The sequence below is a fragment of the Mugil cephalus genome, chromosome 22, assembly GCF_022458985.1.
Source record: "Mugil cephalus isolate CIBA_MC_2020 chromosome 22, CIBA_Mcephalus_1.1, whole genome shotgun sequence".
In the NCBI taxonomy this organism is placed as follows: Eukaryota; Metazoa; Chordata; class Actinopteri; order Mugiliformes; family Mugilidae; genus Mugil; species Mugil cephalus.
Window position 1 is genome coordinate 1023075 of NC_061791.1, and position 284785 is coordinate 1307859.

At 40.6% G+C, this 284785-nt stretch overlaps 16 protein-coding genes and 2 long non-coding RNA genes across 31 annotated transcripts in view; 15 read left to right on the forward strand and 3 right to left on the reverse strand.

Moving 5' to 3' along the window:
• Positions 1 to 11037, forward strand: part of cand1 (cullin-associated and neddylation-dissociated 1) — a 24582-nt gene extending 13545 nt beyond the window's left edge. Inside the window, exons 17-26 of the mRNA XM_047575269.1 lie at positions 4263 to 4500; positions 4635 to 4823; positions 5648 to 5791; positions 5880 to 6015; positions 6607 to 6783; positions 6860 to 6955; positions 7255 to 7424; positions 8673 to 8837; positions 8930 to 9037; positions 9761 to 11037. Coding sequence (XP_047431225.1) covers positions 4263 to 4500; positions 4635 to 4823; positions 5648 to 5791; positions 5880 to 6015; positions 6607 to 6783; positions 6860 to 6955; positions 7255 to 7424; positions 8673 to 8837; positions 8930 to 9037; positions 9761 to 9985 — 1648 coding nt within the window. The 3' untranslated portion in view covers positions 9986 to 11037. The remainder of the gene's footprint in view (positions 1 to 4262; positions 4501 to 4634; positions 4824 to 5647; positions 5792 to 5879; positions 6016 to 6606; positions 6784 to 6859; positions 6956 to 7254; positions 7425 to 8672; positions 8838 to 8929; positions 9038 to 9760) is intronic.
• Positions 11038 to 17022: 5985 nt separating this feature from the next.
• LOC124999895 (ras-related protein Rap-1b-like) lies at positions 17023 to 25952 on the forward strand. The gene is made up of 8 exons (XM_047575113.1): positions 17023 to 17158; positions 21281 to 21350; positions 22400 to 22468; positions 22601 to 22657; positions 23972 to 24112; positions 24411 to 24554; positions 24742 to 24834; positions 25347 to 25952. The coding sequence occupies exons 2-7, from the start codon at positions 21294 to 21296 to the stop codon at positions 24826 to 24828; spliced, it is 555 nt and encodes a 184-aa protein (XP_047431069.1). The 5' UTR covers positions 17023 to 17158; positions 21281 to 21293; the 3' UTR covers positions 24829 to 24834; positions 25347 to 25952.
• A 3474-nt stretch (positions 25953 to 29426) lies between these two features.
• mdm1 (Mdm1 nuclear protein) lies at positions 29427 to 40889 on the forward strand. Of its 4 annotated transcripts, none has more exons than XM_047574703.1 (16): positions 29427 to 29660; positions 30401 to 30500; positions 30776 to 30907; positions 31523 to 31711; positions 31788 to 31870; positions 32029 to 32133; positions 32995 to 33150; positions 33523 to 33665; positions 33747 to 33837; positions 37313 to 37536; positions 37619 to 37744; positions 39050 to 39132; positions 39452 to 39510; positions 39590 to 39770; positions 40455 to 40517; positions 40612 to 40889. In XM_047574703.1, exons 1-16 carry the CDS (start codon positions 29643 to 29645, stop codon positions 40719 to 40721), a joined length of 1863 nt encoding a protein of 620 aa, XP_047430659.1. In that variant the 5' UTR covers positions 29427 to 29642; the 3' UTR covers positions 40722 to 40889. The 4 variants fall into 4 exon arrangements, with proteins under 4 accessions (XP_047430659.1, XP_047430661.1, XP_047430660.1 ...); XM_047574705.1 differs by having other exon boundaries at positions 33792 to 33837; XM_047574704.1 differs by having other exon boundaries at positions 31523 to 31699.
• A 930-nt stretch (positions 40890 to 41819) lies between these two features.
• il22 (interleukin 22) lies at positions 41820 to 48018 on the forward strand. 4 transcript variants are annotated; one of them, XM_047575522.1, is made up of 9 exons: positions 41820 to 42230; positions 42396 to 42585; positions 44654 to 44856; positions 45084 to 45153; positions 45256 to 45490; positions 46128 to 46193; positions 46279 to 46428; positions 47060 to 47119; positions 47575 to 48018. In XM_047575522.1, the coding sequence occupies exons 5-9, from the start codon at positions 45314 to 45316 to the stop codon at positions 47677 to 47679; spliced, it is 558 nt and encodes a 185-aa protein (XP_047431478.1). In that variant the 5' UTR covers positions 41820 to 42230; positions 42396 to 42585; positions 44654 to 44856; positions 45084 to 45153; positions 45256 to 45313; the 3' UTR covers positions 47680 to 48018. The 4 variants fall into 4 exon arrangements, with proteins under 4 accessions (XP_047431478.1, XP_047431481.1, XP_047431480.1 ...); XM_047575525.1 differs by lacking the exon at positions 42396 to 42585; XM_047575524.1 differs by lacking the exons at positions 41820 to 42230; positions 42396 to 42585 and having other exon boundaries at positions 42865 to 44856.
• Positions 48019 to 78369: 30351 nt separating this feature from the next.
• LOC125000154 (interferon gamma-like) lies at positions 78370 to 81880 on the forward strand. Its single transcript, XM_047575549.1, has 4 exons — positions 78370 to 78571; positions 78902 to 78970; positions 80465 to 80740; positions 81069 to 81880. The coding sequence occupies exons 1-4, from the start codon at positions 78452 to 78454 to the stop codon at positions 81207 to 81209; spliced, it is 606 nt and encodes a 201-aa protein (XP_047431505.1). The 5' UTR covers positions 78370 to 78451; the 3' UTR covers positions 81210 to 81880.
• A 9898-nt stretch (positions 81881 to 91778) lies between these two features.
• LOC124999945 (F-box only protein 15-like) lies at positions 91779 to 121379 on the forward strand. 3 transcript variants are annotated; one of them, XM_047575194.1, is made up of 12 exons: positions 91779 to 92895; positions 111273 to 111492; positions 112592 to 112847; positions 113578 to 113833; positions 113924 to 114013; positions 115367 to 115471; positions 115598 to 115840; positions 116897 to 117209; positions 117995 to 118077; positions 118617 to 118762; positions 120050 to 120174; positions 120947 to 121379. In XM_047575194.1, the coding sequence occupies exons 4-12, from the start codon at positions 113634 to 113636 to the stop codon at positions 121211 to 121213; spliced, it is 1572 nt and encodes a 523-aa protein (XP_047431150.1). In that variant the 5' UTR covers positions 91779 to 92895; positions 111273 to 111492; positions 112592 to 112847; positions 113578 to 113633; the 3' UTR covers positions 121214 to 121379. The 3 variants fall into 3 exon arrangements, with proteins under 3 accessions (XP_047431150.1, XP_047431148.1, XP_047431149.1); XM_047575192.1 differs by having other exon boundaries at positions 91780 to 92895; positions 113531 to 113833; XM_047575193.1 differs by lacking the exons at positions 91779 to 92895; positions 111273 to 111492 and having other exon boundaries at positions 112509 to 112847; positions 113531 to 113833.
• On the reverse strand, positions 93464 to 112111 carry dyrk2 (dual-specificity tyrosine-(Y)-phosphorylation regulated kinase 2). Its single transcript, XM_047575190.1, has 7 exons — positions 111808 to 112111; positions 105189 to 105292; positions 101784 to 102120; positions 101534 to 101697; positions 100489 to 100878; positions 100320 to 100410; positions 93464 to 100050 (listed from the first exon to the last, which is right to left on the reverse strand). The coding sequence occupies exons 1-7, from the start codon at positions 111905 to 111907 to the stop codon at positions 99401 to 99403; spliced, it is 1836 nt and encodes a 611-aa protein (XP_047431146.1). The 5' UTR covers positions 111908 to 112111; the 3' UTR covers positions 93464 to 99400.
• Positions 121380 to 122186: 807 nt separating the features above from the next.
• On the reverse strand, positions 122187 to 126926 carry LOC124999947 (E3 ubiquitin-protein ligase TRIM21-like). Of its 3 annotated transcripts, none has more exons than XM_047575197.1 (4): positions 126518 to 126926; positions 125566 to 125795; positions 123470 to 123773; positions 122187 to 123365 (listed from the first exon to the last, which is right to left on the reverse strand). In XM_047575197.1, exons 3-4 carry the CDS (start codon positions 123738 to 123740, stop codon positions 122296 to 122298), a joined length of 1341 nt encoding a protein of 446 aa, XP_047431153.1. In that variant the 5' UTR covers positions 123741 to 123773; positions 125566 to 125795; positions 126518 to 126926; the 3' UTR covers positions 122187 to 122295. The 3 variants fall into 3 exon arrangements, with proteins under 3 accessions (XP_047431153.1, XP_047431152.1, XP_047431151.1); XM_047575196.1 differs by having other exon boundaries at positions 123470 to 123753; positions 125566 to 125738; positions 126518 to 126925; XM_047575195.1 differs by having other exon boundaries at positions 123470 to 123753; positions 126518 to 126925.
• A 123-nt stretch (positions 126927 to 127049) lies between these two features.
• LOC124999954 (tetraspanin-8-like) lies at positions 127050 to 140236 on the forward strand. The gene is made up of 8 exons (XM_047575206.1): positions 127050 to 127246; positions 136032 to 136094; positions 136206 to 136325; positions 137259 to 137333; positions 137441 to 137536; positions 138676 to 138792; positions 139042 to 139125; positions 139203 to 140236. The coding sequence occupies exons 1-8, from the start codon at positions 127190 to 127192 to the stop codon at positions 139281 to 139283; spliced, it is 693 nt and encodes a 230-aa protein (XP_047431162.1). The 5' UTR covers positions 127050 to 127189; the 3' UTR covers positions 139284 to 140236.
• A 3661-nt stretch (positions 140237 to 143897) lies between these two features.
• LOC124999949 (23 kDa integral membrane protein-like) lies at positions 143898 to 149119 on the forward strand. Its single transcript, XM_047575200.1, has 9 exons — positions 143898 to 144098; positions 146591 to 146656; positions 147523 to 147648; positions 147726 to 147800; positions 148163 to 148258; positions 148349 to 148443; positions 148539 to 148647; positions 148730 to 148813; positions 148927 to 149119. Exons 1-9 carry the CDS (start codon positions 144039 to 144041, stop codon positions 149047 to 149049), a joined length of 834 nt encoding a protein of 277 aa, XP_047431156.1. The 5' UTR covers positions 143898 to 144038; the 3' UTR covers positions 149050 to 149119.
• An 18850-nt stretch (positions 149120 to 167969) lies between these two features.
• LOC124999952 (tetraspanin-8-like) lies at positions 167970 to 174885 on the forward strand. Its single transcript, XM_047575205.1, has 9 exons — positions 167970 to 168104; positions 169092 to 169145; positions 171325 to 171444; positions 171518 to 171592; positions 171709 to 171804; positions 171936 to 172034; positions 172128 to 172160; positions 172282 to 172365; positions 174370 to 174885. Exons 1-9 carry the CDS (start codon positions 168045 to 168047, stop codon positions 174463 to 174465), a joined length of 717 nt encoding a protein of 238 aa, XP_047431161.1. The 5' UTR covers positions 167970 to 168044; the 3' UTR covers positions 174466 to 174885.
• Positions 174886 to 175836: 951 nt separating this feature from the next.
• Positions 175837 to 188466, forward strand: LOC124999948 (CD63 antigen-like). Of its 2 annotated transcripts, none has more exons than XR_007111248.1 (11): positions 175837 to 175922; positions 176256 to 176311; positions 179029 to 179120; positions 183485 to 183538; positions 185719 to 185838; positions 185912 to 185986; positions 186103 to 186198; positions 186306 to 186404; positions 186472 to 186527; positions 186649 to 186732; positions 188038 to 188176. XR_007111248.1 is itself a non-coding variant. In XM_047575199.1 (11 exons), exons 1-11 carry the CDS (start codon positions 175852 to 175854, stop codon positions 188194 to 188196), a joined length of 936 nt encoding a protein of 311 aa, XP_047431155.1. In that variant the 5' UTR covers positions 175837 to 175851; the 3' UTR covers positions 188197 to 188466. The 2 variants fall into 2 exon arrangements, 1 of the variants encoding a protein (XP_047431155.1); XM_047575199.1 differs by having other exon boundaries at positions 186498 to 186527; positions 188038 to 188466.
• Positions 188467 to 189036: 570 nt separating this feature from the next.
• Positions 189037 to 192986, forward strand: LOC125000407 (tetraspanin-8-like). The gene is made up of 9 exons (XM_047575956.1): positions 189037 to 189502; positions 190425 to 190481; positions 191094 to 191213; positions 191287 to 191361; positions 191478 to 191541; positions 191676 to 191812; positions 192219 to 192251; positions 192364 to 192447; positions 192819 to 192986. Exons 1-9 carry the CDS (start codon positions 189443 to 189445, stop codon positions 192975 to 192977), a joined length of 789 nt encoding a protein of 262 aa, XP_047431912.1. The 5' UTR covers positions 189037 to 189442; the 3' UTR covers positions 192978 to 192986.
• Positions 192987 to 193039: 53 nt separating this feature from the next.
• On the forward strand, positions 193040 to 208880 carry LOC124999951 (23 kDa integral membrane protein-like). 2 transcript variants are annotated; one of them, XM_047575204.1, is made up of 9 exons: positions 193040 to 194040; positions 197859 to 197912; positions 198551 to 198670; positions 198747 to 198821; positions 198938 to 199033; positions 199165 to 199263; positions 199653 to 199685; positions 199762 to 199845; positions 201945 to 202411. In XM_047575204.1, the coding sequence occupies exons 1-9, from the start codon at positions 193987 to 193989 to the stop codon at positions 202002 to 202004; spliced, it is 675 nt and encodes a 224-aa protein (XP_047431160.1). In that variant the 5' UTR covers positions 193040 to 193986; the 3' UTR covers positions 202005 to 202411. The 2 variants fall into 2 exon arrangements, with proteins under 2 accessions (XP_047431160.1, XP_047431159.1); XM_047575203.1 differs by lacking the exons at positions 193040 to 194040; positions 201945 to 202411 and adding exons at positions 195483 to 197288; positions 208342 to 208880.
• On the forward strand, positions 204639 to 206268 carry LOC124999955. The gene is made up of 4 exons (XR_007111249.1): positions 204639 to 204720; positions 204931 to 205067; positions 205223 to 205282; positions 206093 to 206268. It is a non-coding gene; the product is annotated as an uncharacterized LOC124999955 (long non-coding RNA).
• Positions 208881 to 210201: 1321 nt separating the features above from the next.
• LOC124999950 (tetraspanin-8-like) lies at positions 210202 to 236636 on the forward strand. 2 transcript variants are annotated; one of them, XM_047575201.1, is made up of 9 exons: positions 227863 to 228120; positions 228844 to 228900; positions 229911 to 230030; positions 230104 to 230178; positions 230294 to 230389; positions 230521 to 230616; positions 231025 to 231057; positions 231170 to 231244; positions 233973 to 236636. In XM_047575201.1, exons 1-9 carry the CDS (start codon positions 228061 to 228063, stop codon positions 234081 to 234083), a joined length of 723 nt encoding a protein of 240 aa, XP_047431157.1. In that variant the 5' UTR covers positions 227863 to 228060; the 3' UTR covers positions 234084 to 236636. The 2 variants fall into 2 exon arrangements, with proteins under 2 accessions (XP_047431158.1, XP_047431157.1); XM_047575202.1 differs by lacking the exons at positions 227863 to 228120; positions 228844 to 228900; positions 229911 to 230030; ... (4 more) ...; positions 231170 to 231244; positions 233973 to 236636 and adding exons at positions 210202 to 210331; positions 214579 to 214658; positions 215065 to 215172; ... (1 more) ...; positions 216226 to 216306; positions 217377 to 217916.
• On the forward strand, positions 218836 to 221812 carry LOC124999956. Its single transcript, XR_007111250.1, has 3 exons — positions 218836 to 218943; positions 219048 to 219097; positions 221280 to 221812. It is a non-coding gene; the product is annotated as an uncharacterized LOC124999956 (long non-coding RNA).
• Positions 236637 to 240347: 3711 nt separating the features above from the next.
• Positions 240348 to 245914, reverse strand: LOC124999944 (E3 ubiquitin-protein ligase TRIM39-like). Its single transcript, XM_047575191.1, has 2 exons — positions 245848 to 245914; positions 240348 to 245687 (listed from the first exon to the last, which is right to left on the reverse strand). The coding sequence occupies exon 2, from the start codon at positions 245675 to 245677 to the stop codon at positions 244040 to 244042; it is 1638 nt and encodes a 545-aa protein (XP_047431147.1). The 5' UTR covers positions 245678 to 245687; positions 245848 to 245914; the 3' UTR covers positions 240348 to 244039.
• Positions 245915 to 284785: the final 38871 nt, after the last annotated feature.

A 284785-nucleotide genomic window follows, 5' to 3' on the forward strand; every position in this document is an offset into this window, starting at 1 on the left:
ACTGGTGTTGAGGTGCAAGGATCTCCATGGTGGTGGCCTCTGGTGAGAGCTGGGCAGGTGGTTTCACACACAAGCCTCTACATATGGTTCCAACTTCTTTCCGGGACAATTTCTTCTGGGACTTTGGACCTGTTTCTTTCAGACCCTGAACGTCTTCAGCCTCAGACTGAGCAATGCTGTCCTCAACTACTCTGTCCAGAGAGGAGGTTTCCAGCTGCTCAAAGTCTTGGGCTGGTTTGACTTCAGGATCTAGGAGCACCACAGCCGTGGCCTCTGAAAATTCCTCATCGGGAACAGTGACCACCACAGTAGTGACCTTCTGCTGAGACCCAACTCTATCTGTAGAGGCAGCTTTAGATGACCTCATAGAGGGTGATCTGACTACAGCAGGTCGCACCTTGAAAATCCCTTTAGCACAGAAGCCCTTAGTCTTGAATTTCAAAGACAGTTTCTTCTTGGACTCTGGGCAAACAATTGAAGCCTGGCTCACTGCAAAGCTCTCGGTCTCTTCGTCAGACTCAGCGTCTTCATCTTCCACTACTATGATCTCCAGGGAGGAGGGTTCCTGGTGTCCATATTCTGGAGGTGTTCTGTCGTCTGGTATGTGATGTTCCGGTACAACCACCCTCACAGCAGAGCCTTCCTGAAACTGCTGCTCAGGTACAACCAGCACCACAGCAGCAACATCTGGAAGCTGCTGCTCAGGCACAATGACCTTCACAGAGTTCAGCTGTGGGACGTCTGGTGACTGTGTTGATGCCACTGTGACTCCAGCACGAGGCTTTCTGAATAAAGGTTTCACAAAGAACCCTTGAATTATGCCCCCCACTCTCTTCAGGGACAGTTTGCATGTCCTGGATTTAGGAGTCTGGACTTCTTCATCTCCAGACCCGTCTGGGACTGCTTCTCCTTGGAACTCCTCTCTGTCTATGTCTGTTTCTGTTGTTGTCTTGCAGCTCTCCTTGTCTCCTATGGAGGCTGTCTCCTGGGTGTATGCGTCTAATGATTGAATGTCACTTTTAGTTTTTGTAGACTCCAGATCTTCTGACTTTTTGTCAGTGTCTTCGTCTTCCAGGGGGGTGGCCAGACTTTTCCTTTTCCTCTTATTTTTTCTGGGTTTGTGCGTCATCTTTGCAATAAATTCTTCCAACATCTTGCTGATGTAACGAACCATACGTCTAATTCTTCTTTTGGGAGTGACGTGTCGTTGGACTTCCTGCTCTTCAGTGTCCTCGCCAGCAGAGAGGATGGAGTTGACGTTCTCAACCACGTCTTGGGCAATTAAGCTGGTCAACGCCTCTGAAGTCTCAGAGCGGACCTCTTCTTTAATGTCCAGGACTTGAGCAAAGGTTTGAGGAAGTGTGTTGCCCACGCTGGTCAAGACACCTTCCTCAGAAATAAGATGCCCCTGTTTGATTTTTTCCAGCAAGGAACTGGAAATGAGCTCTATCAAGTCTGACAGCAGCTGTGCCAGCATAGAACAGGTAATATCGTCTGGTTTACCTGAACTCAAACATGCCCACTGGTCTGTTGTGATGCTCCTGAAAAAGGATTCGATCAGTGGACGAACCGTGTCCACTGTGATCTGTGGGATTTCCTCTGTCTGGGAATAGCTCCCTCTGTCCATTGGACCTGTTGTTGTTGTTGTATTACGATACATAATCTTGGATGTGTAGGTTGACGGGTTTGAAAGTTTCAAGTTGCCCGAATAGCGTTGCTTTTTTATCGAAGATCAAGCGATTTAACTATCTAACTCTTCTCTCTGATAAATCTCGTATGAATCTCGTATGTATCTCTGATGAATCTTGTGTGAATCTCGTGTGAATCTCTGATGAATCTCTAGTGAATCTCTAATGAATCTCTAATGAATCTCTGGTGAATCTCGGATGACTCTTTGATGAATCGGCTCCTATTTAAGGTCTCTGAGATCAAAGGCACAGTTCTTTTGAGATCAAAGGCACCGTGCCTTTGATCTCAAAAGAACTGTGTCTTTGATCTCTGCTAATTGTGGGCGGGGCTTAGGAGATTCCATCACATCATGTGACATCATCACAACATCAAGTGTTGAGTGACGTAATCACTATGGCAACACAGAGACTCTGACATCATCACCATGGCAACACCACAGCAGTGAGGTCAGGATTCAAGATTCAAGATGGCTGATTCTACTGTCTTAATAAAAGTCCATAATTATGGTACTATCCAACTATTAAAAACAATTTATGCTTAATATGAAATGTCTGTTTTTGTATTAGGTCTTCAAGATTCAAGATTTCTTTATTGTCAATTTCCCTTCATGTTCCGAATATAGAGATTAAAAATCTGAGTGAACAAAATGCAAAGGCAAAAAATAAAACAGATTAAACAAAACCTTCTGAGAAAGATGTAGTACTTTAATAAATCAGCTCAATCGGTGCAATGTACGGTGCAACAGGGTGTAGTAATGTCCAGTAAGGTTTGCAATATGGTGCAGTAAGATACAATACGGATTAATTAGGTGCAATAAGTTGTAGTAACGTGCAGTAATCTGTGCAATAAAGTGCAATACATTGTAATAAGGCGCAATAAGGTGCAGAAATGTGTGCAGTGAGATGCAACATGGTGCATGTGTGCAATAAGATGCAGTAAGAAACAGTCAGGGGCAGTGATGTGCAATAAGGTGCAATAAGGTTTAATAATATGCAGTTAGTTGCAGTAAGTTGTGCAATAACTTGTAATAACGTGCAGTAATATGTGTAATAGGGTGCAGTGAGGTGCAATAAGATCAATAAGCACCATGACTGAGCTGCATTCAGTCCGTGATCGTTACTCTCTCCACCTAAACTCATGGTCACCGGCCTTTTGTTTCTCTCCATGAAGCCATAATCTAAACTTTGCATTCTTAAATTCAACTCCCCCAATGTAACATGTTGTTCTTTTAACAGTGGCTCTATCTAGCTTCCCAGCTAACCGTAGCTCTTCTTAGTTTCTTGGCCTCCCAGCTAACTGTAGCTCTTCCTAGCCTCCAAGCTAACGGTAGCTCTTCCTAGCTTCCTTGCTATGTTGGCCTAAATCTGCTATTAGGTAAGGTGACCAGTTTTCTGAAATTAAATTAGGAGACGTCGTAGCTCAACATTGACTTTCTCTGTGGTCCACTAGTTGCCGCCAAACCAAGCATTGACTAAATGGAAGTGAATGAGAAAACGTTTATTTAGAAATATAAATCTTTAAAGGTCATATACGACGTTTGTACTCGGAAAATGAACCTTAAATAAACAAATCTGGCCTCCCAGCTAATAGCAGTAGATCGTCTTAGCTTCCCAGCTAACGGTAGCTCTTGGTGGCGACCAAGAGGCCTGATTAACAACGTCCAGAAGGAGGTCGTGGACTTTTTTAGAGCTGCTGTCCTGTATCTGCCGGGGCAGGACGGTGGACGTTGTGTGGACTTAAACTTACACTGCAGACGACTCGGCTATGACAAACTTTTGTTCCCGGTCCAACCTGAGTCGGTGGATTTAACTGGACTAACATCATCCAGAAGAAAGACATCTACGTCCTCAGCGTGTAGGTGTCAAACTCACCCTGGCAGGGCTGAACGTGTCCAGGTGGACTGTACAAACCTCCTGTCAATAAATGGACAGGATTGTACACGGGGCCATAGCTACAAACAGTATCTGATGCACCTTTGGTCTGGACACAGGGGACGACTGTCCCTCCTGTTCCCAGTCAGAGACCGTCCTCCATCTCTTTGTCCAGTGTCCCAGATTAGAGGCTCTGTTCAGGCTCCTAAAGAGGTGGTTTCAGGGGTTTGGTCCCGGTTTTATCTTTTAGTCCCAGACAGAAGTCTGTCCACCAGCTGACTAACTTTGTTTCAGGGACATCTGGAAGACCAGGAGGGTCAGGGTCAGGGGTCAGGGGATGCGGTGTCCATGGTGACCGGGCTGCTTTTAGTTCAGAGTTCAGCTTTAAGAGACTGACAGGACGAACGCAGGAGGACGTCCTGTGTTCAGTTAGAGGACACTCTCTGGTCCTGAACTTTAACAACTTTTTGTTGGTTTTTATTTACTTTGTTGGTAAAAAAAGAAATGGGATAAATTGTAAATAGAAGAATTAGCAATAAAGGTTTATTTAAAATCCAAAAAAATCCTTCCTTCCTTGTTGTGTATTTCATTCATTTTATTTTCTCTCTCCTCACCAAATAAGTAAGTCAGCCCCGCCCACCCCCCCCACCTTTAGCCCCGCCCTCTGACCTCTGACCTCTGTGTATGTGTGTCCCTCCCCAGCTCGGCGGTGACCCCCGTCATGGTGGACGCCGTCCTGGCCGAGCTGCCGCCGCTGATCTCAGAGAGCGACATGCACGTGTCCCAGATGGCGCTGAGCTTCCTGTCCACGCTGGCGCTCACCCACCCCTCCTCCCTGGGGCAGCTGACCGGGGGCAACATCCTGCAGCAGCTCATCGCCCTCGTCAGGTCGCCGCTGCTGCAGGGGGGGGCGCTGGCCGCCATGCTGGACTTCTACCAGGTACACGGGGGAGGAGGGAGGGAGGGAGGGAGGGAGGGAGGGAAGGAAATGAGGAAGGCTGGGGCTGCAGGACGCTTGTCTTCACACGTGTCCTAACGGGGGCGCGTCCCTGGTCCTGATGCTGTGTGTTCCAGGCCCTGGTTTCCACGGAGACGCCCGGTCTGGGCTACATGGACCTGCTGAGGATGCTGACGGGGCCGGTTTACTCGCAGACGGCGGCGCTGCCTCACAAACAGGCCTATTGCTCCATCGCCAAGTGTGTGGCCGCCCTCACCAGAGCCTGTCCCAACGAGGGCCCCGCCGTGGTGGGCCAGTTCATCCAGGTACGCAGGCCACGCCCCCTTCTGTCTGTCCGTCCATACAGGTACGCAGGCCACGCCCCCTTCTGTCTGTCCGTCCATACAGGTACGTAGGCCACGCCCCCTTCTGTCTGTCTGGCCTTCATCCAGGTACGCAGGCCACGCCCCCTTCTCTCTGTCTGTCCTTCATACTGGTGTGTAGGCCACACCCCCTTCTGTCTGTCTGTCCTTCATCCAGGTATGTAGGCCACGCCCCCTTCTCTCTATATCTGTCCTTTATACCGGTATGTAGGCCACACCCCCTTCTGTCTGTCTGTCCTTCATCCAGGTATGTAGGCCACGCCCCCTTCTCTCTGGCTGTCCTTTATACCGGTATGTAGGCCACGCCCCCTTCTCTCTGTCTGTCCTTCATACCGGTGTGTAGGCCACGCCCCCTTCTCTCTGTCTGTCCTTCATACAGGTATGTAGGCCACACCCCCTTCTGTCTGTCCGTCCTTCATACAGGTATGTAGGCCACGCCCCCTTCTATCTGTAGGCCACGCCCCTTCTCTCTGTCATTCTTCCAGGTATGTAGGCCACGCCCCTTCTCTCTATCTGTCCTTCTTCCAGGTATGTAGGCCACGCCCCCTTCTGTCTTTCTGTCCTTCATACCGGTATGTAGGCCACGCCCCCTTCTGTCTGTAGGCCACGCCCCCTTCTCTCTGTCTGTCCTTCATACAGATATGTAGGCCACGCCCCCTTCTCTCTATCTGTCCTTCATACAGATATGTAGGCCATGCCCCCTTCTGTCTGTAGGCCAAGCCCCCTTCTCTCTGTCTGTCCTTCATTCTCTCCCTTGTGTCTGACAGGATGTGAAGAACAGCCGGTCCACAGACTCCATCCGTCTCCTGGCTCTTCTGTCCCTGGGGGAGGTTGGACACCACGTGGACCTGAGCAGCCAGCCCGAGCTGAAGACCGTCATCCTGGACGCCTTCTCGTCCTCCAGCGAGGAGGTGAGATGAGTTGTTGTTGTGTCTTAGTGTGTCCCAGGTGTGTAACGGTCTCCATTCAGACCCTGACCCGGACTCTGTGCTGGTGCAGGTGAAGTCGGCGGCTTCGTACGCGTTGGGCAGCATCGCGGTGGGAAACCTGCCCGAGTACCTGCCCTTCGTCCTCCAGGAGATCTCGTCCTCCAAGAGACAGTATCTGCTGCTGCACTCGCTCAAGGAGATCATCAGTGAGACGCACAAATATATACACACTACACTATATACACTACACACACACACATATATACTACACTATATACTACACACACACACACACACATATATATACTACACACACACACACATATATATACTACACACACACACACACACATATACTACACACACACACACACACACACACACACACACACACATATACTACACACACACACACACATATATACTACACACACACACACACATATATACTACACACACAACAACACATAAACACACACACACACACATATATACACACACACACACCACAAACTACCACACACACACTAATATACTATACTACACACACACACACACATATATATACTACACACACCCCACACATACAATACTACACACACACACACATAATACTACACATTAAATACACACACACACACATATATACTACACACACACACACACACTACACACACACACACACACACACACACACTACACACACACACATATACTACACACACTGTATTAAAACATGGAGGGAGAACATTGTGTTCCTGTGGTTCTGAGCCGTGTTCCTGTGGTTCCGTGTGCAGGTTCTGCCTCGGTGTCGGGTCTGAAGCCGTACGTGGAGTCGGTTTGGTCTCTGCTGCTCAAACACTGCGAGTGTCAGGAGGAAGGAACCAGGAACGTCGTGGCCGAGTGTTTGGGGAAACTGACCCTGATCGACCCGGAGACGCTGCTGCCCCGCCTCAAAGGATACCTGCTGTCAGGTGACTGCTCTCAGCCAATCAGCCGCCTCCTCCTCCCTCCGGGTCTGAATGTAAATGTAACGTGTTGGTTCTGCAGGTTCCTCGTACGCCCGGAGCTCCGTGGTGACGGCCGTGAAGTTCACCATCTCTGACCAACCACAGCCCATCGACCCCCTGCTGAAGAACTGCATAGGTAACACACACACCTGGATATATGCTAATATATAAATATATATATATACATATACACCTCCAGGGTCTTTAATGCTTTGATTTAAAAAGTCTGGATTTTAAGAAGAAACATGGAGAAATTATCAGTTAATTTCCAGTTTGACACATTTCTGTTTGTAGCTGAGGAACTAAAAGAGCAGGAAACGTGTTTAACGTTTAAACCGTTTTTAAAACGTTCATTTAACGTCGTGGAGTCACCTCCTCCTCCTCCTCTGATTGGCTCTTCTTCTTCTTCTTCTTCGTCGTCTTCTTCGTCTTCAGGTGATTTCCTGAAGACGTTGGAGGACCCGGACCTGAACGTGCGCCGCGTTGCCTTGGTAACGTTTAACTCGGCCGCCCACAATAAACCGAGTCTGATCAGGGAACTGCTGGACCTGGTTTTACCACAACTCTACAACGAGACCAAGGTCAGGAAGGAGCTGATCAGAGAGGTGAGACCAGGACCTGTTCCCTCCTTCCTTCCTTCCTTCCCTCCTTCCTTCCTTCCTTCCTTCCTTCCTTCCTTCCTTCCTTCCTTCCTTCCTTCCTTCTTTCTATCTTTCCTTCTCTGGAGGTTGTTTGATAGATGAGTGGGGCTTGGCTGGTCTAAGGGGGTTCTAGGTGGGTCTAAGGGGGTACTAGGTGGGTCTAAGGGGGTCCCAGGTGGGTCTAAGGGGGTTCTAGGTGGGTCTAAGGGGTCTATGGGGGTACTAGGTTGGTCTAAGGGGTCTAAGGGGGTCCCAGGGGGGTCTAAGGGGTCTAAGGGGGGTTCTAGGTGGGTCTTAGGGGGGTTAAAGGTGGGTCTAAGGGGGTCCTAGGTTGGTCTAAGGGGGTTCTAGATGGGTCTAAGGGGGTTCTAGGTGGGTCTAAGGGTCTAAGAGGGTTCTACGTTGGTCTAAGGGGGTTCTAGGTGGGTCTAAGGGGGTTCTAGGTGGGTCTAAGGGGGTTCTAGGTTGGTCTAAGGGGGGTTCTAGGTGGGTCTAAGGGGTCTAAGGGGGTCCCAGGTGGGTCTAAGGGGGTCCCAGGTGAATCTAAGGGGGTCCCAGGTGGGTCTAAGGGGGTTCTAGGTGGGTCTAAGGGGGTTCTAGGTTGGTCTAAGGGGGGTTCTAGGTGGGTCTAAGGGGTCTAAGGGGGTCCCAGGTGGGTCTAAGGGGGTCCCAGGTGAATCTAAGGGGGTTCTAGGTGGGTCTAAGGGGGTTCTAAGTGGGTCTAAGGGGGTTCTCGGTTGGTCTAAAGGGGGTACTAGGTGGGTCTAAGGGGGTTCTAGGTGGATCTAAGGGGTCTAAGGGGGTCCCAGGTGGGTCTAAGGGGGTTCTAGGTGGGTCTAAGGGGTCTATGGGGGTCCCAGGGGGGTCTAAGGGGGTCTAAGGGGGTCCCAGGTGGGTCTAAGGGGTCTAAGGGGCTTATAGGTGGGTCTAAGGGGGGTTCTAGGTGGGTCTTAGGGGGGTTATAGGTGGGTCTAAGGGTCTAGGGGGGTTCTAGGTTGGTCTAAGGGGGTTCTAGATGGGTCTAAAGGGTCTAAGGGGGTCCTAGGTGGGTCTAAGGGGTTCTAGGTGGGCCTAGGGGGGTTCTATGTGGGTCTAAGAGGGTTCTACGTTGGTCTAAGGGGGTTCTAGGTGGGTCTAAGGGGGTTCTAGGTGGGTCTTGGGGAGTCCCTGGTGTGTCCTCTGGTGTCTGACTGTCGTCCTGACTGGGTCCAGGTGGAGATGGGTCCGTTCAAACACACCGTGGACGATGGTCTGGACCTGAGGAAGGCTGCGTTCGAGTGCATGTACACTCTGCTGGACAGCTGCCTGGACCGGATCGACATCTTCACCTTCCTGAACCACGTGGAGGACGGACTGAAGGACCATTACGACATCAAGGTGGAGCCTCGCGTCGCAGCATCTGCTCTTAAATAACGCGCCGCTGTGATGGAGACTCTCTGACGGACTGGACTCTGTTCTGTTGTTTCCAGATGCTGACGTTCCTGATGCTGGCCAGACTCTCGTCCTTGTGTCCCAGTGCTGTTCTACAGAGACTGGACCGGCTGGTGGAGCCGCTCAGAGCCACCTGCACCACCAAGGTACTGGACCCGAACGGACTCTTCACCGGCTTTAACTGATTAGCATCAGTCCACAAGTATCTGTTATAGTAGTAGAGTAGCGGCTCTGAGGAGCAGAGATGGTCCTGATACTGGCTACATGATGCTAACAGCGCTAATGCTAATGGTCGTAACCAGACTGATTTGGTTCCAGTGAGTTTTTAATTAGCTTAGCTTCCCAACTTCACCTGTAAAGATGCAACTTGGAGGAAACATTTAGATTCAACATCTGACCACGCACAGCATTAGCATTAGCATTAGCATTTTATTAAAGGACCAGAAATTTAGCGGCTCTGAAGCCTGACAGACCCCACGACTCTGGTTCATTATTTATCTGATATCGGTTCATTTTGTAAACTTTGAGCAAATATGTAAGTTTGTAAAGAAACGAAACAAAACGTTAGAAATAAAGACTTAAATAAAGGCCCTGGCCACTATTAGAGGTAATACGGTAAAACACAAAACACCTTAGAAATAAAAAAGGAAACAGTTTGTATGTTTTCATTCCATTTTACTTCCTCTTATTTTTGAATATGTTGCATGTTTCTTCTATTTTTTTTAATCCTTTTCAATATATTCTTCATAAATAAAACTCTGTTTCAAAAGTACCGTAACGACACTCATCGCGTTAAAGAGCTGGACTAGTGTATGAAACGTCTCCGGGTCCCTGGTCTCTCAGTAACCGAGTCTCCGGTGTCTCTGCAGGTGAAGGCGAACTCGGTGAAGCAGGAGTTCGAGAAGCAGGACGAGCTGAAGCGGTCGGCGATGCGAGCCGTCGTCGCGCTGCTGACGATCCCGGAGGCCGAGAAGTCGCCGCTGATGTCGGAGTTCCAGTCGCAGATCTCGTCCAATCAGGAGCTGGCGGCCATCTTCGACTCCATCCAGAGGGACTCCAGCTCCGCCAACATGGAGTCCATGGACACTAGCTAAAAAAACAAAAAAAAAAAACGAAAGAAAACAAAAACACACGGACCAAAACAAAGAGTTTAATTAAAAAAAATAATAATAATCAAAAAAAAAAAGAAGAAGAAATAAATAAAAATTAATTCCCAAGATGCAACACGGCACCACTCCCGCTGCTGGAGCGCTAACCCTGCAGCATGTTTCCATGACAACAGGACGCAAAATACACAAACACACACACACTTGTTGTGACACACTCTCTCCTTGCGTGTGAAAGTCCCATGATGCATTGCACTGACGTCGGCTGATGGAAAAGAAAGGAGGAAGAAGACGGACAGAAAGAATAAATTCCAGAAAAATAAGTTCCACATGAGGCTTGGAAGCTCCTCCCACTTCCTGTTTGTTTTTCCAGCGAGGGCATCTGATTGGTTGGTCTCCCCGCGCATCATCGTTCCTTCTTTTCATTTCCTTTTTTTTTATTATTATTGTTATTCGTTTCTTTTCGTAATTCCAGAAAGTTCGACAGGTACTGAAACCTGATTGGCCGCTGCTGAGTGACTGACAGTTGGCGCGATTTGAAAACTGACCAATGACGGGGGAGAGGAAAAAAAAATAAAAATTAAAAATGAAAGGTGCTCTTTCCCGTCTGAGGCTGTGGTGACCAATGGGAGAGGGATCGCTCTGATGTTGTTGTTTTTTTTTTGCTTTGTTTTTTGCGAATGATGTAGGCAACCAATAGGAGGCTTTGGGGATGTTGACACATGGGCGGGGTTTAACTGTTTGTGGACCAATCAGCATCCTTGTTTCCTCCCGAGTAAGTAGCCCCTCCCTCTACCTTAGGGAGGGAAGAGGAGGGTTTATTGGACCAGCCCCTAGACCCCCAAACCGGTTCCAGCTGGTTCAGTCTAGTCAGAAACCGGTTTGATCTTACTGTGTCCTGCCTGTTTGGTTTAGTTTTAAAAAATAAAAGAAGATCTGGTTTAAACCGGTTTAATCCGGTCCGGTCCGGTCTGGACAATCCACTGTTGTTTTTCGCCCGAGAAAAATAAAGAGGTCCATTTCTGCCTGCCTTCACACTCCGACTGCCTTCATTTCTTTTTGTTCGTGTCGGGACGAATCACAGCGACGGTTCAACATTAACAATAAAAGACCCGGAGACTTTAACCGTGAAAATACAACAAAAATCACACGAGGTGGTTAAATTAGGCCGATTCAAGCAGAAATGAGGGAAGGAAGAGGCTACAGTGGGGGAAATAAGTATTTGATCCCCTGCTGAATTTGTAAGTTTGCCCACTTCCATAGAAATGATCAGACTCTGGTTTTTATGGTTGTTTACTGGTTATGGGTATAGACAGAATATCAATCGAAAATGCATAAAAAACACACAATCTAAAAGTTATAAATTGTTATGTATTTTATTAAGGGAAATAAGTATTTGATCCCCAACAATTCACTTAGAATTCAGGCTCCTACAGATTGGCTGGTGCGCATGTGGCACACAGCTGTGCTCAGTCAACTAATTACCAATACTCCTGATCTTAACTCGTCATGTATATAAAGCACACCTGCTCTAAGAATCAGTTTCTTACATTCCAACTTCTACAGCACCATGGGCAAGACCAAAGAGCTGTCAAAAGATGTCAGGGACAAGATTGTAGACCTGCACAAGGCTGGTATAGGTTACAAAACCATCAGCAAAAGGCTTGGTGAGAAGGTGACAACTATTGGTGCCATTATTCGCAAGTGGAAGACCCATAAAAGGACCATCAACTGTCCTCGGTCTGGAGCTCCCCGCAAAATCTCGCCTCATGGAGTGAGGATGATGAGAAAGGTGAGGGAGCAGCCTAAAACAACACGGCAGGAGCTTGTTAATGATCTGGAAGCAGTTGGGACGTCCGTCACCAAGAAAACAGTTGGCAACACACTGCGCTGTTATGGATTGAACTCTTGCAGTGCCCGCAAGGTCCCCCTGCTCAAGAAGGCACATGTACAGGCCCGCCTTAAGTTTGCCAGTGAACATCTAAATGACTCAGAGAAGGCTTGGGAGAAAGTGCTGTGGTCTGACGAAATCAAAGTTGAGCTATTTGGCATTAACTCGACCCGCCGTGTTTGGAGGATGAAAAAACGTGAGTATGACCCAAAGAACACCATACCCACGGTTAAGCATGGAGGTGGAAACATCATGTTTTGGGGCTGTTTTTCAGCAAAGGGTACAGGGCAACTTCACCGCATTATGGGGCCAATGAATGCAGCCATGTACTGTAACATCTTGGACAAAAACCCTCTTTCCTCAGCAAGAACACTGAAGATGCCTCGTGGGTGGGTTTTCCAACATGACAATGACCCAAAACATACTGCCAGGACAACAAAGGAGTGGCTCAAGAAGAAGCATATTAAGGTCATGGAGTGGCCTAGTCAGTCTCCAGACCTTAACCCGATCGAAAACCTGTGGAGGGAGCTGAAGCTCCGAGTTTCCAAGAGGCAGCCAAGAAACTTGAAGGATTTAGAGACTGTCTGTAAAGATGAATGGGCCAAAATCCCTCCTGCGCTGTGTGCAAACCTGGTGACCAACTACAAGAAACGTCTCATCGCTGTGCTTGCCAACAAAGGTTTCTCTACAAAGTACTGACTTGTGTTGTGTTTGGGGATCAAATACTTATTTCCCTTAATAAAATACATAACAATTTATAACTTTTAGATTGTGTGTTTTTTATGCATTTTCGACTGATATTCTGTCTATACCCATAACCAATAAACGACCATAAAAACCAGAGTCTGATCATTTCTATGGAAGTGGGCAAACTTACAAATTCAGCAGGGGATCAAATACTTATTTCCCCCACTGTAAATAATGACCCGGCATCATAAAGGTGGTAATTTACAATAAACCAGGAGGATGTTTGCGCTTGTAGTTTGTGGTTCCATTAAACCGGTTTGAATCGTATTGTTTCTGTTGTTCAGTCAAACCACCGATTACAATGTCAAAATAACGAACGTGTAATTCAGAAGTACCACAAACCACAGCTTCCTGAAAAGGAAGAGTTAGCGCTGTTAGCGCTTAGCGCTGCGTTTCATACCTTCTTTACCCTCATGAATTCATTGAAATCGAGTTTTTTCCAGTATGTGACTGTTAATATTTTTATTTCAGAAAAACTACAACACAATTAAACTGAACTACAAAATGAAAACGGTTGAATAAATAGATATAAGAAACTAATGCTGAATACATTCACTAGTTTACCTAATAAACTGGACCATATATGTGCTGAAAGTCATTGTTTTATATAAAAACTGAAAATAATGTTTTGCATACATCAAAACTTTTCAAATAGCCATGGAAATGTACAAAATTTAGGAATTTATGAAGAAGTTTTCACTTTTCTCTCTTTGTATAAACTGAAATATGTTTTTTTCCAGCAGAGGGAGTCAGAGTTCAGTTTCAGTGCAACAGAAAAGACTCTGAGTTTAGTCTTCAAGGTTCACGAGTCAGATAGAAATTAAAGAAGAGAACGTTAGCAATTGTTGATTCGTGGCTATTTAATTAGCTGCTGCTTAATTATAATATCTCGGTGACCAAAGCTGCGTTAAAGTGATCAGTGTTTGTGTTATTCTTGGAGATGTGAAACCACTGGTCTCCACATACGAAGGTAAGAACCAGAAGAAAACGACTTCCTGCTTCGAGGTCGACTCTCGCCCCTGATTGGACGCTGAGACGAAGCTCGTTAGCGAGCAAACAAACCAGATGACGTTGGTTCATCTGGCGTCCTAGCAACGGCTGAATCGATGGGAGTTGTGTTGCAGTGCGTTGTGTGCGTTAGCCGGGCTGATCATTGACATGCTGATGATTTATTCTCCTCTTTGAAGTTCAGTAATTTATGCTGCTGTGGCAGAGGAGCACAGCTTCAGGATTATGTCGACAAATCTGCGCTGAGACGATTAGAAATGGAAGAAACTTGGGAAGAGCAGCAGTTTTCCCAGGAAACAGACGCTCCAACATGTTCTATTTAAGATTTAAAACTGATTTTAAGTCTTAAAATTACTTAGTTTGGAGCTAAAATAACCGAATCCTAGTAAACAGTCTCAGATCAGTTCGGATCACTACTTTATTTTAAGTTGTAGAAAGTAGTAGTTCTTCTTCTTGTTGATTTTTAGACCATAATTCTTCCCCCAAAGTTTCTTTTTTCTATTTGAAGCATCTGAAATCTTTGTTAGACTCTTAGAGGTGAAAGAACCCTGGTTACATGAGTGACGACGGTTCCTCCACCAGGTTCCTCCAACGCTTCAGGGTTGGTAAACAACATAAAACCAGATTTCAACCTCTAAAATACAAAGAGAGATTAACCAGAGTCAGATCATCTTAATCAGGAATATGCTGCGATGTCTACTCGCATCATTAAACTTATTGTTAATCTTGATTTAATCCAAGTAAACATTCTCAGCTCAGCTCAGTTGGGATCACTGCTTTATTTTAAGAATGTGAAATTGGAAGTTTTTAACTTGTGTCAAACATTTTTCAGTAAGTTCTTACATATTTCATATTTCCAGTCTTCCTCACTCGAAGTCAGATTTTTTCACAGTTCTCAACTTTCTTGTCCTTGAATCGTTCTGTCACAACTTCTTGAAATCTTTAAATTCCTGGCTGGTGTCTTCAGATGTTTCTTCACTAAATCCACATAATCTTTCTGCCTCATCTGTTTTACCAGGTCCCTCATGCTACGAATCAAGTCACAACATGATGCTGACGCTGCCGTGCTTCACAGTGGAGACGCTGTCATCCGTCTCGCTGTCAACATGATTTTCTGGAATTTTCCAAGCTGTTTAATGGCACAATCAGATGACTGCATAGGAAATGACTTTATGGCCGACGACAATTGTTAAATAGTCAACTATTTACTTCTGTGTGGTTAAAAACAAACAAACAAAAAAACTGTAGGATAAAACTTAAGAAGACGTCTTTTCACTAAAGGAGCTTGACTGGTCATAACACGAGTGAGGAAACAGATTTATGTCCCCATAACATGAGTAATAGATTACACACACACACACACACATAGTGTTTACTACTGTTTAAGATGCCGTGTTGTGAAGCCACACCCAAACAGGAAGGAGTCACCCAGAATAGAGTCGCCCTCCACCCAACCAGCTTCCCTTTCACTGACACACACTTCCCTCGCAATTGATATGTTGAAACTTCTGGTTAAGTACTAAAATAAACGTCCTGGAAACTGCTGAGCTGAAAATGATTAAATGAAAAAAAAGTACTTAAGAGTGACTGGATTTCCCCTTTTGTTAAGTTGTAGGTTTTCATTTAGGTCATGGCCCAGAAACAGACTGAATCTTTGACAAATTATATTTATCATAAACGTTCACATTAGAGACAGTGAACCTAGTTTGATGATTAGTGAGATGATGATATATATGTAGATATATTACAGCAGCATCTCAATGAATCAATCAAAGTTTGGACGTGTTCCAAATGGAAAGACACAAAGAATATTTACAAATGGATGATAAAATGGCTTCAGGACAAGAAAATCGAGATGTGTGAGTGTCCATCATGAAAGCTTGACCTTAATCCAATAGAAAATCTGGAAGAAAAAGGAACACGGAAAGAATGATGTTATTAATCTATAACAAAGGGAGTAGTGGCCCAAAAACAGGGCCCTGAGGCACTCCAACGCCAAAGCTACTCTTGGCCCAGTTGGTCAAATATGAATATTTCACCATTTTCTTGGTTTATTTTGTTATATCAGACTCAATATTTGAAGATTAATATGTAATAGAGAAAAAAAAAAAATAGAAATTTGGACTTTCTTCAGTAACTAATAGACAGTTGTAGTGTTTTATGACATTTTATACTCTAAATAATAATAAGAACAATAAAATGTGAGATATGTTGATGATACAATCAATAACTGTAATGTTGTTTTTTTTTGTAGATGTGACATAAATGGTAAATGACCTACAACAGAGCCCTGTGGCACACCCTTTTAAAATCTTCACATTTGTGTATTTTATTTTATCAGCTCTACCAATTTCATCACATGTAAACAAACTGCATATGGTGTCATTGTTATATGCTCATAATATGTGGATATATATATATATATATGTACACACACACACACTTATATGCAGTGAACATATTACATCACAGAGAAAAGACCTTTTTTTTTCACCGACACTTATTTCGGTAAAATAGAAAAAAAAAAAAAAAGTGATTCTGGTCTGCAGGAAACAGGAAGCAGCTGAGAGCGAGCCCGAAACGTCACGCAAAAAGAAAAATAAATGTTGTGACGAAGTTGGACCACACCGGATGTGAGTACCTGGTGTCTTCGAAATAAAATTATAAAAAATAATTATTTTTTTTCAATCCTGTCATATGTTAAAAGAAAAAAAATGTTTTAGTGAATTTAATAAAAAACTAATTGGACAAATGTTTACACTTAATGGTGAATCTGGTGGAGGATATGCTAGGCTAGATTATTTCTGGTAGTTTATTGTTATTATATTCTGTATATATATTAATAAACATTTACAGTTTAGAACAGTAACAGAAGAGCAGAAAAATAACAAAAGTGAAGAGTGTAGGGTATAAAAGATGAATAATAAAATACAAGTATTGGAACTTGTGCAAAAAGCATTGAATTGCACAGATGTACCGTGTTACCAGGTGTATACAGTAGATAGTAAATAGTGAAAGTTCTGCAATTTTCTCCATTGTGGGACAAATAAAGTTTTTGTCTTCTATTCTAATAATATTGCACATATTACCAATGCTCATTGTGGATATATTTACCGTATGCTTTTTCATTCGTGGTATTTTCTTTCTTACTTTCATAGTCTGAAATGTTTTAAATAAAAGTATGGTAAACTTGACCATAAATAAATCTGTATTAGTCTCTTTATTCTTGATATTTTAAACTCCAACTTGACTTTTATTCCGCATCGTACAGTTTTCACCTTTTATTCGCTGTGTTAATAATAAAATAATCTTTCCAGTCTGTTGAATCCTCATCCTCAACATTGTTCGATTGTTTTCGTTTGGATGCCCTTATTTTGTAGAGACAGACCGGAAGCGGCTGTGTTGGTTGCGTCCAGCTTGACGTCACACAGCGGCGACAGCAGGAGGGAGCGGCTCCGGTCGAGCGACGTTCACTGAGAGTGGGAGAGAGAGGGAGACGGAGCGGGTGGATGACGGTGAGTGGATCTTCACTTCTCTCCTCTGCTTTTACACCATTTCTCCTCTTTTTTTCTCCACTTTCCTCCTCCCGTCACGTAGATGTGGGTTAACCCGGGGCAGGTCCTGACAGGCGGGGGGAGAGCGGAGGGGGAGACGGGGTGAGGTGGTGGTGCTGGTGGTGGTGGTGCGTGGTGGGGCGGGGGGCGACCGGGGCCGGGCTCGGTTTGCGGAAGCGACGGACGGTCGGACGCACGGACAGACAGCGGCTCCGTTAATCATAATTCACCTTAAATCACACATTTACATCCCCCGGAGGTGCGTCCGTCCGTGTCTGGGTCCGCATCCGGGTTCCAGCTCTAAATGCGCCGCAGGACCTCCGAGGGAGCAGCGGGGCCTCCTGGCAGAGCTGGCCGGGCAGGGAGCGCTGTGAGGCGGCCACACGTCTAAGGAGCTCCCGCTGCTCCGCCGGAGGAGGAGCGGAGAATAGAAAGAAAAGAGAGAAATAGAGGAAGTAACTTGTGACAGATGCGGAGGAAACGGCCCGTGTGTCCCGGGGAGCGTGTGTCTGTGCGTCTGCAGGGTTTTCTATGAGCTGTGGTGTCAGCCCCACCTAGTTCAGTCAGTCCATCTCCTCCTCACACAACTTTACTTCATGCTGCATCATTCAGCGCCTGCAGCAGCATCAGAAAACCTCCCAGACACAAGCAAGAACCAGAAAACCCAGCAGGGAAACACGGAGTCAGAGCCCAGCGCGTCTAGTCTGCAGCTCAACACACAAAATAATGGTTTCAGCATGTAAACAAACACAAGAGGAAGGCAGCAATTAGTTATTTCACTTCGTTTAAAAGAACTTCCTTTAAATCTCTCCTGCTTTTATCTTCAAGACTTCAAAAACTTTATTAAATACAACAACCTGAAAGTATGACAACAGTATTTACGTTAAATGTGGCGGCGTGTCCTGGTTTTATTTGAGTTTTTGGAGATTTTTATGTCTTATGTCATCTGCACTTCTGCAAACCTCTTTTAGACATAAAGATGAGTTTTATTTTTTGTTAGTGCATGGATGTCGCTGTAATCCATGATGTTAAGAGGCGCAACAACAGAGAAAATTCAAAGTATTTCTGACTTATTAGTCACTAATTAATTCAGTCTGCAGTTTAAGACGCATAAAAATAAGAGTTTCTGATTTAAATAAGCACTAATCTCACAGGACAGGGAGCAGAACAATAGCTTTAAATCTCTCCTGAACCTTTACTGCTTTTTCTTTTCTGTCTGATTGTCTGTTATAACACAGGAAATAGCAAAAGAAACGTGTCTAAAGATAACGCCCACCATAAATCTGTTATATATGTATGTAAAAGTAAAATAATCATCCCTTCTTTTTGCTTAAAATTGGCTAAAATGATCATTTGTTTATCTAAATGCTGCTGGTTAATGAGCTCATTGATGCTGTTTGGTGTCATGTGCCAGAATTTACCTGATGATTATTTAAATCAATATTTGTGATTCTAAATGCAGAATTCACAAGTTATCCAAGTTTTTCTCGTGTTTCGTTGGTGAAAATCTTCATTAATGTTGAATCGTTGGTACCAAAACGTTAACGTTCACCAATCGATGTGTTAAACGTTGATGTCGTGAAGTTTTTCTTTGGTTTGTGATGGTTTAAGTTGACGTTTACGTCACTGAACACATAAGAACAGACATAAACAGACTTTATTTCTGCTCCTTTTTCATATCTTATTGGAAAAATTTGAAAGACTGAAGCTTCTCAGAAATGATATAGTGATTTTGAAGGAAGTCAATGGGTTTGTTCAGTCGTTGTTTGTTGTTGGTCTTTTTTTTCTAGCTTTCAAACGTTGGTTGACTTATTCTCTTCTCCTAAAACCGTCTTTGTTGGTCTAGTTTGGATTTTCTTGGTGCAGAATAAACATCAGAAGCTTCGACTTTTACCTTTAAACGTCTGAACCTTTGAAATGAATCCGGACGTTTGAGGTTGTTTTTTGGTTCGTTGATCAAAATTCAAACCAAAAGGATCAGGTTTCAGTTCACAGCCCCTCAGCTGAAGCTAAAGCTTCTTCTCTGTTCACCAAGACGACGAGAGAATAAATCAATAAATATTATTGGTGATTAATGAGACAGACGCTCTTTGTTTGCTCAGAGGAATAAAATCCAGGGTTCGTGTCGAGGCACAGATTTTTATCCTGAGGATGTTTGACGTTCAGAGCTCCCTTCCCTGGCCTCACCTCTTCTCTCGTGGACTTCCTGAGGTTTGCTGAACTCGTTCTGACTTGTTGCGACGTCTAGAGACGAGCTCAGACCTTCAGGCTCCGAAATTCACCTCGGCTGTTGCCTTCACTGGCAGTGGGATTTCGAAACGCCTTCTTGTCTGATTGCTTCATGTACCGTTAGCACCATGTTGCATTAATTCAAGCATTTATTAAATCAACAAGTCAATAAAATTAATCCTGAAGGTTTGAATCTTGTTTTTCTGCAATATAATAAATAGTCGAATCGCTGGAGACGCCTGTTTGAAGCTAACATAGGCTAATACTAATTATGAGTCGTGACAATATGGCTGGAAAGACGCTAACAGTTAGCAAGAACTTAAATTACTTATGCAGATGATGTGATGCTGTTCTTTTACCGTTTATATGTGTTAATGTCAGTAGAATAATATTTGCTGAAGAAGAACGTAAATGAATTAACTGAGTTTAATTTACACTTTTATGAATAGAACTGACGCTAAGGCTAATGTGAGGTGCTACATTTTTTAGTTTTTGTGCCTTTAAGCATCAACTTCTGCAAACATTAACGATGCGTCACTTCTCTTTCTAAATTAGTTGTTATTAAATGCTCAGAAAAGAATCAGTTTAACTGAAAGGAACATAAATTAGCGCCTTTACGCAGACGATGTGATGATGTTCTCAGTGGTTTTAACGGAACAAATACAGAAAAAAAAAGCTCTGTCAGAAATAAAAGACTCAGAAAACCGGAAGGATTAGAGTTTAAAGAGAAAATGTTTAAATATTAATTCATAAATGAGCTTTTATTGTCTTTTAGCTGAATAAAATAACAGAAAACATTTATTTCATTTATTTGTATCGCTGCCACTGGAACTTCCACTCTTCAAATCAATCCCCTTTTTTTTCATTGTCATTTTTTATCCTGTTTTCAGTTTGTTCGTGTGTTGTTGTTGTGTTTTTATAGCTGGTTTTTAATGTACGGGGACCAGAAAGTGCCGGAAAAGGCGCCTGAAACGAAATGGGTTGTTATTGTTATTATTGTTGTAATTATTATTGAAATAAGGACGATTAGTTTCATTTCTGGACAAAATGTCAATTAAACAGCAGTAAAGCAGAGTTGCGTAAACGGCTTCATGTTGCTTCTTGTTGCCGTGACAGCGGCTGCAGCCAGGAATGAGGTTACCATAGCAACAGTAACCAGGAAGGAATCGTGACCCCTGCACAGTTGTCATTAACTCCCACAGATGCATGCTGGGTAATTAGAGGGAGGAAGGCTTCACTCTATTTTTTTTTTTTTTTTTAAATTTTAAATAAATTTTAGTAAGAAATGCAAAAAAAATTGGAATTCAACGTCTTAGTTTCTTTCGTATTAGTGGAATAGTTTTAATATATTTCTTGAGCACATTTTCAGAGATGAGAGAGTTGGTTTCATCAATGTTTGGATGAATATAATGAGATTAATGATTTATTTTTATTAGTAGACGTTTGGTCAGTGAAGCCAAACAAAGTTTATTTCAATACACGTAGAAATCAAGGTGGAGAACTTCACATGATTTGACCAAAATAAATGAATCTATATATGTGTGTGTGTGTGTGTGTGTGTGGTGTGTGTGTTTGTGTGTGTGTGTGTGTGTGTGTGTGTGTGTGTGTGTGTGTGTGTGTGTGTGTGTGTGTTTGTGTGTGTGTGTGTGTGTGAAGTTGTTCCAATAAACGTCCACATGTGGAGGTGATGTGAAGTGTTGAGGAGAAATAAATTTGACCCTGTGTTTTCTGTTTTCTGTGTTTTCTGTGTGTTTTCTGTGTGTTGTGTGTGTTTCGTGTGTGTTTTGTGTGTGTTTTGTGTGTGTTTTGTGTGTTGTGTGTCTTTTGTGTGTGTTTTGTGTGTTTTGTGTGCAGACAGCCGGTCAGGATGCGTGAATACAAGCTGGTAGTTTTAGGATCAGGAGGCGTCGGGAAGTCGGCTCTGGTAAGTCACATCTGAAACCTGCACGGTTCAAATTAAACTTTACATTTATTCTTAAATATCCAAATAAAAACATAAATAAAATAAGACAGAGCGGCTAAAAATAATAATAATGAAAAAAATCATGTTATAATCGCTGTTAAAATAATAATAATAAAAAGCTAATTATTTATTACGTTGGTTCAATTAATTTCAACACTGATTCATAAAGATGAGGAGATGTTTTTAGATTAAAATAATAAAATGTAATGAAAAGCTGTAAATATAATAAATCAGGAAACACTGCAGAAATAATGAATTAAATAATAATAACAATAATAAATTATTATTAAATTAATTTAATTGTTATTAATAATAATTTCTTCACAAATCAAAAATAATGTTAATTGTTAAAAATACTAGTTGATATGTTATTATTATTGTTGTTGTTGGTGATATTAATAATAATAATAATAATTTATAAAAATGTGGTTTTACATTTTCAGCTTTTTGTTCATTCATTTATGCTTTCATTTTGTGTATATGTGTACATGTAATATATTGTAATAATAAAAATACAGTTGTAATTTTTACATGAAGTAATAGTTAAAGAAATAGTTAAACCAAGTAAGACTCGTGTCAACCATGAGGGGGCGCTATAAATAAAGTGTTTGCTGAGTAACAAGTTCCTAAAAGTTAAAAGTCTTATTTTTTATATTGTGTAAAATGATTAAATATTTTTCTTGTGTCTTTGAGTGAAATGAGTTTTATTGTGGTTTAACATTCATCTTAGATTAAGTCTGAACTCAGAGGATGAATGAATGGATGAATGGATGAATGAATGAATGGATGAATGGATGAATGGAGCTTTAGTCCAGATGATATAATGGAGACGAGTCAGTGTGTCACATTAATTCCATTCTGATGAACAGAGCTCCATTAACACGAGTGGCCTACTTCTATCTATCTATCTATCTATCTATCTATCTATCTATCTATCTATCTATCTATCTATCTATCTATCTATCTATCTATCTATCTATCTATCTATCTATCTATCTATCTATCTGCAGACGGTCCAGTTCGTTCAGGGAATCTTTGTGGAGAAATATGACCCCACGATAGAGGACTCTTACAGGAAGGTACTGGACCTTTACACATACTAATTATTATTATTATTATTATTGAATTAATTATCCTCTATTTTCACAGTTTTGCTGAAATCAGGAGAAATTATGACATAATATTTAATGTTTATTGTTTTTTGTTTTCAGCAAGTGGAGGTGGATGGACAACAGTGTATGTTGGAGATTCTGGACACGGCAGGAACAGTAAGATCTGTCTCTGCTAAACACGGACTGTATATAAATATGGACTCAACCAACTCCTCCATAGACTGTATATAAATATGGACTAAACCAACTCCTCCATAGACTGTATATAAATATGGACTAAACCAACTCCTCCATAGACTGTATATAAATATGGACTCAACCAACTCCTCCATAGACTGTATATAAATATGGACTAAACCAACTCCTCCATAGACTGTATATAAATATGGACTCAACCAACTCCTCCATAGACCGTATATAAATGTGGACTCAACCAACTCCTCCATAGACTGTATATAAATATGGACTCAACCAACTCCTCCATAGACCGTATATAAATATGGACTCAACCAACTCCTCCATAGACTGTATATAAATATGGACTAAACCAACTCCTCCATAGACTGTATATAAATATGGACTCAACCAACTCCTCCATAGACTGTATATAAATATGGACTCAACCAACTCCTCCATAGACCGTATATAAATATGGACTCAACCAACTCCTCCATAGACCGTATATAAATATGGACTCAACCAACTCCTCCATAGACCGTATATAAATATGGACTAAACACGTCTCCTCCATAGACTGTATATAAATATGGACTAAACACGTCTCCTCCATAGACCGTATATAAATATGGACTAAACACGTCTCCTCAATAGACCGTATATAAATATGGACATTGGTACATTGGTCCACACTGATGCTATTTTCCCGGCGATACGGGCGCTGCCATCTTCTTAGTTTGGAGCCAGAGTCTGATCAGTACAGTTTGAGGGCGGAGCCACAATATGGAAGCCCCGCCCACACTTCCTCCAGACTCACTGGTGTTTTCGTTTAATTAATCCCACGCTCTGCTCCGCCTCCACCAGCTACAAGGAAATGTTGGATTATACACTGGGCTTTCATTTTAACTATTATAACTATTTTTAAAAATAGTTTTTAAAACTCTCGCGCCCCACATGACCTCTTTATGGAGCGGTTGGCATGGCAACATCCACTATCTGTAAAACGAAACTTCACTTGAACATTCGTCAACATTATATTAACTGACCTAAAATGACAGAAACCGACGTGTATTTTAGTGTTTCAGTTTGGACCAAGTCCCGCCCACTAACTTGGCGGAGGCGGAGCTTATTTACTTATTTACTTATACTGTAGCCAGCCACTAGGAGGAGCTCTACTAGCTTCGACTTCACTCTAGAGGAGCTGGTCCGCTGTCCATCTTCATAGAGTCTCTGCCACTAACGTGTCCACATACTTTAGAGTCCTAACATGTCTCTTTGTCCTCTCGTCTCCAGGAGCAGTTCACGGCGATGAGGGACCTGTACATGAAGAACGGTCAGGGCTTCGCTCTGGTTTACTCCATCACCGCTCAGTCCACCTTCAACGATCTCCAGGACCTCAGAGAGCAGATCCTCAGAGTGAAGGACACCGAGGACGTACGACAATCCCACACCCACTCACACAATAAAATCACAACCACAATCACAACACACTTCAGCTCCGTCTCCGGGTCTGATAACCATGTTTGAACAGCTGCTAGCGTTTGTCCCTCAGGCCATAAAACTACAAAACGTCTCCCAGTGACCAACCAACTGGACTACGACCGCTGTCATCATCATCATTGTTATTATTAGCGTTATTATTATTGTTATTCTATCTGATCTGATCCTTTATTGCCTTTAAAGGAAAAGGACTGAGACGATACCAACCATGTCTTTTGCTCCGGCTCTGCAGGTTCCTATGATCCTGGTTGGGAATAAGTGCGACCTGGAGGTGGAGCGCGTTGTGGCCAAAGACTCGGGCGTCGGTCTCGCCCGCCAGTGGAACTCCTGCGCCTTCCTGGAGACCTCGGCCAAGAGCAAGATTAACGTCAACGAGGTGAATGAGCATCAACTAGCAGGTCCAGATTAGCCTGATGCTAACCTTCCAACTAGTTTATAGTGTTGGTTGCATCTGGTTATTGTGATATCAGATACGTAGCGTGTTTCTGGTTTACCATCAATGAGTGCCCTATAAAGGATTCGTTAATTAGCTGATTAACTAAATTTGTTTTGTTTTGCTACAGATCTTCTACGACCTTGTGCGACAGATTAACAGGAAGAGCCCCCCTCCAGGAAAAACCCGCAAAAAGCCGACCTGTCAGCTTCTCTAATGACAGGTACGTCTTTTATCGTACGTCACGACCACAGACTGTACATAAAGATGGAACCGCTCCTCTAAAATGAAGCCAAAGCAAGTAGAGCTCCCCCTGGTGGCTGGAGGCTGCAGTGCAGGTCATGAGTTCCCTCGCCCACCTCCATGTTAGTGGGCTGGACTTGGTCCAAACTAAAATATGTTTTCTCAAGGATGGTGATTAATATGATATCGGTGAATGTCCACGTGTCATTTTTTTGGATAAGTTTCGTTTTAGTTCATTTTTCGATGCTATAGAAACAGGATCTGAAATGATGGCGACCACTAGTTGCCATGCCAACGTGGCTCCACCCACGGACCGTACTGATATGACTCCTGGTTCCGTATCTCTGGGAACATAGCATCAGTTTAGCCAATGAGAGGAAGTGGAGATGTGGCGTCCATATTTCTATACAGTTTATGGCTACGACACATTCATCGTACGTTTTATTTTTAATTTATTTTTTGTTTTCCATTCGTTTTCTCGTCTGTCTCCAGATTTCTCCTCACTTGGCCGCCAGCCAACCAACCAACCAACCAACCAACCAATCACAGGACATCTTCCAGCTGGCCACGCCCCTTTCCCTTTAACACAACCGTGTCATCACCAGCGTCAGCCACCTCTGTTACCATGACGACTGCATCCCCGCCTCCCCCGCATCTTTCCGCCACACTGTCTAATGGAGACTGTTGCCTTGGAAACATTTCAACCAAAACATCACAAAAGACTGCAGTGGCGGCGGTGGTGATGACAAACCTGCTGTTTTCGGGAACTGCCCGTAGTTTCCGACTACGGTTCCCATCATCCTCTCTGCAAGGCCATTTTGCGCTGGGGGAGTGGCTTCTTGCTTCTTTTTTTTTTTTTTTTTAAATGTTTCTTTGCTTTCTTTTCCTTTTTACTCGTTATCTTGCAGCCCTGAGCCATTCACACGCAGCTTGACCGGCGGCCATGTTGGCACCGCGGTTGCCCTGGTGACGGCTAACATGGCCGCCTCCGTGTGTGTGTGGCTCTGGTCAAACCTGTGGATCGATACAGTGATTATTATTATTACAGTGGTTATAGTTATAATTCTGTGTGAAAAGATATAAACGTCATTTAATGTTTTTGATTTTAATTTGTCGGGGCGGGGGGGGGGGGGGGGTTGGGTTGGGTTGGGTTGGTGGGGGGGGCAGCAGGTCATGTGGGGTCAGCTCGCTGTGCTGTTAGAATTGAGCTAATGTAAGTTAGCTGACTGGCAACCTCTTCAAATTGGCTATTTGTTGGGTGTTAGCTTTGTTAGCATTGTTTAATTTACGTGTGTAGCTCTGGTTTGTTGTTAGCATTTTTAGTATGTGATACTAGCCTCGTGATGACTAGAGCTAGCGCCTAGTGGGCTATGCTAACACACCATTTACAAAGTCTGTTAGCATTTTCTTTTAGAAAGAAATGCATCCAAGTAGCTTTTGTCTGTCTGTTAGCTTTGGAACTAGATAAATAGATTGAACTTCTTTTGAGCAGCGCTGCCATTGTGGTGTGTTAGCATTAGTATATCCTCAGAAACTGTTTGAGAGCGGTAGGCTAGCTCCTTGTCACACTAGCTAAGGATATACGACTAATGCTAACTGTGTTAACACACAGTTTGTCGAGATTTGTTACATATAAAAAAAGTAGCGTGTTTGCTACCTGGCTAGGCTAACAACCTTGTGAACTAGCATGTCAGCAAATATTGAGGAAACTTTCTAAAAAAATAATAATGGGTGAAATTTGCTAGCTAATCAGCTAACAACCCACTGAATATATTTAGTGATGCTAACATGGACATGCTCCCAAATTAACCCTCCTTTTTTAAACACCTTTTATCATTGGTGTCAATTGGTCCCCAACAATTTAAACTTCCAACAGTAGACATACAAAAAAAAAAGAAAATCCCAAATTCACATGTCATATTTGATGTTGGAAATAGATTTAATATTAGACTTTATATAATTTCTCTTAAATTAGTTAAATTAGGAAAAGTCATTAAATATGAAGCAAAATAACAATGATAAGTTTGTCGTATAATTAGGGGTCAAATTGAGCCCAATGATAACTAATAGGAGGGTTAGCCGTTAGCCGTTAGCGTAGCGGCGCGGTGAGCTGACGCCTGATGATCTGCTGCTCAGGGCGGACATGTTGCCTTTAGACAGCAGACTCACACTGGTCCAGTATCTTAACTCTGAATGTGTGTTTGTGAGTGTGTTTTTTTGTGCGTATGTGAGTGGGTGAACCAGGACGGTTTCTGTGGGGATTGTGTTATATTTACAGAGCAGAACAGCCAATAAGAAGAGTTGGTCATTAACCATATTAATGATGTTATTAACACACCTGAGTGGGAAAGACTGAACTAATCATCCTGGTGGTTAGCGCTGCCTTTAACTGATGGAAATATCCAGTCCTGAAAGAAGTTCTGGTAAAACATGCTAGCAGCTCTGGATTGAGTGCTAGTAGCCAAGAGCTAACATGCTAAGTTGTTAGCATGGAGTACCGAAGACAAGGATATGAATTTGGTGTCAATATTCTCATCAGTTAAAGCAAAAAAAAAAAAAAAAAAAACAGTTAAATTGTCAGTGTTTCTTTGCAACGATAGAGCGGCTAAAGTTGCAGCCAGTTAGAGGGGGTTGGCCTTACCAGAGAAGCCCCGCCCCTTGTGCGTATTGGAGGGCGTGGCCTATGAAGCAGGAGACGCAGAAAGCCTTCGAAATACCTGTGTTCTGTTTTAGACGGAACGGTGCGTCGGGCCTCTCTGCTGCGGTTCTTCAGTGTTCTGGTTCTCCTCCAGTACGTTCAGTCATGTAGCATGTTGATGTTCCTGTCAGTTCTCAGTCTGGCCTCCAGGAGGCGCTGCGACAGTTTGCATGCCGAGCAAAAGCTTCCAGGTGAAAGGTCTGTTTGTTAGCGGCCGTGGCAGAAAAGTCAAAATTCGCTTTTTTTTTAATTCTGCTATATCAAACTGTAAGAGACTCATTGCTGCCTCTAGTGGTGGGAAAACACAACTGCCACTACGCTAGCATGCTCAGAACTAGCAACGGTTGAATTCTGCTCCAAGAAAAAGGCTCTTATTCATAAACTGTGAGAAACAAGGACGTTATTAAGTGTTTATTACACACAAATACATAAAATAACTCAAATGTGGGTTTAATTCACATTTATAAAGAAATTCTTGCTCTCGGAAAACGTTTCTTAATGTAAAATACCTCATTAATAAATATAAAAGTGCATTTAAATGTGTAACAAATAGATACTTCACATAAAACACGTCATGATAAATACTTAAAAGTGTCCTTGGCCCTGTGTACAGCCACTTTAAACAGCCTGGTGTTTATTCAGAGCGAGTGTGTTTAGCTTTTCTTTGGGTGTTGACTTTAAGTTCCTGTGATAAGATCACGCCCGGCCGCTCTCAGACCTTCCACCGTTCACCGAGAGGCTGCGGAGGCATTCGTCATTTCATCCGTTCATTCACGGCCTCAACAGTAACAGAGTTTTATCAGAATCTGCTGAAGAAGTACAAGGGATTTGATGATTTTTCATATATATACATATACATGTATGAAAAAGGTGATTTCAGTTCTCTGGGTTTGTTGCAGGCGTTTAGCGTTTAGGTGTGGTTTGTGTTAAGAGCTCGACTCGGTAATTTCACACCTTCTGCAAACTAGAGCAGAGGCTGAGTTTTCTAAATTATAAAAATGATTCGATGACTAGACTTTAAATGTCAGAGATAGAAGTTATTTTATAGGAACATGTGCGAACGCGTGGAATGAGTCAGTGTGATGTAGGCGTCAGCTGATCTGATCTTATTAACATGTGAACTGGATTCTCAGACTTCATTATACGTCGTTATAAACCACTCGTTGCACCTTCGTTGACTACTTTAAGGTGAAGTGACGATTGCGACCGCAGCCGAATGCAAACTAGGAAAAATAATTCCAGACGAGAAGAAGAAGAAAAGATTTTTTTTTCCCATTAACTGAACTGAATCTGCTCCATTTCCTCCGTGTGGAAAACGACCAGTGAAATGTAAAAGAAAGCAGCTCAGACATGAGATGAGATGATGATGTGTCCGAGCTGGTTTCTTTCTGAGCAGAAACCCACTGCAGCGGGAGGAAAGAGGGAGGAAGGGAGGAGGAAACAGGGGGGAGGAAACAGGGGAGGGAAGAGGGAGGGAGGGTGAAGCCAAATGTAAAGTAAAAACTAAAAAGCCTTAAATGAATAAAAGTGGTGCAATTTTGTAACAGCAACCTGTGATGAAGAGTTATTATGATGATGGGCGAATGAATGGGTGGATTTTTATATATAAATATATATATATAGGTAGTTTTGTCATTTTTCATTAATTTAAGATAATTAAATTAATTCTTAAAATATATTAATATTTTTTTAATTTTTTTCTGATGCTTAGATAAATTATTACATTATTCTGATCAATAATTTGCTTTTAGAAATTTTAAATAAATTTATATAAAAAAAATCTAAAAAGTGAAGTAACTGCTGACGTCAGCTGACAAGCTCGTCCACGACTGCGCATGCGTGTTTTCAAACGACCGGTTGGCGCATGCGCAAGACGCTGAAGCTGGGATGCCATGGCAACGGCGGCGTCTTGTAGTCCTAACTTAATCCGAGGAGCAGCAGGTTAGCAGCAACAGGTTAGCGGCGGGTTAGCATGTCGCTGTGGTAGCACGATGCTAACCGAGCACGATGCTAGTTAGAGGACTCGACTAGTCCTGTAATGACCGAAGGAGGAGGATTTATCGCGGTATCTGGTCGGAAGGGACGGCGCCATGACAGTCCGCTTCAAGGTAAACAGCAACAGGTGTTAGCATTAGCCACCGTTTAGCTTCAGACACAGGTGCTACTGGTCGTAGCCTCCTGGCTCGATAACAGCAAACACTTAGAGGCTGAATAATGTTCAGGTTTGGCTGTAGTGAGTTTATCAGGTGATGATTTACAGCAGCGGGAGGATTAATGTGGTTTAATCTGATGCTAACTCAGCTAATCAGCTAATCCAGCTGAGTGTGCAAAGTAACAGAGACAAATACTCAGGAGCAGGACTGAGGTTGTGCTGTTTAATGTGAGATATTTTATACTTCTTCTTCACTACTTTAAAACAAAATACTTTCCAGGTTAAGGTTTTACATTTAAAACACACTAATATAAAATATGTTTACATGAAGGAATAATTTACTCAGTGGTAATGAACTTGCTCATTGTTTGATTTGTTGCTAGATTCTTGTGTCAGAAAATGATTTAAAGAGAAACTCAACAGAAACAAAAAACGTTTAAAAACAGTTCACTGACTCTGATATTAATTAATTAATAGATTTGTTATTTGATAAATGGCTGTAACTCTGGAGAACACGAGTATCCTCATAAATGTTTTATTATTACTATAAAACAGAGCAGGGATGGGTCAGAGGTCAGAATGGAAACCCTGATTCTGCTTCCAACATCAGCTCTGAGGACCAGATGCTCAGCCAATAAACCCTAAATGAGAACAAAGTCTTTTCTGATCTGACGTTGGTTTTATTCTCTGTCCCAGTGTCAGAGTGAATATCAGAAGAGTTACGGGGTTCCTCGCTCCAGGAGTGTGTCTCCCCAGCGTTACGCCGCGCTGTCCGGCCTCCGCGCCCGCCAGACAGGTGAGAACCACCACACCTGAACCTCATTCAATCATCTTCTGTGACCACTTAGCCAAGGTTAGGTCAGCTGCGATAGGCTCCGCCCCCTGACCCTCCATTGGACGAGCTAAGACCAGTTAACAAGCAATCAACCTAACGAGCTGCTCTTTGGACGGGGGGGGGGGACATACAGTGGGTTAGAACCCAGAACCTTGTGGCTGTGAGGCCTCAGTGGGAACCACCAGCTTTATTTCTATGAGTTAATATTTGTTCTTCTGACTGGTTTCGTGTCTCAGGAGTCAGCAGAGAACCCGGTCTGCAGCGACGCAAGAGGTTCGGTTCTGCTGGTCCGGTTCGGTCCAGTTCTCCGCTCCGTCCACCGGACCTGCAGCAGACTCAGACTCCTCAGAGGAAAGCGCCCTCCTCTGGTGGGGTGGAGTATTTCAGGATCACTGCATTGATCCCAGAGGGAAATTACTTTTCGTTACAGCAGCTTCTACTTAAAGAACAGTATAAATAGAGGAATAAATGGAAATATAAAGACGTTCTGTGCGTTCGGGTGGGACTGATTAAAACTGCTGAAACTGGTAAATAGTTGCTGAGACTATGAGACGTGTTGGAGTCGACAGTGAGGGAGAAGTTTGTGTAAAACGCAGACGTATTATTTCTTAATTTATTTAAAGAACTCTCGTCTCTAAAGCTTCGTCTGCACAGAGTCAGTGACGTACGTCACATGACGTCTCCAGGTGAAACTAAGACATAAGACATTGTTTATTTATCACAGGTACAGTCTGTTAGTCTGGTTTCTTAGAATATAGATTAGAAACAGTAACACATTTAAAAGATAAACAAAATGTACAAAAAATAACAACACTATTAGAAAAATATAGAAAAAAAACATAAAGACATTCTGTAGAAACAGTGTGGAATAGTTAAAAAATGACTAAAATTGGTAAAATAATAATAATAAAATGTGGTTTGTAAAACTAGTTTTAGTCTTTAAAACCGAATCAGTGACTAATATGAATTAAAACCTTTAACAGATTCTAGGAGCCGCTCAGTCCACAGGAAGGAATCCTCTCCGGTCCAGAAACCACCAGAACCTCCAGCAAAACCTGCATCTCCTCCAGAACCCGCAACTCCGGCTGGACCACGACCTGCTGCAGACCCAGAACCTCCAGAAAGACCAGAACCTGGACCAGCACCAGAACCAGGAGCAGGTGGAAAAAGTGGTAAATACGTCTCCCTCCGTGTCCCTGATGCTTCCTGACGCTCAGGCTCATCTTCCACCTCTCTCTGTCTGTTCAGTGAAGCCCCGCCCCCCTCTGCCCGACGGCCAATCACAGCCCGGCCCAGCACCTGAAGGGCAGAGGCAGCCGACCGCCAACAAGGTGAGCGTCTTCTTAGACCAGCGGTGTCAAACATACAGCCGGTCACTAAGGTTCCTGGTCCGGCTCCTTCAGATCAAACTGAACGTGGCCCCGAACTAAAATGAGTTTAACGTGTATTAGAGGAAACGATCGCGTCTCATCCTGTCGTCGTGTCGCAGGTGGATGGACGGACACGAGGTCAGAGGTCAGAGTATCACAGGCAGTTCAGCTGGAAGAAGCCGCCGGCGCCGGCTGTTAATTCACCGCTACTGACGGCAGAACAGGTACGAAACCATGAGGTCGCTGATCTCAGCTGGTTTATTAACTTTGTGTTTAGGTTTAAACTTTACACACAAAATACTGACGGGGAGGATTATAGCCCCTCATCTCCTCTGGTTTAAAAAAAGCCTCCAGCAATAAAAAGAATGAACTCCAAACTAAACAGAAGCGTCCAGCAGGGGTCAGCGTTTAGCTTCCAGTTTTACTCTGAACAGGTTTGAATGAATGAATGAATGAATGAATGAGAAGCACATGCTTATTTAATCCTACCGCTCCTTCACAAATGACTGTATATATATAACTGCCTTATGAATATTCATAACAGAAAATAATAATAATGTGAATAAATTATCTGTGTAAATTATCCTCCCTGTTCCCTGTAAATAAACATGTTTTCAGATTCAGTTTAATTTATTTAAAAATATAGTACGTTGACAAAAAAAACCATTTATCAAAGTATAACTAAAATATATCTTGAAGTTATTATTCTAGGAGATATTAATGCTTTGTTATTACTGTGTCCTGCTCCCAAACTTAACAAAATGACCTCTAAGTTAATAAACTTCCCTCTGATATGTAATATTGGTTCATTTTTCCTGAATAAACAAATAAACAAGTATAATGTCTCAGTTTCATGGGTTTGATCGTGTTCCCTTCGTCTACTTTTAGGACTGTGTAAAAAAAATCTGCTGAAGTTTTGAGTCATTTTTATACAGAAACTTATAAAGTTAAGAGTAACGTGTCCCAGTGTGATGAGCTGTAGTTCCTCTGTGTGTCCACTAGGTGGCAGCAGAACCATTGCTGTGAACTTGATGTAGACGTTGTCGTTCAGCTCAGTGCAGTGACCTTTGACCTCCCTTTTGCAGGTCCTGTACTCCAGCAGCAGGTCTGTCCCCCCCTTTAAGAAAAACCCGGTGTCCATGGAAACGGAGTATCGGCGGAGCTTCCAGGGTCTGGCCCCGCCCACTGGGCCCCGCCTTCGGAAACATCTGGAACATCAGAGCGTGTTTCACGCACACCCGGTATCCACAGCTCACATTTATCTTTATTAGCATTAGCATAGTGTTCCTCTGACTCTTAATGGGTACAGACACACAAAGGCTAAAAAGAGCTACCGTTAGCTAGGAGGCTATGAGGACCTGCTATTCGTAAGGAAGCTAGGGTGAGCTGCTAGTAGCTAGGACGAGCTTGTATTAGCTACAAGGCTAGGGAGCTAATGGTAAAAAGAGCTACGATCAGCTAGGAGGCTAGGATGCTAGGAAGAGCTACTGATAGCTAGGAAGCTAGGAAGAGCTACTATTAGCTAGAGGCTATGAAGCTACAAACTGATTAATGCTCATGTGCACCTGGACTAACTTCCCAACGTGTCCTGACTTGTTTATTTCCACCTTCAGGCCAGCAGGAGGAGGAGGGCGGAGTCACACAAGAAGCCCCGCCCCAAAAAGGAAGTCCCTCAGAGAGAGGATGCAAGATCCCAGTCGTCTCCAATGGCCACGCCCCCTCCTCCTCAGCCTCAGGTGCAGCGCGGAGGATCCAGGTGCGTTTCTTGTTTTCATTAAAGCTGTGGAACGTGACGAGTCCATGAATTCATTGATGAAACGGTCTGTGTGTCTGACAGGATGTTGACAGAGTATCAGTCCAGCTTTCGTTCTCCCCTCCACAGGATCCCAGAGGGAGGCGGAGCCACCGACGACAACGCCGCCCATCAGGTCAGGCTCTGGACTCAGTGATAAGAGCTAAGATGAAACCGTCCAATTACCCGACGACTGAAGGCGTCGGCAGGTTGATTAGTTCACTGTCTGTAGGGCCCCTCTAGCTACTATTAGCTGGGAAGCCAAGAAGCTAAGAGGAGCTAATATTAACTAGGACTCTAGGAAGAGCTACTATTAGCTAAGAAGCTAGGAGGAGCTTATATTAACTAGGACTCTAAGAAGAGCTACTATTAGTTTGGAGGCTAGGAGGAGCTACTATTAGCTATGAAGCTAGGAGGAGGTAGTATTAGCTGGGAGGCTAGGAGGAGCTACTATTACCTGGGAGGCTAGGAGGAGCTACTATTACCTGGGAGGCTAGGAGGAGCTACTAATAGCTGGGAGGCTAGGGGGAGCTACTATTACCTGGGAGGCTAGGAGGAGCTATTATTAGCTGGGAGGCTAGGAGGAGCTACTAATAGATGGGAGGCTAGGAGGAGTCATTATTAGCCGGGAGGCTAGGAGGAGCCACTATTAGCTGGGAGGCTAGGAGGAGCCATTATTAGCTGGGAGGCTAGGAGGAGCTACTATTACCTGGGAGGCTAGGAGGAGCTACTATTACCTGGGAGGCTAGGAGGAGCTACTATTAGCTGGGAGGCTAGGAGGAGCCACTATTACCTGGGAGGCTAGGAGGAGCTACTATTAGCTGGGAGGCTAGGAGGAGCCATTATTAGCTGTGGGGGCGAGCTTGAGATCTTTAGGACATCTGGGTCCTTGCGGTCCTTTGACTGATTTGCATTTTGCCGTCTAGTTGCTAATCTGTGTTTGTTTGTTTGTTGCTGATGGAAAGTGCTGAGTGTTAGCAGTGAAACCACAGAGCTTCACTTCAGGGAAATGTCTCAGTGTCAGTCACCACCACAGAGTCGTTTTTACCAGGTGTCGGGGGGGCGGGGGGCATAAAATCCACAAACTTAGCTGAAAAAAACAAAAAAACACATCAGATCAAAGAGCTTTAAGACGCTTCCTTTATTCCTGGGAAGTATTTGATGCGTTATAACCAAAAGTTTGTGGACAGCTCTGCCCTGTTTGTGCTGCTCTGGTTGAAGAACTGAACCAGATCCACAGACATTGATGATAAATTCAACATTTGCAATTAAGTGACTTTAAGTTTATGACCTGCTGTAACTACGAGCAAAACAAATAAACCAAGACTTCATCGCCATCGTCCAGAATTGTTTATAAAATAAAGCTTTGGTTTGAAAGGGATTTGGTTCATTTACAGTGACTGAATGGAAACGATGAACCTGCTCTGAGTCACTGCATAAAGAGGAGGAGGCTTAATGAAGGTCAGACATGATTCTTAATATTTAGAGTCTTCATTTAGTCCTGATGGTTGTTTTCTATTGAAGTACAATGGATTTAAGCTCAGTCTGTAACAGATCCACACGGTAGCAAGTTAGCTTCTGGTAGCACATAAAATACTTCTGCATCACCAGGTAGTTCTCCAGCCAATCAGAGACAGTTCATTCTAGGCAAATTAAACTCCCCATGTCTGCAGGCCTCTGGGTTTGTGCAATGAATGTGCAAGTGCAAAACGTTCTGGTGGCCACTGGAGGCTAATTTTCAAGGTTCGTAATCCAACTGGTGACATCACGATGGGTTTGTCCATAGCATAAACAGTCACTGGTCCCAACACAGAGACTCGAGATAAACTTTGAGGTTTTTGGTCTGGCTACCATGCTCATGGTCGCTAGCAGAAGCTAAAGTAAAATGTCCAGCTCTGCAGCCTCTGGTTGGTTCAGAGCAGCCTAATGCAAACCCCAAACCATCCTATTGGCCTGCAGATCTTTGCAGGAGCTTTTAAACCAAAATATGAAGCGTGTAGATGGAGCGAAGGCCGTCTGGGTTCCAGGGAAGAAGTAGAGCACAGGTGAAATTAACTGTTATCTCTAATTTATCCGCTGTTTTATTCAGAGAAGTGGACAGAACTCAACACTGAGACCCAGGACTAAACAGCACTCAGACACGAGCCCAGATTACACTGACAGCATAGATTATTTAATGTTATTCTTCTTTGCACTAAAACGAATGGAAAAACATCTATAGTTTTCATTATTTATAGGTTAATATCATTCTGTTAAGCTCCTGGTCTGGGCCACTGGAGATCAAATTGGACTGAATGCATGTGGCAGCCAGAGTTTGACCGGTTGTAAGAGGGTTGGGAAGTCCACTAGAGGCCGACAGTCTGATACAAAGAGAACGGACAAACTGAAATAATTCTGTGGATGCAGCATCATCCATCGATGCTGAACCCTTCATACCGTCAGAAACTTAAAAACAACGATGCTGCAGCTTTTAAATCAAAGTGAGCGGTTTGATTGACTTTCCATTCCCGCGATGAGCTGACGTCAGGAGGCCTGTGTTGAGAGGAAATGATGAAACCCTCAGAGTCTTAGGGTTGAGGTTAGGGGCCGGGGTCAGGGTCAGGTTAACGTCAGCTTTACCAGAATCTAGAAAAAAACGCTTGCACAAAAGTGATTGCACAAATCACTTCTCATAACCCAACCATGACATTTCCACTGTCAGCTTCATTTCTCACCTTTTAAAAATGTTTATGAGCAGATGAAAGCAAGTCTTCATCTGACGTAGAAGAAGAAATGAAAGAATCAGACGGCCATGATACAAACTTTACACCTGAAACTAGTTTTTAAGGTTTTCTACGTCCTTTATTTTGATTTTGAGTTGTTCCAGTTTAGGAAACATTAAACCAGAGAGAAGAGGAGGTGTGAGGAGAGTGGTCTGCTAACATGGAGGGGGAGATATAGAAGAGAATACACTAGACTTTACTGCCATTTGCACAGGTACATTTTTGAGAACCTGCCTTTTTAAAAAATAAATAGCAAAACAATTATTCTACAATATATAAACACTTAGTGACTTAAAAATAATATGTGTAGATGTGAAAGTGCCCGGTAGGTTATTGCCATCGTGGTGAGTTAAGGCTGAGAACTGTGTGCTCCCGATGTTTTAGCTTCATCTTCTTAAACCTTTAAATTAGCTTGGAGGTGGGCGGTGTCAGGCCGAACCAAGATGGCGGCAGCTGTCGATGCCGCGCTGAGCTTCAAAACCTCCAGGAAACATTTGTGTGACGTGCATTAACCCGTCGTCCTCCGCTCTTCCTTTGCTTCCTCAATAAAGTTTTTATGACTGAGTCGTTTCCACTCTGACTTTAGTTTATGGTTCTCAAAAAGCCCCGGCCCCGGCTGTAGTTTCCGACGACCCAGAAAGTATCACGGCTCATCTTTATCTCAGCCTGACGTCCTTCGGCCTGTTTCTAATTAGCTCAGACATCTTTACCTGCATGATTCAGAATCAGTCAGGATGAATGAAACGATGATAAATAAAACAAACCTGGATCAGTTTCGTCGTCCGGGTCTTTAAAGGCGCGTGGAAACAGGAAGTATGAGCGTCACCATGGCGACGGTGTTTGTTCCAGGCCCGGGAGTTGAGGCAGAGGGCCTGGGGGTACCGCCGCCGGGCCTGGGGAACCAACTTCTCCAGGGACCACCTGAGCCAGCTGCTCTCAGACCACAACGCCCTGTGGGAGCCGTCGGACGCCACCGACTCCACCGCCGACCCCCCCACCCCACGCCTGACCCTTGACCCCTCCCCGGAGCCGGACGCCGCTTCCTGCGTGGAGGAGGCCCTGGACCTGGCCAGGTAAGAGACGGAGTGGTAAAAAAAAACAAAAAAAAAACACCTGAAGTCAAGTTAAAAACGTATCTGTGTCTGTTTTCTGCAGTAACTCCAGTAAGAGGTCGTCTGTCGGGACACGTCCAAAAAACAACAAGACTCAAACTAATCCAGATCCTGAAGAACGACGAACAGCCTGGGGAGAAGAAGAAGAAGAAGAAGAAGATACAGATGAGTACGTCTGCAACTCTGATTAGTGTTGATTCCTCTGATTTTATTTTTATATTTATATCAAATGACAGCAGCAAATATCAGAATTAACTCGTTAAAGCAGATTAATCATCATCATGATTAATGTGATTAATGAAGCATCTGCAGCAGAACGACTGTGAACGTGTCTCAGTTTGTCCAAGTAGCGTTAGCGTTAGCACCAGCTGATCCGGTAGTGACAGGCAGCAGAACCAACCCATAAAGATGGAAGACGCTAAACAGCACGTTGGTCCTCTCCATGGGACATTTGAGGACAAAGACACCAAGAGGGACCAGTGGAGACACATAAAGTATCATCACACTCTGCAGAAGGAGTTTTCTTTCCAGCTTCAAACAGCACATGAACCAAGCCAAGCATACGTTAGTCGGGGATTCTGCTAGCACTTGGGCTAACGCGGCTAACAGCTGGAGACAAACCAAGACAAACCAAGACAAAGACAAGCTGCCAATGCTGCTGCTAATATCTGTCCACTCCTGCAGCCACTGTTCACTGGGAGAGACTGTTCTCAATAAGAAGCATCAGCTCTCCTCTGGTTGGACAATGTCCACAAGTTAGTTTGTCTCCGTAGCAACAGGGACACATTCATGAGGACACGTGGTGGACAAAGAAAGACACAAAAAGTTGTTGAGTCAACATGTTAAGTGCAGATTTATTCCCTTCTTTCTGAAGTCTGGTCATGAACAATAAAATTAATAGTGATTAAAATTTATGATATTTATTTGTGATATTTAATCGCGATTAATCGAAATTAATCGCGATTAAATTAAAGCAACCCTGAGATTAATCACATTAAACATTTAATCATTTGACAGCACCAGTCTCAACATTTTAACCAAAGTCTTTGCATTTGTTGACATAAAACAGAGTTTGTAGGAAATTTAATTAATAGATGTAAAATGAAGTTAAATCACATGTTACTGTTGAATAAAAGGTTTATTGAAGAAGTTGTATCAGTGGGTTCGTTTGAGGTGAAATTAGTTTCATGAATGAATGTTTTAAAGCTTCATGGTCGTATTTGACCTTTGACCAGACACGAACGAACACGTCCAGACGTGTCTCGCATAACAAACGACAACAAAAAAAGACAAAACTGTGGAAATGAGTGCGGTAAAAAGACTGTGATCAAATTTCTACTGAAAGTGTGTCAGTCTTTAAATGTGTCATCCTCAGGAACTGACAGTGTGTGTGTGTGTGTGTGTGTGTGTGTGTGTGTGTGTGTGTGTGTGTGTGTGTGTGTGTGTGTGTGTGTGTGTGTGTGTGTGTGTGCAGAGAGGAGGGGAGGCTGCCGACTCCCAGACTGAAGACGAGGCCGGTCCAGAGGACTCACCTGGACCTCACCACTCCTGCTGCAGGTACCAACGAGACCCGCTCATGATGCCCCGCCCACACATCCTGCTGACTCACCAGGCCCCGCCCACACATCCCGCTGACTCACCAGGCCCCGCCCACACTTTAATTAATCCAGCTACGCACTCGTTCTTAATCACTGCAAATTATTACAAGGTTCATGCGTTAGCGCCACCTACTGGTCTGGAGGTTATGATGCATTCATGCTTCCTAAAATGCTACGATAATCTAATATTATAATGTAAGTTTGATATTAGAGTGAAGATGATATAACCTGAGTTTAGTCGTAACCTCTTCAACATTTCACGTCTCTCCGTCCTCCAGGTGGCGCTATACTGGTGGGAAAGCTGAGGAGCGCTGACGACGTTTCTCCCAGTAAACAGGTAAATAATATTATTCTCATCTAATGGAAACGCAGTTGCGTTTTATTTTGAAAGCGACACGGCTCTTTCCTGTGGTCAGAGGAGTGGGTCGGGCGTTTCCACGGCAACGCGCGTGGAGGAGGACTCCGCCTCCAGGCCTCCGTCTAAGCCAATCAGGAGGAAGCAAACGACTCCGTCCCCCGAAGCCCCGCCCCCTCTCGTCACACCTGCACAACACGGCATCCAAGGGACGATGAGACACGCAGACTTCCAGCACAACGGTAAGAACCAGGACCAGGACCAGGACCAGGATCTGGTACTGGATCTGGATCTGGATCTGGATCTGGACCACAGGTGTCAAGCATACGACTTATGGGCCAAAAAGGATCAAAGATCACAATGTGAATTTGCAAAGTGCAGCAATGAGCCCAAATTACCTTCAATTTAATTTCATTTTTAATGATTTATTATTAATTGTAAACATTTTCTTCATTTCTTTGTTCTTCTGTGCACTAAATTAATTTTCTGCTGTGTTACTGGCCCGTGCTCTAAACAAAGTCAGCTAACAGCTGTTGATGGTTGTGCAGCAGCATCATTTCATTTGTTTTTATTCCAGACTAGCATGTTGCTAATGCTAACGCTCCACCATGCGCTTGACCTCGGCACCGTTGAGCCCATATCAACAACACAGGGCGACAAAAATCTGAGTGTTATGCAATAAAAAAAGCTGCCGACTGCGGCAGGGACTCCCCCTCTCCTCCCCCTCTCCTCCTCACTTCCTCCTCCGCTCCTTTTCAGACAGTTTTCTCAACAGATCACGTTCCATATTTGACCTGGAAAGAGGGAAGACTGACACCTCTGACCAGAAGAGTTAGCGATCAGCCTGAAAACCACTGAATGAATGAATGAATAAATGAATAAATTAGTGAATGTATGAACTGGTTCTTTGATGCGTCCTCCTCCAGGTGAGCTGGGTTTGAGGTTCAGGGAGCTGCAGTGTTCGGGCGGAGGCTGCGGCTCTGATGACGGTGAATCTCTTCTTTAATCCTTTTTGTTTTTAAAATTTTCAATTAAAGCTCTTGTCATTAAATTGGTTAATTGGTTAATTGGTTTGTTGCCCAGACGACCGTCTCTCGGTGATGTCGTGGTGTTCGGCCGCCTCCTGCTCCGCGGCGTCCGCCGTCCTGGAGCGCGCTCAGAAGAGACGAGAGAACTTCTGGGGCAAAAGATGACCCCTGACCCCGCCCTCCGCGGTCACCACGGAAACTAGCACCAGCTGTAGAGCAGTTAGCGACGACGTATTTTTATAGAAGCGAGTTATTAATTTAAATATTTTTGTAGAAGAATCTTGTTTGACGTCTTTAATCTGAATCATGTTTGATTAAAGACGAAAACTACGACTCGTTTTTTACGTCTTTAATGATGATAATATTTCCCTGAATGAACGGATGAGGTTCGACCTCCAGTCACGTTCTTTTCTTTCATCCTCTGCAGATTTTCTTCGTATCTAACTCCGGTGACAGTTAGTGTCAGAACAGAATAGGAAAAATAAATAAATCAAAATCAGCTGCTGTTCCACCAAAAGAAAAAGTTTAGATCTTATCGTGATTTTTCTCCTCTGCAGAAAAGCAGCACATCTCAGCTCCACGTGTTCGTTCTGAAGCTCAATAAACAAAAATAAATACGTCATTAAGTTCCTGGTTCCTCCGGAGGTTTTCAGCTAAAAGCGGTTACAGTAACAACCTTGTGGCTAATTGATTGTAAATCTTTTTTTTCCTCACCCATTCATCCTCTCTGTTCATGTCATAACAGCTGCAGCCACTACAGGGCGCTGATGGGGCAACATGTTTTATTATTGACTTTTATTATTGTTTCCTCACTGTCCAGTTTATTAGGTACGCTAGTGAAAACATCTAATCTGCGGATTGACTCTGGTTCAACTCAACATTAGAGCACAGATAATCCTTCAGCCACGGTTTAATCCGTTTTACGACATTAATATAATGTCGATGAATGTGTTTTGGGTTAACTTTCATTTTAGTTCATTATTCGATGCCATAGAAACAGGATGTGGCATGATGGCAACCACCAGTTGCCATGACAACCGCTAAGTAAAGAGGTCCCATGGGACTGTGAGAGTTTTAAAAACTATTTTTAAAAATAAGTTCAGTGTATAAGTGTGGGTGGGGCATTGTGAGTCTGGTGGAAGTGTGGGCGGGGCATCGAAACATCTGGGGCGTCGGCTCCAAACTCACAAGATGGCACCGCCTGTATCCCCAGGAAAATAGTGTCAGTTTGACCAGTGGAGACGTGGTGTCCATGTTTATATACAGTCTATGTAGGAGACGTGGTGTCCATGTTTATATACAGTCTATGGAGGAGACGTGGTGTCCATGTTTATATACAGTCTATGTTTTGGTTGTAAAGTTTTTTTTTCCTCTGCTAGCTTAAGCTCAGGACTGTTATAGTATCATACGTCTTTGCAGAGAATAAAATTTAATTCCATCAAATCAGGAAATAACGTCAAAAACTCCTGAAGAAACTCCTTTTCTTTCTTCTTTTCATGCTTTAACTCGTGGAGGAAGAACAAATATCATCATCACTTCCTTTTACCCGTCAGCGTGCACGGAACAAACGAACAAAGGGCGACCAGTAAGCCGGGCGTGAGCTGTAGGTGAATTCCCCTCGTAACAATGTACAGCTCAGAGCAAACACGCCGACTCGCCGCTGGATTTATCCCGGTGAGTTCAACAGGAGACGACAATAAAAAACTGTAACAAGTAAAACCGCAGTGAAAGCTGCCAGATAAAGGCTTTGTTTCATTTCCTCGTCCGGGTTGAATCAGATGCGGAGCCTGGAATGTAAACACTTTGCTTCAAATTAAAATGAAATTACATATTTCACAGGTCTGTATTTGACTACCGCCATAACATTATGACCACTCTCCGTCCCGCTTCTACCTGGACTCCATCAGCTGGTCTTCTTCTACCCATAATGCATCCTGGTTCTATGTGTCCTCTGAGTTAGATCCACCAGAACCAGAACCAGCTTCCTCAGACCTGGTCTCTGTGATCCAGTTCTGATCTTCTGCCAGAGGTCAGCATGGACCCCTCTGGTCTGAGATCCTCTTTACCTTCTTTACCTTATTAGACCTCCTCCTCTTCCTCCTCTTCCTCCTTCTCTTCAACCTCCTTTCTTCTCACCCACCTCATGCTAATCTTCTTCCACCTCCACCTCCTCTTCCTCCTTTCTCTTTCTCTTCCTCCTTCTCTACCTCCTTCCCTCCTCCTTTCTCTTTCTATCTTTTCCTTATTTCCCTCTTCCTCCTCTACCTCCTAATCTTCTTGCTCCTCTTCTGCCTTCCCTTCTCCTATTAATCTTTCTCCTCCTCATTTTCTTCATCTTCTTCCTCCTCTTTTCCTTTGTCTTCCTCATCCACTTCTTTCTCCTGTTCCTCCTTCCCTTCTCATCTCTCTCTTCCTGCTCCTAACATCAGCATATTTCAGCTCTGAGAACCAGACTGCTAGGTGGTCATAATGTTATGGCTGACACTGAACCATGTGACAGGAGTCGGGGGGGGGATTTGTGTATTTCTACGTATTTAATTCCACTCGAGTCGAGTTTAGTTTTTAAACTAATGTGACGAGAAGTTTTTTATCTTTAATCGTTCACACGCCCTCATCCGACACAATGAGCGGGAAACAAAACAAAAACCCACCCACTGCCACTCGATCCGAGAAAAACCTTGAAAGACAGCGAGCGGGAAGCGGGTGAAGAGGTTAAAAAATCTCCAGACAATAGACGGAGGAGACGCTGTTATTCTGGAGATACGAGCTCCCTCCAGGGACATCGGCCGCACAACAATGAAGCTGTTACATCACGGTGGTAGTATTTGTTTGGCTCAGATTAGCGGCTAGCATGTCATGATTCCTCCAGGCTCCAGGCGTTTATTCATTGTTGCTAATTAGCCTAGCTAGCCTAAAGGCGTTTTAGTGTTACAATATCAACGTGCTTCTTTAAAATTGTGTTTCATGCCAGTAGGCCAACGATATATAAGTCAGACTTTTAGTTTACATCTGAGTTTGGTGCAAATTTTAAGAAATTCAGATTTTTTTCCGTTATTATCAGAATCGGAGGTTTTCTGAAGGCAGGGGGCGCTGCATCTCTGTACGACAACATTAATGCACTGCTTTACATAAAATGTCTTATTTAAAATGACGTCTTTTTTTAGCTAACATGCTACATTAGCTACCGTGCTAATGTTTTGTTTTTCTTTAGCCGGAGTTTCCTTCAAAACAAACGACATTCTCATGTTCTTATTTATGTATTTGGTTTTTGAGCGCTACTGAGCAAGCGTTAGCATGCTAAAATGATAAAACATGATGAAACACGAATGAAAATTCACTGAGAACTGAAAAAAAAATATATTTAAAAAGATGCTGGCGTCTCCTCTTGATTATCGATGTTTATGAGGAAAAGCAGCTGAAAGATGTTTCTGAAATTATTGGCCCAGATTATGATTAAACTTTATTCTATTAAATGCACGACTGGTTTTCTCAGCGCCACCAATTAGTTCGTCTTTGTCATACGTTTGTTGAGGTTAACAGTTGGTGGCGCTAGTTTTCCGATAATTTCTAAAATCTCTTCAGCTGCATTTCCTCCAATGGCCACTAGGCGGCTCCTAGTACACATTGGTGATATTCTAGTGAAGCATATTATTACAAATATTTATATATTTTATCTTCAGTTCTCAGTAAATTCTCTTTCATGTTTTATTGTTTTAGAATTCATTTCTCCAATTCTTTTTTTTCTTAATGAATCAGTTATTTCCGTTAATTTTCAATGGAAACTTTAATACGTTCCTGAGAAAATGATTCATTAGTCTTTCTCTCTTTCTTTCAGGTTCACTGCATTGCGGCTCCATTAATTTACAGAATTGCTTCACCTGAAATAACAAATAGTTTCGTAAATTCCTAAAAACGTCGGCTCTGACTGGACGTCGGGATTATGGGATTAGAAACTTCATTTTTCAGATGAGCCACGATCAGGTTAAATGTGAAGCGTAACTTAGCGGAAGTAGCAGCTTAGCTGAGGTTTAAGGTTTGTATTCATCTGTAGGTGTGATGATTCATTAACATTTCATTCTTTCTTTATTGCTGCTAAGTTTCATTGCATCACTGCTCCAGTTGCTTCGCTGCCCAGAGTTGCGTAATCTGAAACAAATACGTAGAAGGAGCATCAGGCTGGTTGGACACGTTTCTGCTCAGGGAAGTTGTAACCTGGGACTTCCAGGTTTAAAATCCACGTCCACGTAACAAAAAAGAGGACGTGATGTCACTGCAGAAGAACAATCAAAGCACAAAACAGGTGATGAACAAATAAATGGTAATTTGTCGCAGGTCTGCTGACAGTTAATTTCCTCCTCGTGTGACAGTAAACAGAGATTATACAAACTCAGCACCGGCCTGTGTGTGTGTGTGTGTGTGTGTGTGTGTGTGTGTGTGTGTGTGTGTGTTGTGTGTGTGTATTGTGTGTGTGTATTGTGTTGTGTGTGTATGTGTTGTGGGGTTTTTTGATGTCCTACATTTCTACAGAGGGGGCGGAGGTTGATGTGTATAAAGGGACAGGGCACAGAGAGGTTTTCACTACAGCACCTAGCGACAGGTGAGACACACTCAGAAGAAGAAGAAGCAGAACAAGAATCCTCAGAGCTTTTGAGTCACCGACCGTTTTATCTCCACTCATCATCTCGTTTCTGTTTTGCAGCCGAGCTCAAGTTCTCCCCGTTCTCCGAAGGACTAGATCAGTTCTCTGCCTCTCAGCCATGAAGCTCAGCGTCTCCTCCAGCGTCTCCTCCAGCGTCTCCTGCATCCTCGTCCTCCTGCCGCTGCTCCTGATTGGCTGGACCGAACAGGTGGCGTCGCATCCCCTCAACCAGCCCATGAGTCAACCTCTGCAGGACGAGCAGACGTACAAGGACGTCCGGGTCGTGTCGCAGCACGTGAGTGGTCAAAAAGATTTTATCCATCAGAGGAAAGAAGAAAAAATCTGTTCCTTTAAGTTTATTTCTCCTTCAAAAGCAGCAGCAAACTGCTGCACACAGGTAGAAAATACTCATGCACTTAATACAACAGTAATGGCATAAAATAAGAACAATTTAAACAATAAAAACAGAAGTTAGGGATTAAAAGACAGGACAGGTAGAACATTTAAACATTCAACAACAATTCATGAAACTTTGAACTGTAGCAAAGGAGCAATTTAACTGAATTATTATTGTTTTGGGGGCACTAATCACACTCCATAGATTTCACCTTTTCTCTCTTTACAAACATAATTTGTTCATTAAAGATGCAAAATATTAAAGAAAAATCATTTATTTAAAACCATGAAAATCTGGTGTAAATGAGTGAAGTTTCCGCACCAGAACTTTTCTTATTTTTATTTATTACAACGTAAAACTCAAGATTTTTAATGTGTGTGAGAGAGAAAGAGGCGGAGAATTTATTATTATTATTATTATTATTGTTCTGAATGCCATGTATATATAGGGAAACTGACAGTAAAGAAATCTTGAATTTTCTATCTAAAAACAGAAAAATGTTTGAGTTTAATTTGAGCCTCTTGTGTCCGTCCAGGCTCAGAATCTGCAGTCGGAGGAGGACGCCAGCTCCAGACTGATGCCCAGAGTCAGCACTGACCAGGTGAATATTTTAATTCTGCATTTTCTCTGCTTTTCTCTGGCGTATGGAGTCAGAGCGGTGAAATAAAACCCTCCTCCTCCTCCAGGACCACCTGAAGATCTGCTGCCTCCACGCCAACATCCTCGACTACTACCTGAACAACATCCTCACTCACCATGACAACCAACATCCCGACATGCACCGGCTGAAGACTGACCTCCACCGCGTCAGCGAGGACCTGCAGACCCACGGCTGCGTACGTGTTTTTACTACTAACAAACTTAACGTAGCTAAAGTTTTACGAATAAATTTTAGAAGTAGCAGAATAAGTTGGACAAAAACCAGCGCAGTCTGAAAGTCAAAAAGTGTAAAGCAGTGACAAACATTACGAGCTGGAAACAGGGGAAAGGTGAAGCTGCCAACTTAGCTTAGCATAGCTGTTAGCTCATTTAGCGTTACAAACACAAAACATACGCACACAGCACAGCCTTAAAGTGTAAAAATGTACTAACTAACAGTGGTCTGTTAGCTTAGCTTAGCATAACTGATATCATAGCTTAGAATATCGATTAACTAATTTAGCATTAAAAAAAAACAGCGCAGCCTGAAAGTCTAAAAATATGCAGCAGTAATAGGGGTTGGAAAAAAGATAACTGCTGCTTATTTGGTTAACTTAGCATAACTGATAGCTTAGCATATGTGGATATAAGAGAGAGAGAATAACATGTTTCTGAAGATGTTCTTTTAAGATTCTATATGTTGTAGTATTTTATAAAAATGTGAATCATTTTTAAGTAATCTCAATGTTGGGTGTGCGAAAGATGCTTAAAAATGCTAAAAATCGATATTGACTTTCTGTAGCTAACAGATGCTAATTCTTTCTGCAGAACGTGACTCACTACCACGACCATCACCACGCTGTTGAGTTCCGCAAGAAGCTCGCCAAGGTGAGACTTTAAAAACTAAACTTCAGAAGAGAAAAAATAAAGATTATAACATTATTTTTCAGAATAGGTACAAGCTAAATGTGAAGCGTAACTTAGCAGAACTATTAGCTTAGCTTAGCTTAGCTTAGCTTAGCTTAGCAGAACAATTAGGCATAAAGACAAGCTCAGTCTGAGGTTTAACGTTTTGAAGCTGTTGTGAGAGGTAAAAGATGAGCTAAATGTGAAGCTCCAGACAGCCACCTTTCAGCTTAACTTAACTATTAGCTTAGCTTAGCATTATGACTGGCTCAGGCTAGGGTTTAAACATTTAATGCAATGATACATTATAGAAATAGCAAACTGGGTGAATGTGAAGTTGCAGACAAAAGCATAACTGTTAGCTCAGCAGAACTATTAGCTTAGCTTAGCATAACAACCCGCTCAGTTAGTCTCTAACCTGTCTGTGCTTGTTTCAGATGGAGTCCGGGCGGCGCGTCACCAAAGCCGTGGGAGAGATCGAAATCCTGTTCACGTACCTGCAGGATTTCTGCGTCGTGAAGAAGAACTCGGCCTCACGTTAACAACTCGACTGTTTCTACTATTTAATTTATCATCATCTTTTTTTACTGACAACTTTTATACTTCTATTTATTGACGTATTTAATTGAGAATATTTAAGTTGTTTGTTTTTTTTGTTGTTGTACGCACGTAAAATATTTATAAGATCAGCTGTTGATCAGTTTATTGATCAGAATGTTTTAATGCCAGGGCTGGCGTTGGTCACGTTGCCATGTTATGGCTCATTATTCTGAAAGAGAGTCACAGTATTTAAATGTCGACGCTGCACACGGTCGAGGGTCATGTGACGAACTGCATGTAATGAGATTCACTGTTTCTAAAATAAAGAAAGATGAAATGTTGATTGTTGCGGGTTTGTTGTCGCGTGCATCAGGATGACGAAGCAGATTCGCGATCAGATAGAAAAAGCTGCTGACGTGAACTCAACTTTATCAAATTGTGACACAGCAAAGACTTAAACAACAGTTCATGATATATATGAACAATATCAGGCAGGAAACAGAAGCCAATTTAATGCTCGTAAACACACCAGACCCCATTGAAAAAAGCTCTAATTTTACTTCATAGACATTAGAAAGTTGTTCAAATATAAACTGTATTTAAAGATGGAGGAATTGTTAATAATAATAATAATATGTCTTTAATACGGAGATCTATGCAGGATTGACTCAGTTTTAGAGTCAGACTCTAGTGGACGTTAGTGGAACTGCAGATTTTTTGAAACGTTTGAAAAAACTCGACAAAAATTCCTGTTGATGGAATCTTTTGATGTGTTCTAGTTTTTTGTTTGTTTGTTTTTTGAGTTTTATGGGTTAAACGTCTCAGCTGATATCTCTGCAGAAGAAGAGACGAAGGTGATGAAGTGAGCTTAGTGGACATTGTTGGAGACATTTCCTCTCTCTTTATTTTCTCAAAAATTTTCTTGTGTTGATGATAATTTTTGTTTAACAAACAAACTCTTGTATTTATATACTGCAAATGAAAAACTAACCTACCCAAACCCTGAATATTTGTGTGGATTCTATCATGGTGGCGGAATGAGATTAAAAACAGGCCGTTAAATAAAATGTGCAAAGGTTGAATTGTGTGAACGTTGCCTCCTGTAGTGAATCAGTAGCATTTTGGAGCCAGATTCACTTTAAGAGGTAAAAACCCAACGTGGAGGAACTTTGGGTTCTTTGGTTTGATCCTAATGTCCAGATGGAGAGTGGACCTAGTTCTGTTTCACTAGAACCTTTGGAGAACATGTGAGCTCTGTGGTGTTTCTAGAAACTCTGGGTCCAGGTCTGGTCCAGGTCTGGTCCAGGTCTGGTCCTCTACGGTTGATGAATGATGTCATCACTATCAGGGGGTTTTCTGTTATCTGACCTAGGAGAGGTTTCAGGTTCCGGTGGTCTCTACCAGAGTCACGATCAGATGTTTCACAGCAGACTCAAAGTCAGACTCGGCGCGGTGCCACCTACCTACCTACCTACCTACTTACCTACCGGCCGGATAAACAGCTTCACTGTACGCTAGGAAATAGGACAGCGGTGCAAGATATGGCATGGAGGCGACAGCGAGCGTGGGCGTAGTTGGGCGACTCGAGTCATAAGAACCTTCGTCTTTATGCCCTATAAGATCAGCGAAACTCTCGGAGCTCAGCGTTCGGTACTTTCAGGTGTTATACGTAAACTGCATCTCCGGTTAACCGTGTAAATGCATCGTTAGCCTGATAGCATCATTTGTTTTCATAAAACAAGAAAAAAAACGTATTTTTAGCAGCGCATTGATTTTTTTTTTATTGATATTGTAACAGTAAGTCAGAAAATGATGCTAGGAGGGTAACCGTAGCGATAGCCCATAAACACACAGGCAAATAACAGACGTGAATTATATGTTTTACTTGATTTAACTGAATTATATGATCAGCTATAACTGATCATTTTTAGCTGATAATCGATCATTTGTAAATTCATTTTCTCGTTTATTATCTCAAATTTACTACTAATAATACTATTGTTTTTTGTTTTTTTTGTTTTTTTTTCGCATTTCTACCAAGCTTCAAAAAGTAAAAATAAAACACTAAAAAGAAAGCTGATTAAATCCTGAGCTGAATGGGATAAAGTGTTTTTGTTTTCAGGCCAGATTCTTTGACCCATATCAAACAAACCTTCACGTGTGACGGGTTTTACTGAGAATCTATAAAACCTGACGTTATGAGCCCATATGTAATCGTGTACAGGTTGTTCTCTGTCTGTCTTTGTTTAATTGGTGCAGAATTGTGCAGAAACCACAAGTAGATGAGACCTACTAACCTACTTTCAATGGTGTAGGTTTAGTCAGACATCAAACAACTTCTAAAGATTTAATCTCATGAGGTTTAAACTGTCATTAAGCCAAACACAGAGATCTGAGTCGATGAAGGATTTTTATTCTGGATATTTGGACATTTGAGTTTATTACAGATGTGGAGACAGATGTGACGGATGATGTCATGGAGTCATTCTTCTTTCAATCTTGTTAAACTGCAGCAGTGGTTTTCAGTAAAAGCAGGGCCGCCTCCCCAGGGGCCCTCACCTGACACAACAAGCTTTAAACTACAGTAGACTGACACAGACTGACTAAAACCAGATCAAACCAGGTTTAGAACCAGGTTCAAAACCAAGTCTGAAACAAACAAAAACCAAGTATAAAACCAGGTCTAAAACCAGACCAAACTAAACTTAAAATCCAACCAAAACTAAGCATGAAACCAGACTAAAACTAAATGCAAATCCAGACCAAAACTGAGTCTATAACCAGATTAGAATTGACCTTAATACCAACCAGAAACCAAAACTAAGCTTAAAACCAATCAAAACTAAAGCTTAAACCAGACTAAAACCAAGCTTAAAAGCATACCAAAAATGAGTATGAAACAAAATTAAGACTAAGTTCAAATCAAGACCAAAACTAAGTCTAAAAGCAGGTCTAAAACCAAGCTTAAAACCAGACTAAAACTGAGCTTAAACCCAACCAAAACTAAGTATGAAACAAGACTAAACATAAGTTCAAATCCAGAAAAATAAGTCTAAAACCAGACCAAGACTAAGCTTAAGGGGCCCCAGCCTACAACAATAAACTAAACTACACCAGTTACAATGAACTAAGTTTTCAATGACATTAGTCCCACAGATAATTTCCGAGTATTTATAGAGCTCAGCTTTTTTAAACCGTATCATATTAAAGTTGTGCAGCACTAAGGAGCAGGTGGTACTGAAAACTGGTTTATAAAGAATCAAATCAAACTAGAAAATAAATCATGTGTGTGATTACAGTTGACCTTTAAGATCCTCACAAAGACTCACATTGATTCACCTGTGAGTGGAGGAGGCGGAGCCAGCAGAGCTCTACCTGTGTGATGTCGTCACTGTGGATTTCCCACACACCTGCGTGAAAGAAAGAAAGAAATAAACAAAGAGGGAAAGAAAAGCCGGCAAACTTCCCACTCTGTCACTGTCACAGTGATGATAGAGATCTATATTTAGCTCTTTTGTATTTAAATATCAGTTATTTATAGGACCAGTGTCCAGCTGTTCACCAACGCTTCAAACGTTCAAATGATTCAGACATTACAACCTTTTAGTAAACTTTCATTTTCTACTACAGTCTGGATGTAAACAGGACGAGACTTTCATTTCCACCCAGACACCCAGTACGAATATCTGTCAGAGATCAGAGATCGGAGATCAGAGATTAGATAAGGACCAGACTAAACCACAGTCAGCGTCTCTTCAGTCCACAAGGAGGTGATCATGTGTTTAGAGCCCAACGAGAACAACAACTAAGCTGGTCCAACATTAAGCCCCAAACCAAATCTAATCTAATCTTAAACCTGTTTATTTAGAATCACCAGTGTGTGGGAGGAGCCTGGAGAACCTGGAGAGTAAAGGCTAAAGCTAGGCTAACAAAGGGAACAGGGCAGGTCAACTTGGCCTTGTGCCCTGAAAAACAACAACAAAAGCCTTTAGGCCCCAGTGGCCTTGATCCCTTGATGGTTTTGCAGTTTTGTAGTCATCACGACTTTAACACCACCAGAGTGTACAGAGACAATACGTCTTCTGATGACGTTCTGGATTCTTATTGGGCAACTCATCAGTGGTGGATCTGATTTGAGCCTGGCATGAACCGCAATAAACGCTATAACAACAGTTTGACACCAATCCATCATCAGCCAACCAGGAGACTTAATCAAACGCGCCCACACCCACTCGTGTCTGCGTCTGGTACGTTGGCTTTTCACTGAGGAGAGAGAAAACGTTGACTGAGGTAAGACTGTGATAAATCAACGAACGAATAAAGGCCTGCTCGATGTTTTATCGGCTCTTCTCACACGGCTTGGACGTGAACAGAAATGCCGCATCGACCCAGGTTTTTCGCGCTGATGTTGGTGGTTTTGTCACTCGACGGCCTGACAGACTTTTTTTAAATCAAACAAATGAAACGTGTTACATGATCGTTAATGGAAGCGCATAGTTGAACGTCATGTTCGGGGAATATGTGCGACTGTTTATATCCAGCTTGTATAGTGATTTCCCACACTTTTTGAACTATCGTGGCAGCATCTGCATCCGAGGAGAAGAGGAGATAAGATATGGCGGCAGATATCGGGCTCTGTGCAGGACACAGTGATTTATTCTAATATCAGCCTTTAGAAAGAGCGGGGGTTTGACGGGTCCAGTCTTCAGGTCATCAACAAACTGAAACTTTATCTGCAATGTACGCGATGAGTTTGAGGGTTAAAGGACTGGTACCAGCTCTCACAGGTCTCAGAGGTCCGACCCGGGACTTTTACCGATGTGAAAGCACCAAAGGGGAGTCGACCCGGACTGCTTTTCGAAGCAGTATAAGATACGAATTTCAACATATAGGGCCTAAGTTTGTTACCGATAAATAAGCATTGCTTGTACAGTAACGTTATGTCGTTACAGCGTCGACCCACTTTTAACGTGCCGAGTGCTAATTAGCTAAAGTTTTTCCTTTGACAGACATGAGAGTGCTATTTTAAAAAATAAAAGGGCGGAAATGTTTTTGTTTATGGGAGGATGTAGGTTTAATAAGTTTTACAGTTTTTGAAGTGAGTGATGGATTGATAAGGTTAGATATGTTCCATATTTTCTTATCTTCTGATATAATAGTGTAGGAGATGTTTCTGAGACTCCACTCTTCCTCAGAAGTGTCATGAAATTCATTATAGACGTGGACTTAAAATCATCATTTTGTTTTATTACCTTGGTGCCCTCAAAAAATTGACAACACAAAAGGCCTGAAAGGGAACAAACCCAAGTTCACCATAAAGAGGAAGAAACGAGAAGAAGAACAAAGAATCATGAAGCAGGTTTTATTTCTGGAAGTTCAACAAACAAACATTTAGATTTGGTTCTGGTTCTGGTTCAGTGTTGTTCTTGGAATTTATCAAGTTTGTGATGATCTGTAAATGGGTTGTGTAGTTAACAAGTCCAACAGACGTCAAAGACCAAGTCCAGACAAGGTGTCCAACACATCTCAAACTGGTTCATAACAACAGTCGACAGCCACTCAGAAACAAGTCTACAACCAGGTCTAAACCAAGTCTAGAACCAGGTCTAAACCAACCAAAGCCCAGTTTAGAACCAACCAAAATCCAGTTTAAAACCAACCAAAGCCCAGTTAAGAACCAGGTCTAATACAAAGTCTAAAACCCAAGCAGAATCTAGTTTAGAACCAGGTCTGAAACCAAATCTGAAACTTAAGTGTTAAAGTATGAAACCGGTGTGAGACCGGTTCAGTGGTAGGTCAGAGTCAGTCCTGGTTCAGTTCAGACCTCCCTCCGGACGTGTTCGACCACGTAGAGGCCGACGGAGGTGACGTTTACTTTCACTTCTCAGATCCTGTTCAGTCACATTTTTCCCCGTCACTCTTTCACCTGCTTGACTCTGCACAGCCTCAGGAAGCCGGAGCCCCCGGAGAAAATCCAGACTACCGAGCAAAAACCCAGCTCCACTCGGAAATATCTCCGGATTCTAAGCCAGAGACTCGCAGAAATATTCCAAACGTGGAAGTTTTGGATGCGGTTTATAGACTGATGTGAATAAATGAATCGTCCTGACGGAGAATTGATCTGGATTTGAGATAAAACCAGTCGACCAGAGACGAACCTTCAGGATTTAAATGTTGTTTTTCATTTCTGCTGAGTCAGACGTGGTGGAGCTGAATCAGTTCAGTGACTCAGTTCTTCTGTTTCGCTGCTTTTATCAAATTATTAAATGATCGTCACAGTTTAGGGTCGGGCTTCCTCCTGTTTTAAACTTGATGAATCCACGATCTGATTTATGGTAAAAACTGAACAAATAACAAAAAAAAAGTGCTGTTCAAATGGAATTTCTAAAAAAGGTTTCCCAGCATGGATTGCAATTAAATCAAGGTCAAAAATGACTTGACAGAAGGACTGTTGTCAGAAGTGCAGCAGGTTTGTTGATCGTCTCTGAGTGCGGCTGCTTGACCTGAATACAGCTCCAACTTCCAGGAACAACACTTTGAGTTTTTTTTCTTTTTCTTTTTGCATCTTCTTCTTCTACTACTACTACATTGCTGACACCATATTCTTCTTCTTCTTCTTCTTCAATCTGGGTCGGACGACGTCTCTGAGGTTTGTGAAACCCGTTGAGTCACCGTTTGCCTCGGCCTCGCCGCTCCACGCCGCAACCTACTTTTATCTGACCGCACATCTGAACCCCAAGCACCCCCCCGCACCCCCCACCCCCCCACCACCACCACCTCCCCTCCAGGGAGCAGGAAGTGACATCATCGCCGCCACTGGAGGAGAAGATGACTCGGCAGAAAAGATGGAGAGGATGAGAGAAAGGTGTAGGACAAGGGAGAACGAAGATGGAATAAACCAAAATATGAGGAGGAGAAAAGGAACAAACTAATAACTAATTAATGAGGAGGAGGTGGAGGAGGAGGAGGAGGAGGCCTGGATGTTTAGAAAGGAGGAGGTGACATCAATGTGGAGACTCCTTGGAAATTTTGCAGCAGTGCGTCAGAGATAATGGGGGAAATCACAGAAAGAGGAGAATAAGGGGAGTGTCAAACGGGTCAGGGGGGAGAAGAGGAGGAGGAGGAGGAGGAGGTAGAAGAGGAGTGGTTATAAAAGTGTCAGACAGACAGAGAGGGGACAACTTGTTGTAGTCGAAGATGTCTCTCCTCATTGTTAGGACGTCTCCTCGCCCTCTCCTCCTCCACCTCCTCCTCCTCCTCCTCAGCGTGGCGGTTGCCACGGCGACGGCCCATCGGGGGGACACCTGTCGGCAGGAGATCCCGGCCGAGCTGATCCGGGAGCTGTGGACCAAGAACAAGGAGCTAGTCAATAAACTTCCGGTGAGACTCTGAACGACACGAACACACACGTTAACGTGTTAATTCATTAGTTCATGCTCATTCTGAATTAATTAGATTTAACTCTCAGTGGCAACTAATTACAGCAAAGGTGTCAAACATATGGCCCGGGGGCCAAAAATGGACTTGCATAGTGTCCACTGGTGTATTTTAAACTATTATCATTAAACTAAACTAAACTGCAATGAGCCCAAATTACACTTAAGTTTCTTAAGGAATTTCTTTTATTTTGTTAGTTTATTGAATATAAACATTCTGCTAATTTCCTCGTTCTTCTTTGCACTAAAACTAATGGAAAACATCTGGAGTTACTTCTATGTCATTATTTTGTTAAGTTACTGGTCTGGTCCCTTTCTAAAATAACTAAAACTAACTAAATGACTTTTAAATTAAATTAAATTAAATTAAATTAAATTAAATTAAATTAAATTAAATTAAATAAAATAAATTTAAATTAATACATTTAATTAATTAATTAAATATTGATCAGTTGTTGTATTAATTTAAAATGATTTGATCTATATCCAACATTAACCAGTTTAAGTAGTTTTTGAAAGAAATGACGTGGACACAGTTTATTTCACTGTATATTACAATTTAAATCACCAATATGAACCAAAACATCCTCAAACGAGCGCTCGTTAATTTGTGAGATTTGCACATCAAACTAGAAAACAAATGAACTTCATTCATTCGATTACATTGACTGTGGTGTTTGTTTTACAGGATGCTTTGTGTTGTGCTGAACCAGAATCATTAATATCAGTCCCATGTCCATTCATGGGGACGCAGCACAATCTACACTACGAGTCTGACGAGGTTAAAATGAGCTTTGACCTGTAGATTAGTTCATGCTACGTTCCTGCTAACGGACGTTAGCTTGATGTGGTATAATAACTAATTATTGTTTACATCTGTTTTTAATTTAAAATGATCAGTTTGACTCTAACATCGTTCATATTTATTGGTTAATAAGCTGCAGGTTTCAGTTTAATATTAAATTAACTCCTTGATTAACTCATAAATCTGTTATTTATTCGTCATAACTAACGATTCTAAATATTTGACTCTGTTTTATCTGGTCGGATCAGCACAGATTTGTAGACGCTGCGGTTTCCTTCTCGTATCTGATAACTCGTGTGGATGAGTAAAACTGAAGGCCTTGTTTTGTTTTGGTTTGTTTTTTTTGGCTGTTTGACACCAAACAGGAAGTGAAAGTTTGCAAAGGTGCAGTTTAGATCAAAGACCCAAAACAGGCGAACGCTGATTGAACGCTGATAACTCTTCAAGCAGAGATCTGAAAGTTGATGAAATTGTTCATGAAAAAGTCTTCAATTATTTGTGAGAGAAGTGACGAGTAAATGAAACGTTTTCCTTTGCAGAAAGAAGAAAACTCCTACAGGAAGTTCAGACTTCTGCCCAGGTTCTGCGTCAAATGTCCAGAGGTGAGTGAAGTAGAATTAGTCACTTTTTGAATGGAGTCTGGTGCCAGGGAGAGGTTTGGTGGAAGTCAATGATTCAATGAGGTTTCGAGCTTTCAGCCATGATGGTGTCCGCTCGGTTTACCTCAACCACAACCACACACATCACCAAACGACACTGAGCCAAAACTCACACCTCCACATGCTCGGCTCAGCAGGTTTGGTTGGCGTTCTTGGTTGGTTCCATTAGCGCCATTAGCCAACGTTAGCGCCGGCGTTTAAACCCGCCACCTCGCCTGTCTCCTCAGCGCGCCATTGGCTGGCTGGAGATGCAGGAGCTGATGGACGTCTACCAGAGGAGCGTCTTCAGCCGGGAGGTCGTCCAGAAGCTCCTCCCCCTGTTTTACAACGACCTGCTGTACCGACTGCAACACACCCTGCAGCTCTGCGTGAGTACACAACCTGCAACACCCGCTCAGGAATAACACCACGGCAACTCTTTTTATTGGCCTTTCAGTTTCATGAGCACAAGCTTAAAGAAAAACTACATATAAAACAAAAAAAAAGGCCCAAACTATCAGTGAGCGCTGCACTGTATAGATCAACATATATATCAAATAAATAAAGAAATAAAAAGACGACAGGAGACAAGATAGGACTGTAATAGTGTATATTGAGGATGTGAAGAAGGTTAAATATAAATAATATAAATATAAATAATGGCATTGATGAATACCTCACATTGGAATAAATAAATGCATGAATTAAAGTGCAATGACTGATTATACACAATAAACACATTCGGGTGAGCATGTGGCCATGAGGTATTTAAAGTAGAGGTACCAGTGTGATGTCCTGAAACAGAAGAATTGTGACCAGAGGAATAATTAAACACCACGTCAGCTCTAACTGAGTCGTCTTTCTCTTCAGGTTTCTTCCTCCGAACCGTCCAGACACTTCAAGACCATCAAGAAGTTGGAGAAAAAACTCAAAAAGGTAAATGTTTGCAGACTTTCCTGCTACTGGTACGACTCCTACCACCTACTAAATGTATTTGTGAACCTGGAGATCAGACACTAAAGTACAGGATTCGACCCGTATCAACATGCTAACTTGTTAAAAACGTGCCTATGATAATATCGTGTAAATAACCCAGTACCACTTATTTTCTTCCATTCTTTGGTTATTTTGAGCCTAATTCATCTAACAGATGCATTTCCTGGATTTTTCCATTATTATTTCCATTTTTGTTGATATCGTGATAATATCGTAATAATCATTAAAATCAGCTTTATAGCATCGTCATCATGTTCCTCTACTCTAATGTTTTCAATGTTACAAACCAAGTAACAGGGAAAATGAAACGCCTCTATACGTCTCTGATGTATGAACTGATTCTTAAATGAATAAATAACATATATATATATATATATATATATATATATATATATATATATACTTTCTTTAATTTTTTCAGGTAAATTGTTCCATAACCTCTTAACTACTGCTGCTACTGTACTACTAGAATGGTACTAGCCTAGCGTAGCATCACTTAGTGCGGAGCATAGTAACGTACTAGCTTAGGATCGTCATCCAACCAGTTAACAGTTATGTTTTCTTCTAAACAAATTAAACTCTGATGACATTAAAGCGTAGTTTATAAATAAAATAAATTAGCGTAGCAGCATAACTGACTACAGTTCAATTTCTGAAAAAACACCATTTTTAGCAAACGCTTTGGTTTTTTGATTGATATTGTAACAGTGAGTTGAATCAGGACTTGAGTGAGTCTGGATTTTCTTTAGCGGGTAAATAAGAGAAGCTTTGCATCAACCGGATCAGAGCAACAAAGGTCTCATTTGTGTTTCTTTCACATTTATTTCCCACCAGTTTATCTGAGAATAAATGTGACAGTCGACTCTAACCAGCCCCTAAATGACCTGATCAGAGAGAACCCAGATAAACTTTACTCTGTAAAGCATTTGTGAGCAGAGTGAAGTTGGACAGGCTCCTCGGTTCATATATATACATTTATATTATGATAGAATTTGATGGTAAACAGGTTAAAAAAAACAGAGCAGTTTTCACAGAAACATAAAACATAAGATTAGTTTTACTTTATAATGATATAATTATTATATATTATAATAATAGTACTAGTACTAGTTTAATTTCTGGTTACACAGTTACTAAAGCTACTAAATTTTACTAATACTACAAATGTTAGTACTGTGCTGCTGCTTCTACTGCTGCTGGTACTTTTACTACTTTTGGTATTTGTACTACTGCTGGTACTTCTACCACCGGTAGTACTGCTGGTGCTGGTACTTTTAATGCTGCTGGTATTGCTGATTCGTGTACGAATGGTACTTCTTCAACTGCTAGTACGTCTACTACTGCTGATGCTTTTACTGCTGCTGGTACTTCTACTATTGCTGGTATTTCTACTACGGCTGATGCTTGTACTACTGCTGGTGAAGGTACTTTAGGTACAGCGTGTACTTTTCCTCTGACCTTTGGTGTTTTTGTATCGTAGAAGAACAGAGACGACGCAGCGTTGAAGGCCGTCGGAGAATTTACCTTCATCCTCAGATGGATCGATGAGCTGGCGCAACACCATGTGGTCTAGAGCACCTTCATCATCTTCATCATCCGTGAGGATTATTATTTTCTATTTTATGATAAAATATATTTTTGTTTTTGTTAATTGGATGTCAGCAGCATAAATCTGCACTTTAATCATTTATTATTTTATGAATATTTCTCCTCCTGTTTTTCATTTGCCTCTTTTATTGTTTTGTTTAAAAAAAAAGGATCTGATGTAAACTTACTTTTTATTTTTATTGTTATTGTTATTTTTTAATGTAAACCCTGAAAACATCCTGTGTCTAAGGGGTTCACTGCTCCAGATTCTTTTATTTACATCATAACTTATTATTTATTATTTGCTGAAGGTTCCAGAGTTTTAAAGCACTTGAAACTTTAATATATTTTAATGAAGGAAAATATTTTTATACTTGTCTGTATATTATATGAATTTTGTAATTCTGACGGAGAAATAAACCAGTTTTATTTTAAATCTTCCTCGTGGTGTTGGTTTGTACCTGAGAGGGAGTTTGGAGAGTTGAGGTTTGTCGCCCTCTGCTGATCAGGATGAGATGCTACAACAAAGAGCCTCTAGAATTAAAATGGATAAAATATGATCAAATATAACATGAACCGAGGAACCTGTCCAACTTTACTCTGCTCACAAATGTTTTACAGAGTAAAGTTTATCTGGGTTCTCTCTAATCAGGTCATTTAGGGGCTGGTTAGAGTCGACTGTCACATTTATTCTCAGATAAACTGGTGGGAAATAAATGTGAAAGAAACACAAATGAGACCTTTGTTGCTCTGATTCAGTTGATGCAAAGCTTCTCCTATTTACCGGCTAAAGCAAATCCAGACTTACTGCAGAATCATAACCAGAGAGCTAATTAGGGAGCTAATTTATTCCAGCTAATTAGGATTTCCCCATAAAGGTGAATTGAATGAAATGCTGCTGAAACATTTTCCATTTTCACACTGAACTCATTAAATGCAACGCTGATGTGAATTTCACCTCTACGTTACTTTGTTTCTTGTTGACAATACAATTTGATTAAAGCTGCAAAATGAATCCGGTTCCTAAAGATCACATGATATTTTACGCAGACGATTCACTGTTCTATGTTTACATGCAACCAGATCTTCTACATGTTATTGATTAGAGTATTTCCAAACTAAGTCAGTCACACTGATAAAATACTTTATATACTGAATAAATATTTTTACTTTTTGCTATGATCAGTGTTGCAGAGCGTTCAAACTAAAGAAAACTCAAAAACCATTGAGGCTAAAATAATTGTATCGGGGAACCTTGGAGTAATGGCTTTTGTAGCAGATGATTCAGATTTTACGTCTTGTGGTGGCGTTTCCACTATCAGGGATGTCGTCTCTTCGGTTGCAGTGACATTTCTACTTTCAGATGTAATACCGTAATAATTCCACTGGTGGAGTGGTACCACTACCCACAGCTTATTGGACTCGGTTTTGAAGCCACGTTTCCAACCATCTCAATGTACCGTAGGAGGACCAAGAGGCCTCAACTAGAAATAAAACAGAACAGAGCATTTCCAGAACTGTTTTCCTTGACACACCTTCTTGTGTTCTTAAAAGTCACATTACCCGTTAAAAGAAATGAAAAATGACACTTGAAGGCCAGAATTTCAGTTTGAGCTGGTGGAAGGATTTAAGGAGAGCCAAGAACCAAAACTGAGTCACGATCCCTCTATCTCTCATTGGAAACTCCCGCGAAGACGTTTGGACGAAGTGATGAAACCCACAGAAAGACGTCCGCCTCTGCATTCACAAACCGCTGAACTCATCATCACCTTCTCAGTGCTGACTCAGCTCCCAGCAGCACAATTAAATTATCAGGATTTTAAAAGACGTGAAGGTTACACACTGATGCTGCTGCTGTACGATGCGCTGCCTCCGTCCAAATACACATCTATCCATCAACCTCAACCAATTAAAAGCTTTTGTGTTAAATTGTGACGAGTTACAGACAGAAAATTAAAAACATGCATAAAAATATGACACTCAGTAGAACTCAGTAGATATACGGAGGAAACAGAAGAATACATAATTACCTTGGTAAAATACTGAAGCATTCAAGATAAACATCTGATGGAGAAGAGGCGGACCTAGATACGTTTTACTTCCTCCCACTCCTTTGCAAAGGAGAACAAGTAAATTACAATATTTGCATTTAACGAACTATCCTTTAAAAAAAATTCAGTGCAAACATAGATAATATTTGCACAATACTGTTTATTGTATTGAGTATTGTTTACTATTTTATTGAAATGCTGCTATTTTTTCGCTAATTGTACCAACTCCATTCATTTCCTCTCTGTGCTTCTATTGTATATACTGTTATTCTTTCTACTGTCTGCTGTTTAGTCCTGTTCGTTGTTTTCTGTCCAGTTCTCTGACTACAAATTGGACAAATTGAGGATTGTAGCTATATTTTGAAGATTTTTTGAACCCATTTCTAATTCTTTGTCTTCATTTGTGCAGCAGAGGCGTTGGAGACTCCTCAGATGTTAAACTGGACTAAAACAAACTCTTTGAGATTAACGGTGAACAAGGAGCTGCACAAACCAACGTAAATATGTTCATAAAAGCTCGAGGTTCCTGCAGCTTTCTTTGAATCGTTTTTCTCTTTCTTTTTCTGACAGCAGCAGCTCGAGAGTAGGTCAGAGATCAACGGTGAAGCTACGAGGACTTTGTTTAGTCAGATCTAGATAAAGGCAGATGCTTTGGATGCAGATGACCCCGTTTCTTAGCCTGGAGCTAAACCAGCTTCCTCCGCCTTGTTCATGGTTTCCAGGGCAGATGTTGATGAAACATCTGAACGAGGCCACGAGTTGATTCTCAGAAAGTTTCTCTTTGAATTAGAAAAGTATTAATAGCTACTGCAGATTTATCCTGGAGGACAAGCTGTACTGGAGTCTCTCTGTTGGGAACTGATTCCAATCCTGCAAAGATCTACTGGGCCAATCAGATCATGTGGGCGGGGCTTAATGGTAGTGATGGACAGAAGAGTGATAGTGGTCTTAGATGTCATCTGGAGTTTAATTAGTTTACAACTAAATGTCCATCATCAGTGAAGTGAGACGTCTGTCAGAGTCTGAATGGAACAGCTCCTCTAAAGTGAAGCCAAAGCTAGTAGAGCTCCCCCTGGTGGCTGGAGGCCACAGTAAAGGTCCTAAGCTACACGTAAACAAAGATGTTTTCAAGGATGATTTCTGTCATTTTAGGCCGTTAATATAATGCTGATGAATGTTCAAGTGAACAAGTGAAGTTTTGGGATAAATTTCCTTTTATTTGATGCTATAGAAACAAGACGTGGCCTCCATATTTATATACAGTCTACGTAAAAGACACTTAAATTGCGAAAAGGTGACCAGCATGAGGACGGCTGGAGGGCTTTTCAGTTTTATTCAACATTATTATTTATAATCTGCTGACGAACATTAGTCAAAACCTAACTGGTGCCCACACACTAAGAGGATGTGGTGTGGCTTGTTCTTTTTTTTTTTTTTTTTTCAACTGATGGTTTGCTGACAAAAACAAAAAAGAATAAAACACAACATATAAGGTTAAGGCTTCTAGGAAATTCACACACACACACAGCTGCACTTAATTCCAGCTAATTAGGATTTAACTAGAAAGCCAACGGCTGTGTGAGTGTAGCAGAAATTCATCTTATGGTGAATCACATGAAATGCTGCTGAAAAATTTAAGCTTTTCCACACTAAACTCATTAAATGCGACACTGATGTGATTTTCATGCATCTGCAGAATCCGGCTCTACAATCTGATTAAAGTTGCAAAACAAATCACACCCGTGATCACATAATATTTTATGCAGATGATTAACTATTCTACGTTTATATGCATCCAGACCTTCTGACTGCAGTCACCTACATTTTATTGATTAGAGTAGTTGATAAAATACTTTTTTACTCTTTGCTATAATCAGTGCTGCAGAGCATTCAAACTAAATTAAAAAAAATATATATTTATTTGTTTTAAATACAAGTATTTTCAACCTGATTGCATTTGAGACTTGGAGTAGTGGCATTTGTTGCGGATGATTCAGGTTTTCGCTGTACATCTTGTGGTGGTGTCTCTTCGGTTGCAGTGACGTTTCGACTTTCAGCTGTAATACCGTTACTTCCCTTGATACTATTTCCACTGGTGGAGTGGTACCACTACCCACAGAGATGATCACATTTCTTCCCGCCACAACCTTGATTCAGTTTGTCCCATTTCATCAGCGCATATTGCGTAGATAGTAGTTTAACTACACTCATGTTCTAATTAAATATACTCCAAAGCTTTGAGCACCACTCTGACATTTTTTTTTTAATTTCCACCTGAAGAAATGTCCCCAGATTTAATCTATGCAACAGCTGAAACGTGCTTTTTCTTCCTCTTCTGCCAAATCAAAACCAAAGTGAAAACCACCTCATAATGATGAGTCAACAACAACTGCAACTCAACAAAATCTGATGCAATGGAAGCAAAGCAGGGGAATGCTGCAGCTATTTTAAATAATCGTCGCTATGTTATTTTCATTCAATCCCAGAACAGTTGGATGACACCGAGGTCGAGGCTAATAGTTCAAGGCACTAATCATCAAACACACGACTTTAACCAGTATTTAAAGTATTTAAAGAAAGAATTTATTCCCTTAAAAAAGCCCATGCATAAAAAGTAGCATAAAAACATAAGTAGATAAGCTGTTGTCTAAAACATGCAACCTCTTCCTAAATGCTGAAGCTGATGTCTTTCATTGTTGGCAGATTGTTGCAGATTAGAGGTGCAGAAGAAAAACTGACGAAATCATTCTTATCTTGGTTTCTGCGTTTTCTGATGTCTGAGTTTCATTTTTTATCTTTTATCTTAGAACCTCAGTTGTTTCATCAGATCAGATTTGGAGAAAAGAAGAGGAAATACGTTTTACTAATATTTTCCTCACTAGAGCAGCAGTGGAAACAGAAGTTTTTATTTTTATTTTAATTTTCTCGTCTGTGCTACTATAACATGTAAATATAAAAGCTCTGAGGGTCCGCACACTTTCAAAGTGAAAGTTAAACTCAACTTATTTGACCTTTTTAGCAGCTTCCACTGCCAAGACGAGTCCTTCCCCTGTTACTACTCATGTTGTACAGAGATGACTGTTTGATGTCACAGTACAGTGCAAGCTGCAGCATGGCAGAACCGAGAGTGTTACTTAAAGAAGTTAACATTAATAGACCTTATTTTTCTGCTCTACAGTTTTTATTTATTTTATCATGCTTTGTGTTTTTTATTTTATTTTTTATTTTTATATTGTGCTCTGTGGTTTTTATTTTTATTTTATTTTATTATTATTTTCTCTTTATTTATTTTTTATATTTTTATTTTCTGTTCCCTTGTTTTAATTTTTAATTTATTCATTTTTTTATATTCTGCTCTTTTTACTTTATTTTTATTTATTTTCTTTTTGTTTTGCTCAGTAGTTTTATATTTTATTTTGTTAATTTTTTATTATCATGCTCTGTGGTTTTTATTTTATTATCATTATTATTATCATCATTATTATTAGTATTATTATTATTATTATTATTATTGCTCAGTAGTTTTGCATATTACTTTGTTAATTTTGTATTATTATGCTCTATGTTTTATTATTATTATTATTATTATTATTATTATTAATTGTAATATTATTAACATTTCGGCTTTCATCATCTCTGAAGGTCTCTGGCAACATATTTCGCGCATTTTGTCGTGCATGAGTCAATGTGCAGTTGATTCGGTTATAAGAGTTATTAGATTATTCTTAGACTACTCTGGAAAACAGTCGACCTATTAATCGGAACAATAATCATTAGATAAGAGCCTTGCGGCAGAGTCTTGCTTTCTCAAATCACCCATGATGTAATATCATCGATTCACGAATGAGTGAGTGTCGGCTGAAATAAGCTGAGATCAGCTCAGCTTTGATTTGTCCAGCATTGGTTTGTGTCTTTAGTTCGTCTGTTTTATTTCCGCTCAGAATGATGAAGCATGTGATGGTTCTACTGTGATGACGCAAAGAGTCAATGAGCTTCTTATTTAGATCCTTATTCAAACCTTTCAATCTATCCTCACAGACTTTGTTTGAGCGCCGTCCTTCGTGTGGTGATAAACTGAACTAAACATAAGCAGATACACACTCGCCATAAGACGCACAACTAACAAGTAAAAACAAGAGTAAAAACAACTCTGATCAAAACACCCTGAGGGCTCAGTGAACTCTCTCGCGACTTATTATTGAATGTATCTTTGGTTTTGGTTTGAACTGTGAGACGATACTAAAACTATCAGGTGTGGTTTTGTATGTGTGCACAAGGTGCCAAGCTGTGCTTTCTAAACTTTCCTTTTGCCAGTGTGTGATTTAGACTGAGAAGCAGGGATTGTTTTTGACATCCGTCTGTTGATTATCGATTATTATTCGACAACTAAGAAGTCAAATTTTGTAAAATACCAATCGTGACGTGTTTTAACCAAGTAAACAGTTTAATTCCTAAACTATAACTCCCTCACTCTGTGGTGCTTTTTGGGCCCACCATGCGACCTCAACCACCTCCCACCACCTCCAGTTTAAATAAAAAACAAAAGTTCACATGAACATAATTTAACCAACATTTGCGTGTGAATTACGGCTCAGTTGTGTGACTTCACGGAAACTGCGATGTTATCTTATCATGACATGTACCGGATGCATATCTTGGCTTTGTCGACCATATCTGCATTTTTGCTGCATTTATTATTAATTTATTTATAATTTGAGCTACGGAAAATAGCTGAAGTGAAATGAAGCCAAATGCCATTTTTCTGAGTTCTGTTTCTTGGAAGAAAAAAAAAAAACTGAGCGAGACCACTGAACATGCAAACACATGCACACAAGCTCGCATGCAAAATGCACAGTAACCAACACAAAAGGCCTGCATAGTTTCATAAAGGTTTTTTGGGGTTTGTTGCACTCCTGGAACCACTCATGCACACCAGTGACATTACTGGCACCATTGGTTAGCTTAGCGAGTGCTGCTATGCACAAATTTCTACTTAATTTTTTAAACTGGTCTTCCTCCCAGTTCAACCACAGTGACCAGGGAGTCGCCTCACCCGCTGCACAGGCATGTGTTCTTTGAATGGATGTAAGTGGAAACCTGACCAGGGAGTCTCCTGTGTGTGTGTGTTTAGCAGCAGCTCTGAAGGTTTTAGAGGAAAACTACTGTCAGTGCTGCTGTTTCTGGTTCTTCTGCCGAAAGACCACAGACCACAGAGCTGCACACACACACACAGATACACGATGAGACCGATATAGAGATAGGGATCCAGCTGTATATAAAGGCCCACAGGTCAACAGAGTGACAGACAGACAACTCATCACCTCATCGTCTCAGCTTCCCTCTGAGAAGACACTTTGTGCTGTTCAATCTTTCGGCAACTTGAGCTGAAGTTCCAAATCCAAAATGTCTCTGTGCAGTTTTTCAGTGTATTTACTGGTTGCTATGGGAGCGGTGTTTTCGCCTGAGGTTGGCGCTAGGCACATAAGCGACGACCTGAGACATAGCCAGGATTTCGTGGCGGATGCACTGGTAAGTTGACCGGTGGCGTCCCACAGGGCTTGATTTGGGATCCTCAGGTGTTTTCATTCCAGATCCTCTCGTGTGTATTTCGTGTATTTTATCTCATCGTAAGTTTTTTCTTGCAATCACTAATTTTACCTTTCAGAAGCCACAAACCCACTGTGATACTGCGGTATCATCCCTCTAGGTGCAGATAGTTTGAGGTTGTGTAGTCAAACTTTCAGGATTGTATCTGTGAGGTTATATCCACAACTCATTGGCGTTTATATCAGCTGGTTTCAGCTGACCACATTACAACCTGAAGGATGTTCACTAATGATTATGAGTTGACTTTGGTTTTGATTAGTTTAGGGGATTTTTAATGATTAATGTGCGTAATAACAACAGTCAGTGCAGTACTTCTGATTTTATAATGCGGTTATTTGTTTCTTCATGAGTATTGATAAGATTTGCTCAGAATACAGATTTATTTTGTGTAGCAGTAGCACACAAATCACAGAGGCTTATGTTGTGCATGTGAATCTTTAAACAGATGCATATGAAAGCGATGTGTTTTTTGTGTGTTTGTTTTAGAAACTGAAGGATGCAGAAATTGGCAAGGCGCCTCTCTTCAGCTCCGTCATGAACACCATCAACAACTCCTGCCAGGTACGTTCAGAAAAGCTGTTTCTGCTGCGCTCCCGTTTAAAGCAATACTCTCCAGTAAAATGAGATGCATCACTGTATTTGGTCACAATTAAAAGAAAAAATTGAACATTGTTTAATGCATAAGGGACCGAAAATTGAGCCCTGAGGAACTCCAAACACCTTTTACTCGAGCTGTCGTCAGGTTTTGTTAAATGTATTTATAGAACGTTCTCCTTCACAGAGAAAGGAGGACCTACAGCTTTTAAACGCCACCCTGGACGTCTACATGCGCATCTTCTCCAGCATCCAGCAGCACAGCAGGACCGGGACCGGTGGTCTGCTGGATCACCTGACCGCCCACAAGAGGTCTGAGGTTGAAAAGTCTCTGACCAAGCTTCAACGGGAAATGGAACGCCTGAAGAACCAAATCAGCCGCCTGAACCACAACAAAGAGGACGTCCTCGCCAAGCTGAAGGGGTTACAGGTACCTAATATTTGTTCACCTTTATCCAGTGGTTGTGTTTTTGTTTAACGGTAGCTTTATTTTAGTATCGCTGGTTAAACTCGAGATTTTAAGATGAAACTAAAACTTTTCCGGTTGATTCTGTCACGCTGTGTTGCGGTGGCATATTTTTTTAAACTGGGTCAAATGTGGAGTAAAAACAAAACAAAAACCTACTGCACTTCCCTGCACCAGTTTCCTCACATGCCAACTCCTGCTGCCCCTCAAACACACACTGCACAACCAAATGTGGATTCTTTTACTTCTTAGTTTTGAGAAGCATTTATTTTCAGCTGGGAATTCCAGTCCACTTGTAGTTTGTCTTATATTCAGATTTCTTCAGATGGAAGCTAACGTTTGCAGAAGAGGCACCAGATTCACAGATGTGTTGGTTGGAGCTGCAGTTGTGTCCTGACTGTAAACGTTGAGAGGACAGCGGAGAATTGTCGGTGTTATGCTAAAGACACTCAGGGAGCGACTGTTTGTGTTGTAGGAGTTTGAACGGTGGCTCCAAGTGTTTTTAATGGCTTTAAATAGGTTAATAATTACATTCGACACCATTAGATGTTAGCGGAGGGTTTAAAACCTGAACCAGCCTCATTTTACAGATCAAACCTTCCCCATTCACTTTTAACTGTAAATTCATTTCATGTCTCTGCAGGTCGACGACCACATGGTTCAGAAAAAGGCTCTGGCTGAGTTCCCAAAGATGTACGAGTTGGCTGCTGTGATCTCCCGCCCCTGCTGATGGATTCAACACCAGATCTGCTCAATGGCGATTACCAATACCTGAGGTGCTGGGCATTGACTTCCACAACAACTAATCCGCTCTCATCACGCGGTCATAGTCTAGTCTAGTTTGTGTTTGTGTTGGTGTTTAACTGATTAACAAGTGTAGCTCTGTTGTTTTTTGTTTTTTTTGTTTATGACTGAGTTAAGCTGCACCCGGTTCAAACGTTCACTTTCACTTTGACTGCTCCTCATATTTATTCAGTTCATCCACATCTCGATCTCGTTCACTTAACTGAGTTATATTTATTGTTGTGATAATTTAAACACATTTTATTTATTTAACTTAATTTATTTTTCTTGTTTTACTTTTGAAACTGTATCGTCTGTGGTTTGAATAAAAACAGAAATCCTGCAGCAAGAAGCTTCTTTTTTGCTCTTTTTTTAAAAAGAAAAATCAGTTTAATTTACTGCCCTTTTTAGTCATTAAGGACAAAAAACACTTCAGAACTTTACAAAACTGGCAAACAATGGAGGATTTTAACCTTTTTCTTTGACAGTTTAATCAGAAGGACACAGACACACACACATTAAAATAACACAAGCACAGAAACTAATGAAATAACAACATTTATGACATTGACCACGTAAAGCACAAATTAAACCCTAACAATGCAGAATGTGTCATGGTTTTGTCCTGTATCTGTGTCGAGCTTCTCCTTTTATTTTGTCAAGTTTCTTAGTTTCCTGTCTGCTGTGCCTACTCGTGGTTTTGTCATGTTTTTGACATGTCTGTCTGTGTCATGTTGTGTTTCCTGTTTTATTTTGTTAACTTCTGGGTTTCCTGTCTGTGTTTCTCCTGGTGTCATTATCCTGATCTGTCTCACCTGTGTCTCATTGTCCCTGAGCTCTCTTGTGTATTTATAGCGCTGCCTTCGCTTTGTTTCCTTCCTTAATGTTGTCTCCACCCCGTGGTTCTTGTCTCCATGTTTTTGCTCTCTGCTGCGTTGTGATTATTGCTGATTTTTGTCTTTTAGCTTTTCCTGCAGCCCCTTTTAAATCTGATGCTACACAAAAACTAATATTGTGATCACGTCCACATTAGTGCTACAGGACAAACTGACTCTGACAGGAGGCAGCATCAGTTCAGGTTCAGCTCCAGTCACCAGCCTGTTCAGACCCTGAAGTTTGCAGATAACAAAAAAAAAGAAGCTGCCTTTCCTCATGTGACCTCAGTGAATATCAGAGTGACGTTCAGGAGTCAGGGTGAAAAGTCTGGACTCTCTGACTGGACCAGACACGACTTCACTGCAGATGTTTCACCTTCGCTGGGTTGTAGAAGCAGCAAATAACTTTTGATCTGGAGATTATTCTGTTACTTTCCATTAGTGTTGAGACGCCTGCAGTCAGGTTCTCTCATGTTAGCATTAGCCTGTTAGCATTCATTAGCTCTGTAGTTCAGGCTATTGTCTGCTGGTAGATGGTAAAAGGTCGTGTTTTTATCTACAGCTCAACATGGATGTTGACGTCACCTACTATAATGACTTTATCTGGATGAGCAAAACTTAGAGTGAGGCTTTCAAACGAATTAAAGCTTTGCTTCGGTCTAGGACTAATACACTTTGAGTGGGTGGTGTGGACTCATTTAAACTGACATACTCATCTTCCTGCAGCCACGTTTCAGTCAAACTAAATAGATCAATCTGATGATCAGTTATCAGATCAGTCACTAAAAGAGATTTAGATGAGAGAGACCTGACATTCAAAAGACCACATATAATTTTCGTATTGCTCTGTTGTAGTGCTAGTTCTAGTGAATTTGTGTTGATTTGAATAAGGTTCTTATGAATAACTCCTCTATTGTTATTTCTCCATTTAAAAAATCTGGGAGCAGACAGCACATCTATGGAGTTTGGGGCTTTAATAATATCGGCCAAATTCCTAGAGATAAGAGAAGCAGCCGCCAAGGTGGGATGAACTCCATCTCATCTAATCAGCCCAGGCTTTCCCCAGAAAGAGTTCCAATCATCAACAACATAGTTTTAGCAAACTTACACACATTGGCGTAACCGTTGGTCATTACTGCCGACGTGAATAACAATCGTACCATACTTAGCCTTAGCATTATCTTTAGCATTAGCCAGCAGTTTCAGGTAAGATTTGGTGTCGCCCGCTCTGGCCCCTGGAATGCATCTAACTATGGTCGCTGGTTTCTCTAACTTCACGTTCCGCAAAATCGAGTTGCCAATTACCAGAGTTGGCTTCTTAGCGGGTGTGTCGCCGAGTGGGGAAAATCTGTTAGAAACATGAAGCGGTTGGTGGTGCTCTGTGGGCCGGGTAAGACTATGCTTCCTTCGTACCGTCACCCAGCCGCCCCGGTTTCCCGGCTGCTCGGGAGCTGCAGGGGGACAGCTAGCAGGTGCTGTGCTAACGGGAGCTGCAGGGGGACAGCTAGCAGGAGCTATGCTAGCAGGAGCTGCAGGGGGACAGCTAGCAGGAGCTATGTTAGCAGGAGCTGCAGGAGCTATGCTAGCAGGAGCTATGTTAACAGGAGCTGCGCTTGGTCGGCCCGCACCGGCTACAGGGCGCTGGCTAGCTATTGGGTTTTGCATGGTGTGGAGCCGTGCTTCCAATTCAGAGAGCCTCGCCTCCAAAGCTACAAATAAACTACATTTATTACAGGTACCATTAACATTAAAGGAGGCAGAGGAGGAGAGCTAAACATGTGGCACGACGAGCAGGAGAGAGAAGGAGAAGCAGAGGGAGACAGAGTAGCCACAGCTAACACTAAACAGACCAAAGCTAAAACAGTCTGCAAGCAAACACATCCGCGGCGCAGAAACAGGAAGTTGCTCTCATGATGAGCGTAGGAACGTAGTCGCCCCGATCGCCTCCTTCAGTCTCCATGAATCACGTCTATTAGCTGCATTTAATGACAACATCAACCAATACTGCACATACATCCAGAATTATTACAATGGATCATTAAATGATACTTATTCATACACTTACATCCTGAAGTGGAACTAAAAAACATCTATTTTGAATTTTATTTGATAAAAATATATATATATTTTTTATTCCTCAACAAATTCAAATACTGGATGTTTTGCTGTATAGTCAACACTGTGGAGTAGATATATCTACAATTTATTTTATTTCATCTTATTTTATATTGTGACTTTAAGTAAACAAACTGTCATTTAAAGGATTAAAATCCTCAGACTGAGGGATTTTTTGGTAGTTTGTTTTGTTAAAGTTTAAGAGATTTATGTAGAATTTATTTATTTATTTTCAAGAAACACAAATAAAATGACGTCCAGATTAAGAAGAAACATTTGCCCATGATGCCGGCAGATGAAAGAAACAAACTTTTTTTTTACTACTAATCGGGGCCGTAGTAAACCTTACGCCCTCCCGTCTTGTGGGTTCAGCTGTGATGAATTTGTTTCCAGTTTGCTGCTCAGTCACGGTTTGTCACGGTTCACATGAAGTAGGTTTCACACATTTTGATTATTTGTGGTTTTCGATTTCCATCTGAAATTCTGCTTAATAACGACGATGATGAAACTCACTGAATTTCTACACAAATAGAAGCTCACGGCAGATAATTAGATCTGTTGCCACGTAAACAGGGTGTGAAGGTTTTATGTGACGGGATTCCACCGATGCAGAGGAAAAAATACCTCCACGTCAACCAGGTCGACTTCCAACCAACCAGATCTCCTCCATCTTCACGGGATCACAATCAGCTCCCAACTGAGACACTAAATGTTCCACCGTGAAAACTCTGCAGACAGTATCTATGTTTCCAAGACGGTTTTCTTTTTTAAAATTACAGTGATATTTCTGAAATATTTTATCAAGTTGCTTTGTGTTTCCATTGAAGGCGTTTAGTGAGTGTAACTCTGGTAAAGTCTCGTCTTTACTCCATATCCCAGAATTCTCTTAAATTCTCGTCACTTTGAGGAAGATGGACTTGAAATGACCTGGTCATATGATCCCCCGAGTCATCATCTCCAGTGACGGGGAACTTTTGAGATAAACTTTTATGTGGACACGTCTGAAAAAACCACCTCATGTTTTATAGATCTGAGAGGCTTTTAGAAAAGCTTCCATCACCTGTTTGTTATTGAGTTATTTAGGTTTTTCTCATTTCTAGAGGAAATGGAAATGCAGCAACTGTCTGGCTGTGTCCAGACTTCTCATTAACAGCGCCACCATGTGGTCAGTATTGTGGCAGCTGCTGTGTCTATTGGATCTCTACCCACCTGGGGACCAGTTTTGGGACATGATCCAGATTTTGGGAACGAGCTGGAAAAACCAAAAAGGAGAGAGGAGATTGCGGCGACTGTTGCTGAACATTTAGACGACTCCATGTTTGATGTTCTGCAGTTTTCTAACCACATGAAAGGAACACGGAGCTCAGAGACGAAATGAGGAAAAAAGAAATGACAGGGAGGCATCAGAAAGAAAGAGAGACTGAGCGGAATTAACACTTGTACTTCCTGTGACATCACTCTGATATCACTGTGTTCCCCTCAGCTCTGCACCAATCACACGGAGGGATTTCCCCTCCACCTCTGATGTAATGAGAGAGTCACAGGAAGGATCAGTGGTTAGAGTCTGAGGAAGACTCCATCGACTCCACCTACGACTAATTAACTAATTAACTTCTGGTCAGTCTCAGGTCTGAAGTCTCTGATGATCTGATCAATTAAACACAGAATCAAATTAATTAGTTTAAGCTCTAGAAGATAATTATGTTTAAATATCAACTAAAATGGGTTCATGTGCAACTCTTTTGTCAATAATAAATGAAATAAATGTGTAATTGATATTTGTAGAGGATGAATTTTATTTTTGGAAGCTTTAAATTCAAACGAGCAAATGAAGGATTTTGTCCATTTAATTTATGGGACAGAAATACTAAACCAGTTCAGTTCCCTTTAAAAGCCGATGAATATGTCAGAATACTGGACATGGTCGTTGTTGGTGAATGAGTTCAGAGAAGCAGATCAGCTCCGTGTTTCTGTGTTTGGAGTTTTTCTCAAATCTCTGAAGCCGTCACAGTCGGTGCTGCTGGTGTTTTCTCACCCTTCTGTTTGTCGTTACCTGGGCTGGATGGAGGTGGAGGTGTCAGGCCGTTGTGTTTGACTCAGGTGTCACTCGTGGAGGTGTTACCCCCCAAACCAAAGCCAAGTGTCGGGACTTTTCGGCAGTCCAGGTTTCTCCCGAGCTAAATGTCTCTTTTCTGCCTTTGAGTCAGTGGACAGTTCTCTGCTATTAACCCGTTCAGCCCGGACGCCGCTCAGTGAAAACTCATCTGATCCTGATGTTTTCTCTCAGGCCTGTGTTACTGACTGGGTTTTTCTGCAGATTAAAGCCTGAACCATTCTCCTTTGGGCCTCTCAGGCTTCCTTCCAGCTTTTTGCCGGGTACAGACACTATTAGCTGAAGAAGTAAAACGTCCTACAGTACGTTTGTCAGAGAAGCTGGAGTCTAAAGTTCATCTTGATTATTTGAAAAGAAACTGCAGCGAATTCCTTTAAAACTCAGACGAACTTCCACGTGAAAAACCCGGTCCAGTGACTCTAGGGGATACCCACCCAACGCAACACCTGAACCTCAGCTCTGAACTCTACCTGCCGCTCTTCCTGTTTGTCTTCTCGTGCGTCTTCCTGCCAGACTTCTTCGTCTCCTTCCTGCTGAGCTCAGCTTTTCTTGGTTGTCTTCTAAGACTCCAGATCAGGGGACTCAAACTCACTTTAGTAACAAACTCTAAAGTGCAAAGAAGAAGAAGTGAACTAGAAGAATGTTCACATTCTACGCTGTCCTGTAAAAAAACATGAAATTTCTTAATAAACATTAATAAAGTGTAATTTGGGCTTGTTGTGTCGGCTGCTTAGTCTCAGCTAAATAAATTAGGAATATTTCCATTATTTCTGTTGAAATTTTGTAGTCTTATGTGTAACTTTGTGGGCCAGGTTAGATATTCTGATGGGCCGCTTTTTAGCCCACAGGCCGTATGTTTGACACATTCAGGGCTGGAGGAGGACATGGACGAGACGACAGCAGTCCTCCTTCTTCTTCTTCTTCTTTTCTATTTCCAGCAGAGTTGATGCCACTTTGTCAATAAAGTTAACGTTTGATCATTTCATTTGGTCTTCATGGAAACTGTTGAGTTGTAAACTCTGACCAGAAAGATTGATCATGTAGGAAAAATATTGTCACAAAAAGTTGTTGCTTAATTTTTTTTCCACGAAGAAAAGAAAACCCAGCTTCCCCCACCCACAATAATCACAATAATCTTCTTTTAAAGAGGAAACTTTTTTCTGGGGTCTCTCTGTTGGGAACTGAGTCTGCTCCTGCAAAGATCTGCTGGGCCAATCAGACTGCCCGGGGGGCGGGGCTTAATGTGGCGATGGACAGGAGAACTAGAGCTTTGATTAGTCGTCTTGGCAGCAGCGTGTTTCCGGCTGCTTCTTCCATCCATTGACTGTTTATACGATGGACAAACCCAGAAAATGAAGCCCAAAGTGGGCAGAGCCTGCCGTCGCCCAGGCTAGCGTCGGTCACTCAGAGCGCGAACGCCCTAATTATGCAGAATTTTAAACCTTAATAAAAGTTAAACGAATATTCAGCCCCTGTACAGTCGTCATGAATAGTGAAACAAACTGTTGAGATCAAAACCATGTTTTGAACCAGGCTGTAAACATGTTTAATAATGCTGTAAAGTTGGGCTTTTTACGGGGATTTGCTCCTTTTGCAGCCACTCGTAAACTCAGGTTTCATCGTTCAGACCTGGAAGTTGCCGCCTGCTTCCATCTCTGCAATTTTCTAACTGATTGTTGGTTAACAAGGTTAACCGAGGAGGTTCGGAGACGCAGACATTTACCTTTTTGCACGGGCCTAGTTTTACGGTTTTACCTGAGGACGTCCTGGATGGACGTGGATTTGGATCAGACCGGGCTCACAGGACTTTTCAGTATCATGATGTTGCATATATTTGCTTCATGCTCATCATCAGCATTAACATTACTGGTGTCTGCAGACTGTTAGCAGACACGATGCATAAGTAACTTTTTGTTAACGCATCAAAAGGCAGAATGACATTTTTCCCAGTGCCATTCCCACAAAGCGTCTCCTCTCATTTACAATAAAACATTTTCTCTGAAGTACCGAAGCCTTTTCTGCTTTCACTTTCTCTCTTCGCGTCCTCTGATGCACCTCCTGTCTGCTGCTGCAACACGTTCAGTCTTCCTGGGAATTTATTTCTGTTTGTTTCCAGGCAATTTTGTCACCGTTTGCAGGTGTGGGTCTGCATCTACAAAAATAAATATGTAATAGACAAGTGCAGCGGACACGAAAAGCCCCACTTCTGTCTGTTTCCTTTAAACTGAACGAGCGATTACTCACTGTAAACGCTTCACACCCAGCCATGTTACTTTATTTCCTGTCCTCATCTTTCCTGTCACACTCTGCTGCATCATATTCCCTTGCACCGTCTTATATATTATTATCTATGATGCTACATGTCGGCACAGATATGCAACTGGCAGGTGTCTCATTAACGGTCAATCAAGCAGTTGCATGAGTTAGAAACATCTTCCTCACTCTGATATTTGCTGCTCCAGTAGTGACCTTTTAAACACACACACTTATCTCAGAATAGGTGTTAATTTCTTAATTTTCTTGTAAAAAAAACCCAGAGTCTTGATAAAATCTGGTGCTAACAGCTAATTCCGTGACTCAACCAAGCCTAACTAAACCTCACCCAGTATTACCTCCAGCTAATCGCTGGCTACCTGTGAAAATACAGAATATACGGAGGTTTATCTGTAATAGCCATTTATCCTTTAGCGTTAGCTAAACATGCTCTCAGTTAGCTCTAGTAATTGACCAGCTGAATATTACAGTGGCTTGTCCATTACTTTTAGCTTACCGAAATAAAATGGCTTCTCTTTAGCACTTTCCAACGTTACAGGACATGACACCTTTACTCCTAGCTAGACTTTTAAGCATTTAACCAGCCACTGTTACTTGATAGCAAACCTCTAGCTAACCGTTCATTTACTACTGCAATGGTTTGTCTGTTACTTTAAGCTAAAAATTCTATTTGTTTGTCCAATACCTTTATCCAACCTTTAATTTATACTGTTACGATGGTTTAGGGAATATTTTGAGCCAAACTTTAGCTAACAATTAAAACAGTTTGTCCATTATCTCCTGCTACCAGTTTATAAATTATCCATTTATGCATCACCTGCCGCTAATCATTGGCTAACTTTTCAGTTATTGATTGATTTCTTATAGCTTAGCATTAGCTTAGCATTAAAAACTGCTTACATTTGGAACATTCCAGTGTTAAAAGCATTATTTACTGTTAGCTACTCATTACGATCTCTAGTTTTAACTGTTATACGTATTTATTCATTATATTTTTTCCAATTTTGAATGTTTTATGTCCATTTATCACTTTTTGCAAGCACAGCTGCTTAATCATAACTCCAGGCTAATCACTGGTGAATGTCTAACGTTTATTACTGTTACTTCTAGCTTTATTTTGGCCCAAGTGTCTATCCACTGCATCCAAGCAAACACTGCTACCATTTGACATGGATTTGTTTCTTACTAACAGTAAAACCAAAGTTAATGTTTTAACTTTTGTCTCATTATTCTGTTTATTCATATTTATTCCGTCATTAGCAATTAAGCCTTCGTCTGAGCTTTTGAAACTGATGACGTCTCATATTTACTACATTATGTTACATGTGAATGCATTCATGCAAAACCATGGAGACGAAAAACGAAGTGAATGAGACGAGAGTCCAAACTGAGGAGCTGAGAGAGGCTAAAAAAAGCAAAGCAGAACTGCAGCAGAACTGCAGACGAGTCACTTTATTAGTGTTTGTTTCGACAAAAATTATTATTAAACCGAGATTTTGAGTTCCTGGTAAAACCCGGATGACGTGGAGGTAGCGCTGGGATATTTCTTTTATATTAAGGAGATTCGAGTCCAGATGAGGATGAATATATTCATGCTGCTGAACGTAGTCTCAAAAAAAGGCCGTGTTCGGCTGACTGGGAAATTACAGAAGTTTATCAGTCTGCCACCCAAAGTATTTATAGCAGCACGTACATAATTAGTTTCATCCTGTTTGCGCTATTTTAATAATGACTGAGAATGAGGATGTGTGATCCATTTCTGAAGGTTTCTGTCTTCAGAAGGAACCGATCAGCTGTTTGAGCCGTCTTCCTCGCCATGCTTCGCTGCACGGATCAAAGAATTTTTCGGACGAAAACCTAAAGTTCAAATGACGGATCGAGGGTTTGCAACAATTTCCGTTTGCTTTCTGTTGGATCTAATGATTTCCGACGCGGGCCGCAGCCCAGCTGTTCCAGGTGAAGAGCTTTCCACTGGTTTCTGCTCGAAACCCGCTGCGTTGCATGGTGATGCATGCAAACATCAGGCCTGTGTGAGAAGGAGGAAGCTTTGGATCTGTCAGAATGACCAGTGAAACCATTGGTTCCAGTAAAAGTTGGGGATGACGTGTGCTCCTGCAGCGAGCTAATGATCTGTGTTCAACATGCATGTGGGAGACCCCTCACCCACTTCTATGAAGTTTTGTGTTTTAAAGGAAACTGACAACCACATTTTTCACACCTATATCATCACATGCATCACACACTCTCTCTCCCCTGTGCTTGTCTACGTCTCTCTGCCCCCCGTTCCTCCCTCTCTCTGCGCGTTATAAATAATGCCTTCTCTAGAAAAGTTTGAACAGTTTGAGACGGACACATCGTCAGACAGACAGACAGACAGACAGACAGGTTTTCGGCTCGGCCTCAGACAGGGATCTAACTCAACGAGGACGCTACGATGGTTGCCGCGGTGATGGCAGTGCTCTGTCTGACCCTCTGTTTGTCAGAACATCAGGTCCACGGCACCCACGTCACAAAGGAGATGAACGACACCATGCATAAACTCCTGCAGCACTATGTAAGTACCGAGAGTTGGGAACGACTCCTACTGACAGAACGAGACTCGTTTTGCTTGTGGTTCCAGCTTTCTGTTTCCTCTTCTTGTTAGCACACCTTGAGTCATTGTGTAGCAGTGCAGGGTTAAAGAACCAGACCTGTGTTTACTTCTCAACATCCAAACTTATTCACAACAAGGTCGTTCACAGCATGTGTCAATGCAGCTAGTCTGAAAATGTCTGAATGCACCAGTGAGGCCTGCTCCTTCTGCTCCCTCTGCTCCCTCTGCTCCTTCTGTATTGAACTACAATGAATGAACTAACATTTCTGTTTTTGTCTTTTTGTTTTGCAGCACATCACAATTAAACAACGATTTAATGGGGGATCCATATTCAAAAACACTCTACAGGGCAACACGGAGGTAAATACAAGTTTGGTGTTTCTACAAATTAGAGTCAGTCTGTTTAAGATCCTGCGTAGGTTTAAATTTTAGTCATGACCTGATTTGGTTTCAAGAGTGAAAGTAGAAGATTAGTGAAAGATGTACAGAGTTGGAGCGGTTAGCTTAGCATAATGAATGGAGTAGAGCTAGCGTGGAAGTCAGAAAGTTGGTCAAGAGTCTCCGTTGGGAACTGATCAGCGGGGCCAATCAGATCGTTTGGGGGAGGGTCTTAATGTGGTGATGGACAGAAGAGTAACAGTACTCTGATTGTACTGATTGGCTGGAGGACCGTCCAGTTGTTACGCTAAGCTACATTAACGTGCATTCACAAAGACTAGATGGCGGCCATCTTTGTTGAGTCAGCAGCTGGTTGGTGTTTTCCTCCGTTTCTGTATCACTTTTGAGGTTGTCTGTGTTATTGAGTTTTTTTTTTTCTTTTTTTACTGCTGGCTCTGCATTGTATGACTACTAAACTTTCGCTTTTCACCAGAAATGATTGAAGCAAAAAAAAAAAATCAGTTCATGTTCGGTTTCTGCTGATGTCTGCAGAGTTGAGCTTGTTGACGTCTGCTGTGGTTTAGGAGATAAGACAGATATCAGTTTCAGGTTTGGGTTTGAAGGCGTGCAACATGTTTTTGAATTCAGACTCAACTTCAAGATCCAAACCATCAATCTGGCTCTTTCTAGGGTATCGGTTACTTTCATATTTTGTGTAAAAACGATCTGTTCCACTCATCGCAGACCTGCTGTTAATCAGAGAGTCGGTCCAACAGAAGAATGAATGTTTGTCGGCTCTGGACAAACATGACGTTACGCTGGCCTCAGTCCGGGACGTCCACAAACATTTGACTCTGTTTGATTTTATTGGAGGATTTTTCCATGAATGTCTAACAGGTTTTTTGAATCACAGTTATGGTTTCACGCCGGTGCAGAGACATTTAGATTAGACGGCGTGCCCACCCATCGGGGGTTTTCTCTATTTACTTTTTCCCTCACCCCTTCATTCTGATTTGAATTTGCTCCCATCCAGAAACTTCTTGTGACTCATCTGAGTTAAAAACACAGCCCTAGATATCCGGCTGCTCCGGAGCTTCTTATGTCTCAATGTATGTGACATTTGACCGAATGTCTTTGACCTTCCAACTGACTCTCCATCAGATGGAAAAACAAGTGTTTGAGTTGTTGCATCCAGATGAGTTTCAGCCCTGTTAGCGGCGCCTGGATATGACATTCACATTTAACACTCAATGGTACTTCCTCTCAAGGCCTACTCTACGCTCACTTTGACTCCTGCGTGGGAAACCACAGAGTTTTTCCACTGGGTGAAAAGTGTTGGTAGAAGTGACAGAATGCATTCACTAGAAACTACTTTTACGTTTGGTTTTCTTAGTTTCTCCACAGATTGATTTTTGCAAAGATGTATCAAGATTTATGAATGAAAGTTTTTAAACCTTTTCCTGTTTCTCTTCCCAGATCCAGATGATGTTCCTCGGTGCCGTTCTGGAGACGTATGAGGAGCTCATCGGTGTCATGTTGAAGCAGCTCGACACTCCGAGTCCCCAGACGGCCAATTCCACCAATGGCGGCACAAAAGACGGAGCCGCCGATTCCACTGCCGGCTCAGGAGCTAACGACCATATCAAGGACAAGCTGAACATCATCCTGAAGTATATCCGGGAGCTGAGGCAACTCCGTTACCACGAGCAGGGGGAACTTATGCAGAAGCTGAGGGATCTCCAAAAAATCAAGGTAGAGATCTGACCTGTGTCCAGCTCCAGAAAGTTGGTGTTTAGTAGAGACCTTCTGAAGAGACATGCACGACTAAAGAAGACCTTAAATGAGACATGTGTAGGACTCATTCAGTCCAACATACTAAAGACTCCCTTTGAGATCAAAGTACGGCTTAGAGAATGATTTCAAAGGGCTTCATCTTGGCTGAAATTAAGACGTCTTTTGGGTTTTTCTAAGGCTTCAAATCTAATCTAGTGTTTAAAAGGTTTACTAGTCCAAGAAAGGTCGTAGGAAACGTTGTGTCATTGTTGTCATTGACGTGAACCTGTTGGTCTTTCTCCTTCAGATGAATGATTTCGTGGTCCAGAGCAAAGCGTTGTCGGAGCTGCTGCCGCTGTACGAGGCGGCCGGTACGCTGTCGGACAGGAGGCGTCGGCGGCGCCAAGCGAGGGCCAAGACTCGATCAAGATTCAGTCTTCAACCATGAAAAACTTAAATTACACAAGAGGGAAAGTGTGACCAAAGAGTGCCTATTTAATACCTCCACTTTTTCTAAAGAGATGAGTTCAGGCGTATTTATTGTAATGGACCAGCAGCCTAAGCCTAGTAGATCTTTTAGTTTTGTAAAAGGAAGTTCGGAGTTTGATACTTGAAAACCGCGTCTGTGAAACGTTTCCTAACTGCAGGATTACTGACAAAATATTATAATTTCACTTCATTAGATCAATTAAATCAACTGAATTTAAAGTTTAAGTGTTTTTGACTTACAAGGAAATTCATGTTGTTTTTAGTTTTGTCTTTAGGATAAAATCAAATGATACAAAACCAAAAAAAGATCAAATTGTTTTTATGAATGAAACTCAGTGGGTGGAGCCTTAAATATTTTCCACCTTTTTAATTTGTACCACGTTTGTCTTTTTACCGTAAAAGAAGGTCTCCACCGTAGTGCCTCAGAGAACTGATGATGTTTACAGAACGTTCACTGCAGCAGAAGAACCGTAGCTTTCAGGGATTGACTCTGTTTTACTGACATGTTGTAATTACTTTCTTTATTAATTTATTAATTTTTATTTAAGGTATATTTAAATACAAATCATTCTGTTGATTATTTATTATGTATTTATTTTTTGGCACAAACGAATAAAGCAGAGAAAATCAGTTTCATGACGACCTCTTGTTTATTTCTGCATTTAAATCTTTATGATACGTCTGCAGGGAAAATGGTTTTATTACTCAGTGAGTCTTTTTTGTCCAGCATTTGTTTTTAAAGACATTATTTATGTAAGAATTGTCTGGCCTGGTCTTGTCTTGTCTTGTCTGCTCTGGGTTGGATCTGGTCTGGCCAAGTCGGTTGGGTCAGGTTGGGTGTGGTTGCGTCTGACCTGGTCTGATTGGGTCTTGTCTTGTCTTGTCTGGGTTGGATCTGGTTTGGCTTGTCTGGTCCAGTCCGGTCTGGTCCGGTCTTGTCCGGTCTAGTCCAGTCTTGTCCAGTCTTGTCCAGTCCAGTCCAGTCTGGTCCAGTCCGGTCCGGTCAGGGCCGGTCCAGCCCAGTCTGGTCTGGTCTGGTCCCGTCCGGTCAGGGCCGGTCCAGCCCAGTCCAGTCCGGTCCGGCCCAGTCCAATCCAGTCTGGTCTGGTCTGGTCAGGTCTGGTCTGGTCCAGTCCAGTAGTGTCCAGTCCAGTCTGGTCCAGTCCGGTCCATTCAGGGCCGGTCCAGCCCAGTCTGGTCTGGTCTGGTCCCGTCCGGTCAGGGCCGGTCCAGCCCAGTCCAGTCCGGTCCGGTCCAGTCCAATCCAGTCTGGTCTGGTCTGGTCAGGTCTGGTCAGGTCTGGTCTGGTCCAGTCCAGTACTGTCCAGTCCGGTCTGGTCCGGTCCAGTCCGGTCCGATCTGGTCGGGTCTGGTCTGGTCTGGGTACTTAAACACACTCCTTTATGTCCCCCACCCCCGTCTTCTTTCATGTGATCCCCACTGGTCTGTAATTTGTTGCAATACACATGGCACAATTGTGTCAGTCAGTTTGTCCGAGGTCAACTTTCTGAGGCCCCGATGTTCTGAGAGGCTGGTTTGTCTTGGTTTGTCTCCAGCTGTTAGCCTGTTAGCATTAGCCCAAGTGCTAGCAGAATCCCCGACTAACGTATGCTTGGCTTGGTTCATGTGCTGTTTGAAGCTGGAAAGAAAACTCCTTCCTGCAGAGTGTGATAATACTTTATGTGTCTCCACTGGTCCCTCTTGGTCTTTTTTGTCCTCAAATGTCCCATGGAGAGGACCAACGTGCTGTTTAGCGTCTTCCATCTTTATGGGTTGGTTCTGCTGCCTGTCACTACCGGTACTTGGACAAACTGAGACACGTTCACAGCTGTTCTGCTGCAGATGCTTTATCACATTAATCATGATGATAGATTAATCTGAGTCGACGCGTTTTATGAATATTAATGAATGTTTAGATTGGATCTGATTACATTTATTCATGCATCAGTTTCTCAGTCAGAAGGGTTTTAAGAATCCGAGGAGTCGTCAAATGATAAATAAAAGAGGAAAGAAGTCGGGATGTGTGAATCTGTTTGCATCTCCAAATATTTTTGAGTTTTATCTCCTTCGACTGCGACAAACCCGAAAAACCAGAAACCAGCAGCTAAAATATGCAGCTGCACACAAAGCTCAGCTCAGGGACCATGCTGCTCTGCAGACAGACGGGCGGGTCGGGGTATTTCTGCGGCGACAAAAAGTCAGACCCCCCGCCCCGTAAACCCACAGCTGTGATGTCACTTCCTGTGACATCACTTCTAGTAAATGGCAAGTAGCCTTCTCTTACAGTAACTGAAGACCTTTCCCACAATGCACCCTGAGTGCTGTTTTTTGTGTGTGTGTGTGTGTGTGTGTGTGTGTGTGTGTGTGTGTGTGTGTGTGTGTGTGTGTGTGTGAGGCTGTGACTTCTAAGAATCAGAGCTGTGCTTCCCCACAGCAGCTGGAGATGCAGGTTTGTTGTGAGTGTGGTAAATAAACAGCCCGAGAGCGACTTCACCACCTATTAACCCACTGTATAAAAACAAACAAACATTTAAACTTTACTTCAGGAGAAATGTTCAGGTGTTTTGTTGGTTTTATGTTTTTGGATGACTCAGCAAACTCTCATGTGTGGAGTTCCCCAGGGCTTGGTTCTAGAGCCTCTTTATTTTCACATATTTTTTAAAAAAAAAATAAAAAAAAATAGAAGTGTCTCCAAAATACACAAAAAATCCCTTGTAACCCAATAAACTTCCTTTACAAAAGGGTAATTTAATGCTAGTTTAAGCTATATCTAACCAATGACTCATCTTCACAGTTCTGTTTATCAAACAATTAGCAGATTTTACTTAGCAACAGTCTCACACCCTTTCCTTTCACCATTAACACTCTGGATAAAATTTTCATTTTGTTATTTTGTTGGAAGACTCAGCAAACTCGTATGCACGGAGTTCCCCAAGGCCTCATCCTACAGCTCCTTTACTTTCACATATCTTTGCTATGACATCTACAAATTAGGAAGTTGTGTGTGCAATAGTTTGTCCACTTTACTAGACAACATACCAGTCAAACATCCCTTGTTGGAGTCCAATAAAAGTCTGCAACCTTTACGAACGGGGAATTTCATGCTAGTTTTAGCTATGTCTAACCAATAAAGTGGCAGCTGAATCATCATCACAGTTATGTTTATCAATTACCAGGTGACATGCAAATGTTACTTGGCAACACGACAACAGTCTTGTGTGCTTTGTTTTTACCATTAAAATTCCTGTTAAAATGCAATTTTTATCTTCTTGTTTTATTGGAAGACTCGACAATCTTGTGTGCGGAGTTCCCCTAGGCCCAGTCCTAGAGCTTCTTTAGTTTCACATATCTTTGCTCTGAAAACTGAAAAATAATTTGTCCTCTTCATTTGACAAAATATTAGAAATACTCCAATAAGTTTTACAGCTGAACCACTAAGAACCTTTTCAAAGTAAACCTGCTACAGTCAGAAAGGAGGGATTTAGCTGCATATATCAAATAAAATGGCATCAACTTAGTTTTATTTATCAAACAATTTGCAGATGACAGGCAAATGTTCCTACACAACACAACTGTAGCCTTATTAAATGTCTTCTAGTTCCCTTTACACCTTAAAATGGTGTTATAATGCACTTTTTTTTGATTGCTGTCCTTATTTGCCTTGTCGTTATAATAAACCACATTTTTCTGCTTCACACAGCGTGATGAAAATATGATAAGCAACACGTGGTGACTAAGAGCAGTAAAGTCATCTCTGGAGGTGTTAAACTGACAGCTACAAAATATGAGAATATAAATCATCAATCAGAGATAGATAGATGGATTGATTAGGACAATCTGTTTGGATTTTGTCTGAATCCATGCTGCTGCTGCAGGCCAGAGACCTTGGTGGTGTAATGAGTGGGCGAACTGCTGCAGTGCTAAAGGACACTTCAGCAGGACTGTGGTGGAAACCATGATCTCACCGAGAGAGAAACTAGAAGTCAACTTTTAGCCCCCACCTCTGTTTCTGCGGTGTTCGTGTGTGTGCAGGTTTCATTGTGAGTCAGCGTGTTGCAGATGCTACTGCAGATGTCTTGCATGTCTACAAAGGGCTGACAATATTCTGACTGCAGATGCAAACGAGGCTCCGGGCTCCAAGGAGGCGAGACTGGAGGACGGACACATCGGGTGTACAGTCTTGGACTAATTTGCAGGAAAGGAGACCACATATTTGATGGTGGCATTTTGCAGCACTAAGCGTTGTTAGCAGCCCTGTTAGAGGCTAAATGCTAACATGCTCACAATGCTGGTAACATTCATGGCAATGGTGTCAGGAACAGGAACTGGCAGGAACATTAACCAAATGTTGCTTGGTCCATGCAATCACTGATGCCAGCAGCTGGGAAGCTAGGACACTAAGAAGAGTATCTGGGAGTCAAGGAAGCTAGGAAGATTCACTGATAGCTGGGAGGGTAGGAAGCTAGGATGAGCTACTATTAACTAGTAGCTGGGAGGCTAGGATACTAGGAAACTAGGAATTAGGTAGGAAGACAGAAAGCTAGGAGGTACAGACACTCGGCAAATGCCGAAAAAATGGCCGACCATGGGTTTGAAGCGTCAAGGCCACATGTCAGAGCGAAGACTGTTCCCTCCAGATAGTCATATTAATAATAACACTAAATGACAGATCCTCCGATGTGAACTCTCCAGTGACCTATAAGTAGATATTTTATTTGTCCTGTTAACCCACTTTCATCTCTGATTCCTTCGAGATAAAAACGCTTCATTGTTTACGTGACGCTGCTTTATGTGCAGGTCTGAGTCTTCAGTGTGTGAGGCCTTGTTTCACTCTGCTCATATATCTGTGCTGCCTGGTTTATCTCATCCTCTCATCTATCTTTAGCGGTTAGATACACATCTCGGTGTGTTTCAGTCGTTTCCTGCTGCTTGAACTGTGACAAGGACTCATTCAGATATTCTCCCACCTAAGCTCTCAGTTGACTTTTAGCCTCGATAATTAACATCCAAGCCCTCCTAGTCTCCAAGCTACCAGTAGCTCCTCACAGTGTCTTAGCCTCGCAGCTAGCCTATACCATGACCCTAAAACATTTGTTTCTTTTGAGTTTCTATATCTAATTTTTTAAAGCACTGAACATAAAATCAAAATTAAGTCCATTTAAGGCCCTTTAAACTATTTAAGATATGTTAATACCCATATTATACCCATAATGTATTGGACTTGGCACAAATTCTAAGACCATTTAAGGTCCTTTGAGGTCATGTAAAACCCTTTTAAACCCTTTCAGATCCCTTAAGGACGTCTCAGTGTGTTCATGAAACGGTGACTGGGATCTTCTCTGAGTTGTGTTTATCCCACAGTTTTTCACTGTAGAGTTTCGTATCTACAGTGAAAACGCTGACTGTTGGAAACCAGAGAAAATGTAAAAGATGAAATGCCATCGTCTCAGTGTTATACAGCACACACACAACACAACACACAACACAACACACACACAGCAGCTCATTAACATATCAGACAGAAACTCAGTGTGGCATTTCCATGAAGTTATGTGTTGTTTCCTGTTGCAACGGAAGCAACCACACACTCTCACACAAAGTTTTGTGCGTTTTGTGTGTTTTTGTGTTGCCCCGGCAGAGAGTGGGAGTAGAAAGCAGAAGCAGAAAAGATTTAAATATTGCGTTTTATGTGTGGGGTGCGTTGAGTCGTTTAGAGTTAATCTGAAAGAGACCAGACATGATGTTCATTCATTCATTCATTCATTCATTCATTCATTCATTCATTCAAGAGGAAATCTCTAAAAATATCGGTTTTCAGCTTATATTCTCAAAGGACTGCACAGGAACAATGTGCAGGAACAAACAGATTTTTTCTCTGCAAACAGAAACAGCTGAAAGTTAAATAAAATCTGAAGCTGCAGTTCTTCTAACGCCCAGTAGAGGGAGGAAGAGAGAGACTGCATTTAATGTGAACCTCTTCACCACCAGTGGATTTAAAACTTAAACGTGGTTTTATATCTGCTTTAAAGTTGTCCACTGTCTAAAGTTAAGAACTGTCCAATGCTGCATTATTATAAACTGGAAGGACAGTGGAGGAACCATCGTCTTCTACGAATAAATAAATAAACATTTGGTGAAATCAGATGGAGGAAAAGCAGCAGTAGAACTCAGGGCTGTGTTTAATAGTGGAAGAAAGAGCATTTCACACCATGGACAATGTGAAGGGAACTCAAGGGACTGAACAGAAAACCACTGATCAGGGAGGACAACCGGGAAAAAAGGCTCCAGTCTGACAGGGAGCAGCACAAAGATTCTGGAGACATGGAGGGAGGTCATTAGTCCCAGAGAATGAGGTCAGCTGCTAGAGTCAAAGCTAAGGAGGTCCAACCAGATTAGCTGAGAGAATATAACTGAGAGAAAATAAAATAATATATAAACTGTGTACTTGAAACTGTTCTTTACCTGCACTGTTTGGTATAAACGTTAAATGTTGACTGGAGGGTATAAATCAAAAGATGAAGCTATAGTTAACGTTTGGGCCCCTGATACTGACCCTAGACACGATATAAGTTATTATTCTACAATATGTTGTATATTGCAATAATATGTACTTAGAAATGATATAAAGATTTTTAGGTCAGCTTATGGTGATTTGCATATTTCTCTATAGTCGTCGACGAGGTTTTCTGGATTCTCGAGGTTTTCAACAAACAAACATAAAGCACCTGACACGTGAACTTAATAATTCTAATTACAGCCATTTTAAACTGGATTAAATGTGTTCGTAGATCTGAATGTTGATGCTGATGCTGTTAAAATATAGAGCAACAGTGTGTGTGAGTGTGTGTAGTGTTCACATTTGAGCCATGACATCAAAGTCTCTGCTGACATCTAGTGGCCGGAAGGTAAAACGACGCCGGTCGGATCCAGAAGTTGTGAAGCAACAAATGTTTAAAGGCTTAAAACCAACTGTTGTGGTCCAGCACCAGCCTCAGGGACACATCCACATCTAAGGCTCGAAACTCAAGGAGGGAACAAACGTGGAGCTTCTTTGATGAGAAAAAAAGATTAGCCATAACATTATGACCAGCCCATGGCCTCCTGCTGTGGTATGTAACAGAAATGATAAACTCAGACATTTCAACAAGTTTCTGTTGACTGATCAGCTGCTAAGATACGTTTGATGTTTGTTTTGGTCCATGAAGGTTCATCCAGGTCATGGGACAAAAAACAAAAAAACAACAACAACAACAGGACGAAACGAGGACGACTGGAATTTCAAAGGTAATAGTTTGGTCACAGGAGCAAATAAAAAACACCACGAACCACGAGGAAAAACAAAAGTAGTTGAAGATGGTTAACACTAGGCGGCGCTGTGTCTGTTTTACCAGTTGGGTTCATTTTTGTTTCTGCTTCCTGCTTCACTTTCAACAACGACGAGCAAAACTTTTTAAATGTCTGTGTCTCCAAACCTCCTCAGTTACTGATTCTTTATTGATCCACAACAACCAACTGGAAAACAGACGGAAAAACTAGAGAGGAAACTATAAACCACAGGGGACGCTTCAGGTTGAATCCAGACCAGAGAACCGGAGAACCAGAGAACAATGGAACCAAAGAACCAGTGAATCAAAGAAACAAAGAACCAGACAACCAAAGAACAACAGAACCAGGGAACCAAAGAACCAGAGAACAAGGGAACCTGGGAACAGTGGAACCAGTGAACCCAAGAACAAGAGAACAATGGAACCAAAGAACCAGTGAATCAAAGAAACAAAGAACCAGAAAACCAAAGAACAAGAGAACCTGGGAACAGTGAAACAAGTGAACCCAAGGACAAGAGAACCAATGAACCAAAGAACCGGTGAACCAACAAACAAGAGAACCGGAGATCCAGAGAACCAGTGAGACAGTGTTCTATGGTCTAATGTAATGCAGCTGTTAATCAGTAGGTGGCAGCAGAGTCCGGAGCGGAAGAGCTGCTCCTCCAGTTTAACTTCAAAGGTAAAACTTTATGTAAAACTTTAAAAAAAAATCCAACAGGAAGTTGATTTTTATTCTGCAGCAGCAGCCACAAAATAATAACAATAAAATAAAAATAAAATAATAATAATAATAATAATAATAATAAAATAGCTGTAGTGATATTGTTTATCATTATTATTTGTTTATGTTTAATGTTAATTGTGTTTTAATTAATAACAATTATTATTATTATTATTATTGTTATTATTATTATTTTGGCTCGGACGGTGACAGACAGATCAGACCGGGAGGCAGTTGTGTGATGAAGAGAGACGCTGGAAATAAACTGACCTGTGGCCTGACGACAAATCTGACACCCTGCTAACACACACACAAACACACACACACACACACACACACACACACACACACACACACACACACACACACACACACACACACACACACACACACACACACACTGTGAGTTTTCCATTTGTCCTGAACTCAGAGACCCTCTGAAAAGATCAGTGTGTGACGACTAGAGTCTATATTCAATTATACAGAGGAGGAGAGCGACGGCTGCAGAGACAGTTTCCATGGCTGGTTTTATATTTAGTCCATATTTGAAACTCTCTGCAGGAGGTGAAACGTTCGACTGAAGCCACACAGAAACGACAAACTCAGACATTTCAACAAGTTTCTATTTCCCCTAAAAGCTGAGAGTTCGCTGAACAGCTGCTACGATATATTTGGTGTTTGTTTTGGTCTGTGAAGGTTCATCCAGGTCATGGGATAAAAAAAAAAATAAAAAAAAACTACAACGGACGAGACAAAACAAGGACGACTGGAGTTTCTGGGAATATTCATCTACAAAGGAAATAGTTTGATGACAGGAGCTCACCTGCAAATAAAAGAAAAACACACAAGAACCACCAGTAAAAAGAAAAATTAATGGTGAAGATGGTTAAAAAAATAAATAAATACAATTATGAAAAAATAATAAAATAAAAATATATAAAAGTGGAAATTTAGTAAAATATGGACAAAATGTACATATGAATAAATGTATAAGAAATCAAATATATATCATATCTATTGGGAGGATTAATAATATAATAATAATATGTTTCTTGACAGTAGTAGATTCATGGAACTGTGGTTACATCAGTAACTTTTCTAACTTTCTCTCCATTGCTATGTTTTTTAAACCCAGCAGACTTTCATCATCAGTCTGTAACGGCCAGTTAATGGCTGTAAAGCTCCAGATTTAAGATGTGAACAAGATATGAGTCTTTTGCTGTTTTAAATGAGTTTTTAAACGTTTCTCTTATTTTCTCTTATTATTTCTCTTATTGTTATTTGGTAAATTAGTCCCCGGATTTATAGCAGTAGATTCATAGAACCGTGGTTACATTGGTAACTTTTGTAACAGATGTGAAGTAAGAGCTTTGACTGTTTATTGGAGATACAGACACGAATAACAGAACAAAACAGAATAAAATATGTTAAATAACGTGAGTCAGAACAGGTCGAGATGATGATGATGATGATGAGAGATGCATGCTGGGAGATGAGTCCCTGCATCAAGATGTTTATTGTCATTCATGCAAACTAAAAGTAGACTCTTACTTTACTTACACGTCTCCCTCACTCACAACAGTAAATATTAAAAGAAATATAGATCATATAAAGAACAAGCTGCAAAACAAATCTGTGACTGAAGAAACCATTTTTTTTTTGTTTGGTTTTTGTATTTAAAGCCTAAACAAGTTAAACAACCCCCTCGCTGCTCCATTGACTTTAAATAAATAAAATCCCACGTATAAGACGTTGGAGAGAGGGAACAATGAAGATGTGAACAGCTGCTGCTTTAGAGAGTTTACAGCATTCGTACAGTAGGCGGATATTAATTTGGACCCATAATCCCTTGCAGCAAGTCACACTCTATCAGGTTACCGGGTAGGAGGAGGGGGGGGTGGGGGGTCCAACACACAACACATGAAACAGAAATATTATCTATGTTTAGTCAGGAAAATACACCAATATTACATGTCAGCTACATCTGAAGGCTTAGAGGTTAAGTTCCAGGTTAAACCGGAGCCCATGATTCAGGATGGAAGGAAGGAAGGAAGGAAATAAACATTTAGCTCATTTAACAGCAGATACGTTTGGACTCATGCAGGAAGTTGATATTTGTGTCTCCAGGCTGCTGGACGTTGCGTCCTCTCTCCGTGTGTCTGCAGCCGCCATGACCTCCCGCTGAGTCCTGAGCTCGTCTCGGTTTAAATAGACTCTCGTACACGTCGCGCTCAGATTGACAGATGCAGCCGACACCTCGACGCTGGAAACACTCCAGACATTCAGAGTCCAGATCAGGTCATCGATACGTCACACAGTCACCCCCCCCCACCCCCCCCAACCCCCAACATGGCTGCTGCTTTGTTTCACAGAGTGACCATTAAAATATGTTATGTTTTCACTGTTCTGTTTTCAACTTAAAAATTCTCTCAGACTCAGAGAAAGAACTTGGGTTTCATAAAAACCTCTGCATCACCTGGACAGTCCTGCAGCCAGTCGGAGACTCCACAACATTTAGTGTTAGGCCTGATGTTCATGTAGACAAACTTCTTCTTCTTCTTCTTCTTCAATCACACGGACGCTGCCCATTACCATGAGTCTGATCAGTGACGTTTCCACGGAGAAACATGTGTTCACATGAAAACATCTACTCCTGTCGAAGAGAAGCATCACACTTGTGGAGATAGAGGAGAAGAAGAAGAAGATGGAAGAGGTAGAAGAAAGATGGATGAAATAAACTTTACAGTTTAAAATCGAGTTCCTCATGTCACATCCCCATCCTCCTTGGTAACGCTGCATTCATTAGCGCCTGGGGAGGCTGCGTTGTCACGGTAACCCCCATCTCAAACCCTCCCATCCTCCTCAGCGTCCTGTAGAGTTCGACTTTCAAGTGTCCTCCTTCTCTTCTGGGTGAGATATTCTTTAAAAACAAATAAATAAATAAAAAAAAAAAATAAACTAAATAAATAAATGAATAAAAAAACAACAACAAAACAACTTAAAGTCGAGCTACAGTGTTGCACCGATAGTTTACTGATAGTTTTCCGTCAGTGATGAAACAAATAAAAATAAAAGAAAAAAATTCGAAACAAATTAAACTAAATGTGGAAATAGGGAGAAAGTGTTTAGCAGGTAACGCTAAATAAAGCAACGTTAAAGCTACTTCGGAGAATTAACAAATTAACAAATAAATATACAACGAAATGTGTAGGATTAACCGGATCATTTCAATTAAATTACAAATAAAACTTAACCGGTATAATTTAGTTTGTAGAAGCAGGTTTTTAATAATTGACCCCTGTTGGTTTCTGATTGGTCAGCTGACGGCCAATCAGAAGCGAGAATCGAGTTCCAACTTCCTGGTTCCGTTGCTCAGCTGCTTCAGTGGCTCTGCTACAGAACCACTGAAATTTTGATTAATGTCATTTAATTAGCACTTAAACTCTAATTATAATTCCTCATAAACGTCAAAAGTGAGTGGGTAGAGCAGAGGAAACGATGATATGAAAACTGAAGGCTGGGGAAAAGACCGCGGAATTAGCATGGTTGCTAACGGTAGCGCGAGTATTTGGAGTCTCCCGACTTTCCACCACAAATTGGTAAGTTTTTTTTTTCCATTGTCTGCTAACATTAGCCGTCTCATCTCGGTGTCACTGCCTTTTCGTGGCTACTGTTTGTATGGCTAACTTAACCGTAGTACCACATAAAGTTGGGATAACACTGGCTAGCTTGTGTTAGCTTAAAAACATGGACTTTAATGGTCCACGAGTAGCTAAGTTGCACATAAAAGAGACAACCAGAAGTAAAAAGAATGATAAAGTAAAATAAAATATAAGGAATATTCAGTAGAATAAAATAAAAAATAGTGTAAGCACAAAAATTTACTGAATTAGCATATGAGCAAAATACGAAGGTAAGTTGTTGTTTTCCATTGTCTGCTAATGCTAGCATGCTAACGTTAGCTGAAGTAACATCAGATTCTTCAATATTAGTATTAACTATTGACTTGTAGAGATAACACCTGTAATTAAACTCAGCTCATATGCTAATAAGAGTTATGTCAGGTTCACATAATGAATTCGTAATTTGGCGCTAAATATGAAATTAGCTTTTAGCATAAAAGATATGGGTTTTAGCACCTACTGAAAGACCAACGCACAAAAAAGATGAACAATAAAACTGTTTTATTAATAATATTTTTCCACCACAATAAATCTTAACAAAGGCTCACTAGAAAAGTGTCAACTTCTGTGTTCTGTACAGTAGATACAGTACGTTGTAAAACTGGCCTCAACGTGGCACAGCACCCCCCCCCCCCCAACCCCCCCAAAAAAAGTATTATTCAAACACTTTGCACATTATTTACAGATAAAATCCACAATGACACCCAGCTGGCAAAAACATCACAGAAATGCTAATGCTAACAGCTGCTAACCCCTGGCTGCAGAGACCTCCCGGGGGAAGCTGAGTGAGCTAGTAGGCTAACCGACTAGCTAGGCTACAGCCGTTCTCACACATGAAAATCGCTTTTTTTTTTTCTGAATGCTACCGAGAGGTCAGTTAAAACCAGACGTTATGTTCCTGCTGCAAACCTTTTTTTAAAAAAAACACAACATCATCATAATCATCACGTGTTCTGTTTCCCTCCTCCACGTCTGAAAGGCATCTGCTGCTTCTCCCACGATCGCCTTCCTGTTCACTTGCTCTTTGCGTTCTCTTGTATTTTCCGTCTACTTGTGTGTCTGTTTCAGCCGCTAGCTCTTGGCTAGCTTTGTAAAAGGAATGCACTTTGGTAGATTCAACCAAATGCCCTGGGTGTTACGCGTAATTTATACTACTGCGCTGAATGTGTTAAGGCGCTGCACGGTCGGGATGTGGATCACGATATATCGATATATCGATCCTTCGGATCTAGACATCAAAATATCGATCATGTCAATATCTGTGTAGGATATAGGAACTACTGTGCACTGATTGGTCCGCTTGATACTAGCGCGTTTCCTCTTTAATTTTTCCGCTGCTTCTCTATCTTTGCAATTTTCACATTGATTGTTTTGAATCAGTAAAGAATCTGTAAAGTAAATTTTCGGCGAAAGTTTCAGTCACTTTTGCTAAAAGTGAAGCAGGAAGAAGAAACAAAAATGAACGTGAATGGCAAAAAAAGACACCACGCCGGCTAGTGTTTGGGTGGAGTTGTTACAGAGCGAACCAGACTGACGAGGTACAAGTGTAAATGTCTCATACTGGCATAAGGTCCTAGCGTAGCCCTGCGCAGTAGTATACATTACGACTTTAGTCACAACTATGACAACAGTTAATAATAATAACTGAGCAATCTGAGGTACCAATATGAAAAAAGAACGCTTCAAAACCACATTACCGCTAAAGCTAACAGCGCACGTGAACTGCGAGGAGCTCAGCACAACTGTAGCTAGCAGGTATGAACTTGCTATTGGCTACTGGCATTCATTTAGCAGGAGGCTAGTGTTAGCTTCACCGTAGAGAAAACAAACATCAGTGCAGTAGCTAGCGCCGGGACGCTAGCAGTCAAACGGCTAGTGTTAGCTTAGCCCTGTCGCTATCAGGCGTCTGGCCCAAGGCGGCAGTTGGCTGATATGTGTCTGTACATTGTGCAGCCACGTTACACAACACCCCCCTGTTTATGACACACAAACACACACACAGAAATGGACACAAACCGATATGTGTAGATGTCAGTGCTGATCAGTTTAAAGCTACAGTCGGTGGTCGATGCATCGGAAAAAGAACAACAAAATGGATGGAGCTGAACTGGAAGGGAGTGAATGAATGAATTAAAAATTAAAAATAGGTTCCAAATGTATTTACTATAAATCAGGTTCAGGAAGTATCCAAAAAGAGTTTAAAAAAGAAAAAAGCAACTGGACGTTTCATCTTAGAAGCTTCTTCAGTTCTAAGGGACTGGAGGGAAGTTCAAGGTTTTGGAAACTCTGTTGGTAAAACCATCTGAAACTGGTGCAATTAAATTCCATTAATGGCCAGATACTGACCTGTAGTTGAGGGCGGGGGGGCTCAAACGTCTTCTCTAAACTAGACAAGTCCAGTTGCCTTTTTAAACTCTTTTTGGATATAAAATCTGAGCTGTATGACTGAGGAAACCCAACCGAATTGGTCCTACGTTGGTGGAAGCACCTAAACACAGCGACGCTTGAGATTTCTTTGCAATCACCAAGAATTTTTGGATTTCTACAGAAAAAAATGACTCAAAATGGTACAAAAAGAGAACCACATCAAACGAATTAAATATTTTATAAAATGAGCCAATATTACACATCTGTGAGTAAGTTGACCATTGTTTCCAGTATCTGCTGTGAGCTCCTTGTAACTAAATGTTTCTGGTAACTGTTGATCAGTTGCTGAGATGTTGGTTCCTCACATGAATTGATGCTTCAGGTCCTTCCACAACATCTCTATTGGATAAAAGTCTGGACTTTGACTTCCTGAACATAAATAAAGAGTAACAGTCGTCCTCTATTTGTGCAAAACTAAACAACACCTGAGTCTCATTACACTGTCTACAACAGATATGACTCCAATTTCAGCCTCAAAATTAACTCGTGTAACATTGCCTATGTTATTGTGGATAAATAAGTGTAGTGTCTCTGTTCCATGTGTTTGATTGGGTTCTCTTTGTTTTACTTTCAGAGCCTTTGAGAAATTCTGCTGATGTTTTGAGTCATTTTTAAGCAGAAATGTAAAGAAATTCTGAATGATGCAAAAAAAACCTTTTAGTGGCTACGTTCAATATCCGAGTGTACATTTAGTTTTATTGAAACTAGAGTTTGGATCCTCTACAGCTAGGTTTGAGGTTTGAGGTCAAAGGTTAACACGGGTTCCGGTGTTTGGGGGCGTTTAACTGCACCAGAGGATAAAAAAATGACTTCCTAACACTTAAATATATGAAGTGAAGTTACTGTGGCATCTTTTGCCACTTAAATGTGTGTGTGTGTGTGTGTGTGTGTGTGTGTTGGGTGGGCGTGGCATGGCGATGAGATACTGAAGGCACAAAGTTACGACTCTCAGCTCTGTCTCACTAAAAAAATGCTTTAAAAAATTAAAAAACAAACAACCAAACCAATCAAATCCTCAGACAAAAAACAAAAAAACATCAGAGAGGACCTCCCCTTCCCCATTTCCACTTCCTCCTCCTTTGAGGGGGGCGGGGCTTCCCCTGAGATGGGCGGAGCAGGTAGTGTCATCATCATCATCCTCAGTTCCTTCTGCCCGTCGTTTAGTTCCGCGCTACATTGCGTCCCCATCGTCCTCCTCCATCCTCCATCCTCCTCCTCCCTAACAGGACTCCATTTTCAGAGTGCGTTCAGATTCAGTTTTTGTGTCTTTTTTGTATAAATATGCGTGTTTGATTCGTGAAGGGGGGAAAGAAAGCTCTAAGAAAACCTCTCATGACGTCCACATTGCACACACACACACTGCGACATACAACACACACACGTTCAAGTATACAGTATGAACTGCACATCGTAGTAAATATGTAGCTTAGATTAATAAATATTAAAGTGTAGCAAATAAATAAAAAGCATCTTCTCACAACCCGTCTGACAAACCCCAGCTCCTCCCTGATCACACCGATGGATCCGCCTCCCAATACTGAATCAGTTCGATCACAGATTTTCAAACTACTTCTTCTACACACCATCGTAGCTATTCTCTATAATTCAGCTCTGGAATAGTTTGATAACGAATAAATAATTGAATGGTGAGAGGAGCTCAGTCACACCAGGAAGTGATCAAATTCTGAAACAGCCCATTAGCTTCTTCAGCTAAACATAAAAAGCCTTTTAGTTCTAACATGATAAGTAAATAAGCCAATGCTTATCTTAAATAAACTCAATTTGGTCGTGTTAACTTTCAAATTGGGGAAAACGGATCTTATTTTTGATTTAATGGTGTAAAAGCCAATTAATTGACATTGTTTAAAACCTCTTGTCCTGAAAGTGTAATAGAATGCGACTGGAGAACTGGTGCCACCATTTGTTGATTTACTATTGAGGTAACAGCAGCAAGTACAAGTATTTTTTTTATTTCTCATAAATAGCAACTAGCCCAACAAACTGGTGAGACTGAGCCCGTTAAGTGATATTCTTAGTCTTTTTAGAGCCTTAATTGTTTGAGAAGGTTTTAGTGTTTTGAGGAAGAACTTGGATTAAAACTGGAGATTATGTGTACATCTCCAAAATACCTATCTAGATATCTATATCTCGATACACTTTGATCCAACCAAATTCTCATTGGCTGTACAGTTGCTGGTGTTACTAAAAAGCCCCTTCTAGGATTAATCCATTGTTTTTCGGCAGTAGGAGGAAAGACAACCTGTTAAAATCTCTTTCAACCCAATGGAGACGGTTAGATCTAACTTTTAACGTTGAACTGATTTCAAACAACCACGAATTCACTGGCTGACTACATGAACCCTACCCTACAAATCTCAACCATGCATATGTCCCAAATTAGCACAGAAATGTTTTTATATATCGACTTGGTAACAGCTGAGCTCCTAAAATTGTCTTTTAATAAAAGCCTGAAGTTAAAAAAAAAACATCCAGCTGTTTGTCTTCTAAATTTAACGAAGACCAAAACAAAATATTCCTTCATTTAGTGACGTTATTCTGGTGTCTGGAATTGAATTAGTCTCAGCAGTGTTTGCTGTTTGGATGAAAAGTGTTGTTCAAGTGGCTGTTTTTTTTTTTTCTTTTATAATTTCAGAGCCCTTTGATTTTAATGTCATTTATAACTTGTCCATAAAACCACCTTCAGTCGACCTTCTCTGTGTTCACTGCTCCTTTAATGGCCATTTTGTGTCCTTAATAATTCGATTTTGTGCATTTAAAAGGGAACAAAATGGTGCTTGTTATCTCAAACATCCTTCTTTTCGGATATCTTGTGTCCTTCATCTGTTTAGTTGCTCAACTAACCCTAAAAACACAAAAATAAAAATGTTAAAACGCTAGACTGAAGAAACTAAAATCATTTTGTCATTCTGTCTGTGCTTTGTAAGGCTGGGCAGTGGAGAGCTAACAAAGCTATGGCTAAAAGAGGCTAAGGCTAGCCACCAGACTGCCAAAAAAGGCAAACAGTGAGCCAGCTGTAGCTAGCTGACTGATACAAAAGATTGCTAGGCTAACTGCTAGCCAGTTACATGGTATACAGGTAGAAATAGGACAGCTAAACACAAACAAATAGCTGTCTAACCAGTGCCACTTAACAATTAGCCAGCTGACAGGCACTATGCTAGCATGACAGCAAAGGCTAGCCACACACTGTAAAACAAAAGCTAGCTAAGGAGGTTAGCCAGCTAACAGGTAGATGGTTCAGTAGGGGTTCTGGGATCTTTGATTGTGTTATTCAAGTCAGAAATATTGACAAATGCCCACCAACGTCCCACAAACTGAAATGCAACTCAAAGTTTAGTCGTTTCATAGAGATGAAACAAAGATGCTGCACATTAGTAGCTTTAGCATTATAAGGACATATCAGACCTAATCGTCAGGTAAACGTCAGATGTCTGTAGATATAACCTTATAACACCAAAGTCCTACAATGTATTTGGATTATAATCAATTAATCAAGCTCAATAGATTCTGTGCGAAAATCATTCAAAAAAGAAGCCTTGTTCCCTCCATCAGCACCATGTTTTTGATGTGTTTGATGTGAGTATGGAGCTACAGAGTGGTGAGACGTGTTCTGATTGTCTGAGCAGCGCCACGCTCGCTTCAAAAACATGGCTGCTTCCTGTCTTGCTGCTCAAAAATGTAAAACTTGTCTTTTCAGACAGGACTGAGACTTTGAGGCGTCTGAACGCACCCCACTTTACCAATCAGGTTTCCTTCAGTTCGGCTTATATTCCAGCCGCGGCACTCTGCACGTTTTAACGTTAAAAACATTAAGTTTCCATGGCTGTATTAATCCTGAACGCACCCCAACAACGCTGGAAAAAAACAACAAATGCTCTCCCAAACTGGACAAACCAGTTTTATTCAGTTCCAGCTGGTTGCTCACGAGCACAGCCTTCATTTTCCGGCCACAGCAAGTGGGGTGCATTCAATCTCAACTGACCAGTTTGGGCAGTACTGTCCTAGGCTGGATGTTTCCGTTGGCGTCAGTGATTGCTGCTAAGTTAGTTCTAGTTTTGGAGGAGGAGGAAGTGGTGGTTGAGGAGGTGGTGGCTAGTTTAGAGATGGAGGTGATGCTGCCATCGGTGGTGGTGGTAACCCGTTTGGACGAGGAGGTCTTTTCCCCCGTGGTGGTTCCTGTGGGCGGCTTGGGCAGTCGCCTCCTCAGCCACAGGTGGCGCAGCGCCTGGCTCGGTGTCATCCTGAGCGCCGGGTCCCACTCCAGACACTGTTTGAGGAAGTCCAGAAAGAGGGGGTCTTCGCAGCCCTTCAGCGCCGCGCTCCAGTCCTTGCTACCTGGCGGGCCTCGCACCTTTCCTCGACGGGACCGACCGCCGTTCAGCGCCGTGGTGCCGTCGGGCAGAGTGGTGACGGTGCAGTACCGCGGGTAGCCTTTGGACGACACAAAGTTTTTCGCGCGCTTGGAGGCGTCGAGGACCTTCTGACTGGGCATGCCCAGTAGTTCGATTATGCAGGCCAGCTGGTCGGCTTCGTCTTCACCCGGTAACAGGGGGTAACCGGTCAGCAGCTCGGCCAGGATGCAGCCCAGAGACCACATGTCGATTGGCATCCCATACCTGGAGCCTGAAGGACAAGGCAAAGGTCGAACAGTCAAAATCAAATCCTCCAATGAACATTTTTTGTTAATCTTTTCCTTTTTGACTTTTCATACACACTGCCACCTGGATTTAACTAAGCAAACAGGCAGGAGCCTCCTATTGGATAATTACTGCATGGGTGATGCAATGAGTAGCTTCACATTTCTTCAACAACCATGTGGAAAGACACATCTCATGGTGGTTAAGATGTTAGTCTGTTTGAGAAGGGTCAAATCATTGGCTGCATCATCTCACCTAGAATAACCTCCGGCGCTCGGTAGAACCTGGACTGAATGTAGGTGTAGACTCTCTGATGTTCGTAACAGCTGGAACCAAAATCTATGACCTGGAGAAGGAAATAATAAAGGTTTTATTGGCGTTTAAATGAGCGGATGGTGCTGCTTTCTGCTTGACGGTGTCTGACCTTGATGCCGCTGCGTCCCTGCTGCTTCAGTAAAATGTTCTCAGGCTTGAGGTCGCAGTGGATGATGCGGTTTTTGTGCAGCGAGTCCAGACACTGGAGGATGGAGTGGGCGAACTTCCTGACCAGCGGGAGGCTGAAGCCCTGGAACTTATTCTTCTTGATGAGCTCGTACAGGTTCATGCTGAGCAGCTCGAAGGTCATGCAGATGTGGTTCCGGAAGGTGAAGTTCTCCAGCATGTGGATGACGTTCATGTTGGAGTCCTTGTCCTGCTTCCTCAGGTGCTCCAGGATGCGGATCTCCTCGGCCGCCTGACGGTGGAAGCGCTTCTCGTTGCGGACCATCTTCAGAGCTACGTGGGTCTGACACTTGTGGTCGTAGGCCTTCACCACCTGCAGGACGGGAAACACGATGCCCTCATTAATGTTGCATCCGTTAGAGCAGATGGCATTCGCTACCATGTGGTTTCAAATTAACTACAACTCGACAAAACTACAAACAGAAACGTATGAGAAAGTATTGGCTTTAGGTAAAATATTGATTATATAAATGCATAAGCATAATGCAAAATGCATAATGCCTTATCCCAAAGTTTCCTGTAAACAATCCTTCATAGGGCACTCACTGAAATACTATAAATTCTATATTTCAACCCTAGAGTTTTTTCGTAGGACGTCAGAAGACTGTTTTACTTTTATGAACTTGTGAACATTATCTCATTAGACAACATTAGGACACTTCTTCTTCTTCATGGTACCTAAAAATAAATCAATTGAGCTTAGAGTTCATGCACAGGTGGACCTTGTAGACCACATTAGACCCTGATTAGACCTGACAATGTTTCCCTGGTCTTCTCTGATTGGCTGAATGAAAACCACATGCTTCTAAACCTCACTGAGAGGAACCAGGACATCACATTATATGGTTCCTGGAGCCATGAAGAGTTAAATTGTTCCTCAAGAACAAATTAAGTTTTCTGAATCTGTTTGGCTCCGATACCGATCAGGACATCCCGACTCCCTAAAATGTTCTTAAACATGATCGTACCTGTCCAAAGCTGCCCTTGCCGATGACCTTAAGGACTTCGTAGCGGTAGGCGATGTGGTCATGTGGGACGTGGATGTAGGACCCCTGATCATCGTCATAGCCGCCGTTGTTGGCTCCACCTATGACCCCTGACCTCTTCTTTGCATTCTGACCAACAAAAAACACTAAGGAGAAATAAAACACAATAAATACATCATCATTTAATCGTTCACGATTCTGGTTTGTTACGTGATCTTGAAAGGTGCCTCACCCTCGGGGTAGTTGAACACCTCGTGATGCTCAAACGAGGACAATTTGGACATGAACTGCTTCATGGCCTGATCGGGGGACAGGGGCGTGGGCTTTGGCTTGGTGTCCGTGGACTTGTTGGAGGCGGCGCTGCTCTGGCGGCAGTGGTGGGCGGGATCCGGCGCCGAGGTCTGTCGGTCCGGCAGCGGGAGGCCCGGCCGGGTGGAGCTGAGAGGAGCCAGGCCGTTGGGCTGGGAGGTCAGGACCGGACGCTTGTTGGTGTTCTCCTCGTACAGCTGGGTGACGTGGACCTGCGACGATAGCTGGACGCCGTCCGACATGGCGGCTTTAGAGCCTCCCTGATGGGAAACAAACGCACCAGATCAGCTAAGAAAGTAGCTACAGTCACGTATAAAGCGATTCTCTGGTTGTCCACATCTTCGTAGCTGCTGCTCTATAGCTGACGTTCAAGGATCTGGTCGTCTGTACCATAAAAATCATCTGGGTTCAACCAACGCTCACAGCTCATTATCAACATCGTGAATTAATCAATCACCATGAACGATTCCTTCACGTAAACATTTCACACCAGTTGTATTTGTTGTTAGATGTTGTTGGGACAGTCAATCATCTATTTACCTCTGATGCTAAAGACAATAATGGGTAATGGAAACACCGATGCGACAAGATAACACAGATGACTTTAACCTCACGCTTAAATCAAACTCAACCCTGAGGATGCTGATTTAAAAACGAGACAACAAGGGGACGTGGAGACAACGAGACAAGAGGATGAGCAAACAAGAGGACAAGGGCACAAGGGGACAAAGACAAGCCTGTAAATATGTGTCCACTGTTCTGTGAGAGACTGTTGTTAAATAAGAAGCGTTCATCTCTCTCTGTTATTATTAATTAATTCATCAGATTATTATTATTATTGAAGCCAGTGGACGTTAGTCCGTCCTACCACCTGATCTAAACATACAAACCACCATGTGAAGCCACGTGAAATAACTAAAGCAAAACAAATTACTAAATTATTCCCTGGAAATATTCTAATTAAGGAGCCTCTCTCTCTCTCTCGCTCGCTCTCTCTCTCTTTGTCTCTTGCTCGGTGAGTCACTCCTCGTTGCTGCGGCGACAACCACACCTGGGTCCTTTCAGATAACACAGGTGCAATTTAGTTTCAGCCGTTCCCATCGTTACGGGGACCGTCCATCGCCAGTGATGTATTTCCATAGCCCCTTTACCCTAATTATAACCCCAGAACATGAATATCAGAAGGCAGGAGGGTTCCCACAATGTTCGCATCCCGCGAGGGTTTGGCCCCGACAACTCGATGGCAACGAGAACAAACACATCCCAGACCTGGCTGCCGTGCTTCGGTTTCGTCTCATGTTTTACAGTCACTGCCTCGTTTCATGTTATGGTGTCTTTGAACTGAGCCGCTTGTTTGCTTGTTTGTGCCTTCCTTGGTTTTATTACTGAGGACCGGACTCACGTGGATTAGTAACGATGTGGACGTCCTTATTACGTCTCAGGGTGTCATATAATTACAATTATATCAGGGTTCGTTTATGTGTTGTCAGTAAATACAGTGACAGGTGGGAGGATATTCACTCACTCACCTGTCAACACCTTAGCTTTAGAAACAGGTCCACGATTACATTTATAGCTAACTAATAGCCTGTTGATGCTAAATCCCTACAAGTGTAAGCTCTGACCTGACTTCATATGTGGAGCTGAAAGACTCTTCCTAGCTTCCTAGTCTCCCAGCTAATAGTAGCTCTTCCTAGCTTCATAGTTCGGAGCTAAAGTACTACCTCCCTATAAGCTTCCTAGTCTCCCAGCTAATAGTAGCTTCTCCTAGTTTCTTGGCCTCCCAGCTAAGAGTAGCTCTTCCTAGCCTCCCAGCTAATAGTAGCTCCTCATGTTTTCCCTTTTGAACAATGAACGTAGACTACTGCCACCTGCAGGTATGAGTTACGTCCTCCAGAACATACGTCGGCATTTTCTTCTCACCAAACTTTCATTCACTTTGAACACATTTTGAATATTAAATTGGCATTACTATCATGAAACGTTGCAGAGCGTCAGCACATTGATCCCTTTTTTTTGATAACTTGGCAGCAACTTATCAAACACTTACTGGATCTGACGACCAACGTCCAGGTTGACGTTCTATGACTATTACCTCTGGAGGGGTTATAAAATATACCTCTGCTCTTCCCGGAATATTAATATTTGATGACAGCCTTGGCTAATGTATAACAGGAAGGGATCCTTGCTAACACTATCAGCAGTGGAGGTGCAATAAAAGGGAATTATTCCACTTCAGGGCAGGGAGTGTTTTCATGCCGTCATGTTCTATTCTACTATCTCAGGTTCAAGCTGCACAATCTTTTCATTCAATAAATTTGAGAAGTTGAAAGTTTTATTTGATTTGGGTCGTGGCTTTAAGTCATTGAGAGGTGATGGTGGGTCCTGAACCCAGACCAGATGAGAACCACTGATCTATACCATTAGTCCTGAGTGTGTGTGTGTGCGTGTGTGTATTTATGTGTGTGTCCTTCACGCCAGCCTATAAACCAATCAGCTGTTTAAAGCATCCTAGGGCTGGAGGCTATTATTAGCTTGGTGGCTACAGCTGACTGTTCTAGAGAACTGCTGCCCGGCCTCGTTGCTTCGCAGCGCTAACAGCTACTAGTTCCATTTACGTCAGGACACAAACGCTGATAAATAAGTTTGTGTTGTCGTTGGTTTCAGAAGTAGGTTTGTGGCGTCGTTGCTTATGTCCAGCTCTTGTTGTGGCGTTGGACTTTTTAAATCCTATCAGCTTTCGGGTCTGACGCTGCTCTCGGAGTTCCCTCGCACGTTAACTAATCTCGTTGCATAATCAAGACGAGTTGTGCAAAACCAGTCTTGTGAGATTCCTAATGAGAAGACTCATCTCATTAGATTTTTTTTTCACAGTGCACCTCGTAATATGATGTCGTGAAAAAAGACGACCTTTTGAGACTATAGGGCTCGAAAGGCCACCTGATTGTGCAATGCATTGTGGGTCACAAGTGCCATTTTTAGGGTCAAGGATTGTTGTTTACATTGGTACTCCATTCACAAATCCTTAGTTTTAGCTTCAGGATAATTCAGCCTGTTACAGTAGAGGAACATCAGAGGGAACTTCGCCTCCCATGACACTGGAGTCTCTGCTTCAGTTCAACCCTCTACTAGTCGTCTGGAGGTAAAGACTTGGATGAAGCGTCTTTAAGAAACTCTACAAGTCCATCTGTGTTTGTTTCAGCCTTGTTTTATTTTACCTGTTGAAATGCACCCTGGGAGCTGTAGTTTGCATCTAAAAAAACAGATGTTGAATGCTGTAGTTTGGAGTCTGGTCTGCAGATGACAATAAAAGAGTGTGTGTTCTTACCGTCAGGGGGTTGTGGTTGTTGTTGCGAAGTGGCGGCAGGGCGACGGGTGACGTTGTCTGAGAGCCGCTGTGACCAGGAGAGTAGACCGGCTCGCCCACTTTGCCTGAAGAAGGAAGAAGAAGAAGAAAGAAAAGAAGTTAGTTTATTTACTTGGTAAATGAAGCACTCGGTAAAGGCAATGTTTAAGGCGATGCTAATGGAGGCACTACTGGTGATGCTAATGGAGGCTAATCGTGGCACCACTGGCGATGCTAATGGAGGCACTATAGGTGATGCTAATCGTGGCACCACTGGCGATGCTAATGGAGGCACTATAGGTGATGCTAATTGTGGCACTAATGGCAATGCTAATGGTAATGGTGACGCCATTTTGTTCCCAAAAGGCATTGAAAAAGCCAATTGAAGTTGCAGAGTTTAGAGAAGACGTTTGATCTGAGTAGCTTCTTCAGGTCTAAGGGACTGGAGGGAAGTTTGAGGTTTAAATACTAAACTCTGTGAAACTCTTTCCATTTAACCATTTCCCTATAAATGGTGCTCTAACGAAACAAACCAGACAGAGTAGATTTCCATTAATCTTCCTCTCTAAGTACGCGTTAGCAGCCTTTAGCAGTGGTTAGCATCACAGCCTGAAGGTTCTAACCTGCTGGCCGGCTATGTCGAGCCTCCATGTTCTCCCTCACATAGACGTGAGTGCTCGGTTCCCTTTGAGAGTTGAGGTTTAAGTTTTTTGAGGAGGTCAGCAGGAAACAACCTGTAACAGCCTCACGGGCTGAAGTGACCCAGGCTGACGTCTAAGGAGGATGAAGGCTTTAATATAGCCTGATAATCCTCAATACACTGGCAGCCTCCCTCCGAGGCTTCACCTGCTTTAATATAAACACAGAAACAGCAGCAACACGTGGACGTCACAGGTCACAGGTCAGAGGTCAGAGGTCAGGACTATCTCTCTGAGCTGAGATAGAGTCGTACTTTGACTGAGGAGGTGAAGCTGGAAATGAAAACTTTGAGCAACAAGATTCCTGACAACAGCTCGACAAAGAACACAAACCACCAGTTAATCCCACAATTCTATTCTCTGTTAAAACAACTGTGCATAAAATAATAGAAAAGTCTCAGCTTCTCAGAGCGAAAGGTTTTCCTGACCAAACAGGTTCTATGGTATTTTAATAAGAATCACACCTGAAACTGTGAGTCAGATGTTTGTCAGTAGCGAGTGTGATGTGGATGGACAGTGGGGTGATAGTAGGAGATCATCTAAACACAATCCATGGAGCAGGTTAAAGGCTGCAGCCAAACAACAACAACAGCAACAACAACAACAAATACCGAACGTTTAAAAGAAGAGAAAAGTCTGTAGGAAAGACTCTAGGAGTCCACAGGAGACCAACTCTAGGACATTTAACATCAGATCAGGACTAAATATTAAAAGATCCGGTTGAGATCGTGATCAAATCCCTGCACTCCTTGTGGCCGTCAGTGGTATTGCACTTTAAGCTATTGCTTCATTACTTGAGTGCTTGTGGTTTTAACTCGATGTGTAATACTTTTCTTCATGCTAGTGGCTTGGATGTACTTTCTGTCAGCGTTTGGGGAAACAGACATGGAAGCTGGAGTTGTGAAAGAGGAGGTACGAGCTCCCATCTCCACACCACTTCAACTGTGATGAAAATATTTACTGGACTGAATCCAGTCGACAAGGAAAGACTTCAGGAATCTACAGGAGATCTAGGTCATGGTTTATATCCAAAAAGTGTTTAAAAAAGGCATCTGGACTCGTGGAGAAGACGTTTCATCTTAGGAGCTTCTTCGGTTCTAACAGACTGGAGGAGTGTTTGAGGTTTAAATAGGAAACTCTGTGGGTGAAACCATCAGAAACTTGCAGGACTTGTTTCTGTTAACGACCAGAAACTGGTCCCACTAGTGTCCATTTACATCTAGATATTTCCCTGGAGTTGAGGTCAGGCTGTTTGTCCCCGTCCTCTTTCTCTGTGAGTCCCATTATCAGTCATAGGCTCCAGTCTCAGGCTGTTTGAAACGGCTTGAAACTTCTTGGGGACAGAAGTTAAGACTTGATGGCAGGTTATATCTTAGTCCTCAAGACCTCCACAAGACTACACTTAGTGACGCTAAAGACGATGTGAGAGGTGATGCTAATGGGGGAAATGCTATGAGAGAAGCTAATAATTAGAGTCAAGGTTTCAGAGCACTGCAGTGTTGAATGTCTCTTGTGTCCATCAACACCCAAAAGATCTGACGCAGCAGAATCAGTTCCCAAAGGAGAGACTCCAGATAAACTTGAGAAGTGTCAGAGTGTCCTGCAGGCTGAAGCAGACAGATGGCCTCTAATCTGAACGCTGTAATCCAGCTAATCAGGACGAGCTACATCAAACATTCACTGGGATACAACCACTAACGGAGCTCTGATCCGACCGAAGCCCAGGAAACGATCAGAGTCACAGGCGATAAACGCTCGGAGCAGGATGAAGCCTTGATCCGTTTATTGATTCATCGTCACATTAAAAGACGACAATGAAACGAATTCAGAAAACTAGAAATAGGGCATCTGCTTTCGGCTTGACAAAAACACGTTGATGTGAAAATCCAAAGATACAGAGAGAAAATACCTCCATCTAATCTATCCACCTAGTCACCCATCCATACCTACCTGCCCCCTTACCCCCTCCTTCCCGTCCTCCATAAACCGGTTCATACTTTTCTTTCTTTACTCTCGCTGGGAGCTCGACAGATGCTCTGAGTCTGAATGTGAACCCGACACCGGGCTGGAGATTCCGGAGCAGCGAGCATGATCGGCATGTAGCTCAGCGTGTAGCTGGACATGTAGCTCCACATCTAGCTCAGCATATAGCTCCTTGTGTAGCTCCACATGTAGTTCGGCATGTAGCGTAGCTCAGCGTGTAGCATAGCTTGACATAGCGTAGTTAGCGTAGTTAAGCATGCAGTTCGACATGCAGCATGTAGCTCCATATGTAGCTCAGCATGTAGCTTGACTTGTAGCATGTAGCTTTACATGTAGCGTAGTTAGGCATGTAGGTGGACATGTAGCATGTAGCTGGACATGTAGCTCAGTATATAGCTCCACACCTGTAGCATATAGCTCGGCTTGTTAGGCGCTTTATTTCTGTCCCTCTCAGGCCACTGTACACAAATCACCTCAGAGCTTCTTCAAACCGGCCACGAGATCTGAAAATAATCTGCTGCAGCGTGAGAGAGGACCCCGGTTATGTTTCAACAGCATTTTATCACAACTAAAAATAGAGCCAGTCATTTCATCATTACTCCAGAGGAGAGCCACGGCTCTGCAGAAACATATCCGACCATCAGAGATGGATTCGTGTTTCCTTCAGTGAAGGTTCAAATTCAACATTTGCACTCGAGAAACATGTCGACCAGAGACTGTGGACGTCTTAAAGTTCAACTAATCTCTCACAAACAGTCAGTGAAGGAAACACCGTCCACCATTTTGGTTCCTACTGGGGCTGAGTTCAAATGTGTGCAGGTCTCTTGGATCTAATCACGTGCTGTGATCTCATCAGCTTTGTTGTGGGGAAACCAGTCTTGCAGCGATCTGTAAAAATAACACGCTGGAGGTGACACACATTTTTTAAAGGACTGATCAGTCGCTTTTATGAAGTAACATGTTTTTCTTGTACATAGATCTCATTCCCTTCCTTGTCTCGTTAGGAATCTTGATGCGAAACTTTGCAACGGGATTAATCCACATGTTCCGAACACGACAGAATCTGCGTCAGGACTGGAACCTGATTGGATTTAAAAAGCCTGACGACAGAGAAGAGCTGCACAAAAACAAAGACACGTGAACCATAATAAACTAGAGGAGATGCCCCAAACCTCTGGAACCAACACCAACACTGGTTTGGTGGAAAGTCTCTTTCACAAATAAGCAAAATAATGAAGACTGAATCAAATCTGGATCTTGATAATCAGAATCAAACTGACCATGAGTGTGTGGAACTGCGCTACGAGGCCACCAACAAGCTAAGATAATCAATTAAAAACCAAAGCTAATCTGGTAATTAGTATGTAAAAATAGTTTCAGCTCTACACTTTGAACCGTTTTCACCACCTGAGGTTCTTAGTGGAAACATTTGATAAGGGCTGATTAGGTTAACGTAGCGGCTAACAGTATCTGATTAAGGCTAACAATGTAGCTTTGTAAACATAGCTGCCTATATTTAACATGGTTACTCTAATACAGCCACTAAAATACGTCTGAATGAAGTAGCGATGGTGAAGTTAGTAATTTAAACAACAAATGTAAAGATCGCACATACGTAAATAAGAAGCTGGAAGTCCAGTAGCAGCAGCTCTGCAGACACAACTCAGACTGAAACGTTCAAAACAGTCCCCGTAAAAAGCAGAATTTACATCGTCCGTATTGTTTTGTCAACATGAGCACATAGTGTGAAGTTTCTGCTTGATGCTGCTGGTATGAAACTGGGTCAGAATGTGGAACAAAACTGGGAGCACAGCCCGAGGCAACACAAACCGTCACCCGACAGAAACCACAAACTCAGTCTACCGAGATATACATACACATATATATTTGTGTGTGCGTGTATGTGTACATATATGTACGTATGTATGTATTCAGAAGATAAAATCAGATAAAAATAACAGGTAACAGTGACCATGAACTGTTTGTAATAAAATAACATTTAATTCAACACATGTGGCTGATTGTCTGCGTTTGAGCAACGTTAACAACACACAGCAATGTGTAAATGCTTATCTGTTATTGATTAATTTATTATTATCCTTATTGTTATTGTTATTGTTATTATTATTATCATTATTATTATTATTATTATTATGTGTTTACACTGTGATAATCCAACAGAACCACTGCTAACACTGGGTAGCTACAGTTGGCTGGTTGTTATTATTATAATTGTTATTATTATTGTTGTTGTTATTGTTGTCATGTTTACGTTTTTGTTGTTAACTCTGCAGCTACTGGTATTTATCATATTTAGATTAATATAGCAGATAAAGGCTAACATTGCAGCTAATGGCATTTTGCTAACATAGCGACATACATTTTTCATGTTTAGGCTAATATAGCAGCTAAAGATTAACATTGCGGATAATGGCATTTATCGTGCTTAGGCTAATATAGCAGTTAATAGTATTTTGCTAATATGGCTGCTGCATGTATCACTGTATCATTTTAGGTCAGTATAGTAGTTCAAGTCTACATGTATCATGTAAGGCTAATATAGCAGCCAAATGCTAACATTGCAGCTAATGGTATTTATCATGTTTAAGCTAATATAGCAGCTGTCGTTGTACATAATGGTACTTATCATGTTTAGGTTAATAAAGGAGCTAACAGTATCTCGTTAGGCTAACATTGCAGCTAATGGCATTTTGCTAACATGGCAGTGTACACTTATTGTATTTAGGCTAGTATGGCAACTAATGGTATTTTGCTAATATCGCAGCTAATGGTATTTATCATGTTTAAGCTAAAATAGCAGCTAAAGGCTAATGATAATAATAATAATGAATTTTATTTATAATACACTTACATTGCAGCTAATGGTATTTATCATGTCTAAGCTAAAATAGCAGCTAAAGGCTAATGATAATAACACTAATAATGTATTTTATTTATAACGCTCAGTGCATTATAAATAAAATACATTATATTATTATATTGCGGCTAATGGTGTTTAGGCTAATATAGCAGCTAACAGTATCTTGTTAGGCTAAAATTGCAGCCAGTGGTATTTTGCTAACATAGCAGCTCACGTTGATCATGTTAAGGCTAATATAGCAGTCAAAGGCTAACACTGCAGCGAATGGTAAGTATCATGTTTAGGCTAATATAGTAGCTAACAAAATCTTGCTTTGACACTGCACCAAGCTAATAATGCTAATAATAATAATATCATGTTAATATGCTAGATGACGCTGTCCGTACTCTTATTACAACCCTATTATAGCAGCGTAACACAAAGCTAAACGAGACACTTTTATATAAATACGAGGCTAAACAGTTACCAGCGTTAGCATTGTGTTTTTTGTTTTGTTTTTTTAAGGAAGCTGGTGATAAACGTTCATTACAGGGAGCAGACAGGAACCGACTGAGCTGAGACTGAGCTGGACCTTTTATTTCTGTCTGGAGACACCTAGATTTTTTAGGCCAAGAATCACCCAGCAACCGAAAACGAAAACAAATACAAATACAACCAGAACCACCGAGACACACCGGGAAAAGGGTCCGGGAAGAACCGAGCGGAGCCGGGGAGCAGCTGTGAGGTTTGTCCGGGGGGGCAGAGAAAGGAAAAGGCTAAAAATAAACAGCTCTTCCTCCTCAGACAGTCCGAGGAGGAGGACCAGCTGCTCCGGGATCAGCTGATTTATTATTATTATTATTATTATTTAAATCTATTTTCTCCTCTTGATGAGATTACAGGTAATTTAATGATCTCGGGCTGGTTCTGGTAGCGGAGCCTCCAGCCGCTTCTCACCGGCTGCGCTTCGGTTCAGCGGAGGCGGAGGAACAGCGGCGTCTCTCCGCCTCCGTGGCCGCGGCTCGGGGGCCTGTCGGCCGGCAACAGAGGCTGTGCTCACCCGTCGGAAGGACCGAGGCTCCGGGCTTCTTGGTTAACATGGCGGCCGCTCCTCTCCTCTGGACAGACAGAGACGAGCAGGACGCCTCCTCTTCCTCCATCTGCAACTCCTCCTCTTCCTCCTCCTCCTCCTCCTCCTTTCTCTCCTCCTCTTTCTAAACCCTCTGCCCCCTCCTTCCTTCACACTTTGAACTCTTTGTGAGTTCAATTAAATTAGAAAAATTATTAAAATATATTATGTTATATTATATTATAATTAATTTAATTTACATGTTTTAGCTTGTATGAAGTAGTTGCACATAATATATAATTTATTTTTATTTCTGTCTCTATTTTTTGTTATCTTATTCTTGTAAAAACATTTTTTCCATATTTTAATTCTCTTTAATTTATTTGTTTTACTAGAATTTATTGGATCTTATCTTTTATTTTTATTTTTTTCTACTAGATTTTACTAAATAGTTTCACTAGAAACTTTATTATAGTTTATTTCAATTTATTTTACTTGATTTGTCTTATTTTATTTTTATTTTATTTTACTAGATTTATATTTTTATTTTCTAAAATTGATTCACTAGATAATTTCTTGTATTCGATTTTATTTTACTTGATTTTTCTTATTTTATTTTATTTTTATTCTAGTCTTGTTTTATATTTTTTACTTGAGATTTTCAAGAGTGTTTTTTTTTTATGTGCAACTGAGCTACTATGACCTTGTGGATGAATAAAGTCTAAGCAAAACAAGTGAATTAGTTCTGGTTGTGCTCATTTTGTGTCCATTGTAGGAGTTTCCATCAGAGGTCAGAGGTCAGCATGAACCGCCTGGTCTGAGTTTGGTGACTCCTTTCAACCAGAACCAGACGGGTCAGAACCAGTGACACTTGGATCCACTGCACACCAGGAACCGGGAGATGTTCCGACCCAGATAACCAGCGGTCACAGTGTTGATGCTGATTGATGTCTACCTGCAGGTTACCGTAGCGATGGCGTTGTTTACGAAGCGGCTTGGGGACCGGCACCCACACAGCGACGGTAGCTCAGGTAACTAAACATCCTGGAGACACAGACTGTGACATTACAACACTTCAAGAACAAAAAGCTGGCGCCCAACAAACATTTCAAACTCCAAAATATTCAATTAAATTAAATAAAAGTGATAAAATATCTAGTTTGAGCCTTTGAAGCAGGATGTGTTTAACATCTTTATCTTTTTCAAGGGACATCCCGAGTAAGTTTAGACACTTCATCCCATTTAAAATAAACACATTTAACTGATTCATTGAGTGTGTGTTAATATTTCATTGAGGCAGGACTTTCGTCTGCTGAGCAGAAATTCAGATGCAGTTTTAATTTTTAAAAGTGCAAAACAAGACGTTCATAACTGCATCTTCTTGGAAAGAGAAGAGGCAATAGTTACGCCTTGGTTGTTTTTGCACGATATATTTAACTGTTAGACAAATAAATATATAATTAAAACAAAACTGTAATTTAAACTGTCGCTTATCTGTTAAAATCAATCATTAAATGTTGACAAGTTTCTAAAAAAGTAGATGATGAGCGCCACAGCTGCCACCGTGATCAACCAATAAACAAATACTTCATGTAATTTTAAAAACTGGAAGGATAATTGGGAGGTCCAACCAAATATTGGAGTGTGAAACCTTTTTTGGGTCAGGCTGTGTAAGGTTTTAGTCCCATTTACACAAAACTCTGCTCCCATCTAGAGGTTCGACTTCGCTATTGCATAGCAACGCCTGCTTTTATTGTGAAGGATGAGTCTGACCGGAAGACGCATTCTCACCACTTCCGGCTTTGAACGGATGCGTGATGGCGGCCGGCAGAGGCGAGTTTTTCCAGAGTTTCCTGCGGGGTTTGGAGAGGCTCCCTGCGGCCATTCATGACGGGAGAACTCAGCAGGGCCATGGGAGAGGAAGACCGGACCACCGAGGGCCAGGAGCACCGGTGTGTCCCGGCAGAAAGAAGAACAAGAAGCGGCCAAAAGAAAGGTGGAGCCGCGGTGAGAACAGGTGAGAGGGCGGAGCAGGTTTTTTTTTTTTTTTTTAGAGGCCGCATTTTTATGGATTTAATCCTAATAATCAGTTAATTTGTTTTTCCAGATTATATTACAGGTTTCCGGAAACAACACCAGAGAAAAAAGAAGAATATTTCCCCAAATCTCCAGTTTCCAAAGAAAACTTACTTGAACGGTAAGATAACCGATCTTAGCTCAGCTAGCTCCAACTAGCCAAAGGAGAAAAATAAATAAATATTCAAGTTAATTAGAACATTTAATTAGGTCACAACAAGAATACCTATATTGGTTAATCCTTGGGAAATTTGGTAAATTATTTGTCTAATTATGTCCTAATTAATTTTTGTTAGTGTTGGTTATTATTAAATTTTATGTTTTCGCCTTTTAGCTAAAATAATGTTAACTAAACAATGTTTAATTTTTAGTAAATTAACCAATATAGTTATTCTAATTATGTCCTAATTAGTTTTTGTTATTTTTGCAGTTTAGCCAAATAATGTGAGATAAACAGCACTTAATGTTTGGTAAATTATTGGTCAGTTAACCAATATAATTATTCTAATTATGTCCTAATTAATTTTCTAATTGTGTTGATTGTTATTAAATTTGGTAGTTTAACATTTATTTATTTATTTACTTTAGTTTAATCTAAATTTGAAATATATTTAGGAACCTCTTGTTGACTTTTAAGGTCAGTTTGACCTGGTTATATGTTTCTATTTTTGGTACTTCATATATTAAAAATAAATGCTGTACTTTGAAAATTCTCTTATTTGCATCAGTCACTTTCTCCCTGGGGGGATCCTGGCTAATGTACCGGTCAGTAATTATCCCAAATAACTAAGAATTTCATGTAAATGAGGTTTGTTTCCATAAACACAGGTGTAAAAGTAGTTCACAGGTTTGACTATTTGCTGCCATTAAAACAATGTTCTCAATGAACATTGGGTGAATCGTACCATAAATTAAAAAAATAAATGTAAAACTTATGTTAATATGTTGGAAACAAGACACAAAAACAAACAAGGGAAAAAAATACCTTTAGATAAAATAATCAAGAGACAAATATCTAATGAAATAAAAACATAAAAAAGAGAAGTTTAATCAAAATGTGTTTGTCTTAATGTTAAATTAAAATGAATAATGTCCGACACATTTATTTAAGTTAGAATAGAATAGAATAGAATAGAATAGAATAGAATATGCAGTGTAAATACAATGTATTTTTTAACAAATATTTACAAAATACTAAACAAAATATTGAAAATGTACAAAAATGATAAAATAAAATATGTAATTTTTAGCAGCAGTGATAAAAGTGCAAACATGTGGAATTAGGGGAAAAAAGAACTAAACATAATAAATAAACTATGATGAATTTAGGCGTCATGTCTTTTAAAATCTATGATTAATATTATTTATGACGAGTTGTGGTCTTCATTAAATCAGTTTCACCTTCAGACTCGTGGACATAAAGAGAGAAGACGTGTTGAGTTCATTTATCCTGACGTTGACCTTCCTCCTCCAGTCTCCCGTCAGAGATCCTGACCAAGATCTTCTCGTTCCTGGACGTCTCCTCGTTGCTCTGCGTCGGCCACGTTAGCAAGATGCTCCACGGCCTCGCTAACGACGAGTACGTTCTTCTTCTTCTTCTTCTTCTTCTTCTTCTTCTTCTACTGTCTCAGGTTCAAACGGATCAAACCGTTCATTCAGTGAATCTGAGCAGTTGAACGTTTTCTTTCGTTTGTTTCTTCACCAGCGGATTGTGGCGTCAGATCTACGTGTCAGAGTTTGGGAGACGGACGTGGAGGCCGGAGTCAGCGGAAGTCGTGGAGGAGGAGAAGGAGGAAGAAGAGGAGGAGAAGGAGGAGAAGGAGAAGGACGACTGGAAGAAGAAGTATTTGAGGTACAGGTCTGGACCGGAGCTGAACCGATGGCGCCGAGAACTCAGAGACTTGAACCCGATCAATGGTTTACGCAGACAGACGGAGAGAGTCCTCAGGTAGGAAAGAGTCCTCCTCCTCCTCCTGCTCCTCTTTTTTTCCTCCTCCACCTCCTCCTCCTCCTCCTCTTCCTCTTCTTTCTCCTCTTCCTCCTCCTCTTCCTCTTCCTCTTCCCCCTCCTCCTCCTCCTCCTCCTCTTCCTCCTCCTCCTCCTGCTCCTCCTCCTCTTCCCCCTCCTCCTCCTCCTCTTCCTCCTCCTCCTCCTCTTCCCCCTCCTCCTCCTCCTCCTCCTCTTCCTCCTCCTCCTCCTGCTCCTCCTCCTCTTCCCCCTCCTCCTCCTCCTCTTCCTCCTCCTCCTCCTCTTCCTCCTCTCCTCCTCCTCCTCCTCCTGTTCCTCCTCCTGCTCCTCTTCCTCCTCTTCCTCCTCCTCCTGCTCCTCCTTTTGTTTCTCCTCCTCCTCCTGTTCCTCCTCCTGCTCCTCTTCCCCCTCCTCCCCCTCCTCCTCCTCCTCTTCCTCCTCTTCCTCACTCCTCCTGCTACTCCTTTTGTTTCTCCTCCTCCTCGTCCTCCTCCTCCTGCTCCTCCTCCTCGTCCTCTTCCTCTTCCTCCTCCTCCTCCTTATAGACGGTCTGACCTGTTGACAAGCGACTCAAGTTATCATTAACTTCTCCTTCCATCCTCTTCCTTCTCCTTTCATCTTCCTCTCCTTCCTCCTCCTCCTCTTTCCACCTTGTTTTACTCCTCTTTTCTCCTCCTCCTCTTCTTCTCTTCCACCTTTCTCCTCTTTTCTTCTCCTCCTTTCTTCTTCTACTCCTTCTTTTTCTACTCCTTCCTCCTCCTCTTTCCTCATTCTTCTCCTCCTTCCCCTCCCTTCTTCTTCCTCTTCTTTCTTCTTATTCTTCTCCTTCCTCCACCTCCTCTCTACATCTTCTTCTTTCTCTTCCTCCATCTTTCTCCTTCTTCTCCCCCTCTTCTTTTTGTTCTCCTTCTCCCCCTCGTCTTTTCTTCTTCTTCTCCTCCTCGTAATGTGTTCACACTCTCACACTTCCTGTTGTTGTTGTTGTTGTTGTTGTTGTTGTTGTCGTTGTCGTTGTCGTCATCGTCGTTGTTTCCAGGACCCTGAATGTGAGCTGGGAGTTGACGCTGAACGATCGTCTCGGTCGGACGTCGTCGCTGCAGCCGAGTCGTACGTTCTTCTTCGACTCGTCCGTCGCCGTTCGTTGGAGCGTCGGACGCTTCCCAGAATATCGACACATCAGCAGCATCCAGCTTCACGGGGTCCGGAGGGGGCGGAGCCTCGAGGCCAGGGGGTGGCGTTCTCTGATTTTAGACCTGGACGTGACGACTCTTCCCTACCGGTGCATCGGTAAAGACAAAGTGATGGAGCTGAGGCTTCTGTCTCCAGGCTTCGTCGTCGGCATCTGGAGGGTAAATATCCAACGGGGCTTAGCTGGAGGCAAAACATCTCAAACGCACGAGCTTGTAAAAGCTGGTTAGCGTGTTTGAATGACTGTTTTGGCTCAAATGGACAAGGAAAACAGGTGTTTTAGAGAAAACACTATATATATGTTCACTCCGAGAGGCTGTGATTGTCATTCTAAAAAATTTGCCTCCGTGCAAACAAACAGACATTTACATGGACCTAAATGAGAAGCTGAGCTTCCTTTCACTGTCTATTTTTACTTTTACTTACAATTTTATGATAATTTATTGATTGCAAATCGGCTTTTAAGAACTTTTTAACTCTTTTAATCGCCACCGCACTCAGAACCTGTTCCAGATGTTTACCGGAGCAATTTGCACTGGCATCATTAGCAAACAACACAGCAGTTTGGCCACCTCACGAATATCATTGATGTACAAAATAAACAACAAAGGGCCCAGTACAGAGCCTTGTGGCGCACCACAGTTAACTCCATGTTGTTCATGTTAATGGACCTGACTATTATTCCCATGTATTTTCTCTCTATTTCTTGTGAGCTTTGTTCATTACAATTCTGTAATTATTTTTACATATATTTTATTTGACTAGATATTATTTATAATTTTAAGTATAAAAATTAATTTATTTTATCCTTCTTTTTACTTCTGTTTTTTATGTGCAACCAAGCTACTGTGACAAGTAATTTCCCTTGTGGATGATTGAAGTCTATCTAAGTCTATTATACATTATTATTATTATTATTATTATTTTTATTTTCCGTGTTGTTCAGGCTCAGACCAGAGTTGCCTTCGTCATGGTCTGTCTTCACTTCCACAAGCTGGTGGAGAAGAGTTTGTTGGGGTCTCCAGTCTGGTAAGTTACGAAACGTAAAGCTAATACAGGAAGTGATAAACACTGCAGTTCCTCTTATGTCCACTAGAGTCATTCCCCATAGACTGTATATAAATATGGACGCCGTGTCTCCACTTCCCCTCATTGGTCCAAACTGATGCTATTTTCCCAGGAGATACAGGCGGCGCCATCTTGTGAGTTTGTAGCCAGAGTCTGATCAGTCCAGTCTGAGGGCGGAGCCAAGATATTGATGCCCCGCCCACACTTCCTCCAGACTCACTCATATTTGAATTTATTTTTAAAAATAGGTTTTGCATGTCATATCCTCTTTATTCATTGCGTAGTTTGTATTTTGAAGTTCCATCCTACCTCAAATGAGAAGTAATTAAAGGAATCTTTTTCTGTCATAATTTGTTGAGAAACTCGTATTATTAACTCTGTCGTAAATCGTATTGAATCGTGAGTTGGGTGTATTGTTACATTCCTAATATCTAGCTAGCTCTGTGTTTTGAAGGCTTAGTGCTAAATAATGACCACTGTCTCCTTCCGCGTCTCTTTAGTCCGTTCTCCGAACCCTCCGACCCTCGAGCCGTCGACCAGTCGGACCCTGAGTTCGGTCTCCACGGCTTCACGCTGCACTTCACCCTTCACAACACCTGCAGTGAGATCATGTCGGGTCACTTCCGCCACCTGTCCTGTCGAGCAGGTAAACCCGACAAACACTGGTCTGGATGTCGTGCGGTTGTAGTTTCCTGTGGTGGCGTCTCTCAAACAGAGTCATATATTAGAGAGAGTCTGTCCAACCAGGGAACTGAGCGTCTGATCTGTCCCTCTGTGCTGATTGGTTCTGAGCTGGTCACGTGTTTCATGGGCGCCATGTTGGATCCATCTAACCAATATTCACCCGTAGAGAAGTGGCAATAACGGAGAATAAAGTTGGATTAAAAGGTAAAATATGCCACAGTGCTCAGCCTACGGCTCCAGCACAGGATCAGGAAAACACGGAGGAAACTCCACCGTTTCCCAGTGAACAAAAACAGAGAAAGTTATGGAGCAGAAGATTAAAAGGAAGAACTGGATGTCAGCTGGTTTCTCTCTATTATGTGATGAGGTAAATGTCAATGTCTCTGTTTGACGTTTGTTTAGATTTTATATAGAAAAATAAAGTCACACCATCATTAATGTGAACCTTGATCTCAAAAATAACACTTTACACATGAATGAAGTTTGAAGTTAGCCTAGCCTTATGCTAGCCCTATGCTAGCTAGTTATCTAGACTAAAGGCTTAGAAAAATAGCAGCTAGCATCATACATACTGTGAAACCCATGTGTTCATGTAATTTACGTCCATGTAGATGGACACATTTAACTGACACATAACTTTACCTCAGTAAATACTGAGTTATTATGGCTAGCATGCTAATGCTATAATGATAATATTAAATAACAGTGAGACTAGTTTAATAGTATTAATACTTTTTTCTGAGTAATTTGAACCTTTTAACGGTGATGGATGAACACGGAGACTGAGGAGAAGGTAAACACAGCTCCATGACTGATGAGGTGATTGGGCTACAAAGCATTTTACAGCTCGTTTAAGATATTTAAAGGAAGTAGACGCTGGGATATTTAAGTGAGGACCTTTTACATATTAATAACATTTATAGGAACATTAATGGTGGAAATAAGACGTTTATTTCAACATCCGCCCCATAGAGTTACACTGTAGAATCTAACCTCTGATGTATCAAACATGGTGCTATGGTTTGAGTTGGACAGACTCTCTTTAATATACGGCTCTGCTCTACAGGAGATGTTAGCAGGGATGCTAAAGGCTAGCATGCTCTCATCATCACCTTGGATTTTAAAAGTTTGGTACCTTCTTTGCACAAATGGAAGAAATCTGGAGTTGTCACTACTTGGAGGTTATTCACTGCGTCTTTAGGAAGTAACGTCACCTAATGTTTGTTGTTTTTGCTTCGTCTGTGATCAGTTCGGATCCAACAGGGGCTTCTGGAGCTGAAGGTGATCCACAGGACCAACCTGTCCAAACATCGCTCGCTGTCCGGGAGCATCCGGCTGCCCTGGAAGAGCGAGGCGGTGGAGGGCTCCGTGGAGGTACGTCCGTCCAGGACAAGTCACAGTTTATTTCTAAAACAGCCTCGGTTGAACCAAAGTGCTTTTGAACCAATCAGAGCTTTGGACGCGAGTTGTTTGGGTAAATGCTGCATGATGCATCTCTTTGTGTAATTACCCACACTACCAGTAGGGGGAGACAAACATCCGGCAGGGTGGCTTCAACGTTTTAGAGATGGAGAAGATTTCAGACAAGTGATAGGAGAGGAAATGAGAACAATATTCTTTTTTTTTAAATATTTTATGCAAAAGCAGATATTTAAAGATCTGAGAGCGTCTGTAGTTCTGAGACGACGGACACTAACGCCGCTATTAATCCTGAATAGCTTGATTCAAAACATGTTTCTTGATGTAAAATGAAACCATCGTTAACCCTTTAACATTCCTCTGGGTTGGAGCATCTTTTTGAACCAGTCAGAGCTCTGGACACCAATGCTGCATGATGCAATGTGTCATTTTCTTCTGGTTTCATTGATGAAAGTCAATGGGTTCAACAAAATTCAGGCAAACCCATTGACTTCTTCTCATTTTTTGACTGTGTTCCAACTTTGATTCCTCCAGAACTAAACCACTTAGAGCAATTCTGATTTTTGTGATAGAAACTTCAGAGTCTTGTCTTTCAAAAGAGACCAAGACCATGAATGAGCTCCAGCGTTTTCATAAATGGCATTCATTCATTCATTCATCCATTCATTGACTACGTCCTAAATGTCCTCGATGGGACTGATGAGAGGTCCGAGGTTTCTCTCTGCAGAACTGCTGCATCATGACTGTGACTCTGCTGGACGAGGTCCAGGAGCCGCTCTGGTGCGTCAGTTCCCCCGTGAGCGTGGCGCCGGCCTGGAACGCGAAGCCCTTCGACTACGGCGGCGACCACTTCCTGATGGACTACCGGGAGCCCGGCGGCCAGGTGAAGATGAAGCTGGTGTGGCTGAGGGAGCAGAGGCAGTTCTTGGTGGTGAGCCTCAGCGTCTACGTGGCCGTCAACAAGGTCGACCAGCACCTCAGCCCCGAGGCCTGACCCCAGGTCCTGCATCCACTCACATTTAGTTAAACGTTAAGGATATTAAGAGATTACGATTGTGTTTTTGATCATTTCGATTCATCTGAAAGTTTATTTATTCACGTTTTTTTCAACATACAGAAAGTATGTTGGTTGTTTTTGTTGAATAAAAAGCAAAACTAAAGGACACGTATCTGCTTCACATAGTTCACACATGACAATTAAACTTAATTAAACGTATATTTACATCCCATCAATATTTATTCAGATTTGTTCAGTTAAATATTAAATTAATATTTATTTATTCTACTTTACAAATAAATAAAATATTCCTTTTTATTGACGGATTAAAACTCAGTTAATTTAACATAATAAAAATAATAATAATTCTGCAGTCCTCCCAGTCGTGACATATTTTCTTAATTTTTTCTTTATTTTCTGGTTTCAAGTTCATTTAATTAATTAAAGTTAATTTTATATGACTCATAATTATTTTATGCACTTATTAGGAAGTTAGTTTTAAAAGCAAATTAAACTGAATTAATGATTATGAAGTCGAATTTCTTCATCTTCTTTATCATCTTTTTTCCTACTTATTCTTTTATTATCTTCTCCTTTTTTTGGTTCTACTTCTTCCTCTTTTCTTCTAAGTTCTTATCTATTTGTTCAGCCTCTCCTCCCTTATCTTCCACTACAACTAGCACTACTTCTTTTTTCCTTCCTCTTCTTCCCTATCATATTCTTCTTCTTCTTATCCTTATCTTCTTCAGATGATTTAATAACAGAGGCGTTGTTCTGGTTTACAGCAGATCTATAAACAAATAACTCGGATAAAGATCAGACTCGACTGGCTCCTGGACTTTGGTCCAGATTAAAATGAAGTTCTCCAGGTTCCTAACGTCTACTCCAGCCAGAATAACAGTGATGTTTGATTTAGTCGCCCTTGTAGCTTATTTGTGGTGTAGTTAACTCAGAAAGCCAACACACGACGTGATGTTCATGACATTATTTATTGTAACACCTGAGTTCAACAGAGAGTAAAATGGCTCCATCTAGTGGCAAAACCTGTCACTCAGTATATTTTTTACATCCTGACCTGGTCACTGTGGTGAGGAGATGACCAGAGGGGCGGAGTTTCGTCCGTCATTGTGAACCCCTGGACTGAAGAAGGGGTGGAGTTTCTCTGTGAAGGAGCACTCGGTTAAACGGTGAAGGAGTTCTGCAGAGTCCACGTCATAAAAGAAAACCGACGCGTACTCGTAATCCACAAACACTCCCACTTTCTCCGGGTGACTCTTCACATCGAGGTAGACGCCGTTCGCTTGGAACTTCCCGTCTTTCCTTAAACCTATCGTCCAGAACCCGTTCTTGGGACTCGCTGTGATCGGCCCCTTCCTGCTGACCGACTCTTTGGCGACGCCGAGATCCCAGGAGGTTTTCCCTTTAACTTGAACCTCGTAGTAAAATCTTCCCGAGGAGAAGCTCTGCTTCCCCAAGACGTTGATGGCTCGGTCAAATCTCTGCGGGTTGTCTGGGACATTTTGTCGCTCTTTACCACAGTGAACTTGTTTCCCGTCACCGGACAGAATGAGATGAGGATTTGCTGTATTTGGATCTAGAGTCACGTCCACTTCGAACTCCCTCTTCAGGAACATGTCCGTCTTTTTGCAGAGTTCCTCCTTTAGCTGCTTCACAGTGGTCATAATGGAGGTGGTGTACGTTGGCTGATGGACGACGGTTTCCGTCCACCTCTTAACGGGCGGAGTAACGCTCAGAGACGAGAAGCGATGCACGAAGTCGTCGTGGTTTTTGCTGCTGTAAAGCTGCTCCACCTCAGCGCTTCTCTTGTTCAGCTTGGAGATTTCCTTCTCCAGCTCTCGGACGTATCCTTCCGCCTCCTGTTGTGTCTTTTTCTGCGTTTCCTTGATCACATTGACGAGGTTAGTCTGACTCTTCTCGACAGATCGTAGCAGCGCCTCAAAAACCCGAACGGCGTCAGCAACCTGTCGCTCTGCAGATTTCCTGCTTAGCTCGACCGAGTGTTTGATTTCCCCGATCGTTTTCTCCATGTCCACAATTATCAGCTTAATTTCTGCCTGCACCTGCTCCAGTTTGGCCTTTTTTCTCTTGTGTTCGATGCTGAGAGAAACCGAGTCGACGTTCCTGAGGTCTGAAACGACAAAGAGACAGAAATTGGGTCACGACTGTCTCTGGTTTGCTTTTCAAATATTATTCTTATTATTCTGGATGATTAAAACGCATGAAGAATCTTACTTGAGTTTGTTTCTGACAAACGCTGCACCAGATCGTTCCTCCTGATCTTCTTTAAGATCATCACGGTTTTCTCCCGAGCCCCAGAGCTGCCATAGTGTTGAACCATCAGATCCACCGTGTCCTGCCGGTCCGTCCCGTCCAGTTTGGACACAGGAATGGCCAAGGAAGCGTCATCAATGTCCCGGTCCTTCAGGAACCACTTGAACTGCTTGAATTCTTCCTTGTCCAGGTCTTGAAGAGTTTCCCAGAGCTCTTCCCGAGGAGTCGTCATCGCGTTCTGGATCCTGGACGATCAGAACAGAAGCTTCAACAAAATGAAACTAGCAGCATGAGATGTTTTTTTCTCAATATTAGATGCATGTATAGCATAAAAATTTCTTTCACATTTTCTAGACCTATTTATTGAAATGAAAGTAAAAGATACATGACTTGAAATAAAAAAATGTATTTAACGGCTGAACATTTTTGAAGAGGTTTCATCATATTTTTTGCAGCCGTTATTGTTTTGCATTAAGTTTTCTCGAAGGTGTTTAGGGTTAGTTGGACCTAAGAACTATAAAAACTATATGCTATGTCTTCACATGTGGACGCAGGGATTATTTCACTATATGTTATAATAAAGTCACCAATATGTAACAACATATAAAACTGAACACAGCCGTGCAAAGCCAGAATCGCAAATAATGAATTCTCAACATCGTCAAATGAGTATTTGCTAATAAGTGAAGTTATAGCTATTGATAGAATTTGTTTCATATTAAAATAGAAAATAAACATAAACAAGTTTCAGCTGTAAAATTTGTTGAGGTTTTGCACATTTTTGCTCTTTTGTCATGTGATTGGCTGCAGAATGAATCCACTGAGACGCTCGCCGTCTTAGAAAGTGTCATCCCAATTTAAGGCCTCAAAAAAACATTTTTAAATACAAACATATTTTGCTTGTTAGGTCTCAAATTACATTTAATCAGTCATTTAAAAAAAGCCTTCATCTGCAGTATGACCCCCTATTATCTTCCTGTTCCTCATTAGTGGAGCCTTATTTGACGTACTTCGTGTAGGCCTTAGATTAAACCCAGAATGGTCGTAAAAAGTCTTTAATTTGACTTGTTCAGGCCTGTAGGAACCCCGCAGCAGATCAGCCATTCAGGCCTTTAGTCGTATCCGTCAGAATGTCTCAGTACGTTCGTCACCAACAGCAGCAGCTGCTTTGAGTTTTTCGGCGTCGTTTTACCGGCCCGTCTCCTGGAGTCAGCGCCCATGGAAAAGAGGGCGTTATTTGTGTTGGTTGGAGTCTAAAACCCTTAAAAAGTGAGCCCGTGCAGAAGAGCAAAAAACTGCAGTTCATCAAGTGGCCACATGAGGGAGCAAATCCCCATAGACCCCCATGTTAAAAAGCCCATCTTTACAGCATTACTAAACAACCTGGTACCAAAACAAAGCGGTTCAGGTCTCAATGGTGGGGGGGCGATTATTTCCAACGCATTAGTTCATCCTGTGAGAACGGATCAATAAATGCATTGTACAAAATTAGAAGTGATTTCCAGTCCAAACACACCCTGACGAAGGCTGTTTGTCACTTCACAAGGGTTGTATCCTAGCGTCTGTTTTTTAATGCTTGTTTTTTAAACCATTTCATTAGGAAATAGTCATCTTAATAGACGCTTTTTATCCTTGGACTTTTTGTCCCTTTCCAAAGAGCATGAAAAAACTTGTTCCAATACTTGTGGATGCGTTGAGGCACAAATATGTAATGTAAAGGTTTCCAGCAAAGATTATGATCCATTATAAAACCAAGAAACTGCATTTAATTGACTCTGTCAATTTCCACGTTTTCAGTTTCCAAAAGGAAAAGTAGTTCCTCTAAAAATTAAAAATGCAGTTGATTAGAAACCAGAACCTTCCTGGACACGAGATTTAGAGCAGTATGAATTTACTCCTGTATCTGAGAAAGTGGCACGTGAGTGTCATCGCTTCCTGTTTTTTTACTCCCACGTACTAGCAGCTGGTTTTTATCATAGGCTTGAGTTTCAGTTTTGGCTCTGAGGCGTCGGATCACATCCTAGAACCAGATACCTGTAAAAACTGTTGAATGTTACCTCTTCAGCTCGTCCTGACGCGACCTCCTCCTCCTCCTCCTCCTCCTTCCTTCCTTCGTTCGTTCTGACTGAAGGCGATGCTGTAAACTTCAGCCTTCCCCCAAATAAGGACGATACTACCACCTCAGACATGATTGGCTCATGGGGCTGCTTCCTGTTGGACGTGACGTCAGCTTGAAAATAAATGTGTAAATGTAAATGTGGGCTCCGCCGTTCACTGTGGGAGGAGGCTGCAGAAAGAAAGAGGATCTTTTTTTTCCCTTTGTCTGAAAACAACAGTCCCTTAAAAGTCTTTCAGGGCAGAAATGAAGCTTTGAAACTTGAGCTCATTGAAGAGGGTCCATTTGTTTCAGAGATGAAACCAGCTTTCATTTCACCCACTCAGCATTTTATTGAGTCAACTCAGGGAAACATGGAGGAAGTTCAGTTTCTGTCCTTTGAAAGGGTTAATTTCTACCGAGGAAAAGTTCTTAACCCTTTGAAGTCACACACAGGAACATTTATCTGTGTTTTGTTTTGTTTTTTTTGTCTGTCTCTGTCCTATTTCACGTCTAGTTGCTCTCTCTCTTTCTTGACTTGTGCTGCTGCAGCTTTTGAATTTCCCAGAGTCTTATCTTAAGTAACCGCAATCAAAAGCTTTTTACAGCCTCACATTCAACCTTTAACCTGATGATAAGGATTTATTTAAATGAATGAATGAATGGTTTATTTCAAACATGTAATTCAAACAAAACAAAGACACTTACCAACATGAATAAAAAGGGAAGAAGCCTTATTTAATCCCACCTCTTCTCCTTTTAACCTTCACTACTGAGCAAAAGTTTTTAAGCCGATGTGACAAAAAAAAAATTTAAATGCTGTAAACTAAGAATGTTTTCAAAAATAGAGGCGTTAATAGTTTATTTTCATCATGAATGAGCAGAAGACAAATCTAAATCAAATCATCCTTTACCTTCCAGACTCCGTCAGTTCTTCTACTTGATCTTGAAGTTCTTGAAGGAACTCGAACGTCTCGGAGAAATGTAGACTTCCTCAAATCCTTCCATCTCTTCATGTGATCCCAGTGATGTTAGCTAGGCTAGTTAGCTAGGCTAGTTAGCTAGGCTAGTTAGCTGGTGTTTTCCTGTGTGTTACTTCCAGTTGTGTCAGAGGGGAGAGATGTTGGTTGAAGTGTAGTCGATGTCCCATCATTTTTTTTTAACCTGCTTCTGTTGGCGTCTCATCTCATCTTATATCCCAACACCTATAAATAACTTAAATCATGATAATTCTCACATTAACATTAAACCTCGATGATGAAAGTGATTAAAATAAATTAAAAATCAATTTCTCGTCCTCACAGTGAAAGTGGAAGGAAACAAAGACTAAATGAAGCCTGGTGGGGAAGAGGAGGAGGAGGAGGAGGAGGAGGAGGAGGAGGAGGAACCAGGGGAGGGAGGACGGAGCGGGGGGAGGAGAACAGTGACTAACAGAGAGTGAGGAAACAGGTAGAACGGGCCGGTCTATTTACTGGCCTCAGGGACGTCGCCCTTTATTTATCCGGTGTCGGCCGAGACAGCGAGTCGAGAGGTAGAAGTTACAGAGTGAAGAAGAAGAAGAAGAAGAAAGAGAAGAAGAAACCACCATGGCTGTGAACAGATGCGTCAAATTCCTGCTGTTCTTCTTTAATCTGCTTTTCTGGGTGAGTCCAGTTTAATTAATGAGATTTTAACTTGATTCGTTGGGATTTGTTACGTTTTAAAATGATCTGAACAGTTTAGACACTATGCACCAAGTTTAAAAGAAGAGTTTCTGTATAAACTGATTTATTTCATAGTTTTGTTTTGTTTTTTTGTTTTTTGTGATAGATTTATGTGTTAAACTGTTTCCAGGGGCTGAGGTCAAGCTTTCAAAAATGGAAGTGTTAATAGTTTATAGTTTGATCATGAATGAGCAGAAGATAAATCTGAATCTGTTTTAACTCTTTTTTAATCTGCTTAGTTTTCCATCTTTTTACGGTTCCATGTGTTTGTGAGTGAGTTGAGGCGTTGATGTAGAACAGGTTGTGTCGGCTCTCCCTCCCTCCACAAACATTTGTTGAGTTTCAGGGCGTGGCGCCGTCGGCCGCTCCACGCAATCGTCTTATCTGCAGATCTGGGGCCTCGTTTCAGTCCTCCGCCCTCGACCCAGACACGGTGCAGTTTGTGGCGCGTTCATTCATTGGTTGATCTGCAGCTCCGACACAAACTCGATTGTCCTTTTTGTTGCGCGTTGGTTGAACCGTGTCGTACAAACACGTTCGCTTTGTGTCTGGAGTTTTCTGTTTGCTCTGTTGATCCACGGTCAGCAGCTAAAAGCACAACCAGCTGATTTATTTATAACCCGCATTTAAAAAAGCTGATGGAGAAGAGTCAAACACACTCAAAGAAAAGGAAAATACTGGAGTAGAAAGGTCATTTTAAGACGGATGGGAACATTCAACCCACCAGTCCTGGGCTCTGGGACGCCCCCTAGCTGGGAACCCCGGTTCTAACCTCATTAAATTAACGAGGTTTAATGTTAAAACCATTGGTTTGCCTGTCTTGACGTAGCCTGGAAGGTAACCCGATTTCTGAAAGTTATCCTTGATTCTCTCTGTTGGGAACCAATCAGATTGTTTGGGGGCGGGGCTTAAATAATAGCACGTACATGCGTCCAGTAGATGTGGAGGTGTTGGTTTTTACTCTGTATCGGTTTAAACGTCCCAAAATGAAATCTGAAATGAAGTTGCGTCAGATGAAACGGTTTCATGAATGATGACGAGCTGTTTTTATTTCACTTATCTCTGGAGATTTCACTTCCCTCCTCTTGTTACCACTATTCTTCCCATTAAATATATCATTTTTAGGACCTTACCCCCCCACTCATAAAACTAAACAAGTCGCATATTATTTCTGTAGAGAAGCTCAAAGACGTTGTGAACTATCTGAAGATGGAAAAGATTTAGGTAACAAAGGTAACTCTTGTAAATTTAATCAGAATTTAGGTGTTTTGTAAATTACTTAAATTCCTTGTAAAATCTGCCTGTGGACTAATTTAATTTATTGTTTTTATTTATTTTGCACTTTTTCTACATTTATTTATTTCATCCATCTGCATTAAATTTTATTCTGTACAGATACATGTTAAGAACTTTGGTATTTTTCCAAACAAAGGGCTTAAAACACATATTTATGAGGATTGTTTTGTGAGTCCCGTCATAAAAACAGAATTAAAAAAAATTACATAAAAGACGGGACTTTTGTTGTCAGTCTGACTAAATCCTCCTGGTTTCAGAGATCGTTCTTTACCTGCCTCCTGGTTTTCTTTCAGACTTTTATCTTTGTCCTGTTTACAGTGAGCTGAGGTTATTTTTGTCCTCCACTCACGCTCCCAGAAACCATGTTAAATCGATGCTAACGTGATTCCAGCCTCTCAGTGGATGTGATTGTGTTTACCTAATGACGGCGAGGGCGGAGTAGCTTTCTTTATTTATTTACTGTAAGTCCAATTTACTCTAGTTTCTCCTTTTTATTTATTTTTTATTTTTTTGTAAACTCGTGTTTCCGCTGTAGCTTTTAATTGCTAAGTGATGCTTCTGCAGAAACACAGTGAGCTCTGCTTCAGGAAACATGGACGTATTGTTTTTTTTTTTTTTTTTTTTTAATTCCATTTTGACTTTTATCTTCTTGTTTTCGTCCATTGGACTAAAACTCTGCAAAGACCAACAGCGTGTACACAGTGAACACTCCATGGGCGGAGAGAGAAGGGAAATAACCAATTATCTGCGACTATCTGTCTCTGTACATTAACGGCCACTGGCTCATACAGGTCATTAATTATGTAGGAAGAGGAAATAGAGGCTCCAAGCAGAGGGAATGTTTTCATGGACAGTAACTGAATTTGCTTCCGTGGAAACATTAGGCAAATTTAGAGAAAACTGGCACGAGCCTGTTTTTAAAACTAGACTGTGATACTGTGAATGTTGTTGGAAACAAATTAGATGATTTTCCACTGGACAGCAAAACAAAAACCCAAGAGACATTAAAAAGAAAATTAGTTCACATGAAGCTCAGAGTCCATGGATGCAGGCGCCGCCATCTTGTGAATTCACACAAGTTAAAGATTAATAACACATAAAATAATAAAACGTATTTTTAATATTTAACAGCAATTTATGGACTTGGACTTTGTAAATACCAACTACAGATTGTTGACTTTTTTCTTTTTTTTTACACAGAGCTAACGTGGGGTGCTGGTTTAGCTAGCTAGTTAATTCTCCTAAACTAAAGATAAAGTTAAACAGCGACGTTTGCTCAGATTCTTGAGGTCAGTTCTTTAACAGCAAGTTCCTACGAGATCGCTGCGCTTATGTTGTCTTAGCTAAGAACAATGCTAGCTTGCTGAGGTTGTCAATCGCAACCGTTTTTATATTGTTAAATAGCTGAAACGTAATTTCTCTGAAGAATCTGAATTAAAACATCTGAAAACATATATTTAAAAGACTGTTTGACGTGGATTTCAGTTCCATCCACTAACATGGGAGTGGGCGGGGCTTATGTGATGTAAACTACCACCAGCCACCAGGGGGAGCTCCACATATTCTGGCTTTATATTTGGAGGAGCTGCCATGGCGTCCATTTTATTTACAATCTAGGAGACGCACACATCAACAGCTACAGATAAAAGACAACCAGGAAGTGTCATAAAACTACAACTAAAATGGCTACAGATGACCTGTTTGCCTTGTTCTCTATAATCTTTACATAATCTTATATGTTCCTTAAATCACAAGAATGAATCTGTACGTAGGAGTGTTTTTTGTTTGGTTTTTTCCTAAGGCCACAATAATTAGAAAATTGGCGCCAGTGTCTTTATGATGCTCCCGAACTAATTAAGATCTAATTAAAGATGTAAACATCAAACACCAACCCACTAGAAATGACTTCATCTTTTCCCATTGAGTCACATAGACTCTGTGGAGGCTCTGAGGCTCCGTGATCACTGGCTGTGATTTTGTGTGGTAGTTGTATGACGAGTTGTGTCTCAGTTTCACAATAGCTCATTACTACTGTGTTAGCAAGCACCTGTGAGTCAACGCTGAGGAATGAAACTCCGTCTTTACTTTGACCGACAAGATCTTTAACCAGTTGTGACTTCATGGTGGAAGCTACTGAGAATTTTAATGTTTAATTCATACGTAAGATTATATGCACATGTTTAATGGGCACAAAGGTGAAGAGGAACACAACAAAACTTTAATCCAGATTATCTTTGAACTGGTTTAAAACTGTGAACCAGTTAATTCTGGTCGTGTGTAACTTCACTGTAATCTAAAATAAATCAGTTGTACCCAACAGTAGAAGGTTGATTAATAGATCTGTAATTAGATCGATGTGATCCTGATTAACTGCAACTAACTGAGATCTTGTTCAGACCTGATCCACATTAATTTGATTCTCATTTATTCTACAAATTTACTTTGCGCATCATTTCTACAAGTGATGTGTTATTTTCTTCTCCTTTTTTGCCCCCCCCCCACATATTGTTATCCCCTAAAATAAATACAAATTAAAAATAAAATAAATAATTAAAATAAAATAATATAAAACAAAACAAAAAAATAAGTAAAATTTGTTAAAATTAGTAAAAAATAAAATAATTCCAATTGACAGAAATCCAAATTAACTTCCATCAATTCTGATCACATGTGAATAATCTTATTAGTTTAAATCCTCATTGACTCTTATGCTGATCAGATCTGACCCTGTTCTGGACGTTTTTTCTTTTTCTCGCTTCGATCCTGTTCAGACATTGTCTGATAACATATAATCCAAATCTGATTTAATTACTGAATAATCCAGAATAACTTGAACCCAAATTAACTTCAGTCAGCTTTAAACCTGTTCACACTGTCGTCTTCATTGGTTTTAATCTCGATTCAATTCTTTTCTCTTGGGTTTATTCCCGTTAAAAAATAACTTTATCCCAGTTTCTAGTTGTTGTCCTGATCATAGTTGTCGTTGTGACGTTGTGTAGCTGGGTGTGCGTTTGTTTTTTAGACCTACATAGCTCTGCTGTCATTTAATTAATCTGCAGATTTTCTCAGATACGACTCGATGATAAAACAAACATCTCTGAATGGAAACTATTCTCTGAATGTTTGTGAGGTGCATAACCTGTAACCGTGGGCAACCGTTAAAGAAAACCATGAGCTTTGTGTCGCTGTGTTTTGTAAATAAACATCATGTGGGCGGAGTCACGTTGGGCGGTCGACTGTAAAACGAGGACGTTTCTCATCATCAAACATCGTCATTTGTTATTTTATGTTTTGTTTGAATTCCTCAGATGTTTTGACCCATTTTATTTTTTAGAATAATCTATTTATGAATTCTTTAAAACATGAGTCAGTGAACAAATACAAATAAAACAAAATACAACTGAAGCTGATCTAGGACCCACATCACTACTTGGCTTTTAATAAACGAATATGATTCTTTCATCTTCTACTTGATATTTGATAACGCATTGATCCTGATTAACTGATTAACTGTGGTCCTGTTCAGATATAAACCTGAATTATTCCAAATCAGATGCAAACAATCCTGGTTAAATATGATCATGTATTACATCTTGCTCCAATAAAATTTAATCCAGACCAAAGTTTATCTTGAACAAATCTAATCGTAATTGACAGTAATTTAAGTCAGATGCAATTCCAATTAAGTAGATTTAATTGGAACAACTTGATCTAATCTACATCACATATAATCCTCATCAACTGCAACCTAATCCTATTTAACTCTGATTCTGTTCAAATCTAATCCTGATTAACTGTAATCCAAATCAAACCTAATCCTGATTAACCCTAATCCAAATGAAATCTAATCCTGATTAACTGTAATCCATGTGGTTGAACTGAGATTCTATTCAAATCTAAAAATCTAATCTGGATTAGCTGTAATACAAATCAAATATAATCCTGTTTAACTCTTGATTCTGTTCAAATCTAATCTGGATTAACTGTAATACTAATCAAATCTTGTTTAACTCTGATTCTGTCCTTGTCTTGTGCCACTAAATCTCATTTCATTTTCAACAAATATAATCCTCAACAATCCAGATTAGTTTCCTTCCAGAGTCTGATTCGTAGTTTGGTTTGAGACACAAAGCGATGATTTAAAGCTGGTGTTTTAGGCCTGAAGCTGAATAACTGAAGGAGCGGTTACTCTGGTTTGTCTGGTCCGGGTTGTCTTTGTGTTTGGAGGAATTCAGGGTGCGGCGCTATGTATGTATGTATACATACGTACGCCGCTACGTTTGTGCCTCCATTGAAATCACAAGTCGTCTTTGTCAAGTCTGTTTCCGTTGGTTCGGAATCAAATTCACCATGTCTTTTTGAGTTTTGATTTAGAGCTTCTTCACTTTGGTAAAAAAGTGTTAAAACATAACTGGAAGTTCAATTTCTCTGTCTGAAATGTTTAATTGTGACAAACATGCAATAAAATGATGAATCTGGAAGGATCCCATCACTCTCTAAGACAAAGTGAAACCAAACACACTCTTGTTTTTCCGGCCGCGGGCCTGCACGATGAAATATTGATGGAAGATAATTGCCCGGCAGCTGTGCGTCTAATTGTGTTGAACAGGACACATTATCACTTATCGGCTCTAAAGTGCAGAGATGAGCTGCAGCTTGTTCACCCCAGGGAGTCCTCCACCAGGATCTACTCTGAAGAGCCTCATCCACTGTTTGGCTCAAACCGAGCGATTTACAGATATTCTGTTACACTCTTATCAGTCGCGATGCAAAGAGAAACGTCCATTATGCTCAACGCTAGGAGGGATTTCTGGTCTGGTTTTTATATCTCTCTGGGTGTTTTAAGGTTGACTGATACGTGCTGAAAGTCAATGACGGCACATATGGAAACACATTTGAAGGTAATGAAATCTGTGAAGGTTCTCAATCATCACTCACTTAAACTGGACATGTTGAGGTTATAGAAGACGTTTCATCTGAGAAGCTTCTTCAGTTCTAAGAGTCCGGAGGGAAGTTCGAGGTTTAAATGAGAAACTCTGCGGGTAAAGAACATCAGAAACTGGTGCAACTAATTTCTGTCTGTGATGTGGTCGTTTGTTGGTGTCACCACAGTGAAACCTACTGAATAACTGCATAAAAAAGTCATTAAGGTTTTAGTCAGAAAAAGTCTGAGGTGGATAAAACCCTTAAGAAACTTGAAGGACCGGAATCTGGTTCAACTAATTTCCATTAACGGCTGAATACTGACCTGTTTTTGAACACATGACGTCACATTTAAAGGTCATTTCCCTCCGTAGTCGTCACATCTAAAGCCACAAATAACAATTAATATATAACAGCAACTAGAACAGCAGCAGAAGTAGATTACAGCTAAATACTATAAGACATCAGAGGCAACAGTAGAGAACTGTAACAGAGCTGAGACACTTTCATTCACAATTTTTAAGAGATTTAAACATTTTCAAAACACAAGAATTGGACAGTGACGTAAAGAAGTGTGTGGTTTTCTGGTAAATACCTTAATGGATTTTTTTATGCAGCATTTTATTCTGTTCACTGTTCTTAGTTAGCTAGAACTTAGCTAGAACTTAGCTAGAACTCGTTATTTAAACGTCAACCTCTGTCCAGTCCCTTCGACCTGAAGAAGCTGCTCAGATGAGACGTCTTCTCTAAACTCTCTCTGGGTGATTAAATCTATGTTATTGACCTGGATACGTGTTGCAGCGTTTCAGACAAAAGAAACTACAGAGACTTTTGTGCTTGGTGATTGAAGCATGAACACAAACTACTGTCAACCGTACAAACAAAAACAAGAAAAAAGAAAAACCTCGGCGAATGTTAAAGGAAAACATGAGCTTTGTGTCGCTGTGTTTTGTAAATAAACATCATGTGGGCGGGGTCACGTTGGGCGGTCGACTGTAAAACGAGGACGTTTCTCATCATCAAACATCCTCATTTGTTATTTTATGTTTTGTTTGAATTCCTCAGATGTTTTGACCCATTTTATTTTTGGAATGATCTATTTATGAATTCTTTAAAACATGAGTCAGTGAACAAATACAAATAAAACAAAATACAACTGAGCTGATCTAGGACCAACATCACTACTTGGCTTTTAATAAACGAATATGATTCTTTCATCTTCTACTTGATATTTGACGGATGTTTATAAATATGCAATAAATTGTGCTCCAACGCAATGATCCTGATTAACTGATTAACTGTGGTCCTGTTCAGATATAAACCTGAATTATTCCAAATCAGATGCAAACAATCCTGGTTAAATATGATCGTGATTTACGTGAAGATGTAATATAATCAGGACTAACTGTAATCTGAATCCAAATCTGGTGCAATCCTCATTAAACGCAACCTAATCCTAATTCATTTGAATCCGGTTCAAATCTAAACCAGTTTCCAGTTTAATCCTTATTATGCGACCTAATCCGGATTAGTCCCAGTCCTGTTCAGATCTTGCCCCAATAAAATTTAATCCAGACCAAAGTTTATCTGACTGATGTCCGTTGTCTGCTAGCGTTAGCGTTAGCCTTTTCACATATATTGCCGTAGTGCTTTAGTTGTATTTCAGGACTGACAGGTCATAGTAGTGTAGTGTAGTAGTGTAGTGTAGTCAAATGTGTTGCAACGACCCACTGGACTCGTCACCTGTCCTCTAGGAGGCGTCCATGTTGAACCAGTCGGTTCATCCCCTACTTCAGAGTTATTTAGTGCAAACCAACGCTATCAACTATTTTCAATTAAAAGAAGTTTGACTTGATTCATTTCCAGTCAGTCAAGGACATATTTTACTTCATGTGTAACTGTGATGATCTAAGCCGCTCTTGTTAGTATTTTGCATTCCTAGCTGTGGTTACATCTCTCTGGCGTTTCACAAATTATTGATTTTTAACAATTCTGATGACAAACCATCAAAAAAACCAAAAAAAAAAAACGAAGTTAGATCATAAATATGTAATGTGAACAGTCAGAAAGAGAGTAGGTAGAAGTAAAACTGATCTTCCTCTTTGTCACTCGTTTATAAATGAATAAAGCTTCAAATGAGTCGGATGAAAACTGAGAAAAATTCGTACCCTTATCCTGATTTACTAAAACCCCAGAATTTAAGACTTGAACTTGTCTTCTTCCATTTATCTCCTGAAGATCTTTTTTTTATTATTTATTTTTAAATTGATTTAAATTTGTGTTTTGTTTCAACCCAAACTCATTCCACAGATCCACCCCCACATAATAATAATAATAATAATAATAATAATAATAATAACGACATCTGTCTCGTGTACGTTAGCTCATCTCGTATACGTTAGCTTATCTTTCGTACGTTAGCTCATACATCCACCAGATGTCGCCACCTTCACATCAGTAAAGTTCAGGTTGTTTCTCATTTTAATTGAATCTGTCTGTCTCTCAGCTGAGTGGTTGCATCATCTTGGGCGTCTCCATCTACCTGAAAGTCGAAAAGGGTGGAAACAAGGTACGTTTAACAGTTTCTGTAAATTAGCCCGGACCCGCCGTCCTGCTGTGAACATCAGCGGAGGAACTTTCCTTCCTAAGCCCACGAGTCTTGTTTGCCTTTTGTCTCCAGATTACTAATGAAGCGTTTCCTGCTGTCGACCTGATGATCGCCATCGGAGTGATCATCATGCTGCTCGGGTTCCTGGGTTGCTGTGGAGCCATCAGAGAGAACCGCTGTATGCTGCTGTTGGTAAGAATCTAGACGATAGTCCAGGAACTAACAGATAGTCCAGGAACTAGTGGGTAGTCCAGGAACTAGTGGGTTGTCCAGGAACTAGTGGGTAGTCCAGGAACTAGTGGGTTGTCCAGGAACTAGTGGGTTGTCCAGGAACTAACGGAAAGTCCAGGAACTATAAGATAGTCCAGAAACTAGTGGGTTGTCCAGAAACTATAGGATAGTTCAGAAACTAACTGAAAGTCAAGGAACTATAAGATAGTCCAGGAACTATAAGATAGTCCAGGAACTAGTGGGTTGTCCAGAAACTATAGGACAGTTCAGAAACTAACGGAAAGTCCAGGAACTAACAGATAGTCCAGGAACTATACAATAGTCCAGAAACTAGAGGTTTTTCCAAGAATTAGCAGATAGTCCAGGAACTAGTGGGTAGTCCAGGAACTAGTGGGTTGTCCAGGAACTAGTGGGTAGTCCAGGAACTAGTGGGTTGTCCAGGAACTAGTGGGTTGTCCAGGAACTAACGGAAAGTCCAGGAACTATAAGATAGTCCAGAAACTAGTGGGTTGTCCAGAAACTATAGGATAGTTCAGAAACTAACTGAAAGTCAAGGAACTATAAGATAGTCCAGGAACTATAAGATAGTCCAGGAACTAGTGGGTTGTCCAGAAACTATAGGACAGTTCAGAAACTAACGGAAAGTCCGGGAACTATATGATGTTTCGACACTTGCCCGTGTGGACAATGATTCTCAGAATGAAGACACAGCTGATGTGTCAATCATGGGGAAGTTCCTGGCTGCTATGAGGGCAGATGACCACTAGATGTCACTACTGGTGGAACCTCAGACCTCAGACTGGTCGTCTTTAACTGTTCCGTCATTGTTTTTGGGGACAGTTTTGAGATCAAAGTGTTGAGAAGTAACTCTTCGTTCCCTCTGTGTTCCCTCAGTTCTTCATCAGCCTCCTCATCATCTTCGTCCTCCTGCTGGCGGCCGGTATCCTGGGAGCTGTGGAGGAGCAGAAGGTAAGGAGGAAGGAGGAAGGAGGAAGGAGGTGACGTCAGCTCAGCCGATGGAGGATCAAGCTTCACATTTGGTCGTTGATTTGTTTTTGGTTTTTTGTGTTTTGTAGGTGGATGATTGGATGAAGGAGAGACTGCAGAAATTACTTCCTCTGTCAGACCAGAAGCCAGAAATCAGGGAGGAACTGGAGAAGCTGCAGAAGGAGGTAACGGCGTCAATCACCTGCCAGGGAGGAGTCACCACCTCAACTAAAACACCAACTAATCACACACACACTTCAAACAAAGTCAACCTCATTCAGCACATCTGTCCTCTCAGTCAGCCTGTAGTTACCCTACGTCACCACCAGAGGGCGGACAAGCATCAGACCTTCCCAGTGTCAACACATTCACAGATGAAGCACAGAAATGTAGAGAAACAGAAACAGAGCTGGAATGAAAAGAAGCACAGAGCAACTGATTCGGGAGAGGACGACTCTGTAGCTTCCTAGCCTCCCAGCTAATAGTAGCTCTACCTAGCCTCCCAGCTAATAGTAGCTCTACCTAGCCTCCCAGCTAATAGTAGCTCTACATAGCCTCCCAGCTAATAGTAGCTCTACATAGCCTGCCAGCTAATAGTAGCTCTACCTAGCCTCCCAGCTAATAGTAGCTCTACCTAGCCTCCCAGCTAATGTCAAGAATCATTTATTGTCATTCTGTGAGGATATAATGGTAGCTCCTGGCTTAAGTCGTACAAATGTGAAAACATTAGAATAAATGGAGTTGTACAAATATATACATATAAGTATATACTATTACTATTAGCCTCCCATATTATATAGCTTTCTAATCTCTTAGCTAATAGTAGCTCTTCCTATCCTCCCAGCTGATAGTAGCTTTTGCTAATTTCCTAGCCTCCTAGCTAATAGTAGCTCTTCCTATCCTCCCAGCTAATAGTAGCTTTTGCTAACTTCCTAGCCTCCCAGCTAATAGTAGCTTTTGCTAACTTCCTAGCCTCCTAGCTAATAGTAGCTCTTCCTAGATTCCCAGCTAATAGTAGCTTTTGCTAACTTCCTAGCCTCCTAGCTAATAGTAGCTCTTCCTAGATTCCCAGCTAATAGTAGCTTTTGCTAACTTCCTAGCCTCCCAGCTAATAGTAGCTCTTCCTAGCCTCCTAGCTGATAGTAGCTATTGCTAGCCTGGAACAAGGCCGTTAAATAAGGACAGAAAGTGGATTTTCCAGGTCGGATGTTGATATCAGGTCTGAACCTTTGGTGTCACGTTGTTTTTTCTGCAACGCTAACTACGAACGTTTTAAAACTTTATCATGATTATCATTATTTTAAACTCTTTTCTGCGTCTGCAGCTCAAATGTTGTGGTATAGTGAACGGACCAGGAGACTGGGAGAAGATCCCCGACTCCTGTCGCTGCAACAGGACCGACACATCAGACGAGTGCAGCTCGTCTAGCGTCTACTCCACGGTGAGAACACAACGCGACAAACACCAGCTACATCTGGGTCCATCTGAAGCTTCTCTGCAGCATTAAAAGAGACTAAGACCATGAATGAGCTCCACAATGTTCATCAACACTATTCAGCTGACTTCGGCTAAATAAAAATGTTTTTTTTGTCTTTGCAAAAAGGCTGGAATGAAACAAGGATTAAAAACTAGCCTGGTGTCCCTGTGATAATGTATTTATTTATTTATGTATCCTGATCTTTTCCTGCAGAGCTGCTCCACCCGAATCATCGAGCTGATGAAGAGCAACATGGAGGTGGTTCTGGGCATCGCCTTCGCCGTCGCCATCCTCCTGGTCAGCCTCACACACCCGCCGACATATTCACACAAAAGTCCAGGTTCAAATCTGAAACATTTTCCTTCTCTCTGCAGATTTTCGGGATGGTCTTCTCCATGATGCTCTACTGCCAGATCAGCAGGAAGGACGGCGGCACCACCTCCACCAACGCCTGACCTCACCTCAGTGCTACAAGCCAGTAACACTGTCCATGTACGGAGTCCTGACAGGGTCATAAATAGAGCAAATGTTTGGTATTATTATTATGATTATTAAAGTAAAAATGTGCTTTAATGTGAAATAGTCAAAAACAGAAATAAAGCGAGCAGGTGTAAAAGTAACAAATCATATTTTTTTTTCTGCATGTGAAATAAAACAGATTCATTTACCCGTGAATGAAAATATTTTCCCGAAATACGAGAGTTTTCTTTTGACTTTGCAAATTAAAAAATAAATGGCTTTCATGTTCATGTTTGGCCAAACATAATATAAAATGAAAAGAGCGCTTCATATACATACGGAAATCATGGGATGTATTTTCAAAAAGATAAAAATAATAAATTATGGGAATAAGGAATCCCATTAACCCCCCAACCAAAATAAGTGAAATAAAGTAAATATTTAAATTTAATTTCATTAGCAGCTATCACAAAAATATTTAAATATATATATATTTCAAATCTTTTTTCCCATTTTATTTGTAAATAAAATATCTTTGGTGTCGTTTTTCCTGTCATTGTATCTAACCTCATGTCATATGTAGTTTTGAGAATTTGAGCCTCTGTGTTCACATCCCAACATCTAGAATCATTACATATAAAGAGAATAAGCTTTGAATAATTTTAAAATTATTTAAATGATTTTAAAATTATTATTTTGGGGGAGTTTTTGCCAGAATTGTCTCATATTTTATCAGGGATTGTTTTTGTGTTTTTATCTTTGTTTTTTTGTTTTGTTTTGTCTGTTTTTTTTCTGTCTCGATAGAACAGATTTCCATATTCTTCTGTGACCTAAAATAAAATTAATATTATCTCATAAAATAATATTTTATTTTATGAGACATTTTACTCTTCAGGAAACTTTCCTCTGAATTTTCTTTCTTTTTTTTTTTTTTTTTTTTGAAATATTTCCAATAATAAATTTGGTGTCTATTACGAGGCAAATAGAGAAGATTATTAAAAAATAAACAAATAAAAATAAAGCATGCAGCTGTTCAACGTTTTAATTAATGAATTAATGAGCTGCTCTGTGTCGTTTCATTTTAAAAATTCAGACGAAAGTTTCCTTGAAATTATCAGAAAAACAGGAAAAAGTAAAAAGATGGAAAATATTGAGTTGAAACAATAAAAGATGAAGGAAACGAGCCTCCATTCATTCTCCTCCTCCTCTTACACCTGCTCCTCCTCCTTTGCTTCTCATTTCTCCTCTCTTTTCTCCTCTTTGGTCTTTTCCTTCTCCTCCACCCCATTTCTCTCCTTACTCCTCCTCTTCCTATCCTCCTATTTTCTCCTCATCTTTTCTCTCCATCTTCTCCTCTTTTTCCACCTGCTCCTCCTCCTTTGCCTCCTATTTATCCTCCTTTTTCTCCCCTTCTTCCTCCTTTCTGCATCTTTTCCCCATTTTCCACCTGTTGTTCCTCTTTTGTCTCCCATTTATCTTCCCTTCCTCCTCCTCCTCCTCCTCCTCCTCCCCAGAGCGTCTTTACATTCTTTAACCCGTTGAAGCGTAAACAGACGTATCGGAGGAGAACTGCTCCCCCCGGAGGCCGACGTGGACACGTGGAGGCCGTGGGAGGCGTTAATCCTTCCGCTCCTCCTGAAGGAGGCGCAGGCGTCGGTTTATCGTCATCCCTCCGTTTATTCGAATGTGTCTGCTGGGAGTTGAGAGGAGGAGCAGGAGCATAAACAGACGTCGTCCAATCAGAGGAGTCGACCCCGGCAGATATTTTTAGCCTGGAGTCAACACAGATTCCTTTCTGCTTCTAGCCCACCATCCTCCCCCACCTCCTCCCTTCAAAGCTGCTGTTTATGGAGCCGTAAATTCTCCAACATACTCACTCCCTCCATGAGAGGTTATTAGTTTATTTAGTTTATTATTATAAAAGCTTGGTAATGGAAACGCCTACGTTTTTAAAAAACCTCTCAAACATCTAAAGCTGAAACACTTTTACACAAAAAGTTTGTTTTGGCATTTTTTGGCACTGAGGGTTTAAGAGAATTATGGGATATCAAGTAAAGGCGAGACTTTACCAAACACCTTCCAATGGAAACACGAATAAAGAGCAAATGTACTTTATCAAAATTTCACAAATATTAATTTTGTGGGAAGAAAAATTGAAACCCAGCTTCTTACTTTTTTTCTGTTTTGTTGTTCAGGTTTTATGTGTTCTTGTGTTGTGGGAATTAGTTTGGTAGCAGTCAGGAAACATTGTGTTGGTTACAGATTCAGAATTTAAAAAACAAATGGAACATGTTCAGCACTTGCACCTAAAGTTTATTTAAAAAAGTGTCAACAAAATGGCCATTTTGATGTTTTCTGATAACGGATCAGTTTTTAGGCGAGACAAGGAACAAGAAACGTAATCGAACCAAAATCCAGACATTATAACAGTTAAAGTTATGTTTGTCTAAAACTTTGCTGAAGAGTTTCTTTTTTTTATCTGTTTTTCATTCTTTTGATGTTTTTATTGTAACTTGTTTTACCTTTGTTTTAATTTATTGTGCATCATTTTGTCTTTTTACTAGTTTATTGTGAAGCACTTTGGGTTTTTTTTTTGTTTTTTACCTGAGAAAGGTGCTATATATAAAAAAATTACTTACTTACTTGTTTCATCATATTTTCCAGTATCTCAATTAAAATGCTTTGTGGAGTTCCTCAGGGAATGATACTAGGGCCTTTGTTTTTTAAGGTATATTAGTGTTTGTCTCAAGAAGAAAGGTTACTTTCTACTCTATTCTCTCAAAGCATCTAATTCCTCGGAGCATTGAAATATCTTGGGGAGTTCCTCAGGGAAGGATATTAGTGCCTTTGCTTTTTTCAGCGTTTATGTTTTGTATACACAGAGAAGTTGTTTTCTGATATGGGATCAATTTTTAAGAGAGAAATAGAACAAGAAATGCAATGGAACCAAAATCCAGTTCAACTTTGTTGTGTTTGACTCAAAGACTTGAATCCTAAAACTCTGTCTCATCAAATTGTCCATTTTTGTCAGAATATTAAAATATCTTGGGGAGTTCCTCAGAGAATGATACCAGGGCCTCTGCTTTTTATCAGCATGGGCCATTATGGTCATTTTCTGATGAAGGATCACTTTACGATCAGAGAAATGGAAAATCCAGAGATCGTAAAAGTTTGTCATGTCAGTCTCAAAAAGAAAGTCTTGAATCCAAAAACTCCTTGTTTCATCACAATTAAAATGTATCATGGAGTTCCTCAAGGAATGATACTCGGGCCTCTAAAATTATCGTATATAAGTGTATGTCTCATAAAAGAATGTTTACTTTCTACTCTATTGCGCTTTGTCTCATCAAATTGTCTAATTTTTAGAATATTAAAATACATTGTGGAGTTCCTCAGGGAACCTTTCCTCATTTTTTTGGATCATTTCTTTTCTTCATTGTTTATGGTTTGTATACACTAAAAATGTGTTTACAAAACAACGGCCAAATTGTTCATTTTCTGACTCAGGCTCAGTTTCAATGAAACTGCAATCGTATAAAAGTATATGATGATATTGTTACAAATCCAGACATTATAAACTTTCAGTTTTGTCGTCCGTTTCAGAAAGGAGGATTTGAATTGTAAAACTGTGTCAAAGAATTCTTTGTCAATTAAAATACCTTTTTGGATTTCCTCAGGAAATGATTTTAGGGCCTCTGGTTCTCCGCATCATTAAGACATCTGAGTTCATGGTATGCAAAACCAACTCGTGCTACTTTTTATATATAGTCATGGTGATGATTTCAGAAGAAACCCAGACATAATAAACCTTTACTTATGTTGTGTTTGCGTAAAAAAATAAAGGAAAGAAGGAAAAGAACTTCTACTATCAAATGTTTTCTTTGTCTCATCAAATGGACTCAATTCTCAAAATACTGAAAAACACTTGTGGAGTTCCTCAGGGAATGTTTTTAGATCCTCTTAATATTAATGTAAGTTAAAATAGAACAGAAATTTGCTTTGAAAAAAAAAACAATAGTTTAAATGTTTAAATGTGCTTACTTAAAAAATATACACATTTCTTTTTATATGAGGTGATTATTTTGGTTGTGGTGTGGAGTTGTGTACGGGGACAGTTTGATGAACCTCCACCAGGTGGCGCTCTCATCTCTTAGGAATCGTTTGCTACCAGATTTAGTTCCTTGTTTCTAATCAGGAGTTTTCTGGAAACAGCTGGGAGGAGAACAGGAAAAGCTGGAGGAAGTAGTTATGAGGAAAGGCATCAGGCCTGAGTTTGTTGAGTCTGCCGGCTGCTATGAAACAGTTTCTGTTGCATTGTATAAACAAACAAGCTGTGTTAAAGATATTATTCTTCCTAATAACTACCTCCCTCCTCCATCACACTTCTTCCTTGTTTTACATCCTTTCATCTTCATCACTTTCACTTCCCTCCCATCCACATTTCTTGCTTCCCTTCCTGTTTTTCTCTTTTTTATCTTGTTCTCAATCTTTGTTTCCTCCTAATTGCATTTAATTCTTACCTGGACTAACCTCTCCTCTCATTTTATTTCTCTCCTCTCCTCTCCTCTCCTCTCCTCTCCTCTCCTCTCCTCTCCTCTCCTCTCCTCTCTGCTGATCTTCCAAACTTGGTCATGTTCTTCGTTTGGCAGCCAAACACTCTGGAGCTTTAAACAACATCCATCACCCGCACACACTGGGCTCTGGTCTTCACTTTTGTTTCTATTTTAGCTCGACTCTCTCAGGCGGCGGTCATGGCTCGCTGCAGGAGTTATTTGCGAGGGCTCGCCATCTGTGTCACTGTCCTGCTAATGGTAAGCTAATTGCTAATTGCTAATAGCTAGTTTGTGGCTGGTGATGAGATCTTCAGCAGTGATGTGACATTGATCGGATAAAGAAGGTAATAGAACGATATGTGTTTTAAATTAATTATAATTCTTATTAGAATTATATAATTTTATATTTATGCAAAATTATAGAATTCGTATTCTTTATATGTACTGTACATGAACTGTTCTGGTAACAGATGCTGAGGCTTCATATTGATCCTGTGTGATGCTTTTTTTGTAATGTAAACCATTTTTCATAGTATATATTTTCATATAACACTTATGGTTTGCATTGCAGTCAGTTTATTGAACTGTATTCTTGCTATTATCCCAGTTTACTACCAACCCAAGAACCTAATGCCAACTGCACGCTTTTATTTTTTAAGGTAGCTTTCACAAGTAAATGTATTTGTTTTTAATTCTTAAACAGATGATGTTTATCTTCAAAAAAGGTTTGAATTGAAATAGTGGAGTTCCTCAGGGAACGACTCGAGGGCCTCTAGTTTTTAATGAATGTTAACGGTCTGGGACCCGTGTGGCCTCATTCCTCTGGTTAGTGTGAACGCACAATGAGTCCTGGGTCACGTTAGAGACCTACTGACCAGGGCTGATCTGTGGAAGAGAAGTTCAAATCATTCAGTCAACCTCTGTTAGAAATGATCAAGAAATAAAGAAGAACTTAATGTGAGAGTCTTTCCATCTTGGCCCTAAATCTGGATCATGTCTCCAAGTCACCAACCATGTGTTCCTGGTTCTGGTCCAGTGGTAGGTAGAGATCCATTAGAGACAGCAGCTGATCTAATATTCTACTGACCACATGGTGGCGCTGCTGCTGATTTACAGACACAAATACCAGAACTTAAAGATGGATCAGATGCTGATGGAAGGTCATAGCTATGGTGGCGATACACTACTTTATGTCACCATTTGTACTGGTGACACTTTGAGTCTCCAGTGTCACTCAACTTAAAGTTATGGTTATTTTATTTCAGTTTGATATCAGTGATGCATTATTCACATGTATGTGAAGCACTAACCTGTAACTGAGGCACTATAGAAGATCAAATCATGATAGCAACAAGTAAAAACAAGAATCAATAAGTGTATTGAGATGTTACTCACCAGAAAGCACGTCACAAGTTAAATCCCTGTAGTAAATACAAATTAGGAAAGTACAAATGACTGTTATTCCTCACCCTCTCTCTCTAATGCCTTTAGTTGCCGCTCATGTAACGACCTCCGGCGTCATTACTCAAACATCTCGGTTATTTCCTGCTTCCTGTTTTGGCCGCTGCGTTGCTGTTGTTTACACTCAATCAGCTGATTGCAGCGATTATGTTGTGCGTTCCACTTCAACTCGACCACAAATCACTGGAGACTTTCCCTGTTTTCACTGCGTCTGGTTTGCTGAGGAGAGTCTGTGGTGTTTTTATCCTCCCTCAGACTCAGACTGATGTGAGTTCATGTTTGTATCGAGGTCACATGGTGAAGAAACAGGTGCTTGAGGCACTTTATATTTTAGTTTTCGGAATATTTCCTGAAACTGTTTGGAAAACACATGAAGATAAAGAGTATAATGTTTTCTTTAATAGTCTCTGGACTTCTAGGTTTGTTTGTAAACTTTTGAGCTTTTAGAATCACAGAGTTTCTAGAAAAGGCTTTATGTTTAAGGTTCTTGAACCATTTGTCTGTTTATTTGTTTTTGGATGATCAATTGAGTTTTCTCTTTTCTTTCTGGAGGCGTTGATACATTTTAGGGAAATTATTGAGTTTCTAGAGGAGCTAGATGACCTGTGTTTTTCTAGATGTTGTTAAAGAACCTATTCGTAGTTTTGTAGAATATATTTGAGCCTTTCTTTGCATATATCTGGAGTTCTAAAATCACATATTTGCTTCTGGAGAAAGGATTTAAAGAAGTGTTGAAAATCTAGATTCACAGAATTTCTAGAAAAGCTTTTAAGATTAATGAACTTTTCCCACATTTCTACCTTTGCTTTGAAATGATCAGGAGCTGTTGGCCTTGCAGGTACGTTTTTCCACATTTCTAGAGGTGTTTTCTTTTTACTTGATGGTTTTCTAGAAAACCCCAGAAGACAGAAAAATGTCAAATAAACTCTAGATAATGTTTTCTTTTTCTAGATCCACAGAATTTCTAGGACAGCTTTTAAGGTTAATGAACTATTCCTCTTTGGCCCTGATATTTTAAAACCAGATCTGTTCAGAGTCGAACTCCAGTGATTTAAAAACAATAAGAATCTTCAGGAGAAGCTGAGAATATTTCCTGAGAAAGGAGTTTTCTATTTTCTTTCTCTGTTCTTTTTTTATTTTTTTATTTTTTTGTTCCTCCGTGCAGCTGGACTGTTTGTGAGAGTTTAAAGTCTGGGACTCGGCGTGGTCAGCGTTCCCAGCCGAGGGTTTAGTCTCTCTGGGGATGAAGATCAGTATGGGAGGAATTCTGATCTAACGTTTCCCTGCAGGTTTCTGGTGTCGTCATGATCGGCGTCGGCTTTGCCTCCATCGATGGCAGCATTCCAGTAGAGAAGGTGAATCTCAAGTTTAAAATGAAAGTTTTATTGCCTAGATTTGGTCTATTTATTTCTGTTTACAACACTGTCAACTGTGACACCGTTTTCATGTGGAAGTGATTAAATCATTAGAAAGTAAATCAAATGATGCAATAAATGAATATCTGTGCATTTGCTCTTTTTTAATTTACTGCAAAAATCTTTGATACATTTACAGTTTTTGGAAAAAAAAATGCCCTCACTGCCAGTAGGGGGAGACAAACAGACAAAAAGACAAGTACTAGGAGAGGAACATTTTATGCAAAAGTAGTTATTTAAAGATCTGAGACCATCTGTAATTCTGTGACAACGGACACTAACGTCACTATTAATCCTAAATAGTTTGATTCAAACAAACAAAATCATCATAACTCTCTATCGCTCCTCTGGGTGGTTTATGTGGCAGCAGTATCTTTTTGAACCAATCAGAGTTGTGTTTTAGTAAACGCTGCATGATAGAAGTCGTTATAGGATTATAGGATTCAACCAACACATTTTTACAAAACCAAAAGATTCAGACAAACCCATTGACTTCTTATTTTTTAACTGTGTCAACTTTGATTCCTCCACAACTAAACCACTTAGAGAGATTCTGACTTTTGTGATAGAAACTTCAGAGTCCTGTCTTTAAAAAGAGACCGAGACCATGAATGAGCTCCAACATGTTCATGAACAGGAGTCAGTTACTTTGGATACGTCCTAAATAGGAGTTTTTTGTTTGTTTGTTTTTTGAATGATAAGAGTTAATAATCGAGGCTAAAAAAAACAAAACAAAACAAAACAAAGTACCGGCTTAGATGGAAGTTACGTAGTTTAGATTAATTTTTAAACTCTTTCTGTCTCAGTTGTTTGAGCATCTGTCCAGCAGCGATGGTTTACTGGTCCTCCAGGTGTTCGGTCCTCTCACCGTGATCTTATCCGTCCTGGGGATCTGTGCAGCGTCGCTGGACGTCAAAACTCTGCTGCTGCTGGTGAGATTTAAAGTTTTTTTTCTCCTCGTTCAGACGTTTTAAATCTCCAGACCTGACTTCTGACTCGTCTTCTCCAGTTTTCTGCTCTGATATTCGTGGAGTTCGTGGCTCTGATGGTCGTCGCCTCTCCTCTGGTCCGGGTTCAGGCTCAGGTGACTGGAGGCTCTTTACACTGTCTCTGCTGCCCCCTGGAGGCTGAGGCCGAGTCATACAAGCATAACACATCTTCCAGACACATTTACTTTAATGCTATTGTCAGTGTTATTTAAATCAGAAATGGCTGTTACGTACTTTTCATTTTATTTATATCAAATCTATGATGTTATAGGTTTATTCTATGAGTCGAGAGACATAACTGATATTTCTGATTTTATTATGTTCAGTCAAACCTTTATTAAACGTTTTAGGATGAACAGGAAACGCAGAACAAACCTGCAGAATGTGAACAGCTGTGTGTCGTGTTGTGTTGTGTTGTGTTGTGTTGTGTTGTGTTGTGTTGTGTTGTGTTGTGAAGTTGGACAGCGCTGTGGACGAGTTGTTCCTGAACGTGACTCCGCTCCACAAGGCCGAGCATTACATCCAGGGGGAACTTCAGAAACTCCAGGCCTCGGTAAGTTAGCCTAGCATGCTAGCTCTCAGGAAATGTTTCTATACGAGTTCAGTTGCTCGTCTTTAACTGGAGATAAACTCTGCTCCCGAGGACTCTTGTTGTGGTCTGAGGAGTTTCAAGGACTGGGAGAATCAACTTCCTGCTTCCTGTTCCTGTACCCCCCCCAGCTCCGACCTGGAGCCGAGGTAAGACAGTTATTTTCTACTTCCTCTGCGGACGCCCTCAGCCTTTAAACCAGCTCAGATGTCTTTCATGTCTCTGGTTTCTTTTCTTCTTTCAGCTCTCGGCTCGGTAACGTCAGCTCTGACGGACGCTGTGTGATTTTAGACCGAACTCATTCTCCGCTTCAGCCTCCGCCGGGCTCTAATAAACTCTGGATCCACTCTGAGGTCAATCACAGAACTTCCTGTTTTGTTTTGTAGTTTGTAGTCCTGACCTTTTGACCGTTGACCTTTGACCTGTGTGTTGCAGCCCTGTGGCCCCGTCCTGAAGAGCTACCTGAGCTTCCCCATCAAACTGAGAATAGGAATCATCTCAGCCCTCGCCACCATCGCAGTAACTACCCACTCAGCTTCAGCTTCCGCTTCATCCTCAACTTCATCCTCATCCTCATCCTCAGCTTCATCCTCGGCTTGAGTTTGACTGACGTCTCTCTGTCTCTGTTTCAGATGGCGGCCATCGCTCTGTGTCTGACTCTGGGTCTGGAGGAATACTGGAAGAAGCCTCCGGTAGAAACGACGGTCGACGACTTCAACCGAGTCAAATACCAACCGAAGCCCTCCTTCACCTGACCCCTGACCTCTGACCCCTGACCTCTGACCCCTCAGCCAGATTAAACTACTGTCTCGGGGTTTTCATTTTTCTTTTGTTAAAATTTGTTTTTCTTTTTTTTCGGGAAAATGTTAAATTATCGTAGAGCTGCATTTTATTTATTCAGTTCAGGTCTTACAACTTAACTTTTAAATCTGCTGATGTCATTGGTTCCAGAGTTTGTGGCGTCTATTCTTTCATGTGTCTTTGATTTAAGTTCAGATTAATTTCGAGTTCAGTGGCACATAAAAAAACACTCTTGAGGACCACAAGTAAAACGAAACATAAAATAAGATCAAAATACTGTATATAAAAAAACAAAAATAAAGTAAACTTAAAACAATAAGTAAAAATCTGCTTAAATAATCTAAAATAAATGAGATAAAATCATCTATTAAAATCTTCTGAAATGCAATAAAAAAATGTATATAAGTAAAAATGGAAAAAAACAATTACATGAAATAAAAAAAATCATGAGTAAAAATCTAGTAAAATAAAACAAATAAAATTAGATAAAATAAATACAATTTGTTAAAATAAAAAAAATTAAAAAACATGTGTAAAAATCTAAATCTAAAAGTCTCCATCTGGATTTAACTGAGCTAATAGTTAAGAGTCTCCATTCGGATAATTAATGATTATCTTTCAGCTGGAGATGGGGAAGTTTATTCAGAGATATTTAACGGGGTCAGGAAGGTTCAAACCAAGATCAGAAATTGGACCAGAAACTGCAGCTCCTCAGAGACCAGATATGAAACATCTGGAGGTGAAGACGTTCAGATTAAATGCGTTAATCATTTTATGCTCAGATCACCTCTTCTCTCTCTCTCTGTCTCTCTCGCCCTCTAATGGACGTTAGAGGAACTGTAGCTTCAGATTTTATTTAACTTTCAGCTGTTTCTGTTTGCAGAGAATAAATGTGTTTGTTCCTTTGAAAATAAAAGCTGAAAACCAGATATTCTTAGAGGTTTCTTCTTGAATGAATGAGTGAATGAATGATCACTTGTAGATTAACTCTAAACCTTCATCGCATGTGTTTGTGTGAGAGTGTGTGGTTACTTCTGTTGCAAAAGGAAACAACACATAACGTCATGGACATGCCACACTGGCTGTGATATGTTAATGAGCTGCTGTGTTGTGTTGTGTTGTGTTGTGTTGTGTTGTGTTGTGTTGTGTTGTGTTGTGTTGTGTGCTGTATAACACTGAGACAATGGCATTTCATCTTTTACATTTCACAGTTGTTTTCATAGCGTATTCACTGTAGGAGGCTAGAAAGAGATACTCTTAGCTGTTAACTGTTACCTATGAACTCCGTTCATAGGGAGACGTGACAGGGACAAATAACCCCCCCACTCCACCCCCACTAAAGTCTAAATTAGTTGCACCAGTTATCTGCAAAGCAGTTGCACCAGATTGTGGTTCTTACAGAAACATGTCAGGGAACTTCCTCACGTGTTTTTTACCCACAGAGTTTCTTATTTGAACTTTAAACTTTCCTCCAGTTTATCAGAACTGAAGAAGCTGCTCAGATGAAACGTCTTGACTTTTTTTAAACCACTCTGTCGTGTAACAGACTGTTTAATACAAATAAACTAAAGGCTGCATGAGTCCTAGTTTCAGATTTACAAATCTGGTCCAGTGTGAATCCCTGACGGTGGCTTATGAACTCAAATACTCAAAACTAGATTGCGCCCTCTGCTCTTCAAAAGGGCATCATGACTCATTTTTCATCTGGGCTGATTTGAACAGTCACACGTTTACTTTTTATTTTTTTATCTGTCTCAGCTGCTTCGTTACATCCTTACACATCACTGCAACATCAACTTAAGCATCAACTCACATTTTCCATAATTTTCGGCCCAAAGTTGAACATCCTCTAACTTATTGTGTGTAAAAGTCGTCTTTGTGTCATTGTTGTCTTGGTCCTTTCTTGTTTTTGGAGTTCTGTCACACTGAGGAAGTAAAACTGGTCATGTTTGGAGCTGAACTCTGACTAGGACAGTCTTGTTTTAGCTTATTTTATGTGTTTTGTGTTCTTCTAGAAGGGTTTTAATACCCTGGAGCACTTCACAATGCTGATCTCCTCACGGCTTCAGACGATGGACTTGTCTCTATACTTGTCCTGCTAGATCTCAGTGCTGCATTTGACCCTGTTGATCACAGTATTCTACTGCAGAGACTTGAAAGTGTGATCAAGATCATAGGAACTGCACTAGACTGGTTTGAATCATATCTGTCAAACAGATTCCAGTTTGTCCATGTAAACAACGATTCTTCTATATATACCAAAGTAAGCTATGGAGTTCCTCAGGGTTCTGTTCTAGGATCAGTATCATTCACATTATACATGCTTCCCTTAGGCAATATTATTAGAAAGCACGGCATAAACTTCCATTGCTATGCAGATGATACCCAGCTATATTTATCCATGAAACCAGATGAAAGTAATCAGCTGATTAAACTCGCTCTCAGGCTGCTCTGGAGGTTTCAGGTGGGTTTTTGTTAAGTGTCTTGAAAAAAATTTGTATTGTTATTGGCGCTATATGAATAAAATTAAATTGAATTGTTTTATGGCTTTGCTGTGAAGCCCTTTTGGTTACTGTGAATGACAACGAATAAAACTAGATTGATTGATGTTTTGTTTTCTGTTGTTTCTTCTTTTATTTTCTGGTCCGTTTCTTTCTGTTTTGTAGTTGATTCGTTCTTCCTGTTTGTTCTGATTGTTTCCACCTGGGCCTAGTTTCACCTGTGGTCACGTCCATCTCCTGCTCTTCCTGGTTGCAGTGAAGCTCCACCTCCATCTGTGATTGCAGACAGGCTACAGCTGTGGAGGAGTCTATAAAAGCCAGACTTCTACAGTTTCTTCACTCTCTCCCACCTGGATCATGTCTGTTTCTGTGTGGTTGCTTTGTTTTGTACCATCTACCCCTTCACACATGTCTGTAACTACATCCAACATGTTCATCTCACACTGATCACAGACTTTGTACCTCATACTTTTTTGCTGGCTTTAGTACTTTCCTTTGTTTATTTAATACTTTGTAATTTTACCTTTGGTTACATTTTTCCTTGAAAAGAGTGATTTTGTGTTACCCGTGTTACCAATTTATTTTCTTCTACCTCTTGAGGAGAGAATTTGAACGTAGCCTTTCCTGCATTGCCTTTTGTTCCTTAGGTTTTATTTCCAGCTCCCCTTTGACTCCTACTTCACCAGAAACCTGAGATCAGTTCAGTAGACGCCCCCTTTTATCCAATCAGTGTCTTCAAATCTAAAACATGTCAGGCCCAGGAACCAGTCAGAAGTAAACCTGGTCTACTGGGATGATGTGGTTCTATGAGGTTTTGGATGATTCCTTTAGCAGAACTTTTGAGTCAGTTGGAGACTTTTTGTAAAAACTTTAAATGATGATGAGTTGCAGTGATCCAGTCTGGAGGAAACAATCGAATTAGATTTTCAGCGTCTCTTAGAGAGAGGAAGAAATGCAGTTCATTGGTTTAATGTGAGATGACGCATCAGATGTGATTAATGCGTTCTCATGTGAAACAGGATGTGGTTTGGTTTCTTGTCTTTTACTCGTCTCTGGTGATGTATAGAAATATTTTTTGTTGCTTCACATCCATCTTCTTGGCGTCTGTTTTTATGGACACTCATCACTGAAACAAACCAAAAACCAACGGCTAGAACCAGGTGCAGATCTTCTTCTTCTTGTAGCAGCTGACTGATCAATAATCTGGTAAAAGAGAAGCAGAGATGACACCAGAGACTAAAACCTCTTTAATAATATATGATCACATGAAGCCCCGCCCCATTGATCTGATTGGCTCAGTAGATCTTTGCTGGAGCATAATCGGTTTCCCATCAAAGAGATTTTAGACCTCAGAAATGTTTGTGGTGTGGGAAGTTTGGGCTAGCTTCCATGCTAAACCAACGTTTTCACCCGATCACCATTGAGCTCTGTCCCATTTAGCTCCTGACTCCGCCCACTTTGTGTTTGAGAATCATCCCAGAGACTCGTATCAAAACAGTGGCAGAACGAGTTCCTGGAGGATGTGTGCTAACGAGCAGTTAGCCGGCTAGCTAGCATCGAGATGTTAACCTCAGAATGCTACGGCCAGGTTTTTCATTGAGAGAAAAGCAAATTAATTCACCTCATTGCTCAGGTGATGTGTATGATCACACAAAGCCCCGCCCCAATGATCTGGTTGGCTCACAGATCTTTGAAGATGTTTGACCAATGGGAGCGACTGATCCTGAAGATGATTATTTTTAAAGGTTAACACCTGATTGAGACGTGAAAGTGTGAATGACACCATGAAAATCAACTAATGTTGAAGCTCGTAGCAGAACTGGTTTAACCTCAAATGTTTCTACAGGTCCAATCTGGTTGGAGATTGAGAGAATATGAGAGTTTCCAGCTCTGATTTTTACTCAGCGAATCATATTAATGAGTGCTTTTAACTATGATTACTCTAATCGTATCAAAATATTAACCGGCCATCCGCCAGTCACCATCCGTCTTACTGGACCAGTGGGTTTAGTCGTTTAGATTCGGTTCTCATTTGATTTATAACCAAAGCTAAACCAATCAGCACGTTCAGGTCAGTTGTCATGGGACTCAGACGTTTCTTTCCGTGCTGCCTTTCACCAATTGACTGACTACATGTCACTGATTCATTGGAAAAACGTTGGAAGAGTGATTTTAGACTCAAATTCAGACATTTATATTTAACATTTAAATTTAATATTTCCATTTACATTTAACATTTAGATTTAACTTAACGTTTAGATTTAACATTTAGTAAATGTGATTAAAAAGTGACTTTGAAAAATTCACACCTCATTTTTTTTTTTTTTTTTAGTATTTTGGAGCTAAATGTAGGAAAAATTGTGTGTTCATATTAAGTTGTGCAACATTACAAACGGAACCACATACCCAATGAGGGTGAGAGGATTTTTTGCAACCTCCTTGCAGTACCTCTGCAAGAGGGCCTGTGCCCCAACACACACAAATGTACACATACACCTTACACCTACAGTAACACTTCCTTCACTCCATCAATTGCACCTGTGTACTTCGTGGTTCAGTTGACCTAAATTAAAAAAAGAAAAGACAACTCAACATAGGACACTTCTTTTGGAGTCCAAGTGTAAGTTATTTTACGCTTATAACTGTAGAGGCTCAACAATACAGATAATGAATTAAAGACAATATTTAAAGAAAGAGAAAGAGAGAGACGCTTTTTTAAAGTTAGTGTTTTAAAGTGTATTTGTGTGGAATAGAACAACTGTTAAAATGAGCATCTGGAATCTGAGGGTTTATTCTATTTTCCTCACAAATTTTAGGGAATATGTTACACATGGTAACTATGTGAAAGTAAAAGCCTCTTTTTGCTGAGACAACAACTGAACCACCAAACTAGATGACCCTCCCTCCTGTAGATCACCTCTGCATCTACGTCACCTACATCTACATTTCACTGCAGCACATCACCACATTCCCACTGAGCTACATTCACACCACTTCACCTCCTCACAGCCGCTCTGAGAACAACTCAAAATGGGAAAAATTAACGGATGCCTCAAGTGTGTCTTCATCTTCTTCAATTCACTGTTTTCAGTAAGTGGAAACACTTTTTATTTGTCTTTTGCAGAAAAGCAGAAATGAATCTTTAAACATGTTGAGGTTATATATATAGGTTGAGGTTATACCCAATTTCCCTTCGGGGATGAATACAGTAATCTATCTATCGATAGTTTGAGAAGTTTTAGGTTTAAAAGTTGAAGGTTATTATAGTTGAATATGATAAAACTTTGTAAAGCTTCAAAAAGTGACATTTGACATTTGAAGAGAAAGTAAAATAGTTTGTCCATCGTCTCTGAGGCTCTAGTGTTTTCTACCACAACAAAGGAAAAATAAATTAGAATAAAAAAAAATTATAAGAGGTCAGAGTTTGTGGAGGACATATATAATAATTTTAATGCTTTTGTCTCAACTGGTGCACACTGGCTTCAGTTTCTGACTTAATTTACTCAAAAATTAATATGATTTTAATATGGTGATGGAGTTATTTATAATACATTAGATTAGAGTTCATAACTAACATTAAAGTTGTGCATTTAGATTTGACACAAAGACATTTGTGTCTCCAAAGACTGAAATATGAGGAGTCTGTGTTTACTCGTTGCTCTTTGTCTCCCCCGTGTGTCTCAGAGTAGGAACAGCAGAAGCTCTGCAAGACTTCAAAACATTAGCAGGAAGTGGTGTGTGTATAGATAACACACTTGAGCTAAACCACATCTTTTCCAGTCTCTTTGTAGTAGGCCAGAAACACCTTTCACCTCTTGGTGTTCTCTAATGAAGAGTGTATCATTTGTTAATACTCTTTTAAATATATTAATATAATATTTGTTCTAATACATTTTCCTTGGAACACTTAATCCTCCATATGCTCAACTTTAGTACTGAAACTGTGTTCTCAGGTCATCGGAGTTTTGATGTTTGGCAATGCAATGAGGCTCACCGCCTACAGCGCCGAGGTAAACAACTACGACAACAACAACAACACTCAGTCCGTTCAGTCTCAGTATTTAATTACACTTCTTAAGTTTTAAGAACAAGAAATCTGAAGAAAAAAACAAGAGTTAGAATGTTAATACTGAAATTTAGACCTGATGGAGCCGAACTCTGTGACTGGACTTTCTGTTACATGAGTTATAAATTTATTTATATTTAAAGGCATGGTAAATGTCTATAGCACACACGAAAAAAAAATTGTGCAGATTTTTTGTGGGTTTTTTGTTTGTTCGAGTAGGTTGCTGGGATCGGCATGAGTGTGTTCTGGTCTTGGGTGAACGCCATCGGCGTCTTTGGCATCTCCTCCCTGGGAGTCTCTGCCGCCCGCTCCGAGAACATATGTTTGCTAAAAACAGTACGTACAAAAGTCCATGACAAACAAAGTGTGGATAGAAACTCTCAACTGAATCATTTCTTGTTGCTGTTGTACAGTTTGCAGGTTTCATGGGAGCTGGAATGATCATCATGCTGATCTCGGGCTTTTCTGTCGTCGCCAACGAAAAGGTCTTTCTAAACCACTACTACGATTGTCTTGATGCTAACGGCCAGTTACTGTTACTAGCCCTGATTCCTTAGCTGCTGCCTTAGATTCTATTACTAATATTCACCAATAGTAACCATAACTTTGATATACAGTTCTGTATATAAGAGCGTCTGACTAGTTTGAAATGCTAGCTGGCTATCACTATAGCTTTAGCCCATTTAAGCCTTACCTTGGAGCAGACGTGTGTAGCTTGTTTGTTTACTAGAGATGTAGCTGAAGTGGGTCCTTCCACACTGTTTGATCCACACAAGGCTCCGCTCCTGTTGGGAAGAACATGACCCCCCCAGACAAAGTCTTGGAGAACCTAGTAGCTAGACCACACCACTTCACCATTTAGCTTGACGGACCTTGTTTACATACTAACAGCTGCTAGAATGACCGTTTGGGGGCGGGGTTTAGCGAAAAGTCAATTAGTAGAGTGGAAGGGATGAAAAGTGGCGAATGGATGAAAAAAGTCAAAGGGATGAGACGAGGAAAGTGGAAGGGATGGAAAAATCAAAGGACAGTGATGAGACGGACTTGCTCTTCCCTCTAAAAATTTTAGATTTCAGTTTCCACACTTCACATTTTTCAAAAATGAAATTGAACATAGAAAATTACACAGAAACAAAATAAAAATATGAATCGGCAAGAACCTGATCTCATGTGTTTAACATAACCAGTCCATTTAGACCACATCCTATAAAATTTCTCAGTTAGTCTTCCATCCCCTGCACATCCTAACCGGAAGTCACGATGTTGGTGTTTGACAGATAATATACAGCGGACTGTTTTGCTATTGTTTTCATGCAGGAAACAACTGGCTCAGACCAGATCTATGCATGGGTATCCAACCAGTCACCCGAACAGTAAATCCAAACCCCAGTTGGTTTGTCATATTCACATAAAATAATAATAACAACTACTGTACTATTTTCTTCTGCAGGTCTACAGGGAGATCATCTCCCCGTACTTACACAATGGCTTTGAAATCATCATAGGCATCTCTTTTGGATTGTCTGCCATTGCAGTAAGCTCCTCTCATTCTTATTTGTTGTTGTTGTAGTATGTTCGCATCAAGTCTCAAGAAGCCAATGAGAAGCAGAGTTGGCAAGTAATGAAGCAGCATGTCATGAAGCTAGCTAGCATCTTTGCACTGCCGGAGGTACCATCTCTGTCAACATGGGAATCAAAGGACGGTGGGATCCTCGACCTCTGGTTTAATTTTTATAAACTGTGTTCACAGCTGCTGGGTCTGCTGATTTCCCTCTCCATGATCGACCAGATCAAACGCCATGACAGCTCAGCAGGACAATATTCCATGGCCATGAATGACGTCCAAACAGAAGCCTCGGGACCTTTAACCTTTGCACTGTCCTCTGCACAGGAACCAGCGGTCAAGGCGTGACCTCATTAATTAGCTTATTAGCTTTGCAGCGTTAATGTTTCTGTGTCTGTAAAGGCTCTTAAAAAGTTTCTTCACTGAAACAAACACGGGTGCATTTTTCATCTCAATTATAAGAAAGTGTTAGCAGCTAACAGGCTAACGTAAAAAGGGTGATGTCATCATGGTTTGTTATGTCACAGTTTAACTGGATATGTTAAACGCAGACATTTCATTACAAATCTGTAGCTTAGCTTAGTTTAGCTTAGCATTTTAGCCAAAATTAACTAATTTTATTTGATTTGTTCTGATTTATACAAGTATTTTATTGTTTTGTACATGTTGAAGACTCTTCTAACGTACTGTTTGTGTTTTTCAAATAAAAAGTAAAATCTTAACGATTAAAATGGTGAAATAATTTCAGCTGATTAACGGCTGGAAGAAGGAGGAGGTCGTACCTCCTCCTGTTGTTCGCTCCTTTCACTTTTTTGTCCTTCTTCTTTTTCTGCTTCATCTTTCTTCTTTGTCCTCCACTTCAGTCGTTGTCCTCCTCCTCCTCTTCAATTGGTTTCTTCTGAGGATCAATAAAGTTTTTAGTTGTTTGTTATGTAGGAAAATATGGATCAACATTGGCCTTGTTGGTTATTTGCATTTCCTTCCAGATGAAGTAAAAAAAAAAAAGGAGTGAATGTGGAAATGTAGCCTCTTATTCACATCCATTAGAAAAGAGCGTGTCTATGATATTTAAATATCACGCAAAGATCCATTTTATTCTGAGAAAGAAACTTTACACAACATAAAAAACAACAATTATTAGCCAACAAAAGCAGGTAAACACTTTTGAATAAAAATATAAATATAAAGGAGATGTATTCACCCACTGTTACATCAAAATGCATAAAGTACTAAACGGGTAGTTTAAGATCATTTATTTGCTGTCAGAAAGTCAGAAAGGTGCCTCTTATATGGAGTTAAATCAGTGTTTCAGTGTCCACTTACTTTAGACCAGAGGGTGAAGTTGCAGCAGATGACCACTAGATGTCAGCGCTGCCAAACTAAAACACATACACAGCTGCACGTTCTTTATTTTTTACCGTAATCAGAGAAAATAACCAGAGAAAAATGATTTATAATTTAACTCTTTATGTTTGAGAAGGTTCTCAGTAAAACACAAAACAAATCTGAAACAAAGATAACTGGACTTGTAAAGTTGATTGAAGATGTTTTATTCAAGTCTTAAATTGTTTAGGGGTGACAGTTAGGCCCTGGATCCATCGTAGTAGATTCATAGAACCTTGGTTACATCAGTAATCAAGTTTAAACGTCCAGTTGTTCTTTTTTCAGCCTTTTGTAGCTTTTAAAAATAAACAATCACAGTCAAAGAATAAAAAAATCTATAATATAAACACAGAGACAGGAAAAACTAAACAACACAAAAAATAGTTTAACTTCAGAGCTCCAGAGATTCTTTTCTATCAAAGTTAACAAAATTCCCAGTATGGGGCGGGGAGCTGCTGACGTCACCTGGGGCAGAAGTCCCTGAGGTGGTGAAGCAACCACCTGGCGGGGAAGCCCCAGGAGAGGTTGAGATCCACCCTGGGTATCTCAAGGCTCTGAATGTTGTAGGGCTGTCTTGGTTGACACGCCTCTGCAACATTGCGTGGTCATCGGGGGCAGCGCTCTGGAGAGGCAGACCGGCATGGTGGTTCCCATTTTTAAGAAAGGGGACCAGAGGGTGTTTTCCAACTATAGGGGGATCACACTCCTCAGCCTCTCCAGGAAAGTCTACGCCAGGGTGCTGGAAAAGAGGGTCCGATCGATTGAACCTCAGATCGTTCCTTGGTATGGAACCATGGACGAGCTCTTTGCCCTTGCTAGGGTGCTGGAGGGGAAATGGGTGTTTGCCCAACAAGTCTCCAGGGGCATCCTGTGGGGGGTGCTCCGGGGGTATGGGGTGGATGGCCCCTTGCTAAGGGCCATTCAGGCCCTGTACCAATAGGAGGGCGAGTTCGGTCCATGTGGCGAGCTATAAGTTGGACTTGTTCCCAGTGAGGGTTGGACTCCACCAGGGATGATGTGGTCCTCCTAGCTTCATCGAACTGCGACCTCCAGCTCTTGCTGCAGACGAGTGTGAAGCGGCTGGGATGAAGATCAGCACCTCCAAGTCTGTGGCCATGGTTCTCAGTCAGAAAAGGGTGGATTGCTCACTCCGGGTCGGGGAGGAAGTCCTGCGTCAAGTGGAGGAGTTCAAGTACCTCGGGATCTTGTTCACAAGTGAGGGTAGAATGGAGCGGGAGATCGACAGACGGATCAGAGCAGCGTCTGCAGTGTTGCGGGCGTAGTGAAGAGAGAACCAGAGGCCAAAAGCACAGTTCACCTCTTGTTGTTCTCTAATGAAGAGTGTTTCATTGGTTTAAAGTCTTTTTGAAAACAGTATATTAATATATTATTTATCCTAATGCATTTACCCTGGAACACTTAATTCTCCATATACTGAACTTTAATCCTGAAACTGTGTCCACAGATCATCGGAGGTGTGCTGATCTAAGGTATCGTGAAGGTTAGCAGCAACGACGAGGTAAGCAACGATGACAATGACAACAACTACACCAACACTCAGTCTGTTCAGTCTCAGTATTCATTAGGGCCACGGGGCAACACTCGAGTCACTATTGTTATACCACTTGTTTCTTCTTATTTTTCCCCTTCCTTCTTTTTTTCGTCCCTTAACTCATCCTAGGGCGAGTTATATATCAAAACGTGCTATTACCTTTCTTTGCAAAATACGAGGATCACCCACAGCTTCAGCGACACCAAAAACACCAGGACTCTGTGGTGAGGAATACAGACCCTTATGGACTATAAGCCCTCTCCACAGACCGTGACAGCTCCACCTCTCCGCTGAATGAGCTGAACAACTTCCTTGCTCGTTTTGAGGCAGACAACAACACCCCTGCACACAAGACTCCACCCCCTCCAGGCGACCAGGTGCTGGCGCTGAGCCTGGACAGTGTGAGGAGATCCCTCAGCAGGATCAACGCACACAAAGCTCCAGGCCCAGACAACATACCTGGTCGTGTACTGAGAGACTGTGCAGCTGAACATCTCACTGAGTCGGGCCGTTGTCTCCACCTGCTTCAAAGCCACCACCACCATCATCCCGGTCCCAAAGAAGTCGTCTCCCTCCTGCTTCAACGACTACCGTCCGGTAGCACCCACTCTCATCCTGATGAAGTGCTTCATCCGCTAGTCATGCATCAAATCAAGTCTTCCCTACCCCCCTCCCTGGACCCCCTCCAGTTTGCACATCGGTCCAACCGATCAACCGATGACGCCATCTCCACTGCCCTCCACTCAGCCCTCACACACCTGGACACTAAAAATGCTGTTCATAGAACTTAGCTCAGCATTCAACACAATCATCACTCAACAGCTGATCTACAAACTGGACCTGCTGGGGCTCAACACATTTACAACACCTGGCTCACGCACAAAGCCCTCTGCATTGCGGCTGATGCCACCCACCTGTTACACAGCTTCCTGAGTCTGCTGCCATCAGGAAGGAGACTGTGGAGTCTGAGGACCAGGACCAGCAGACTGAGGGACAGTTTCATCCACCAGGCTGTCAGGAAACTGAACTCTCTCGCTCTCTCACCCACCCCCACTAAAGTCTAAATAAGTTGCACCAGTTATTTGCAAAGTAGTTGCACCAGCTTGTGGTTCTTACAGAAACAGGTCAGGGAACTTTCTCACGTGGTTTTTACCCACAGAGTTTCTTATTTAAACCTTAAAATTTCTTCCCGTTGGTCAGAACTGAAGAAGCTGCTCAGATGAAACGTCTTGACTTTTTTTAAACCACTCTGTCCTGTAACAGACTGTTTAATACAAATAAACTAAAGGCTGCATGTGTCCTAGTTTCAGATTTACAAATCTGGTCCAGTCTGAATCCCTGACGGTGGCATATGAACTCAAATACTCAAAACTAGATTGCGCCCTCTGCTCTTTAAAAAGGGCATCATGACTCATTTTTCATCTGGGCTGATTTGAACAGTCACATGTTTAATTTTTATCTTTTTATCTTGCTCAGCTGCTTCGTTACATCCTTACACATCCTTTCAACTTAAGCATCAACTCACATTTTCCATAATTTTCGGCCCAAAGTTGACCTCTAACTTATTGTGTGTAAAAGTCGTCTGTGTCTCATTGTTGTCTTGGTCCTTTCTTTTTTTTGGAGGACTGTCACACTGAGGAAGTAAAACTGGTCATGTTTGGAGCTGAACTCTGACTAGGACAGTCTTGTTTTAGCTTATTTTATGTGTTTTGTGTTCTTCTAGAAGGGTTTTAATACCCTGGAGCACTTCACAATGCTGATCTCCTCACGGCTTCAGACGATGGACTTGTCTCTATACTTGTCCTGCTAGATCTCAGTGCTGCATTTGACATTATTGATCACAGTATTCTACTGCAGAAACTTGAAAGTGTGATCAAGATTACAGGAACTGCCCTAGACTGGTTTGAATCATATCTGTCAAACAGATTCCAGTTTGTCGAAGTAAACAACAATTCTTCTATATATACCAAAGTAAGCTATGGAGTTCCTCAGGGTTCTGTTCTAGGACCGTATCATTCACATTATACATGCTTCCCTTAGGCAATATTATAGGAAAGCAGATGAAACCAGATGAAAGTAATCAGCTGATTAAACTCGCTCTCAGGCCGCTCTGGAGGTTTCAGGTGGGTTTTTGTAAATCATCTTGAGAGAATTTGTATTGTAATTGGTATTTGAACTGTTTTATGCATTTTTTTTATGGCTTTGCTGTGAAGCCCTTTCGGTTATTGTGAAGGACAACGAATAAAACTGGATTGATTGATGTTTTTTCTTCTGTTGTTTCTTCATTTATTTTCTTGTCCGTTTCTTTCTGTGAGTTGACTCGTTCTTCCTGTTTGTTCTGATTGTTTCCACCTGGGCCTAGTTTCACCTGTGGTCACCTTCATCTCCTGCTCTTCCTGGTTGCAGTGAAGCTCCACCTCCATCTGTGATTGCAGACAGGCTACAACTGTGGAGGAGTCTATAAAAGCCAGACTTCTACAGTTTCTTCACTCTCTCCTGCCTGGATCATGTCTGTTTCTGTTAGTCGTCTTGCGCTTAGTCCGTCCTGTCATATCCAGTGGGACCGGCCTCGTCCTGAACCAGGTCAGTTTCTATAAGCTTTAGTCCTTTCCCTTGTTTATTTAATACTTGTAATTTTACCTTTGCTGACATTTGTTTACTTAGAGTGATTTTGTGTTACCTGTGTAATTTATTTTCTTCTGCCTCTTGAGGAGAGAATTTGAACGTAGCCTTTCCTGCATCGCCTTTTGTTCCTTAGGTTTTATTTCCAGCTCCCCTTTGACTCCTACTTCACCAGAAACCTGAGATCAGTTCAGTAGACGCCCCCTTTTATCCAATCAGTGTCGTCAAACCTAAAACATGTCAGGCCCAGGAACCAGTCAGAAGTAAACCTGGTCTACTGGGGTGATGTGGTTCTATGAGGTTTTGGATGATTCCTTCTGCAGAACTGGAGACTTTTTGTAAAAACTCTTCATCTTTAAATGATGAGTTGCAGTGATCCAGTCTGGAGGAAACAAACAATCGAATTAGTTTTTCAGCGTCTCTTAGAGACAGGAAGAAATGCAGTTCAGTGGTTTAATGTGAGATGACGCATCAGCTGTGATTAATGCGTTCTCATGTGAAACAGGATGTGGTTTGGTTTCCTGTCTTTTACTTGTCTCTGGTGATGTATAGAAATATTTTTTTGTTGCTTCACATCCATCTTCTTGGCGTCTGTTTTTATGGACACTCGTCACTGAAACAAACCAAAAACCAACGGCTAGAACCAGGTGCAGATCTTCTTCTTCTTGTAGCAGCTGACTGATCAATAATCTGGTAAAAGAGAAGCAGAGATGACACCAGAGCCTAAAACCTCTTTAATAATATATGATCAAATAAAGCCCCGCCCCATTGATCTGATTGGCTCAGTAGATCTTTGCTGGAGCATAATCAGTTTCCCATCAAAGAGGTTTTAGGTCTCAAATGTTTGTGGTGTAGAAAGTTTGACCTAGCTTCCATGCTAACCTTTTGGCTTCACATTTTCACCCAGTCACCTTCAAGCTGCATGTACGTCCATGTTGCATTTATCTACACATCAAGCCCCGCCTCTACAGTCTGATTGGCTTGGCAGATCTTTGCTGGAGCATAATGAGTTCCCAACACTCTCGAACCACTTTTGTCCAGAAAAAGACTGAGGGTAAACATGCTCTTAAGGAATGGATTTAAACCATCAGATCAAGTGTTTACATGTTAAATAGTTTAAATTGAAATGAAACATGATCACAAGCGTTCAGAAACATTTTCTGAAGTCTTTCAAAAGACGTTTGTTCACTGTTACACTCCTTCAGGGAAACAAGCCCGTTAATGAATAAGTGAAGTGAAATAAACCCCAGTGCTCATGTGATCATAGCCATCTTCAGGTCAGAGATGATACAACTCAGTCCTCCAACTTCTCTTCGTGCTGTTAAACAAACCTTAAACTCTCAGAGCTGCCGGCGTAAACACAGGATAATTAATGGAAGCCAGATTCACGTATGACTGGAAGAAGAGATTTATTTAGCATTTGAGAGAGATCATTTAAATCTGGAGTTGAATGACTTTTTTTTTTTCTGTCTTGTCAGCTTAATGTTCCCTGATTCACAATCATCAGGTTAAATGTCTAAACTTCAAATTAAACTGCGTCATATGTCAAGTTTCTTGTTTCCATTGCTGCTGTAGAAGGTTTATTTATACCTGCAATGAGCTAAGATGCTCTCAGTCATTATGGCAGAATGAAGGTTAACCACTGAACCCAGAATCAGAAGTCAACAAGATAATTTTGGTGATACTGATCATTTCTTTGGCTTCAGTCCAATAACTTAGCTGCATCAGTGGTTGTGTTGTGTTGCAGTGAATGTTTGTCTCTCAGTCTCATCCTGAGGTCTGTATCGTGAAGCAGGATCACAGACTTATGGAGGAAACTTCAGGGTTAACTCTGGGTTTCTGGTTTCATGAAGCTGGATTCATTCTTATGGAGCTACGTTACCATGGTAACGCTGAACAGCTGACCTGCTTCAGGTCAGGATAACTTTCAGGATTTATCTGAATCTAATAAAAGGCTCCGCCCACCGGCCAGTCAGCTGTTCAGGAAAGAATCACGTGTCCTTTCATTGAAGACCTGATTGAGATTGGAGCCCAAACCGCTAGAAGAGCGTCACGGCGTGAACGCATCTTCCAGGAGATAATCACACAAAGAAGAGGATGTTTTAGCCATTTGTCCCCGCTAAGCTCAAACACAGCTCAGAATCAGGATCATTTCATTCAGGACAACAACTTGATGTATTGATATGATGTAACAGCTTTATTGTCGCCCAGGTAACATGATAGAATTAAGATGAAATGATGTTTTTATCTTTTTACTCCAGAGGGGTTACATCCGGGGGAATGACACTGATTCATCTCTGCAGCTCAGTGGTTGGGTTTCACGGCTTCGTTAAATCTAAACTAATTGAGCCACTGATGTGTATATGCGCATTTATTTAATTTGCAGTCCTCTACCATGGTTTATGGCGTCTCTTCAATGCAGCCATGGTGTTTGACTTTTAGAGCTTTCGAGTGAGATTAACTTTTTCTTCTTCATATTTGAGGAGAATCAGTCTTTGCTCCTTCGTGCTGGTGGATCAGCCTCATGGTTGTGATTGGTCTGCTGCCTTGGAACCCGCCCTTATACGTGTGCATTCACCAATTCACAACAAGCCAAGCCCGGGTTGAGTTAGTGAGTTGATCAGCGGCATGATACCGCTTGACGAGATCATCACTGTTCTGGACAAGTTCAGCTTGGATAAGTTGGAGCTCGCTTCATGATACAGGCCTCTGATTTACAAATCTTTCACAGTGTGAAGTTTATCTGGAGTCTCTCTGTTGGGACGTTTAACACCAGGACATCCAGCAGGACATCCCTGCACCCCTAGTGGCCATCGTTGGTATTGTCTGTGAAGGTTCTCAGTCATCCAGGTCATGTTAATCTAAAAGGCATTAAAACAAAAAGGCAACTAGACTTGAAGAGTTTTGACATTTCGTCTGAGTAGGTTCAGTTCTAAGAGACTGGAGGGAAGTTGAGGTTTAACTATGAAACTCTGTGGGTAAAACCATCAGGAACTTGCTGGACTTATTTTTATTGCACAACAACAACTAACAGTAGTTACACAGTAGAGCAGACATATCTATTGTGTACACCGAACACTGTTCCTACAATAAATGCCAACATTTAAATGCCAACAACAATGTTATTTTATCCAATGACATTCAGTCAGCATCCACCCACACACACTATGATCTCTACCCAGGAGAGATTAGCATTCACACTGCTAATGTTAGCATCTGGGAGCTCACAGCTCACACTTCCAGTTTCTGACCAATCACAGACTAGTAGCCTGACCTCAACCTAACCACTAGTAACCAGACACCAAATGAGAAGGTTCTGAACCGTTGGTATGTCAAATTTCTCGTTTCTCACGGACCATGTAATCAGCCCTAAGTCCCAAGAAATGTACAGTTACAAGAAAAGTTTGGTTTAAAAAAAGACACATCTCGTGTCTCTGAAGACACAGTGAGTCCCAGTGAATGGACAAGTTAGGGTTTGTAGGTAAAGTTGAACTAGTTTTGACTAATGGGAGCGATTGATCCTGAAGATGATTATTTTTAAAGGTTAACACCTGATTGAGACGTAAAAGTCTCAAGGTAAAACCTTGTGAAATAAATGACATGACACACTGTGGTCATCTCAAAGACGTTTAATTATATGGTCTATACAAACCTGCAAATACAGTGGTGTGAACAAGTGTCGCCCCTGCCTGATTTATTTTTTGCACGTTTGTCACATTTAAATGTTTCAGCTCATTAAACTAATTTAAATATCAGTCAAAGATGACACAAGTGAAGGTTTTTTCTTATTGAGGGGAAACTAAATCCAGACCTCCATGGTCCTGTGGTAAAGTGATTGACTCCTAAACCAAAGAACTGGTTGTTCCACCCTCAGCTGTGTTGGTGAGAACTTCAGTGAGTCTTTTCCAGCTGTGGAGGAATTTTGTTCCACTCATCTTTTCAGAATTGTTGCGATTCAGCCTCGTTGGAGGTTTTTCCGGTATACAAGTACCCAAGTCCCACTGGGCCGTACCATAGGAAGGCAGTGGGGAACAACACGGCCAAGGTTCTGTGGGACTTCAGCTTCCAGAATGACAGGTCCTGGCTAACCAGCTAGACATAGTGGTGGTGGACAAAGAGCCAAAAAAAATATAGTGGTGATAGATGTGGAGATACCAGCCAACACCAGAAAGAAGGAACATGAAACAGTTGAGAAGCACCCAGGGTTGAAGGAGCAGCTGGATGTGGAAGGTTAAGGTGAGCATGGTCCCCGTAGTGGTAGGAGCACTTGGGGCAGTGACCCCCAAACTGGTAGACTGACTCCAACAGATTCCATTAACACCTGAAGCCTCAGTCCAGAAGAGCCATGGCAGCCCTAAGAACAGCTGAGATGCTGAACCAGCAGATCCCTCAAACTCCCAGGCCTCTGGTAGAGGACCCCAGCTTGAGGATGACACAGATACCACCCTGTGTATGGGGCATTGTTTGTAAAGTTAAAATGAACACACAAGTTTGCCTACATTTAGCTCCAAAAAACAAAAAATAAATAAATAAATAAGGTGTGAATTTTTCAAAGTCGCTTTTACTAAATGTTAAATCTAAATGCTCAATGTTAAATCTAAATGTAAAGGTTAAATACAAACGTTAAATGTAATGCTGGGCAAAATATTTAGCCAGTATGTTAATTGACGTTGCTGATGGGACTCAGACGGTTCTTTTCGTGCTGCCTTTCACCAACTGACTGACTTCATGTCCCTGATTCATTGGAAAAACATTGGAAGAGAGATTTTAGACTCAAATTCAGTCATTTATATTTAACAATTAAATGTAATATTTCAATTTAGATTGAACATTTAAGATTTAGATTTAACTTAACATTTAGATTTAACATCTAGTAAATGTGATTAAAAAAAAAAGTGACTTTGACGTTCATATTAACATGTGCAACTTTACAAATGGAACCACATACCCAATGAGGGTGAGAGGATTTTTTTACAACCTCCTTTTCGTACCTTGTGGTCTGCAAGAGGGCCTGTGCCCCAACACACACAAATGTACACACACACACCTTACACCTACAGTAACACTTCCTTCACTGCACCAATTGCACCTGTTTTTGCTGAGACAACTGAACCACCAAACTAGATGACCCTCCCTCCTGTAGATCACTTCTGCATCTACGTCACATACGTCCACGTTTCACTGCAGCACATCACCACATTCCCACTGAGCTACATTCACACCACTTCACCTCCTCACAGCAGCTCTGAGAACAACTCAAAATGGGAAAAGTTAACGGATGCCTCAAGTGTGTCTTCATTATCTTCAATTCGCTGTTTGTAGTAAGTGGAAACACTTTTTACTTCTCTTTTACAGAAAAGCGGAAAAGAAGAATTTAACATGTTGAGGTTATAGTTTGAGAAGATGTAGCTTTAAAGGTTGAAAGTTATTATTGTTGAAGAGACATGGTAAAAATCTGTAAAGCTAAAAAAAAAAAAATCACATTTGATAAAAGTCCAAACTGAACAATTGGAAAAGATTCTTTAAAAACTTTCACAGGCAAAAATGTAATTATGTTTAATAAAACACTTCAATAATAAAAGACTTAAAATATAGGTGAGGAGATGAAACTATTTTTGCTGTTCAGACCAGTGATCAAAGTTTAATCAGAGTTTATGGTTCATGTTGAGTAACTTCCAGTAAATCAGAGTCTGAAAAAGAGAAAGTAAAATAGTCCATTGTCTCTGAGGCTCTAGTGTTTTCTACCACACCAAAGGAAAAATAATAATTAAAAAAAAAGAGGTCAGAGTTTATGGAGGACATGTATAATAATTTTCATGCTTTTGTCTCAACTGGTGCACACTGGCTTCAGTTTCTGACTTATTTTAGTCAGAAATTAATGATTTTAATATGGTGATGAAGGTATTTATAATACATTAGATTAGAGTTCATAACTTATTATTTAGATTTGACACAAAGACATTTGTGTCTCCAAAGACTAAAATATGAGGAGTCTGTGTTTACTCGTTGTTCTTTGTCTCCCCCGTGTGTCTCAGAGGAGGAACAGCAGAAGCTCTGCAAGGCTTCAAAACATTAGCAGGAAGTGGTGTGTGTATAGATAACACACTTGAGCTAAACCACATTTTTTTTCCAGTCTCTTTATTTTAGGCCAGAAACACCTTTCACCTCTTGGTGTTCTCTAATGAGTGTTTCATTGGTATAAAGTCTTTTATTAACAGTATATTAATATAATATTTGTCCTAATACATTTTCCTTGGAACAATGAATTCTCCATATGCTGAACTTTAATCCTGAAACTGTGTCCACAGATCATCGGAGGTGTGCTGTTCTATGGTATGGTGGAGTTTAGCGGCAGTGACGAGGTAAATAACAATGACAACTGCAACAACACTTAGTGCATTCAGTCTCAGTATTCATTTATTTACACATTTAAGAACAAGAAACCTGGAGAAAAAAACAAGAGTTAGAATGTTTACACTGGGGCTGGACGATCATAGAAAAAGTAATCATCACGATCATTTTGATTTATATTGAAATCACGATTAATAACACGATTACACATTGATTTAAAAAAAATAAAAAGTATTTACTGAACTACCAAAACTCAACTTTAAATATAACTTTTTTAAAAACAACCAAAAATAAATTAGTAACAAGGAAAAAAGTAAAATAATAATAGCAATAAAAAAAACAAATAAAAATAAATAACCACAATCTACATGCACTCCTGCAAACCTTGCAACATACACTAATAACACAGCCAAAAAGAAAACCCAAAATACTTTCTAAAGTGTTTTCCGAAACCTTTTTTAAAAACAAAAAAGGATTGGCCCCATAGTTCTAAACTCCCTGCAGTTTACTTCCTATAGCCTCAGGTTTTTGGGCCAGGAACACCGCTCTGTTCACTTGGTCTGGCTTGAGTGGTGAACGAAGGCAGGTGACAACATTTCCACTTGTGCTAAAAACCCGCTCTGATGCAGCACTTGTGGCGGGGATGCACAGATATTTCCTAGCCAGTTTGGTAAAGTGGTGGGTAGAGTGTCAGTGAAGCTTTCCACCACTCAAGTGGGTCAGCCTCAGCGTCAAGTGAGCTTGCCTGGAGGTGGGCTTGAAGTTTAAAACCTATGGCCTGGTCTGGTTGAGGGGGAGATGGTTCTGGAGCTGTGTCTTTGATTAACATGACATTAATCAACAAATCATGTTATGAAAAGGAGTGTTTGAGTGAGATGATAGTATGTCTCATGAAAAACGTCATCCATTAATAAAATCAATGAATGGCATGGAAAATGACCACACATTGTTTTCAGTTATGTAATTAGTATATTTTCCAATGTATGTACTGTACTTCAGTAAAACTTTTAGGTCCTTGTACTTTAGTGTTTCCATTTTCTGCTACTTTACTTCCACAACATTTAAGTAAAATATTTAGGTGACTTTTACGATAGTAATGTTTGAACATAAAGGCCTACCCTTACTTTTGCTAGAGTAGTGCTGTTGGATACATTCTAATGTATTATTTAATAAATGACATCATCGCACATGTCACACAGTCAGGAGGAAAGAAAATTTCTCACCTATGGCCAAGTGGATTCTGTGCCCAAAGCACTGCAGCCTTATCCAGCCACTGAGTTCTGCTGCTCGCTTGATGTTTGAGGCATTGATAGTTGTTATACACACAAGGTTCTCCTCCTCCAAACCCATGCAGCCAAAGCATGCCTCAAACCATCAGCGATATTTATCGCTGTGTGGTCATCAGGGGAAAATGCTGTCTGGAGACATTTTGTCTTCATGGTGAAATCTGCATCAATGTAATGCATGGTTTCATTCAAATCTCGTTTTATTTACTCCTGCGCAGGTGGAGCTAGCGACTAGCTATCGTAGTTTAGGATTAAATCTGAAAGTGCAGAGAAAGTGCTGGCCTTCTTCTGACCGTTAATGGTGGTTCTACAGTTGGTTCTTTATATAAGACATCGTTTAACCCTTTGACGGGCATTGTAACCGCAGTACAAGTAGCAGTTTTAGGCAAAAAAAAAAAAAAAAAACAATTCTCATTTTGTACCTGTTTTCTAACCATTGCTAAACATTTAGTTTGTAAGATACACAAATTTACCCATATATGAACACACATACTTTTTGAGATATACTCTTTTGAACAGATGACCATAGCTTGAAACTATACATCATACAGCTTCAATATTTATATTGTATAAATCTGTATAAATATGTCAAAATACTATACTAGCATATGCTATGCTGTTAACATAGATTAAAAATGAATAATAATTGTGATTAATGATATTTCTTAGTGTGGAAGTCAAAGGGTTAATAAATTGCTAAAAATTGTCAATATAATAGACAATGAGGTAGTGGTTTGTGCAAAATGACCAACTATAGTTTTCTCTCTAGTTTTTCTGACTGGACTATGAAACACTATGAAATCAGAGTCAGTGGTTATGGAACAATTTACACAATCGAGGGGTTAATGTTTCTATTTAAAGGCATGGTAAATGTCTATAAATGTTTTTTGTCATGTCCGAGCAGGCCTTTGAGAATGGAGCGTCGGGCCTGGTCTGGTCTTGGGTGTTCGTCATCGCCATCATTGCCATCCCCTCCATGGGAATCTGTGCCGCCTGCGCTGAGAACTTATTTGCACTAAAAACAGTACGTACAAAAGCCCACGACAAATGACGTGTGGATAGGAACAACTGAATCATTTCTTGTTGCTGTTGTACAGTTTGCAGGTTTCATGGGGACTGGAATGATCTTCATGCTGATCTGTGGCTTCTCTGTCGCCACCGAAGGAAATGAGGTCTTTCTAAACCATCACTGGTCCTTGACTACGACTGTCTGAGTCTGTCTTGTTGCTGATTTATTCTTTGTCTTTGGTCTGTGATGTTCATGCTGTTTTAATTTCTCTCCTTGTAGGTGAAAGCAGCCTTTAACAGTGACTTCAGACAATATGCAAACGAAATCATGAAACACGAGGGTACAAGGAAGTTGCTCAAAAGCCTCCAGGAATCTGTAAGTGTTCTTTTTACCCTCTGGAGCCCACCTTCAATTAATCATACGTTGCATTAATTAGTGACAGCTGCTCATATTTGTGTTGAAAATCCTTTCCGCCTGTTGAAAGTCACTCTCTTATGTTCTTCCAGGAGAAGTGCTGTGGGTTGATGGGAGCTGAGGACTGGGGCTCTGACATCCCACAGTCCTGTGCTTGCAATGGCAGCTCAGAATGCAAATCCAGGCCTTATGTGAGTTTAATAAGATGAAATTTCAATGTCAAATTCAGAAGGTGGTCAGGGAGATAATACACAGCAGACTGTTTTGCTTTTGTTTTCATGCAGGGAACAACTGGCCCGGACCAGGTCTACGCAAAGGTATCCAACCTGTCAATCGAGCAGCAGATCCAAACCCCCTAATCTAATGTATTATTGTGATATTCACATATAATGATAATAATAATGATAACAATAACTACTGTACTGTTTTCTTCTGCAGGGCTGCAAGGGGATCATCTTACAGTACATAGACATTGGCTTAAACGTCATCAAGGGCATATTTTTTGGATTTTCTGCCATTGCAGTAAGCACCACTCTCTTTCATGTTTGTTGTTGTTGTAGGCTAGCATGTGGCCTATGTTGGCAAGTAATGGAGTACAAATACTTTGTTACTGTAATGACTCCTTGTAGGTCTAGTTAGCAAAGCAGCACAGTTTGCAAGTTAAACACTAAAATGCTAGACAAACTGAAACTGTCATCACAGCTTTTGCGTTAGTCAGCTAAATGTTACAAAGCTTGCTAGCATCTTTGCAGTTCTAGACATAGTGAACAGAGTGCCACAGAGATACAGAATACCAGAGACAGAGTCAGTGTGAGACATCAGAGGAGTCCCTGATTAATGAATCGGTCTCAGCTATGGCTCTGGCCTGAGGATTAGAGGTTTCCATGGCAACTTCAGGTGGTTGTCAATGCGACAGAGGCGCCCTAGGCAGAGACAGACAGAAAAGTGGAGAAAAAGGGCAATTTTCTCCCTCTACGCTGGTCTCACATTTGGATTTGACAAAACGGTAGCTTGTATCAGAAAAACATGCAGACCGCGGCCGTCGTAAGACCTTCCTGAGGACTCCGATATGTTATTTGTCTTTCCATAGTAAATATTTTGGAGACATGTGCAAGTTAAAAACAGGGGTTCCTTCTGCTTCTCTCAGGAAGTCTTTGCATTACAGTCAATAGAGAAGAGACGGAGACGTGACTGGCAACAAACGCTCACAGTTTAAATTCTGTACGTCTCACTGCTTTGACGAGCATATTGTGAGAGACACAATAAGTTTGTCTACAACTTTGGGAAAAATCAAGTGTGTACAGTATAAATTGTGGCCGGGACGAGTGTGGAAAGAGAAGTTTCAGACAACTTCCTCCACTCTAAGTGGTGATGTCACCCACAGGCATTCTGCGCGATACACACCCATTATAATCTCAAACTTTCTCCAAAAATGATCATGGTCTTTGAACAGTGATTGATAAAAAAACGATAAGACCTATCAAAATGTGGATTAATACAACAATAAACAAGACTTGTGTCTACAGTTTGAAGTTTAAAACTGTTTAAAAAGGAAGTCTCTAGGTGACAGTATGCCTAAGCAGTAGACCTTTGGAAAAACTCCATTGGCTTTTCTTTTTCGCTCTTTTTTTTTTTTTTTCTCCACCTGTGCCATTCATTTCAATGCAAAATTACTGTGTTAGCCCTGCGATAGGGTGTACCCCGCCTTTGCCCGATGCCAGGTGGGATAGGCTCCATCAAACCCCCCCCCACCCCAAACAAATTCTCATCTCATCTTCAATACCGCTTAATCCTCACTGAGGAGACATGTGCAAGTTAAAAACAGGGTTTCCTTCTGCTTCTCTCAGGAAGTCTTTGCATTACAGTCAAGAGAGATGCGACAGAGAAGTGACCGCGAACAGACGCTCACAGTTTAAATTCTGTACGTCTCACTGAGGATTAAGCCGTATGGGAGATGAGAATTTGTATTTTATAGATAGCACATTTGTATTTTGTAGATGGCACACTGATCCTGATCAAACTACACGTTTTTATATAGGGATGGAAAAACGGAGGGAGAGAAAAAATAAAAAGGAACACACAGTATAACAATAGTGTCTCGGTGAGCAGAAAGCCACAAAGACATTAGATAGCTTTCTGACAATTAGCTGACTAACTTGAAAAGCTAACAAGTATCATGGTCCCAAAGTTTGACGTTTGAAAAGGAAACTGTGTGGGTAAAACCATCAACCCAGCCCTCAGCTACAGGTCAGTATCTGGCCATTAATGGAATTAATTCGACCAGTTTCTGATGGTTTTACCCACAGAGTTTCTTTTAACTTCCCTCGAGTCTCTTAGAACTGAAGAAGATGAAACATCTTCTCTAACCTCAACAAGTCCAGCTACTTTTTCTAACTCTTTTTGAATAGTTGTTCCAGTCCCATATTCCTAGCAAAATCAGGGTAATAAAGTGGAACTTAAAATGCTTCATGAGAGGACGGTGGGATCCTTGACTTCTGGTTTAATTTTTATAAACTGTGTTCACAGCTGCTGGGTTTGCTGATTTCCTACTCCATGATCCACCAGATCAAACACCACGACAGCTTACCAGGAGGATATTCCATGGCAATTAAGGGCTTCTAAAGAGGAGCCCTGTGACCTTTGACCTCTGCACTGTTACAGGAGGAACCAGTTAATGACCTCATTAATTAGCTTTATTAGCTTTGCAGTGTTAATATGTGTGTCTGTAAAGTCTCTTAAATTTTTTTTTAACTGAAACAATCACAGGAGCATTTTTTATCTCAATTATAAGGAAGTGTTAGCAGCTAACGTAAAAAGGGTGATGTCATCATGGTTTGTTATGTCAAAGTTTAACTGGATATGTTAACAGACATTTCATTACAAATCTTTAGCCTAGCTTAGTTTAGCTTAGCATTTTATCCAAAATTAACAAAAACTTGTATTTTCTGTTGGGATTTATACAAATATTTTATTTTGTACATGCTGAAGTCTCTTCTAATGTACCGTTTATTGTTATTTTTCAAATAAAAAGTGAAATCTTAACGTTTCAAATTGTGAAATAATTTCAGCTGATTAATGGCTGGAAGGAGGAGGAGGTGGTATGACCTGCTCCTCCTCCTCCTGCTGTTGTTTCCTCCTTTTACTTTTTCCTTCTTTTTCACATTTTTTGCTTGACCTTTCTTCTTTGTCCTCCTCCTCCCTCTTCCTCTACCTCCTTCTGTCTTCTGCTCTGCCTCCTCGTTCTTTGTCTTCTTCTTCCTCCTCTTCTTTACCTCCTCCTCCTTCCCTTCATCTTCCTCCTTTTCTTCCTCCTCAAATCAAAATCAATCAAAAATACCTTTATTGTCACTCGTACAAGTACCAGCAAAATCAGCCATCAGCCCGTCCATACATATACAAAACATACATACACTTTGACAAATTTTGTAGTTTCAAGAGCAGTGCAGAGAGAGTCTCTCAAAAGTATAGACAAAAGACAGACGAGACGAGACAAGATGAGAGGAGCAAAGCAGGGAAGATAAGGGAGAGGACAGGGAGAACGAGGATTTCGGGCCATTGCCGGATTCCCAAACATAATTTAGAGCCATAGATTGATCCACATCGCAATAAATCACACAATAGTTACGTGAACAGGGAAGGATTTCATTCAGTCAATGCACAAATGACGGCAGATGCAACTACGTCTCTATTAAGTGTTGCTGTAAAAACGCACTTCAGTGTAAACCTTGAGAAGCAGAAGGAACCCCTGTTTTTAACTTGCACATGTGTCCAAAATATTTACTCTAGAAAGACAAATAACATATCGGAGTCTTCAGAAAGGTCTTACGACACCTGCGTTTTGTCACAGTAAGCCCAAATGTGAGACCAGCGCAGAGAGAGAAAATTGCCCTTTTCCCCGACTTTTCTATCTGTCTCTGCCTAGGGCGCCTCTGTCGTCATTGACACCCACCTCAAGTTGCCATGGTAACCCCACAGCTGAGACCAATTCATTAATTAGTGATTCCTCTGATGTCTGTGTTGTTAATACAGCTGATCCCTGTGTCCCATACACCACCAGACACACCTCCCCACCCACACAGGTAACTTTATGTGATTACAGTTACACACATAGACACACAAAGGTGACTTGTGTGATTCCAGCTCCTCAATATCAGTGGTCAGTGAAAGATGACCACTGATCCCCTCTTCCTCCTCCTCTTCTTCATCTTCTCTGAGGATCAGTAAAGTTTTCAGCCTCCAGTCCAGATGGTGGCGGTAATGCATGTCTAAGGACAAGTTAGAAGAAGAAGAAGAGGTGGAGGACTCAGGTGAAAGCTGAGATGTTTGGGATCATTCTTGTCTTGTCAAAGCTCAGGTTTAATTGAACCTGGATCAGAGCTAAATGAATGAATGAAGTTTTTGTCTTGTTTCAGACGTGAAAAGTTTGGATCAAGCTGCCGTCGCCGGGGTTTCATCTCACTCTACTCAGGTCAGTTTGATCCATCATCCCCTCAAGCAAATGAACTTTACCTTCAACATAGAGAGAGAGAGAAAACACTGAGGGATAAAGCTCATTACGTCCAGAACAAACACAGAGAAACATGCTGCCTGTAGCGTGACACCTGTGTTTGCCAGAGGAGACGTTTTCTTGCTTTGCTCATGTTTCATCTTCTTGAATGTGTCGAGTGTTTTTTGTTGTTGCTGTTGTTTTTTATTTTAAGCTACAGTGCGTTGATCTCTCTCTGCTTCTCTAGGATCCTTTTATAAACACCAATGATCCTCCTGGTTCATATATGAAGTGTATTCGCTGTGATGACTTTGTGATGGTTTTAAATTCAGACTCTGTCCTTGTTCGTTATGTAGGAAAATATGGATCAACATCGGTCTTTCGTCTTATTTGCGTTTCCTTTGAGATGAAGTTAAAAAAATTTAAAAATGTAGCCTCCTCACATTTACATCCATTAAAAAAGAACTTGATATTTAAACCTTATGCCCTCCTCAGATGTACACACGTCAGTACACTGACATAAAATCCTCATACATAAATATTTTTTCTACATTTTTTCATGAATCACTTAAACAACTTAAGACCTGCTCAAACCTACCACAATTTCCACAGTTTTCTCAGGATTTTAACCCTTTAAACGTTTTCACAAAAAATTACAAAAACATAACATTATTTTCCATTAAATAAACAGTAGGTGGACGGGACTTTACTGGTAATTAGAGTCTTGGATGTGTCAAAGATTGAAGCAATAAAATTAATTTGATTGCATTAGTGTTTCTTATGTAGAGTCAGATTCTCCTTCTGGACTCGTGGTCAAAATGCCACATTGACTTCCCCCTTATAACTATATTTTTTAATCTGGCTGCAGTATAAAACCATGCATTCTGTGATGTTAACATTTCATTTAGAAGAAAACTGGTGATATTTTACATTTTTACTCGATTTATACTCGATGCATGAAATTCTTGTAAATTTCCCATTTATTACAATGGAGCCATGTGACTACCAGGGGCCCCAACTGTGAGTGTGTCCGTGAGTGTGTGTTTTTGTGTGCGTGTGCAAGAGAGACAGTGTGTAGCATTAACAGATGATTTAATTGTTGATAAAGAACATTCCTCCTTTGAGGGATGTTTTTCATGAGTCTTGCATGAAATACTTTTATTTCTACTACCTTTTGTGGTGAAATGGCATTTGAATCAACATCTGATTAATCAGTGTGAACATTTATTGTGCAAATGCAACAACAAAAGAGAACAGGACACAACAACAGAACAGAAAAACAAAGCTGAAACAAAGATAACTAGACCTGTAGAGTTCTTTGAAGATGTTTTATTCAGGTCTTAAGTTGTTTAGGTGTGACAGTTAAACCCTTAATAAAGGACGATGTATTCACTCATTTACACTTGTTATGAAATTTTACATCCAAACAATGTTATTTCTTCTCAAAGTGGTATTTTGTTTTCAAATGACACACAAACCATCATATGACTTTATAAGAATTTATTTATAAGAACCAGTTGATCACTGATGTGCTCAGTGTGAAACACTATGATGGATGGAAAACACTTCTTCTCCATTCATCATAATGACAACAAACAAAGCCATGTTACCAAAGCCAGCCATGAAAACAAGCAACTGCTATATCCCCACATGCTTGGAGAAGGGTTATACATGTTTGTGTCATACACTTTCCATCTCAAGGTACTAAAATGGAGAAAATGGAGGGAGATCTGCCTCTGAGTCAAATGTCGGCATCCATTTCTCCAAAACAGAAGAGCTCACCTGTTGCCCTTTTATGCTAAAGCCCTGATTGCTAATTAATGAAACTATGTGACAGGTTTTCGTCCATGTCAGCGTGCATAGTAGGACAATTAGTTTAGTGTTTTGAAAAAAACGCGTGTTTTAGATCTGTAATTTGAGTGTAAAGCAGGAATTGTACTTGGAGCTTAGCAGAATTGATTCAAGGGGTTGGTGCACGATTTACATTTTGTCATCAGTGTGTCTCAAGCACCACTATTTGTGTGTAAACAATTGAGAAAAGTGTAAATCAGTGCTTTTCCGTGTCCACTTACTTTTGGCCACAGGGTGAAGTTGCAGCAGATGACCACTAGATGTCAGCGCTGCCAAACTAAAACACATACACAACTGCGCGTTCTTTATTTTTACTGTGATCAGAGAAAATAACCAGAGATAAATTATTTATAATTTAACTCTTTATGTTTGAGAAGGTTCTCGGTAAAACACACCTGTGAACTTGTGGAGTTCACTGAAGATGTTTTATTCAAGTCTTAAATTGTTTAGGGGTGACAGTTAGGCCCTGGATCCATTGTAGTAGATTTATAGGACCTTGGTTACATTAGTAACCAGTTACATTAGTAACCAAGTGTAAATATCCAGTTGTTCTTGTTTCAGCTTTTTGTAGCTTTAAAAAATAAACATCACAGTCATAGAATAAAAACTCTATAATATAAACACAAAGAAACAGGAAAAAACTAAACAACACAAAAAATAATTTAACTTCAGAGCTCCAGAGATGGTTTAATGAGTCTGTCTGAAACTTTTTAGGTTCTTCTCATCAGATCAATTCTTTTCTATCACAGTTACCAAAATTCCCAGTATCGCCAACCCCTACTGCTAATATTAAAGAGAGCAACTGTTTAAATGAGCATCTAGAATCTGTGGGTTTATTGTATTTTCAGGAGTGGAGAACTTTTGTGTCCCCAACAATATCAAAATCAGACCTAACGGATGCCTCAAGCGTGTCTTCATCTTCTTCAATTCTCTGTTTTTAGTAAGTGAAACCACTTTTTATTTCTGTTTTCTGTTGTTTTTCTTTATGTTTTTATGTAAAAGAAAAGCAGAAATGAAAACATGCTAAGATATTATTTATTCTAAGGCATTTACCTTGGAACCAGTCCACAGATCATTGGAGGTGTACTGATCTAAGGTATGGTGAAGGTAAGTGGCAACGACGAGGTAAACAAAAATGACAACGATAACAACTACAACAACACTCAGTCCGTTCAGTCTCAGTATTCATTAGGGCCACGGGGCAACGCCCAAGTCACTATTGTTATACCGCGTGTTTCTTCTTTCATCCCTTAACTCATCCTAGGGCGAGTTAAATATCAAAACGTGCGGTTTGTTCGGGATCGGTGTGCTATTACTTTTCTTTACAAAATACGAGGATCACCCGTAGCTTCAGCGACAGCAAAGACACCAGGACTCTGTGATGAGGAATACAGACCATTTCAGACTATAAGCCCTCTCCACAGACCTGTGACAGCTCCACCTCTCCGCTGAATGAGCTGAACAACTTCCTTGCTCGTTTTGAGGCAGACAACAACACCCCTGCACACAAGACGCCACCCCTGGTCATGTACTTAGAGACTGTGCAGCTGAACTCACAGATGTCTTCACATCTTCAATATCTCACTGAGTCGGGCCGTTGTCTCTTCCTGCTTCAAAGCCACATCCACCATCTCGGTCCCGAAGAAGTCGTCTCCCTCCTGCTTCAACGACTACCGTCCGGTAGCGCTCACTCCCATCTTGATGAAGTGCTTTGAGCTGCTAGTCATGCATCAAATCAGTTTCTTGCATTGCGGGTGATGCCAACAACCACTTTCTGCACTGTTCAACTCAGGGTAGCATCAGTCACTTCATCTTTATTGTATGTTGTCATGCGCTATGTCATGTTCTCCTTTGTCTACTTTGTATATACAGGATATATTTTATTTTATTTTATTTTTCTCTTTTATATTTTTATATAATCTCAACATTTACATTTTCTGTTTAGATGCTGCATCGTAGACCTTTGAGGATGGTAATTTCAGTCCTGTGTTGTGTTGCACATGTCAGAATTGACAATAAAGTTGACTTGACTAGCTAAAGCTGGGCATACACTGTGCAAGTTTTGGCCCTTTTTTAGACGATTTTTCACTCGTGCGAGAACTTTTTGGATTGGGCTGACTTCAAGGTTAATCGTGCGTCCCGCATCGTGCAGTATACATGGGGTAACGAGCAGCGATTAACCTCGTCGTATGGTCGGATGAAAAAACCTGTTTGAAATTCTGGTTGCCCCTCCTGAGTGTATCGCGCTGTTAAAGCAGTGCTATGAGCAGTTACGAGCATATTTACTTCAACCTCCTATAAGGCGCATGCCAAAACACAGAAGTGGACGTGAAATCGGAAAAATTTTGTTTTTCTAACACAAAAAACGAAAAAAAAATGCTTGGTTTTTCATAGTTCAATTTCAGACTCAGTTCAAAAATATGAAATGGAAAAATGGGACCACAGGACTGAACTTGATTTGGTTGAAAAAACAGGATTTTTTTTTAGTTTTTCGTGTTAGATTTAAAAAGGAAAAACTAAATACTTACTTGAATATACTTGAATACACTTTTTCATTTTTTGATTTTTGATTGACAATTGAAAATAGGAAGAACGAATAATACACAGATTCTACGTCTGCCCAGCAATTTGCACAGAATGGAGCAAATTGCTAAAGCAGCGCATTTCTCTTTGGTGAGCATTCTCATTCTGAGGTGAGCGTCTCCCCACTTCCGGGTTTTTCTACTTCTTCTTCTTCTTTTTCGTTGCAGTTATGGAAACAGTTAGTGTAAACGTGCTGTGTGCGGTCATGTATGGACGTACAATGTGAGCGGTCAGGTTACATCAGCGCATCAGGCCATATAGTGTGAGAACATAAATCATGAGCTGTGAACTTTTAACCCAGTGTATGTCCAGCTTAACAGTAGCTCTTCCTAGCTTCCTAGCACCCTATTAGCATCAGTGATGGCATGTAATGAAGCAACATTTGGTTTATGTTCCTCCTGGGACCTTTCACCATCATCAGATCAGTATTTGCTTCAAAACACCTGCAGAACTAGTATTTATTCATTAGCATCAGATATGTTTGGTGCTAACAAGCTAATGCTTCCTCTATGAACGTTTCCAGCATTGCATGATCTGCCATCTATTTACAATCCAGTCTGAACTTCTGTCCCCAAGAAGTTTCAACTCTATTCATAGGGAGAGGTGACAGGGACAAATAGCCCCCACCCACCCCCACTAAAGTCTAAACTAGTTGCACCAGTTATTTGCAAAGTAGTTGAACCAACGCTTCACAACGCTGTTTTATGCATTGTTATATGGCTTTGCTGTAAAGCCCTTTCAGTTATTGTGAAGGGCTATGAATAAAACTGGATTCTTCTAACTCTTGACGAGAGATTTTTAACGTAGTCTTTGTTTTTGGGTAACCTGCCTTTCTTGCCGCGCTTTTTTGTTCCTTAGTTTTTATTTCCAGTTCCCCTTTGGCTCCTACTTCACCAGAAACCTGAGATCAGTTCAGTAGACGCCCCCTTTTATCCAATCAGTGTCGTCAAATCTAAAACATGTCAGGCTCAGGAACCAGTCAGAAGTAAACCTGGTCTACTGGGGTGATGTGGTTCTGTGAGGTTTTGGATGATTCCTTCTGCAGAACTTTTGAATCAGTTGGAGACTTTTTGTAAAAACTCTTCATCTTTAAATGATGAGTTGCAGTGATCCAGTCTGGAGGAAACAAACAATCGAAGGAGTTTTTCAGCGTCTCTTAGAGACAGGAAGAATTGCAGTTCAGTGGTTTAATGTGAGATGACGCATCAGCTGTGATTAATGCGTTCTCATGTGAAATAGGATGTGGTTTGCTTTCTTGTCTTTTACTCGTCTCTGGTGATATATAGAAATATTATATTAATTAAAGACAATATTTAAAGAAAGACAAAGAGAGAGACGCTTTTTTAAAGTTATTTTTCCTTATTATTTTCGTGTATTTGTGTGGAATAGAACAACTGTTAAAATGAGCATCTAGAATCCGAGGGTTTATTCTATTTTCCTCACAAATTTTAGGGAATATGTTACACATGGTAACTGTGCGAAAGTAAAAGCCTCTTTTTGCTGAGACAACAACTGAACCACCAAACTAGATGACCCTCCCTCCTGTAGATCACTTCTGCATCTATGTCACGTACGTCCACGTTTCACTGCAGCACATCACCACATTCCCACTGAGCTACATTCACACCACTTCACTTCCTCACAGCCGCTCTGAGAACAACTCAAAATGGGAAAAATTAACGGATGCCTCAAGTGTGTCTTCATTATCTTCAATTCGCTGTTTGTAGTAAGTGGAAACACTTTTTACTTCTCTTTTACAGAAAAGCAGAAATGAAGAATTTAACATGTTGAGGTTATAGTTTGAGAAGATGTAGCTTTAAAGGTTGAAAGTTATTATTGTTGAAGAGACATGGTAAAAATCTGTAAAGCCAAAAAAAACAAAGAGTCACATTTGATAAAAATCCAAACTGAACAATTGGAAAATGTTCTTTAAAAACTTTCACAGGCAAAAATGTAATTATTTATGTTTAATAAAACACTTCAATAATAAAAGACTTAAAATAAAGGTGAGGAGATGAAACTATTTTTGCTGTTCAGACCAGTGATCAGAGTTTAATCAGAGTTTATGGTTCATGTTGAGTAACTTCCAGTAAATCAGAGTCTGAAAAAGAGAAAGTAAAATAGTTTGTCCATCGTCTCTGAGGCTCTAGTGTTTTCTACCACACCAAAGGAAAAATAATAATTTTTTAAAAAAAAAGGGTTTCAGAGGTTATGGAGGACATATATAATTATTTTAATGCTTTTGTCTCAACTGGTGCACGCTGGCTTCAGTTTCTGACTTATTTTAGTCAGAAATTAATATGATTTTAATATGGTGATGAAGGTATTTATAATACATTAGATTAGAGTTCATAACTTATTTAGATTTGACACAAAGACATTTGTGTCTCCAAAGACTAAAATATGAGGAGTCTGTGTTTACTCGTTGCTCTTTGTCTCCCCCGTGTGTCTCAGAGGAGGAACAGCAGAAGCTCTGTAAGACTTCAAAACATTAGCAGGAAGTGTAGTGTGTGTAGATAACACACACACACACTAAACCACATTTTTTTCCAGTCTCTTTATTTTAGGCCAGAAACACCTTTCATCTCTTGGTGTTCTCTAATGAGTGTTTCATTGGTAGTATTTTATTAACAGTATATTAATATATTTTTCCTAATACATTTTCCTTGGAACAATGAATCCTCCATATGCTGAACTTTAATCCTGAAACTGTGTCCACAGATCATCGGAGGTTTGCTGTTCTATGGTATGGTGGAGTTTAGCGGCAGTGACGAGGTAAATAACAATGACAACTACAACAACACTTTCTCAGCATTCAGTCTCAGTATTCATTTAATTACTTTTAAGAACAAGAAACCTGGAGGAAAAAACAAGAGTTAGAATGTTTACACTGGGGCTGGACGATCATAGAAAAAGTAATCATCACGATCATTTTGATTTATATTGAAATCACGATTAATAAACACGATTACACGTTGATTTAAAAAAAAATAAAATAAAAAGTATTTACTGAACTACCAAAACTCAACTTTAAATATAACTTTTTTAAAAACAACCAAAAATAAATTGGTAACAAGGAAAAAAGTAAAATAATAGCAATAAAAAAAAAAACAAATAAAAATAAATAACCACAATCTACATGCACTCCTGCAAACCTTGCAACATACACTAATAACACAGCCAAAAAAGAAAACTCAAAATACTTTTTAACATGTTTTCAGAAACCTTTTTTAAAAACAAAAAAGGATTGGCCCCATAGTTCTAAACTCCCTCCAGTTTACTTCCTACACCCTCAGGTTTTTGGGCCAGGAGCACCACTCTGTTCACTTGGTCTGGCTTGAGTGGTGAACGAAGGCAGGTGACAACATTTCCACTCGTGCTAAAAACCCGCTCTGATGCAGCACTTGTGGTGGGGATGCACAGATATTTCCTAGCCAGTTTGGTAAAGTGGTGGGTAGAGTGTCAGTGAAGCTTTCCACCACTCAAGTGGGTCAGCCTCAGCGTCAAGTGAGCTTGCCTGGAGGTGGGCTTGAAGTTTAAAACCTATGGCCTGGTCTGGTTGAGGTGGAGATGGTTATGGAGCTGTGTCTTTGATTAACATGACATTAATCAACAAATCATGTTATGAAACAGAGTGTTTGAGTGAGATGATAGTATGGGTCATGAAATACGTTATCCATTAATAAAATCAATGAATGGCATGGAAAATTACCACACATTGTTTTTAGTTATGCAATTAGTATATTTTCCAATGTATGTACTGTACTTCAGTAAAACTTTTAGGTCCTTGTACTTTAGTGTTTCCATTTTCTGCTACTTTGCTTCCACAACATTTAAGTAAAATATTTAGGTGACTTTTACGATAGTAATGTTTGAACATAAAGGCCTACCCTTACTTTTGCTAGAGTAGTGCTGTTGGATACTTTCTAATGTATTATTTAATAAATGACATCATCGCACACGTCACACAGTCAGGAGGAAAGAAAATTTCTCACCTATGGCCAAGTGGATTCTGTGCCCAAAGCACTGCAGCCTTATCCAGCCACTGAGTTCAGCTGCTAGCTTGATGTTTGAGGCATTGATAGTTGTTATACACACAAGGTTCTCCTCCTCCAAATCCCATGCAGCCAAAGCATGCCTCAAACCATCAGCGATATTTATCCCTGTGTGGTCATCAGGGGAAAATGCTGTCTGGAGACATTTTGTCTTCATGGTGAAATCTGCATCAATGTAATGCATGGTTTCAAATTCTCGTTTTATTTACACCTGCGCAGGTGGAGCTAGCGACTAGCTATCGTAGTTTAGGATTAAATCTGAAAGTGCAGAGAAAGTGCTGGCCTTCTTCTGACCGTTAATGGTGGTTCTACAGTTGGTTCTTTATATAAGACATCGTTTAACCCTTTGACGGGCATTGTAACAGCAGTACAAGTAGCAGTTTTAGGCAAAAAAAAAAAAAAAAATCTCATTTTGTACCTGTTTTCTAACCATTGCTAGTCATTTAGTTTGTAAGATACACAAATTTACCCATACATGAACACATATACTTTTTGAGATATACTGTTTTGAACAGATGACCATAGCTTGAAACTATACATCATACAGCTTCAATATTTATATTGTATAAATCTATATAAATATGTCAAAATACTATACTAGCATATGCTATGCTGTTAACATAGATTAAAAATGAATAATAATTGTGATTAATGATATTTCTTAGTGTGGAAGGCAAAGGGTTAATAAATTGCTAAAAATTGTCAATATAATAGACAATGAGGTAGTGGTTTGTGCAAAATGACCAACTATAGTTTTCTCTCTAGTTTTTCTGACTGGACTATGAAACGTTATGAAATCAGAGTCAATGGTTATGGAACAATTTACACAATTGAGGGGTTAATGTTTCTATTTAAAGGCATGGTAAATGTCTATAAATGTTTTTTGTCATGTCCGAGCAGGCCTTTGAGAATGGAGCGTCGGGCCTGGTCTGGTCTTGGGTGTTCGTCATCGCCATCATTGCCATCCCCTCCATGGGAATCTGTGCCGCCTGCGCTGAGAACTTATTTGCACTAAAAACAGTACGTACAAAATCCCACGACAAATGACGTGTGGATAGGAACAACTGAATCATTTCTTGTTGCTGTTGTACAGTTTGCAGGTTTCATGGGGACTGGAATGATCTTCATGCTGATATGTGGCTTCTCTGTCGCCATCGAAGGAAATGAGGTCTTTCTAAACCATCACTGGTCCTTGACTACGACTGTCTGAGTCTGTCTTGTTGCTGATTTATTCTTTGTCTTTGGTCTGTGATGTTCATGCTGTTTTAATTTCTCTCCTTGTAGGTGAAAGCAGCCTTTAACAGTGACTTCAGACAATATGCAAACGAAATCATGAAACACGAGGGTACAAGGAAGTTGCTCAAAAGCCTCCAGGAATCTGTAAATGTTCTTTTTACCCTCTGGAGCCCACCTTCAATTAATCATACTTAATTAATCATACATACTCCTTTCCGCCTGTTGAAAGTCACTCTCTTATGTTCTTCCAGGACAAATGCTGTGGGTTGATGGGAGCTGAGGACTGGGGCTCTGACATCCCACAGTCCTGTGCTTGCAATGGCAGCTCAGAATGCAAATCCAGGCCTTATGTGAGTTTAATAAGATGAAATTTCAATGTCAAATTCAGAAGGTGGTCAGGGAGATAATACACAGCAGACTGTTTTGCTTTTGTTTTCATGCAGGGAACTGGCCCGGACCAGGTCTACGCAAAGGTATCCAACCTGTCAATCGAGCAGCAGATCCAAACCCCCTAATCTAATGTATTATTGTGATATTCACATATAATGATAATAATAATGATAACAATAACTACTGTACTGTTTTCTTCTGCAGGGCTGCAAGGGGATCATCTTACAGTACATAGACATTGGCTTAAACGTCATCAAGGGCATATTTTTTGGATTTTCTGCCATTGCAGTAAGCACCACTCTCTTTCATGTTTGTTGTTGTTGTAGGCTAGCATGTGGCCTATGTTGGCAAGTAATGGAGTACAAATACTTTGTTACTGTAATGACTCCTTGTAGGTCTAGTTAGCAAAGCAGCACAGTTTGCAAGTTAAACACTAAAATGCTAGACAAACTGAAACTGTCATCACAGCTTTTGCGTTAGTCAGCTAAATGTTACAAAGCTTGCTAGCATCTTTGCAGTTCTAGACATAGTGAACAGAAAGCCACAGAGATACAGAATACCAGAGACAGAGTCAGTGTGAGACATCAGAGGAGTCCCTGATTAATGAATCGGTCTCAGCTATGGCTCTGGACTGAGGATTAGAGGTTTCCATGGCAACTTCAGGTGGTTGTCAATGCGACAGAGGCGCCCTAGGCAGAGACAGACAGAAAAGTGGAGAAAAAGGGCAATTTTCTTCCTCTACGCTGGTCTCACATTAGGATTTGACAAAATGGTAGCTTGTATCAGAAAAACACGCAGACCGCGGCCGTCGTAAGACCTTCCTGAGGACTCCGATATGTTATTTGTCTTTCCATAGTAAATATTTTGGAGACATGTGCAAGTTAAAAACAGGGGTTCCTTCTGCTTCTCTCAGGAAGTCTTTGCATTACAGTCAATAGAGAAGAGACGGAGACGTGACTGGGAACAAACGCTCACAGTTTAAATTCTGTACGTCTCACTGAGGATTAAGCCGTATGGAAGCTGAGATGAGAATTTGTGTATTTTGTAGATAGCACATTTGTATTTTGTAGATAGCACACTGATCCTGATCAAACTACACATTTTTATATAGGATGGAAAAACGGGAGAGAAAAAATAAAAAGGAATACACAGTATAACAATAGTGTCTCGATGAGCAGAAAGCCACAAAGACATTAGCTAGCTTTCTGACAATTAGCTGACTAACTTGAAAAGCTAACAAGCATCATGGTCCGAAAGTTTGATGTTTGAAAAGGAAACTGTGGGTAAAACCATCAACCCAGCCCTCAACTACAGGTCAGTATCTGGCAATTATTGGAATGAATTCAACCAGTTTCTGATGGTTTTACCCACAGAGTTTCTTTTAACTTCCCTCCAGTCTCTTAGAACTGAAGAAGATGAAACATCTTCTCTGAACTCAACAAGTCCAGCTACTTTTTCTAACTCTTTTTGAATAGTTGTTCCAGTCCCATATTCCCAGCAAAATCATGGGAATAAAGTGGAACTTAAAATTCTTTATGAGAGGACGTGGGGATCCTCAACCTCTGGTTTAATTTTTATAAACTGTGTTCACAGCTGCTGAGTCTGCTGATTTCCTACTCCATGATCCACCAGATCAAACACCACGACAGCTCAGCAGGACAATATTCCATGGCCATGAATGACGTCCAAACAGAAGCCCCGGGACCTTTAACATCTGCACTGTTAGAGGCGGAACCAGCGGTCAAGGCGTGACCTCATTAATTAGCTTTATTAGCTTTGCAGCGTTAATGTGTGTGCGCCTGTAAAGTCTCTTAAAAAGTTTCTTCACTGAAACCAACACGGGAGCATTTTTCAACTCAATTATAAGAAAGTGTTAGCAGCTAAGAGACTAATGTAAAAAGGGTGATGTCATCATGGTTTGTTATGTCAAAGTTTAACTGGATATGTTAACAGACATTTCATTACAAATCTTTAGCTTAGCATTTTAGCTGAAATTAACTAAAAATGACGTGTTGAAGACTCTTCTAATGTACTGCTTATTTATGAAGGTTCCTTCATCTTTTTCTCACTTTTTGCTCCTCCTTTCTTCTTTGTCCCCCTCCTCATTCTTTTGAATGTGGAATGAATGTGGAAATGTAGCCTCCTCTTATTCATATGCATTAAAAAAGAGCGTGTCCATGATATTTAAATATCACACAAAGATCCATTTTATTCTGAGAAAGAAACTTTACACAATATAAAAAAACGACAATTATTAGCCAACGAAAGCAGATAAACCCTTTTTAATAAAAATATAAATATAAAGGAGATGTATTCACCCACTGTTACATCAAAATGCATGAAGTAATAAATGTGTAGTTTAAGGTCATTTATTTGCTGTCAGAAAGTCAGAAAGGTGCCTCTTATATGGACTTAAATCAGTGTTTCGGTGTCCGCTTACTTACTTGTTCTTTTTTCAGCCCTTTGTAGCTTTTTAAAAATAAACAATGGCAGTCATAGAATAAACACTCTATAATATAAACACAAAGAGACAGGAAAAACTAAACAACACCAAAAATGATTCAACTTCAGAGCTCCAGAGATGGTTTAATGAGTCTGTCTGAAACTTTTTAGGTTCTTCTCATCAGATCGATCTCAGCCGCTTCTTTTCTATCAGTTACCAAAATTCCCAGTATCGCCAACCCCTATTACTAATATTAAAGAGAGCAACTGTTTAAATGAGCATCTAGAAACTGAGGGTTTATTGTATTTTCAGGAGTGGAGAACTTTTGTGTCCCCAAAAATATCAAAATCAGACCTTCTCCCTCAGATTAAAGGACCTTGCGAATGGGATGGGAGCAGCATCAACTAATCTGCAGGTCAGGTCAGTTCATGCCACTCCCTTCCCATTCCTCTACGTTGGTTTATCATAATTGTCACTGCAGCGCATCACCACATTCCCACTGAGCTACATTCGCGCCACTTCACCTCCTCACAGCCGCTCTGTGAACGATTCAAAATGGGAAAAGTTAACGGATGCCTCAAGTGTGTATTCATCTTCTTCAATTTGCTGTTTGCAGTAAGTGGAAACACTTTTTATTTCTCTGTTCTGTTTTTCTTTACGTTTTTGTGCAAAAGTAAATTAGAAATAAATCTTTAAACATGTTGAGGTTATAGTTTGAGAAGATGTAGTTTTAAAGGTTGAAAGTTATTGTTGAATATTGTTGAAGAGACATGATAAAAATCTGTGAAACTAAAAAAAACAAAGTCACATTCAGCACAGGTCCAAACAGAACAATTGGAAAAGATTCTTTAAAAATTTAATTATTCATGTTTAATAAAACACTTCAATAATAAAAGTCTTAAAATATAGGCGAGGAGATGTCCATTGTCTCTGAGGCTCTAGTGTTTTCTACCACATAAAAGTAGGAATAAATTTAAAAAAAAAAAATAATAAGAGAGAAGAGTTTGTGGAGGACATATATAATAATTTTCATGCTTTTGTCTCAACTGGTGCACACTGGCTTCCCTTTCTGACTTATTTTAATTTTTTTACTCATTAAAAATTAATAGGATTTTAATGTTAATTTATTTATAATACATTCAGAGTTCATAACTTACATTAAAGTTGTGCATTTAGATTTGACACAAAGACATTTGTGTCTCCAAAGACTGAAATATGAGTCTGTATTTACTCGTTGCTCTTTGTCTCCCCCGTGTGTGTCAGAGTAGGAACAGCAGAAGCTCTGCAAGACTTCAAAACATTAGCAGGAAGTGTTGTGTGTATAGATAACACACTTGAGCTAAACCACATTTTTTCCAGTCTCTTTGTAGTAGGCCAGAAACACCTTTCACCTCTTGGTGTTCTCTAATGAAGAGTGTATCATTCGTTAATACTCTTTTAAATACAGTATATTAATATAATATTTGTTCTAATACATTTTCCTTGGAACACTTAATCCTCCATATGCTCAACTTTAATCCTGAAACTGTGTCCTCAGATCATCGGAGGGGTGCTGATCATAGTTACGGGGATTGCCAGCATCTACAGCCACCAGGTAAACAATGACAACACTCAGTATCCATTTAATTACACTTCTTTAGTTTTAAGATCCAGTTATATGAAGAAAAAACAAGGGTTAGAATGTTTATACTGAAAATTAGACCTGATGGAGCCGAACTATCCTTTAAATTAAAGGACCAGTATATGGGAAATAGTGACACCAAGTGATGGAGTTGTGAACTGCAACCAAGAAAGAAAAAAGGCAAAAAGAAAGATAAAATAAATAAGATTAGATTAAAATAAAATTTAAAAAAAACATAAGCATTATCTAATAAAATAAAATAAAAAACAGTGCAATCAAAATATGTACAGAATTATCTTTATGAACAAATTTACAAAATATACAAAAAAATAACACCCTTGAAAGGCATTCTATATTGTAATGTCCGTATAATAGACAGTGAGGTAGTGGTTTGTGCAAAATGACCAACTATAGTTTTCTCTCTAGTTTTCCTGACTGGACTTCCTGTTACATGAGTTACATGCTAACACTGTGAAATCAGGATCAGTGATTATGGAACAATTAAAACAATCGAGCGGTGAAGATTTCTATTTAAAGACATGGTAGATATATACAAAGTTTTTTTTTCTTGTCATGTCTGAGCAGATCTCTGCTGTCGGCGGCTCAGGCCTGGTCTGGTGTTGGGTGTTCGCCATCTCCGTCATTGGCATCTCCTGCCTGGGAATCTGTGCCGCCTGCTCTGATTACTTATGTGCACTAAAAACAGTACGTACAAAAGCTCACGACAAATGACATGTGGATAGGAACAATTGAATCATCTGTTGTTCCTGTTCTACAGTTTGCAGGTTTCATGGGGGCTGGACTGATCATCATGCTGATCTGTGGCTTCATTGTCGTCGCCAAAGGAAATGAGGTCTTTCTAAACCATCACTGGTCCTTGATTACGACTGTCTGAGTCTGTCTTGATGCTGATTTATTCTTCCTCTTTGGTCTGTGATGCTTATGCTGTTTTATTTTCTCTCCTTGTAGATGAAAGAAGTCGTTTACATCACCTACAGAGACTATGTAGACTATATGGAAGACGAGCGTTCAAGTAGGTTTCTCACAATCCTCCAGGAATCTGTAAATGTTCTTTTTACCCTCAGTCTTTTTCCCTGGAGTCCACCTTCAATTAATCATATGTTACATTGATTAATGACAGCAGCTCATATTTTTGTTGAAAATCATTTCCGCCTGTTGAAAGTCACTCTCTTATGTTCTTCCAGGACAAATGCTGTGAGTTGATGGGAGCTAAGGACTGGGGCTCTGACATCCCACTGTCCTGTGCCTGCTATGGCAGCCCAGAATGTAAATCCAGGCCTTATGTGAGTTTATTAAGATGAAACTTCAATGCCATATTCAGAAGGTGGTCAGGGAGCCTTTTGTTGATGCCATGTTTTCACAATTAAAGGCAATAGAATTATTCGGAACATTTTCCATTCGTGGTTTCAAAGTGATCCTAAATACCCTAAAAACACTCCCACTCTGGGAACTCTGCATTGGTGAATTTAATTACAAAACTATATATAACTCTAAATTGACATTTCCTGCCTTTGTTGAACTCGACTGTCGAGGGAACAACCTAAAGAATTTCTTTTAAAATTAAAAAACGTCAGACTTCATCCTTTTCACTTCCAATCTTGTTTTTTTCCAGTCTTAAATATAAACTGTACGATGTTGGTGTTTGACAGATAATACACAGCAGACTGTTTTGCTTTTGTTTTCATGCAGGGAACAACTGGCCCGTACCTGATCTACGCAAAGGTATCCAACCAGTCAACCGAGCAGCAAATCCAAACCCCAGTCGGTTTGTCATATTCACATATAATAATAATGATAATCATAATAATAACTACTGTACTGTTTCCTTCTGCAGGGCTGCATGGAGATCATCTTACAGTACATAGACACTGGCTTAAACATCATCAAGGGCATCTTTTTTGGATTTTCCGCCATTGCAGTAAGCACCACTCTCATTCTTATTTGTTGTTGTTGTTGGCTAGCATGTAGCCTATGTTAGCATCAAGCTTCGAGAAGCCACAGAGAAACTACTTAGATAGCAAAAAACAGAGGTGGGAAGTAATGTAGCACAAATACTTTGTTACTGTAATGACTTCTTGTAGGTCTAGCTAGCATAGCAGCGTGGCTTGCAAATTAAACACTAAAGTCGTCACAGCTCTTCTAGCAAACATGTGGCTTGTTAGCTTTTCATGTTGATCAGCTATTTATGAGCTAGCTAACGTCAATAAAGTGTAACTTAAAATCGTATTCATGAGGGGACGGTGGGATCCTCGACTTCTGGTTTAATTTTTATAAACTGTGTGTTCACAGCTGCTAGGTCTGCTGATTTCCTCCTCCATGATCCACCAGATCAAACGCCATGACAGGTCAGCAGGACAATATTCCATGGCCATGAATGACGTCCAAACAGAAGCCCTGTGCCCTTTAACCTCTGCACTGTTACAGGAGGAACCAGCGGTCAAGGCGTGACCTCATTAATTAGCTTTATTAGCTTCGCAGTGTTAATATGTTTGTTTCTGTAAAGTCTCTTAAAAAGTCTCTTCACTGAAACAAACACGGGAGCATTTTTCATCTTAATTATAAGAAAGTGTTAGCAGCTAACAGGCTAACACAAAAAGGGTGATGTCATCATGTTTTGTTATGTCAAAGTTTAACTGGATATGTTAACAGACATTTCATTACAAATCTTTAGCTTAGCTCAGTGGTGGGGTGGTAATTACCGTTGGTGGTTTATTTTCACCCTGGGGGCGTGGCTTATTTGTTATTCTCTTCCATACACAGCTGCACATTCTCTATTTTTACTGTGATCAGAGAAAATAACCGGAGTTAAATGATTAATAATTGAACTCTTTATGTTTGAGATGGTTGTAAGTAAAACAAAAAACACAGCTGAAACAAAGATACATGTAGAGTTGTTTGAAGATGTTTTATTGAAGTCTTAAATTATTCAGGGGTGACAGTTAGGTCCTGGATCCATCATATTAGATTCATAGAACCTTGGTTACATTAGTAGCCAAGTGACAGTAAACGTCCAGTTGTTCTTGTTCCAGCTTTTTGTGGCTTTCAAAAATAAACAATCACAGTCATAGAATAAAAACTCTATAATACTTTTTGGGTTCTTCCCATCAGATTGATTCTTTTCTATCACAGTTACCAAAATTCCTAGTATCTCCAACCCCTACTGCTAATATTAAAGAGAGAAACTAGAATCTGAGGGTTTATTGTATTTTTTGTGTCCTTGAACTTTTGTGTCCCCAACAGTGTCAAAATCAAACCTTTCACTTTCCATTTACTTTCCATTCAGTTTCGTTTTGGCATTTGGGCATGAACTAACCTGCTGAGAAGGTCAGTTCATGCCACTCCCACCCCTATTACTCTATGTTGGTTTATAATTGTCACTGAAGCACATCACCACATTCCCACTGAGCTACATTCACACCACTTCACGTCCTCACAGTCGCTCTAAGAACAACTCAAAATGTTTAACGGATGCCTCAAGCGTGTCTTCATCTTCTTCAATTTGCTGTGTGCAGTAAGTGGAAACACTTCGAATCTTTAAACATGTTGAGGTTATAGTTTGAGAAGATGTAGGTTTAAAGGCTGAAAGTTATTATTGTTGAATATTGTTGAAGAGACATGATTAAAATCTGTAATGCTAAAAAAAAAATAATAAATAACAGGCAAAAAGTTAATTATTTGTGTTTAATAAAACACCTAAATAATAAACTTAAAATAAAAGTGAGGAGATGGAACTATTTTTGCTGTTCAGACCGGTTTAATGTTCATGTTGAGTAACTTCCAGTAAATGAGTCTGAAAAAGAGAAAGTGAAAGTCTGTCCATCGTCTCTGAGGCTCTAGTGTTTTCTACCACAACAAAGGAAAAATAATACTAAAAAAATATAAAAGGTCAGGCAATTTATACTTTTGACAGCTTTAGTTACTTTGTAAATCATAATGGATAATACTATTTACCCCAGGTGTATGATCCCACAGATACAGGTAAAACAGCTTCTCCGTTTATATGGGATTATGGACTATGGCTTCACATCAGCAGAGTATTACCCCAACTGAACTCAATGAGAGCACTGCTCAAGCTGTGGGTGGGGTAGCTTGCCTTGATTCTGACAACCTTTAATCCTGACGTCTGCCCCGCTTCCTCTCGTCCCCTGGAGCCACCAGTCAGGGAGGCTTCCTGCAGCTGAGTACGAGGTTGAGTCCCGTCAGTGGTGATGCTTTACCCCTAATGGATCTGTGCACTTGGTACGTGCCAGGTTCCAAATCCTTTTAGGAAAGGTGTCGAGTGAGCCGCACCCAGTGAACAATGCTTCTGTCCTTTGGTAAAATCCCTTAAAATCCTCGCATTGTAATCCAGAGTGTCTCCTTGACTCACTACAAAGACCAAGAAGTAGAAATCCAAAATGTGAAATCTTCGACTGATCAAATCTTCGGGAGTTGGCTCAGTCCACATGCAGCGTAGTCCGTGTCCGAGGTGAAATTTCAGTAATACACTTCTGCATTACATCTTTTATACTATTAATTCTGAGACACATCCTATCTCTACTACATCATCATGACTGACCATCACACCATCACCTTTGTCCAATAAGAGTTTAACACTCATGACTGACATTAGATCATTTTCTATACTTTTCCACTTGACGGCGTGTGGACATGCCCTGACCTGTCCCCAGGCCTGCTCTTCTTTCAGTTCCTCTTTTTACCCCTCTGCCTGACAGCTGTGCCCTGTTTTTCTTTTTCCGCTCCTGATTTCACAATCATTAGTTACATCTCTTCAACTATTATTCATCTTACATTCTGTGCATGATATGCATTCACTGAGAATCAACATAATAAATCAAAATCACTCAAGGTCATCAAAATCATTCTTCAAAAATCTACCAATTCAGGTTCCGACTGCACACATAGTACCATACTTTAGGCAGTCGGTTAACCGAGATCTCAACTCACTTGACACAGGGAAGAAATTACCAATGACCTGTCAGTATTTAAACCAGCTCCATCTTTGCCGATAAACACTTTAATGCTTGATTTAATGATTTCATCCGTCTAGACGGGTGAATGGGTCAGAGACGTCTCCACTAGTGCAAGCAAATACATTTTTCATCTCGCGCACCCTCTAGAGGCCGCTCGAGCATGAGATACTTTTCTAATTTTTTTCCCCATATCTTACTCCATATTCCTCCCCCACGCCCAAAACAAGCCCTGCTACACCTGTGTCTCACGCCATCTCCCCCTTGTGGCTAGATCCTGCTACTACTCCACCTCGCTCTATTCCTATTCTTGTGACCAACAGACACCACCACTATTAAATCAGCAAAGGTGTTATCTCTGAAAACTTGATATTGCTTCAACCAATCAACTTACCTCGAACCAGAGTTGCCCTTCTAGATGTGAGGCCTTTTTCTTTATCAAACAAATCATTAATTTGTCAGAACATTATTATGTATTTGTGTATTTGTGTATTATTATGTAGTCTTTCAACTTTTTACAACGAGTCTCTGGCCCAACCCATAAACATGGTCACACTCTAGATCTAGTTTTTACCTTTGGCATATCCACTCCCACCTTTGTTGAGGATTTAGGGATCTCAGATGCACCTTTGCAGAAAGGCAGAAGGAAAATGGAAAAAAGACGAGCTGCCGATCTCCTTCCGGATCCTAAGAAATTACTTACACAAATTTCAGGAAGCAGTCAAGTCAGCAAGAACCAAATACTTCTCCAATTTCATTCCCAATACTGCCCATAATCCAAAGATCTTATTCAACACCATAAACTCTATCATTTGTCCTTCTACAAACACCACCCTTGATGTATCCCCTGCTAAAGGGATTGAATTTTGTCAGTCTGTTTTGTTGTACTCTTCCTGTCTTATTTTGAAAAGATTTGTCTTCCTTGTGCTTGTTAGTATTACTTCCCCTCTTTGTTCCTTTTCCCGTCTTAGTTGATTAGTGATGTGTTTCACCTGTGTCTTGTTCCCCCTCTGTATTTAAGCCCACACCACTGATGATACTCTGCCAGATTGTCTTTGACCCTTGAGTCTTTGCTTTCCAGCTGTCTTATTATGTCCATTTTTGCCTGTTGTGTATGACCTCATCTGTTCTATGTTTTGGATTTTTTGCCTGCACCTACCTGCTTGTTGCCTTATCCTGCCTGCCCTGCCGTGTATGACCTGCTGCCTGGCTCTGATTAAAGATTTTTGGATTTTGGAATCTGTACTGTTGCTTCCTTTCTTTGCTACTGGGTTCATGCTTACCAGCCTCCTCACAGTGCAATCTGGCCATGACGGACCCAGCAGAGTGGCAGGCCTTCCGCCATGCTCTGGGGACCCTGGGAAAGTGCCTTTCTGCACTGGAATAGAAACTCTCCAGCCTGGGACCGGGGTTCAGTCATTTTCTGACCACTTACAAGCTTTGGCAGTTCAGACTAACCAGATCCTGGTTCGCCTAGATTCCGTGACTTTAGCAGCACCCAGTCCTGTCGACCCAACCCCTTCGACACTCAACCCAGCTCCATGGGACATGACTCTCCTTTTTGACATTGTGTTCTTTGACTTTTGAACTACAACCTGCAACCTTTGCTTCTGAACGCTCCAAGGTGGCATTTATGGTGACAACCCTCACAGGCAGAGCATGAGAATGGGCAACTGCTGAATGGGCTAAGCTCTCATCATGCTGTGACTCTCTGGCAGCCTTTTCAGCTGCTTTGGACAATTGGCCAAAGGCCGAGAGGCAGCTCATGCCCTTGGTAGTCTCCGCCAAGGTAGGAGCCGTTTTTTTGACCACGCCATCCGTTTCCAAACACTAGCAGCCGAGAGCAGTTGGAATGATGAGGCTCTGGCAGATATGTTTTCCCTTAGTCTTTCTGTGACCATAAAGATGGAATCCCCAGAATTCAAATTTGATAAACAGGTCATCTCTCTCCCATCTACAATTAATTCAAAACGCTGCAGCCAGACTCCTGACAGGGTCTCAAAAGAGAGACCACATCACCCCTGTCATTGTCTCCCTTTGTTGCCTGCCAATTAAATTTTGAATTGATTTTAAACTTTTATTTGTATATAAATCCCAGAATGGAGCAACCCCCTCCTACCTGTCAGAACTTCTAACTCCTTACTCCCCTTCCAGGCCCCTCAAGTCCACTGACCAAGGGCGTTTAAAAGTTCCACGCTCTCTTCATAAACTCAGGGGTGACCGTGCTTTTGCGGTTGCTGTCTCCAGACTGTGGAACAGCACCCCCCCACTTGATTTTGTACAGCACTTTGGACAACCTCAGTTGTTTTTGAATGTGCTTCATAAATAAATTTGATTAATCGTGAAACTGTGTCCACAGATCTTTGGAGGTATGGTGATCTGCGGTATGGTGAAGATTAGCGGCAACGATGAGGTAAACAACTATGACAATGACAACAACAACAAAACTCAGTCCGTTCAGTCTCAGTATTCATTTAATTTTGCTTCTCAAGTCTTAAGAACAAGAAATCTGAAGAAAAAATAAGAGTTAGAATGTTTACACTGAAAATTAGGCCTGATGGAGCCGAACTATCCTTTAAATTAAAGGACCAGTATATGGGAAATAGTGACACCAAGTGGTGGAGTTGTGAACTGCAACAAACTGCAGCTCCCTGTTCAAATGCTGAGTTAATGTGATGTGACACTTCTCTCTGGAGTCTCTGTGGACGAGGCTCCATTCGGACATGAGGGTTTCATTCGAATTCTGGTTTTATTTGCCCCTGTGCAGATGGAGCTAGCGACTGGTTAGTTCAGGATCAAATCTGAAAGTACAGAGAAACAATTTATGGTGGTTCTACAGACAGTTCTTCATATAAGACATTGTTTACAAAAATTGCTAAAAATATGGTAATATATAGACAGTGAGGTAGTGGTTTATGCAAGATGACCAGCTATCGATGGGTAAGTTTAAGTTTTCTATTTAAGTGCATGGAAAATATCTATAAAGCCAAAAAAAAGTTTCATGCAGATTTATTATTTTGTGTTTTTGTTTGTTTGTTTTTGTCCGACCAGTTCTCTGAGGTCAGAGTCTTAGATCTGATCTGTTCTTGGGGGGCCGCCATCGCCATGACTGGCATCCCCTCCCTGGGAATCTATGCTGCCCTCTCCAAGAATATATGTGCACTAAAAACGGTACGGGCAAAAGCCAACAACAAATAAAGGGTGGATAGGAACAATTGAATCATTTTTTTTTCTTGTTGTTGTACAGTTTGCAGGTTTCATGGGGGCTGAAATGATCTTGATGCTGATCCTTGGCTTCCATATGTCCACCAAAGGAAACGAGGTCTTTCTAAACCATCACTGGTTCTTGACTACGACTGTCTGAGTCTGTCTTGATGCTGATTTATTCTTCCTCTTTGGTCTGTGATGCTTATGCTGTTTTATTTTCTCTCCTTGTAGATGAAAGAAGTCGTTTACATCACCTACAGAGACTATGTAGACTATTTCATGGAAGACGAGCGTTCAAGGAGGTTTCTCACGATCCTCCAGGAATCTGTAAATGTTCCTTTTACCCTCTGGAGTTCACCTTCAATCAATCATATGTTACATTGATTAATGACAGCAGCTCATATTTTTGTTGAAAATCATTTCCACCTGTTGAAAGTCACTCTCTTATGTTCTTCCAGGGCAAATGCTGTGGGTTTATGGGAGCTGAGGACTGGGGACATAACATCCCTTGGTCCTGTGCCTGCTATGGCAGCTCAAAATGCACATCCAGGCCTTATGTGAGTTTAATAAAATAAAACTTGAACAATGCCATATTCAGAAGGCAGTCAGGGAGCCTCATGTTCATGCCATGTTTTCATGATTAAAGGTACTAGAACTATTAGGGAGATTTTCCATTCATGGTTTAAAAGTGATCCTAAATACCCTAAAAACACTCCCACTCTGGGAACTCTGCATTGGTGAATTTAACTGCAAAACTATACAACTCCAAATTGACATTTCCTGCCATTGTTGAACTCCACTGTCGAGGCAACAGCCTAAATAATTAAAAAACAAAAATAAAAACGTCAAACTTCATCCTTTTCATTTCCAAACTTGGATATAAACTGTTGGATGTTGGTGTTTGACAGATAATACACAGCAGACTGTTGATTTTGTTTTCATGCAGGGAACAACTGGCCCGTACCAGATCTACGCACAGGTATCCAACCAGTCAAAAGAGCAGCAAATCCAAACCCCCATCATAATAATAATAACTACTGTATTTTCTTCTGCAGGGCTGCATGGAGGGCATCTACCCGTACGTAGACATGGCCTTGAAGATGGCTGTTTACATGTTTATTGGATTTTCCGCCATTGCAGTAAGCGCCACTCTCATTCTTCTTTATTGTTGTTGTAGGCTAGCATGTCGCCTATGTTAGCATCAAGCCTCAAGAAGCCACAGAGAAACTACTTAGTGTTGGGTTTTAAGGGGTTAAGTAAGGCCTTGAGTCTGTTATATGACGCTGTGGAAAAACTGGATGTATGTTACTCTTGCTATCCCAACATATAAGAGATTAGGATACATGTCCCCCTGATATTTCACACGTTGGACACCAGTTAAAGCCGGTTTCGGCTACACATGGAAAATTATTGAATACATGAAAGGTTGCACGCCTCCTTTTGTCTATGGGCGGAGCCTACCTAGAACAAGAGCACTGTGTATGCTCAGATCAGGTCTTCCCCTCTTCTACCCTTAAGGTGGTTAGGTGGAAGCTTGGAGCTCACACACGTCAGCACAAAATGAATGAATAAATGAATGAATATCAGATTAAACACAATCACAACATAGCACTAGAACGACCGTTTGGGTTTTTCTTTTGGAAATAATTTTTAAAAAATGAATATACAGTAAGTGAGTCATCCTCCTGTTCATGAACACACTCAAATCACAAGGCTACTGTATAGTATACGGTAGTCAAATCAGCTGCATTTTCTGCTCTGACTTGGGAGACCAAAAAGCCCATTAAGTGCAAACAAAAGGTTGAGCAATGAGAGTGCTAATAAGACATGTGGGCTACATCATCTCCAGGTAGAACAACTGTAAAAAAGTGGTCATACCCTGTAATTCAATGAATGGTTGGAGTTACAGTAAAAAATAGACATGCCCAGGAGAAGGAGGGGGTCACTCCAGCCACTGGAACTTGTCCAGAAGACGGCAACCCTTCAGCTGGCTTTCAGCTTGAAGGGGAACTTTGAGTCGCTACAACTGTATAAAGATCCTGGGCTGAAGGAGAGGAAAATTTCCTCCTTCGACAATAGCAGTAATGTATTAATGTACAAATACCTTGTTACCGTAATGACTCCTGTAGGTGTAGCTAGCAAAGCAGTGTGGCTTGCAAGTTAAACACTAAATTGCTAGGCAACCTGAAACTGTCATCAAAGCTCTTCTAGGTTCTCTGTCATCCAGTTCATGGTTTATAGCCAAAAAGTGTTTAAAAAAGCAACTGGACTTGTTGAGTTTAGAGAAGAGGTTTCATCTCAGTTATCTTCTTCAGTTCAGTTCAAGGGACTGGAGGGAAGTTTCAGGTTTAACTAGAAACTCTGTGGGTAAAACCATGACAACGGCCAAAGTGAAATCTCAGACCAAACAGAAATACTTTGTTTTGCATGTTGTAGCAACCTGTGGCTAATGCTAACATTAGCTCAATAAAAAATATTACATAAATTTATGTCTATTATGCCCATTATATTTATCTATACCAAATGGTGAGGCAGCATTTATCTACTATGGCCCCCACGAGGGTCTTCCACACTGGGAGCGGGGTCCCTGAGTCCCTTTGGTCCGGCTGGCTTTTGTCTGTCGGGGTCGGGGGTCCTGGGTGCTGGTGCCCCCTGTGGCGACTCCTCCCAGTGTGGATGGAGTGTGTGGTATGGAGGGTGGGGGTGATTTGATTTGATTGTACGTCCATACATGACCGCACACGACATGTGTAGACTAATTGTTTCCAGAACTGCAACAAAACAGAAAAAAAAGAAAAACCCAAAAGTGAGAAGACGCTCACCTGAGAATCAATGGTGCAGTGTGAGAGGTTGAGGTAAATTGGCTCGTAACCTCTCGTACCACTGCTTTAGCAGCGCAATACACTCACGAGGGGCGACGGTTTGATTTTCATCCAACCATACGATTGCCGATCGGGAGGTGGTTGTGAGAGGTTAATTGCTGCTCGTTACCCCATGTATACTGCATGATACGGGATGCACAATTAAGCTGGAACTCGGCCCGATCCAAAAAATTCTCGCACAAGTGACAGCACGAGCATCGTCTCAAAAAGGGCCCAAACTCGCATATTCTTTTCCCAGATTTAGCTAGCTTGTCCTCTGTCCTCTTTAGGACAAAGGAACAAACAGTCCCTCACCCTCAACAATGATAATTAATTTTAGTATTAATTTAATTTGAAATACTGAACTGTGTTCACAGCTGCTGGGTCTGCTGATTTCCCTCTCCATGATCCACCAGATCCAACGCCCTGAAGGCTAAGCAGGAGAATATTCCATGGCCATGAAGGACTTCCAAAGAGGAGCCCTGTGACCTTTAACCTCTGCACTGTTACAGGAGGAACCAGCGGTCAAGACGTGACCTCATTAATTATCTTATTAGCTTTCGCAGTGTTAATGTGTGCGTGGCTGTAAAGTCTTTTAAAAAGTTTCTTCACTGAAACAAACACGGGAGCATTTTTCATCTCAATTATGATAAAGTGTTAGCAGCTAACAGGCTAACGTAAAAAGGGTGATCCCATCATGGTTTGTTACGTCAAAGTTTAACTAGATATGTTAACAGACATTTCATTACAAATCCTTAGCTTAGCTTCCTTAGCATTTCAGCTGAAATTAACTAAACTAATGTACTGCGTATTATTATTTTTCAAATAAAAAGTGAAATCTTAACGTTTCAAATGGTGAAATAATTTCAGCTGATTAACGGCTGGGGGGAGGAGGAGGAGGAGGAGGAGGACGTACGACCTGCTCCTCCTCCGCCTCCTGTTGTTTCCTTCTTTTTCTCACTTTTTGCTCCTCCTTTCTTCTTTGTCCCCCTCCTCATTCTTTTGAATGCGAAATGAATGTGGAAATGTAGCCTCCTCTTATTCACATCCATTAAAAAAGACACAAAGATCCATTTTATTCTGAGAAAGAAACTTTACACAACATAAAAAACAACAATTATTAGCCAATAATTGCAGATAAACCCTTTTTATTATAAATACAAAGGAGATGTATTCACTCCCTGTTGCATCAAAATGCATTAAGTACTAAACACATAGTTAAAGGGCATTGTTATGGCCTCGGTCATTTTGTGTTGCTGCTGTGTTCCTCCCTTCCCCAGGTTCTCCCTACCTGTTCCCCTACCACCTCATCGGGGAAATCCTCTCCACCTGGGCTGCAGCCTATATAAATGAGGTCTTCACAAGATGGCCACTCTCTCTTTTTCCTCCCTCCTGGATGCCTGATGCCACCTGGGCACCCCCAGCATTCTGCTTGGTTTTGTTATTTTGTTATCTTTTGACTGCACTTAATTTGTGTTTGTACAATACATTTTCACTTAACTGCACTAGTCGCTATGTGGTCCTCCCTCTTTTGTTATGCTCTTGGACGAGCGGGGCATAACATCATTTATTTGCTGTCAGAAAGGCTGCCTCTTGTATGGAGTTAAACCAGTGTTTTGTGTCCACTTACTTTTGGCCAGAGGTGAAGTTGCAGCAGATGACCACTAGATGTCAGCGCTGCCAAACTAAAACACATGGAAGAGAGTAATAAACAGGCCACGCCCCCATCTGGGTGAAAACAACCACCAGCGGTAAATACAGAACAGCAGATTTGAATTGGTTTAATCAACTCGGAGTCATTTCACCCAGGGTTGAGCGCGTGCACCACAACTATAAAAAGTCAGCATCAATGGAGCCCCGTTTCCACGGTTCACCATGGCAACGGGGAAGCGGAGGGCTACGAAGTGGAAATCCGTTCATACGGCAAGTTTCAACACGTTTTTAGAAATAAGTGCAACACCGCTGCGCTATCGGTGTGAAGCCTGTTAGCCTCATACGTACTCTTACTTTGAAAACGGCAACTTCCGGTCGCACAAAATGAAACAACGGGTGTTTTTTGTGTCTTCGAACGATTTTATTTTGTTTTTAGAAACAGAAAATGAAAATCAACAAGGAAACACTATGCAACGGGCCAAACAACCACATCAACCACATTTGCCAACTACTTGCTAATTCTGTAATTTTTTTATTTTGATTGCACTGTTTATTTTGCTAGTTAATAATCATGTTTATTTAATTTTAATCTAATCTTTTATCAGATTTTTCCTTGTTTTTTTTTTGTTTACTTTTATGTGCACGAAGCTACTAACAAACTGATTTCTCTCGTGGATCATTGAAGTCTGTCTAAGTCTAAGTTTGCGGCAAACACTTAATCATGATGATGCTAGCGTTAGCTAATGTCAGTCGTCAGAGTTGTTAGTTATGTTAAAAATTTATGCTGTGAAGTCAAAGTAGTGAATATTGATGCTGAACTAAAATGACGGGTAACGACGGAGCGCAGAGTTACGTTACTGCTGTATTTATGTCACGATTCATTAATCTAACATCGTGGAATTATTATGCTGTCATATATTGCGCGATGATTCAATGAGGCAAGAGTAAATGTCCGGTATGGCTACATACGGCTCCTATTTATTATTATTTTTTTCTATTTAACGTCGCCGATCATTGCTCATTGATCATTTCGCCCAATTTCTAGCTGATGAATGCTGATGGTTTAATGAGTCTGTCTGAAACTTTTTAGCTTCTTTTTTTATCACAGTTACCAAAATTCCCAGTATCGCCCACCACTACTGCTAATATTGAATATTTAAATGAGCATCTAGAATCTGTGGGTTTATTGTATTTTCAGGAGTGGAGAACTTTCGTGTCCCCAACAATATCAAAATCAGACCTACTCCCTCAGATTAAAGGACCTTGTGTTTGTTCAAACTTGTGGGAACTTCACTTTCCAAGTAGTTTCATTGACGTTGACGTTTTTGGCCCCATTCCTCTATGTTGGTTTAGAATTTCACTAAAACATGTCACCACAGTCTCACTGAACTACATTGACACCACTTCACCTCCTCACAGTCGCTCTGAGAACAACTCAAAATGGGAAAAGTTAACGGATGCCTCAAGTATGTCTTCATCTTCTTCAGTTCGCTGTTTGCAGTAAGTGGAAACACTTTTTATTTCACTTTTCTGTTATTTTATGTTTTTGTGTAAAAGAAAATCAGAAATGAATCTTTAAACACGTTGAGGTCAGGGTTAGGGGATGATGCTACTTGGGCTCAAGCCCCGGATGTTTTTGCCAAAGTCTTAAGTGTTTACAGTTGTGGGAAAAAAGCTCCACGCGGTACATGTTTATGTCTTGTACTGAAGATATCAAACTAATGCTGGAAAGGAGTGGACAGAGAAGCAAAAATGACTTCTGAACACAAGAGTTGAAGAAGAGATGAGTTTAGAAGAGAGGAGTGAAGAACAGAGCAGTAAAGACAGCAGAGGTGCCAGCATCAAATGTAAGATAATAAAATGAATTTCTTGTTTGTTTTTCCAGTTCTGAAGTTTATGAGAAGTCAATCAGGATTACATGCACTGCAAGATCATTTTTATTTGAATATAAGGCTTATGATCAGTTTTAACACCTTTTTTGTTTCATAATTAATTTTTTCAGCTGATGCAACACACCTCTTTGTGGAAACTTCTGGACAACACTTTTGTCTAGATAATGTCGGTATGTATTTTCTGCACAGCAATAAAAAAAACGAAAAGAAAAAAAAACACAAACAAAAGCCAGAACTTGGCGCGTACATCTTTCCTCCCTCTGGGCTAAGCCTCGGATCTCCCATAATCCATTTTAAAAGCACAATAAGAGCAGCTTCACTTGAAATGCCTTCACAGCATCGTACATGTCAGTGATCATGCGGTCACGTCCCTGGAGTTGAAGGTTCAAGATGTTGAGATGAGTTGTTAGGTCAGCCGGAAATGCCAACTCACATTTCTATTTCTCATCCCGCAAAAGTCTTTTCCTTTACTATCCATGAACTGACAAATTTCCTCACGTAGCTCAAAAACTCTGAGAACTTTTCCTCGGCTCAGCCAACGGACCTTTGTACGATAAGGAATGTCGGCAAACTCTGAATCTATTTCCTGCATAAAAGACTTAAATTGCCAGTGATTTCAACCTTTAGCTTGGATAAAGTTTACGGTTTGCGTTACAGTGCTCATTAAATGTTCCATTTTTAACACTTTACTACACAGCGTTTCCTGATGTATGATGCAGTGATATGCTGTCAACTCGCCAGTACAGTTCTCGTCCTGCATCTTTACCCGAATCCTCCCCACTAGCCCGCTTTTTTCACCGCACATCGCCGGTGCTCCATCTGTTGTAAATCCAACAAGTTTGTCCCAGGGCAGCTTCGTGTCTGCTACACTTTCACATACGTTTTCAAAAACGTCTTTTCCTGTCGTTGTTCCATGCATTGATTTAATGTCCAATATTTCCTCTGTAATGCACAAATTGGACTCCACTCCACGGATGAAGATGGCTGGCTGTGCAGTGTCCGTCACGTCAGTGCTTTCATCCACAGTAAGAGAGTATGCAATAAAGTCTTTGCTTCTTACAATCAACTGTTTTTCTTAAATCAGTGGCCATCTCACAAAACCTGATGTTTTGTCTCGAAGTGCCTTCTTAGATTTAACCCCATAATTACAGCCACATTAGCTCCTCAAATAAGACACAGGTTTACCGGCAATCTCAATATACATATATTCAGCCTCCCATCGATTTTGAAAGGCTCTGTTCAACTTTTCTTTTCTCCATTGTTCGGGGCTAGCTTTGACTTAACAGGGTCGTTTACAGCACCAGAAGCTTGACTTGATTGATGTGGGAATATTCCCGATTTCCTGACCTATTCAGCAGGGCAGCTGTTGCGCTGCATGATGGAATTTGTAGTTGTTATCAGCGCTTTATAATGCCGGGCCATTAAAAATAATTATGATAGATCTATATCACACTTAATTCCTCATATACTGAGCTTTAATCCTGAAACTGTGTCCACAGATCATCAGAGGTGTGTTGATCTATGGTGAAAGTTAGCAGCAGCGACAAGGTAAACAACAATGACAACTCCAAACTCCAAATGTGTCTATGAAGTCTCTTAAAAAGTTTCTTCACTAAAACAAACATGGGAGCATTTTTCATATCAGGCTAACGTAAAAAGAGTGATGTCATCATGGTTTGTTATGGATCAGATCCATGTGTCCATCAAACTTTAACTGGATTTGTTAACAGACATTTCATTACAAATCTTTAGCTTAGCTTATCTTAGCACAGCATTTTAGCCAAAATTAACTAAAAACTATTTTTTTAATCTTATCTGATTTATACAAATATTTTATTGTACATGCTGAAGACTCTTCTAATGTACCATTTATTATTGTTTTTCCAGTAAAGAGTGAAATCTTAACGTTTCAGATGGTGGAATAATTTCAGCTGATTAATGGCTGGAAGGAGGAGGTGTAGGAGGAGGAAGTACGACCTCCTCCTCCTCCTGTTGTTTCCTCCTTTGCACTTTTTTGTCTTTCTTCTTTTTCTCATTTCTGCTTCATCTTTCTTTTTTGTCCTCCGCTTCATTCTTTCTCCTCCTCCTCCCTCTTCCTTGACCTCCTTCTGCTCCTTCCCTTCATCAATCAGTTTCCTCTGAGGATCAATAGTTTTCAGTTGTTTGTTATGTAGGAAAATATGGATCAACATCAGCCTTTTGGGTTATATGTGTTTTAAAAGTAAAACAAAAAAAAATCATGGTTTGTTATGGATCAGATCCATGTGTCCATCCATCTTTAACTAGATATGTTAACAGACATTTCATTACAAATCTTTAGCTTAGCATTTTAGCTGAAATTAACTAAAAATTACGTGTTGAAGACTCTTCTTATGTACTGCTTATTTATGAAGTTTCCTTCATCTTTTTCTCACTTTTTGCTCCTCCTTTCTTCTTTGTCCCCCTCCTCATTCTTTTGAATGTGGAATGAATGTGGAAATGTAGCCTCTTATTCACATGCATTAAAAAAGAGCGTGTCCATGATATTTAAATATCACACAAAGATCCATTTTATTCTGAGAAAGAAACTTTACACAACATAAAAAAACAACAATTATTAGCCAACGAAAGCAGATAAACCCTTTTTAATAAAAATATAAAGGAGATGTATTCACCCACTGTTACATCAAAATGCATGAAGTAATAAACGTGTAGTTTAAGGTCATTTATTTGCTCTCAGAAAGTCAGAAAGGTGCCTCTTATATGGACTTAAATCAGTGTTTCGGTGTCCGCTTACTTACTTGTTCTTTGGCTAACAAGCCACATGGTTCATAAGTTTGAAGTTTAAAAAGAAAACTGTGTGGATAAAACCACCAACCCAGCCCTCAGCTACATGTCAGTATCTGGCCATTAATGGAATTAATTCAACCAGTTTCTGATGGTTTTACCCACAGCGTTTTTTTTAACTTCCCTCCAGTCTCTTAGAACTGAAGAAGCTACTCAGACGAAACATCTTCTCTAACCTCAGCAAGTTCACCTACTTTTTAAACTCTTTTTGAATAGTTGTTATTCAGAGTATAAGGCAGACGTTCCACGCCCATGTCGAGGGTTAATTCTCTGCAGCAAAGTCATGGTTTCTGAAGTAGCAACTAAAAATGTTCAAGTAATAAAGTGGAACTTAAAATGCTTCATGAGAGGACGGTGGGATCCTCGACTTCTGGTTTAATTTTTATAAACTGTGTGTTCACAGCTGCTGGGTCTGCTGATTTCCCTCTTCATGATCCACCAGATCAAACGCCATGACAGATCAGCAGGAGAATATTTCATAGCCATGAAGGACTTCCAAAGAGGAGCCCTGTGACCTTTAACCTCTGCAATATTACAGGAGGAACCAGTGGTCAAGACATGACCTCATTGCAGTGTTAATATGTGTGTGTCTGTAAAGTCTCTTAAAATTTTTTTTGAACTGAAACAAACACGGGAGCATTTTTTTATCTCAATTATAAGGAAGTGTTAGCAGCTAACAGGCTAACGTAAAAAGGGTGATGTCATCATGGTTTGTTATGGATCAGATCCATGTGTCCATCAAACTTTAACTGGATATGTTAACAGACATTTCATTACAAATCTGTAGCTTAGCTTAGCTTAGCTTAGCTTAGTATTCTAGCCAAAATTAACAAAAACTTGTATTTTCTGTTCTGATTCATACAAATATTTTATTATTTTGTACATGCTGAAGACTCTTGTACCGTGTATTATTATTTTTCAAATAAAAAAATCTTAACATTTCAAATGGTAAAATAATTTCAGCTGATTAATGGCTGGAAGGAAGAGGAGGAGGAGGAGGTGGTATGACCTGCTCCTCCTCCTACTGCTGTTGTTTCCTCCTTTGACTTTTTCCTTATTTTTCACATTTTTTGCTTGACCTTTCTTCTTTGTCCTCCTCCTCCTCCCTCTTCCTCCTTCTGTCTTATACTCTGCCTCCTCCTCCTCATCCTCATTCTTTGTATTCTTCCTCCTCCTCTTCTTTACCTCCTGCTCCTCCCCCCTCCCCTTCATCTTCCTCATTTTCTTCCTCCTCAAATCAAAATCAATCAAAAATACCTTTATTGTCACTAGTACAAGTACCAGCAAAATCAGCCATCAGCCCGTCCATACATATACAAAACATACATACACTTTGACAAATTTTGTAGTTTCAAGAGCAGTGCAGAGAGAGTCTCTCAAAAGTATAGACAGAAGACAGACAAGACGAGACGAGACAAGATGAGAGGAGCAAAGCAGGGAAGATAAGGGAGAGGAGAGGGAGAACGAGGATTTCGGGCCATTGCCGGATTCCCAAACATAATTTAGAGCCATAGATTGATCCACATCGCAATAAATCACACAATAGTTACGTGAACAGGGAAGGATTTCATTCAGTCAATACACAAATGACGGCAGATGCAACTACGTCTCTATTAAGTGTTGCTGTAAAAACGCACTTCATTTTAAACCTCGAGAAGCAGAAGGAACCCCTGTTTTTAACTTGCACATGTGTCCAAAATATTTACTCTAGAAAGACAAATAACATATCGGAGTCTTCAGAAAGGTCTTACGACACCTGCGTTTTGTCACAGTAAGCCCAAATGTGAGACCAGCGCAGAGAGAGAAAATTGCCCTTTTCCCCGACTTTTCTATCTGTCTCTGCCTAGGGCGCCTCTGTCGTCATTGACACCCACCTCATGTTGCCATGGTAACCCCACAGCTGAGACCAATTCATTAATTAGTGATTCCTCTGATGTCAGTGTTGTTAATACAGCTGATCCCTGTGTCCCATACACCACCAGACACACCTCCCCACCCACACAGGTAACTTTATGTGATTACAGTTACACACATAGACACACAAAGGTGACTTGTGTGATTCCAGCTCCTCAATATCAGTGGTCAGTGAAAGATGACCACTGATCCCCTCTTCCTCCTCCTCTTCTTCATCTTCTCTGAGGATCAGTAAAGTTTTCAGCCTCCAGTCCAGATGGTGGCGGTAATGCATGTCTAAGGACAAGTTAGAAGAAGAAGAAGAGGTGGAGGACTCAGGTGAAAGCTGAGATGTTTGGGATCATTCTTGTCTTGTCAAAGCTCAGGTTTAATTGAACCTGGATCAGATCTAAATGAATGAATGAAGTTTTTGTCTTGTTTCAGACGGGAAAAGTTTGGATCAGGCTGCCGTCGCCGGGGTTTCATCTCACTCTACTCAGGTCAGTTTGATCCATCATCCCCTCAAACAAATGAACTTTACCTTCAACATAGAGAGAGAGAGAGAGAAAACACTGAGGGATAAAGCTCATTACGTCCAGAACAAACACAGAGAAACATGCTGCCTGTAGTGTGACACCTGTGTTTGCCAGAGGAGACGTTTTCTTGCTTTGCTCATGTTTCATCTTCTTGAATGTGTCGAGTGTTTTTTTGTTGTTGCTGTTGTTTTTTATTTTAAGCTACAGTGCGTTGATCTCTCTCTGCTTCTCTAGGATCCTTTTATAAACACCAATGATCCTCCTGGTTCATATATGAAGTGTATTCGCTGTGATGACTTTGTGATGGTTTTAAATTCAGACTCTGTCCTTGTTCGTTATGTAGGAAAATATGGATCAACATCGGTCTTTCGTCTTATTTGCGTTTCCTTTGAGATGAAGTTAAAAAAATGTAAAAATGTAGCCTCCTCACATTTACATCCATTAAAAAAGAACTTGATATTTAACCCTTATGCCCTCCTCAGATGTACACACGTCAGTACACTGACATAAAATCCTACATAAATATTTTTTCTACTTTTTTTCATGAATCACTTAAACAACTTAAGACCTGCTCAAACCTACCACAATTTCCACAGTTTTCTCAGGATTTTAACCCTTTAAACGTTTTCACAAAAACATAACATTATTTTCCATTAAATAAACAGTAGGTGGACGGGACTTTACTGGTAATTAGAGTCTTGGATGTGTCAAAGATTGAAGCAATAAAATTAATTTGATTGCATTAGTGTTTCCTATGTAGAGTCAGATTCTCCCTCTGGGCTCGTGGTCAAAATGCCCCATTGACTTCCATTATAACTATATTTTTTAACCTGGCTGCTATTCCAGTATAAAACCATGCATTCTGTGATGTTAACATTTCATTTAGAAGAAAACTGGTGATATTTTACATTTTGACTCTCTGCAATTATACTCGATGCATGAAATTCTTGTAAATTTCCCATTTATTACAATGGAGCCATGTGACTACCAGGGGCCCCAACTGTGAGTGTGTACGTGAGTGTGTGTTTTTGTGTGCGTGTGCAAGAGAGACAGTGTGTAGCATTAACAGATGATTTAATTGTTGATAAAGAACATTTCTCCTTTGAGGGATGTTTTTCATGAGTCTTGCATGAAATACTTTTATTTCTACTACCTTTTATGGTGAAATGGCATTTAAATCAACATCTGATTAATCAGTGTGAACATTTATTGTGCAAGTGCAACAACAAAAGAGAACAGGACACAACAACAGAACAGAAAAACAAAGCTGAAACAAAGATAACTAGACCTGTAGAGTTCTTTGAAGATGTTTTATTCAGGTCTTAAGTTGTTTAGGTGTGACAGTTAAACCCTTAATAAAGGACGATGTATTCACTCATTTACACTTGTTACATCAAAATGCATAAAGTACAAGAACTAAACATGTAGTCTAAGGTCATTTGCTTGCTCTTAAAGGTCAGAAAGGTGCCTCTTATATGGAGCATGCCTCATACTCTCGGAACTCTACACACAAATCAAAAAACACACAATGAGCACAACCCCTCAGTTCTCCTGCAAGATGAAATTTTACATCCAAACAATGTTATTTCTTCTCAAAGTGGTATTTTGTTTTCAAATGACACACAAACCATCATATGACTTTATAAGAATTTATTTATAAGAACCAGTTGATCACTGATGTGCTCAGTGTGAAACACTATGATGGATGGAAAACACTTCTTCTCCATTCATCATAATGACAACAAACAAAGCCATGTTACCAAAGCCAGCCATGAAAACAAGCAACTGCTATATCCCCACATGCTTGGAGGAGGGTTATACATGTTTGTGTCATACACTTTCCATCTCAAGGTACTAAAATGGAGAAAATGGAGGGAGATCTGACTCTGAGTCAAATGTCGGCATCCATTTCTCCAAAACAGAAGAGCTCACCTGTTGCCCTTTTATGCTAAAGCCCTGATTGCTAATTAATGAAACTATGTGACAGGTTTTCGTCCATGTCAGCGTGCATAGTAGGACAATTAGTTTAGTGTTTTGAAAAAAACGCGTGTTTTAGATCTGTAATTTGAGTGTAAAGCAGGAATTGTACTTGTAGCTTAGCAGAATTGATTCAAGGGGTTGGTGCACGATTTACATTTTGTCGTCAGTGTGTCTCAAGCACCACTATTTGTGTGTAAACAATTGAGAAAAGTGTAAATCAGTGCTTTTCGGTGTCCACTTACTTTTGGCCACAGGGTGAAGTTGCAGCAGATGACCACTAGATGTCAGCGCTGCCAAACTAAAACACATACACAACTGCGCGTTCTTTATTTTTACTGTGATCAGAGAAAATAACCAGAGATAAATTATTTATAATTTAACTCTTTATGTTTGAGAAGTTTCTCGGTAAAACACACCTGTGAACTTGTGGAGTTCACTGAAGATGTTTTATTCAAGTCTTAAATTGTTTAGGATTGACAGTTAGGCCCTGGATCCATTGTAGTAGATTTATAGGACCTTGGTTACATTAGTAACCAGTTACATTAGTAACCAAGTGTAAATATCCAGTTGTTCTTGTTTCAGCTTTTTGTAGCTTTAAAAAATAAACATCACAGTCATAGAATAAAAACTCTATAATATAAACACAAAGAAACAGGAAAAACTAAACAACACAAAAAATAATTTAACTTCAGAGCTCCAGAGATGGTTTAATGAGTCTGTCTGAAACTTTTTAGGTTCTTCTCATCAGATCAATTCTTTTCTATCACAGTTACCAAAATTCCCAGTATCGCCAACCCCTATTACTAATATTAAAGAGAACAACTGCTAACAAAATGAGCATCTAGAATCTGTGGGTTTATTGTATTTTCAGGAGTGGAGAACTTGTGTCCCCAAAAATATCAAAATCAGACCTACTCCCTCAGATTAAAGGACCTTGCGAATGGGACGGGAGCAGCATCAACTAATCTGCAGTTCAGGTCAGTTCATGCCACTCCCTTCCCATTCCTCTACGTTGGTCTATCATAATTGTCACTGCAGCACATGACCACATTCCCACTGAGCTACATTCACGCCACTTCACGTCTTCACAGCCGCTCTGAGAACGACTCAAAATGATAAAAATTAACAGATGCCTCAAGAATGTCTTCATCTCCTTTAATGCGCTGTTTGCAGTAAGTGGAAACAATTTTTATTTCTCTGTTCTGTTGTTTTTCTTTACGTTTTTGTGTAAAAGTAAATCAGAAATGAATCTTTAAACATGTTGAGGTTATAGTTTGAGAAGATGTAGCTTTAAAGGTTGAAAGTTATTGTTGAATATTGTTGAAGAGACATGATAAAAATCTGTAAAGCTAAAAAAAACAAAGAGTCACATTTGGCACAGGTCCAAACAGAACAATTGGAAAAGATTCTTTAAAAACTTTCATAGGCAAAAATTGAATTATTTATGTTTAATAAAAAACTTCAGTGATAAAAAGCTTAACATAAAGGTGAGGAGATTAAACTATTTTTGCTGTTCAAACCAGAGTTCAATCAGAGTTTATGGTTCATGTTGAGTAACTTCCAGTAAATCAGAGTCTGAAAAAGAGGAAGTAAAATAGTCCATTGTCTCTGAGGCTCTAGTGCTTTCTACCACATAAAAGTAGGAATAAAATAAATAAAAAAAATAATAAGAGGTCAGAGTTTGTGGAGGACATATATAATAATTTTCATGCTTTTGTCTCAACTGGTGCACACTGGCTTCACTTTCTGACTTATTTTAATTTTTTACTCATTAAAAATTAATAGGATTTTAATGTTAAGTTATTTATAATACATTCAGAGATCATAACTTACATTAAAGTTGTGCATTTAGATTTGACACAAAGACATTTGTGTCTCCAAAGACTGAAATATGAGTCTGTATTTACTCGTTGCTCTTTGTCTCCCCCGTGTGTCTCAGAGTAGGAACAGCAGAAGCTCTGCAAGTCTTCAAAACATTAGCAGGAAGTGGTGTGTGTATAGAAAATACACTTGAGCTAAACCACTCTAAGCACATTTCCATTCACTTTATTGCTTTTAAAACCACCTCTGTAGGCCAAAAACACCTTTCACCTCTTGGTGTTCTCTAATGAAGAGTGTTTGAATCCTTTATACTCTTTTAAATATGTTATATATTTTTTGTCCTAATACATTTTCCTTGGAACATTTAATCCTCCATATGCTGAACTTTAATACTGAAACTGTGTCCACAGATCATCGGAAGTTGGCAATTCTCCATTGCAGTGAACCGCAGCATCTACAGCGTCAATGTAAACAACGACAACAACACTCAGTCCGTTCAGTCTCAGTATTCATTTTAATTACACTTCTGAGGTCTTAAGAACATGAAATCTGAATAAAAAAACTAGAGTTAGAATGTTTACACTGAAAATTAGACCTGATGGAGTCGAACTATCCTTTAAATTAAAGGACCAGTATGTAGGAAATAGTGACACCAAGTGGATGAGGCTTCGTTCAGACATGAGGGTTTTCTTTGAATCCTGGTTTTGTTTACGTCTGCAGGTGGAGCAATAATTCGTTTTTTTCATGTGCATGTAAACACATTGACTGTGAAATCAGAGTCAGTGGTTATGCAACAAAACAATCGAGGGGTTAAGGTTTCTATTTAAAGGCATGGTAAATGTCTATAACGCAAAAAAAAAATAGTTTCATGCAGATTTTTTGTCATGTTCGAGCAGGTCTTTGAGAACCTGGTCTGGTCTTTGGTGTTCGCCATTGCCATCATTGGCATCTCCTCCCTGGGAATCTCTGCCGCCAGCTCCGAGAACATATGTGGGCTAATAACAGTACGTACAAAAGCCCACGACAAACAAAGTGTGGATAGAAACTCTCAACTGAATCATTTCTTGTTGCTGTTGTACAGTTTGCAGGTTTCATGGGGGCTGGAATGATCATCACGCTGATCTCAGGCTTCTATGTCGTCACCAACAAAAAGGTCTTTCTAAACCACCACTACGATTGTCTTGATGCTAACGGCCAGTTACTGTTACTAGCCCTGACTCCTTAGCTGCTGCCTTAGACTCTATTACTAATATTCACCAATAGTAACCATAACTTTGATATGCAGTTCTGTATATAAGGGCGTCTGACTAGTTTGACGTTAGCTAGCTAGCTATCACTATAACTTTAGCCCATTTTAGCCTTACCTTGGAGCCGACGTATGTAGCTTGTTTATTTTCTAGAGATCTAGGTGGAGTGGGTCCTTCCACACTGTTTGATCCACTCAAGGTTCCACTCCTGTTGGGAAGAACATGACCCCCCAAGACAAAGTCTTGGAGAACCTAGTACCTAGACCACACCACTTCACCATTTAGCTTGACGGACCTTGTTTACATACTAACAACTGCTAGGATGACCATTTGGAGGATCTGATTTTAACCACCTTCTGGTGATAGCCTTTTTGCTTGCAGCCAAGAGTATAAGCAACATTTTCTTTATCTCTTCAGCCTCCTCAAGTCTCGTGTTCATTTTGTTTATTTCCTCTTTAATATCTTCCAGTTGAGTCGTGTTATCTTGTCGAAAATCTCTCATCTCCTTGAGAATCAGTCCCAGATTAGCCGTGTCTTCATTAGAGCTAGCGCTAGCCGCCTCCCTCTGTGCTCCTGTTTGTTGTCAATTTTTGTTTTCTCTGACATCTTTTCAACGGAAGTCATGATGTTGGTGTTTGAAAGATAATATACAGCGGACTGTTTTTTTGTTTTCATGCAGAAAAAAAATGGGCTTAGACCAGATCTTTGCATGGGTATCCAATCAGTCAACCGAGCAGTAAATCCAAACCCCAGTTGGTTTGTCATATTCACATAAAATAATAATAACTACTGTACTGTTTTCTTCTGCAGGGCTACAGCGAGAACATCTCCCTGTACTTCAATAGCTTTGAAATCGCCATAGGCATCTGTTTTGGATTTTCCATCCTTGCAGTAAGCGCCTCTCATTCTTATTTGTTGTTGTTGTGGTATGTTCACATCAAGACTCAAGAAGCCACAGAGAAGCAGAGTTGGCAAGTAATGAAGCAGAAATACTCCTTGTAGGCCTAACCAGCAAAGCAGCATGACTTGCAAATTAAACACTAAACCGCTAGGCAACCTGAAATTGTTGTCACAACTCTTCTAGCAAACATGTGGCTTGTCAGCTCTCTGTGTTAGTCAGCTAAATGTCATAAACCTGGCTAGCATCTTTGCACTGCCGGAGGTACCGCTCTGTCAACATGGGAATCAAACCCACAACCAGAGCTAATCAGACAGACATATGATCATCTTTCACTGACCAATTCATTAGTCTCAGCTGTGGCTCTGGCCTGAGGGTCAGAGGTTGCCATGGCGACTTGAGGTGGTTGTCAATGACGACAGAGGCGCCCTAGGTCGAGACAGACAGAAAAATGGAGAAAAAGGGTGATTTTGTCCCTCTACACTGGTCTGGGCTTACTGTGACAAAACGGTAGCTCCTATCAGAAAACCACACAGACCTTCATGAAGACGTTGAAGTGTTATTTGTCTTTCAATAATAAATATTTTGGAGACACATGCAAGTTTAAAACAGGGGTCCCTTCTGTTTCTCTCACAAAATCTTTGCATCACAGTCAATGGAGAGCAGACAGGGACGTGACCGTACTCACAGCAGTTTAAATTCTGCTTTGACAAGCATATTGAGAGACTCAGAACAAGTTTGTTTAAAACTGTGTAAAAAAAAATCATGCATGTACAGTGATAATTCAAAAAGGCATTGAATAAAGACAACTGGACTTGTAGATTTTCTTCCCCAAGAAGTTTCAACATTTACACCTTGAGAAGAAGATGAAGCATATTCTCTAAACTCAACAAGTCCAATTGCTATATCAAACTGTTTTTGAATAGTTGTTCCCAGCAAAACCATGGTTTCTGAAGTAGCAACTAAAAACCTTCAAGTAATAAAGTGAAACTTAAAATGCTTCGTGAGAGGACGACTTCGACCTCGACTTCTGGTTTAACTTTTATAAACTGTGTGTTCACAGCTGCTGGGTCTGCTGATTTCCCTCTTCATGATCCACCAGATCAAACACCATGACAGGTCACCAGGAGAATATTCCATGGCCATGAATATCGTCCAAACAGAAGCCTCGGGACCTTTAACATCTGCACTGTTACAGGAGGAACCAGCGGTCAAGGCCTGACTTCATTAATTAGATTATTAGCTTTGCAGTGTTAATGTTTCTGTGTCTGTAAAGGCTCTTAAAAAGTTGCTTCACTGAAACAAACACGAAAGCATTGTTAGCAAGTGTTAGCAGCTAACAGGCTAACGTTAAAAGGGTGATGTCATCATGGTTTGTTATGGATCAGATCCATGTGTCCATCCATCTTTAACTAGATATTTTAACAGACATTTCATTACAAATCTTTAGCTTAGCATAGCTCAGCATTTTAGCTAAAATTAACTAAAAACTTGTATTGTTTTAATCTTTTCTGATTATACAAATGTCTTATTTTGTACACGCTGAAGACTTTTCTAATGTACTGTTTATTATTATTTTTTCAAATAAAAAGTGAAATCTTAATGTTTCAAATGGTGAAATAATTTCAGCTGATTAACGGCTGGAAGGAGGAGGAGGAGGAGGAGGTACGACCTGCTCCTCCTCCTCCTGTTGTTTCCTCCTTTCACTTTTTTTCCTTATTTTTCTCATTTTTTGCTTCACCTTTCTTCTTTGTTGTCCTCTTCTTCCTCCTCCCTCTTCCTCGACCTCCTCCTTCTCTCTTCTGCTCCTCCTCCTCATTAGGACCGGGGCCTTTATAATGGACAGTGCCTTTATAATGGCCTTTATAAATTTGACAGTATGGTCAGTATTTGTGCAATACTTCTGTCCCATCTAAAGCAGTATTTTATTTTTTTTTCCAATCACTGAAAATGTATTAGAGTGGAATTTCCCCATTTGTTTTTGCACAAAGATCCTTTTGTAATGTTTGATACAATGTTTTTAAATATGCCCTGGTTGTATCCTCAGATTTTGTCACTGACATCTTTATGAAATCTTTCAATATGGAATGGTGAGAATTTAAAGTAATTTTGGGCAGAAGTAATATTGGGCAGAATGTTTGTGGGTGACATCATCAGTTAGAGTGGAGGAAGTTTCTGAAATTCTCTTTCCACGCTCGTCCTGGCCACAATTTACACACTAGACACATGATTTTTTCCACAGTTGTAGACAAACACACACCAACACACAGTCTTCTATTACACACTTACACAAACACACACACACACACACAGTTGACTTGTGTGATTCCAGCTCCTCAACATCAGTGCTCAGTGAAAGATGATCATATGTCTGTGTTATTAGCTCTGGTCGTGGGTTTGATTCCCATGTTGACAGAGACGGTAGCCCGGCAGTAGCCCCCCGTGGCCCTATCAAAATTTCCCAGAGGGATTTTTATATTTTTTTCTCTTGCTCCTCTTCTTCATTTTCTCTCAGGATCAGTGACATTTTCAGCCTCCAGTCCAGATGGTGGCAGTAATGCACGTCTAAGGACAAGTTAGAAGAAGAAGAGGTGGAGGAGGACTTGGAGCAGGTGTGCAACAGGACTCAGGTGAAAGCTGAGATGTTTGGGATCATTCTTCTCTCGTTAAAGCTCAGGTTTAATTGAACCTGGATCAGATCTAAATGAATGAATGAAGTTTTCGTCTCTTTCAGACGTGAAAAGTTTGAATCAAGCTGCCGAGGTTTCATCACACTCTACTCAGGTCAGTTTAATCCATCATCCCCTCAAACAAATGAACTTTACCTTCAACACACACAGAGAGAGAGAGAAAACACTGAGGGATAAAGCTCATTACGTCCAGAACAAACACAGAGAAACATGCTGCCTGTAGCGTGACACCTGTGTTTTTCTTGCTTTGCTCATGTTTCATCTTCTTGAATGTGTCGAGTGTTTTTTGTTGTTGCTGTTGTTTTTTATTTTAAGCTACAGTGCGTGGAGACTTTGTGATGGTTTTAAATTCAGACTCTGTCCTTGTTCGTTATGTAGGAAAATATGGATCAACATCGGTCTTTCGTCTTATTTGCGTTTCCTTTGAGATGAAGTTAAAAAAAATGTAAAAATGTAGCTTCCTCACATTTACATCCATTAAAAAAGAACATGACATTTAACCCTTATGCCCTCCTCAGATGTACACGCATGTCAGGACATAAAATCCTCACACATAAATATTTTTTTTCTACTTTTTTTCATGAATCACTTTAACAACTTAAGACCTGCTCAAAACTACCACAATTTCAAGCATTTTCAGGATTTAAACCCTTTAAACGTTTTCACAAAAAATGACAAAAACATAACATTATTTTCCATTAAATAAACAGTAGGTGGACGGGACTTTGGTGGTAATTAGAGTCTTGGATGTATCAAAGATTGAAGCAATAAAATTAATTTGTTTGCCATAGTGTTTCTTATGTAGAGTCAGATTCTCCCTCTGGACTCGTGGTCAAAATGCCCCATTGACTTCCATTATAACTATATTTTTTAATCTGGCTGCTATTCCAGTATAAAACCATGCATTCTGTGATGTTAACTTTTTATTTAGAAGAAAACTGGTGATATTTTACATTTTTACTCTATGCATTTATACTCGATGCATGAAATTCTTGTAAATTTCCCATTTATTACAATGGAGCCATGTGACTACCAGGGGCCCCAACTGTGAGTGTGTCCGTGAGTGTGTTTTTGTGTGCGTGTGCAAGAGAGACAGTGTGTAGCATTAACAGATGATTTAATTGTTGATAAAGAACATTCCTCCTTTGAGGGATGTTTTTCATGAGTCTTGCATGAAATACTTTTATTTCTACTACCTTTTATAGTGAAATGGCATTTAAATCAACATCTGATTAATCAGTGTGAACATTTATTGTGCAAATGCAACAACAAAAGAGAACAGGACACAACAACAGAACAGAAAAACAAAGCTGAAACAAAGATAACTAGACCTGTAGAGTTTCTTTGAAGATGTTTTATTCAGGTCTTAAGTTGTTTAGGTGTGACAGTTAAACCCTTAATAAAGGACGATGTATTCACTCATTTACACTTGTTACATCAAAATGCATAAAGTACAAGAACTAAACATGTAGTGTAAGGTCATTTGCTTGCTCTTAAAAGTCAGAAAGGTGCCTCTTATATGGAGCATGCCTCATACTCTCGGAACTCTACAGACAAATCAAAAAACACACAATGAGCACAACCCCTCAGTTCTCCTGCAAAATGAAACTTTACATCCAAAACAATGTTATTTCTTCTCAAAGTGGTATTTTGTTTTCAAATGACACACAAACCATCATATGACTTTATAAGAATTTATTTATAAGAACCAGTTGATCACTGATGTGCTCAATGTGAAACACTATGATGAATGGAAAACACTTCTTCTCCATTCATCATAATGACAACAAACAAAGCTATGTTACCAAAGCCAGCCATGAAAAGCAGCAACTGCTATATCCCCTCTTGCTTGGAGAAGGGTTATACATGTTTGTGTCATACACTTTCCATCTCAAGGTACTAAAATGGAGAAAATGGAGGGAGATCTGCCTCTGAGTCAAATGTCGGCATCCATTCCTCCAAAAAAGAAGAGCTCACCTGTTGCCCTTTTATGCTAAAGCCCTGATTGCTAATTAATAAAACTATGTGACAGGTTTTCGTCCATGTCAGCGTGCATAGTAGGACAATTAGTTTAGTGTTTTGAAAAAAATGCGTGTTTTAGATCTGTAATTTGAGTCTAAAGCAGGAATTGTACTTGTAGCTTAGCAGAATTGATTCAAGGGGTTGGTGCACCATTCACATTTTGTCGTCATTGTGTCTCAAGTATCACTATTTGTGTGTAAACAATTGAGAAAAACTGTAAATCACTGTTTTTCTGTGTTTTTTACCTGTGACAGCTCCACCTCTCCACTGAATGAGCTGAACAACTTCCTCGCTCGTTTTGAGGCAGACAACAACAAACCTGCACACAAGACTCCACCCCCTCCAGGTGACCAGGTGCTGGCGCTGAGCCTGGACAGTGTGAGGAGATCCCTCAGCAGGATCAACGCGCACAAAGCTCCAGGCCCAGACAACACACCTGGTTGTGTACTGAGAGACTGTGCAGCTGAACTCAGATGTCTTCAAGGACATCTTCAACATCTCACTGAGTCGGGCCGTTGTCTCCACCTGCTTCAAAGCCACCAGCATCATCCTGGTCCCGCAGAAATCGTCTCCCTCCTGCTTCAACGACTACCGTCCGGTAGCACTCACTCCCATTCTGATGAAGTGCTTTGAGCTGCTAGTCATGCATCAAATCAGTTCCCTGCATTGCGGGTGATGCCAACCACCACTTTCTGCACTCTTCAACTCAGGGTAGCATCAGCCACTTCATCTATATTGTATGTTGTCATGCGCTATGTCATGTTCTCCTTTGTCTACTTTGTATATACAGGATATATTTTATTTTATTTTATTTTTCTCTTTTATATTTTCATATATTCTCAACATTTACATTTTTTGTTTAAATTCTGCATCGTAGGCCTTTGAGGATGGTGATTTAAGTCAGAATTGACAACAAAGCTGACTTGACTAGCTAAAGCTGGGCATACACTGTGCGAGTTTCGGCCCTTTTTTAGACGATTTTTCACTCGTGCGAGAATTTTTTGGATCGGGCTGACTTCAAGGTTAATCGTGCATCCCGCATCGTGCAGTATACATGGGGTAACGAGCAGCGATTAACCTCGTCGTATGGTCGGATGAAAATCAAACCTGTTTGAAATTCTGGTTGCCCCTCCTGAGTGTACCGCGCTGTTAAAGTAGTGCTACGAGGAGTTACGAGCATATTTACTTCAACCTCCTACAAGGCGCATGCCAAAACACAGAAGTGGACGTGAAATCTGAGAAATTTTGTTTTTCTAACACAAAAAAACGAAAAAAATGCCTTGTTTTTCATAGTTCAATTTCAGACTCAGTTCAAAAATATGAAATGGAAAAATGGGACCACAGGACTGAACTTGATTTGGTTGAAAAAAATGGATTTTTTTTGTTTTTTGTGTTAGATTTAAAAAGGAAAAACTAAATAATCAGTCACTTTTTCATTTTTTGATTGACAATTGAAAATAGAAAGAACGAATAATACACAGATCCCACGTCTGCCCAGCAATTTGCACAGAATGGAGCAAATTGCTAAAGCAGCGCATTTCTCTTTGGTGAGCATTCTCATTCTGAGGTGAGCGTCTCCCCACTTCCGGGTTTTTCTACTTCTTCTTCTTCTTTTTCGTTGCAGTTCTGGAAACAGTTAGTGTAAACATGCCGTGTGCGGTCATGTATGGACGTACAATGTGAGTGGTCAGGTTACATCAGCGCATCAGGCCATATAGTGTGAGAACATAAATCGTGAGCTGTGAACTTTTAACCCAGTGTATGCCCAGCTTAACAGTAGCTCTTCCTAGCTTCCTAGCACCCTATTAGCATCAGTGATGGCATGGAATGAAGCAACATTTGGTTAATGTTCCTGCTGGGACCTTTCAACACCATCAGATCAATATTTGCTTCCCAAACACCTGCAGAACAAGCATTTATTCATTAGCATTAGATATGTTTGGTGCTAACAAGCTAATGCTTCCTCTATGAACGTTTCCAGCATTGTATGATCTGCCATCTACTCTATTCATAGGGAGAGGTGACAGGGACAAATAGCCCCCACCCACCCCCACTAAAGTCTAAATTAGTTGCATGAGTTATTTGCAAAGTAGTTGCACCAGATTGTAGTTCTTACAGAAACAGGTCAGGGAACTTTCTCACGTGGTTTTTACCCACAGAGTTTCTTATTTGAACCTTAAACTTTCCTCCAGTTTCTCAGAACTGAAGAAGCTGCTCAGATGAAACGTCTTGACTTTTTTAAACCACTCTGTCGTGTAACAGACTGTTTAATACAAATAAACTAAAGGCTGCATGTGTCCTAGTTTCAGATTTACAAATCTGGTCCAGTCTGAATCCCTGACGGCGGCGTATGATGTCATCAAGTGAACTCAAAACTAGATTGCGCCCTCTGCTGTTCAAAACGGGCATCATGACTCATTTTTCATCTCGGCTGATTTGAACAGTCACATGTGTACTTTTTTTTTTTTTATCCGTCTCAGTTGCTTCGTTACATCCTTACACATCACTGCAGTATCAACTTAAGCATCAACTCACATTTTCCATAATTTTCGCCCCAAAGTTGAACATCTTCTAACTTATTGTGTATAAAAGTCGTCGTTGTCTCGTTGTTGTCTTGGCCCTTTCTTGTTTTGGGAGTTCTGTCACACTGAGGAAGTAAAACTGGTCATGTTTGGAGCTCACCTCTAACTAGGACAGTCTTGTTTTTGCTTATTTTATCTTTTTTGTGTTTTTCTAGAAGGGTTTTTATACCCTGAAGCACTTCACAACACTGTTTTATGCATTGTTATATGGCTTTGCTGTAAAGCCCCTTCAGTTATTGTGAAGGGCTATGAATAAAACTGGATTCTTCTACCTCTTGATGAGATATTTTTAACGTAGTTTTTGTTTTGGGGTAACCTGCCTTTCTTGCAGCGCTTTTTTGTTCCTTAGTTTTTATTTCTAGTCCCCTTTGGCTCCTACTTCACCAGAAACCTGAGATCAGTTCAGTAGACGCCCCCTTTTATCCAATCAGTGTCTTCAAATCTAAAACATGTCAGGCCCAGGAACCAGTCAGAAGTAAACCCGGTCTACTGGGGTGATGTGGTTCTATGAAGTTTTGGGATCAGATTTCAGGATCTTGCTACGCAGATGATACCCAGCTATATTTATCCATGAAACCAGATGAAACTAATCAGCTGGTTAAACTCCAAGCGCCTTAAAGACATAAAGGCTTGGATGACATGTAATTTTATACTTTTAAACTCAGACTAAACAGAAGTCATTGTATTTGGACCTGAACATGTCAGAGATTCATTATCTAATCACCTGGATGGCGTTACCTTGGCCTCCAGTACTACTGCGAAAATCCTCGCTGTTATATTTGACCAGGATATGTCCTTTAATTCTCACATAAAGCAGGTGACCAGGACTGCTTTCTTTCACCTTCGTAATATCATCTAAATTAGGAACATCCTTTCTCAGAGTGATGCGGAAAAACTAGTTCATGCATTTGTGTCTTCCAGGCTGGATTATTGTAAGTCGTTACTGTCTGGCTCCAAATACTTTTTAAAAAGCCTCCAATTGATTCAAAATGCTGCAACAAGAGCACTGACAGGAATTAGCGAGAGAGATCATATTACTCCAGTATTAGCTTCTCTTCATTGGCTCCCTTTAAAATCTAGAATTGAATTTAAAATCCTCCTCCTTACATACAAGGCCCTGAAAGGCCTAGCTCCATCATATATTAAAGACCTCATAGAACCATACTGTCCCAACAGAAGTGCAGGTCTGCTTGTGGTTCCTAGAGGTTCTAAAAGTAGAATGGGAGGTAGAGCCTTCAGCTATCAGGCTCCTCTCCTATGGAACCAGCTCCCAGTTTGGGTTCTGGAGGCAGACACAGTCTCTACGTTTAAGGTCAGGACTAAGACTTTCCTTTTTGACAAAGCTTATAGTTAGGGCTGGACTTAACCATCTCTTAGTGATGCTGCTATAGGCCGAGGCTGCAGGGGGACGATGCACTAAGGACATGTCCTCTCCTCTTTCTTCTCTGGCTCCTGTCCTCTAATATCTTATCATTTTGTTTTCTATCTCTTATAATTTATTTTATTTTACTAACCACTGTGTCTCCATCTCTCCCCTCCGCTCCCCTCCCCCTCCATCTTCTTGTGAGGGTCTCTGGTCTGAAGTGCTGAATATCTCACCTGTGGGAGTTTTTCAGCATCTCTTAGAAACAGGAAGAAATGCAGTTCAGTAGTTTAATGTGAGATGACGCATCAGATGTGATTAATGCGTTGTGAAACAGGATGTGGTTTGGTTTCCTGTCTTTTACTTGTCTCTGGTGATACCAAACCAAAAACCAACGGATAGAACCAGGTGCAGATCTTCTTCTTCCTGTAGCAGCTGACTGATCAATAATCTGGTAAAAGAGAAGCAGAGATGACACCAGAGCCTAAAACCTCTTTAATAATATATGATCACATAAAGCCCCGCCCTCTACTGATTGGCTCAGTAGATCTTTGCTGGAGCATAATCAGTTTCCCATCAAAGAGGTTTTAGGCCTCAAATGTTTGTGGTGTGGAAAGTTTGGGCTAGCTTCCATGCTAAACCAATGTTTTCACCCAATCACCATTGAGCTCTGTCCCATTTAGGGCTCCTGACTCCGCCCACTTTGTGTTTGAGAATCATCCCAGAGACTCGTATCAAAACAGTGGCAGAACGAGTTCCTGGAGGATGTGTGCTAACGAGCAGTTAGCTGGCTAGCCGGCATGGAGATGTTAACCTCAGAATGCTATGGCCAGATTTTTCACGGAGAGAAAAGCAAATTAATTCACCTCCTCATTGCTCAGGTGATGTGTATGATTATACAAAGCCCCGCCCCAATGATCTGGTTGGCTCGCAGATCTTTGAAGAGGTTTGGGCTAGCTTCCATGCTAACCTTTTGGCTTCACATTTTCACCCAGTCACCTTCAAGCTGCATGTACGTCCATGTTGCATGTATCACCACATCAAGCCCCGCCCCCACAATCTGATTGGCTTGGCAGATCTTTGCTGGAGCATAATGAGCAACACTATAGAACCATTTTTGTCCGGAAAAAGACTGAGGGTAAACATGCTCTTAAGGAATGGATTTAAACCATCAGATCCAGTGTTTACATGTTAAATGGTTTAAATCGAAATGAAACGTGATCACAAGTTTCCAGAAACATTTTCTGAACTCTTTCAAAGACGTTTGTCCACTATTACTCTCCTTCTGGGAAACAAGCCTGTTGATGAAGAAGTGAAGTAAAATAAACCTCAGAGCTAATGTGATCATAGCCATCTTTCATCTTCAGGTCAGAGATGATATAACTCAGTCCTCCAACTTCTCTTCATGCTGTTAAACAAACCTTAAACTCTCAGAGCTGCCGACGTAAACACAGGATATTAATGGAAGCCAGATTCACGTATGACTGGAAGTGATGGGTCATAAAGAAGAGGTTTATTTAGTGTGTTTGGCTCATGGACAGTTTGAGAGAGGTCATTTAAATCTGGATTTGAATGATTTCTCTCAGTCATTATGGCAGAATGGAGGTTAACCACTGAACCCAGAAGCAGAAGTCAACATAATTTTGGTGATACTGATCATTTCTTTGGCTTCAGTCCGATAACTGAGCTGCATCAGTGGTTGTGTTGTATTGCAGTGAATGTTTGTCTCTCAGTCTTATCCTGATCTACAAATCTTTCACAGTGTGAAGTTTATCTGGAGTTTCTCTGTTGGGAATTGAAGTTGTCGAGACAATTAGATCTTTTGGGTGTTGATGGACACTAGAGTAACACTGCAGTTATCTAAAAAAATTGACTCCAAAGCCTTTATAGCCTTTAGCTTCTCAGTGACCCCCAAACTGGTAGACTGGCAGACAATCAACACCTGAAGCCTCAGTCCAGAAGAGTCATGGCAGCCCTAGGAACAGTTGAGATACTGAACCAGCCGATCCCTCAAACTCCCAGGCCTCTGGTAGAGGACCCCAGCTTGAGGATGACACAGATACCACCCTGTGTATGGGGCGTTGTTTGTAAAGTTAAAATGAACACACAAGTTTTCCTACATTTAGCTCCAAAATACAAAAGAAAAATAAGGTGTGAATTTTTCAAAGTCACATTTACTAAATGTTAAATCAAAATGTTAAAATCTAAATGTAAATGTTTGATGTTAAATGTAAATGTTGAATAGAAACATTAATGCTGTTACGTTGTCTGTCGTTTCTTTCTGAACTTGAACTTTAACGTTTAGATTTAACATTTAGTAAATGTGATTTTTTTAAAAAAAGTGACTGAATGCTTCTTTTTTTTTTTTGAAGCTAAATGAAGGAAAAATTGTGTGTTCATATTAACATGTGCAACTTTACAAACAGAACCCCATACCCCATGAGGGTGAGAGGATTTTTTGCAACCCCCTTGCAGTACCTCTGCAAGAGGTCTGTGTTCCCACATGCATACGTGTACACACAAACACACACGTGCCTTACACCTACAGTAACACTTCCTTCATTGAACCATTTGTACGTGTGTACTTCATGCTTCAGTTGACCTAAATTAAAAAGGTTAGTTTCAGGATGTGAAAGAAAACAAAACTTGACATAGGACACCTCTTTTGGAGTCCAAGTGTAAGTTACTTTACGCTTATAACTGTAGAGGTTCAACAATACAGATAATATATTAAAGACAATATTTAATGACAAAGAGAGACACGTTTTTAAAGTTATTTGTCCTTATTATTTTTATATGTTTGTGTGGAATACAGCAACTGTTAAAATGAGCATCTGGAATCTGAGGGTTTATTCTATTTTCCACACAAATTTTAGGGAATACGTTACACATGGTAGTTTTATGAAAGTAAAAGCCTTTTTTTGCTGAGACAACAACTGAACCACCAAACTAGATGACCCTCCCTCCTGTAGATCACCTCTGCATCTACGTCACGTACGTCCACGTTTCACTGCAGCACATCACCACATTCCCACTGAGCTACATTCACACCACTTCACCTCCTCACAGCCGCTCTGAGAACAACTCAAAATGGGAAAAATTAACAGATGCCTCAAGCGTGTCTTCATTATCTTCAATTCGCTGTTTGTAGTAAGTGGAAACACCTTTTACTTCTCTTTTTGAGAAAAGCAGAAATGAATCTTTAAACATGTTGAGGTTATAGTTTGAGAAGATGTAGGTTTAAAAATTGAAAGTTATTTTTGTTGAATATTGTTGAAGAGACGAGATAAAAATCTGTAAAGCTTCAAAAAGTGACATTTGACATTTGAAGAGAAAGTAAAATAGTTTGTCCATCGTATCTGAGGCTCTAGTGTTTTCTACCACAACAAAGGAAAAATAAATTAGAATAAAAAAAATGGTAAGAGGTCAGAGTCTGTGGAGGACATATATATGTAGAGTTATTTATGCTACCTTATGTTAGAGTTCATAACTAACATTAAAGTTGTGCATTTAGATTTGACACAAAGACATTTGTGTCTCCAAAGACTGAAATATGAGGAGTCTGTGTTTACTCGTGGCTCTTTGTCTCCCCCGTGTGTGTCAGAGTAGAAACAGCAGAAGCTCTGCAAGTCTTCAAAACATTAGCAGGAAGTGGTGTGTGTATAGATAACACACTTGAGCTAAACCACATCTTTTTCCAGTCTCTTCTTTTTAGGCCAGAAACACATTTCACCTCTTGGTGTTCTCTAATGAAGAGTGTATCATTGGTTTTGCCCTTTTAAATATATGAATGTATATTTTGTCCTAATACATTTTCCTTGGAACACTTAATCCTCCATATGCTGAACTTTAGCACTGAAACTGTGTCCTCAGATCATCGGAAGTGTGCTGATCTGCTGTACAGTGAGGCTCAGCGACTACAGCCACGAGGTAAACAACGACAACAACAACACTTAGTCCGTTCAGTCTCAGTATTCATTTAATTACACTTATTAAGTTTTAAGAACAAGAAATCAGAAGAAAAAACAAGAGTTAGAATGTATACACTGAAAATTAGACCGGATGGAGCTGAACTATCCTTTAAATTAAAGGACCAGTATAGGGGAAAAGTGACACCAAGTGGTGGAGTTGTGAACAGCATGAATAAGGCTCCCTGTTCAAATGCTGAGTCAATCAGTGCGTTTACATGCACGTGAAAAAAACGTTTTATTGCCTTAATTGGACTATAACAGGTGAACTTAAATGCATGTAAACAGGTTACTCCGATTAAAATCAGAGTTCTCATTGTCCGATTGAGATGCCCAGATAATGTGATGAATCAATAATAATAATGTTGTTTGAAATGTCGGTCTGCCGCATGAACGACTCTAGTTTATTATATCGCGTAATGGGTCAACCCGGAAATCGGGCCGTATTAACGTGGTATTATCCCGCTGAAAAGACACGTATCACCACCTAGTGTGGAGGAGGCTTCATTCAGACCTGAGGGTTTTAATTCGAATTCTGGTTTTATTTGCCCCTGTGCAGGTGGAGCTAGCGACTAGCTATCGTAGTTTAGGATTAAATCTGAATGTACAGAGAAACAATTTATGTTGGTTCTACAGTTGGTTCTTCATATAAGAACATATCAGAAAAAAATTGTTAAAATGTTACAATATAATAGACAGTTAAGTAGTGGTTTGTGCAAAATAACCAACTATAGTTTTTCTCTCTAGTTTTTCTGACTGGACTTCCTGTTACATAAGTTACAGGCTAACACTATGGAATCAGAGTCAGTGGTTATGTAACAATTAAAACAATCGAGGGGTTAAGATTTCTATTTAAAGGCATGGTAAATGTCTATAAAGCAAAAGAAAAAATAGTTTCATGCAGATTTTTTGTGTTTGTGTTTTTGTTTTGTTTTTTTTGTTTTTTTTTGTTTTTTTGTCATGTCCGAGCAGGTCTCTGGGAACGGAGTCTTGGCCCTGGTCTGGTCTTGGGTGTTTGGCATCACCATCATTGGCATCTCCTCCCTGGGAATATCTGCCGCCCGCTCAGAGAGCGTATTTGCTTTAAAAACAGTATGTACAAAAGCCCACAACAAACAAAGGGTGGATAGGAACAACTGAATAATTTCTTGTTGCTGTTGTATAGTTTGCAGGTTTCATGGGGGCTGGACTGATCATCATGCTGATCTGTGGCTTCATTGTCGTTGCCAAAGGAAACGAGGTCTTTCTAAACCATCACTGGTCCTTGACTACGACTGTCTGAGTCTGTCTTGTTGCTGATTTATTCTTTCTTTTTGGTCTGTGATGCTCATGCTGTTTATTTTCTCTCCTCATAGTTGAAAGAAGCCTTTAACATGAACTACAGAAAACATATAGACTCCATCATGAAACACGAGGATGGAAGGAAGTTGCTCAAAAGCCTCCAGGAATCTGTAAATGTTCTTTTTACCCTCTGGAGTCCACCTTCAATTAATCATACGTTGCATTAATTAGTGACAACAGCTCATATTTGTGTTGAAGATCATTTCCGCCTGTTGAAAGTCACTCTCTTATGTTCTTCCAGGACAAGTGCTGTGGGTTTATGAAAGCTGAGGACTGGGGCTCTGACATCCCACAGTCCTGTGCTTGCAATGGCACCTTAGAATGTAAATCCAGGCCTGTGAGTTTAATAAGATGAAATTTCAATGTCAAATTCAGAAGATGGTCAGGGAGCCTTTCGTTGATGCCATGTTTTCATGATTTAAGGCAGTAAAATTATTAGGAAGATTTTCCATTCGTGGTTTCAAAGTGATCCTAAATACCCTAAATACGCTCCCACTCTGGGAACTCTGCATTGGTGAATTTAATTACAAAACTATATTTCACTCTAAAATGACATTTACTGCCTTTGTTGAACTCCACTGTCGAGGAAACAGCCTATGGAACCAAAAAACAAAAAAATAAAAACGTCAAACTTCATCCTTTTCATTTCCAAACGTGTTTTTTTCCAAACTTAAATATAAACTGCACGATGTTGGTGTTTGACAGATAATACACAGCAGACTGTTTTGCTTTTGTTTTCATGCAGGGAACAACTGGCCCGGACCAGATCTACGCAAAGGTATCCAACCAGTCAACCGAGCAGCAAATCCAAACCCCAGTCATTTTGTCATATTCACATATAATAATAATAATAATGATAACAATAACTACTGTACTGTTTTCTTCGGCAGGGCTGCAGGGAGGACATCTTCCAGTACATAGACATGATCATAATCGGCATCTCGTTTGGATTTTCCCCTATTGCAGTAAGCACCACTCCCATTGTGATTCTATGTTTTCTTATTATTCCTCCATCTTCCGCCATTGGAGTCTATGGCAGCCCATAGAACCGTATGGTAAAAAGTTGCGAAATTTTGCACATAGCTTAAGGACAGTCCTATATTTACTTTGCCTGAGTTACAAGTTACCAGTCAATACGCTCTAGCGCCACCAACAGGTCAAATTTCGAGGTACATTTGCGCATGTAACTTTTGAACCGTACGCCCGATTTTCAAAACCAAGGTATCGTTGGAGTCCTTGGATCATGCTGATTTCAGCCTACTCTATGACCTCATAATGCATCATGATAGATTTTCCGCAATCTTGGATTTTGTCAAAAACCTTTATAAGTTTTCACTGGTCGCATATTTTGTCCGATTTTGACGAAAATCCACGCAGACTATTTTCAGACAAAGCCACACAAAAGTTGGGAGATGGGTTTTTCAATTTCAACTTTGTTAGCCCGCTGCGGCCAATCGAAAATCGGCGGCGAAGGCGCCGTTTTCGATGTGAGCTCATATCTCAGCAAAAGTGTGAGATATTGACATCACATTTTGCAATATGGGTCCTGACCCTGTCCCAAGTGGACAACATGAATTTGGGGTCGTTTGGCCTCTAGGGGGGGCTGTAATTAGAAAAACATTGTTTTTGCTCATATCTCTTGATGACTTTACATTTGAAATGACTTTGTGACATCCACAGGTTCTGTGGGGTGCCCCATGTATAGTTCATGCCAACTTTTGATGGTAGCCCATCGCCATCGGCGGTGAAGCTGCCAAACAGGAAGTTTGCTCATATTTCGGCGACGCTTTTACTTACGAACACCAAATTTGGTCAGACGCTTTATGACTCCATCTGAAATAGGCACAACAAATTTGGTGCCGTTCGGCCACTAGGTGTCACTGTATTTTTTTCATTTTATTTTATTTCTCTTGACATGTGTGGATTTAAAATTGGTTTTTCATGTCTGCTGATACTGTGGAAGGTCCCCTTTCAGCATGTCGCACAAGTTTTCAGGTCATCGTAAGAATTCACCTGCCATCTTGGATTATGTCAAAAACACTTCAAAAGTTTCAGCAGTCTCAAATCTTGTCCGATTCTCACACAAATTGGCACAGACTATCGTCAGACTAATGCGGACAAAAGTTAAGAGACAGATTTTTGAATTTCAATTTCGTTTGCCCGCGACAGCCAATTGAAATTGGCGGCGAAAGGCGCCAGACAGGGTATGATGTCATATCTCGAGAAATCTTTGATGTATCGAAATGATATTTGCCAGTACGTCTCCAGCCCCCGCCTCAAGGAGACGTGCCAAATTTGGTGTCCTTAGGCCACTCTGGGGCGCTGCAGTCAGCAAAAATTAGCGTTGCCTCATATACTTTAATGTATTTGGATGATGATGATAGACCTGAAATGCTTTTCATTTCCCACTAGGGGCAGCTCAAAGACCACACCTTTTTTCACATCTCTCCCACGAAGGGGAGCTCAAAGGCGGCACATTTCGGCTATTTTTTAATTTCTTTTCATATGTACCGCTGACAGCCGGGTTTTTTGCATCTTCCCATGGCGTTATCTTGCTGTATAGAGTCCATAAGTGCTTGGACCCCTCATTGCTGCTCGCCGCTATATTTCTTATGTGTTGTTATTGTTGGCTAGCATGTAGCCTATGTTAGCATCAAGCCTCGAGAAGCTACAGAGAAACTACTTAGATAGTGTTGGGTTTTAAAGGGTTAAGTAAGGCCTTGAGTCTGTTATATGACATTGTAAAAAACCGTTGCATATTGTAGCAACCTGTGGCTAATGCTAACACTAGCTAAATGTAAGAACTACATTTGTATTATGTCTGCCTCTCCACACATTTACTAATCTGGTTGCTAGCTACATAATCTGTTACTCTCTGACTTTCTGTTCACTGTGGATAGAATTACAAAGACGTTAGCTAGCTCTTCCTCCGTCCTCTTTAGGACAAAGGACCAAAAAGTCCCCCACCCTCAACAGCAATACTTAATTTTAGTATTAATTTAATTTGAAATTAACTAAATCCAACACGAGGCCAAAGTGAAATAATACTTTGTTTTCATACTGGAGCCATCTGTGGCTAATGCTAACACTAGCTAAATGTAAGAAATAAACTTGCATTATGTCTGCATTGCCACACATTTATTAAGCTGGTTCCTAGCTAGACAATCGTTTCTCTGCAATTCTAGCCACAATAAAAAGAAAGCCACAAAGACATTAGCTAGCTTTCTGACAATTAGCTGACTAACTTGAAAAGCTAACAAGCCAAATGGTTCATAAGTTTGAGGTTTAAAAAGGAAACTGTGTGGGTAAAACCACCAACCCAGCCCTCAGCTACATGTCAGTATCAGGCCATTAATGGAATTAATTCAATCAGTTTCTGATGGTTTTACCCACAGAGTTTCTTTTAACTTCCCTCCAGTCTCTTAGAACTGAAGAAGCTACTCAGATGAAACATCTTCTCTAACCTCAGCAAGTCCAGCTACTTTTTTAAACTCTTTTTGAATAGTTGTTTTTCGTGGGTATAAGGCAGATGTTCCACGCCCATGTCGATGGTTAATTCTCTGCAGCAAAATCATGAATTCTGAAGAAGCAACTAAAAACCTTCAAGTAATACAGTGAAACTTAAAATGCCTAATGAGAGGACAGTGGGATCCTTGACTTCTGGTTTAATCTTTCTAAACTGTGTGTTCACAGCTTCTGGGTTTGCTGGCTTCCCTCTTCATGATCCGCCAGATCCAAAACCATGACAGCTCAGCAGGAGAATATTCCATGGCCATGAAGGACTTCCAAAGAGGAGCCCTGTGACCTTTAACCTCTGCACTGTTCAGGAGGAACCGGTTAATGACCTCATTAATGAGCTTTATTAGCTTCGCTAGGTTAATGTGTGTGTCTCTTAAAAAGTTTCTTTGCTGAAACAAACATGGGAGCATTTTTCATCTCAATTATAAGAAAGTGTTAGCAGCTAACAGGCTAACAGGCTAACACGCTAACGTTTAAACAGAGTGATGTCATCATGGTTTGTTATGGATCAAATCCACACTGAAAAAAGTATAACCTTCCTCAAACTAAAAAAAATGATGTCCGGATATCACATCTAAAATATTTGACTTCATAGAATCTAACTTCTTATGACCTGATTATTTTATGTTGATGTAAACAATAATACTGCACTTGACTCAACGTTAATTCTTTGCTTTGATCCAAATTATTTCCTTAATATTTCAGTCATTGGACCAAACTAATAAATTTAAATTGAACCAACCTAATATAATTACTTTTAACTGAATTATCGTTTGCATTGACACCAGTTACTTTATTTACATATACCCAAACTATATTTTTCACATTTTATTTAACTTCAAAAATAAATTGTTTCCCACCTTATAAACTCTATAAAAAAAGACACTTGGCCAACAGATTACATTAAATCACTTTATTAATCTTTAACATATGCAAAATCTTTCAGTTGAATTTACAATAAATAATTGGATAAGTTTTGCATGACTTTCACAGTAAGAATTATAGCAATATACCGTGAAATATATTCACAGAAATTTACTGTAATTTTACATATGTGATATTACAATGCATTGTTGTAAAAACACAACTGTGTACTGTAACTTTACAGCTTCAATGACGAAGCAATTACTGTGATATTACAGTACATTACTGGGGAATTACAACCTTTTTTTTTGAGATGAAGTTTCCATTTACTATGAATTTACAATCATTGTACAATCCCAGAATGAAGTCCCAGAAAATCATGAGTCCACACACAACAGCGTTGTGTAAAAATCTTTTAGTGCAAAGTTGTCTTAAAAAAGTATGAAAAGAACTAGGCTCAGAAAAGAACTAACTGAGCCTAACAACTGCTCCTGCTGCACATCCTTTTCAAAAGGGTCTGAGAGCATTTTGCTCCGCTTTTAAAGAAAATTTGCACTCTACTTCATTCAATACATTCACATTTTGCAATAGACATTGCAAAATCACATAGCCTGCCCCAAAACATAATAAAAAGCTGTGATTGGACCGGTAGGTATTTGTTGGACCATTGTGAGAGTAACATGTGCACATACCCAGACTGATCTGCAGAGTGAAATTGATATGAGTTTGCTAGATCAGGATGGTCTCACCAGGCTAGCCTCAGGTACCTCCTTTGTCAGCATTTTAGACCTCGAGACAATCACCGAGTTGGAAGCCTGTACTATAATGTGAATTACAAGGTTGGATGTGATCTTTATGAAATACCTTTGAATGAACTCCAGCGTCGACATTCCAGTGGCAGGATACTGAAGGTTGAAGACGTAATAGATGCTGAAGAAAGCAGCTACTCTGTGTAACAATAAAGGGTGTGGATCGATGGATATAAGCCATCCAGAGCGCTTCATCATGTCGCCTGAAATGAATAGATTCATCATTATGTGTTATGAGCACTTTGAGATCTGCTTCAGATACAAGGGGCTGTACAAATGTAATTCTTATTATAATTATATTTATCATTATTATAATTCATTGTGGTCATGTAGATTTCTATAATCAAAACAAAATACTGAGTTAGAAATGTCGATATCAAAATAACATTACCTTGAATGATCAAGCAGGGGGTGCTGGGGAGTTCTGCAGTATTAATTTCCACAGCAGTGGCACATGGCTGTAACATAGCGCAACACAATAGCATGGAATTAACATTAAAGGATAAAGGCTGTTATTACATATAGCGATAATCCACCGCGATAATGAGATACATTTAAACATAAACCGTAATTTTTATTGCGTAAAGTTTCACCGCGCTTTACCGTAATACCGGTAACCGTTACATCTCTCGGCAACTTTACTCGAATATGCAGCAAAACACTTACATGTAACGTTACCACCGCCGCACGCTCTCGCTGCACGAGACCCCGCGAACGAACATGCCAACAGGTAACTGTTACTGAGAGTCCGGAACGAAAACATATCCGAATGGAAACAACTGGCAACTAATGTTAACTGACCAGCATCCTCCAGTTCAGCTTCAAATCAAACCTGGGACTACATGACCTAACCATATAACACATTGAAAAGGAACTTAAAAAATTTCCCAGAGGGAATTTTCTAGTATGACACTGTTCTTGAACAAAAACCTGTAACCAAAACCATTTTTCTGCACAGACTAATTACAGGCTTTGGGGGTTGTTAAGTTGTTTACATATTATTTATATTTTCACCAGTTGTTGTTTTTGTTCTTGAGAATTTTAATTTAATTTTTGTATTGTAGTTTCTCAACAGTACTAGTTTGTTTTAGTTTGTTTACTGGTTTGCGTGCACTTTTTATTTAAGATTTTTCTGGAAAAAAATTGATAATAAAGCATTTTCTATTATAAACTTTGTCCTAATTCTGTCCTGGGTTCTAAATATTTAACAAAGAAAAAGGAAACATCACAAAAAAACACTTAGCGATTTAGCAATTCAATGATGCATCCAGGACCACCTTATTTATTGAAAAGTATCGGTATCGGCGATACTGGCCCGTATTTGCAGTATCGCACACCACTATCAAAAAGTGCCGAGGTCGGGTATGTCATGTGACTGTGCAGTGCGCATGCGCATTATTCGATTTAAGCTAAAAAATGTTACCTGAAAGTCATGAAGAAAAAAAAAACTTGAGAGAAATCAAAAACGTTGTTTTGGGTCCTTTGGACGCATATTTAGTTCAGTATAAATCAAACCTGGCACCTCTAAATGCAAAAAGAATGAGTTTTACAATCAAATCAATAATTTTATCCTGTTTCAAATGTCAGTTATTAATTTTGAATGAACAACTGCATGATACACGGTTTTCAGTGCATGTGTTCATCAAACTTTAACAGCTAACTTTATTACAAATCTTAAGCTTAGCTTAGCTTAGCACAGCATTTTAGCAAAAATTAACTAAAAACTGGTATATTTTTTAATCTATTCTGATATACAAATATTTTATTATTTTGTACATGCTGAAGACTTTTCTAATGTACCGTTTATTATTATTTTTCAAATGAAATCTTAACGTTTCAGATGGTGAAATAATTTCAGCTGATTAATTGCTGGAAGGAGGAGGAGGAGGAGGTACGACCTGCTCCTCCTCCTCCTCCTCCTCCTCCTCCTCCTGTTGTTTCCTCCTTTCACTTTTTTCTCCTTCTTTTTCTAATTTTTTGCTTGACCTTTCTTCTTTGTCGTCCTCTTCTTCCTCCTCCTTTCTCTTCCTCGACCTCCTCCTTCTCTCTTCTGCTCCTCATCCTCCTTGCCCCATTCTTTCTCCTCCTCCTCTTCTTCTTCATCTTCCTCCTATTTTCTTCCTCATTTTCCTTCTTCTTCTTCTCTTCCTCCTCCTCCTCCTCCTCTACTTCTTCCTCCTCTTTATGCTCCTCCTCCTCATTAGGGCCATGGGGCAACACATCGAGGCACTGGCTCTTACAGCTATGAAAATCTCCTCAGCCATACTTTCACCTAGAGACTTCATTTAACCTTTGAACTGTAGACACTAGTTTTGTTGATTGGTGTATTAATTCATGTTTTGATAGGTCTTATAGTTTTTGATCATTCACTTTTCAAAGACCATGATTATTTTTGGAGACATTTTGAGATTATAATGGGTGTGTATCGCGCAGAATGCCTGTCAGTGACATCACCACTTAGAGTGGAGGAAGTCGTTTGATATTGTCTGATACTTTTCTCTTTCCACACTCGTCCCAGCTACAATTTACACTGTACACACATGATTTTTTCCAAAGTTGTAGACGACCTTGTTGTGTCTCTCACAATATGCTCGTCAAAGCAGTGAGACGTACAGAATTTAAACTGTGAGCCTCTGTTCTCTGTCTCTTCTCTATTGACTGTAGTGCAAAGACTTCCTGAAAGAAGCAGAAGGAACCCCTGTTTTTAACTTGCACATGTCTCCAAAATATTTACTCTAGAAAGACAAATAACATATCAGAATCTTCAGGAAGGTCTTTCTCCACTTTTCTATCTGTCTCTGCCTAGGGCGCCTCTGTCGTCATTGACAACCACCTCAAGTTGCCATGATAACCCCTGACCCTCAGGCCTGAGCCACAGCTGAGACCAATTCATTAATCAGTGATTCCTCTGATGTCTGTGTTGTTAATATTGCTGATGTCCTGTGTCCCATACATTTATGTTACAACAACACACACCAGCACACACACCTCCCCACCAACACAGGTAACTTTATGTGATGTCAGTTACACACATGCACACACACACACACACAGGTGACTTGTGTGATTCCAGCTCCTCAACATCAGTGCTCAGTGAAAGATGATCATATGTCCATGTGATTAGCTCTGGTCGTGGGTTTGATTCCCATGTTGACAGAGACGGTACCCCCGGCAGTAGCCCCCCATGGCCCTATCAAAATTTCCCAGAGGGATTTTTCTAGTTCTTTCTCTTGCTCCTCCTCTTCAGTCCAGATGGTGGCAGTAACGCATGTCTAAGGAAAAGTTAGAAGAAGAAGAAGGGGTGGAGGAGGACTGGGAGCAGGTGTGCAGCAGGACTCAGGTGAAAGCTGAGATGTTTGGGATCATTCTTGTCTTGTTAAAGCTCAGGTTTAATTGAACCTGGATCAGATCTAAATGAATGAAGTTTTCGTCTTGTTTCCGACGTGAAGAGTTTGAATCAAGCTGCCGTCGCCGGGGTTTCATCTCACTCTACTCAGGTCAGTTTAATCCATCATCCCCTCAAACAAATGAACTTTACCTTCAACATAGAGGGAGAGAGAGAAACCACTGAGGGATAAAGCTCATTACGTCCAGAACAAACACAGAGAAACATGCTGCCTGTAGCGTGACACCTGTGTTTGCCGGAGAAGACGTTTTCTTGCTTTGCTCATGTTTCATCTTCTTGAATGTGTCGAGTGTTTTTTGTTGTTGTTGTTGTTTTTTTTTATTTTTAGCTACAGTGCGTTGATCTCTCTCTGCTTATCTAGGATCCTTTTATAAACACCAATGATCCTCCTGGTTCATATAGGAAGTGTATTCGCTGTGATGACTTTGTGATGGTTTTAAATTCAGACTCTGTCCTTGTTCGTTATGTAGGAAAATATGGATCAACATCGGTCTTTTGTCTTATTTGCGTTTCCTTCAAGATAAAGTTAAAAAAAGAAAAATGTAGCCTCCTCACATTTACATCCATTAAAAAAGAACATGATATTTAACCCTTATGCCCTCCTCAGATGTACACGCATGTCAGTACACTGACATAAAATCCTCACACATAAATATTTTTTTCTACTTTTTTTCATGAATCACTTACACAAATTCAGACCTGCTCAAAACTACCACAATTTCAAGAGTTTTCAGGATTTTAACCCTTTAAACGTTTTTACAAAAAACGACTAAAACTTAATTATTTTCCATAAAATAAACAGTAGGTGGACGGGACTTTGGTGGTAATTAGAGTCTTGGATGTGTCAAAGATTGAAGCAATAAAATTGATTTGATTGCATTAGTGTTTCTTATGTAGAGTCAGACTCCAAAATGCCCCATTGACTTCCATTATAGCTACATTTTTTAATCTGGCTGCAATATAAAACCATGCATTCTGTGATGTTAACATTTAATTTAGAAGAAAAATGGTGAAATTTTACATTTTTACTGTATTTGATCAGATTCAACCCTTTTCTCATTGTAGGTCGATGCATGAAATTCTTGTAAATTTCCCATTTATTATAATGGAGCCATGTGACTACCAGGGGCCCCAAGTGTGAGTGTGTCTGTGAGTGTGTGTGTGTGTGTGTGTGTTAGTGTGTCTGTGAGTGTGTGTTTTTGTGTGTGTGTGCAAGAGAGACAGTGTGTAGCATGAACGGATCATTTCATTGTTGATAAAGAACATTCCTCCATTGAGGGATGTTTTTCATGAGTCTTGCATGAAATACTTTAATTTCTACCACCTTTTATGATGAAATAGCATTTAAATCAACATCTGATTAATCAGTGTGAACATTTATTGTTCAAATGCAACAACAAAAGAGAACAGGACACAACAACAGAACAGAAAAACAAAGCTGAAACAAAGATAACTAGACCTGTAGAGTTCTTTGAAGATGTTTTATTCAGGTCTTAAGTTGTTTAGGTGTGACAGTTAAACCCTTAATAAAGGACGATGTATTCACTCATTTACACTTGTTACATCAAAATGCATAAAGTACAAGAACTAAACATGTAGTGTAAGGTCATTTGCTTGCTCTTAAAAGTCAGAAAGGTGCCTCTTATATGGAGCATGCCTCATACTCTCGGAACTCTACAGACAAATCAAAAAACACACAATGAGCACAACCCCTCAGTTCTCCTGCAAAATGAAACTTTACATCCAAAACAATGTTATTTCTTCTCAAAGAGGTATTTTGTTTTCAAATGACACACAAACCATCATATATGTTTATAAGAATTTATTTATAAGAAAAAGTTGATCACCGCTCAATGTGAAACACTATGATGAATGGAAAACACTTCTTCTTCATTCATCATAATGACAACAAACAAAGCCATGTTACCAAAGGAATTGTACTTGTAGCTTAGCAGAATTGATTCAAGGGGTTGGTGCATGATTTACATTTTGTCGTCAGTGTGTCTCAATTACCACTATTTGTGTGTAAACAATTGAGAAAAGTGTAAATCAATGCTTTTCGGTGTCCACATTCTTTTGGCCAGAGGGTGAAGTTGCAGCAGATGACCACTAGATGTCAGCGCTGCCAAACTAAAACACATACACAACTGCACGTTCTTATTTTTTTTACTGTGATCAAAGAAAATAACCAGAGATAAATGATTTATAATTTAACTCTTTATGTTTGAGAAGGTTCTCGGTGAAACAAAAACTAAAGATGAAACAAAGATACGACCGTAGACCGTAAATGTCCAGTTGTTCTTTTTTCAGCTTTTTGTAGCTTTTAAAAATAAACAATCACAGTCATTGAATAAAAAACTCTATAATATAAACACAAAGAGACAGGAAAAACTAAACAACACATAAAAATAATTTAACTTCAGAGCTCAAGAGATGGTTTAATGAGTCAGTCTGAAACTTTTTAGGTTTTTCTCATCAGATCGATCTCAGCCGCTTCTTTTCTATCACAGTTTCTGCTCTGATGCCTCAGGTTTCATATCTTTCTAATAGTTTAAGCCGGGGGGAGGGCACTCATTCTGGTTCAGGGGCCACATCCAGCTAATTAGATCTCAAGGGGGGCCTGTGCTAATAACACATAATATCATAATAACCTAGAAATATTAGAGATATTTTCTCTTTGTTTTAGTGCAAAGATGAACAGGCACGCAATGTCAACATTCAATGAACCAGAATAAGTGTAACTTCATTCTGCTGGTTAGTTCTGGTCTCTGGTCTCAGTGGCCAATTGGTTCTGAGCTGGTCACATGTTTCATGGGCGCCATGTGAGATACATCTAACCAATATTCATCTTTAACATATTGACAGACGTTGGTAATAACATTTATAGGCCTGTTAATGGTGAAAATAAGACATTTATTTAAATATCCACCCCATAGAGTTACACTGTAGAATCTAACCTCTGATGTAGCAAACATGGCGCCATGGTTTGAGTTGGACAGACTCTCTCTGATATACAAACCCTGTTCTTAACCAAAACAATGTGACCCGTAGTGGACGGATTAGAAACAGATGCCAGTTTTATTGAAAACTAGCAGTATTTTATGTTATTGTCACACCAGATTGAACCCTGTGTCAGGCCCAATTTCTTCCTCATACGTTTGAGGCTTCAGGTTTAACTGAATTTTCACCTTTTTGTGAATGAATCAGGTGCAGAAGTGATAATCCGATCTCCTAATTGTCATATGATGTGCTGGTTTCTCTCTGGTTTCTACAGATTTGATGTTTGGATCAAATGTCTCAGTTATTTTAGCCAGCCTGACACGTGAGCTGTTGCGCCTGCAGTGTGGACAGCTGTTTGCTTTGCACACGTCTTTCTACCTGTTTTTCCACAGCAGACACTTTTGACCTGTCAGAGTAGGGAGGACACATGTGTCCTAATGAGGACTCGCTTCCAGTTAAGTGTCACTGGCCTAGTACAGAATGCACAAAAGCCGGAATGCAGCAACGCATGACGACACCCGCACTTCATCAATGGTGACACGTCGAAAGTCTACAGCAAAATGTAATTTCATCAGACTCCGGGGACACATGACACATGGCCTCTGCCTGGCAATGTTGGGACAGTGTTTGACTGCTCTGATGCTCAAATGTAAGAAAACTTTCCAAACAAATCAAAAAGCTTCAGTTTTCCAGATTTGTGTCAAATCCTCCAACTCCTCTGTTGCATAAGTAAAGATCTTAACATTTCTGCATAAATGTGACTCACACAAATCCTGGAAGTAGACAAAGAGAACCCAATCAAACATGACACATGACAGAAATCATTTACCTGTGTGTTTATTTATCAGGGGAAATGAGCCAATATTACATATCAGAGAGGTGTTTTGATCAATGTGATGAGACTCATTTCCTGGTTTGGTTGAAACACTTGACCTCGAAAATGAACCTCGAAGTGGGCGGAGCCTGTGGTTGCCATGTCGGATGAGCTTTACTACACCCACATGCGGATACTCCAAACTTGGACGTGATAGGGCCATGTCAGACGTTAAGACCCGCCCACCTAACGCTCTGCTCACTGTTAGCTCAGTTCAACCACCTGTCACTCAAAGCGGACTGTAAACATGTTAAAAGGATTTGCTCCCTTTTGGAGCCTCTAATGGCCACTCAATGAACTGCAATTGACAATAAAGTTGACTTTTGAGCCCAAGCGGCTCTAGACGACTATTCAACTTTTTATTTTATGTTACTGGTGGACCAGATACTGAAATCAAGGCTTCACAGATATCAACAAAAGATTAATAACTTCCTTGTATCAACAAACTCAAATATTTCTGTTGTTGGATTGGGTTCTCTTTGTCTACTTTCAGGAATCGACTGACTCAATGACAACATGAGCAAACATGCAGGTATGCGTGACTTAATATGTTTAAATTCTCTGCATAACGAAGCGGACAGAAATGTCGAATAACCAGCTCGGCCCGGAGGAAACTGTGAGCACACATTTGAGGGTGGTGTGACAGACAGTTGTGATCTTAAACAATCTTCACTCCGTTAAAATAAGCTTTTTCTCCAAAAGGGAAAGGTGTAGAAAATAAGAGGAACGGCAGCATTTATTGGCTTCATCGTTGCCTTAAACAAAAGAATTCATCGTGTACTTCTGTCTTCTCCGAATGTAGACATCAGTGTTGATTCATTTTACAAAATACCACAGAGAAACCACAACAGATGGCTGCGTTCCTTTAATATCACCCACCCTGTGCACCATTACTGAGCCTGAGGCTGGATTCAATGTTGACAGATTCACATGGGACTCGAGTCAGAATGAACCCGCTGATATTTTCTGGTATTTTAGTTTGTTGTGGTCTGAATCCGACACGGGAAATAAGTCAAAAAGCTCAGGTTATTGGTGCAGAGGCGAAAAAGAAAAAGACATGATGTTGCTAGTAATTTCCTAAGAGTCTAGAAGGCCAGAGGTTTTATTCCTACACGAGGTCAGAGCTCAATTTATTCTCTGGCTAGCGTCTAGCAACTGAAACTTTATCCACTTTATCGATCCAAAAGTCACATGATGGCCTCCACAACCGTAGCAAAGAGGAAAAGGCTGATTCTGCCATAAGAAAAATACAACATTTACACCTGATAATCCGGACACAGATCTTTTCTTAAAAATCTGTGCGACTCACGGGGGAGATGACCATGGGGGCAGAGTTGACGCCGTCGTGGTTGAGGCCGGGGCTGAAGAATGGGTAGAGTTTCTCGCTGAAGCAGCAGTCGGTGAAGGAGTGGAGGAGCTCTGCAGAGTTGACGTTGTAAAAGGAGACGAGACCCTTCTCATAGTTCACCCACACTCCCAACTTCTCGGGCTTTGAGTTGAGAGCGAGGGGTAGAGGGGAACCGACGAGCGCTGCGTATTCGTCTCCGTTTTTAAGCCAAATCGTCCAGTGCCCATTTTCTGGACACAGTGGGATGATTCCTTTCCTTTTGATGGACGCCTTGGCCACTCCTAAAGTCCACCTCGTCTTCCCTTTAACTTCCACCTCAAAGTAAAACCTCCCGTAAGCGAAAGTCTCTTTTCCCAAGACGCAACAGCTCGGGTTAAACCTTTCGCTGTTGTCTGGGAGATTCTTCTTCATGACGCCGTGATGGACTCGTTTCCCATCATCAGAAAGGACGAGGGCGGCGTGGGCGGTGTTTGGGTCCAGGGTCACGTTCACCGCGTGCTGCCGGAGTCGACTGAGCTTGGCCTCTAGCAGCAGCTTCTCCACGTCTTTGCCCATTGTCTCCTCCAGCTGGTCCACGGCGGCCCTCACGGCGCCCTCGTACGACGGCGGGTCGATGCAGATCTCCGTCAAGTCTTTGAGGAATCGTGACGTGCTCAGGGCTGAGAAGCTCTGGAGGAAATGGAGGGGGTCTTTGGAGCGGGAGAGCTGCTCCACCTCAGCGCGCCTCGTCATCAGCTCTGAGATCTCCTGCTCCAGCTCTTGGATGTAAGCATTGGCCTCTTTCTCCGTTGCTTTCTGCTTCTCTTCAATCATCTTGATGAGTTCTGTCTGGGTTCTCTCCAGAGACCTAATCAGAGCAGTGAAGACCTGAACTCCTTCCTCCATCTCTCTGTCTGCAGCTTCGTTGCTGATCTTTACCGAGTGTTTGAGATCCTTGATCTTCTGCCGTCTCTCCTGGATCATGCGGTTTACCTCGGCCTCTTTCTTGCCCAGATCGGACTTCTTCCTCTCAAACTGCTCCTTCAGCGGGATGATGTCGTGCGACCTGTGGTCTAAAACGGGGCAGAGCATGCACACACAGCTCTGGTCCGTCTTGCAGAAGAGCTCCAGGGGTTTGTCGTGTATGGTGCACATCCTGCCCTCCAGGTTTTCCACGGGATCCGTCAGCTGATGTCTCTTTAGGCGCGAGGCCGTCAGGTGAGGCTTCAGGTGGGTCTCGCAGTACGAGGCCAGACACACCAGGCACGACCTCCGAGCTTTCATTTTGACGTCGGTGCAGATGTCGCAGGGGACGTCCCCCGGTTTGGCCGCTTCTTGGTCCGACCCGCTCTTTTCGGACGACTGTCTGAACTGATCAGCCATCTCCGCTATGAAAGTGTTGACCCTCAGATCGAGACTTTTGTGGAACGGCTCCTGGCAGGTCGGACACTCACACTTGCTGCAGGTGTCCCAGTGCTGCGTGATGCAGTTTTTGCAAAAGTTGTGTCCACATGGCAGCGTGACGGGTTTGGTGAACACGTCCAGACAGATGCTGCATAGAAGCTGGTCCTCAGTCAGCATGAAGCTGCCAGAAGACATTTTGATAATCCTAAACACAAATATTACAACGCTGGTCAATACACAATGAATCACTTTGAGCCTCTTTCCTGCTGTGTACAATAATTTTGTTTTTGAGTGTGCACAAAACAAAAACTGTAACTACGTCTTCTACTGTGTTACTCCTAAACTCAGAAATCAGTCGTACTCACCAATGTCAGCCAAAAAAATCCTCAGAATCCAATTAATTCAATTAAATCTTTCTTCAACCTTGTTCCTTCCTTCCTCCCTTCCTTGTACAGATCTAGTTCTCTGCTACTGCTGCTGCTGCTCTTAACTTTCTTTGGCTCAAACCAGGGAATGAACTCCTGAATGTTGCTCGGCCTCTTTTTTTTTTTGCCGGTAAACCAGTTTGCAGGTGCTGCTAGCAGGAAGTTTATGCTATGTGTTGTTTGACATTCCTGTGTAGTTGCTTTCTCTTCTGGAACACGTCCAAGTTTGGTTTTGGCGCTTGTTTATAAGTAAGATGTTACACCAGGTCAAAATAAAAAAAATTCTCTTGGAACAACTACTCTTCCTGGGGTCCAAGACGAAAACAAACGAAAATAATGATACAAAATAACCATATTAAAACAATAATAAAAAATTCATCAACAACAATTAAACTTTCAATAACACCCATAAGAAAAGGTTTTTATAATGTCTGTAAACCGTTCATCAGAGCTCCGTAGTGATGGTAATTAATGGTGAATCAAGAATCAGAGACGTGTCCAAGAAAACTTCCCACTGATTATCAAGAGATCAGAAATAAGTCAGATTAAAGGTTGTTCTGTGACCTTTTTAACTATTTTTAAAAACAGTTTTACTAGTTAAATATGTAATGACTGGTGGCAAACTGTTCCATGTTCTTGCTCCTCTGTACATAAAATTCTCTTGCATTAGCTTTTGAGGCAGGAAGTGAAAACCAACCTTGTGTATGTGAATGCCTCATATTTAAGTCACTACTATACGACAGATGATGATAACATGATGAAATATTTCTTATAAAACAGAGCAGAGAAATGATCTTTGACCAACTACGTATTCTGATGAAATTAGCTCTATTCTGGACTAACTGTATTTGAAGCAGACGGTCAGTCCACTAACTTTGACCCAGGGTCATGGGGGGATGCGGCGATCAGTTTTTTATTTGCCCCCTAATCCGAGGACATGAAGCAGTAAACGTAAAGGTGCCTGCAACTTAGTCCCGACCAGTCGCTACGCTAACAGCTCAGAGTTTGCTATAAGTATCATTTCCAATGTGTAGTTTTTCCAACGCTGATAAAATAAATAAATAAATAAATAAAATACATGTGAGAGTGTGTGAGTAACAGAGCATCCACAGATAATAAATGCTGTGACATGTTGTCGTTATCACTGGCGCGTGAAGCAGCGGCTCGATAGCCACCGGGCGCTGCTACGAGTTCAATGTGAAGAAGCTCATCCATTTAATACCCATCGCAGAAACAACATTCATCACAGAGGTCGTTAAGGAGATATCAGAGGCGTCAGTGTCGCTATAATTCACAACATATTAGAGAAGTCATTAGGAAATGTGGGTCAGAGAGAGAGAGAGAGGTTATTAATGTCACCCTGAATGAGAACGACAATTCAGAATGAATAAAGGAAGGAACATGATGGATGAACCAAGGTTTGAGTGAACAGACGCCCACAATAAATATAAATATAAATACAACTAAAACTATAAATACAACTACAACTATAACTATAAATATAAATGTAACAATAAATATAACTATAAATATAACTTTAAATGTAACTATAAATGTAACTATAAATGTAACTCTCAGTCTGTGGTGAAAGTTGTAACTGTAGAAATATAGGAAGAGGGTTAAGACAGCAGGAAGAGGAGGAGGAAGAGAAGAGAGGAAGGAAGAGGAAGTAGAGCCTCAGATGTTCTCTGGTTGTTGCTTGAAAATCGTTTCTTTGTCTTGATCTCATGGAAACAATAAAAACTCTGAGAGGAGACAAGTACCCACAGTTAGCTTGAAAAAGTAATCTGATTACTGATTACTCCTTTAGAAAAATCCAACGTCAGTGGTTTGTATGATTTATGGCCTTTTTGTCCAAACAGATGAACCAGAGCCGATGTCTTTCTGTTTTTCTGTCTGAGGCTTTAAGAAGCTCCTCGTGTCTCCAGTCGAGTCCTGGGGGCTGCAGCTCTTGTCTCATGAACGTAAACTCGTGTTGTTGTGGGATGTTTCCTCCTCTGAGCCGACTTCTTTCATGAGCTCAGATATTGGCTGAATGACTCTGCTTTTACTTCTCCTTCTTTTTCTTTGTTGAATGAATCCTTTACTGTCTCGGAGCGAGTGGGCGATGTGAAGTCTTCAGGTTTGTCCTCGGCTCTTCTCATTGTTCCCGTTGGTTTTTCTTACCTTCACACACTCGTGTGTGTTTAGTTGAGACGACGTCCTTGGAATCATTTTCCATGCGAATAAACCGTCCTCTCTCAGCGGCGGTGGGGGTTTTCACAAAAGAAAAGAAAAGAAATGTAGCGACTGGGAAAGATTGAAGAGATTTCACGGTTGAGGAGGAGAAGGAATGGAGAGCGGGGGGAGGAGGTGAAGGAGAGGTGTGTGTAATGAGGCCTGACTCGGTTAATACCTCGAGGCCACGTTTGATTTCTGAGGCCGTTCGGAGGCGACGTGACGTTTCTGAAGTCATGAAGTCACAGAGGACGATCCGAGCGACGACGTTCGTTCATCCACCGGAGACGAGAACCGAAGCTCTGACGTCACCACAGAAAATATTTATTGATTACGTCGTAACCGTGGAGCAAAACCACAGAGTTTCACCGCAGATCACAGAGTAACCACAGCAACGGAGCGGAGGGATTCTTTCCTTCTATTGTTTCCGGCCTTTTCATTCCTCCCTTTCATCCGTTTTTTCATTCCTTGTATAGACGGATAAATAGTTGTGGCCCTTTCTTTTTTTTTTTTTATGAAGTGACGCCTCCATCATCTCCACTCTCGTCAGTTATTCCAGGTTTGTGACCCGACATCTCTGAGCTAATATTTATCTTAGATTTCTGACTGATTTTGAACATTTGTTCTTTTATTCACCTCTATTTTATTTTATATATATATATTATATTATTATATTATTATTATTTTATATATATTTCAACATTTAAGTCAAAATGTTGAGAAAAAAGTCAAAATGTCCGGAATAAAGTCGAAGCGTCGGGAATCAAGCCGAAATATTAAGAGTAAAGTCAAAATGTCATGAAAAAAGTGGAAATGTTAAGAATTAAGTAGAAATTTTGAGAATAAAGTCGAAACCTCAGGAATCAAATTGAAAATGTCGGGAAAACAGTCGAAATGTTGGGAACAACTTGAAATGGCGGGAAAAACTGTTGGAGAAAAAAGTAGAAATGTCGTGAATAAAGTCGAAATTTTGAGAATAAAATCGAAATGTCCAGAATAAAGCCGAAACGTCGGGAATCAAGTCGAAATATTAAGAATAAAGTCAAAATGTCATGAAAAAAGTGGAAATGTGAAGAATTAAGTAGAAAGTTTGAGAATAAAGTCGAAACCTCGGGAATCAAGTTGAAATGTTTGGAACAACTTGAAATGGCGGGAAAAACTGTTGGAGAAAAAAGTAGAAATTTTGAGAACAAAGTCAAAAAAGTCAAAATGTCGATAAAAATATCTAAATGTGGTGAATAAAGCCGAAATCTTTCTTTCTCATAAAATGTCATCACTACGTCAGCATTCTAGTTTGGTCCCCACATCCTAATAAAAACTAGACCACACACACACTCTCCATCCTTTAGACTGTGTGTGTGTATGTGTGTGTGTGTGTGTGTGTGTGTTTGCCGTTTCCATGACCAGGTGTTCTCGTTACCGTGACAACCCTGGCAGACGGGAGGTCAGGTATAATTGAATCAGAGCCTCTCAGCTGATCTTTTCCAATTTTATCCTTTAATTTAATTATCGTTTTTGTTTTCACGTTAACCCTTTAAGACATTTTAGTTTTGGCTCAATTTCTTCTTCTTTTTTTTTTTTTAAATATATGTTTTAATAAATAATCTGGTGTGAAACTATTTGGTGTGGGCAGCAGGGATGTGTACGATACCACGGCTGATATCCTGATACTGATACTTTTAGACACCTACTTGTGTTTATGTAAATGGTGACTTATTTTATAATAAACATTTGTGAATGTTATTATGAAAAATGCTTCAGTTTCTATAAAAACCAAACATTGTGACCTTCACGAAGATTTACAATCTGTGCTCAAAGATGAATCCTTCACACTCTCTACACGCTGTCCTGGTTTCTCACCTGTGGAATGAACGGAATGTGCTTTTCAAAGGCAGCTCATCCAACAAAAAATAATTGAATAAATAAATAAATAAATAAAAGACAGAAAGGCTTCAGCTGCAGGTAACAAAAAAAAAAAGAGTCATAGCTGTGTCTGTGGAATAAGAGCAACTGCAGTGGTAAAAAAATAAAATAAAATATATGAAGTGGTTTGCCTTCAAATTGAACTCTAAAAGAGGAAATTTGCCTTTTGGGCATCTTCTCAGAAAGTGTGGAGAGTTCCTGCCAGAGATCAAGTAATATTCAGCAGGAATTGTCCCTGCAGCTCCAGGAAATGAGTTCTCCGCTCAGCGCCGCGTTTCCTAAATCCTCCCAAATCACGGCATCATCAAAGCCTCGGAAAAAAAAAAGAAAAAGAAACACTTAAAGGAGCCTGTTACTGCTGGAAATGTTTAATCTGCTGCCTGTTCTGATTCTTCTGATTGTGAGGAGACGAGTATGAATACGACGTTATTGATCAGGAGGAAATCAGAAGCCGGTTAGCTTAGCCTTTTAAGTTATTCTTTGTAAATTAGTGGAAATAGAGGAAGAAGAGGTGGAGAGGAAGAAATGTGAAATGGAAGAAGATTTGACATTTACACAAATTTATTTCCAGTTTTCCTAAAATCCGTCAGTTTAGATGTTTAATTCACCAAAAGTCGACCTGAAACCTCAGTTCTAACGCAGCAGAATAGAACTGATGCTAATGTAGCTAGCGTACCAAATGTTGAGAAATAAAAACTAAAGCCCCGGATTAAACTAAAAAAGGTCACATTTAAAGGAGTCAAACAACAAATCAATCAGATTTTATTATATATCGTTTATATGTATTTATATATATTTATACAGCACCTTTTTAAAACCAATGCGCACCATTCAAAGTGCTACATGTTTTGGAGACTAATGCTAAAAAGTGAAATTAATATAGATTAATATCTATGGAGACTCTACCATAATTAAAAATGAATAAATGAATAAATAAATAGTATTTATGGCATATATTTAGGTATTAAGTGATTTATTTTTAATTATGGCAGAGTTGGTCCTCCGTAAGTTATTTATTACAAAAAGTAATAAAAATAGAACATAGAACTTTAAGACTATGAGATAAAAGCCAGATTGAAGTGATGTTTTTTTTTTTTTTTAGCCTGTTTAAAACCATAAAGAGAAGGTTGTGTTGTTGTTAATTAACTTGTAGTCGGAGGTGAGAGCGTCATTGTCAAAGTCTCGCCGAACAAAACTTTGATTAATGTCGGTGACGCACAGAGCGAGTCTGAATCTTTTAATCGATGCCCGAAGGATAAAATTCATCCAGTCAGATCGTATCAAGGCTGTGATTCATTAACGGCGTCTCCTCCAGACCTTCATGGGTTCATCCGGAGCTTCCAGACGTTCTCTGGCTCTTTGACTTCAACAGGATGAACAGTCAAGAGTTCACGGGATACTGAGAAGCTTTTAAACTTTATTAACTTTAAATCCTCGGAGGCTTCATGTTGGTTGAGTCTTTTTAGAAATGTTTGCTATCGGTCGGTCCTTAGAAAGAAGTGATGTCAGGTCTCTGGAGAACAGATGTTCTTTTCTTTAATGGGAACCAATAGAGGGAATTTTGGTTTAATGTTTTTTTGTTGTTGTTTGTTTGTTTGTTTGCTATTCTTCAAAAAACAATGAGAAACAAAGCAACAGGGCTCAGGTAATTATGTTTGTTCTGAAAGGGTAGATAAAATAAACCTCAGCCAAACTGGTTCTGGTGATCTACCAGGTTCTTTAACTGGTTCTGAAGATCTACCAGGTCCTTTAACTGGTTCTGAGGTTCATCTCATTTCACCAACTAATTTCTAGTGGTGTCATTTATTCGTTAGTTCATTCTGACCAGCTGTGCTTTAGCTTTTTTGTATGGTGAACCTGTTAAAGTTGAAAAAAATAAATAAATATATCCATATGTACCGATATGAAACAAAAGGGAATTAAAAATAAAGGCTTCCCTCTAATAAAAACCTGCCTCCAATAATGGCCGGGTAAATAATAAAGGCCCCGGCTATTATTAGAGCAAATTTGTCTCCCTCTAGCAGGCTAATGGTGGTATTACATATAACTAACTCATGTATGTATTCGTCTTGTACTGAAGGAAATCTTTACGACGTGTAACCTGCCTCGTGACTAGTTTCTCTGAGGAGTTACATGCATCCAATACATTTGATATTTTTATGGATTCTATAATGTGCACAATGGTAGAGACTCTTAATAAACAGCAACACACACACAAAAAAAAATCTAATTGTCTACGCGTGAAAAATGACAGTAATAAAAGCAACCTGCACAATGCAGTGATGAAAAAGTAGAAGACGAGAGCGTTAAATGTCGCCCTGCTCATTTATTTCTTCTGCGTCTGGACATGAAAAACCAGCGGAGTTTCACTTCCTCCTCCTCTGGGCCACGAGCTTCTTTTCTGGTTTGAGAAATGGGACGGGAGCAGAGGAGCGAGTGTTTGTTGGAAGCGTTTTCTCTTTACATCAGGTATCGATCAGTGTCTCCGCCTCTCCCTCCGACATCGTTTGGTTTCAGGAAGAGCATCGATCCGAGCTCCAGACGAATGGAGGAGTTATTCAAATTAAGATGAATGCCGTAACGTATGCGGCGCGATACATAATGAGAGATATCATTTTTCATCAAGCGGCTCGGGCCTGGTTGCCCCCGGTGTCGGTGCTGCTCTGATCCGGTCTTCTATAGATCCCGAACTCAACAGCGAAGAGCCTCATTGATCACGAAGCTACGAGCCAAGTGCTGAATTAACATATTCATTTCAGCTGGCATTTAGCAGGGGGGAGACAGATGGAGGGGGGGGGGGGGGGGGGGGAGATGAGATAGTGGTTTAATATCTCACCAACATTACATCCAATACGACCGTGGAATTAAAAGTGAAGAAGGACGACGCTTTAAAAACACTTTCATCGGCCTCATTCTGCTCGGCCGTAAACGTCCGATTCAAACTGTGAAACCGTCGCCACTAATTCTGCTTCACGACCGTCGATGCTACGACCACTGAGCCGGACCTCTGCCTCCATTTCCATTTATCGATTCATTCCTTCCACCTTTCTTTTAACCTCTTATCATTCCGGCCTTTTTGCAAAAACAAATTCGTCCATTAAGGACAAAGTAAATTGAACATGTTGGAGCTCATTCGTGGTCTTTGTCTCTTTTTAAAGACAAGACCCTGAAGTTTCTAGAATCTCTCTAAGTGGTTTAGTTCTGGAGGAATCGAAGCTGGAACACAGTTAGAAAATGTTGGGTTTGCCTGAATTCTTTGTGTTGGTTGAATCCTATAACGACTTTTATCAATGGAACCAGGAGAAAATGACATATTGCATCATGCAGCATTTACTCAAACACAACTCACAGTACACAGAGATCTGATTGGTTCAGAAAGCTGCTGCTGTGATAAAGCGTTAATGATGATTTTGTTTTACCTCAACAAACATGTTTTGAATCAAACTATGTAGGATTAATAGTGGCGTTTGTGTCCGTCGTCTCAGATCTTTAAATAATTGCTTCTGCATAATGAATATTGTTCTTATTTCCTCCTTCTCCTTACTTGTCTCAAACCTTCTCCACATCTAAAACATTAAAGCTGCACTGCTGGATGTTTGTCTCCCCCTACTGGCAGAGAGGGTAATTACATAAAGAGTTTATCAATGAAACCAGGGGAAAATGACATATTGCATCATGCAGCATTTACTCAAACACACCTGGAGTCCAGAGCTCTGATTGGTTTGTCCCAGAAACCACCCAGACGAATGATAGAGGGTTAAGCTAAATTTAGACTATTTAAGTTACACAAATTGTAAATGGATCAGATAACTTGAACCAACTCATGATTTTTTTTATAGAATTTTACTAGAAAAGCTTTAATTCTAAAGAAATCCCAGTTTTCCACGACGGTGTTTGGCTCTGTTCTGGTTTTACCAGGCTGTTGTTTTTAGCTGTTGTTAGCGCGACCTGAGTTTGTAGTTCCCATATAACACATGAAAAACTGTAACAGTATTTCAACATATGTGTGTGGGGGAAAAAGAACTGTCTGTGCGACCGATTTAGTGCAACAACAACTAAATCAGAGGAGCTAATAAAAGACATGTTACAGGGGCTTCCAGTTTTCCAGGTTTCCAGTTAAAAATTCCAATTCAGAACTCAGAAATTCCGACTTTGGCCCATCTTGGTGAGTTCCATTTGCAGTCAGAAGTCGGAATTTCCAGGTTTCGAGTTGGAATTTTCAACAGTTGGAAATTCCGAGTTCCGACTCTGTGACCTCGTGTCTGCAGAAAATCCACTCAGCTGCTTTCACTCGTCTGATTAGTTCTTCTCAGGAGTTTGTAGGTGTTCTTGATGAACGTCTGTGTTTTTTTGTAATTTACCTGCTGGGGCGGAAAATGTCCACTGATACGATTCAGCCCACGTTCAACCTGAGCTTCAGAGTTTTAACGAGAATTTAATGTTCGTTATCAACAAGTCATTAAAGTGGTGGTTGTACGTGTTTTATATGGAAAACCTGATAATTAAGATGCAGGCGAACATGTTGGAGTTTGTTTTATTTTATTTTATGTGAAAACGGTACAAGTAAAAGTGTTCATTTGAAGGAATGTGAATGAAATGAAACAGCAGTAGCTCGTGAGGAGAATTTTAAAGGAACTGGAACGGAGCCGAGTGAAGTTGATTGGACTTTGGCGTCATTACCACAACTCAGCAAAGTGTTTTCCTCAGGAGAGACTGAAAGACGGGAGAGAGCGAGACAGTTTTTTCTCATCGGCAAAGGTCGCGGGATCAACAGCTGCTCTGATAACGCGCTCTAAATTAGAGTGTTGGAGCGTGTTGGTGGAGGACAGTGATTTATGGAGGCGGAGTCTATCGTCATTATAGTGAAGAATAAAAAAAACAAAAACTCACAAAACTCCTTTCCTCCTCTTCCTTCGTCTCCTTTTGTTTCGTGGTGGGGGTTTGTTTAGCGGGGGCTGAAGGATTGAACCTCCTCTCTGCTGAAATAAACTAAAAACCAGTCAATATGGCCTTAATGGAAACACAATTTATGACTTTAATTTGACCAAACAGGGTCAAACTGCTGTGTGTGTTTGTGTCTTTTCTTTTAAAGTTACTGGTGAGAAAAGATCAGACAAAAAAAAAAAAATGATTTGCTTTTTATTCATAAAACAGTTAAGTTGAATGTTGTTAAGTTGTAGTGTTCTTATCTACGGAAGCCCTAAGCGGCCATGCATTCGTACATATTATTTATTCAGTTTTTCTGTGATAACGAGTTAATTATCTTGTTATCACGAGAAAAGGGAAGAAATAATATGTACAGACACATGGCCGCTTAGGGCTTCTATAAATCTGTCCACAGGGTGGCGCTTTTTTTTAAATTTAAAAAAAATATATAAGTAAATGATGATTAGTACGGAAGCCCTAAGTGACCATGTGTTCACATATTATTTTTTCCAGTTTCCCTGACAACGAGTTAAGATAATGAACTATTTATCTGAGGAAAACAAAATTTAGTTTTCTTGAGATCTCGATATATTTAATCCGAGAGAGTTCCTTCATACTTGAGCGGCCATGTTGACTGGTGGGTCCCGTTAGCACTAGTTATAATGTAGTAATGATAATAATAATAATCTAATGTAGGTTTGTGCTTTAATATTTGCTAGAGAACGAAAAAGTATTTGAAGATAATGAGATACATAACTCATTATCTTGGGAAAACAGAGGAAATATTATAATAAATAAAATGCATGGCCCGTACAGTTAGCATTAGCATTAGCATAGTGAGAAACGACCACCAGAAAAAGTCAAACTAAAACTCACCTTATCTCACAGCTTCTTCTACGTGATTTGTTTTTTAATTTTTTTCCATCCGTGTCTTTTCCTCTACTACTGAGATGTTTGTGTTGGTTTGGGCTAAAGAAGCTAAATGAACAGCAGGTTTTTGTCTCATATTATGTCTGAAGTCCTCAACTCTGAAACTCTTTTCAGAGGATGTGTTAGCGTAGCAGGTTAGCACATCTGTTCAGGATTTGCTGCAAAAAGAAAAATTCAAGTTAAAACTCGACTTGTCTCACAGATTATTCTACTTTATTTATTATTTTTCCTTGTGTGTTGCTCTATCCTGCAGCTCTATATGCTAGTCCTCTACTACTTTGATTTTTGTGTCTCTTAGTTTTCATTTAATAGCGTGTCTTGGGCTAAAGAAGCTAAACGAACAGCAGGGCTTCGTCTCTTTATATTTCTTTATTGTAAAGAAAAGTGTGAGGGAGCGCGATGCACACGAGGAGAATAGATAACTATATTATTATATCTCAAGTCCTCCGCTCTAAATCTCTTTTAGGAGGAGGTGTAAAACTACCCGACTGCATTTCTTATTAACATTAAACCCGGCGTGGTCGTCTTTGTGGGAACCTTCACATCTCTTTACTGAGGACATTTGTACCGATCTCCATTTTGTTTAAGGGCCTTTCGAGGCTTCGTTTTTAGGGGGGAGTGTTGAGTCGGACGCAGGGTTCAGGTGATGGATCAAGGCTTTATGGTTGAGGTTAAAGAGGCTCCAGGTGAAGGCTGTGAGTTTTGTGTGTTTGTGCTGAAAGTTTGTGAGCTGAGTAAAGAAAAGAGAAGGAAGAAAATCATGTTTCCCCACTGACTTGTGTTGACAAAGAAACATTTGGAAACATGGTCAGTTTTTAGTGTAATTATGAAATTCAATTCATTCTGGCTTTATATTTTCCAGGGCTTGTTCCTAACCTGACCTGTGGCTTAATTACTCACGTTTTTCCTTATTTTAGTGCCATTATGGAACAAATATCAGTATCTATATGCACATGTTCACACACTGATATTAGCATTTACATTTTACTTGATGCTGTTGTGTTTGCGCTTCCTCCCGATGTTTTTCTTTGTGGACGAGGACGTTTGTCTTGTTTTCCTGTAATTGTTTGTATTGATCGCTGTTCTTTGCCTCCATCTAGTGGGCTAAAGGTGATGCTACAGGTAACAAACACAATGTCGCCATCTTGTGCTGGATGAGACCTTTGCAGAAATATGTCACATGCCTCCGTGACTCGCGTTCTTGTGGAGTTACATGCATATAACACAAAGGATTTTTATGGGTTTTATAATGTGCACAATGGTAGAATTGGATGATGTAGAGGATGAACAGAATGTGCAAAGGCTGACTTGGGTCATGGCAGGTATCCCAGTGTGCATTTCAAGAGCGTCGTGAAGAATGTTTCTGCTCTGGGACGCTAGTGACTCATTTTCCTGGGACATTAGATGTGTGCACAACAGCATTATGGAACAAATATCACTATTTTTAGTCATTTTTTAATGTGCACAATGTTCTGCGCATGTTAGCCTACTGATATTAGCATTTAGCATTTTACTTGTTTTTGTGTTTGCACTTCCTCCCGATGTTTTTCTCTGTGCAAAGGTTCCCTGTCCTTTGCCTCCATCTAGTGGGCCAAAGGTGATACTACAGGTGACAAACAAAATGTCGCCATCTTGTGCTGAACGAGACCTTTGCAGAAATATGTCACATGCCTTCGTGACTCATTTTCCCGGGGAGTTAGATGCGCGGCAGTGTTTCTGGGGGCTCTGTAACGTTTTGCACATGTTGATGTTCTAATATTACGAGTTCAGGATTATTGAGTTCATCTTCTTCATCACAGCTGGTCCAGGCTGTTTGTCATGTTCTCCTGTGATGGTGTGTACTGTAACCGAGTGTGTGTGTGTGTATGTGCGTCTTATCAAGCGCTCATGAATTATTGAGATCCATTTAGACCCCTTATCGCTGTCCCCATGGCAACCAGCCCCACGGGACACGCACAATTACATTAATGCAACACAGAAAAGCAAAAGAACGCCGGAGCCACAAACTCCTGTTCGTCTCGATTGTGTGTGGGTTGTTTGTCGTTCTAAAGCTCCCACCGGTCCGTTTGTCCCCCGTCCTCCAAACTGGACGTAATGTGGAGCTCATGTGTTATTCATGACTCTTTGTGATTGTGTGTGTGTCTGTGTGTGTGCAGCTGTGGCTGATCTGATGGTGTTTAGTGTGTGTGCAGAGAGGAAAACACCTGAGACCTGGACGACCTGCAGAGCTGTGCTGGTTTGTTTGGAGTGGTGGAAACCTCCGCCGAGAAGTGACTTAATGAAACGATCAGGTCAGAACAAGATGAAGAAGAAGAAGCTGTTTACACGTCACACAGCTACAGCCGATGCATGTTATAAAGCTTCGGTTCTATTTTTATATAATCATGTAAATATCAGGAGAACTGGTTTCTGGTGGATCATTTTTTATTTAGTAGTTCACATGGATCATTGTCGAGTCCAGTTCTTAATTTAATCTGATAATCCATGTGTTTTTTGCATAACCTTCATAGACCAACAAACTAAAACTGACGTCCTGGTCGTGATCTGATCACATTTATGTGGAAATATAAGAGTAAAAGAGGCTCCTTTTTTCACGTTTCTCTCCAGTCTGAGTCTAAGAAGACGACTAAGACGTGTCCACGTCTCCGGTTTGGTTCGTCTTTTCAAACCCTAGTTTCAACAACTGGTTCATTAAAACCAGAGAGAAACCAGCGGTTATTAACCTTCCTATTATTTATCTTTTGGCTCAATTTGACCTCATCCAATGTTTTACATCTCTAAATATATGATTAACATCCTAATTTAATGGCCCCGACATAATCATAATATACAGTACGTTCCTGTTATTGATAATATTTTTTTATACCAAATGTTATTAAGAACAAGAATGTGAAAAATAATATAAAACCACTTAAACACATCTCTTTCCAGTTTAAGGTCAGTCAGTGAGATTTTATGGCTATTTATATCGTAGAAAACTAATGTAAAGTCACATAAACTTGGGATATGTTTTTAATTGTAACCATTTTTTTGAAGGTTTTAAGGATAAAAAGTAAATTTAAAGATAAGAAAAAGAAAGAATATTAAAAAAGATTAAATCTCCTTCTGATTGGAAGTGACATTTTGTGCTATATTCAGTAAGACTGGGTGTCGGACCCAGTACCAAGTAGTATCGAAACCGCACCTTCAATCGGTTCTTTTTATACCCAGATCTAGAAAAATGGTGGCTTTCCTTATGGTTTTTCTTGCAGCCACCGTGAGCATTGTATGTCACCCACAACTAGTTGCTTCCATTCTTATGATTAATACTGAATGTAAAGTAAAAAAAAAAGGAATCAAATTAAGCTTTCATTTGGTATCGTTTTAAGAGTACTGGTAGCGGTACTGGTATCGGTACTGGTATCGAACATTTTTAAATGATACCCAGCCCTGATATTCAGGAATGTTTAAGATGGAAGTCAACGGGTGAGAGGAAAGTGACCTACGTCTGGATCAAACCGGCCTCTGCTGGTCTTTCATCTGAATATAGGTCACTGTTTGAGCTCGGCTGATGGTCACTAATGGTGCCCCGGTCTCTCTGATGCGATGTCCATTGATCTAACGGACCAGACCAGACAGCACCAGATAAAAGCCATCAATCGGTCAGTCGATGAGGTCACGGGACAGCCGGCCAATGAGCAGCCTCGCTGCCGCTCAGCCGGCCAATCACAGCTATTGATCGTGTGCAGAAAGAAAGATCAGATTTTTTCTTCTTCTTGATCCTTTTCTTCATATATTTCTGTTTTTTTCTGCTTTTATCTTCCTCTTACTCCAAATCTCTTCTGTTAGTCTCTCATCCTCTCATCGATGTGATTACAAACCTCCGTCTACTCTCAGCCGTGATAAAACTTGTTTTCTCCTCCACCACCTCCTCCTCTTTGCGCACTAATAAAACCTCCTCTCTTTACTCTGCTTTACTTTCTCTTCAGAACAAACTTTTCTCCTCCTTTCCACCTCCTGAACATTCTCCAGCGGTGATAAAACTAATATTACTCCTCCTCCTCTCCTCCTGACAGTGATGAAGAGTGTTTCTCTTCCTCAGACAGGCGTTTATCTCAGACAGTCGGCTTCTTCTAATTACTTTTTCACGGCTCTTTCTTTGTCGTTCGCTTCGGGTAAAACCGGCAGCGATAGGACCCACATTTATTCTCAGGTGGTCCATCAACTCCAGTCTTATCAGTGACCGTGACCGGCTGGCTATGATGGTACAGTTAGGACCGGCTTTGGCAGGCTATCAAAGACGCTACATTTCTGGGCTTTTAATAAAATGCTATGCATCCTCAGATGTTTAATCGAATTCCAGGTGTTACCTAGGGATGGGAACTGATACTGGGTACCATAATACTAACGGTGCTGACTCTAACGGTGGAAACATGACTGAAAAGCAACTCAGATTTGGGTGCTTCTTTTGGACACCACTGAATTTTTAATTAGCTTAGCCCCCTAAGCTTGATGGACTTCACCTCTAAAGATGCAGACTGGTCAACCTGCAACAAGGAGGTAACACCTGGAATTAGATTCAACATCTGACCACACATAGCATTTTATTAGAAGACCAGACATGTAGCATCTTTAGCATCTTGCCATGCTGAGCACATCTGCTGTCGCTTGCAGAGTTAGCACCATCACGCCATCTAAAAGGCTAACATGGTCATCTGTTCTTCTGTTCTTGGTGAAGGGAAGTGTCCACATTTAAACCCCAGTGATGTGCTGCATGCTGCCTGCTGGCGATGGCTAGGCTAGTTAGCTGGTGTCTTTTTGTTGGTTGCTAGTTGGTAGCTGACTGCTAGCCTGCTGGTCAGTTTTCAGTTGGACTGGGCTTCTAGATCAGGGGCGCTGTGGAGTGGTGGTTAGAGGCACAGCTTGGTGCCTTTGTCTTTGGCTGTGGTGCCCCCTAACCCCCATTTTGCTCAGGCCACGCCCAGCCTCAGCTGGGCCACGCCCACTGCTCCAACTGTGCACACTACTGTGTGAACAAACAGATGGGTCAAAAAGCTTTTATCCCCTCGACTGTTTGACTTTTAAATCTAAATTCAAACCCATGATTTCTTATAGAAGCACTTTTCATACTAAGTATTATGACATTATTGTTCATTTTCTGTTAATGCACCCGGCGGTTGTGGATTCCTGGGAGACATAGAAGGACACCTGCATGTTATCTCTGATAGCGTTAGTGTGGTTTGTGTTATTATTGTTAAATGTTGAGTGTTGGTTGTCGGCTGTGTAGGCGTGGATTCTGCTTATTGCTGTCAAACTCAATTTGCCTTGGGGACAAATAAAGTTGAATTGAATTGAACATCTAATTGTCTGTATTAATGAATAAAGTTGGAAAAGCTTGTATTTTTTTGGCATGTTCTCTGTGTTGCTGCTGGTTCTAATACCCTGCTGTTTTCATTAGGATCATTGTGACAGTCTGTGGTGAATTTTATTTTATATTGGTTAATTTAGTTGTATTTATATCATTTAAATTAATAATCTGTTCAACTTGCACGTCATGAAATGCCTTCAAATTTTTTTAGTTTTCATTCTTTAAGCACCAGCACTGTTTGAGAAGTACCGGTTTGGCTCCGGTATCGATAAAAACCTGAACCAGACTCATCCCTAGCGTTACCTCCCTTGTTGCAGGTTTCCCCGTCTGCAGCTTTTGAGGTGAAGCCAAAGTTTTGACAAACGTTTGTTTTTAGACATAGAGCTAAGGAGGCTAAGCTAATTAAAAACTCACTGGCACCAAATGAAGCACCCAGATCAGTCTGGTTACTGCCATTAGCATCAGCACCGTTAGCATCATTGTACCCATCCCTACACACCAGCCCGTCACACTCGTTGTTGTTAGCATGATGTCGTTAGCGTTAGCGAGGTAATTAACTCATCAGTGTCCCTCAACCTAATCAGTGAATCCAATTGTACTATGACGGACTTCCAGCTGGATTGTGGTGATTGATGTGAGACCAGTACAGAGAAAAAGAAGAAGTGTGTCCTGAGATAAAACGGGATGTCTGGTTTCCACGGGGTCGAGGTCACACCGAGCCTCCAGGAGTTACAGTAAATTGATGTGGACGTGGAGTCCTCACAAGCACGATGGATCAGCTCACGGGTTAGTGGATGTGCGTCTGCTCCGGGGTGTTGTGCTGGGTTAAATGGGGAGGCTCTGTAGCGTAAATGAAGCGCCCCCCCGGCTGCTCGGGCTCAGATGGCGCGTTGGGTTTATCCGTCTGCTGCCGCCTTCGGGGCAGCTGGAGCCGGGTGGAGCACTCAGCATCTGGGGCTCCTCTCCTCCTCTAGTCTTTATGTGTGTTTTTTTTTTTTTTTGGTCTATTTTACATTTTTTAATTGCTTCCCTGTCACATTCACTCCTGCCTCCCTCTGTTCTCAATTCAAATGCAAATATGACAAAGGGAGCTTCAACCAGCACACGATGGAGAACATGAAAAGACTTCTTCTTCATCTGCAAAAATAATGGCACCAACTAGAAATAAATGTGTCATCAACGTAGAAAATGATATGACAACATTCACACAATAGGACTAAGAGTAAGAGAGCGGCCACGTCTGAAGCTCTGAGGCTGAACACACACAATGATTCCAACATGTGAAGATGTGACGCGGTGAAACTCCAGTCTGTGGTGATTAATTGGACTTCGGACCTTTTCTGTTCTTTCGTTGCTCCACGACTGATTTTGATGCCAACGATCTGTCAGATGTTGATTCATTACTAAGGAGACTGGTTCCACATGTAGTGAGATCTGACTATTACACATTATTATTTAAGGTGGGACTGAACATAATAATAATGTTATAATTAATATTATATAATAATAGTATAATATTCTAGTCCTATAATATAATGAGCTCATAGCTGCTGGTTCAAGGACGTCTATTTATGTTTTTTCTGCTGCTGTTTTCATACTTGTGTTGTTATTTTTCTTTAAGAACCTCCTCATAGTGGAGCTGGTTATTATACATCACAGTTATAGTCTGGTCCTTGGTCTCTGGTCTTGTCCTGGTCCTGGTCTGGTCTGGTCTGGTCTGGTCTGGTCCTGTCCTGTCCTGTCCTGATCTTGTCAAGGTCTGGTCTTGTCCTGGTCTCGTCTGGTCTGCTCTTGTATCTGATTTGGTCTGTTTTGTTTGTTTGTTTTTTTGTTGTTGTAGTAGTTTGTTTTCTGCTCTAGTCTGTTTTTTTGTCTGGTCTGATCTGGTCTGGTCTGGTCTGGTCTGGTCTGGTCTGGTCTTGTCCTGGTCCTGGTCCTGGTCCTGGTCCTGGTCTGGTCTGGTCTTGTGTTTTTGGAGCGCATGAATCCACATTTGTTGTTTTTTGTGATTATCTGGGGCAACAAAACTAATTAGACCAAAGACCAAAGACCAGACGAGTTTGGAGACTAGTGGCGCCAAATCTGATTTGTTCTTTTGTTTGGTCGCTACCATTAGCATCAGGACTGTTAGCATCATGGTACCCCTCCGTACCCAGGACCAGGTCTCAGTTTTGATCTTCTTGTAGAAATGAGAACCGTTCTGTTCTGATTAAAGATGACGTCTGAGTCTTAAATTAAATCACAAACAGACGATGAATCACGGAGGAGATTATTCAACCGGCGACGTGTGAGAGAGATGAAACGTTTACGAGCAAATCAAATTAAAGCGGACGAAGGAGTTAATCCATCAGAGACTTTTATCTGCGTCTCCTTCTATAAATGAACCCTGTTGATATCCACAAAGTTAAATCCCGTTAACCACCGTGAAGACTAATCCTCTTAAACTCCTGTTAAGATTCTGACATTTTCAGCTCTTTAACATGATTAACCCTGGCCCATTATTTACACCTGATGAACAGGTCCAGAGCACATAAGGAGGGAGTTAATATTTAAATGATTCTCATTACTTGAAGCAGAAATAAATCTGACTGTGCTCATAAACGTCTTTTTCTCCAAGAGAAATTTATTATTTGACGACTTTTATGTGGAAACGGTTCACAGACCACGAACCTGCAGGAGGACTCCTTTAAATACTGGTCTCAGTGTAAAACCAATAAAAGACCAGACCAGACTTTCATCACATGACACTAAACTTTAAATCATCCAGAGTCGTATATTAAAGAGAGTCTGTCCAACCAGGAAATGGAGCGTCTGATCTGTCCCTCTGTGCTGATTGGTTCTGAGCTGGTCACATGTTTCATGGGCGCCATGTTGGATCCATCTAACCAATATTCACCCATAGAGAAGTGGCAATAACAGAGAATAACGTTGGATTAAAAGTTAAAATATGCCACAGTGCTCAGCCTACGGCTCCAGCACAGGATCAGGAAAACACGGAGGAAACTCTGTTTCCTCAGTGAACAAAAACAGAGAAAGTTATGGAGCAGAAGATTAAAAGGAAGAACTGGATGTCAGCTGGTTTCTCTCTATTCTTTGATGTTTGTTAAGATTATATATAGAAAAATAAAGTCATACCATCATTAATGTGAACCTTCATCTCAAAAACACCCAACACCACTTTACACGTGAATGAAGTTAGCCAAGCCTTATGTTAGCCTTATGCTAGCAGCTAGCGTCATATATACTGTGAAACCCATGTGTTCATGTAATTTATGTCCATGTAGATAGACACATTTAATTTAACTTTACCTCAATACTGAGTTATTATGGCTAGCATGCTAATGCTATAATAATAACAATAAATAACAGTAAGACTAATTTTCACCATTTCTGAGTATTTACAGTTTCAACCTTTTAACGGGGATGGATGAACACGGAGACTGAGGAGAAGGTAAACACAGCTCCATGACTGATGAGGTGATTGGGCTACAAAGCATTTTACAGCTCATTTAAGATATTTAAAGGGAGTAGACGCTGGGATATTTAAGTGAGGGCCTTTTACATATTGACAGACGTGGGTAATAACATTTATAGGCCTGTTAATGGTGGAAATAATAAGTAACTATAGGGTTACACTGTAGAGTCTAACCCCTGATGTAGCAAACATGGCACCATGATTTCAGTTGGACAGACTCTCTCTGATATACGACTCTGAAATAATCTGAACTTGTGCACCGTCCAGTACTGGTTCTTCAAGTGGACGCGGTTAAAACCAGGTCCTGAAAACTGACTTCTTCTGGTCAGATGTTAACACCAGGGCTAATCACAGTCTTATAGCATTTCCTGCTTTAAGTTACCTTGGCGTTAGCCTGCTAAAGCTTCTTAGCTTCACAGTCTCCTTCTCCTGTCACCAGTGAAAAAACATTACAACCTTAGTTCCACTGACACGTTTATCTGAGCTGCAACAGAAAAAAACAAACTCAGCAAACTGCCTCAGAAATGTCACTTCTCATCTCCGTGAAGTTTGCTAACGTAAGCTAACGGTAGCTGCTATAAACTGCTGATTGCGCTGCACCAGGTGAGTCTGCAGCAGCAAAATGACACGTTTCTTTACTTATGAATTCTGCTGCAACCTTCAAAGTTTAGTCACTAATACAGCGTTCACTCTGAAAATGGTGCATTGTGGCGAGATTTTCTCAGCAGCAGAGTTTTTTTTTTCATCCATCTCATATATCATGGCCGAATGTTAGCGTTGTTGTTTTGTACATTGTAATTTTATCCCTCTTGCAAAATAAACAAACTCAGTGCAGACTGGAAAATGTCCGAGCGCTTAAATCGTACACAGCAGTTCACACCAGGATTCCCCGATCAGTGGGATTTCCCAGCATGACGTAGGGCTAATTCACATACGCTCTTCTTAAAAAGATCGTGTAGCTGCACATTTGATTTGTTTAAAAATTGAAAAAACAAAATCCCTGGCCTTCAGAGATTGGACTCATCTAATGGGAATCGACCAACACAGATTATTATTTGATAACTTTGGACTTTTCCATAAACTGACCCAACGTCCAGTTACCAAACCTGTAGTTAAAGTCATTAAACGTCCAGTTTAAGTGAGTGTGGACATACAGAATAACCGGTATTGGCGATACTAGTTCTTTACTTACTTGGTATCGGGTCGATACCAAAATCCTGTTTCACACTGCAGCTGAGCTGAGCTGCTAATTTCACTTGTCTATCTATTCTTGTCTAATCTATTCTACAAAGCACCTTTAAAATCAACTAAACTAAACCAAAGTTCTGATTTGGAGGCAAAGAAGTCTTAAAATAAACCTCTGGAGAGACAGCTTATTTTTTGATAACTTCCAAATTGACCCAACGTCCAGTTACTGTTAAAGTCTTTAAACATCCAGATAAAAGTGTGCGTGGACGTACAGAAGGTTTGAAACAGATACTGATGTTGTAGTAACTGACGTCTGCAAGTCTCCAAACTGTGTTTTGTCCAGATGTGTGAAGACCAAATTTATTGTAAAGTTTTTAACCTAATTTTTCCAGTAAAAAGTATCAGTATTGGCAATACTAGCCCTGTCCTTACGTGGTACTGGATCAATACCATAAATCCCAAGTGTTGCCCAGCCCTGTTTTACACTGCAGCTGATTTCTAATGTCACTTGAAGAAACGGCACAGCAACCGAAAAGACCCACGTCGACCCGGGACAAGAGTCTGAAAGGAAACTGTAAAAAAACAAATGTAGCCAAGAGAAAAACAAGAGTATTGAGTCACTTTTTATGGAAACCTGCTGCACGGAGGTGTGTTGGAGAACTTCATGCTGATGTATGGAGAAGGTTTCAGATGCAGTGGTTCTGTCATCATCACGGACAAAACGGACAAACGCCGCTAAACTGTCTCGTGTTTCCAGCTTTTAACTTCAGAGAAGTAAAGGAACCAGAGGCTGAGAGATGCATCCACCGATTTCTGAGTAGCACCCGAGGAAATAAAGAAAAAAGAAAGGGCTTCGAGTTTCCTGCCGGCTTTTCAGAAACAACAACAGAAACAACAGCAGCCGCTGCCTGGCTGGAAGTTCGGGGGGATTTGTAGAGTCCTCAGACTGTAGAAGGAAAATCAGAGAGCGTGTCTCCGAGATTTACAATTCATATCATCGAAATTTACATGACAGAACGATCCGGGGGAAGAGTTTAGAACGGAGTCTCGACAGAGCTAAACTGACACCAATCTGTCAGACGTCCCACTCACACAAGATAATGAAGATAAAATGAGGAGGAGGAGGAGGAGGAGGAGAAAGGAGACGCTCTGTCATTCACACGACAAATGATGTGTTTTCAGGTTTCTCTGCTGTCGCTCCTCCAGGCGACTCAGTCTTCAGTTTCTGTAGTCGTTCTTGTTTGTGTCGTTGTTAACAGCGACCGTAGTCCTACGTTTAAACCCCGAGCATCAGCATCCGAGGAGCTGACGGCTCTCAGATCTGATGAAGCGTCTCGCATCCGGCAGATAAAAATACCGCTTCAGTTTATTAAGAAACCCCGACTCAGTCTCTATCGCTCTCTCTCTCTGTGGAAAAACCTGAGGATTACAGACAAACAGCAGGAGTGTCGTCATGTGTTCAGAAAGTTGTCAAATTTAGATGCAGATCCAACAGGAAATGCACGGGAGCTCTGAGGAAAATGAAATGACACTGGAATAAATAAATGATGAACTTGTTCCTTTTTCTTTGCACGAAACATGAGATCTCCAGGGACGAGAGTTTTAATGTGAAACGGAGAATATGTCTCTCGTAGTAACAGCCAGGCTAAGTTAAGTTCAGCCTGGTTTCTGGTCACGTGTCTGTTTGCAGTTTAAAGAGGATTCTCCAAACAGGCGTCCACATACACTAAACCCAGATCTGACCCAGAACCCTTCTTACTGTAAGTGGCTGTTTTCAGTCACTAACTTTGACTGCTACAAAAATAGATCAGATCAGTATTTACATTATTTAACTCTTCAAATTCTTTTTTTTCTAAAATAAAAAATCAACAATATGGAGAAATAAACACAAAATAACTTTTTTCAATGTAAAAAATTATCAGAGACAGGAGTTGTTGTTGTTTTGTTTTTTTTACCTATTATCACAGTCTTTGATTATGTCAAATATTAGTAACATCATTGATTTTATGCATATTTAGTTTTTGTGCAGCATCAGATTTTCATTAAATTTCTCTCATGCTTTTCGTAACAGTTTTTGTCCCATTGACTCCCATTTTTGTGATGGGCTCAAAATTGGCAAATTTAGTATTGATTACCAAATGCACTATTTACCCATCGTAAAGGTCTGGCTGTTAGTGGCTGAAAACAGCCTGGTAGGAGGTTTAAAATAATAACAAAACCTAAATCCTGGAGTATATGGAGAAACTTTTATTTTTGGATGGCTTACAGTCCAGTTTGACTGAACGTCCAATTAATGAGCCTGTGTAGAGCTCCAGATAAAAGACACGTGCATCTGGATGAAGATGTCCATAATATAAAAAATATATATATTTGGAGGTGAAAGAGTGCCACAAAATGTCTGGCACAGATACTTCAACTGAAGTGGACGTCCAAAGAAAAAATTAATTCTAAACATTCCAGTTTGTTCACAGGCGTCAAACTGATGTTGAACCTTAAGGTCACATCTGTAGACACCCAAAGAAAGTCCAGTCCAGATGTGTAAAGTCCTAATTTATGTTGGATGGTAGTGATGTTCGATACGTCCATTTTCCTTTCCAGTCCGATACCGAGTACAGTTCAGGCTGGTATCGGCGATACCGATCTGATACTGTGCAAATACATCATAATATGCACCACAAGACCATAAACATCTTCCACATGAACAGAATCTTTTGGATCTAAACCCAGAGAAATCCACGGACAACCTTTTGTTATCTGAACTGAAAAGGGTCTAGCAGCCAGGCGACCAATCACTGAGCAGAGAATAAATCGGGGCCTTGACTCTTCTGGTCATCACGGACGTGTTTCTCCGAAGCTTTGAGAGTTTTTCATAACCTTCATCAACACGTATTTATTTCTGAATCAAATCCTCCAAGAGTTCTTGACACGTCTCCGTCGGAATGAAAGAGACATTGATGCCGGGACTAAAGAGCGATGAGAGGGTTTGTTGTTCAGCGCTGATGCTGTGATGAAGAGCTCCGTGATGAAGATGAAGAGCTCTCACTGCTGCTGAAACCTGCTGTAATCAGACGTAACGCTGACGAGAAAACGCTGGAAATCAGCGGATTGAAAGGGAAACTTCCCGCTGCTGTGACGCTCCAGCAGGAGACACATTCACGCTGTGGGTTTATTTGAGGTGACGCCACGAAGACTGAAGGTGCGACTGCACAAATATTACAAATATTACAAATATTAACCTCCTGAGATCCAGCTTTTGTTTGGTTTTTAATTTCTCTAAGGTAAATAGGATCAATAGGACCTGAGAAGTACAACATCTAAGCGTCATCTTTGGACAGAGTGGTTTTTGAAAAGAGTGACGTTCTCATATGTGGACACAGGGATTATTTCTCTGTTTAGTCGCCCTGTGTAAATATTTAAGTATCAACTTCAGAATTACAAACAATGAAGTCCCAACATCTTCAAACGAGTAGTTGCTCATTAGCGATGTTGTAGTTCGTTATTGCTGATAGAATTTGTTAAATTTACGCCTCGTATCAAACTAGAAAAGTTAATAATCATGAATAAGTTTTACCATTAAGGTTTTATATGTCGTCTGTTGAATGATTGTGATTATTGACCCTTTGCTACCACAAGATGGCAGACTAAAGTGTGCACTAATGAGGACAATGGGTTTAAATGAATTAGAATAAGCTGCAATAAAACCTAAAACTTAACGTCCCCATATGAGGACGCAGGGCCTAAGGTTAAGCATTATTTCAAATAACTGTTTCAACTGTAAAGTCTGATGAGGTTTTGGTCCTCGTCCACTTTTGTCCCGTGATCGGCTGCAGAATGAATCAGTTCACCATCGTGTTCTGACCTCGACTAGTGTGTTGATCCTTTGCAGCCTCTAGATGGCAGAGTAAAGCGTCCACTTATGAGGACAACAGGTCCTTTAGACACTGCTACTAGTATCATACACTGTTTGCTGAACCTTGAGTGCATAATTTTTTCCATCTCATGGTTCTGTTTGGTTGAGAATGATAAAGACTTTATTTGGACGTGTAGAGACGTTAACTACAGGGTCAACATCTGGACGTTGGGTCATGACTCTGTGGACACAGAAAGATGATTCTGTTAATATATAAGTTTGTTTGATGTCCACAGACATCCAGAATAAATTCAGCCCATTGACCTCCTCACAATAAAAACCTTTCTTTGAGTCATTTTATTTTGGAAGTGGCTCCTCTGGAGATTCCTCATGCGTTTCATTTCTTCTCTGCAGTGAATGAAAATGTTCCTTTGAACTCACAAACCAAAGATTCAGTTTTTAAAATAGACCCGCGTACGCTCAACGTTGACTTCAAATCCATATGAATGAGAGGAAACGTCCTCAGTGATAGAGGACAGTTTTTAGATTGGATGCCTTGCAGACAACACTGAGGGATTAGAGGCGATCGGCGTGGGTGTCGCAGGAATAAAAACCAGATCCGTCATATTTAGTGACAACTGACAGACAGACGGACGTAGGGAGGACGGACGTGTCCTTTCAGGGAGTCAAAGTGTCCGTCAGACCTTCCTGTGGCAGCGGATGATGAAACGGGCAGAAATCCCTTCAAACGCTCCGCGACACAAACCTTCAACCGAGTGTGAACGCATCTTAAACCGAGGAGGCGGAGATAGTTTTTAGGAACAAAGGTTCGTCTTTTAGAGGAGGAACCGGTTCAGGTTCAGGTTTATGACCGAGCTCCTGTCAGACAAACACGGATTCATTCCTTTATTTCCAGAAACGTCTAGTGGGAGAAGAAACTGACGATTTAACCCTGTTCATCCTGTTACAACAAATTATTACAAAGTTCAGATGTCAGGTTCTTTATGTGTGTTTGTCGACCTCCTAAACATCTCTTTAAATAAAACACACATCCACCTCGAAAACCTGTTACACAACTACAGCATGTAAAAATAAAAAATAAAATCTCACTGATTGACTTTCAGCTGGAAAGAGATGTGTTTTCTTTATATCATTTAATCTCTGTCACATTTGAAGAACTATTATCAAGAATAAGAACTTATATTATTTTGGGGCCAGTGTCCCCATTAATTAGGAAAAGTAATTAGAGGTAGTTGTGATCGTATTTGGCCGAAGTGTGTACTTTTTAGCAAATTTTTCAAACTCAAATCCCTTAATGCTCCATTTTTACACTGTGTAATCTTTTTATTTCACATAAATCTTTTAATCCACTGAAGTACTAATCATGAATACCAAAAGTTTGATTAATGTCTGACTTTTAATCCTTTATATGCCAGCGTTTGTGACGGCACCAAAACATGTTCAAAACATTTTCAATCACCTAAACGTGAAGTGGATTTTTCTTGGGGGGATTATCGGAGCCTTGGACATATTAATGATTAGTAGCAACACTGATTTTGATGGATTTTTTATTTATTTGTTTGTTTTTTGCCAGATTTACAAAAATTGCTACATTCTCACCACTGGATTTTCATATATATATTATATATTATTAGAGCCTTGGACATGTCAATGATTGAGGGTTAAATATAAAGCAAGAAAAAACAAAACAAAAGATGTCAAGGAGGGTTAAATATGGCCGACGCTGTACGTCTTCCTTGGAGTTTTGTGTTCGCGTCAGTAGAAGCCGTATCCGCCTACAGGTCATCACTAAAATGGAATCTTATAACAGATCAAGGACGAAACTTTACTTCACTCAATGAAAGCAAACTTCACTTTCTGTCGTCAAGGACGAGGAGGATATTTATCAGACTTCACACGGTTTCCCTCCGGAGGAAAAAGCTTCGTACGACACGTTCAACACACGCTGCTCTGCAACAAGTGGAAACCCTCTTCTCCCTTTCAGATATTCTCAGTCTATTCAGAGAGAAGCATCACGGCCTCTTCAGCATCATCTCTGAATCTGCTGTAAACACAGAGGCTGACGATATGAATGTGATCCCTGCTGAAGCTCGAGGACAGAGGTGGAGGAAATCCAACTCCTGCTAAATTAAATTCAGGCTTCTTCTCGTACAGGTGGCCTTCAGTCGAAGCTATAAGGGGCTGCAGAGAAATGAACTGCCGCTCGTATGGAATCAAGCAAATTATTAGACCCTGAACATTTGAGCCAAGTTTCTCTGCACGAGGATGAAATTTTTTCACCTCAAAGCTGGCTACAAAATTTAAGTTGTGGACTGTTTGCGTCCCTGCAGAGTTTATCCTGCATCAGGTTTGAGTTTTTTTGTTTTTTAGCCGCCATCGTCCGTTGGTTTTATCGTAACGTCACAAATGTTGTTGTTTGAAGTGTGTCTGGTATCTGAGGTCTGAGTCAGGAGGATTTGACCTTGGTTTAGTTTGGTTTGGTTTGGTTTTCATTCCCAGGAAATATCCAGAGGTTTCCATGTTGGTGATACTCGATAAACAAAAGCACAAACTGAAGTAGATGGTGGAAAATTATGAATCATTGTTGTGTTTTTGGCTGAATCAACTGGGCAGACTGCGGAAAACATTTGAAACTTTAGTGACTGATAAAAGTGATGAGAGGATAGATAGATAAAGATAAGATAAACCAGGATCTAATCTGGACGACATCTGAATTATTTGAATTATTTCGGCTAATTTCTGGTCAGGTAAATGAAATGTTGCTCTGAACTCATTTTCTAGTGTAATGATAATAATATAATTCATAATAAGCTACAACATTTAGTATTATTGGCTTAGATCTGTTTAGATCTGTAAATTCTTTAAGTACACATTAACATGAGCATCCAGTATATTTAAGTAAAGTCTAACCCACATGAAAATGTGAAAAAAAAGAATAAATAATTCAATAAAATGCTTTACTTAAATGAGTAAATAGTTTTCAACAATAATTTAATGCAGGCAATTAAAAGTACGCCTTAAAAAAAACAGGAAGTCTGTGTGAATGACAGCAAAGATCACCTAAAGAAACCACTGTTCACATCAACATTTAAATCACCTGACCAGGTAATGAGCCGAACTTTTATCACCCAATAAAATTCCAAATGTTTTTCACATTCAGCCAAAAACACGACGGTAATTCACCATTTTCCACCGTTTACCTGAGTCCTTGCGCTTGTTTGTTGAGCTTCTTCTGCAGAAAAATGAGGAAACAAGTTGGAAACTGTTACATTTAGACGAATTCTGTTCATTTTAGTTGACATTTAGTTTTAGGTAAACAACGCTGCATTCACAGACTAGACCTGAGGTGGTGGCAGGAGGAGGTCGGGGTGGATGGTGGGCGTACGAGGCGCTGCAGTGTCATGATGGTGGAATAAATCCAGACTGTGTGTAAACCCGTTCAGTCTCTCAGGTTTCTCCTGATTGCGTGAGCAGAATAAAACTGATGCCTGCAGACACGACTGAGGGCTTAAAGACGCCCACTGAAATTACTCACTAGAATATTAACGACGGCGAATGTTAAAAGATTTAAACATCAGGTATCTGTAAAATATATAATCACATAATCTTCTCCGAGTCAAAACACTGAATGGAAAATAATTACTGGGGCTCCAGGAACTGATTCACTGCTTCACATTCACCGCGGGGACGAGGAACCAAACAATGAAATAAAACGACCTTGTACGAGGAAACGCGACGCTGCAGGAAACGGGTGGGACAAGACGTTTAATATGTGTTTGAATATTAAAAGAAAAGGAACATTCAGCCAGAACATTATGACCACTTAGATACTAGAAAGAAAAAGGAGGAGGTGGACACGGAAGAAGAAGATGAGAAGGAGGAACTGGAGGAATAAGAAGGGGAAGAGGAAAAGTTGGAGGATGAAGGGGAGAATGAAATGGGGAGAACCAAAGACAGATGGAAGAAGAACAAGAGAAAGAGGAACATGAAGAAGAGGAGGTGTTCTTACATTTAACTGTGTTCACATGACGTAAATTATTCATTACATCCATTAACAGAGCGAGTGGAGGAGTGGACATGTCAACGTCTTTTCTTTTTTTGTGTGTGGATGCATTTTATACTTCAAGTTGTTGATTAACAAACATTCAGTGTTAGCGTTAGCTGTTAGCTTCACCCAGAGGAACTCTGTGAATCCATCTGGTCTCAGGGAGTCTGAGTTACCAGAGAGTTTCCACTACACTTCTCCTCATAACAAAAGTGATATTTCTGAAATTTCGTCCATTTGCTCTTTGTTCATGCTTCCGTTGAAAGGCGTTTAGTGAATGAGCTGTAACTCTGGTAAAGTCTCGTCTTTACTCGATATCCCAGAATTCTCTTAAACTCTTGTCACTTTGAGGAAGATGGACTTCAGATGAACTGGTCACATGACCCCTGAGTCATCACCAGTGATGGAGAAATGATCAAAAAAAGAAGTGTTTGGAGATAAACTTTTATATCGATATGTCTGAAAAAGATGTTTTAGCTTCAGATATTAAGAGGAAATTTGAAATTAATATGAAATTTAACAAGTATTATCAATAGCAATGAGCAACAACGTCACTTATTAGCATGTACTTGTTTGAGGACGCTGGGACTTTATCGTTCTGTTTTTCCTCGGCTGTGTTCAGGTATTAAAATAAACAGTTTTATATTTTATCACACATTGGTGACTTTATCATGATATAAATAATGAAATAATCCCAGTGTCCACATGTGAGGACATCATTTTCAGATGATAATTAGTTTTTCTTTGGAAAAATTAAGAATGCATAGCAAATAAAAGCGGTACGATGAGTCTGGAAGCCAATCACCCACTAAAACTTCACTTATGCAAAATATATGAACTCAGAAGTGTAAACATTGTTGGACTATCCAGTTGTTGGAGAGGTATTTTCTTTTTTCCATACAGGTGAGTTAAAACACGCCACATAATTAAATCCCAAAACGGTTGATCTTAGGAGTTCTGAAGTGACATTTATTGACCTGAACCAACACTTTGTGTTAAAGTTCTTTGACAAATGTTTGAGTTCAGATGGTGGTTGGTTTAAATCTGTGGAGCTGAATCTACATGAAAAAAACACCATGTGTTGAGAAGAGAGGAAAGGAGGGAGGATATCAATGTTTCATGAAGGTGCTCACACAGGCCTTTAGCCTTAAATTACTCTTTAATAATTTTCGGTCTGGACATCACAGCGAGGAGGAAGGAGCTCGGCAAGTGATGCAATTTTACAAAGTTAGCAGCTTCATGCGTCTGAAAACTCACAGTGGAAACATGCCGACGTTTCCCTGCAGCCCCGGAAAGCTCATGACCACTTCTGATAGCCGAGAGCCAAGCGCTACTATTAGCTGGGAGGCTCGGAAGCTAGGAGGCGCTATTGCCAGCCAGCAAGCTAGGCTCTTCCTATTAGCCTGGAGGCTAGTAAGTGAGGAAGGGCTACTGTACGCTAGGAAGCTAGGTAGAGCTACTATTAACTGGGAGGCTTGTAAGCTAGGTAGAGCTACTATTCACCAGTAAGCTAGGACAAACTACTGTTAGCTGGGAGGAAGAGCTACTATTCACTAGGAAGTTAAGAGCTACAATTAGCAGGGAGGCTAGGAAGAGCTATGGCTAGCCAGGTAGCTAAGGAGAGCTACTATTGGCTGTGAGGCTAGGAAGCTAGGAAGAGCTACTATTAGCTGGGAGGCTGCAAAGAGCTCCTGTTAGCTGGGAGACTAGGAAAAGCTATTGTTAGCTGAGAGGCTAGGACGAGCTACTGTTAGCCAGGTAGCTAGGGAGAGTTACTATTGGCTGGGAGGCTAGGAAGAGCACGGTCAGCTAGGAAGCTAGGAAGAGTTACTATTAGCTAGGAGGCTAGGGAGAGCTACAGTTTTGTTTCCGTGCATTGGCTGCAGATTATTCTTATTATTTAATTTTTTATTTTTTGTTTCAGTGCATCTGCTCAAAGATCCAGTGGCTCAGTGGAGTTGGAACTTAACTCTGTAGCTCCACCGACACCGAAACCTTTTTAAGATGTCAGCGCCAATATCTGGTCTCTGCAGCAGCAGCTCGGAGTGTGTGTGTGTGTGTCTGTGTGTGTGTGCGACAGTACAACAGCTCTGTAAATGGAGTTTAAATTTTAAATGACCTCACTGACCTGAAACCCGTTTTTTCCTCTCACACACTGGGCGTCTCTCAGCTGTGACAGCTGTGGTCACGACCTCAGATGCACAGAACTGTTTCCTCCAAACAACTAAAAAACAACAACAAAAAAACTGCTGCAGAGACATAAAGGAAAAGGGAAAAGAACTTCTCGAGCGTCCCCTGAGCTTCAGGCACATGACAGGAAGACACTGTCCACGTCAAACTGACTGACGTTATGAAGAAGAATACGAGGGGTCAAAGTTCAGCTCTTACTTGTGATATTTACTCTGTATTTCCATCAGCACTTAAGGGAACATGTCGTCCGTGTTGGCTCGACGGTGCAGACATTAACTTTGAATGAAGATGTGATACGGCCGAGGCTTCGAGAGGAAGCTTTTCTCAGTGAAGACTCAGAAACACCAAACTGTCATTAAGGAACTTCCTCCGATGTCAGGAGACCTCACATCTCCTGTGACTGCCCCAGACTGTGAGCTTGAACGCACCACAAATATGACAGACGACGACCAAATAATGGTTCAAATAACTCTTCATACCAGCAGGTGGCAGTAGTTTAGAAACAGGAAGAGCTACTGTTAGCTGGGACTTTGTTTCCTAGCTCCTTACTCTCCCAGCTAGTAGTAGCTCTTCCTAGCTCCCTAGCCTCCCAGCTAATATTACCTATTTTCAGCTTTCTAACCCCCCTAATAGCGTCTCCTACCGACTTCCTACATAATAGTAGCTCAATTTAACTTGCAAGCCTCTAACCGAGCTAAGAATAACTCTTTGTAACTTCCAAGTCTGCCTGCTATTAGAAGCTGCTCATGGCTGCCTAACCTCCCAGTTAACACTAGCTATTTTGAGCTTCCTAGCCACCCTGCTAATGGTAGCTCTTCCTAGCTTCCAATCCTACCTGCTATAATAATAATAATAATAATAATAATAATAATAATAATATTTTTGTATTATTATTTATTTAAAAAGCCACTCAAGGACACTTTACAGAAAAGAACATACAAATAGCACAGTGAGTAAAAACCCAAAAAGGAAACATAAAACTACATTTAAAAACATCACCAAAAAACATTCAATAAAACAGCAATGAATAAAACTGTGCTAAAGACAAAGTAAGATGTAGGTAACGATTTAAAAAAGCTGGATTTTGAGGCATAGAAGCTGTTTGTAGCTTCCTAGCCTCCCAGCTAACGGTAGCCATTCCTAAATCCACCCAGTTACAGGTGAGTAACCGGACGTTAACAGACCGGTTTATGGATTAATTGAAATAAACGTTCTACTCAGCCGTGTCTCATCATCTAAATGAAATAATGATTCAATTAACATCAAAATCAGAGCTGCTTGTTCTGCTTCCCGTCTGCAGGACCGGACGAACTGCAACACAGGAACATAAAATATGAATTAAAGAGTCTGACTCAATCACTAAAGGTGGTACAGGAAACAAGCACTCAGGGCCTCGAGAGCTGAACCCAACAGGGGAGCGTAGGTGAAATATTAACGATAAATATTAATACGCTGAGAGGAAAGTGACGCCTGCAGGATTCTGACGCTCTCTTTTAAATTCAGCCAATAAGCTGCTGATCAGATACGTCTTTCTTTCTTCCTGGTTTGTTTCCTGGTTGATCCTCTAGTGCCACGCCGCCCGTTTCCTCTCCCTCTGAACTTCTTGTAAAGATAAACTTGTGACGGCTGAACAGAGGCAGACAGACCTGTCAGCACAATGATCGGCTCTGACTCAAAGCCCGTCTGGAGTCAATGGCTGCTGTCGTGATGGATTTTGTCAACCCCCCTGTGGTGCTGCCAAACTCGCGTCTGAGTGTGTGGTAGCTGACTCAGTTCCTTGGGGTAGATCCCTGGAGCTCTCCTGTCAAACTCTGTTTTCCTTTGTCCTGCCTTTGTCTTTTTGACTGTACATCCCTCTTTTTTTCTTTATATTTCTCCTCTTCGGACAAGTAATACAGATTTAAGCCTCCTGAAGTCCCAGCTAACAGTAGCTCCTCCTAGCCTGTTAGCTAACAATAGCTCTTACTAGTTTTCCAGCCTTGCAGCTAACAACAGCTCTCCCTAGCGCTGCGTCTAATAGTAGCACTTCCTATCCTCCCAGCTAATGGTAGCTCCTAGGTGCTTCCTAGCCTCCCAGCTAATAGTAGCTCCTCTCTGCTTCCTAGCCTTGCAGTTAATTGTAGCTACTCCCAGTTTCCCCAGCCTCACAACTAACGGTAGTTCTTTCTATCTTCCCCGATAATTGCAGCTTTTCTCAGCCTCTTTCTAGCCTCCCAACTAATGGTAGCACTTACTATTTACCTAGCCTCACAGCTGATAATAGCTCCTCCTAGCCTTACAGCCAACAGCTCTTCTGATTGGAAAAAAGCCTCTGAAATGTTGGACTCTAAATTGACCTTGAAATTAATTTTAATAATTCCCTGAAAGGTAATATTGGCTCATTTTTCCTGAATAAACAAATAGACAAGTAAAATATTTCTGTTTAACTTCTTTAATTGGATTTTCTTTGTCTGTTTTCAGGACTTGTGAGAAAACCCTCTAACGTTTTGAAGGCATCACTTCTTACTTCTCTGTCTCTCTCTGAACAAACAAACCATGAAATCAGAGGCTGTGGAGCTTTGTTGGCCGGCGTGAAATGCCAGACGGACTCACCGGTTCCAGGTTTAGCCGTTTGAATATTCAGTGACTCCATGAGAGAAAGCTGGAGGCTTCCATCTTTTCTTCTAATCCCGTCGTTTGAACTTGTTCTGTGAATTTCCTCCCGTTACTGTCACCTTCTTTTTAAATTAATTTGGTGTTTATCAAATGAATTAGTTGTGTTTCAGATTCCTCTGTGTATGTTTGACATCTCACAAATATATAGTTGTCAAAAACCTCAAGAAACTACAGGAAATATGTTTATTGGGGACTATTTTCGGCGGCGGATGAGTTTTATTTTGTTTTTTTGTGATCAGTGCTTGGGGGGAAATGGATTTAAAGTGTTTGTTTGATGCTATTGAAGGTAATTGATGTGTTTTTGGTCCAAACAACAGCTGGCTCTGACTAGACCCACAGATCTTCACTTTAAAGGATGAAAGTTGATTAGGGAACTGAACGTCTGAGATATCCCTGCTGATTGGTTCTGTTTGCTCCATCTACCCAATATTCACCAATAGAGAAGTGGCAATAACAGAGAATAAAGTTGGATTAAAAGTTAAAATATGCCACAGTGCTCAGCCTACGGCTCCAGCACAGGATCAGGAAAACACGGAAGAAACTCCACCGTTTCCCCAGTGAACAAAAACAGAGAAAGTTATGGAGCAGAAGGTTAAAAGGAAGAACTGGACGTCAGCTGGTTTCTCTCTATTATGTGATGAGGTAAATGTCAATGTCTCTCTTTGACGTTTGTTAAGATTTTATATAGAAAAATAAAGTCACACCATCATTAATGTGAACCTAGCCTTATGCTAGCTAGTTATCTAGACTAAAAGCTTAGAAAAATAGCAGCTAGCGTCATATATCTGCATGTGATTTATTTTTATATTCCCCTGACTGTTAGAGATTGTTTGAATTTAATCTAATGATTTATCTGCACTTGTGATCAATGAGTTTACCTGAGTTAATAATGCTAATACTGATGCTAATACTAAATTTGCACTATTTGTAATTTTTCTGAGTAATTTCAACCTTTTTTCTGTGATGGATCAACACTGAGGAGACTGAGGAGACGGTAAACACAGCTCTGTGACTGATGATTGGGTTACAAAGTCTTTTACAGCTCATTTCAAATATTTAAGGTACGTAGACGCTGGGATATTTAACCCTCAGACAACTTTAGGGGCATTTTTGTCAATTGGAGCAAAGAATTCCTTTTGGCTGTGTACACAAATTTGAAATAAAAAATAATAATTGTAATAGGTCAAGAGAACTCTGGGAAAACAGAAAACTGCGATTAAAAAGTTAATGGATTAATATTTTTTTTCTGATTTTTTTTCTGCATAAATCTCTTAAACCACCTCAGTATTTTACAAATCTACCAAAACTTAAAATATTTTGAGTATTTCAACCCTTTAAATGTCAGTTTGATTACTTTTTTATATAAAACAAACAAACAAAAAAATAAACAAACATGAAAACTATTTGTTTGGAGGCTGGGTCATTTTTTATTCTTAGGTTTGACCAATATTATCTAAATTATTGACTTGATTGCATTATTAGTTTTTGTGTAGAATCAAATTTAAAATTTACTACTAAAAATGTCCCATTGACTTCCATTATAATAACAATTTTAATCTGTCATCCATGACACAATGACGTCGTTCATTCTGTGATATTAAGGTTTAATTGATGAGAAAATCACTAAGCATTAAAATCAACCATTTCTCTGTTATAGGGTCTATGAACAAAATGTTTTCCATTTAATCAGTTTTTGTGCTTGTGTTATTGAGTCTTGTGTGTGTGTCTCTTATATTAATCAGTTTTTATAGCAGGTTTTGGACATGGACGTTTTTGTCCACTAAGGTTACAAGAGGGAGATAAATTAAACAGATGCCTGAGAGTTAAGTGACGACTCGAGTTCTCTCTGGGGAGGATGTTGGTTTAGCGCCCTCTATGGATGTGGCAGAATAATTTCATCACTTGCAGCCGTGTGGGCTTTAGACAGGCCTGTGTGATAAAGGAAGTTATTATTAAATGTGTGTGTGTGTGTTACTTGGACAGCTCGGCATTAAATCAGGTTATGAAGTGAGGATGAGGGTGAGGATGAGGAAGCTGGTTCGCCGCCCGAGGACTCGCGCTCTGTTAATTTGCTCATCCGCAAGAAAAAGGCCCTGGCACGCACACGCCGCCGGGTCCATTTTGAGTGGAACATCCCATAACGAGGGCGTGTCCGTTTCCGCGGCAACCAATGATATATTTAACATAGGTTGTTTATTTGTGGAAAATATATATATATATATTTCCCGAATGTCATCATGAGTGAACCGGGTGCGTGGAGGCTTCAAGGCTTTTTGTTATTTTTCTTTCAGTTTCTCTCCGTCATCTACTTTATTTATTTATTTATTTTATTTTTTGCTTGTCTGTTTTGTAAATAATTAGCGAGTCATTATCTTTGTGGCTACCGCACAAAAAATTACCAGTTAATTAACAAACTCTGTGACAATGAATTACCCAGGAGCCTGAGTCTGAGTCAGACTTTTATTTGTTGTCTTGGTTCGTAGCCAGGACCGTCAGCCCCAGTCTGAGATAATTAAAACCAGTATTTCTGCCAAAGTGAAGGAGTTCTTTCTGCTGTGAGGCCACTACCAGACAAACAAAAGAAAAACACAAGAATAAGATGAGGACGGCTTGTGGAACATCTTGACCTTTTCCCCACATCCCCACAATGTCTCAGCAGGGGTCCAGTCTGACTGGGTCCAGTCTGAGGAACTTATTTACGGAAGTGGAGCATCTTGACTTGGATGGATCATTTTCACCCAGTTTTGGTAAAACGATCTCAATCAAAGTGTCTCGGAACTAAGCAGCAAACTCCAGGCTTTTAAAAAATGAAGCCACGTTGGTCCTGTCCCTGTCTGTCCGCATGATTACTGGACATCTAATTTTAAACATCTTGCAGAGGCACGAAATGTGAAGTTGACGCCATGTGCAGGATACAGGGTTTGCAGTGACATTACTTCCTCCCATGGCCACGCCCCCTGAGTGGCGAAAATGTATCAGTAAATACAGATACAGATCAAATTAAGGACAGACACTTTATGCAGCACAGTTCCAACGGCTTTGTACTAGAGTAGCTTATTTGGAAAAGTGAATTAGCTTCAGTTTCAGTTTGTTCTAGTTCATTTCAGTTCTGATAAATGATGTCTGATAAATAAAAGATGCTAACGCTTTACTGAGAAGTAACGTTAGCCATACAATACTGTAGCATTTAAAGGATGACGAGGAGTGATCACAAATATTCTGTTTATTATTAACTTCATCAAAAGTACCTCAGGCAAGATGGTGACGGCCAGAGACGCCAACACTGAGCTTCAAAACGTCATTATATAGAAAAGGGAAGTTGCCATGCCAACCGTCCCGTAGGACCATGAGAGTGGAAATAAGATACGTAAGTAGATAGCGCCAGTTTGGCCAATGGGAGGAAGCGGAGACATGGCGTCCATGTTTATATACGGTCTATGGTGGAGTCCATGTTTACATACGGTCTATGGTGGAGTCCATGTTTACATACGGTCTATGGTGGAGTCCATGTTTATATACGGTCTATGGTGGAGTCCATGTTTATATACGGTCTATGGTGGAGTCCATCTTTACATACGGTCTATGGTGGAGTCCATGTTTACATACGGTCTATGGCGGAGACATAGCGTCCATATACAGTCTATTTGAGGTACAAGAAGCAGCTAAGTAGCTTGCTAATAATAGAAGATCGTGGTAATAGCAAACTTGTCAATAAGACAATAAAACAGTAGGTCTTCTTAGCTTCCTAGCCTCCCAGCTAACATTAGAGCTTCCAGGCCTCCGAGCTAATATTAGCTGTTCCTAGCTGTCGAGTGGGGCTGCCTAGCTAACTAGCATGCTAATGGAGATCCAAGCACAGCAGAGGCTGAGTTCAGTTTTCAGGCTTTGGAGCTGGTAGCTACATATATACTGTATATCATGTATGTGTTATATTAGAGTGACTAATTCTTACACTCCAGGTTGGAACATATTGGTGCTGAAAAGTAATTGCCGGTTGGGTGGTTGGTTGGTGTCATGATGTTTTCATTTCTTTCTTCTGTTCTCTGTGTTGTTCATTTTCTCACCCCCGTATTCTAATGCACCATCAGTAAAACACCTCCACCCGGAGTCTGGCTGCTCGTAATGAATGAACACTCTTATTAGAACCATCTTTCATGAGGAACGTGGTGTTTAATGCGTTCTGCAGGGCTCAAATTGCTTCAATGATCATTTTCATTCCTCACAGTTTAGACTGAGACTTTTATTTTGTTGCTTTATTACAACTCGCCGTCCTCGTCCTGGTCTTATTAATAATAAACTCATATATTCCCACATAGACGACGATGTCAGTTCGTATTTTATAAACCATAAACTTCAACTTATGCCTCTGTTCTCCTCTATAATAAACTACAACTGAATTTAATACAATAAACTTTATTTACTTTCATCGCTGTATCCACAGTTACAACTAAATAGTCAATTTTAAGGTTTAATTCCTAACATTCTTAGTTTGTTATTAATCGATGCTGTTGAACAAACAATTGGCTATAAATGCACATAAACGTTTAACTAGATGAAATAAATAAGGCTGTACCACATTCCAGGGAGTTTTCTAGAGCTGTGGTTTGTGCAGGATTTCTACTATTAACGGATTCGTCTCTTAAAAACTAAAGTTGACGTAAGCAGAAACGTTCTCATCTCTATGGACCCGGAGGAGACGTTTTCATCTTCATTACTGTACAAGCTCCAGGTTGTTCCCAGATACAGAAAAGCTTCTTAAATCATGTTCTCTCTCTCTGTGGATTCCTGCTTTTGTGCTTCGCTGCATAAAGGTCACGGTTGTACTTCTTGTTCCGTTGGTCAATAGCGATCGAAGCCTCCCAGGTTATGTGTTTGTATTAAAACCACAGGCTGAGAAATGTTAATAATACATTATAGTTTTTAATGCATGCATGTTCTCTTATTATCACTGTGTAAAAGTGTAACATCTCTTCATAATTTAGTTTCATTGCAACTGAACACAGATCATTCCGGGTGCACATATATTTTTCACGGAGATTTCAACAGAAAACTTATTTTCCACACATCAGAGTCAACCACTTCCATAAATTGTGTTTTTTTTATTGGTTGAAAATTGCAAGAGAGACCTTTCCCCACCCACAAGATGAACTCAGACCGTAAAACCACCACGTTACTGCCTCCATATTGGAACACATTAATGCAAATGAAAGCAGAACGACCCCATATCTTACTTTACGATTAATTATGGCCCATCACGTTCTCCATTTACACTGATTATAAGGAAACATACAGTAGTTGTTTAGAATATATGATTAAAAGAATACGGTGTAATAATTCAAAGATGGCACTTGGAGTTTGGGAAATCAATGCTGTGGAAAGCAAGCGGAACCTAAAGTGCAGTTGTACTAAATCATTTTAATTGTAGCATCAAAACGTCAAACTGAAGTTTTTTTTTAACTGTTAGTTCATCTATAAACTTCCTGTCAGATGCTTCTCTTGATAAACTCCTCTATTAGCCACCCAGCTAATAGTAGCTCATCCTAGCTTCCTAGCCTTCTCCTCGTAGCTCTACTTAGCTTCCTACCCTCCCAGCTAATGGTAGCTCTTCCTAGCCTCGCAACTAACAATAACTTTTCCTAACTTTTTTTCATACAAGCTAATGGTAGCTCTTTCTATATTCCCATCCTCCAAGCTAAAAGTAACGTTTCATAGCCTACCAGCCAATGGTAGCTCTTGTTAGCTTCCCGGCTAATAAAAACTCTTCCTAGCCTCTCAGCTTACAGTAGGTCTTCCTATCCTCCAAGCAAATAGAAGCTCTCCTTAGCCTCCCGGCTAATAGTAACGCCTCCTAGCCTTCCAGCCTCCCAGCCTCCTAGATTCCCAACCAATGGTAGCTCCTCCTAGCCTCCCAGCTAGGAGGAGCTTCCCAGCTTTCTACAAGCTAAGGTTGCTCTTCCTAGCTAACACTGACTCTTCCTGGACTCCTAGCTAATAGTAGCTCATCGTAGCCTACCACCAAATGGTAGCTCTCCCTAGCCTAGCTAATAATAACACCTTATGGGGATAAATAAAGTCGTACCTTTAAAACTTCTACTTCCCTCAATGTCAACA

Coding starts and splice junctions, on each gene's coding strand:
- LOC124999954 (XM_047575206.1), top strand. CDS start 127,190: ATGGCTGTGAACAGATGCGTCAAATTCCTGCTGTTCTTCTTTAATCTG. Junction 136,095..136,205: donor TCGAAAAGGGTGGAAACAAG/GTACGTTTAACA, acceptor TTTTGTCTCCAG/ATTACTAATGAAGCGTTTCC. Junction 137,537..138,675: donor TGGAGAAGCTGCAGAAGGAG/GTAACGGCGTCA, acceptor CTGCGTCTGCAG/CTCAAATGTTGTGGTATAGT.
- LOC124999949 (XM_047575200.1), top strand. CDS start 144,039: ATGGCTCGCTGCAGGAGTTATTTGCGAGGGCTCGCCATCTGTGTCACT. Junction 148,444..148,538: donor AGCTCCGACCTGGAGCCGAG/GTAAGACAGTTA, acceptor TTCTTCTTTCAG/CTCTCGGCTCGGTAACGTCA. Junction 148,648..148,729: donor AACTCTGGATCCACTCTGAG/GTCAATCACAGA, acceptor TGTGTGTTGCAG/CCCTGTGGCCCCGTCCTGAA.
- il22 (XM_047575521.1), top strand. CDS start 45,065: ATGTCCTACATTTCTACAGAGGGGGCGGAGGTTGATGTGTATAAAGGG. Junction 46,429..47,059: donor ACCTGCAGACCCACGGCTGC/GTACGTGTTTTT, acceptor TTCTTTCTGCAG/AACGTGACTCACTACCACGA. Junction 47,120..47,574: donor TCCGCAAGAAGCTCGCCAAG/GTGAGACTTTAA, acceptor TGCTTGTTTCAG/ATGGAGTCCGGGCGGCGCGT.
- LOC124999948 (XM_047575199.1), top strand. CDS start 175,852: ATGTCTGTGTTGTTAATACAGCTGATCCCTGTGTCCCATACACCACCA. Junction 185,839..185,911: donor ACTTATTTGCACTAAAAACA/GTACGTACAAAA, acceptor GCTGTTGTACAG/TTTGCAGGTTTCATGGGGAC. Junction 186,528..186,648: donor CGGACCAGGTCTACGCAAAG/GTATCCAACCTG, acceptor TTTCTTCTGCAG/GGCTGCAAGGGGATCATCTT.
- LOC124999950 (XM_047575201.1), top strand. CDS start 228,061: ATGGGAAAAATTAACAGATGCCTCAAGCGTGTCTTCATTATCTTCAAT. Junction 230,031..230,103: donor GCGTATTTGCTTTAAAAACA/GTATGTACAAAA, acceptor GCTGTTGTATAG/TTTGCAGGTTTCATGGGGGC. Junction 230,617..231,024: donor TAGAATGTAAATCCAGGCCT/GTGAGTTTAATA, acceptor GTTTTCATGCAG/GGAACAACTGGCCCGGACCA.
- LOC124999895 (XM_047575113.1), top strand. CDS start 21,294: ATGCGTGAATACAAGCTGGTAGTTTTAGGATCAGGAGGCGTCGGGAAG. Junction 22,469..22,600: donor TAGAGGACTCTTACAGGAAG/GTACTGGACCTT, acceptor TTTTGTTTTCAG/CAAGTGGAGGTGGATGGACA. Junction 24,113..24,410: donor GAGTGAAGGACACCGAGGAC/GTACGACAATCC, acceptor CCGGCTCTGCAG/GTTCCTATGATCCTGGTTGG.
- LOC124999944 (XM_047575191.1), bottom strand. CDS start 245,677: ATGTCTTCTGGCAGCTTCATGCTGACTGAGGACCAGCTTCTATGCAGC.
- dyrk2 (XM_047575190.1), bottom strand. CDS start 111,907: ATGGAGGAAGAGGAGGCGTCCTGCTCGTCTCTGTCTGTCCAGAGGAGA. Junction 102,121..105,188: donor ACAACCACAACCCCCTGACG/GTAAGAACACAC, acceptor GTTTCCCATCAG/GGAGGCTCTAAAGCCGCCAT. Junction 100,411..100,488: donor AGGGACGCAGCGGCATCAAG/GTCAGACACCGT, acceptor TTCCTTCTCCAG/GTCATAGATTTTGGTTCCAG.
- LOC124999947 (XM_047575197.1), bottom strand. CDS start 123,740: ATGACGACTCCTCGGGAAGAGCTCTGGGAAACTCTTCAAGACCTGGAC. Junction 123,366..123,469: donor TTTGTCAGAAACAAACTCAA/GTAAGATTCTTC, acceptor TTGTCGTTTCAG/ACCTCAGGAACGTCGACTCG.
- LOC124999952 (XM_047575205.1), top strand. CDS start 168,045: ATGGGAAAAGTTAACGGATGCCTCAAGTGTGTCTTCATTATCTTCAAT. Junction 168,105..169,091: donor TCTTCAATTCGCTGTTTGTA/GTAAGTGGAAAC, acceptor CTGTGTCCACAG/ATCATCGGAGGTGTGCTGTT. Junction 172,366..174,369: donor TTGGATTTTCTGCCATTGCA/GTAAGCACCACT, acceptor CTGTGTTCACAG/CTGCTGGGTTTGCTGATTTC.
- LOC124999945 (XM_047575194.1), top strand. CDS start 113,634: ATGGCGGCCGGCAGAGGCGAGTTTTTCCAGAGTTTCCTGCGGGGTTTG. Junction 115,841..116,896: donor CAGACGGAGAGAGTCCTCAG/GTAGGAAAGAGT, acceptor CGTTGTTTCCAG/GACCCTGAATGTGAGCTGGG. Junction 117,210..117,994: donor TCGTCGTCGGCATCTGGAGG/GTAAATATCCAA, acceptor CGTGTTGTTCAG/GCTCAGACCAGAGTTGCCTT.
- LOC124999951 (XM_047575203.1), top strand. CDS start 197,265: ATGCCCTTGGTAGTCTCCGCCAAG. Junction 197,289..197,858: donor CCTTGGTAGTCTCCGCCAAG/GTAGGAGCCGTT, acceptor CTGTGTCCACAG/ATCTTTGGAGGTATGGTGAT. Junction 199,846..208,341: donor TTGGATTTTCCGCCATTGCA/GTAAGCGCCACT, acceptor GTGTGTTCACAG/CTGCTGGGTCTGCTGATTTC.
- LOC125000407 (XM_047575956.1), top strand. CDS start 189,443: ATGGGAAAAGTTAACGGATGCCTCAAGTGTGTATTCATCTTCTTCAAT. Junction 189,503..190,424: donor TCTTCAATTTGCTGTTTGCA/GTAAGTGGAAAC, acceptor CTGTGTCCTCAG/ATCATCGGAGGGGTGCTGAT. Junction 192,448..192,818: donor TTGGATTTTCCGCCATTGCA/GTAAGCACCACT, acceptor GTGTGTTCACAG/CTGCTAGGTCTGCTGATTTC.
- mdm1 (XM_047574703.1), top strand. Junction 33,666..33,746: donor GTGCAGCGCGGAGGATCCAG/GTGCGTTTCTTG, acceptor TGTGTCTGACAG/GATGTTGACAGAGTATCAGT. Junction 37,537..37,618: donor GAGGCCCTGGACCTGGCCAG/GTAAGAGACGGA, acceptor TGTTTTCTGCAG/TAACTCCAGTAAGAGGTCGT.
- LOC125000154 (XM_047575549.1), top strand. CDS start 78,452: ATGGTTGCCGCGGTGATGGCAGTGCTCTGTCTGACCCTCTGTTTGTCA. Junction 78,572..78,901: donor ATAAACTCCTGCAGCACTAT/GTAAGTACCGAG, acceptor TTTGTTTTGCAG/CACATCACAATTAAACAACG. Junction 80,741..81,068: donor GGGATCTCCAAAAAATCAAG/GTAGAGATCTGA, acceptor TTTCTCCTTCAG/ATGAATGATTTCGTGGTCCA.